Source organism: Pituophis catenifer, unplaced genomic scaffold (genome assembly GCF_029215685.1).
Source record: "Pituophis catenifer annectens isolate HBS135680 unplaced genomic scaffold, rPitCat1.0.hap2 SCAF_8, whole genome shotgun sequence".
Classification (NCBI taxonomy): domain Eukaryota; kingdom Metazoa; phylum Chordata; class Lepidosauria; order Squamata; family Colubridae; genus Pituophis; species Pituophis catenifer.
The window spans coordinates 63,938,944-64,150,367 of record NW_027256888.1 but is presented as its reverse complement, the minus strand read 5'-3'; the positions used below and the strand labels follow the sequence as shown (position 1 = coordinate 64,150,367).

At 38.1% G+C, this 211,424-nt stretch overlaps 3 protein-coding genes across 6 annotated transcripts; 1 reads left to right on the top strand and 2 right to left on the bottom strand.

Moving 5' to 3' along the window:
• Nucleotides 1-9,466: 9,466 nt before the first annotated feature.
• RAP1GDS1 (Rap1 GTPase-GDP dissociation stimulator 1) lies at nucleotides 9,467-89,515 on the top strand. 4 transcript variants are annotated; one of them, XM_070948504.1, is made up of 15 exons: nucleotides 9,467-9,885; nucleotides 37,787-37,894; nucleotides 47,873-47,995; nucleotides 49,157-49,282; nucleotides 60,521-60,667; nucleotides 68,137-68,265; nucleotides 70,068-70,193; nucleotides 74,123-74,266; nucleotides 74,896-75,027; nucleotides 76,516-76,650; nucleotides 80,460-80,585; nucleotides 81,094-81,233; nucleotides 82,911-83,037; nucleotides 85,385-85,513; nucleotides 88,851-89,515. In XM_070948504.1, exons 1-15 carry the CDS (start codon nucleotides 9,882-9,884, stop codon nucleotides 88,976-88,978), a joined length of 1,824 nt encoding a protein of 607 aa, XP_070804605.1. In that variant the 5' UTR covers nucleotides 9,467-9,881; the 3' UTR covers nucleotides 88,979-89,515. The 4 variants fall into 4 exon arrangements, with proteins under 4 accessions (XP_070804605.1, XP_070804606.1, XP_070804604.1 ...); XM_070948505.1 differs by having other exon boundaries at nucleotides 37,784-37,894; nucleotides 81,097-81,233; XM_070948503.1 differs by having other exon boundaries at nucleotides 37,784-37,894.
• A 12,064-nt stretch (nucleotides 89,516-101,579) lies between these two features.
• On the bottom strand, nucleotides 101,580-154,777 carry TSPAN5 (tetraspanin 5). Its single transcript, XM_070948377.1, has 8 exons — nucleotides 154,682-154,777; nucleotides 111,844-111,894; nucleotides 106,915-107,061; nucleotides 105,237-105,407; nucleotides 103,447-103,572; nucleotides 102,943-102,990; nucleotides 102,740-102,856; nucleotides 101,580-101,854 (listed from the first exon to the last, which is right to left on the bottom strand). The coding sequence occupies exons 1-8, from the start codon at nucleotides 154,760-154,762 to the stop codon at nucleotides 101,789-101,791; spliced, it is 807 nt and encodes a 268-aa protein (XP_070804478.1). The 5' UTR covers nucleotides 154,763-154,777; the 3' UTR covers nucleotides 101,580-101,788.
• Nucleotides 154,778-186,635: 31,858 nt separating this feature from the next.
• Nucleotides 186,636-207,036, bottom strand: EIF4E (eukaryotic translation initiation factor 4E). Its single transcript, XM_070948124.1, has 7 exons — nucleotides 206,994-207,036; nucleotides 202,751-202,866; nucleotides 199,539-199,634; nucleotides 195,683-195,746; nucleotides 195,052-195,165; nucleotides 190,047-190,186; nucleotides 186,636-187,672 (listed from the first exon to the last, which is right to left on the bottom strand). The coding sequence occupies exons 1-7, from the start codon at nucleotides 207,009-207,011 to the stop codon at nucleotides 187,558-187,560; spliced, it is 663 nt and encodes a 220-aa protein (XP_070804225.1). The 5' UTR covers nucleotides 207,012-207,036; the 3' UTR covers nucleotides 186,636-187,557.
• Between the last annotated feature and the right edge of the window lie 4,388 nt (nucleotides 207,037-211,424).

Genomic DNA, 211,424 nt, shown 5'->3' with positions numbered 1-211,424 from the left:
CACTGACAATCTCATGCAATATACCAGAGGTGGGTTTCAGCAGGTTCTGACCAGTTCTGGAGAACCGATAGCGGAAATTTTGAGTAGTTCAGAGAACCAGTAGTAAAAATTCTGACTGGCCCCACCCCCATCTATTTTCTGCCTCCCAAGTCCCAGCTGATTGGGAGGAAATGGGGATTTTGCAGTAACCTTCCCCTGGAGTGGGGTGGGAATGGAGATTTTACAGTATCCTTCCCCTGCCACGCCCACCAAGCCATACCCACCAAGCCACGCCCACAGAACCGGTAGTAAAAAAATTTGAAACCCACCACTGCAACATACTCTATGTGACCAAAATGTAGCTAGCTAGTTTGTGGCTTAGTGTTTTATATAAATTTGACAAGTGTGACTAGTTGATGCTTTTTTTTTGTTTGTTAGATTCATATCCCATCATTTCTCCAAGAATTGAAGATGGTATATTCTCTTATGATCTTTACTACAACTGCTACTCTGTGAATTGGGTTGAGCTGAAACTACTACTTTGAGAATTGGGTTGTCTTAGCAACTAATCCAAAATCACCTAGTGAGTTTCCATGGTTAAAGGTAGATTTAAGTCTAGTCCAACACTTTAACTACAGTTCAATGAACTTATTCAGTAAATCAGGCCATCTAATCCATCATTCTGTGCCACAAAGCAGCCAGCTATCTCTAGTCAGTTCCTGGCTACAGGCAACAGATCAATTACGAACGAAGGCGAATATACGTGTCCCAGGATGTTGCAGGATCCAATCTGGCAAACCTCTGGTCCCAGTGACCGACCCAGATTGGATCCTGCAATAGATCAATTGTCTTCTTCCATTTCTAGTCCTCAGCAACTGGTGTTCAAGGTAATCAGCCTATGATCTACAGGTAGCAAACAAGTCAGCAAGATGAGCAATCATTGTTACTCCAATCCTTATGTGTTTGTCCACTATCATGTCTTCCATTAGCTATTTTTTTAAAAAATAAACTCAGAAAATTGGATTAACCAAATAGTTTTTAGTTCAATTCACCATTGTTTTCCAAATACAGCAACTTCATTCTCAGTACAATGTGGTAGGAACAAAGCCTGTGAGAGAGGAAAAAGTCAAGAGAGGAATCAGTTTGGAGTTGTTACGTTGCCACAACTGATCCAAGTTCAGCCCCCCCCCCCCCCCCTTGAATTCCATTGACTCTTATCTAGGGCCAATTTAATGCTGATTGTTACTTGAGTAAAGGTGTAGTCCTGATTCTTCATGTCTGATAGTATGCCAGTGTAATTTGCCTGTACCAGGTCCTCAGGAAGGAGTCAATAGGTGGATAAAAATGCCAGATGTGGTGCAAAGATCTGGTTGGCTTTGTAATAATAATGATTATGCTTTTTTTGATAAAATCATATATTTTCATTTATAATTGCTGTGTGCTTTCGTTCTGATCATATGTGCTACCATTTTAATCTCAGTTTATCCCTTTATCCCCATGACCTTGATTATTTTCAATTATTTGGTACTCATTCAACATTATTCTGTCTTGTTCTTTCCTTACTAATCATGGCTTTGTTGAGTCAGGAAGGATGTATGGTTTCTTAGAAAACAGAATTTCTCATTCAGCCACATTTGCATGACTTAGCTGAATGGGAGCCTCCTTTGAGAGGGATATATATCCATCCAGAAAGAATTATTTATACAAGATCCAAGCACACCTTGCTGATTAAACTGAAATGCTCAGACTCCGGTGCCTCAGAGTCTCTTGCATTCAAGCTGAAAGGATTTCTTTCCTTCCCTGTGAATACTATATGAAATTACTAATTACATTTCTTGCTAAAAATGTACTTTCTGTGGTGCAAGCAATGTATACTATAAAATACAGCAAGTGACATACCGAATTTAAGGAATTTAGAGTGGATTTGTTTGAAACTAGCAAAGCAATTTTCCATTACTAATAGGACAGACAACAGGAGATGTATTTTATTTTTCATTCCTTTGTTCAATTTATTTTAAGAAGAAATACATGGACTGGGAAGGAAGCCACAGTATTTTGAAGAGAGAGAGATGAATGAAAATTATGAAAGTTTTTAAACTTTTCCAAACAGAATGCACTTGTCTGAATAGGTGGCAGTGAATAATCTTAGCAATTAGGCCTAATAAATGTGAGTTTTGTGAAATTCTCCATGGCAAATCTTTGTGAGAATCTCCACAATGTTCTCTAGAAATGCTACTTTTCCCAAGAGACTGAAGTTTCCTGTTACAGAAGCGAAATAGAATTACTCTGAATAAATAACAAAACATTGGTCTTTCCATTATTTTTGTATATAAACCCTCTCTTTCTCAGTCCATGCAGCCATACTTGCAAAAGTCTTCTGAATATTATGGTTCGGGATGCTTTATAGTGAGTATACACATAAAAACACAGGCATTTAGCTGTACTGAAATAAATAGGCCTGAGCATATCAGTTAATGACCAATATTTTATTAAGAATACAAACTTTCTTGATACTAATCAGTCTGCTACCCATCTCAAATCCTGCACCTCCTAAAGATTAGGCTTCAAAATCTTATCCAAGAAGTTTCTCTTGATCCAGGACTGTCCACACAGGAGGGGGTGAAAAAAATCCATCTAACACAAAAAAATCCAAAGTGTTCTTAAAATATTAAACTACTCTTCCCCAAAGAAGTCAATAATTCACAAGACCAAACCATACAAATCAATAATTTCTATTTTTTTAACAAAAAGAAATCTGATATCTATCCTTTCAATTACATTCCTTAAAATGTCCAGTAGAATTAAAAAAAAATATTTTAATGAATCAATTTTAACTTTAAAAACTTTCACACTAATTTGACATTTTTCAGAGTAGCAACCACTATTGTGCCATTATTACAATGTTCTTGATGAGCCATAAAAGTTATTAGTATCACCTTTAAAAATACTTAGTTTTTAATACAGGTAGTCCTTGACGTATGACCACAACTGAGGTAGTCCTTGACGTATGACCACAACTGAGCCCAGAATTTATGTTGCTAAGTGAAAAATTTGTTAAGTGAGTTTTATCCCATTTTGTGACTTTTCTTGCCTCATTTGTTAAGCGAATCACTGCTAAATTAGTAACCCGGTTGTTAAGTGAATTTGCCTTCTCCATTGACTTTGCTTGTCAGAAGATCACAAAAGGGGATCACAGGATCTTGGGACACAATAATGGTCATAAATATGAACCAGCAGCCAAGCCTCTGAATTTTGATCGCAAGATCATGGGGATGCTAGAAATGGCATAAGTGTGAAAAATGGTCCTAAGTCACTTTTTTCAGTACCATTGTAAGTATGAACAGTCACTAAATGACCTCTACACATGTAATATGGGTTTAGTTTCAGACATTGATTCAAAAGTATTTGGTCTATGTTCAGTGCCCAAAACATGTTTGAGATGATTACCACTACTGTGGATTAGAGGCAAAATCTGATTCAAAGTCAAGAAAAATCCTTAAATGGTTATTGCAAAGTTTCTATTGTATGGAAGATGCCTTCCATAGTTTTCAATGGAACATTTTGTATCCTATTTTAAAGTACAGTATGCATTCACGTTCATCTACATCAAAATCCAAGCACCCATTTCATAATGATGAGTCCACACATTTCATTAAGCTATGATTTGCTTATTTGTAATTTACTCTATAGTTGGCAGAGGATGAAATGCAAGCAAAGTCATAAAACATTCCTTGCAATATCAATTTTCATCTATCCCAAATAAAAGAAAGTACTTTATGACTTACTGTATTACATGTAACATAAAATCCGTATCAGTTGTTTTCATACTTTGACGCCCTTGACAAATCATTTGTCTCAGTGAGTGTGAAATAAATTATTTTTTTTACTAAACTCCATTTTCCAGAATCCTTTTACACACTTATACACATCTTTTTTATAGCGTGGTAACCAAAACTATATAGAATATTACAAGTGTGGTCTCACCAACACATTATAAAGTGGCATTAACACTTATGATCTTGATTCTATCCCTCTGTAACGCAACCTAGCACTGCGTTGGCTTTTTTGGCAGCTGCAGCACCTTGCTGGCTCATATTTAAGTGATTGTCCACTAGGACTCCCTCTCGTACTTACTGAGTGAGGAACCACCTAGTCTATACTTGTGTATTTAGTTGTTCTTGCCTAATTGTAGAAACTTACTTTTCTCATCATTGAACCTCATTTTGTTAGATAGAACCCAAGATCCTTCATCACCTATTATTATACACACAGGTGCCTGAGCCTGGCACTTACTGAGGTTTGAATCCAAACTGTTAATCAAGTGCTTGGATCAAATTTGGATGCCTTTCCTTGTTATCAGGAAGAATAAATTCTTTCAGGTTGTTTCACCTTAATTTGCCATCAGCAATTCTTCGCCCAAATCATAGGCAGTCTTACTTATACCAAGTCTAGTTTTGCAAATGTTCACATTTGTGGTCTTTTCATCTAACATAAAGCTTCCCCAATTGTAGTGTTTTGACCCAGTTTCTTTATATAATACACATGCAAGGGGGATGGACTACTCTTTTAGTTCTTGCAAATTCTTGTCCAGCCCCTTTTTAATCTGTATATGGTTAACTCTAGTTATTCAGTACTGTCAACACTGGCAGGTCACAAGAGTGAGGAAGTCAGCTGATTCTTAGGACTGCTTGTAGTATTTCCTTGCCTGTTTCCTTACGTCATGGACTTCCTCAGTCATCCAGGCTTGCTTGTCTACAGCTGGGTCAATTTTTCTCTCTGTCACAGTATCAAATAGTATGATTTGTTCCCAGTTTCTTCTGCAAAATGTTTTCCTGACATCAATATTATTGTTCTTCCTCATTCAATACAAAATAAATTTGCATAGGAAGAGGACTGCAATTTTATTTCTTTTAGCTGAAAGAGTAAGATATTTTGAAGGAAATAGAGACCTAACAATAGATAGCCTATTTATTTATATCCTAACAATTAAAGACAACAAACACATTCAACACACCTTCCTCCTTCTATTTTCCCCATAACAACAACCCTGCGAGGTAAATTGGACTGAGAGTGACTGGCCCCGAGGCCAATGCAGTAGTTCCCATATATTCCCATAGATTACCTTATGCAGATAATCTCCAAGATATACCTCCAGCTAAATGTTTTCATTTCTTCTCCATATTTCCCTCATACATATCTGCAAATCTTATTGACAGCAAGTTAGCATGCAATATTATGAACAAAATTCAGAGCACTTATTCATAACTCTTAAGCCACTTACACTAGGAATAATTTTTAAATCATGTGAACATTACATCCAAACTGAGAGATGGAACTTATAATGTAACAAATCTTAAGAGGGAAAGCTATCGGAAATAATTCGTTGTTTTGTTGTCACAAAATTAACTATTGTACTTTTTTTTCAGATCTTCCTGAAAGTCATCGATCTTTTTTCAAAATATCCAACTTAAATAAAAGTAATTTATAGGAAAAATTGTGCCTTAACATTGTTTCAGAGAATTCTGACAGCATTTTGGAAGATCCCTCAAGATGACTGACAATTCTATATTCCATACCATAGCTCTAAAAGATATTGAATATTAGAATATATTAGAAAATATTGTAGTAACAATATTATATAAATAAACAATATTTATTCTGACATTATTATACCATTATTTTTTCACTGATGTTTTCATTTAAAAGAAAAAAAATCTATTACTTTTTGATTTATATATTTATCTTATTCTATTTTTGCTAGAAAAGCACTCACAATGTAAAGGCAGATCATAATTATAGCTGTGCTAACACAAAACTTTTATTCATGTCATGTTAACCAAAGTTCACTCAACCCAATTTTCTGGGTTTGTATGGTCCCCTAAATCATAAAGTTACCATACAGGCTACGTTTGAAGAAGACACAACACACTAAAATGCATCTTGCAGGTGTCAAATTTTTGAGTGCAATTAAAAGTGGTGTTGAAAGAAAAGTGCTCTATGTTAATTTGCCACAGATAAGGAGAAGAAATGATTGCTTTTGAATGAGATGATATGGAATTTCATATTCCAGCTGAATTTAATATATCTACTGCAGCAGTGGAGGTGAAATAGTCTAGAAACGTCTGTTTAAGCCTTCACATACTTCAGTTTTGCATTTATGAAGGGAAATAGCACTTATAAATTTGGCATTTATATATATATCAAATGTATGTAGGTAAAGCTGTTGTACAGTCAGATGAAAGGGGTTCTGAGCAACATGCGTTCTGCACTTTTCCTTCCTTCCTTCCTTTCGGTCTCAGGCCAGCAGAGTACTAGTATTAGTTTCACTGAGGAAGATTATAATAAAGCTCAAAAACTGATAACATTTGCCAGTTCTAGGCAAATGCTTTTCCAGAGGTTGGATTTTTAGCAGGAAGTGCCAGACGAAGTTGAGTTCTCTTATAGACAAAATATGGGGTTAACCATGAGCTACAGGAACAGTGTGCATCCTAAGCAATGTTTGACAGTTTGCAAGAACCTCTGCTTCAGGAAAGCTTAGAAGATGTGACAGAACTTTTCACTGAACAAACAATTCCCTAGAAAACAGAGAGCCATTAATTCAGTCAGATACATGACTTCCACCCTGATGTCTTGATCATCTTTAAAAGAAATTGGCTATTCTTCCAGGTGTTGGATAAAGTAGTGATGGAGCCCATTCATTACATTTTATGATACACAGAATGTGGTTTTTCTGGTTGCAAATTTTTCCTTTCTTATTGTTTCCTATCTTTTTAATATCCAGGTTTGTTCTGGAGTTGGTTGCCATGTAATTAAATTGTAATAAAAATAAAATCAATAAGAAGAGTGCCCAGTGAAGTGGGTTAGTCTGTGTTGTTATTAAATAGCAATTATAATGTGCAGCAAAGTCTTTTCCTTGTAATTAGAAAATGTATAGAAAATAGAAAGGTATGTTTCAGCCATATGAGAAAGGGAGGAGGTGGTTGGAATTGGACAGCCTTAACAAATCAAATTAAATCCAATCAATAAAAATCAATAGAACTGCCTACTAGGCAACTTCTCAGGTGTCCTTTGGAAACTCAAAAGTGCTTAGAACAGGCCAATTTACTAGGTCCACACACATCCCTTCCCACAAAGGTCAGTGGTGGGCATCAGTCTCAAAATGACAATGACCTGATCGTGACAATGGATTGATAATTTCTACTTTTAGATCACCTATATTAACAACAGGAGAAAGCACTACATGACTGCTTTCATTCTCGTTTTGATTCATCCTATGAAGACAGTCAGCAGTTATTCTGTGGGATTCACATCATCTACTGGGAATTGAACCCATGGAGTCTTGCCCTTTAGAAGACTACAGATAGCTTTGAGGTACTTGGTGTTCTTGCAGATGTTTCATTACCAAACTAGGTAACATCATTGTTGCTCTTGCTCTTTGAAATATCTTATCCCCAGAGGTGAAATTGGCTCCCACTGGTCTGACATAAGACCCTTAAGACCTGACACTGCCAGATGGCTTGGGATCCCAACAAAGGAATGACATACTGGAGGTGGTTGATTAATTAAGAGCCATTCCACCCCCTCAATCAGATTCCTTCCTGTCCTATCATGTGACTATGATTTTATTTTGATTGTAATGTCATTTTATTCAGAGACGAATATTTATTTCTGATGAGTTTAATATTTCTATGCTATAGGATACAAAGAGTTACTTTGAAACGAGATGAGCTGCAAATAAATGTAATAAATAATGAAATAATAATTGGTGTTATGTTACCTATTATGGCAATGAAGCGTCTGCAAGAAAACAAGGGAACACCAAGGACCTCACAGTTCAACCCTGAGCTACAGATAATTCTTTTTTATTGGTATATGCAGCTTTACATGTCAGCTTTAGGAGTAATCCAGGTTCTGTTGCCTGCATCCAGCAATTTGTGAACAATGTATTGGGCCACTGCCAGAATCTCACCACCACTGGGTTGGCAGAGAAATATAACGAATGCCAATTTAGCTAATTTAAGAAATGCCTTTACATTCTTTGGTTGTTTCTTTTCTGCACCTTGCACAATACTATCTACCCTGAAAAGAAATAGCATAGTAAGACCACTACATCTCATTTAGTTCTCTGATATAGGATCCCATTATATGTATACCATACATTCACAGTCTAGATATATACATTCATAATCTAGTTAATTTGCAGTAGTATGTCTGGACACAAAACAAAGGAGAGAGAAAAAGAGGAAAACATCTCATTATTGCATAACCTGAAAAGGAGTAATAGCAATAGCACTTACACTTATATACCGCTGTACAGCCCTCTCTAAGCTGTTTACAGAGTCAGCATATTGCCCCCAACAATCTGGGTCCTCATTTTACCCACCTTGGAAGGATGGAAGACTGAGTCAACCCTGAGCCTGATGAGATTTGAACTGCAGGCAGTCAGCAGAAATAGCCTGCAGTACTGCACTCTTATCAGCTGCACCACCTTGGCTCATAATATGATGGGTATGAATGTATGCTGGGTATATGATGGGTATGAATGTATCATGCTTTGGTATGGAAAGCATCCCTGTCATAATGACAAAGCCCTAAACAATTCAAAATGCCCATCCTGTATGCACCGCTGAATGAGAAACGGATTGTTCATTAGGAGCAGAATGTTACCAACCGGGCCAAGGCATATTACACCTTCAGCCACAAAGTAGTTTGCTTTCTTTGCTTTTATGGACCTATGTGAAGCCAGGAGGTTACAGATACCACGGCTTAGTAGTTCAATATGCAATGAAAACAGGGACATTCTGGCTGGGGCCCTTTGCTGTGCAAACACCAATTGAAAATCTAGCTATTCATCCAAATAGACCCCTAGTTTGTTTTATAGGGGGGGGGATTCCTGTTTGGGGGATTCGTTTCACCGGCTGAATCCTCCCGTGGGTTCTGCGAGTAAATAGAGAATAGTTATTTTAATATGGGTGGGTTTTTGTTTTTTTAAAAAAAGATAAAATCATATTTTTTTAAAGAATTCCGCTGCATTCCTGTAATATCAATGTATCCTAACATTCAACCCCACCCCGGCACGTCACGACCACTCAGGCAGGCCAAAGTCAGGTGCGGCCGACGTGCTGCTCGCGCCCTCGCTCTCCGCTCCCGCCGCCGCCGCCGCCTTTCTCCAACTGGAGTGCTGGCTTCCCTTTCCTCCTCCTCCTCCTCCTCCTCTGTGGGTGTTGCCACCCTTTGCGCTTCTCACAGCAGGCCTTGCCCGGCTGTACCCAAACGCCTCAGCTCCAGCGGACTCCACCTCCCCGTTTCTCCGGCTGAGAAACCTCCTGGCCTCGCTCGCTCCCCTGTAGGCAAAGGCACCGTTCAGGGTGGACCGGTCCGAGCTGAGGCGGCGGCGGCGGCGGGCGCACGCGCCGGCCCTCCCTCGCGCAACCACCCCGGAAAATTCCCCCTCTTTTCTCCGCCTCCTTTTTGCTGCCGAGAGAGCCACAGCGCGGGCGCGGGCAGCCTTTCGCCTCCCGACGGCGGCGGCGGCGGCGTCGCTCGTGCACCCGAGCGCCCCCAAGAGAGCCACACGCAGCCAGGCGCGGCAGGAAAGGCACGGCGCGCTCGGGCTGCCTTGCCTGCCTGCCTGCCCCCCCCTTTGCCTGCTTCCCCACCTCCCGCGCCTCCGCCTCTGCCCTGCCCTGCGCCTCTTGGCCGCAAGCAGCTGCACTAGCCTCGGGCCCCGCCTGTTTCTCCCTGGCGCGGGAGAGGCGGAGAGCCAAGCAGCCCACGAGCAGCAGAGGAAGCCGCTGCCACCGCTGCCGCCGCCGCCGGGAGGGGGAAGAATAAAAAAAAAAGAAACCAAAAAAAAAAAAGAAAAGCCGCCTCGCCGCCTTCCCTTTTCCTGTGGCTGAAACATGGGTAAGTCGTCCCGAGCCTGGCAGGTCAGTTTCGTTTCTCCCGGGCTCCCGTCAAGGTCCGCTGAAGCATCCCCTCGAGCGGGGTCCTCGCTTGCGCTAAAGGGACACCCGGCAGCCCTTTAACCAAACCCGCCTGAAGGGACGGATGGGAGAGGAATAGGAGGACGGCGGCGTTGGAGCAAGTCGGGGCGCGTTTTTTTTTTCCCCTCGCACCCTCCCTCTTTTTTGGGGGGTGGGTGGTAATCCTCCATGGATTAAACCCCCCCCCCTCCTCCTCTTCCTCCTCCTCCGTCTCGCTCTCATGTCCGAGCAACGGGAGAAGGAAGCCGACTACTTGTAACTTCCTCATCCGCGCATCCCTTCGCTTTCGGATTCCGCGGGGGAGCCGGAAAAAGCAAATGTGCTTTTTTTTTCCTCCCACCGCCCTCAGTTGAAATGTCGGGGCTTTCTCGTGACGCTGCTCGGCCAGGATGTCCTAGAGGGCTGCTGCAGGTACCCTGAGTGACCTTAGTCCAGCCGGGGATGGTTTGAGGTGGCAGCTACTGCGAAGAAGGTCTTTCAAAGACGGAAAGGAGGAGCTGGGAATGGGGAAAGAGGTGGTCTTGAGTTCAGGTCTCCCGTCCTGCCAGCTTATCAATAACAAGGAATCCCAGTTTTCTAAGGAATCGCCATTAACATTTTCCAAAAATCAGTTGCCAAGTTTCCCCGTTATTTCATGCTTGGCTTATCTGAGCTGGACATCCTTTCATTGAAGTAAACTCTCAGTTTGGCTGTAGATCTAAGACTTTTGTTTCCTGAGCATTGTGGGCATTTGTTGTCGCTGGGTAAGGTAACCTCGTCCTTACAAGGGCTCTTGTATACATCATTAGATTGTTCTTACTAAGGATGAGGAACAGGGGTTACTTCAGACAGGATTGTCTGTTATGGAAAGAAAGACATGACTGCATCGTCGTTTAGTAAAACAGTCAATTAAACTTCACTAAATGTCTTAAGGGAAAAGCTGCACCGGTCGGGGATACCACTTACTAACTCAGCATTTCCAGGCCACTCTTGCCCAAATGTCAATTGTGCTGAAGTTCCTTGGGACTGTTTTACCACTGAGCACATGATGCACACCCACTTGGATCAAACTACTGTAAGGAGGCCTAGTCTGGATCAGTGCCTGGAAGGGAATCCATCTGGTTATGGAGTATAAAGTCACCTTGAATTCCAATATAGTTGGAATTATTCGAATATAGTAAGGAAAGAAATACGTAAAATGGTTCCATGCCGTTTGCTTGTTTTTAGACTTATTATCTGCCCCCTTTGCATAAGTTGTCTTTTTAAGAAATGCTTTGAGTTGTGAAAGGGAGAGAGTGATTAATGCAATATCATAATCCCTCATTTTACGCAAACAGTGCCACTGAAATAATCTACCTTGAAATACCAGGACTAGTGGGTTTTTTTTTAATGTGGCCTGTTCATTTCATTAATTAGTCATTGCTGTATTTTTTTTTCCCAAACACTCAGGTTGAGAACTGTATGCCAAACCTATTCTTGCCTTTTTTTTTCAGAAGCTGTTGATAGTAGTATGGACAAACAAATAAGAGCAATCTCACTAGTGGCTTTAACAGATGTACGAGAGGTGATTCTTAAATTTCACACTAAGAGTTCTAGAACTTTTATGGGCAACAATGTTCATAAAGGGAAACCATTTCCTTGCAGAAAGTAAAAATGCTTTTGTTTTTTTTTTGTTGTTGTTGTTTGCATTATCTCACTTTGCAGGATAAAATATTATATAGCTTCTTTGGAACTCCACAAACCATTTTGCTTCTGGAGTAGCCAGGAGACTCTCAGCCCTTGGCTGTCCCCGTTGCTAATCTGTGCCCTGCCTCGATTGCATCTATACCAAGTATCCGCCGAAGGATGTTGTATGCATGTGTAACACTCATATTAGACAAAATGACTAGTTTTCTCCTTTACTTTTTCTCTCGTCCCTAAGAAAAATATCCACCATTCAGAATTGTAAATATAGGGTGGGTCCGATTTTAGGAATCTTTGGCTTCTCTGTACTGGTCTGGTCTTCCCATTTGTGTATCTCTAGATGTATATATGAGAGAAATGCCAACCCTAAAATAGTCCCTGAGAAAAGCGAGGCTTACTTTGTCATGACTAGTAAGTAGTTGGACAGTGTCTCTTATTTCAGCAGGAGGGCTAGGAAGTGAAAAGAAGTGCCAAATATAAAGTGTAATTGAAATCATGGGGATCTGCTACCATTGGAAGCCTGCAGAGAAGCTGGTGTCCACCAACTGAAGGAAAGTGATGTCATAAAAAGAATTCAAGAAATAAAATACTGAAGGAGATGGTAAAGGTTGGAGGTTGATTATTGACTAAAGGGAAGGGGTTAGTTCTTGTCTTCTCACAATCCCAAAGTACACTTCGGATCAATCCTAGTAGTCACCAGATTTTTCCTTGGTGGTAAAATGTTACAGATTTTACAAACCTTGAAATTGGTTTGTAGGGTTGTGTTAGATGAAGAAGGAAAGTATACTACAGTTACATAGATACAGCTTACGATGACTTAAGTTTGCCTTACTTATAAGGTGAGAATCAGATGAAAGCAACATCAAACAAACGGGAGAAAGTTGTTTCAGCATGATTGTGCTGTACTAAGGAGCAAGTGAGTAGAGGGCCTGATGCTGTGTTCACATGACCTCTTACCCATGTTTACTCACTTCTATTTATTTTAATTATTTACATTTCTGTAACAACTAGACCCAAATTTCTGGGGTTATACAATAAGAAACAAGTTGTAGATACACAACATACTAGCATGGTTGGCTAATTTGTAGTTCTGTGTTTTTTTGTTTGTTTTGTTTGTTTTTTGTGGCAACCTAGCACAAACAGTATCCAGTACGGTGTCAGATATTTTCAATAGATGGAATGGTTTTTCCCAAAGTCTAAAGATTTAAATGCTCTAGAATAAATCCTATTCCTAAATGTTATTAATAATTTCATAGTATATATTGTTTCAGTACTTGTAGTTTCTTGCACTTACTGTTTCAGACTCAATTTGAAGGCTCCTGGGGTTTTTAATTTATATTGCAAGCTGGGTTGTGAAAGTATAGATGAGTCAAGTCTCCAAGAAGAATCAGAATATTCCCAGTACTTGTTTCACTCTGAAAATCTTACTTGCTTAAGGCATCAAAATCTTAAATCCTTTGTGAAGGCTAAAAAAACTGGTAGTAATAAAGTGTCCAGCTAGGTCACTTAAAGGATGTCTGGAGAAAACCACAAAAGCTATTTTAATTTCTTTGATACACTCAGAAGTTTTGGCTGGAACTGAATGAATCTGTCCACTGCTTTTGCCTATGTTTTGAAGATCAGGAACAGAAACATGCAATGTAAACCACTCAAATAATAAAAGTGGTTTTCCTGAAGGTTTATTTTCAAGAGAACATAGGACTTAAAAGTCCTGATGGTCGGCTCTTGAATCCTATATGTCCATACTTTCAGAATTACCTCATATTTGTTGCACTATAGGCTTATCTTTGTATATTGGTGAACACAGCTCCATTTATTTAACACATTTGTAGGTATTTAACTTTTAGCATCTAGCTATACACCTTTTTTATTATATGAATCTCTTAAATTGCAATGAATCATGTAGAAAGGTACAGACTTTGCAGTCTTACAGCCAACTTCAAGTATGTCTATCACCATTGCTAAAATATTTCTATGGGTACTGGTTTTAACATTGGACTGTAAGCTTTTTAGGAAAAGGAGCTACTGCTTGCATTAATGTTGTAAGTCCTGTGCACGTTGTGGATAATTTATGTCGGTTCCTGTGTCTATTTACATTCTAAAACGTTTCTCCCTTTTCTCTCTCTCTTACTTTAATGTACCTTTGTCTAATAGATAGAATTTCCTTTTTATTAGTAGGTGATGCTGTTTTAGCTATGATTTAGTTTGCCTGTACTTTATGGAGAGTAGTAATATATGTGTGTGTGTGTGTATACACAAACACACACACACACACACACACACACACACACACACACTATAAACTTTTTGCTTTGACTTAGGCTGGGCTCACGTATGATGAATCACAGTTTGTTTAATTATGATTGGTTGCATAAGCTGGCTGCGCTCAAACACATTAAAAAGCAAATTACAGTTACAGCCATGATGGACATTCACATGGACATCAACTCAAGTCACAAAGCTTGCTTAGTCATAGTTTAGTTGTCTTTTCTTTGCGTAAAAATTCCCTAGCCATCATCTACTGTATACTGCTTTGGTCATCCGGAATACTTTCAGCCAGTTGGACTATTCATAAGGAGTTACCAGAAAAAATATGAAAAGTCAGAATATTCAGATACTATAATCAACATATCATTGACAAAAAAAGGGAGGAGGGGGAAATAGGATGAGAAAGAGGGCCTAATGAACAGGATGAACAAATAGTCTGCGAATAAATTATGGAGTCTCAAGAATTGGGAAGCCAATTGTTTTCAAGGAAACAAGAATGAAAGCAAGAGTTGGATGACAGAGATGACAAAGAGAGAGAAAGTGAGAGACGAGTGATTCAGCAAAGGAAACCAAGACAAACCCTCCCCCCCCCCCGCCCCTGAGGCTTGGGCCAGGTGGTCTCTGTATAATGACAAGAATTGCCGGGTAAAAGTTGTCAATGACACTGGGAACCTTGGTTGATTTTTCACGCTGGGACTGCTGCCTCCTAATATAATTGCAAGGTTGGTTGGAGTAATTATACTGCTATCTTTTGCCAGCTTCATAGATACTGCATTGCTGCTTAATGCATTGGATGCCTTGTTTCATAGCATTGTTTTGCCATGACACTGTTGCTTGCAAAGGAGAGCAAAAGATGAGGACGAGCAAGGAGGGAACTAAAAAGGTTTGAAAAGGCCACTGCACTGTTGGCCGTATGTGATTGTACAGGCGCTCCTGCTGTTCCTGAGGAAATCTCCCAAGAATCAAAGCTGTCCTTGTTTTCTGTCAGCAGGGAACACGCCACACTACAGTCTGATTTGCAGTCTTCTCCTTTTTTTGAAGAGAAGGCGTTTATAACAACTACTTTGAAAAAAATCACAATAAAATGTAATGAGTTCTGAATGTAGAAAATCTAGCTTGAAGCTTCTATGCAACATCTTTACGGTTAAATCTTCCTATCCGCTTTTTACAGGATTTATTTTCTGCACTTGTTGGAAAGCCTCAGAAATATATTAAGGCTGATTCTCTTCCCCCAAAACCCCCAGAACTAAGTGTTCCTTGTGACTCTCTGCCCACTTGGTAAATCATGTCAAAGCATCAAAATTTGCTTCTCTCAGCACTAAATCGCTAAATCGGTTTTATGATTAAATGGTTTGACTGTTCTGCATCTAAGGGGGTCAAGTACATAGTTTTGTTTCATATGGAGCTTATAAAAATTCATATTCTTTTAATAAAAAGATGTGTTATATTAATATATTTGCTTAGTGTGTGGGTGCTCTACAGTTCTGTAGCTTTACTGTCATTTTTCTGAAGTAATGTTTGTAGTCATTAATATTAAACTGATTCAGAGAACTGAAATAAAGGGTACCAGGTAAGATTTTTGGCCTGCAAAAAAAATCCAGCTATTCAGATTTGTATAAACATTGCATTGAATCCTATGATAACTTTATTTTGCAGATAGATCAATGGCAATGCCTATAGTTCTGGACCAATAATTGCTTTCATGAGACATATTTGTCACAGCATGCAAAATTATGCAGAGATGATCTTTTAGTTCATGGGGGCTGTTAAAATAACTTTGAAATTTTAACTTTAACAACGCTTATGAAATTAATTTTCCTTTCAACAAAGCTTAGGAAAAAGCTGGAACTAGTTTTAAAGCATAGAATATTATATGGATAAAACACTCGAAATGTATTTCAGAAGCATATTCTGTATGCTGCAGTTTTAAGACTTTTTTTTCATTCCTTGCTTTGCTTTATATTTATGGAATATAGAATAAGAGAATTGGAAGGGACCTTGGAGGTCTTCTAGTCCAATCCCTGCTCAGGCAGGAAACCTTATACCATTTTAGACAAATTATTTTAATGGGATAATTCTTTTTCTGCAAATAACATAACAAAGGGAAAATCTTTTTGATAGTTTACGTTTCTATTTAATCACAAGGTGCTGTTTATTATTATTTTTAATTATTTATTACATTTATACCCTGCTATCAGAATTAATTCTTGTTGGTTCTGTTATTTGTATTATATAACAATTGATTTTTTTGATAGATTTTTAAATGCAAAAAGACACTGAAATTACATGTCAGTATTACATTAACACTGTGATACCTTGCAATGAACTAGTTAGGTTCAGTTTTAACGAAGTATCAAATACCTTTTACAGATTATTTTTTAAAAATGACAAATTGTTGACCTGGCTGTTGTCATTGAGCAATGCAAAATAATTAGGACTACAACTTCTAAGCCATTTGACTTCAGGGAGAATAAAAATCATTTTAAGGTACTTTTTAAAAATTTAAATCAGGTTTATTTTGTAAGAATGCAAACACATCAGATGCAAGTTAACAAATCTGAAATAAACTTTTTTCTAAAAATGGAACACAAATATGAATAATGAATAAAAATATTGTGGATACTATTTATATACTAGTGATACTTTTTCCCTACATGCTAGAAAAATTATTCCTCGAATTCTAACAATAGTGTTTAATGAATTAATGTAAAACTTTAAAAGCTGCAAATACACAAAGAGCTCAAAACGAGTTATTCCAACCTCATTGGAAATTTATGGAAGACAATCCCAGATAATTTTTGCAACAAACTTCTTCCTTTTGAGAAATTTTATAAGATGAGCAAATGAAGATGCACTTTCATTGTAGGACTGTTCTGTAACTTTACCCCAGAATTATCTGCTCAATCATTTTTGCATGATGAATTTTAAAAAATGAGAAAACGTTTTAGAAAGATGACAGTGTGGATTCCCTGTGCTTGCATATCTGCCTATCTGCTTTTGATCTCAGACACACCATGACTAGTATGAGAAAGCTTGATCCTAGAGCTAGAATGTCTAAGAATAACTTTAGTATTATTAATCCTAATTGTATTCTGAGTATAAGTAAGGGAGGAGGAGGAGGTTTAAATAAATTGGAGTAAGTAGTCTGTTGTTCTAGAAGATGAAAAAAGAGAAAATTAATGAAATGTATTACACTAAAATTATTGGTAAGAAAATATACTCTCTTCGTTTTGAAACAAAAATAACCTCAGAGTTCACACTGTCCTTTTAATAAGCTGTTTTAGTACAGTAAAGACAGATTAATACAGAAATAACATTGGAAAATTTAGAAAGAAAGATATGAGATATTTGGAAAAGACACCAGCAAAGTAGATTTCATTTTAATACATATATATTTCACTCATCATCGTAATCAACTATCATTCAAGCAGAGGCCATTGGGATCAGCTGTACTGTAATGATGAACATTATTGAAAATCATAGGGATCAGTGGTTGTTAGCTTTAATGGCAGCGTGACTTCCTCTGAAGGCCATCTGGTGGGTAAGTGGTAGACTTCCTGGTACAGTTGGTTGGCCACTATGAGAATAGATTGTTGAGTTAGATGGCATTCAATCCATTAAGTCACTGCTTACGTTCTTAAAATCAAGTCAATTTGCCATAGAGATAGCAGGACAATTTATTTCTACCGTAGCTGATGATTTCAGTTTGACAAACCCTTAGGGCACCATAAGAATTAACAATACTTGAGGGGTAACCCACTCCAGCTGTTAGCATCAATTCCCTGCGGAACCTCCCATCATTTCTATAATTTCCTTTGTAACGAATATATTACGAATATATTACTGCCATTTGACATCATAACCTCCATAAAAGATAACTTCTCCCAATGGCCTCCCAACATTGTACAATGCAATCAGATGATTTTTAGATCATTACAAAATGCTAGAGAACATGTCTTTGTTAATCCCTTTTCAGTTGCAAGCTTCATGTATATTTATAAAAAACTTAAAAAGAAATCAAGGTCATATGAGCAACTCGGTTGAAGTTGCAAAATGTGTGAGCATTGAATATGAAAGGCGGGGAAATGACTTGTGAATCTGTGTTTCTGCTGGACCTTTTATTTTCTTTCTAAATTCCAAATGTTTGATTAGAAGATTAGCAAACTTATGAAAAGGTGTTGTAAAATATTTCTCTTTTTTTCTTCTTTTGTTTGTGTCTAAGTCCATGCAGTTCTCTTATAGCAAGGTTTTTCAGAAAGGAATCAAATTTCAATACACTGGAGATAAGTAGCATGACTGTAGTTTCAATACATTACTGTTGAATCCATTGCATCTAGTAACCTAACTCCATATCCAAATCATTCAAAGGTTTCTAATTCCATATCCAGGTCATTCATAAACAGACCAAATAGTGCAGAACCTATGATGGAGCCTTGTAGTACAGAAGTCATTACCACTTCCTGCTTGGTACAAAGTTGTAGATATACACTTAGATAAAATGGTTCAATTAGCTCTATCCATGTAATAGTAGTAGAATCTACTCCTCATTATGTCGTCATTATCACAATTTCATGGGGAATTTTGACAAATACTGATCAGTCTGTCAAAAATGATCAGATTATGCACTTCTCTGAGCTTGCTTTTCTTCCTGCAGATACTTCAATACCAGGTTTACATTGCCCTATTTTTTATGAAAACAAAAGCAAATCAAACATTAGCAATGCCAGAAAAATCTATTGTTTTATGCCATAGCTTAAGATAGTTTGCATTAGTGATACCTGCGTTTCATTGTCCATTTATATAAGAGCTATTTATTTATTTATTTATTTATTTATCATTCATTCATTCATTCATTCATTCATTCAATTATAGCTGCTTATCTCAATGATTCTGGGTAGTTTATAATTTTAAAAAATGTGCTAGAATAAACACAATAAAAAATTTTAAAATGATAAAAAAAAATTAAAGAAAAAATGTTGGTCCAAAATAAATATGCAAAGCAGCTGAGATACTTCACCAGCCAACAATAAAGCTAGGAAACTGGGCCCTTAGCAAATTCAGCACCCCAGATTCAGGAACACAACCAGGTTTTTTTAGAGCTTTATGAAAGGCTAACAGGGTCTGGGCCATTCTACTCTCTTGAGGGGAGGATTTGTCATAAGGCAAGGGCTACTGCAGAAAAAGCTCATCTTCTAGTCCAGAGGTCCCCAAACTTGGCTGCTTTAAGACTTGTGAACTTCAACTTGAAGTCCACAAGTCTTAAAGCTGCCAAGTTTGAAGACCTCTTTTCTAGTCCCTGCCAGTCAACACTCCTTTGCTACTGGGAGCTGCTGCATGGCATATCTGCTAGATCGAGTTGGACTGGTAGAAAAAGTCAGTCCCTCGGAAGATAGTGAATTATAGTGAAAGCTTGAAGAGGGACATCAGTTGCAGGATGGTGGATTGCTTTTATTTTTACAGTCTTTGGGAAGATGGTGCACAGTTCATTATAGCAATAGGAAGGAGGACCTTTATAGATTGGACAGCAGGATCAAAGGATATTGGATAATGACTATCTGGCTGCAGAGGACTTCTGATGCCCAGTGGTATCACTGAACAAAGCACAAGCATGAATGTGGCTATTTGAAGATGGAAAACTAGACAAAAGAGATGGGGGGAAATAACTAAATTTATTTGTCTAATTTATATAGATAAATCTCCATCTCGCAGCAAGTGATGCTGGATGCATAAATAATCTAGGCAATAGTATTTAAAGGGATTAATTATGTGCCATCAAATTAATATCTTGTAGGAACCACATGGATAGTTATCTCCAGGAATCTTTTAATAGATACTGGACAAATAAAAAATGCTGGCCTATTTGAATACTTATCACTATTCGTTCTTTTTAAAATTTCAATATGTACCGTAACTGCTTAGCAAAATGGTAAAACAATTGACTACATAGTTGTATACACTGAAGAAATTTGAGGAAAACTAGAAAACTTTTAATATATGGTACTTTCATAATTAAACCCATTAATACTGAATAAGAAACAATAGATTATACTGTATTGTATAATACCTCAGATAGAATTAATAAAAAATGAAATTACTGTTGTTTATCAGGACTGACAATATAAATTCCAACCTTACTTGCAGACCCAGCTGCTTTTTTAGTTGTTGTTTCTTTAAACAACATTTAACATTGCATTTTAAAAAGGGACCAGTTGAAAAATTGATTGTGTTAGATTTACAAAATAGGGTTTTAGCATTTAATGAAGCAACACCTTCATTCTTTCAGACCACTTAGAGAATTTATGGTGGAGAATCATTGCTAGAAATTTTGGTCAAAAGAATGCTGAAACTCTACACTTAAAAATGAACTAAATTTGAACTGTTTATGCTTCACATTTCAAAACAAATTGTATAAATTACTATATACAGGCAAGAAGATGGAATAAAAGTGTAAGGAGCAAGGTAGCATTTATAGTATTCTCTGACAGAAGCACATTTATAAAAAGACACAGAATAATTGACAATTTTTAGAACAGTTTGGTCTTCCTTGGAGAAGGGTTTCAGGCTAAGTAGGAAAGAGTTCTCACTTGAATTGTTGAATCCTTTCACATGTTTGGGTGGATAAAAAACATTTTTTCTTTGTAGTTTATATAGTCTTTAGTTACTTCAGATTTCAAATCTTGGATAATGGTTAACCATATATAAAAAGCCATACATTCTACCACTGAGGTTTACTGTACCGTGTTTCCCCGAAAATAAGACCCTGTCTTATATTTTTTTGAACCCTAAAATAATCGCTTGGCCTTACTGCCATGCGCTCAAAAGCCTGATTGGGTTTATTATCAGGGGATGCCTTATTTTGGGGGAAACAAGGTAGTTTTAGGGAAACAATTCACTCTCTCATTTTCTTTGAGTAAGAAATGCCTCTGGAGTTTTAACTGGATCAATCTGTCTGCAACTCATAAGAACAATTCTTGTAATATGTTTTTATTTTCCTTTTTACAATTCTGTAATCCCTTGCTATGGTGTGGGGTCAGGATGACTAAATGGAGTTGAGTATTTACTGGCTGGATGCCCTTCCTGATGCCAATGGAGTTCGCAGCAGATATTTTCTCTTTGTGCTCTGATAGAGAAACATCTGTCTCTACCTAGGATTCAACTATCAACTTTCTGAGTGAGAGGTGAGAGTCTTCACCTCCAGGTCACCACATTGCTCTTCCTGTAATATATAATAATAATAATGTAATAATGTAGCCTCCTAAGGGAAGTGTGTTCTTATGGAAAAGCAAAGGGATAAAGTGCCTGGGAACGATGCATAAATCTATGGCCTCTAGTCTATTAAACCTGTTGACTATTCACATAATATGAGCCAGTTGAATTTTCTCCAAGATTATTCTGTTGTATACAACTTGGTGATGCAAGTCCTTTTGGGAAAAGCTACCTTAAAATGTGGATGATCTAATGGGAGCGGGGAAAAAATCATTTCCTATCTTGGCATCATATTTCTGTAGATAACATGCCTGTTTTGTTTTCTTCTTAAAAACCTGGGCTTGATTTTTATTATGAATCTGCAAGCCAAACCTTACCTTTCTTGAAATTTGTTTTTAGGCATCTGTTCAACACATTTGAAGATGAATTGCAAAAATTATTAATTCTATGTTGAGTCTGTATTTAGCACTTGTCAGGTGGGTGATAACAGCCATGTTCGCAGCGGAAATAGCATAGTGGCTTTTGGCCCGCTACAAAGGAGGGAAAATTAAATACACAAGATCAAATATATATTGATAGAAGAAATAGAAGATGATTATGTCCATGCTTAAACTTCTCTTGTTTGGAGATTAAAAATAGCTTTTGGAATTTCTTAACTATTTAAAAGTAGTGTATACCAGTTTCTCAAACCGACTGGTGTCTAATCCCTTTTATATGTACCGTACTTTTCAGAGTATAAGACGCACTTCCCCCCCCCCCAAAAAGAGTGAAAATTTGGGTGCGTCTTATACACTGAATGTAGCCCCACCCACCCTTCAGCCCCCACCCTTCGGTCGTTTTCAGCCTTTGCGTTTTGCTGTTTTAGATCTGTTCCAGGGTGCAGGAATTGCCACAGACCATTGCTGCCTCCATGCCTCACGTTTTTGGCCTCCAAACGCTCCATTTTAGACCAGTTCCAGGCTGCGGGGATCGCCACAGCATATGGGCGCTGATCGTTGCCTCCACGTGCCCCATTTTTATCCTCCGTGCATCACGTTTTCGGGCAGTTCCAGGTGGCGAGGAGCAGCAGTGATCCCCGCTGTCTGGAACCGCCCGAAAACACGATATACATGGTATATACATGCATATGATTTTAAACTTTGTTACATTCTACAAATGTTTGCAAACAGATGCGAAATAGTATGGAAATATTTCATAAAAAGAGTTCCCCATCTCATATTAAGGAAGTAGAAGTTCGGCATTGGTGAACATTGCCCATTGAAGGGACACACACCTTTAGCAACTGTTCAATTGTGATCAAGTGTACTGAAATGTAAAATTTCTCTCAAGCTTGCCTGTTAGTGACTTTGTGGGACATTTCAATGTAATTTTCTCAGCAGTAAAAAGTGCTTTGTTAAAGCTTTTGGTGGCCATACATCTCAGGCTGTGCCAACTTTCCAAAGACTTTTTTGACTATTCAATTTGATACCAGTATTCTATATTTTTCCAGCCTTGGATGTCCTCAGGGCCGAGAATTCCTAGAAGTCACGTTGATTAGGAATTATGAAAGCTAACCTCCACATATTTAGAGGACTGAGATATGGTTGAGAAGGCTACTTTGCATTGTGTTGTAAATTACTGTAGAACACAAGGAACTATTTAGAGATGGTTACATACTAATGTGTCAATATATAAATACTACTGAAATAGACTTTCATTTATTCATTAATTAATCTATTATAAAATAAAATATTTTATTTTATTTGTTTTCAGGTTGATTGCATTATTTTGTTTTGCTTACTAACCACAAGATATGAGAGTGTCTCATAAAAATCCCAGCCAGTGTTGGCCTATATCTTTAAATGTCACTATTTTTGTGAAAACAAAAAAAAAAAATCAAACTTTAGCAATGCCACAATGTTCCTAATATTGTTTTGTTGCCCTCGCTGATCTCTTTGCTTGCTTTGTTTTCTGCTGAATGGGTTTTGAAATTATAATAATAACTTGCCAACTTTTATCAGCCAGCCTGGTTTAAAAAAAAATCTTAATTATTGGAAAAAGATGATTCATTCAGCAGTAAATGTAGACTAAAGTGCCATTGGAAAATACAAATATTACAAAGCCTAGATCATCTTACAATTGAAACAAAAATACATAGCAATATATAGCAATAATAGAAGCTAATATCTCCTTTAAATTGATTTTAGTTGGGTTTCAGTAAAATAAAGTACGGTTAATATTGGGGATTTAAGAACCATTTACATTTTGTCATTTGATTGGAACAGAGAGACACTCTGGCTTGAGAATTTAATTATCATATATAATCCTTGTGTATATTTGGTAGAACAAAATATACAATTAAAAGTAAAATTCATTGGCTTCTGCAATCTTCAGCTCTTTTATTCAGTGCAGTAAGAAATATATTGTTAAATTGAGTAACTGTTTCCATTTGGGGTCCAGACAAAACATATCTGCAATACTTTTCTTTCTTACCCATCATTAAATGTGACATTTTGTTTTAAAAGGGAGTTGTTTTATATCTGTTGATTCTCCCAATAAATGGCTAACAATATTAACATTAAATCTGAAATGCAAAAATACTTGCATGGATAAGAATTGCTTTGCTGCTGGCAGAAGAATAGCAAATAAATATACCTTAATGTCCTTTGGGGAAGGATGTCATAATCTGGGAACAAGTAAGAAAGTTGTTGCCCAGATTCCGACTAAATGTGTCTTTAATACCGTATTTCCCCAAAAATAAGCCCTAGCATGATTTTTCAGGATGCTTGTAATATAAGCCTTATCCCAAAAATAAGGCCTAGTTAAGATCGTCAACCAGACGGACACATTTAGCATTGTATTTTCCTGAAAATAAGACATCACCTGAAAATAAGCCCTAATGCCATGATTGCAAACCTATGGCATGCATGCCACAGTGGCACGGAGAGTCCTCTCTGCGGGCACGCCAGCCATCGCCCCAGCCTAGCTCCACCACGCATGCATGCGAGCTGGTCTTCAGGTCTCTGCCATGCATGTGTGGGGGGCAGGGCATATGCAGGAGATGCACGCACACATGGCGGGGGACAGGGTGCATGTGCGGGAGGGTGCAGGTTGGTGCAGGAGCTTTCCAGGGGCAAAACAGGCAGGGTGGCCGGGGAGTATGCACAGGGGGGCGCATGCATAGGGAACGCATGTGCATGCGTGGGGGTGGGGCACATGCGCATGGGGCACTTGCATTGCATTTTGGGGGTTCGGGGTTCATTTTGCACTTTGGGCACTCGGCACCAAAAAGGTTAACCATCACTGCCTTAATGCGTCTTTTGGAGCAAAAATTAATATAAGGCCCAGTCTTATTTTCAGGGAAATATGGTATTAGAATGATCAAGACAAGAACTTCTCCCAAAGATATAAATGCACGTTAGACTTTGAGGGAGAAAGCAATATTTTGGCTATCTTGGATTCAGATTATGCAGAACTTTTAATATCTTCATGGGAGATCTATACTAGAGAGGAAAATTAGTCAATTTAAAAGCCATTGAGGTATCTCTTTGACACTTTCCTAGAATGATTTAGGGACGTGGACACTATATATCCCTTGCTGGGTTTTCAGCAGCATTTTATATAATTCTTTTGTGGCTTTAGGGGAGTCTCGCCATAGATATCAGTCTTAAACTGATATGTAGTTGTTTGATTCCTGTGTATATTTTATGCCTCTTCCGTGCATTAATTTAAAGGTATGAATGGATATGTATAATGTGTATATCAGATCTCCTCAAAGGAGACCATAGAGACAAAAACGGGTTGTTTTGATAGAATATGGCTTATGCAGCATGTGAAAAGGTATCAGAATGAAGACTTCTACAACTGACAAATCTCAGAACAAGAGTTAATAGAACAAGAGATTTCTACTTGTTTTTTAAAAAAATCTAATCTTTACTATTTTTTAACAAAACAATATTTAATATTAAGAAAGATTTTTAAAAAAATTAAAAGTACAAACTAAGAAAAAAAGAATATATCTTGTATTTTTATACTTATCAATAATTGCTTAGTTACTGGTTTCACCCTGCAGATGATCTGAACACCTTGGTACTGAAGTACAAAACATTCCTTGTCCAAATTTTCAAGGTTGAAACTTAGCATGCTTGCCAGAAAGTGGAAGAAAGGATATTACACTGTCACCTTGGTGAACAAAAATATGAAAACCTAGTCAAAGCCTTTGTTGCTCTTTTTTAGCCATGAACCTTGAGCCAACAGCTGCAGAGCTAACTTCATGCCAAGTCAAGACTCTTTTTTAGATAGCTTTCCTCCCCCCCCATTTTTGTAGGACATCCTGTTTTGTTCTAGGGACTGAATGAGGCGCCATGGATAGAAACCAATCAAAATTCAATCAATCAGAAACACATTGGATTTTGTTGAGATTAGGAAAAGGGTTTAGGTGTGTACTTAAGTATTTCCCACAGGAATTAATTTTTGCTGAATGACATTCTGAATTTCAGGCAGGGGTCTATTTTCATAGCATTGAATGAGAAATCATAACTTTTTACTGTTCAGTTCAGAGGAAAGTAATTTTCTGAGTATGCACTATAGTTCTTTTGCAGCTAGTATCTATACCATAAATGAAAAAGTCATATTGAAGTTGAACTTAATACCTTTAGCCTGGGGCAGGGGGAGATCTCTCTCTCTCTCTCTCTCTCTCTCTCTCTCTCTCTCTCTCTCTCTCTCTCTCTCTCTCTCTCTCTCTCTCTTTCCCTCTCTCTCTCTCTCTCTCTCTCTCTGTGTGTGTGTTTGTGTAAATAAAAATCAGGTGATGTTCCATCTGAGCACTACTCTTTTTATCTTTTTATCTTTCTAAATCGACCAAGATTAGTAATGTTGTCATGATACACAAATGTACTCAAGATCATACATTTCTCATGAGTTTGAGTTGTAGTGATTTTTGTAATTTTTTATTACAAAACTAATTTTTATTGCAAGTACTTTTATGCTATTTCAGTTACTATACACGAAATAGCTTTGACTCCCAAGTGCCTAAGAAGCTCGTTTTATTATATAGTGCAAGTTCTGTGATTGTGGGTTCTTGGGTTAGTATCTTCTGAAGATCTGGATTGATCCAATCCAAGGATTTATTTATTTTTTTATTCTTTTATTTTGTTGAGTATGTATTAGATAATATATATATAAGTATAAGCATGAATTGAATACATAAAATGAATACAATTAAAGGGAACATTAGGACAGGGACGGTAGGCACCCTGCTGCTCTTATGCACGTCCCTTACAGACCTCTTAGGAATGGGGTGAGGTCAACAGTAGACAGTCTAAGGTTAACATTTTGGGGGTTTGGAAATGTTCCAATGAAAATATTTTTCATTGAAACATTTATTTGCAGCCATTGGTTTTAGCCAAATTCATATAAAATTATGACAATCCATATCAGTCCAATCATTTCTAATATTTACAACACAATTTCTCTTCCTTGCAGCCATTGCAGACAAAAAACAACTTGTTTTTTTACATGTTCATCTACATCTGACAATAGAAAATAGTGGGGTTTTTTCTTCTAAATTAGACTGACTCAGTTGGGTGAACAAGGGTGTAGTAAATTTAGCTTTAGGTTCCTGGTAAAGTTTTCAACGTAATAGGTAATAGGCCACATCTTCCACATGCAGGTTATTACAAATGCATAAATGGTGTGTTCCTTTAAATGGTTCATCCTTTAAATCTTCCATCCAAGTAGGCTGTTGGTATTGTTTGAAAGCAAAGTTCTGTAAGAGCTTATCTCAGAAAGGAATGTAAGAGACTGTAAATAATAATGTTCCTCTTTCATCTTAAAAAATTGATACAACTTAGCCAACTTAAGCTTTCATACATGCTCTCTATCTTGTCTAAAATCTTTTTTAAAAATAAGTAGTCCTTCAGTAGGGTATGCTAATTTATGTCATTCAGCAGTTGAATAGTGTGTGTGTCTATAGTATACAGTTGTATAGTTGTAATAGTATATGATAATTCATATCACTCAGATCTAGCGAGAATTATGAGAGTAGTTTTAGACGCAAATTCATCTATCGATTGCTATTAAATTGTTTGTGGACATTGTTTGCCAAATAAATATTGAGCATGAGGACTAGTTTCCTATATGTTCTCTTTACTCTTATTGATGGAAGGTCACTTATAATCTCAGTACTGCTGCTGGTATAAATGGGGGTAAGGTTAAGAATTTATTCAAGACTACTTGTAATTTTTCTAACTTGTGCAAACCCCAAATTGGGGGTCAGTTTTTTAGCTGTGAAATTGTTTTCCCCAGAAGGACCTTAAGTGTAGGCTGCACTAACCATACTCCTTTTGAACAGAAGGAGCAAATGACTCCCTACTCCAAATATTCTGCCTTGTCTGCCATAGAATTTGCCTTATATAGAAACTAGTTAAAATTTTAAACAGGTGAGAATGAGTAATGCTACTGCTTATCTTGTAAAATATTTTTCATTGACATATTGATATGATTACACACACACACACACACACACACACACACACACACACACACACTAAGGGCACCATAACTGTAGATAGTAGTACCATACAAGAAGTGTATTCTATAGGGCAGGGGTGTCAAACTCAAGGCGGCCCATGGGGCCACCCTGGAAACAGCAAAGAACTGACCTGCAGTGCCTCTGCCAGCAAAAACAGAGTGGGGAGGGCCACATGCTCCCCTCCCGAGCTCTGTTTTCACTGGCAGAGGGTTGCAGGAGGCCATCTGAGCCAAAAACAGAGATGGGGAGCCCGTTTTGGCTGGCTGAACACTCGGGCCACCACAGGCGCCTCTGACACAAGTGACGTCAAGCTGGCCATACCCACCTCCATGTCCCGAGGTCAAATACAACCCTGATGCGGCCCTCAATGAAATCGAGTTTGATACCCATGCTATAGGGCAATGAACCGCTGACCTTTCTTACTTAAAATTAATTTTGTACTGAGTAACCTTTTCCAGAAGTTCAGTTTTCATACTATTAATATTTTGATATTTTTTCTTTTAAATATATCCTTGTCAATTATAGTTAAATGAAAGTAGATGGAACAGTAGTTAAGGTTATAGAGAGAGATTTTAAATGATTAAGGGAATTGAGACAACTTCTTTTTTTTTCAACTCACATTTTTCAGGAAAAAATGTGAAGCTAAAAGTAATTTTATTTGGTATTGGTAAATGGTTGTAAGCAGTGGTAGGTTGCCCCCGGTTCGGACCGGTTCTCAAGAACCGGTAGTGAAACCAACAGGAGGCTCCACTCACTGACCCAGACGTCATCATAGGTGATCTGCGCATGTGCAGAAAAGCGCACGAGCGATGCGAACCAGTAGTAAAGATAAGTAGAACCCACCCCTGGTTGGAAGTCCATAAAAACCTGTGTTGATCTATTATGAAACAACTATAAATAATTATTGACACAGAATGTATTCTAGAAAGAAATTTATAAATTCATTAAGAATTTACTGTGTAGAAACAAATTCTGGAAAGAGAGGCTATGAACAATTTGGACTGGTGGGCATGTTTGAAATTTTGAAAGCACAAATTATTTCACGGAATTGCTTCAAAGGTGAGTGCAGCTATTCAACACCACCTATTTATCAGAATGTAAAAACCTTCCCTTTTACCCACTCCTACAAAGTTATCTTTACCTATTGGGGGTGAGGAGAGTGTGGATGGGAATATTTCCAAACAGCCACCCACATTAAAAAAAAAAAATCAGGAGAGGCATAGAATCAAATGGTTGTTAAGAGATGTGTTTTGGACATCACTGGTATCCATTCGGTTCATTTTGGGAACTTCCATGCTAGATGTATAGTATAGGGCCGGGATGTTCATAAATCGTGGGAATAGGGCCGATGTGATCACTGAGCATTTTGCTGCAGTTTGCTTGTATCTGGCAATTTCAGCTTTTCTTTTGTCTTTCTAGGGACAAAATAGTCTACCTTCAATCCACATTCACTCCAATTTAAAATAATGTTTTTGTTAAAAACAAGATACGTGATTTTTGACCTTATTGCACATTTTCCCATGAAAAGAGTGAAGTAACCTTTAATTTCAGTTTGGTTTTTTCCTTTGGAGCATATTAATTTTCATGCCAAGATGTTTCTTGAATTCTAGCAACTTTGTGTTGTTGTATTTTTAAGGGCCTTAAAAAGCTTTTTTTTTAAAAAAAATTTATATATAGAGGAGAAAAGTGTTTGCAAAAGAAGTACAGGCAGTAAGAATCTACTGTGGATAGCATATTATTAATTCCATTATTCAGGCATTATAATCTATCAATGTTTGGGATCACAAACAATTTGATGGCATTTTACATAATTCATTCAGTAAGAAAAGTGACATAAAGATCAAATTGCTTGAGATAATTTAATGTTATTTATCTTCTGATAAGACTTACTGTGGCACACAGAACAGATATATTTTTCCCTAACAAATATATTCTGATGTTTATGCCATTGAATGAAACTAATGCCATTCCTAAGATGCACATTTATACCAATTTAGATTTAGCTGTGATTGTGTGTTTTAAATTACCTTGGATTTTGTTCGACACCCATAACAATTTAAAAAAATATCCCCAGACTTCAATTAGTTATTTGTTCATGCTTTTTGCTTCTCCAGAGGTTTGCTAGTACTAATAAAAACTCCATTTATCTTATAAGCAATGTTATGTTGAATGTATTTATTTAAATGTATAAACCATCCCATACAGTTAATATATTACATTAATTAGAGCAAAATATAATGTAGTTGGTTAAAAATCAGTTTATGAAAATTATCTTTTCAAAATATGCTGCCAAACACATTTTAGATTAAGATGAAAAGCTATGTGAAAGCAAATTTTTGTTATAACTATTCTGGAGATGGGGCTTTTGATATTTGCTATTTTCTTCTGCACTTATCTGCCCACCTTCCTTTATGATGTACTGTAGCCACAAAGAAAAAAAAATCAAAAATGTTTGTTTTCATCTTCAAGTAAATTCACTTCTGAAAGGATTGAGGATGTAAAGTTGCTGTGGAAAGTACCAGAAATGAAAAGACTAGAGATGGATGTTGATTTACCACATCTTTGCCACCTTCTGGGTCTACCTAAAGACCTGACAAGTATTCCTTAATTTGGAACAGCAGAAAGGAGAAATGAAATCTGTAGCCTCTGACTCTCTGCAGTGCACTGAAGGCTTAATTCTTATCTGCAATAAAGATTCTAATCAAGCTGAGTTGTACTAGTAGTTTTCTGCCAAGTCTAGCCAAGAGCTGTAATTTTGGCTGAAGTGCCTGGTGTGAAGCTTGACAATTACAGTGTTTGGTCCAAACAATGAAAAACTACAACTAGTCTTAACTGTGCCTTAATGTCACTGAAACAAACAAATTTTAAACCATGGTTAAAAATGTCATGCTTGGCTAAGCCAACTAACTTTAATTACAGTTGATGTTATTAGCATAAAATATTAAAAATGATATAGATAACTTACATATTTTTGCACATCAGAGGAAAGGGGGTAGTGGCCGAAACCAAATTTGTTCCATTAACTGTAAATTGTATAGTAAAGCTAAGTCTGAATGAGTCTCATAAAGTGTGATCAAATCAAGTTTGAAAACTGAGCTAGGATCTTCAAATGCTCTTGGACGAATGGATATAAAGACTTTCACTCAATATATATAATTCTGTCTTCTAACTGTATCCCTACAAGGGTTTCTGTTGCATATTCCCTGAAATCACTTTTTAAAGTAGAGATCTCTATAAAATTACTTGTAGCTAATTAAACTACAAGTTTACAAATTAAACTTAACATTTCATTATATAAATATGTGTCTTATGAGGTTATACGTTTTCTGATAATCAAGAGCTTGTAAATGGTCTTGAAGTCAGGCTCAGTCTACTGTTGCTTCTGAGGGCTTCATGAATACAAATGAGGCATGGATGTCTTGTTGAGGTTATAAATGAGAGAAATGTAAATAAACATGAAAACTAATTTTTATATTATTCTATAGTTGATTTTAAAAAGCAAAAAGAAATGGATATATTAAACTAAACTACTTAGAGATTTTTAATTTTCTCAGGCTTATTTGAAAAAGGGAATTAAGTTTTGTACTGATAACACTGATATTTTGTGACATCACTTTTTTTCCCCAAAGCGTTCCAGTTTGCTTAAGCAAGAATTCACTACTGTCAAGTTGGCAGATAAAGCTAAACCAGCTATAGCTATGTTGCTTCTGAATTCAGAAATCAGACTGGAACATTATCTTGACATTCCTAAGAACAGAAACTGTCTGGAGAAAGAGTAAAGATCTTGATAGAGAAATCCAAGGATATCTGATACATAAATATATTTCTGCCTAACATTGCATATTGCACAATTTTCTAAAAAGAAGTAAAACTATTTCTCTCTCAGTTGTGTCCACCCGGGAGAACAGAAGGGCACAAAATACTGTTTGCAGGAATAAAACGTGTTTAGAATTGCTCACTGTTCAGTGTGGTCCTTTCCTTGGCCACAATATTATGTATTATTGTATTGCAAAAGGCAAGGAAAAGAAAAGAACTAGTATATTTATTACAATAACCTATTGTTTATTTTAATACAAGTCATTGAAAAAATCTCAAATGATGGAGTACAGATAAAATCCTAAGCAATATAAACTGGCTACTACAAATAAATTAAATAATATGATTTGTGCAGTTTTGATTTCAAAAGCTATATAAAATCATCATGAATGTTGGAAAAATAATTAAAATGGATATTACATGTGGTTTGTGTTTTAGCTTAGACTTTCTAAATTCACCTTTCTAAAGCTGGCACCACCTAGATATGTAGGTTTCTAAATTCCTACACCACTAGAGGACACCTAGATATGGAGAAAAATGCTTTATTTATACAATATAAATTGCTTTATATTATAATGAGCCCAATGGCACATTAACTTTCAGGCACCAATGTAAGATTGGAAAGTGACAAACAGGTGCCAGCAGTGAAAATAAGTAACAAGTCCACCAGCAACAGATGGTTTAACTTTAGTATTTCCTCGGGCATTTAGAGACTGACCCAACCATCCAATCTTAAAATTTAGCTGCAAAATAATAATTTGGCAATGTTGCTAATATTTCAAAAATACAGTTGAAATAATAATCAGCTTTCTGATTATTTCTGCATACAGTTGAAATAATAATCAGCTTTTTTGAGAAATTAAGGTTCTAGATTTTAAAAAATTAAAGAATTTAATTTTAATACAAATATTGTTTGTGTGGCCCATGTCAAGAACCTTCAAGAATATAACTCAGGAATTTCTGCTTGTTTCATTAATTAACAGCATTATCACAGTTGATGCTGTAGGATATGTTACCCATACAGAGAAAGCAAATAGATAGATAGATAGATAGATAGATAGATAGATAGATAGATAGATAGATAGATAGATGATAGATAGATAGATAGATAGATAGATAGATAGATAGATAGATAGATAGATGCATTACTGTTCTAGCCAGGGTTTTTCCTACGTAAATCAAGATGTTTGTATTGCCATAGTTAAGTGGCATCCCAAATCATTATTTTCTAGGCTTTATCAGACATTTAAGCAGCATTATGTTGTCTGCTATAAGACTTAAGGGAGACTAAGATAGATCTGTTTCGGCCTTATAAGGCCTCTTCAATCAGCCACACCCTCATTTTATGACTCCTCCCTGTAAAGGTCAAATATTTATTTTGTTCTTTTTTCGTAGGTCTATATGTGCATTACTGTTCTAGCCAGGGTTTTTCCTACGTAAATCAAGATGTTTGTATTGCCATAGTTAAGTGACATCCCAAATATATATATATAATTTTGTGTGTGTGTGTATAACCGGCTAGAAGAGCAATGACTGGATTTGGTGTATGAAAACATTGAAATATTAATAAGCAGAAAAGAACATTAACAGATATTCAAATATGTAATTCCATTTTTCTCAAAATAATTTCACAGTCATCTCTGAAATGGGAAGGCGGGGTTGGCGATAAAATTGCTTACCTCATCAGTTCTAATTTAACAATAGCATCATTGAGGCACCATAAAGAAGGTTTTCTAGAAGGTCATTTCTTTGGTGAATAGACAATGCTAGACTCTAGAATAATCCTTGTTATAACTAACACTTCGGAGTAAGTCATAAGTAAATGACTCTTCTAAGAAGTGCTTGGGATCATCTTTCAGTTCTTCAACAACAACAAAAAAGGATAAAATCCAAACAATTGAAGAGTTTCTTTTTATATATGCAATCCAGGCAGGTTTATTTACCTAAGGGAGTTCATATAACTATCCTTTGATGTTCTTATATGTTTATATTTATTAAAGGAGTAATTCTCCTTTTCTGAAATATGAACATTTCATATTACAGCATTATATGGAAAATCCACAGAGACTGCCAAAGAAATATTAGACTCAGTGACTGTTATGAAATTAGATTGCATGCTGTGTTATTTTTGAATGTGTAACTGATGAAAATTCTGTTCTCAGGTAAAACTAAATTTGTTTTTTTTTAAAAAAAAAATTAAAACAAATAGATATATACTTGATCATTTAAACCAGCAAGGTACCTACAATTTTGTTTCCTTTAATGGAAGAAGAGAAGTATCCACTGTTGTCTTGGTTTTATATTGATATATGCCTGCTTATTGGGTGTTCAGGAAATAGGGAAGATTGCAAGATGATACTCAGATTTAAGACTTGCTAGTTCCAGCTAAGTGCAAAATAGAATTTCAGATGTACTTGAAATTATGACCCAAGGTGATTCTGAACAGATGTTCAGGTAGGAAATTGTTCTTAGAATTGTAGTAGAAAGGAAGTGTGCATGCAAATCTTTCCGAATCTTTGCAGCAGGGGTGGGTTCTAAATTTTTTTACTACCAGTTCTGTGGGCATGGCTTATTTTATGGGCATGGCTTGTGGAGGTAATGTGACTGGGTGGACGTGGCCAATTTTTTTTTTTTTTACTTTTAAAAGCATTTTTTCTACAACCTTAAGAGGTTGCAGAAAAAAATGCTTTTAGAAGCCTCTGATGATCAGGCAACTCAGCTGGGATTGCCAGAGGCTTTTTTTTTAACTTTTAAAAGCATTTTTTCAGCTGAAGAGGTTGTAGAAAAAATGCTTTTAAAAGAAAAAAAAAAAAAGCCTCTGATGAGGTGGGCGGGGTAAGCGAGCGGCGACCGGGCCAGGGACCAATTCGGGGGCATGGCCAGCCAATGTTATTACCGGTTCTCCGAACTACTAAAAATTTTTACTACCAGTTCTTGCGAACCAGGAACAACCCACCACTGCTTTGCAGGGTTTCTTGATTGTTGTTGTTAGTTGCAAAATCGTGTCCGACCTATCACGACTCCATGGATAACGTTCCTCCAGGCCTTCCTGTCCTCTACCATCCTCTGGAGTCCTTTAAAGCTCACGCCTACTGCTTCAGTGACTCCATCCAGCCACTCGTTATCTGTCATCTTCTTTTGCCCTCAATCTTTCCCAGCATTAGGCTCTTCTCCACTGAGTCCTTCCTTCTGATTAAGTGGCCAAAGTATTTGAGTTTCATCTTCAGGATCTGGGCTTCTAAAGAGCAGTCAGGGTTGATCTCCTCTAGGACTGACCGGTTTGATCGCCTTGCAGTCCAAGGGACTCACAGGAGTCTTCTGCAGCACCATAGTTCATAGGCCTCAATTCTTTGGCGCTCAGCCTTTCTTATGGTCCAACTTTCAGAGCCATACATTGCAACTGGGAAAATCTTTTTTCTTGATATCAATAGCCTAATACAGGGGTTTCCAGTGGTGAAATGTAAAATTTGTTACTACTGGTTCTGTGGGCATGGCTTGGTGGGGGGTGTAATATGACTGAGTGGGTGTGGCCAACCTTTTTTTTTTACTTTTAAAACCATTTTTTCTACAACCTCTTCAGCCAAAGAGGTTGTAAAAAAATGCTTTTAAAAACCTGTGGCGATCCCAGCTGACTTGCCTGATCAGCAGAGGCTTTTCTTTTTTTTTTAAAGCCTCTGACGATCCCAGCTGACTTGCCTGATCGGCAGAGGCTTTTCTTTTTACTTTTAAAAGCATTTTTTAGGCCAAAGAGGTTGTAGAAAAAATGCTTTTAAAAATAAAATAAAATAAAAAGCCTCTGATGATTGCGCGGCTCAGCTGGGCATGGGATGGGGAGGGATTTTTGCTACTGGTTCTCTGAACCACCCGCCGCCATCGCTACCGGATCGGGCGATCCAATCCGAACCGGGAGCATTTCACCCCTGGGGTTTCCAACCTTTTCTATACCCCACACCCCTAGAAATCTTCTGTTATATTCTCGCACCACTTACAAAAGTAAATAATTATATGCATATAATCATGCATATACACTATAATTTTGAAACTTCTAAACCCAAGCTTACGCACCCCTTGGAATATCATCTCGCACCCCCCGGTTGGGAACCCCGGCCTAATATAAGAAGAAGGGGAGAGGCTTTTTGCACTGCTGTTTAACCCTGGGGGAATTAAAAACTCTTGGTAATAAGTTGTAAAATCTAATAGGAGATTTGTATAATTCTACACAGTTTAAGTCATGATATAAGGAAGACCATTGAGGGAAGGAAAAGTATTTTTTTAAAAAAAAAATACTGATGTTTCAGTGATGAAATAAACAAAGCAGATGGCTAGTTTCAAGTTGGACTTTCCTGTGGTTTTACATTAAGGTCCCTAGTAAAGCATGTCTGGAAATAGGAACACTGTCATACATTCTATTTAATCTAGAAACATAAAAAGTGCTAACAGCTGCGGTTTAATTTTTTTTTCCCCAGTTGATGACTATCTTTACATGTGGTCTGGTCTTTTTAAAAAGACACAAGGAATAATTCAGATTCCATGCCTACAAAGCCTGTAATCCTAACTTTCCTTATTTGGAAGAAAGTTCTATTAAAATTGAAAGGAAAAGAAATTCTCATTGTGTGAAGTCAGCAAACAGAGGTATTTCCTCTCTCAAATAATTAATTTACTAATGAATTATTAAGGGACATGGTGGCTCAGTAGCTAAGATGCTGAGCTTATCGGTCTAAGGGTCGGCAGTTCAGCGGTTCGAATCCCTAGTGCCACGTAATGGGGTGAGCTCCCGGTACTTGCCCCAGCTTCTGCCAACCTAGCAGTTCGAAAGCATGTAAAAAATGCAAGTAGAAAAATAGGGACCACCTTTGGTTGGAAGGGAACAGCGTTCCATGCGCCTTTAGCATTTAGTCATGCTGGCCACATGACCACGGAGACGTGTTCAGACAGCGCTGGCTCTTTGGCTTTGAAACGGAGATGAGCACTGCCCCCTAGAGTCAGGAATGACTAGCACATATGTGCGAGGGGAATCTTTATCTTAATGAATTATTGCTGGTCAATTCTTGTAAATAATTCAATTATCGAAAACCAAATCCTGTTCGCTATATTTTTATAATCCATAGGAAATTCCAAGATGCATGAACTGAGAATGTAACTTAAAGGAGATGTGGAAGATGACATTACCAGGAATAATTTCTGTTAATGATTGTGTGCAATAATCTCTTCTTTGAAATCCCATCGATCCACCGGTTTACATTTTTGGGTCATTTATAATGTCATCTATAGATGCAATAGCAAGGTTAATTTATAGTGATGTCTTGATTCACATGCTACATTGAGCCATGAACCACCTACAACTCTGAACATCACAGTCTCTTATCCCGGGGTCACTCTTGGAAAACTGTGCTATCCAAGCGATCTCTACTGCTCCTACAAGTGCACATTCCATCAAAGATTGACATCTGATCCTTAAGCAGGAGCTGTGAGTCTAGGGTGACCCCCAAATTGCGCATCAGTTTAGACTGGGGGAGTGACACCCCATCCAGAGTCAAAGATGAAATACCATCTGGACCCAGGGGGCTGAAAACCCAGAGCTGCTCCATCTTCCTAGAGTTGAGTCAAAGCCAATTCCTCCCCATCCTATAGGCTTCTTGGTATCTTTGTGCTATAAAGTAAAGCCAGGGGATTAGGCAATTGCTCATTCAGTACAATTCCTCTGGAGTCATAGAAGATCTTCTACTGTGGCGTTTCAAGAAACTGTATAAGAATTAATGGGATGTGATGATTAAGGCATTGGACTGAAATCAAAGAGAGATTCAAGTACATATTGACCTTGCAATTGTTGTATAATTTAAGGCCAGTCAGTATTTTTCTGCTCACAGAATGTTATTACTTCAGGACCCCGTCTCTGTACTGCCTTGCTCTTACAAGGAAATTGGGAAATACATATAATAATTAACAAATAATCTGGAAAAATCGGAATGAAATAAAATACAAAATATCTTGTATTGGAGACCCATGATTTAAAATCCCCTCTCAGCCAAAAATCACAGTTCGGTTCTAGTCAAATTACAATTTCTCAAGGCAGTATGAGTCTCTCTGTTCCTTTTAGAGAAAAATGGGCATAAATATGATTTTTTTTAAAAAATATCTTCTCTACAGTATGAAACCAAAAGCTGCTTTGCAACTACGCTCTTTTTAGCTTCATGCCCTGCTAGCATTTGTGAACGAGAGAGACGAACGAGTTATGGTCCCTTGTCAGAACCATTCTTGGCATCACCTTATCTTTGCTGATTTGTACTTTAATTCCATAAGGTACGATTGACAGGCCATAGCACTGAATTTGTTTTTCTCTTTTGTATTATCCAAGCAGATAATCTAAGTGACGCCTTGAAGAAGCTGAAGATAACAGCTGTTGACAGCAGAGCTGATAGCTTGGAGGGGTGTTTGGATTGCCTCCTTCAAGCCCTGGCTCAGAACAGTAAGTTTGATTGTTCCCTTCAATTTCATACCATACGATTCAGTCAATAAATGATTATGAAAGCAATAAGTCTATCAAATGGAAGTAAAACTATAAATGGAACTGATATAATAACTGTTTGCATGGCAATAGCAGAACTTGATGCAGAATTTTAAAAACAGAATGTTGTAACAGAAATACTACAAAAGCCCAGAACAATAGAAAAAAAAAAAGGAACTAAACATTTTGAAGGAACAAAAATAACTTCCTGAAAAGATTAAAAAGTAGATTCCAGCCAGTTTTTCTCAGAAAGAACTGTGTAACTTGAGGCTGTCACTAACAAGGATTGTACTTCGGTAACCATTATACCTCCATAATTGATGCTTCTGTGATCCAGGGTTCTAATGATTATATCAGGTCATAGATATATGAGAACGGTGCTGAAGTTATTTCTACAGGCATCTTAGCTGGCAACTGTACAAGGAGAATTCCAATCAAGAGCTAGAAATCGCCTATTGAATCTAAAGTTATTAGCACCCATCCACCAGCAATCCCTTGTACTGAAAACTTTTGTAACTAGCCAAGTCATATAGTTCTTTTAGCTTCCTTTCTGCTATCTCATTTTGTGTCAAGTAAAAATTTAAATCAGCGGTCCCCAACTTTTCCAGCTTTGTGAACCAGCAATTGGGGGGGGGGACAGGGGTGAAATCCAGCAGGTTCTGACAGGTTCTGGAGAACTGGTAGTGGAAATTTTGAGTAGTTCAGGGAACCAGCACTCTGGCTGGCCCCAGAGTGGGGTGGGAATGGAGTTTTTGAACTATCCTTCACCCAGGAGTGAGGAGGAAATGGAGATTTTGCACTATCCTTTCCCTGGAGTGGGGCGGGAATGGAGATTTTGCAGTATTCTTCCCTTGCCACGCCCACCAAGCCACACCACACCCATCAAGCCATACCCACAGAACCAGTAGTAAAAAAAAATTGGATTTCACCACTGGGAGGGCATGAGCAGTGGTGGCAGTGGGGGCGAGATGGATGGTTCCACATGAGTGGTGGCACAAGTGGTGGCCCTGTCATAGCCTGGGTGTGGGGTTACCCCTTCTCTAAATAGCTCTGGAATAAAGAGTTGTTCGAGGTATACTATAGTTCTTTCATTCACATTCAGACTCACATCTTTATTTCCTTTCCTGTATGTATTGATTTGTGCTCAGCATTCAAATGTGTTAAATAATAAAAAATCAAGAAATTGAAATACAAGTCAACATACTGCATCTCACAATTTGAAGGTTTATCATTACTCAATCCAAATGCAAGCTGCTAAATGTGAAAATTATTTGAAAAGGCTGGGCTCTTTCTGTTTTATTTTCTATAAAATAAATATATTCCACATTTTTAGTCCTGGGGAATACCATAGAGTTATATCTGTGAGCATATAGATACACTGCATAATAAGTATATGATAATAAAGCAGTGGACATTGAAACGTAATATATATGATCAGCAGTAGCATTGGCAACTAAATAAAATTTTGACACTCAGTCTCACCCAGTTCCAGGAAGGTAAGTGGCAGCAGAGGCAAGCATATCTCCCTTGGGAGGGTTTCCATAACAGCAGAATTTTTCTTCATTTCAGAAGGCAGGAAATAAGTACAGGCTCAGATGTCAACTGAAGAGCAACCTAATGTATAGAAAGCAAGCGCTCCCATTAGAAATACTGCAATTGATATCCAGAGAGAATGTCCTCTACAGGTTCCTAATTAATCCCAAAGAGGGCTCTGAAATCAAAACAAATGGAAGCTTCATACCATATATTCAAAGTAGCATGTCTATCTTACTCTTGAAATATATAAAAACACTTAAAGATATTCCTCTTTGTTTTGATAAAGATAGCTGGTGAAAAATGAAGGTCTTTGATAGGAGAGAATAGAATAGAATAGAATAGAATAGAATAGAATAGAATAGAATAGAATAGAATAGAATAGAATAGAATAGAATAGAATAGAATAGAATAGTTTATTAGCCAAGTGTGATTGGACACACAAGGAATTTGTCTTGGTGCATACGCTCTCAGTGTATATAAAAAGAGAAGATACATTCGTCAGGAATCATAAGGTACAACACAATGATAATTATAGGGAAACAGTCAATATAAATCTTAAGGATACTAGCAACAAGGTTACAGTCATACAGTCATAAGTGGGAGGAGATGGGTGATAGGAACGATGAGAAGATTAATAGTAATGCAGATTTAGTAACTAGTTTGACAGTGTTGAGGGAATTATTTGTTTAGCAGAGTGATAGCGTTCGGGGGAAAAACTGTTCTTGTGTCTAGTTGTTTTGGTGTGCAGTGCTCTATAGTGTCGTTTTGAGGGTAGGAGTCGAAACAGTTTATGTCCAGGATGCGAGGGGTCTGTAAATATTTTCACAGCCCTCTTTTTGACTTGTGCAATATACAGGTACTCAGTGGAAGGCAGGTTGGTAGTAATTGTTTTTTCTGCAGTTCTAATTATCCTCTGAAGTCTGTGTCTGTCTTGTTGGGTTGTGGAACCAAACTAGACAGTTATATGGGTGCAGATGACAGACTCAATAATTCCTCTGAATCCTTGAAAAACAAACTTCAATGATTGGCTATATCTCCTGTATACTATTCATTGTGCATGCTTTATTATATTTGTGTGTGTGTTCTGTGAATAATATGTAATAGAAAATGAGAATTAGGTTTATGATAAATAATTCAAGAGATAGTTTAGTGTTTTTCGCTTGAAAATGGTGGGTATCGGATTCAAACTAACATTCTCTTTGAAATGTGTATGAAATGTAAGGATTTAAAAAGCTCTCCCTACTGACAAATGTTTACAAATTGCTTTCCCTCAACAGCCCAGAAGGTAGAAATCATTCTAGAAGTTTTATTTTAGTAGCAGTTTTCTGATCGAGTGACCTGAGGCCTGGATTTGTTAGGTCTCCTAGAATAAAGAGTCACAAAGACGTTTTTAAACAGGACTGTGGGAAATCCTAAGAAGCACTGTGGGATACTGTATACTGAGATTGGTAATGTCTCTCTAGGACAGGGGTCTCCAACCTTGGCAACTTTACGACTTGTGGACTTCAACTCCCAGAATTCCTCAGCCTGTGCATGCGTTGGCTGAGGAATTCTGGGAGTTGAAGTCCACAAGCTGTAAAGTTGCCAAGGTTGGAGACCCCTGCTCTAGGAAGATAACTTCCTGCACTAGGATAAGTAATCAGAAAGGAATAGTTCTTCCAACTTGATCACACCTGGGTCTCAGGTATAAATTATACAAGAAAATATTGTGCCAGTAGAAAAGCAAAGTCCAAAATTTGGTTAGCAAGGATATAGGGATTATAAACTAATCTGAAATGGTAAAATCATAAATGGAGATAATCTTACTCATTTGAGTGGTTCTGTTTTTAGCTGGTTTTAATGAATAATGGAAGGAAGAGGGCTTCCATTATTTAAATAATCATTTAATTTTGTACAGCCTTTTATACGACTTTCGGTAAGCATTAACAGTCATCTAGAGATATCACTGCCAAGGTCATCTGATCATTGGTAGGGTTTGGAGTTGGCTCCTGTACTAGCCCCCCTAGTCCAAATAAACATTAGATTATTATAATTGACAGGGTATGTCAGATTTAGCCTTCTAAGTAGCATAGTCATACTATCATTTAATACTATATTATTCTATATTGTAACATTTCAGGTTTTCAAAATTGTTTCTATCCTTAGTACACAGGTATATTAAAAATTAAACATTACTGCATAAAAACAAACTAGGAGACGCTAAAAGTTTCAGTAGCCGAAGATACAAATACCCTACAAGCCTTGTGAAAGGTTTCCTATGACATATGTGCCAACTCTGATTTCTGCATAAGAAAACCTGAAAGGCAAGAAGGGCCTAGGTTCATAGATTGTTATAGGTTGTTAGATGTGCCTGTCTATATTTCATTACCTTGTAAGCCATTTGAATACGTGAAAACCTAGAGCGACCCAAGAGACATATAAAAGGCAGCCTTGAATACTAATAATTAGGTTCCTACAGAAGATGAAGAACATATTTTCTCCTATTTTAAAATGTGTTACAACTTTTCCTCTCTTGCAGTTATTAATTCAGATTGCTTAAATTATTTGGGTTGGTAATAACCTTGCAAATAGTTTAAATTTGAATTTGGGGTTACAGTTCTTATGAGTCGTACCATGGATCTCTCAGCTTTCAGGATCCGGGGAGAGTCCATTAATATATTTGGTATCAATAAACTGGCTTAAAAAATCTCAATTGGAGCAAGATATCTTGCACAAATATTGCTGTGACCATGTGGAGAGTAATTTTGTTCCTAACTTTGTCTGCATGGCTATACCAGTGTATACGAAAAAAATTCTTGTGGCTTTAAGTGCAAAGGATCTTTTGAGCAGAATAAAAACGTATGTCCACTTAATGTTGCAGCTTTCTTGTGGTGGTACAGTTTCTAGTTTCAACTTTTGCTTATATAAGAATGACTCACAGTGAACTGAGGATAATGAAGGGACTTTCTTTAGAGGCTGGGTTTTTTTTTCTATAGCTGTATATAAAAGCTCTCTCTGAAATGTCAGCTTCGACTCTCAGTAAGGTAGCTTTTGGAAAATCATGTGGCACAGTTATGTAAAATGTAGCATTAGCATTATGAATAATCTTAATAGCTTTATAAAATCAAAACATGCACTTAGATTAGAAGTTAGAAATCTTTTCAAGCCTTGAAGCTTGCATAATAGTTCAAGGACCCCCCACCTCTTTAAAATGTCATTTGAGATCACAAGGTATTGATAGTCTAGTGTGAGATCTGTCATCCCATGACTCTTATGTGGGATCATGGAGAACCTTGCTATTCGTCAATTTCAGAAGTTTGTGTGCTTGTCCATATGTGTATAACAGAGTACAGTATTCATTCTCAGGTGACGTGAGAAAGTAATGGATGTACTGGTGCCTGAAGAGACAGTGCTAGCAACCTCTGTTTTATAATCTTAAACTGGAACTTGGGAGAATTAAGTTCAAACTGGCATTGGATGAGTGATCTTTTTTTGTTGTTGTTAAAAAATGCTTTCTCTCAGTTTTCTTTTTCTTGTATTATTTCTAATTTCTCCAAATTCACTTTTGAGTCCAGGTAGAAAGTTTTCTTTTTTGGGCTTTAGTCTTTTAACTTCCTCTTTGTTCTTTTGCCTCCAATTAAAATTCCCAAGTGCTAATTAGCTGCTTATTTCACACTGGGACCTCTTTTAAGCTTTTTTTAAAAAGTTTCTTTTTACCTTTAAGTTGGCCAAATCGCTTATCCAGTTACAATACTCCATTCAAACATCGCTCCTGCACAAATCTTAGTCTGGTTGCCCCATCTTAGAGCGATTGTTTTAATGGCCGCCACCCCCACTGCTGGATCAAAGAGCTGCCTCCGACCCTTCGAGGAACTTGCCTGTTCCTCTTGGTCTTCCGAGGCGCCTCTCTTTCTTCACAGTCCTTCCAAGATGGTTCTGGTCCGAAGACCCCCGGACAGCGGTTTGTCTGGCTGGATTTTTGCGAAGCTCATCAGAGCTTCGCTATTTTCCAGCCAGTCTCGCCACGACGCTTCCAGTTCCTCCCGAGTGATCTTAAGCAAATTATTTTCACTGTAGAATTGTTGTAAACATAAGAAGGCAAATTTCTGCATCCAGTCTTGAGTACCTGGAAGAAAAACGGATAATACATACAATGCAACACTATAAATGGTCCTTGAATTTTATTAGGAAAAAGGGTTAGAATCGTACTTTAATGTAAAAAATACTGTTGGGCTGCAAAGTATATGTGCTAGCTTTTATCCCGAACGTGATTCTGATCTATTCTTAATCAGTTTAAATTGAATACATCACACTTTTGATTTCAAAATTTGAAAGCTTTTCAATGTTCGACAGTGGATTTGACAAGAAAAATTATCGCCAGACTTCATTAAGAGAAAAGCGTGTGGGTTAGAAAAGAAAATACAACTAAAAAGTTGTAGGAAGGGAATCCAATCTTAATTTCCAGACCCAAAGTAGACATTCTTAAGCTGATTCAGAATGTTACTTCTCCCTCTAGTTTCTCCCTCCAAAACAAACACTCCTTTGCTTGCCAATTTTAGACTCTGTTGCAATAATGAATGTAGTATTGATTGTTCTATAAAATGACACCTTGCCTTATCTCTTAAATTTGTGCAAAATCTACTAAATCAGTAAAGCCCCTTCTCTGAAATTTTCTACTAGAGCTTATTCAACTTTAAGTCGCTTTAGTTTTAGTTGTGTTTTTAAAACACAGAGCCTCAGTGGTGCAGTGGACTAAAGTGCTGTTAAGTGCTAGCACTTAGCTGCCAGCTGCCTGCGATTAGTGCAAGTTCGAATCTCACCAGGCTCAAGGTTGACTCAGCCTTCCATTCTTTCGAGGTAGGTAAATTGAGGACCCGGATTGTGGGGGCAATAAGCCAACTTTGTATAGAACAACACCGCTTGGGGGGGGCCGAAAGCCCTATATACAAAAAAGTATGCAGGCTATTGCTATAATGCATTGTAAGCCGCCCTGAGTCTACGGAGAAGGGCGGCAAATAAATTGGACTAATAAATAAATAAATAAAGCTATTCAGTGAAGAGCATGGTGACACTGGGTGATTGTGCATTTCGAATAATAATTCCTGCAATAGGTTTGGGGAATCTTTGGTGTTGAAAATAAAAGCATTGCACATTTAATTTGTGCAAGTGACAAGTACTGCAACATACAGTAAGATTTCCTTTCTTTCCTGTTTAGAGTTGTAGTCGCTTTTAATTTCTTCAGAGTCATAGAACATTATTTTGTGGCCTCACTAGTTCAGTTTTCAACTAAATAAAAAATAACTTCACCAGAAAGTCTAGCATTGTCACATAACAGTTTGAAGAATTGGAGAAAAGAATAATAGACTAAAATGATATATTTTTGTGGTATCTTCTGTTACGTCAGGGAAATCTATTTCATGTTGTTGGTTACATGTTTACTTCTCTTCAGGTGAATGTATTGTTTTATTATCTATATATTGCTTAAACTCCTGTTATTATGACCTTTAACTGAGCAAAACAGTGCATCATAGGGCAACACTTTTTGAACCAAGGTACTTCAAATGAGCTAACTTACAGAATGTGTCCAAAATTCCAGGGCCCATCAATCCCAAGAGGATGAAATCTGGGAAAATTGTGGCCACTTGAATGCTATGTTGCTGTTGCACTGCTGGGCTGCTGCTGCAGTCATGTGATCTTCATTACCAGTGTTCCATGACACTTTCCCAGCCAATCTCGCAATCCCTCACTCTTTCCCCCACTCAGCAGCAGCCACTGACCTGCCTGTTGGAAAGGGAAGGGAGAAGCAGGAAGAAAGGAACCTCCTCGCATCCTTCCTGGCCTATACCACTACATACGTATTACCCCAATCTGTGCCACCCACACATGCACCTTCCCCAACCTCTTCCGCCCCCATCCCCATGACCCATATAGCACCTGTTGTGACCCATGCAGCACCTGTTATACGCCCTTAACTAACACATGCTGCCCCAATGCATCTCTCCTAATCTGCATGGAACTTTTTGCAAACCCCTATGAAACGGCCCAATGGAGCACAGGTTGTCTAGTTAGTTTTAAAAAGCAGTTGAACTGTGGGATATACCAGGGGTGTCACGGTGTAGTCATGTGATGTATTTGGACTTTTTTTCCCCTTCGCTAAACTGGGTGTGGGCATGGCCAACACGTGACTCATCCGGCCCGCGGGCTGGGAGTTTGACAGCTGGTTTATACAGTAAATTGAACAGTAAATAATACATAGAAGAATACTTGACTCTTAAAAATGAATTGTCCTGGATGGAAATTCAGAAGGTAACATGCTGATAGGTACCTTAATATCCTTAGTTCGCATCTGCAATTTTCTGTAGTTCAGTTTTGTATTGCAGCGGCTATGAGCAAGATGGAATATTTTAGGTTACATTTCATATGCTTATCATGCTTGTTTCTATATTCTTCATTTCATATGCTAAGGCATTCACAATTTTTGTGACATGATTTGAAGTAGAGGATATATTCAACAGGTAGTACTGTTGGGCATGTCAGACTCTATTATATTGATGAATTATTGTGGACGAATATTTGCAGGGCTGACTAAGAACCTGAAATATTGATCACTGTTGATACTCTTAAATTAACAGAGAACGCCCTGGCCATTTCCCTTTCCTCCAAGTTTAATTAAAGCCAGAGTACTAGCAATGTTGTAGCTGATCTCTGGTATGATGAAATAAGATAAGATTAGGCAACTGCTTCCAGAAGTGAACGTAATAAAACAATAGCACTAGGTAGAATTTTGATTCTCCCCACCCACCCAAAATAAAGCTGAAAATGGATATCCTGATCACAATGTGAACACTGTGTTAACAAACAGTAGTAACTTAAAATGAAGAGCTGTTATATTGGTCTTGACTTTATAGAAAAATTGAAGAAACATGACATATTATTTAAAGCAGACTGGAGTCTGCAAACACATTTTTTTAGGGTTTTGTGTCTCTTTTGTAAGTAGAATACATGCAAATACAGTAGAATAAATGCAGTCTTAGCTTCCAGCATTTTTAAGGTATTTTTCAACAAATTATGTTTATAGAGCAAAGCATCCTAATTTTGTTTTCAAATTATTTCTTGATGTTCTGGTAGACAGATGCCCTGATACACTATTTTTATTCTGGCTGTTAAAAATAAGCATTTTTTTTTTTCCTATCTAAAATGTTAGCTATACTTTACCTCTGTAATCCTTATAGTAGCACTCGATATTGGCTTCTTTAAATTAATGAAGTGGAGGTTTTAAGACAGAGTGATAACACATATCCAAAGTCATTCACTGAGTTTCTGGCTTTGGGAACAGAATTGCAGGCTTCGTACAGACTTTATATTTCCAGGAGTGTTACCATGGATGTGTTTCCCTCAAACTTGTGTTCAGATGGAGATATTCCTTGACTAAGACTCATGGTGGCTATAAATGCTAGTGGCCTAATCTTACAAGACATTCACATCAGTGGTGGGTTTCTACTGGTTCACCCCAGTTCTGGCGAACCAGTAGCGGCAGTGGTGGGAGGCTCCACCCATCTACCTGGACGTCATCACAGACGCTCTACCCGTGCGCAGAAGCACCACATACAAGCAAAGCGAGCAGGTGCACACGTTCACAGTTCTGAACCAGTAGTGGAGTGAAACCCACTACTGGTTCACGTCATAAGTAGAATAGCAAAGTAGTTTGAAATCTCATGAGATCATTTGTGATCTTTTGAGAACCATCCTTTTTTACCTGCTTTATTCATTTATAGATTGACCAGTCTTTGAATATGTGTCTATAATGTTGATCCAACTAAGACACCTCTTATTATTTCCGCAATGATAAATTGGGATTCCTTTCTGGAGACAGGTTTTGATATCCCTCCTTAGTATTTTTCATTACAATGATTGAAGTTGATGAAGAGGAAAAAAAAGCAGCCCTCTCTTTTCTCTGGAGAAGCTTCTGTCGGGATACAAAGAGTCCAGTGGGTTATAAAGTAGCATTGTGTTTAAAGGTAGGTAGGTGAGTGGATCGATGGATGGATAGAAGACAGACAGACAGACAGACAGACAGACAGACAGACAGACAGACAAGGAGAGGAGCGGTTTCAATAATTGCAAAGAGTCATGGAAAGGAACATATTCAGAAATCATTATATAAACAAAAAGCAGAAGCATTCCTTAAGCCCTGGGAAAGGAGATAATTTTAGGAAAGATTTAGTCTGGCTCCTCACTCACTCGGGTATAAGAAGGAGGCGAAGAAAACCCCAATCAGATTTGCCAAATTTTGTTAATATAGCCTCTTTAATAAAGCTTTTATCTGGTTTTCTTGTGGAGTCTGTTTCCTGATGAAGACAATCTTAAAAGAGCTGACAGTGATCTTCTTTTACAAAATCTTGTGTTGTATATCTTTCTTTTCAGATATTGAGACAAGTGAAAAAATCCAGAAAAGTGGAATTCTCCCGGTGTTTGCAAGCCTATTGACTCAGCAGTCTTCCTGCACTGCAAAAGTAGCTAACGTCATAGCAGAAGTAGCCAAAAATGGTGAGGTTTTCCACAAAGCCTTTTTTGCTGGAACATCTTCAGTTTTGCAGCTCACGTTGTCAGTATGTTTTACTTCTTTAAGTTTTCATTTTATGGATGTTTCCATTTCTTTCTCTCTCCACTGTTTTTGTTTAGTTCTATCTTTATGTTACACTAGTAACTAGTGCCATCAAAAAGAACATACTTTCAGAAATGTGTATTAGTTGCAAGAATAAGCATTGAGCATGCATTAAATACAAATAGTGGCTGATAATGTCATGATAATGTGGGAAGTATTCTAATGATGACAAAGCCTGTGCCAGAATGCACCTTAGAGAGAAAGGATATGAGGTGGAATTGGTCATGGTTTTTGATATTTTAAACCTAAACAAGGCAGGTGCACCAGATTTTCCTTTTTTCATTTTTTTCCAGCCCCAAAAGATGGGCAATTGTATTGGTATTAATCACTGACTTATTGCCAAAATGTGGCAGTACAATTCCTAGGAGTTCTCAGGGTCATAAAAAATAAATTCACAACCTTATGCAAGCTGCATATTCATTACATTCTTTAAAATCTACCCTTTTATGGAAGGCTTAAAATGGCTACAAAGATTAGCATTTCATTCTGCATGCAGCGCACGTTAAACATTTATTGCTTTACAGACCCTACTCTACTGTCAAGGTATATACTCAAAGCCTAGCGAGTAATAATCATACTTCAGAATGAAAATTCCCCCAAGCTTTTTCAAGCAGTAAATTACTATGAGTTGGATTCAGATTTAGCCTTACTTAGACCCTCTGAAAATAACAGGATGAGCAGGATTTGCAGATATGAAGAAGGAATAAGAGATCCTCATTTTATCTAAACATGAGAGTCTCGTGGTGCTCAAATTTTAAACTTCATCTTAAAACAACAGCTGTTTCAAACTTACCAATAAATAATCGTTAGGCATTAATCTTTGATCTTAGTTGATATCAAATCAAATTTATTATTAATCAGAGACCAGAGACCAGAACAAATAAAAACACTCAAGGAATATCCAGTTAAAAATTCTAAAATAAAATAATGAATAACAGATTAAAATCTATATTAAAATCACAATTTGGCATCTAATCTATCAGTTACACATGGTCTGGTATTAGTCTTTAATTGATCTTCATTTCTCTTTCCATGGATTGTAGAGTTTATGCGGAATCCATGTGTAGATGCTGGCTTGATCCCACCTTTGGTTCAGCTCTTAAACTGTAAAGATCAGGAGATTCTTCTTCAAACAGGGCGTGCCTTGGGCAACATATGCTACGACAGCCGTAAGTCTTCAAAATATCAATATTTTTATTCTTCAACCTTACATATTCATTTTTTGTAGTCTTGTTGAGAGCTTTTGTGCAAATTTTTCTGAGACATTAGCAAGTGTTGTCACAAATAAACTTGTCCTACACGTCAGATTTTTTTTTATTGGTTTAAATTGAAGCAAGCAAGTCCTTGACAAATAGCCTAAGGGTATGAAGACAGAGGTATAGAAATTGTCTTGTGTGTTTACTTATGTTACAGTTTTCTCTAGTGGAAGACTTGCCAAATGTTATTTCTATGAATAAATCAGTAGGATTATGCAATGCGATTTTACTCCAACTCACAAAATAAAACTGCATGGAATTTGCCATAGTTAGGTTCCCACTGATCGTTGTATGTGATGTTACAAAATACGAATCCAGATTCTCATGTGTATTTCTGTATATGCTTTTGCTGTCATTTCTACTTTTTTAGTGGAAGGTTCAGTTAGTTGTAAATACATGGAGCAACAAAATCTTAAAATGGGATTTGATGAACTTTTGTTCCTTTACTATAATTTCTTCCCATGTGCTATGACTACAAAAGAAAAATTACACCTAATGGTCAGTCTTCGGAGAAACATTGAAATTGAAGTTTTGGACAATGGGTCTATTATGTCTATGGACATAATACTGAAGGAGGACATCTACGTAGTATAATCAGCATAATATCAGTCTTTTTTTAGAAAAGGACACATGAATTTATCTACTTCATTGCGACAACTATTAAAAATGCAAAGACAACCTGTTTGAAATATTCATATTTTATTAATATTGACAAATTATAAACATCAACTCAGATAAATTGATTGTTTTTATTGAATTTTTAATGCTTTTAATATCCTGAAAAGCTAAAAGATTATTCCCAGCTACTCAGATATATTTTCTGTTAGTAATGATGAGGGGTTATTCATGTTATGCATTTTTAATATCAATCTCAAATTATATATGATCGATATGACTTCCATACACCTTGAAATATGGTAAAATACATCGTCTTTTAACGTCATTTCATATCCAGTTCAGCCTCGCTATACCTTAATGTGCATAGACATTTACCACCTAGAATATAACCATGAATGCTAGTTTGGATGCTTTTAAAAAGAGCCAGTCATATATACAAAGGGTGTATTTCCACTGGTAATTTTAGAATCTCAGATAATATGCATTAAACATTAGTGGTAAATTTACAATCTCAGATAATATACCTGAGGAACCCAGAGCGGGGTGGAGCCCATGGCTTGTATGAATATGTGCTGTCGCCAGGATGGGGGGGGGGGGGGTATTTTATTATTTTATTATTTTATTATTTTTATTTTTATATGATGTTTTTATACCCTTACTTGGATTTGAACTTGGGCTGCCTGCATATTAGGCAGTTGTATTAACCTCTGAGCCACAAGTTCTCCTCTCTTCATCAGCTTGAGCCAGGGGAGAGATTAAGTATTTTTCTGTCGAATATACACTGCTCAAAAAAATAAAGGGAACACAAACAGAAGACATCCGAGATCTGAATGAATGAAATAGCCTTATTAAATACTTTGTTCGTTACATACAGTAGTTTTGTGTCCCCTTTAGTTGTTTGAGCAGTGTATAAACTACTGTATGTAAAGAACAAAGTATTTAATAAGGCTATTTCATTCATTCAGATCTCGGATGTCTTCTGCTTGTGTTCCCTTATTTTTTTGAGCAGTATATATAAAATACCATTCCTTGGAAGGAAAGTAGCAAGGGTTAGGGTTAGGGTCCAGTCTGTCAACTTCATGCACTGGCCTGATATTTATGCAGCAAATAAGCCATGTAAACCAAGTAAAATAAAATAAAAAATTCAGACACAAAAGCAAATCATTATCAGAGGGAATGTAGACAATAATAGATTATAACTGATATATCACTGTCAAAATACTTTATTAGTAGATGTTTTTACTTCCGATTGTATCTTGCTGGAAGAAAGGAACCACAAAAAATATATGCTGAAATAATTTTATTATGAATGGAACAGGTTGGTAAATACTTAGAAGGCCCAAATATAAAATTGTAACATCAGAACAAGGATAAAACGGCAGCTGATGTTCAGTATGTTTTAATATGTAGAATTATGTTTCATAATTATATTTGTCTACAGATGAAACCAATGTTTTCTAATATATAAAAAGAAGCATACAGATTCTCTTGACTTCAGAAATAACTTTTTTTACAAACATGGGCATGATATCTACATCTTTGTTCTTGCTTATTTTGTTATTTGTTTTCTTGTTCTGATTATCATTTAGAGTCATACACAACATATTGTCTGATAGTTATAGAGGCATATTTTAATTACCACTGTAGAAGCATATTTGGATATCACAGGATTATGACAACAAATGGGAATAGCAACAACGATAGCATTTAAAGTTATATACCGCTTCATAGTGCTTTACAGCACTCTGAACAGTTTATAATGTCAGCATATTGCCCCCAACAATCTGGGTCCTCATTTTATCAACTTCGGAAGGGTGGAAAGCTGAATCAACCTTGAGCAATTGAGGATCAAACTCCTGGCAGTGAGCTGAATTAGCCTGCGTCACTGCACTCTAACCACTGCGCCACCATGGCTCCTATAAAATAAATAGTAAGAATGCTTCAAGCAAATTATTATTTCCTTATTTGTGCAAAATGAGAATAAGGAAAATAGAAGTAGAGAATTTTTGCCAAGTCTAAATTGGTTTATCTACAATAATGTGTTCCAAGCATCATAGATGGGGCTAAATTACTTCAGTTACATTATTACTCACATATACAATTTTCCTCAGTGGTTTTTTGTTAATAATAGTTGTTTTCTATATGATTCGTAATTGCTCTGTTCATTCATATCTAACGTGAGAGACCCCTTCATAAATGTCTTAAAGTTATAAAATTGTGTTCTATAACAATTAGAAGTTCATTGATGTGATACATAGGAGCTAAAGCTACATTATGTTGTTAGCAGTTATCAGGATATAGTGAGTTGACTGGCGGCTAAAAGTCCCTTGGCAATTAATATTATTTTTCTTCTTTGCCAGGATAGCAATGAAATACTACATTAATTAAAATGGCATCATTTTTAATGGTGAAATTATAAAGAGGTTGTTCTGGTCACAGCTTGATTTTAAATGTGGTAAATATATTGTCCCCTAGTGAATGAGACAGCAAAATGGTAGAGATCACGTATTATTTATTTTTGAACAGTTTATTGCCCATGTATCAATGAATACTTTGAAATACATCTTCTATTTGGCAATTCCAATAAAGAGCTTCTTGACAGTTTAATGTTTATGTTGTATGATAAGAAAATGATCATATACTGTTGTTTATCTTATCATTCCATTGCAACAGTGGAAGACAATAAAATGATTCCTTGCTCCAGCTACAAGAAAAAACAGAGATCTCTACCCACCCACCCATTGGCTTAACAAGTTATATGTCTGTCATGGTAGATTACATGGCAGCAAGATATTTAAGTCAGTGGTGAATCCATGGTATATCTGTCAAATAATCCAGTTTACTGCCTGAATTCCAGCTGTTGATTATCATTGCTTTACTCTTACATGTATTCATCTTCAGCAATTTTAATCTAACCTAGCTATCAGTAAGCAGCTAATAATTCAGAATCTGGGTCAAAATGTGTTTGAGAAAGAGGAGATTATCTTCTTGTCTACTTCACTGCTCTTGGTATTCTTAAATCTGTTCAGATGTGGTAGATCCCCATAATTTGCAGTAAGGTGGTTATGAGCAGAATGCTTAAGTATGAAGAGTATCTAAAAGATTAAAATATGTAAACCTGTCTGTAAAGCAAAATCCCATGAATGTTTTGAAGCAAGTTCAGAAATACAATAATTATGTCCTATTGCTTAAAGACTGTCCTAGAGAAAGAGAAGAAACTTCATCAAATACAGTGATTTATGATCCTGTAGTCAAAATTCAAAAAAATCACAGTGAAGTATCAAAAGGTGGCGTTAAGCAATAGCCTTCATACTTTTGTATATTTTATACAAAGTCAGCTTATTGCCCCCACAAACTGGGTCCTCAATTTACCTACCTTAGAAAGGATGGAAGGCTGAGTCAACCTTGAGCCTGGCAAGATTCGAACTTACTTTAATTGCAGACAGCTGGTGTTAAATTACAGTGCCTTGTCTGCAGAGCTATCCAGGCTCCTATATTGACAAGATGTTATTTATTTAGATTTTTAGATTATTAAATCCAAAGACTTTTAGTGATTTTCAAAGTTAAAACAGCATAAAAACCAATATAAACCACACAGGCAAAAAAGCACATTGGGAAGAAAAATCTTTTCCACCAGTCAGGGCCACAAACATACTGTCCTCTAGTCTCTTTGCTGTGCTTTATATAATTTCTAAAAACCTGGGTTTTCAAAGTTAGTGCCAGGTAATGGTTGTATTCCAGAGGGTGGAGGTAGTGATAGAATGTCATGATTCTGGCATGCCACAAGATGGCACTGTTTTTAATTGTGACACCCAAAGCATGCCCATCATCTTACCTGATCATAGGACAAAAGTCGACTCATAAAGTCATTTAGGGTTTATAGGTCACCAGGACCTTACTTTGCATTCAGTAGCACATTGGTAAATCAGTGCAGCTCATAGAACAGAGCTGTTACATGATTGTACAAAATGTAATCCTGTTTGTGCAGGGACATTTTGTTTAGCTGTATCATCTAAGTGGATTTAAAGCTCCATGTATAGTGCATTCAGTGGTGGGATTCAACCAGTTCACACCTGTTCGGGGGAACCAGTTGTTAACTTTCTAAGCAGTTCGGAGAACCGGTTGTTGGACGAGATCTCTTTTTGTTTTTTTCCACTTTATAGGGTTAATCCTGTAAGGAAGGCAGGAAGGAAACATTCTGGTGTTGTTTCTAGCCTAATCTTTATTGCCCTGCTTACAGAAACTGCCTCTCTTGTTAACCCTTATTACATTGTAACAGCTAAGGTGAAGCGCCCATCGACGTGACGTGAGTGACGTTGAGTTGGCCATGCCCACATAGTCACATGACCACCAAGCTACGCCTACCCAGCTGGTCATTAGGGCAGAGAACCGGTTGTTAAATTATTTGAATCCTACAACTGAGTACATTATATTAATCTGAATGAAAAGTAAATTAGGCATGGGTGACAGTGAGTGGGTGACAGTGAGAGTATGCTAGACTTGGAAAGGTGCAGTTGGTGCCCAAGATATATTTGTGCAAAAGCCCTCCTGATCATGGTTGCCAGTTGCTCTTCTAGCAAGTGTCGTGAGTTTCAGGGAGACTTCTGAGTTTGCAGCAATTGCAATTGGGGAAGTATAAACCCATTGAAAACTACAGATGCCAAATATTCAGACACAGCTGATCTTTGAACTAGAGTCATTGAGTCCTGCTACGGCTGACCCTAAGCCTGTTCCACCCCATGCAGACCTTAAAAGCCATTCGGCACTGGGACAACACATCAGTAACACTTGGTTGGTTAGGGGTTCAAGTAGACCTCTGAGTATCATCAGGATTTGATCTCACCCATTAAGGAGTGTAGATAGAAGTTTCCAAATTTTAATTTCATATATAGATAGGTTGTGGGTTTTGAATAATGCAAAATTCAATTTAGTGCAATTAATTAAATCCATACCAGGTCACGTTTAATGCGAGCCAAAATTTAATTACTGCATAGTTAGCATGAGTGGGGTTGAGGCAAGCGTAGGTACAGTTGCCATTGGGGTTTTAGAGTCTAGTTGTTGTTTGTGCAATATGGAGAAAAGGAAGGTTCTGTCCAAGCAAAGTTCAAAAAAGAAGAGGCTCATTTTGAAGTACTATGTAGAATACAGGACAGAGTAGGTACATGTGGGATATATACGTTTAATCTTATTTGAGTATTTAATTAAACGTATACAATTTATGTTTAAAATGTTTAATTGCCTACTTTTGTTAAACTGGATTCAATTGCCCTTAGACATGTGACTTCACATTCTGTAAATTACAATATTGTGACCAATTTGTGAAATTCGTTAATGGAACCTACTTGTATAAAACTTAAGTCATTCATAATGGCATCGCTATGGCTTTAAATTATTTCAAGGGAAAACAGTCTTGAGAGTAAGCATGCATGTTTGATTAAAAATTAAAATTTAGAATTGCAATTGAATTGCTAAATCCTCTTAAAGGAAAGGTTAGACTGGCAAAATAAAGTGTCCTTTAAGACAGTCATCTCAACTGTCTCAGTGGCTTCATGGGCAACCTTTCCTTTTTCCTTCTTGGTAGTGGTACAGAAATGATTTATTATTGCCTCAGGGATTTTATTTTTACTTCCCCATTTATCTTACAGCCTGAAATTTCCAGGTGTTTCCAAATATTAATCAGATGCAACCTCTTTTCAAGTTCAGCCAGGTTAAGGGGAGCAACCTTGTATGTATAAATGCTATACTTTTATGCCTGGTTTTTCTTACCCAAAGAGGACCATACTACGTTTATTTTTTATTATTTTTATTATTCATATTTCTATGCCGCCCAGTCTCCGAGGACTCTGGGTGGCTTACACCAAAGACAGTATACTAAATAGCATATTGCCCCCAACAATCTGGGTCCTCATTTTACCCACCTCGGAAGGATGGAAGGCTGAGTCAACCTTGAGCCGGCGAGATTTGATCTGCTGATCTGCTGAACTAGCAGTCAGCTGAAGTAGCTGCAGTACTGCACCCTTTTGTTGTTGTTAATGAAAACTTACTGAGAACAGTCGTGATGCAAACTGTGTGATGAGTGTTTGTTTGTTAGGTTTGCAGCCAGCAGAACATTTTGCTTTTTAAAAAATATATACGGGTATATACTGTAGTCTTATTTCAAAAGGCAACAACACCTTCCAATTTATTACAGAAACTGGGAATGTTTTACGTGGGAGTTTATTTCACTGCTGACAAGGTAATAGACAAACAGAATAAGACAAACAACATGTTCCAAACTTGTTTTGACTGGGATATGGTGGGTATATTTAGCAGGCAATTCTCCAGTACTTCATGCATGGAGAAGAGAGAGACGGTAATTAGAGTTGTGACACCCTGAATTTACAGTGTGGTTTGTCCTTTCTTAAAGGATGAAGACTGCTGGAACATAGTCACAGAATCAGCATTTCTGGCAGTTTTCCTCCCCAAATTAATGTTGATTAATTTTAGATTAAGTGGATCCAAAAAAGGCACAGGTGAGTTTTCTCACCCTCAAGTCCTGTAAATAAACAGTGCTGTAGGCAGATTTACTTCACATCACCTGATCAGCTTCTGCAAGAAGGAAGCCGACTCGGGGAGGCTAAAGGGAAGAGGGGGAAATTGCCCCTAAACAACAATCTCTGTTATTTATAAGACCTCATAGAGTCCACCTAGCCTTTAGATCTCATATGCAGTTGATTTGTTTTTGTATGGATTTGTATATCATAAGGTAAGGAACAAAATCTCTGGGTGCTTTACATACAGCCCAGCAAACATCTGCATCCTGTGTAGCTTTTTTCAGCTTATTTTTACATATACACAATTTGCATTGCAAGGAGTTTCTGAAAAATCAATTCATTTATGGTAACAAAAATGTATGTATATTTTGATGGTTCTAATTGCAGAATATCGATGTAATATAAACCATAGGAATAAGGATTCATTTCCTGGAATGCTTACTTGCTTGACCATTTTTTATCCAATTCTCTCTCCAGAATACTTAAGACAGTGTATATGATATTTTTAACTCCACGCTACTGATCAATCTTTACAGCTCCCTTTTCAAAACATAGATTAGCTTGAGGCTCCTCCCTGGATAATCTTTTTTCCCATTAAAAACCAACAACTGAGAGACACACACACCCCAAAGTATTTGCTGCAGTGAGACATGGCTGAATCATTTGGTTTTGGGGCATTTCTTGTCCCAGTTTATCGCAGTAAGATCACTATGTAGCATTTTGATATGGAACTGCTTTAAACATTATGATGAAAAAAAGATTATATTTTGTTGCACCCTTATGTAATAATCAAATAAAACAGAAATCAGATAACCTTTTCTTTGTTCTAGAGAGGAAAATGTGTGTGTATATATGAACTATTTTTGTGTTGGAGTTTATATGTGTATCATATAGCTCTTGTATCCAAACCTTTTTACTTCTAGGAAAGAAAGAAAGAAAGACATACATGTGGATTTTGACAACGTTGTTAAACTCTTTACCTTTCATAACAATTTTTATGCACCATAATCATTGCAGATATTCCATACATCTCACTATATTTTTTTCTTTTTTGCTAATGGGACTGTGTTAAATGAATTGTCTCAGGATTTTCTTTTTCAAGGCACTACTTTATTATCTGGGAGAAGGGGTGTTCAGTATATTGGCCCCTGTATTCATATTACAAAACAAATTAGAAACATTGTGATACATTACTTTAGATTATATAGAAATATTATAATACATCTTTAGATTATATGGTCCATAAAAAGTTCAGCAATCGAACAATGTATAATTTATTTGGGTAACATGGTCGAAGCATAAATTATTTCTTCTAAAAATATTGCTACAATATGCTTCAACAAATAGAAGACTAACTTTGAGTCACTTGTATTCAGACAGCAAACTAGGATCAAGACCTATTTGAAGAACTGTTTGCAAAGTATAGTACATAGAATTCTTATGTTATGGCATAACTGCTAAACTGGCAAACATTAACTAATACCATTGCTCTGCTGCTAGATTTCTTTATACAATAGAAGAAAGGATTTAGTAGATGGCAAGCAAATGCAAGCCATTGTAAATAACAGTTAGGTAGCTGATTAGATAAATAAAGCAGAAAACAAAACCTTCTAAACTGTAACTTGCTTATCTTTTGGAAAACATGACAGTTTGAATCCAGATTATGCTGAATGCTGGAAAGATACCATGATCACTGTTGTCACCAATAGTTCTTACAGGACTACAAAGAAGTTCATGCAGTTCCTAACTAAAGTCATCTTCCAGAATGACATATTCTGGTGCTGTGCTGTGCTGTGACAGAGAGGGATTTAAATAGTCTATTCCTTCTAGGGTCCTGTAGCCTGAATTCTCAACCACTCTCCCTAAAGAGGGAAGGTTGGAAACTGGGTTGAAGTTGTTTAATATGGCTGAATTGAGGAACATCCTCTTTAGCGGCAATAGGCTACCACTTCCTTCAAGGTGGAAGGTGGTAGAATTATGTCCTTTCATAGAGAAGCATTAACTTCCTCCAGAATCTGGATGTAACCCCCAGCGCCACTGCTCTGCATACACAACTTTGACTGAGAATTTCTAGCAATGATAGCTCATTTCCTGTTCATCATGTACCTGCTCATTATGCATTATGCATTGCTGCAGTATATTCTACATTTTGAAGGCAACCCAAAGTGGCAATGGGTTCAGAAAACAGTGACCAGACTATTGGTAGAAGAAATGCACTTCTGTAGGATCATTCCTATCTTGCAGTTCCTATTTTGCTTTTTTTTTTTTTTTTTGGAAGTGGGGTTCCAAGACAATTTTGGAGTTCTGGTTATAACTTATGTATCATAATGTCAAAATATACCAGTGATCACCATATTAAACATGATTTTGGTTGTCCACTTCTAGAGAAAACTTACTTAAGATCCCCCTGGAGTTAAGAGAAGTATACATTAGAAAACAAACCTTCTCAGAATTAGATTTCTCATTATGAAATATGCCTGTGATGACGAACCTATGGCACATGTGCCAGAGATGGCACATGTACCAGAGGTGGCACACGTGCAGAGGTGGCACACAGCACCCTCTCTGTGGGCACATGAACCATCACCCCAGTTCAGCTCCACCGCGCATGCGCACATGTCTCCCCCCTGGCCAGCTGACCTTTGGGTCTCTGCCACGCATGCACGGGGCAGGGCACGTGCAGGGAACAGTGCGCATGGGCGGGGGCATGTGTGGGCCGCAGGTGCATGCATGGGGGTTCATGGGGGGGCCGTGGCAGAGCACATACACAGGGGCCACACACGCATTGCATTTTGGGGGTTCGGGTGCACACTTTGGGCACTCGATCTGGAAAAGGTTAGCCATCACTGAAATACGCTGTCCCAGAAAGACCCAGGGATCTTTTTTTCTGACAGTTCGATGTGCATTGAACAACCATTTTGTCTCAACAGGCCTTCAATCTTTTGTGAGGCGGTGTGGCTATCATCTAGATTTTGTATTGTTTTTTTCAAATATCGTTAATGTATTATGATTTTGAATATTGATCAGAGTCTTTTAAATTGGGGAGGTATATAAATGTTGTCAAATAAATGCCATTAAAAACAGTCTTTGCCCTTTAGCTCCTAATTATTTAAATACTGATCACCTGATCCTGGCGATGAACCTCGTCCTCATCAGCGTTTTTTCACATAACAGGCATGCAGGTTCAAGGAGCTGCTTTTCTGTGTATGTCCGCACACATGTAGTCCCTCAGGACTCCTTAAAGGAAGCAATATTTCAAAATATTTTATCTACAGATAAGCTTTTTTTTTTTTTTTGCAGGAATTCTCCTCTTCTTGATTGACCTACCTTTTTTATTGGCTAGGTGGATTTTGTAAAATGTTAATATTATTTGGGTATAATTGACTTTCCAAAATCTAGAAATGCCCTGTGATATCTCTGCTATAAAATAGGATCTATGCAAGGTGACCTACGTAAAATATATGCCTTTCGGGAGATCCAATTCTTTATATTTTGTTTCTTTGTGAAGAAGAAATACCCCTTCTTGACTCCCTACCTTCAGAGTGCCATTGATATGTATTGATTTAATTGTTGAATTGGCGCCAGGGTAACCCAGATCCTGCTGTCAGTCGTGGACTTCCTGGATCAGATCAAATGATTTTCATTTAGCTCACAGAGTATTTCTGAGGGGGGGGGGATGGGAGGAAGGTGCTGTGACTCCAGATCATGAACAAAAACTCAGCATGTAAATCTAATAAATGAGTATTTGCTCAGAGAGAAAAGAACACAAACTGTTGGAACAGATAAGTGTTTTCCCAGGATGTTATAGTCCCTGAAGTTCTCCTAAGCATCTTTATCATAGACAAAATTATGTAAAATCCTGCTGAAACATTCTTGCACAACACATTTACAATAGCACTGATAATCCACGACCTTTATTCTCTTTATGATTATTGTTATGTTTGGAACTCTTTAAGTGCCTTTTTAATTTTATTTCTTAATTTGACTCTTTGTTTTACAGATGAGGGCAGAAGCGCAGTTGACCATGCAGGTGGGGCACAGATTGTAATAGACCATTTAAGGTCACTGGGCAGTAAAACAGATCCAGCCAATGAGAAGCTCTTGACTGTCTTTTGTGGCATGCTGGTGAACTATAGCAATGAGAATGGTAAACAAATATGCTAAAAAAACTGTCTTACCTATACCTTTATCTATCTACACACCTATTAGAAAAATAAATGTAGGGTGTATAAATTGAAAAACAAAGGTGGGCGGCTGATAAATTTTATAAACCAATGAGTGAAAACCAAAAGAAATGACCTTGATTTTAAGTGAAATAATGTTTTTGATTTTATTCATTCAGTTACTGCAGCATTAATGTGTATCATCAAAATAGTCAATGCACACCTGTCCTTCCATGTCCTTCTCTGTGTGCTGGGCTGTTTCTAGAAGAGTAGGTACTCCCGTTCTTTTTAATTGAAGCGATAGCTTGAGTGAATGGGAGAAAGATTTGATAGCAGCTTCTAATTGCTAGGATAATGTACATGGCCAAGTGAGCTCTTTGCTTGGGCAGTAGTTTGCCCAACAGTGATTTTCCTTTTACGCGCTACCACCACCACAAAACTTGAGAAAGAACTTGCATGTTTTAGAGTGGCGAGTAGAGTTTTACCTCTCTTTAAAAATCTGCCTATGCTGCACTGAGATGCCAAACTTCATAAGCCTCAAAGTGTTAGATGAGCAGTGCTCAAACATAGGTTTTATTCATTCTTCCCTTTCCTGTTTATTGGTGCACAAGGATTTATATAGAGAGCCCCTGTTCCAGGCATAAGGAGGGCAAGGGGATGGTACTTGAGAAGAAGAGAAATAAATAAAGGACAGATATACATCTTTGATACTCTTTCTCAGTTCCATAGATGCCAGGAATCATTAAGAACCAGGTCAGCCTCTGGTTGGTGTCTATGTATTGGGAACTTGCTTATATGGAGACACGAAGGTGAATATTTATAATAATACATTGTTTTCTCCTTAAGAAACTTATATCAAACTTCTATACCCTTTCTTGTAGGTGTCATCTGCCAATCTGCCATCTCTCACTCTGTGTTAACTCTTCTCATTCACGTTTCTTACCTGTAACGTTGTTTCAATTTAAATGGTGTGTGTGTGTGTGTGTGTGTGTGTGTGTGTGTGTGTGTGCATATGCGCGCACTGAAATAATTGACTGGATTTCCTTGAACTTCTCTTGAATAAGAGGGAGTCATTATTTCTAACTGATAGGTTGATTAGATGGCCCAAGTCAATTTGCTTTCCATCTCATCCCAAACCTGAGGATGATCGTTATATTCATTTCATTTAGTTATCTATGAGAGCTTTTCTGAATGAAGTGATTATAATATAAATTCCCAAAGAAATAGCAGTCCTCACAATATAATGCTAAATGAACTACTAATTCCATCCAAGAGAAACACTTCAAAGAAAGTCCTCTAGTGGATGCCAAGTCATCAGTTAGGATAATTAGAAAATCTACATTTGACTGTGTGTGTTTTCTTAATGTTTAGGTGGCAAGGCACACTTAGAAAATTTGAGTCTGAAAATACTGCTCATGGTTTCTCCTTTTATTTGGGGTGTACTGCTTTATTTTGGTACAGTTATGTATTGCAACGTTAGCAACCAATGTGACTTCCAAACTTGGAACCTTCTCCCATTTCTGCAGCAGCTCCACAATCTGGAAGCTCTGTCTAATCATCACCAGCTGTCCCTGGAGTCATATGTCACAACCATGGCAAAGAAGCAGAGCATGCACAATTATGGCTGGCATGCCAGCTGCGATTCTTCCTGAACTGGTCAGGTTTGGCAACAGCAATCCATGGTTATATCTAATCTTTTAAGCTGGTCATCTCAGAAGGAAGCTATTCATAGGGTGTCCTTTGAAATGTGTCTGGAATTTGCATTTGATGGGAAACAAAAACTAGACTACTAACCTGTACAAGATACAGGCATCCAGAAGGTTTGCACTGATTGTCAAGTGCTTCCTGAGCATAATTTAAGGTAGACTTTTGTTCGTATTTCTATCAATATTTCAGGCCCTTAAAAATTTTGAGCTCTATATATGGACACTGCTGCAGGAGGACCCCTTCTTAAGATGTTTCCCTGCCTATCTGGTGCAGAAGAATTTTGCAATACATTTGAACTATTGAATGTACTTCTTCAAGAGCTGAATTTGGCTCTCTATCTCAGGATATAGAAAATACATGTTGCCTTGATTGGTTTATACTTTACCTTTTTACATTTCTCTTTGTTCTTTGAAATTTGAGATAAGCAAAAAAAAGGGGAAAGATAATCAATATTCTACTTTGATAATTATTTTATCTACCAAGGCTTGTGATTTGTTAACTGCTGTTTGAAAGCTGTTTCTAATGACAGCTAGAATTACGTTGTAAGTGGAAGTCGATTATGTAATGCGATCTAATGAGTATTATTGAGATTCAAAACATTTATATGGAATTTGTATATTTAGTTATCCTTCGTTCATATTATTCTATTACCAATAATATTGTTCATATTATTCATATTATTCTAAGAGCCGCGGTGGCACAGTGGTTAGAATGCAGTACTGCAGGCTATTTCTGCTGACTGCTGGCTGCCTGCAATTTGGCAGTTCAAATCTCACCAGGCTCAAGGTTGACTCAGCCTTCCATCCTTCTGAGGTCAGTAAAATAAGGACCCAGATTGTTGGGGGCAATAAGCTGACTCTGTAAACCACTTAGAGAGGGCTGTAAAGCACTGGGAAGTGGTATATAAGTCTAAGTGCTATTGCTAGTGCTATTACTTGATATTCAATACTTAAATTACTGATGTGCACAGGATGAACTTGGTGTAATCTTCACATACCATTTGTCTCATTCAGCAATCATTTGAAATTATGATGGCATAGAAAAAGTAGGCTTACAACCCATACTCAGAACTTGTGGCAGTTGTAGCATCCCCATAGTAAACATGAAGTGGGCACTTTGAATCTGGCATGTATTTATGATGATTGCAGTGTCTCCGGTCATGTGATCAGTATTTGTGACTATCAGAGTTGGCTTCCAACAAGCAAAGGTCAGCAGGGAAGCCAGCAGGATCTTGCAAATCATAGTCACATGCTATAGCACCGTGATGGTGAACCTATGGCATGCATGGCAGAAGTGGCATGCAGAGCCTTCTCTGTGGGCATGCGCGCCGTCACCAGCTGCTCTTCCAGGTTCCACCGAGCGCATGCACACAGGCCAGCTGCTCTCTTCCGGGCTTTCTTCCGGCTTCGAGACTAGCTGGCCAACGCACATGCACGTGCCGGAACCCGGAAGAGCAGCTGACAGCCGCACGCATGCGCACCGGCCAGCTGGGTTCCATTGCTCCAGTGCATGCACATGCGCTACAATTTCAGCACTCAGTGCCAGAAAAGTTAACCATCACTGCTATAACACTTCATGACAAATGGTGATTTGTTTGACTGCAGAGGAACTGATGCCATACTGTAAGTCCAGCATGGTCACATTATGTTTCACTTAACAACTGCATTACTTAGTGAAGGAATTACCAGTCCTTTTTGTGTTTGTTAAGTGAGAACTGCTTACCTTTAAAATAGTGTCTTAAACTGAATTTCACATTTTCTTTTGTGTGAGACATGAAGAATATGGAACCAGTGAAATTCAGAAGGGGCCTAGGTTTGACTTTTTAATGAAACTTGACTTTAAAGTAATGCTGTTTTTGTTTGACTGCTCACATTATATATAGAATATATTTTATATTACAGCATTATTTTATATTACACTGAAGCCTTAATTGAGCTAATGAAGTCAGACTACTGGAACTTTAGAATACATAGATCCTATTTTAAGCAGTTACGTTGCAATACCCAGCTAATCTTAAAAAAATATAAGTAGTCTTGGACCTAGTTGTATTTGAGCAAAAAAGTAGTAGAAAATATTTCTATTGTTAATTAGACTTGGAAGTTTTTTAAAAATCCGGGGGGAAAGCGATATAAAACAGCTTCTCTATTAAGAAAACATGGATCTGAGCTTAACTCAATGCAGTCTTTAGCAACACTTTGATGGTGAATGAAACATTTTTTTCCAACTAAGGGCCACAAAAGTTGAACCATAATATAACAATACTACAAATGATGAAGCTATGTGAGTGGAGAAATAATGGATGGAGGGACACTTTTTAGATGTGTTATGCATTTCTAAGGTCTTCCCATCTTTTTTATATAGTATGAAATTGCACCTTCATTTGTCAGTAGATTGACATAACATTTTGGCAACACAGTTCTTGATCTTTGATCATCACAAAAATCCTGAATCCTGAAAACATGGGTCTCTGTTCTTATATGATGATCCTAAAAAAAACGAAAAATGCATGCCGATATCACAATATGAGCTGTGCTTTTTTGTATTTGCATTGTTTCATTGCATAAAGGTAAAGTTTGCACACAACATTGTGACATAAATTTCATCACCCCTCTCCCTCCCTCCCTCCCTCCCAATTCTGCAAGTTGTAAATTGCCTTCCCTGGCAGTATGAAAACTGCTATAATATAAATTCCTTATTCATCCTGCTTGCTCTATATTATGTTTTCTGCCATTTCGTTCTTTATCACGGAACCATAATTTATGATCCCAAATTTACATGAAGCATTTCAAGTTAAAGGAGAATGGGTTTTGATTTACCTAAACACGTACAGAAGAAATGCAGTTATCTTTAAAATATATGCTATGGAAATTGTGTCCTTGCCTAAAATTATACTTTGTCAGCTTTTGTAATGGTGAGGTCTGTGGAAGGCCTACTCATAAATAATCCCAGTGAGTGGCTTTTCATTTTGATTTTCTAGAGCTGAACAAAACACTTTAAAAAAAAAAAATATTTGATTAAAAACAAACTAACAAAAAGAAAAAACAGACAAACAAATACAGTTATGACAATACACAACATAGACAAAATATACATTTAAATCAAGTCTTGCAACTTGAGCCTTAAGAGAAAAAGAAAGTCATGCTTGTGTTTGCCTGCTGTTGGCAAAAACTATCATTGCCATTCCTTTTTTAAAAAATAAAAGTACTATTCTTCTTAATTTAGATAATTTAAGATGAGCCTATAATAGGAACACATGGTTTTTTTTTTTACTGTACAGCTTGTATATGCCTTTTCAGAAGTAAGTTCCACTGACTTAACTGTGAATTGTATGATTCCGTCTATAGCAAGTCTCTATCAGCCAGAGTTAATAGTAAGGGATTATTAAGCATCTGAATTAGACTGATATAAATGCAGTCTGAGTGCCAGTTTTGTATACTGGGTAAGGCATGACGCTAGAAACTAGGAAGCCATGATTTCTAGGCCCACCTTAGGTACAAAGCCAGTTGGGTGATCTTGGGCCGGTCATTTTCTCTCAGCCCTTGGAAGGAGGCAATTGCAACCATTTCTGAAAAGCAAAAAAAACTCTCCTGGGGGTTGTCTAGACAGTCTCCAAGAATCGGACCCGATTGAACAGAAGAAGAAAAAGCGCAATCTAAGCTGGGGGTCAACAGCATAGTTCTTTCTTGAATTTAAATCACTCTTCAAGTTTTTCAAAAGTTCAGGCGAGAAGCAAGCCAATTTGTTATATAGACCTTGTATTTTACATCTCTTCCTGATTCTTGGGCTGCTCACTAGTTTAGGGATGTATAGATTACAAGTAGTTAATCGTGGTGGTTTTTAATGTCCCGTACATATCTATAATTTCAACTGGTTCAGAAAAAAGAAACCACTTCAACATTTCTGTTTATTGAAAAGGTAACGCTGTCCAACACAAAACTGTTCATGTTTTAAGATAAGAAAATATAGGAAAACATCCTAAACTAGTGTTGCCCAGACATCTTTGGCTATAATCTTTGTTTTAACTTTTAAAAATTTTGTAGTATATCTCAACTGATAATATCTACCAAAAATATGAACTAAACGTGTATACTTCTCAATACTATAAATTTGCCAAACCAGTGATACAATATAAATTTTCTCCTATTCTTTGATGAACTTTTTTCTTGAATGGCTTGCAATTTATGCAGTGATTACTTGTTTGCCCATAAAAATACTTGCCTTTGCTGGCGGGTTGAATCCTACATTTACTCTTGACTATCACTCTTACTATCTATGGTCATTGACCCTGTCCTAAGTTGAAATCTAATCTTATTTACAGCAGTAGTGGGTTCCACTTACCTTTGCTACTGGTTCGGAACTGTGGGCGCTCATGCGTGGCGCTTCTGCACATGCGCAGAACTTTCTGCGCATGCGCAGAGTATCCATGATGACGTCTGGGTTGGTGGGCGGAGCCTCCCGCCACTGCCACTACCGCTTTGCTCAAACCACCGATTTGCAGATTACAGTTTTCTAATCCCAGCTACTCTTGTCAAGAAGAATTTGTGTGAGAGAAGACTGCTTTTGACATACTCATATGGGTATTAATTTTTACTAAACAGACTCTCATACCTAATTAGAAATTGCTTTCTTCAAAACGTATGTCATGATGGATAACACGTCTTTTTTATCATAGGGTTAATGTGATTCTTACTCCATTGTGCTAAAGGTAGACATGTAGTTATTTGAAATGCTGAGATACATATTTTCAATAGTTTGAAAAGAGATTTGGAAACTCCTAAAGAGAAATTTGCTGAACAGCATTTATCATGTCACTAGAAGGTATAGTTTACCAAAACTCGGAAATTGATACCTTGTTTGTTTTATTTGTGACAAAGTTCATCTCTATCAAAAAACTACTGTGATCTTTCACAAGGTCATCCACATACTGGATGCAGGCATTCAGCTAGCTGGAAAATAGGTAATAAAATATCATACTGCTCAACTCTTTTATATTTCAGTATAAATGTAGAGATAGACTCCTCTCCTCATATCTAAATTGCAAAGGATTAAATGCTTCACCTGCACCAATAACAGTTTTGGTCGGGATCATAGCAACTTAAAAAATAAATGAGGAACTGAATCCAATTGTGGTGGGATATAATTGTCTATATGATAACCTCGTTGCCATCAGGAGGAAGTGGTTTGTGTTATTCTACGGATTTCACTGAGTTTGCTCAAAAAAGTTAAATCTAAATCCAACCCAGTGTTAGTATACAATACTTAGCAACTTGAATGTGCAAAAACTGGTGGATTGTTGGCAGCAAACAATTCTACTTACCTACTTGTTAATAAATCTGTTGCCAGGAGCTCTAAAATAGTATTTGAATAATATTTCCCAAATGACCACAATAGTTGCACTTTTGTAATTAAACAAAGCAAGGAGACCTTCATAAACTACTTTTTCAAGGATTTGGGAACATTTTTCACTACGTAATTAAAATTATATAAAACTAACATTAGATAAAAATGCTGAGAGGTAGTTTCTCTCATGCGTACAACTCTTTCTTTCCGTGATAGCTCTGAATGCTAAGCAGACATCTGAAGAACAAGGAAGATAAATAATTGTATTGTACAATTGCAGTTGCCTCAATGACATGTTGCTGGTACTGGACAATAAATAATTAAGGAGCCAGTTATTGGAGGTGATACTGCAAAGTGAAACTCTAACTTAAGGATGTTTGTCTTTTTTTGTTTGCCTTATCTTTAGATACTCTGCAATCTCAGCTCATCAACATGGGAGTTATCCCTACATTAGTGAAGTTGTTGGGCATCCATTGCCAAAATTCGGCTTTGACTGAAATGTGCCTTGTTGCGTTTGGAAATCTAGCAGAACTTGGTAAGTTTTTGCAATTGCAACATTTTAAGTATTTTTAATGGGGGTGTTTCAGTGGAAAAAATAGTGCTGTTATTGTCATTTGTGTTTTTCTCTAGCAATCCCATTTAATTTTTTTTTACTGCTTCCTTGCTATTGACATTGCTGTTCTATTCACCATTCAATAAAATTATTGTACCCTGGATAAGAGAACAATATCCTCAAGAAAAAACTGAGGTGCAGATTTTGTGCAGTTGGGAATTTACATGTTTGCATAATAATATAAGGTGCTTAGAAGGATATTGCACGCAAGCGTAGAATGAGACAGTCATTGGCCTTCTTCAATCTACAGACCAATGTTTGATAGAAAAACTTAATCAAGGAGGAAACTAGAAGTGAAAAGACATTTCAGAGTATTGTAGTGGGCAAGGGGATCAAATTCCTCACTGTTACTTGTTGCGTGGAGTCACATTCTGTGTGATGAAAAAGAAATTGCTTATGGAATTCCTTTCAAAGAAGAAAATTTTGAAGAAATTGAACTCTGATATCCCTGCATTTATTACATTGCAGGGCACAGTTGTCTCCCTTCCTTTGTAATGATCTCTCCGGTGGTTTGCAACATTCTTGACTTCCTCTTTCATAGCAAAATGTTAGCCAGCGTGGTAAAGTATTTAAGATGCTGGTTTGGGAGTGAGAAGATCCAGGTCAGAGTCTAACCCTTAAGCATAGGAATGAGTGACTTTCTCCCAACCCAGCTTTCCTGACAGGAGAGGTGTTGTAAGGATAAAAATAAGGGAGTTCCCCATATAAATTGTAATATGAGTCCAACAAATAAATTCCATCTGTTGCTCAAATATTTTCCTTTGCTTCAGTCACCTTCTGTCTAGGCCTTAAAATTTTTAGTCCACTAAATATTAACACCATCTATGATGGTGGAAATGTTTGCCAACTTACCTTGGTTGCCTTCCGAATGCTATCTCTCTGCTAAACAAATAATTCCCTCCACACTGTCAAATTATTTACTAAGTCTGCACTACTATTAATCTTCTCATCATTCCCGCCACCCATCTCCTTCCACTTACGACTGTATGACTGTAATTTTGTTGCTTGTATCCTTACGATTTATATTGATATTGTTTCCTGATTGCTTATTTGTACCCTGTGACTATCATTAAGTGTTGTACCTTATGATTCTTGATGAACGTATCTTTTCTTTTATGTACACTGAGAGCATATGCACCAAAGACAAATTCCTTGTGTGTCCAATCACACTTGGCCAATAAAAAATTCTATATTCTATTCTTACCATCCTAAAAGGTGTGAGAGAGGTCAGTAAGCCCAAATATTGCCTCTGTGCCTTGGGTTACCAGACAAAGCAGTTCGAGGAGAAGACCTGCAGTAGATGTTGCTGTTTTGAAACAGAACAAATTTCACCAGTTTATAGCCATGGAAATACTAAGGCAGCGGACCTGACCTTTAATTTTAGCATTTGGTGATCTAATACAGCCACTGGATAGTTTTCCTTATTTGTCTGAAGGCAGCCAAAGGCTAATTTGCTATGTCTGTGGGTTTAATCATCTTTCACTGGGTGCGGTTTCAAACAATTGTTAATAATTCGGGTCACTAGGTCTTAAATTTCCTAGTCATTTTTCTTTTCATTTAGTGACAGTTTTAAGAAGAGGAGTGTATTATTCCTGACAGTATAGTCAGTTAGCTCCATTAATCACTGCATTTTGTGACCTCTTTAAGAAACAGAAAAGAAAATAATTCTGCCATTTGATTTTTGTTCCTTTATGCGCTTAGCTTCTTGCTTTTTAATTGCACAGAATCAAGTAAAGAACAGTTTGCCTACACAAATATTGCAGAAGAACTTGTGAAGCTCTTTAAAAAGCAAATAGAACATGATAAGAAGGAGATGATATTTGAAGTTTTGGCTCCCTTGGCTGAAAATGGTGAGACTTTGAATACCAGCTTTATTTCTGAGTGATTTATTGATATTTGCCTAAATTTTCCATCTTGTTTGTGAAGCTGGCTGGTGAGGCATCTCATTATGGAAGCTGAAACAGCCTCTATTTATTTAGCTGCATATGAATGTGCACACACACAGATAAGCACAGAAAGAAGGATGGATCTAACATTTGGCATGCAGTGGGAATGATTTTTGGTATAGTTACATATATGAGACTGAAAGAACTCTTTTAAACTTAAATTTGTAGGGCTTGCTTTCTCTTAAATTTAGGAAGTTGGATGAAATCAGTTCTTATGATAAAATTTAATCTTACCAAGTTGTGTAAGACTGATTCATTAATTCCTTTTATTTACTTTGTTGATCAGTACATTTATTTGCAGAAAAGACTGAAAAGTAAACAGTGCAATTGAGCATGTATAAAAGCTTGCTCTCATAAATTTTATGTATTTCTACCCTGTTTCCCCTAAAATAAGTCATCCCCGGATAATAAGCCCAATCGGTCTTTTGAGCTCATGCACTAAAATAAGCCCCCCCCAAAAAAAATAAGCCCTCCCCGAAAATATTTAAATGCATGTGCAGCCAGTCCCCACCATTTCCTCGGGTTTCCTCCATGCGCCCCAAAATAATAAGACCTCCCCAAAAATAAGGCCAAGCGCTTATTTCAGGGTTCAAAAAAATATAAGACAGGGTGTTATTTTCGGGAAAACGCGGTATTGAAGAAAAAAATCTACACTGTGATGTAGTAGCTTAACATATTGTGTACCATACACAGTAACTTGGGTCATAAGAATCAGAATGTTGACCAAAGATTTGAACAAATGTATTTCTGATATCTTCAAATAGTTGAGGAAGCAGAAATTAGGTGAAGATTTAGTGGGCAGAAGCTGCAAGAAGACGGATTTCGGTTGAATATTAAAACAGTTTTTATATAAAAAACTATTCAAAAAGAGCCATCTATTACTAAAAGTGATAATGAGCTTTTCCTGTCTGTGGATCTTCAAGCTGAAGGTTTAAAAAAAAAGTAACCTAATGAAAGCATTCAGCATTTCCTGTATTAAACAAGGAGTTTCCCAGAGAGCTACCTAATTTCTTCTGGATCTTTGGCTTTATGAAAGAGACCACAATTTAGTGATATGGATGATTGATTAATTGATTGATTGATTGATTGATTGATATTAAAGACTTTTATAGTCATAGTAAGCAACAGTTACAAGCAGTATAGTTTATTGTAAACCCTGAGTAGGTCACAAAAATCCAAAACAACTAACTTCCCCTAAAATCAGAATAAGAACTCAATAAAAACTTGATCACTGTATGAGAAAACAAAAAGTTATGATTTGATGTTAATGCCTTATTTTACTGCAACAAAGAGAATCTGAAGTCAATGTTTCTTTTTTCTTTTTTCCTTACCCTTCCTCACTTTTCTTCCCCCTCTTCCTCCCCACCGTTTTCCTGTTTACTTTTGTATTTTGTATCTTATTTTATCTTATAACTCAATAAAAATGTTAAACTGAAAAAAACTTGATCACTGTATGATGACAGTGGACAGTCTTTGGAACCATAGCTCTATATGGGCACCTGCTCCTCATTTGTGCATTCCTCTCCTACCACAATTGCCAGTAATACAGTTTGAGATGGAAAATTTAAATAAAAGGACTAAAATTGACTTTATATTTTAAAAAGTTAGGACTTAAAAAAAAGTTTTAAATTTCTCTCCTAATCCCAGAAAAATAGCCTCTGTGCTCCCAAGGCGTTCCACAGAGCAGAAGTTAGTGAATTTACTTTGAGGTTGTTCTTTCTTGAACAGTATGACTGATGGGAGCTCTGTGAGCCAAATAAAACAGGGGGAAATTATATGCTTGATATTGATTTCTCAGGTACTTGACATTCAGTACTTGTATCTATAGAAAGTAGGAAGATGCCCAGAACTTCTGTTTCTGTTTGTATTAGCATAATTCACCCTAGATGGTTTTGCATTATTAAGTATGTTGCTTAAAAAAACAATAATCTTGTTACTTTGAAAACTCTTCTGCAAAGTATTTAACAGAAAAATAAATTATATAATTACTTTTGAGAATCTTATGCAACAAGGAGCCTTGGTGGCACAGCGGACTAAAGTGCTGTTAAGTAGCACTTAGCTGCCAGCTGCCTGCAATTACTGCAAGTTCAAATCTCACCAGGTTCAAGGTTGACTCAGCCTTCCACCCTTTTGAGGTAGGTAAAATGAGGACCCAGATTGTGGGGGCAATAAGCTGACTTTGTATAAAAAAGAACACCGCTTGGGGGAGCCGAAAGTCCTACTAAGCAAGTATATACAAAAGTATGAAGGCTATTGCTTAACGCATTGTAAGCCGCCCTGAGTCTCCAGAGAAGGGCGGCATATAAATCGAACCAATAAATAAATAAATAAAAAATAAATAAATAAATAAATAAATAACTGATTGGCCCCACAGTGCCTGTTAATTGGTAATCGAATTTAGGCATCCATCCATCCATCCATATCTATCTATCATCTCTAGCTATCTAGCTATCATCTATATATCTATATATATATCTATCATCTATATATCTGTATCTATATCTATATCTATATATCTATATCTATCTTCTCAAGTTTTCGCAGGTGTATGTATGTAAAAAGTTAAAATCTCGGGTGTTTTCCTGCGTCATTAAAAGTCTGTTAGTTAAAATGTTTAAAATCTTAAAATTATATTGATAGATAGATAGATAGATAGATAGATAGATAGATAGATAGATAGATATAGATATGTATCTCTGGAGATAGAGATAGAGACAGAGAAAGAGATAATATAAAGTGTCAAAGCCACTGTCCTGGACAAAACCCAGAGCACATAGGAGTACATCAATAAGATGACACCCAAAGATTGCTGCTGAGAGAATGCAGCATCAGGGAGGTAAATCAAGCAGAGGACGTGCCTTGGCAAGATAACACCCTGCATGGAATAGACCAACAACAGATAGTGGCAGACATTGGGGAAATACTGCCAGTGGCTGGAAATGGCTAGACTAAAAGGCAGTGCTGAGGCACTGATCATAAGAGCACAAGAACAGGCACTAAATGCCAAATCCATAAAAGCAGGAATCTACCACACTAGGCAGAACTGAAGGTACAGAGATAGTTTATCACATAGTGGGAGGGTGACAGATGCAAGCAGGAACAGCTATACTGAACGGCAAAGCCAGAGAGCTGGCATTGTTTACAGAAACATCTGATGCAGTACATGGGCTAGACTCTCCAAAATCCAAATGAGAGATCCTACAGAAGGTCATCGAGAATAAAAGGGCTAAGATCCTGTGGTACTTCCAGATACAGGCGATAGGCAGGTACTAGCTAATCAATGAGACATTGTGGTAGTAGATGAGGACCAGAACACAGGAGTAGATGTAGCATGCCAAATGACAGCAACATCAGGAAGACGGACTATGAGAAGCTGGAGAATACCAGGCTCTGAAAGAGGAGTTGGAGAGGTTGTGGACAGTAAAAGCCAAAATGGTCCCGGTGGTGGTAGGAATGCCTAGGGTTGTGATTCCTAAACTGTGATCAACAGATTCCAGGAACAATATCAGAGATCTCTGTCCAGAAGTGCAATGCTAGGAACTATTAAAATATTGTGTAGAACCCTCAAACTCCCCGGCTTCTGATAGTGGACCTTAGATTGAGGAAGACACATACCATCCATCGAGGTGAAAAGAAAACGTTTTATATATTTATTTATGTATTCATTCATTCATTCATTCATTCATTCATTCATTCTTCATTCCAACTACTCATTTTGTTGTTAAAGAATTTTTAACAGTATCCGAATAAATTAATAAATAATATCTGCACCGATATTGTAGTAAAACATGTTGTTTCATTAGGATGTTGTGGTTTTGTCGTTCATCATTTAGATATCATTAAACTGCAGCTGGTTGAAGCAGGCCTTGTAGAGTGTTTACTTGAAATTGTCCAAAAGACTGTAGATAGTGACAAAGAAGATGATATTACTGAGCTTAAAACTGCTTCTGATCTCATGGTTCTTCTACTTTTGGGAGGTAAGTTTGATGTGGGTCACTCTGTCCCATATTAGTTGTAGGCCAGTTATTACATTGCATTGTGTGTGTGGGGAGGGATTATGTGAGTGCAGAGAAGCCAAAGATATGAAAACTTAACATTTCTTCCACCCCAGGAAAAAAACAACACACGGGCTCACTTTTTTTCATAAACAATTGGACATAAACAAGTTCTTTTCAAAACCCTTTTCTTGATATGAGGGCTAACTCTGTTGGTTTTAGTCATGTTCGTGAAAATTATAGTTAATATAGATTTTCTATTTAAAAACAATACTGGACTTCTACCAAACATAATGAAAAATAGAAATACGGTGCATTTAAAAGATTAAAATACGCACATGCTTAAAGAAATCTATCCGAAACATAAGAAAATATTTCTAGATTTATTAAGAGTGTGGCAACTCTTATGTTGCTAGCCTGGAAAAAGAAGTGGAAGTAGCTTGTCTTGACTCTGATATAACTGTGCAGTAAAGCAGATGCAAGATCCCAAAAGCAATGTCTGGTTTATAGATGAGAATTTAGAAATGAACAGCAGGCAATGCAGATATGAAGTAGCATCGTTAGGGTTTTTTTTTTTTTCTCTTTCTGACTGCATATGCTTTTGCTTCCAGATGAATCAATGCAAAAATTATTTGAAGGAGGAAAAGGCAGTGTGTTCCAGAGAGTGCTTTTATGGATCCCTTCTAATAGCCATCAACTTCAACTCGCAGGAGCATTGGCAGTTGCAAATTTTGCCAGAAATGGTGAGAATGCTTGTGCTTAAAATTAAAGAGCAGTTGTGTTGCTCTGTGTACTTGTGTACCTGGCTGCATGTAAAAGAGTCGTATACCATCCTGCCTTATGTAGAGGTTTGTTTTCCTGCCTTAGAACTTACATAGCACATGATGAAATGTGAAGTCTTCTAAATATAAATTGAGTGGTGAAATAGTACCGTGAAATAAAGGAGCAGGCAGAATGCCAGTTGAAATTTTGCTTTCAGGACATGTTTTATTAAAAGTACTTTAATGTTTTAGATGGGAAACAATCTATTTCCACTCAGTGCCGCATTTAGCCTGTGAATGGCATGCTAGGAGCTGCAGTTCAAATGCAGTCAATAAATGTGAAATGAGTTCATAATATTACTGTGATTGTTCAGGTGGATTTAATAATTGTTCTTTTCTATCAGCCCCTGACTAGCAAAATAGTGATACCTTTGGAAGCACTTATGGCGGGGAAGAAAGTAACTTAGAGCTTTCTGAAAACACAAAGATTGTACATCTTCGGTTAAAGGAGAGAAGGGAATATATTTTCACTAAAGAAGAGATACTTCCAGGAAGCAAGCTATGCACAAGCTGGGTGGGATTGGCTATGTATTTAAAGAAGTAACATCTGGACAAAAAAATTCATTTGAAAAATAAGTGTGTATGCAGATTTAAAGAGGTGCTAAATAAGAACATAAATGCTATTCCAAAAATCGCTTAATTTTTCAAAGTTTATCTCTCCTTTGAAAGGGTCTTCAATTTTTCTATCTTATTGATAGAACAAATTGAGGATTTGTTTCCATTTTTTCTTGGAGATATTGAACTTATTTTAAAATTGGAAGTGGGAGATATCTAGTGCTTCCTGTTACACCTCTCTCCATCCTTCCAATGTTTCTCCATCTGGAAAAGCTCTTAGACGAAGTTCTTCTACATGTAATTGGATAGCATTGGAATTGGATAGCATCTAAAAGAATTTGAAGAAATAACTGGATTAAGAATAAATTGGTCAAAATCTGAGTTGATGCTGTTTAATTACACTAATAGGGAAGAGAAGGATTGGGAAGGGAGGCAAAGCGAAATGAGAATTAAAGATCGTATTAAATACCTGGGAGTTAGAATTACAAAAAATTGATAGAGAACAAGTTGAGGATTTGTTTCCATTTTTTCTTGAGATATTGAACTTATTTTAAAATTGGAAGTGGCAGATATCTAGTGCTTCCTGTTACACCTCTCTCCATCCTTCCAATGTTTCCCCATCTGGGAAAGCTCTTAGAAGAAGTTCTTCTACATGTAAAATCTTTGGGTGTAAATCTATTTAGATTTAATGGAAGGCTTGAAAAAAGATTGCAAACCTTTTAAAGTTTAACAGTGTATAAAATTGTACTTTTAAATTAAATGCTGTTCTGCCATTGGATAAATGGATGGTACAAAAATAGCCATGGTACATAGATAAAGAAACATGAACTGATGATGGTCTGCCTTCATTTGCAGATGGAAACTGTATCCATATGGTTGATAATGGTATTGTCCAAAAACTGATGGATTTATTGGACAGGCACGTGGAAGATGGAAATGTCACCGTGCAGCATGCAGCACTGAGTGCGCTCCGAAATCTTGCAATTCCTGGTAAGCACATTACAGCAACGTTCTCAGCGATTCCAAAGTTAGTGGGACGATGCTTTGCTCTATAAATACCATGTTTACCATCTGTATCTATTTACTGAAAAGAAAATCCCACCTTGTTTTTGCAGCTTATTATTCTTCCTGGTTGAAATCTTCATTTTTCTAATAGTTATACAATAATGAAATCAAAGAATTACAGTGAGGAGAATAGTCATCATCAGCTTCTCCTGTCAAGACTGAATTGACCAGGCCAATTGTAACAGGAAAATAGCAATAGCACTTAGACTTATATACCACTTTACAGTGCTTTACAGCCCTCTGTAAGCAGTTTACAGAGTCAGCATATTGCCCCCAACAATTTGGGTCTTTATTTTACCCACCTCGGAAGGATGGAAGGCTGAGTCAGCCTTGAGCCTGGTGAGATTCAAACTGCCAAATTGCAGGCAGCCAGCATTCAGCAGAAGTAGCCTACAGTAGTGCATCTAATTATTGCACTCCTGTGGATAATCTGGCACCAACCTTTGGAGGACTTTGTAAATTAACACCAGCATTTTAAACTGCATCTGTAAATCTATTGGTAATCTATGTTGGCCCACAGCAGAGGTGTAATGTACTCCCTGTCAGGTTCTAAGTAACACCCCCAACGAAAGAAGACTCTGAGGCTCAAAGTTCCTCAAAGTTCCATTTTATTAGAGATGTCATATTGGCACATCTGGGAAAACCCGAATCTGAAAGCTTCCAGGTTTTCCCCACCCATAGAGAAGTCCAAGTCCCTGCCCAGCACCCACATATCCATCACATGGCCCAATCAATGCACCGTCCCAACTGGAGATGCCTCCCAGCCTCCCTGCCCTCCAAGTGCAGGGCAAGATGTCCTTGACTCTCTGAGAAAGGAATGTTATTATGACTATATATCTCCCCTGCTCCATATAATCCCCCTCCCAGTTTCCCACAGCACTAAATGTGGCAGGCCTGAGGATCCAAAGCAAAAAATGGCTTCCAGGCCCGACACTCCCATTTGTGAACCTGCTTCTTCAGGAGTAGTAATATCCCGTTGGGAGACATCAGTGGAAGATACAGAGAGATCCTGATGGAGAAACAGTCACTCATCTTGCTAAGATTCTCCTATCCAAACTCTCCCAGCATGCAGGGACCAAGCCAGAACTTCAATGGCATCAACATATTTTGAATACACTGGGGAAATGCCAGATAATTACTAAATATTTGCTGTTCTTATTGATATATGATATAAACTGATACAGTATGATACAAATTACTGTGGTGTTGTTTCCTTAGTTAGTGTTTAGTGCATTGCGTGAACTCAGCCAATTACAGTTTATTCAGTAAATGACAGTTAACCAAACTATGGCTTAGTATGATGTAAAATCTTGGCACAGAATTGATTCCAGGAGCTGGTATGTTCATTTGATAATTAACTAGATCTAATAAGGAATAAGGGTGCTTTCAGGTTTTTTTTCTCTCTCATGCCAAATGCATACCCTAATGTTTTTATTTCTTCTCAGTTTCTTCTTATTTAGCTCTGAGGAATTACATAATTTCTAGGATTATTTTTATATTTTCTAGGGAAGTATAAGGCTGTTAGAATGCTAGGCACATAAGCAAATATTTTGTTCATATTTTGTTTTCATTGCACTTAACACAGTTTTTCTAACCGGCAAGAGACTGAGAAGAAATGTAAATGCAATATTAAAATTCCTTCTGAATCTCTTTTAAAAAAACAAACATACGCTTGAATTCTAGAAACTCTCCACCAGAATGAGCACTGTCGAGCAGCATCTTGTTAGTCTGTATTTTAAATGCCAGTTCACTTCTCACTTTTAATTACAATGCACTATGAAGCAGTGTCTGTCTCCTGCTTTGCACATGGGGGTGGAATCCTGTGCAGAGATGGAACAGGTGTGGTTACCATGAGCAGAGGAAGAGAGACACTGTGAGACGGGGGGGGGGGAGAAGTCTTCACAGTATCATCTGCAATGTAATTGCAAAATATAGTTTGTAATATAAGTATGGCAGCTAGAAAGCTACAGGCTGGATTCTCTTGCCCACAAAGTGGAATTCTTGCACACATTTAACTATTCCAAGAGAAGCTGATATACAGTATACCGCAGTTTCCTATGTATTTGTTAAATTTGTTAAATTCCTGTCTCTGTTGCTGTGTGGCTATTTCTAGAGAAATGAAAAGCTTTCATAACAGTAGTAAAATAATGGAACAATAGAATAAACAATGAAAAAGAAAACAATGATATAATAATATAAGAATAAAAGATGAGTGGGTGGGGGGAAAGGGAGGAGCGAGGCGGGGAGGTGAGGTTGCTATCTATCTAGTAGCTACCTCCAGTGGGTCCCATTAAGACAGAGCACATGTTAAGTGATGCTTACAGATATACAGAAGAGCTTAATCTTACACACTAGTTTAATATGTGGTCCAGTTATATTAACACCAAGCCATTTCTGCTATTGTATGCAGGAGAGCTTAGCAACTGTGATTATAAACATACATATACATTTATTATTGATGTTAATATAAAAGAATTGTCAGACAGCAAGTAGTCAGAACTGAAGTTTAAATCAGATGTTAGGGTCCTGTACCACTTTAGCTGCAGTGAAGCAACTGTTCTAAGTAGCCAGCTTGAAAGTTAACAGATTTGGCTTCAATTCTCCTTCTGTCCCAGTTCGCAGTCCAAAGTGATTTATTCTTTATTCTATCCTTGCTAGGACTGTCACCCATGTAAAGAAGCATGTTTTCCAACACACACACCTAGTTCAAGAACACCAGTCAATGCAAACTGTATTGATTAACATTCATGAAAAAATGTTGTGACTTACTTTTGTTTGGATGGCTTTGAAAAGTTGATAGAACTAGAAAGTACATGTACAATTCTTTTTCTTAATTTTTTTTCTCCTTTTACAATTAAATTGAATGAAGGTTAGCTTTTAATTTAATACAGGTTATATTTAAAGGCCCTGTGGTTATACATGTGGGTTCCTGTTGTTGTGACCTAGTCTTACTGAGTCATTACAAAACACAATTAGTCCCAAATAAGCCTATTTTATTGTAACAGCTGAGAATTACGTTCATTCCCAGCTGAGTCCAAATTAGTTGCAAAACAAGTCCTTTGGAAGAAGTCCTTCGGGATATTTATCGACCTTTATCTTCTTTAACACCCTGCCTTACTTGGCAAAGCCCCATGAAGTTCAGAAACAAACAAGAGATGCCGACTGAAAACAGAGTTAGCAACGTTGCTTTCCTGCAAAAGGCCCCAAGTGCCTTAGTTTCTCTTTTAAGCCTTATGGGAAGGGCCAATCATCTCCTGGCCTTACTCCCGAGTTGTCCCTTTAGTTTTAACTGTTCTTGCCTTCTGGCAGCTCTGCGCATGCGTGCACTAGGAATAGGCTCCTCCTGTTCCTCTGCCTCTCTGCTGTCCAACTCTGGGGGCTCCGAAGTCTCCGCATTACTCCCAGATGGCCCTGGCCTCATCTCTGTCTCCGACACAGAGCCCTCATCCGGGCCTTCCCCAGACTCCAGGACTAGCCCATGTTCCTCCCCAGCTTCCTCACTGTCCAACTCCACTGCCAGCTCCGCAGGCTGCTGGCGGACCACAACACCTGTGTCTGATGGGCCCTTCCACTGCCCAATCAAATCTGGATCTCAATTTGAACATCTTCACCAACTCGCATCCTTAATTGTTTTAGGAAAGAAGAGTGCTTCCTAAAAAATAACCTTCTGGTTGTAGTTCAAGTGCATTGTCTCTGCATTCTTCTGAGATAATATCTGTTGTTTTATTCCACAGTTGTAAATAAGGCAAAAATGCTGTCAGCTGGTGTGGCAGAAGCAGTATTGAAATTTCTCAGATCCGAAATGCCGCCTGTTCAGTTCAAGCTGCTGGGCACATTAAGAATGCTAATAGATGCACAAGGTAAAATAAGCTGCTTTCTTTGTTGAACTTTTGATCCATTGCTAACTCTTTTTTTTCCAGGAGAAGAAAAGGGCCTGAAGAAAATCCTTCAAATAAATTGAATGCATATGCAAAAGGAGGACAGTTCATGAATTGCTTCAAGGCCCCGTGTTGTGTATAGCATAACATTTAAAAGCTTGACTCATCTGTAGATTTAATAGTTGTATGATATGGAATGTCATATGTGCCCATTATGATATGCTTCTACAAAACCATCCTTTCATTTTTAAATACCTCAACAAAATTGTGAACAGTTTCTTTAATTACAACAAAGTGATTTGAACTCCCACAAGATTCTCATAGGGGTCAAGCACAAAGTGCCATTTTAGAAAACGGGTGACTACTACTTCCAAGTGTTTTCTTACATTTAAAAAAAGAAGGCCAATAAGTAGCATCTCAAAAGGGGGGGGAGGAGCTCTTCTTGTTTCTTTTCGATTTAAAATTAATGTTGTCTTTGTAATACATGCAGCAGAAGCTGCCGAGCAGTTGGGAAAGAATGTCAAACTGGTTGAAAGACTAGTGGAATGGTGCGAAGCCAAGGATCATGCAGGTGTGATGGGAGAATCCAACAGACTACTGTCTGCTCTTATACGACACAGCAAGTCCAAAGTAAGTGACATTGCTTGAGGCTTCCTTAACCAGTGGTGGGTTTCAAAATTTTTTACTACCGGTTCTGTGGGCATGGTTTGATGGGCGTGGCATGGCTTGGTGGGCGTGGCAGGGGAAGGATACTGTAAAATCTCCATTCGCTCCCCACTCCAGGGGAAGGATACTGCAAAATCCTCATTTCCTCCTGATCAGCTGGGACTCGGGAGGCAGAGAATAGATGGGGGGCGGGGCCAGTCAGAATTTTTACTACCAGTTCTCCGAACTACTCAAAATTTCTGCTACCGGTTCTCCAGTTGGTCAGAACTTGCTGCAACCCACCTTTGTCCTTAACCTAACAGTGTGATGCCTGTTCAGTGAGAGAACTGTGCTCTTTCGTTTCCTGACTTGACCATGCTATCACATTGGTCAACAACATGGATGCATAACCTTTTTTGAGCAAAGAGGTGCTGTTGGCTTTGAGGGACATGCAGACGGGAAGAGGGATGTTCTACTTAATGATTACTGATGAAGAAACTAGCTGTGGTATTTTATATAATCCATGCAGTCAAGTCCAGACCAAGCTATCTATTTCTTTAGAGCGGGAAAAAGGAACACCACACTATACCATTATCTACCCATTCTCAAAAGAGGAGCGCTACTTTCAGTAATGTTTTTGAACTTCTTCCATGTTTTCCATTGAAAAACCTTCTTTGAAATGGATGTAAATGAGGTTAATGTCCAAGACATATTCTAGGAATAAATTCTCGATGTGCATTAACCAACTATACTTATAGCTTCTCTTAGGAAGATAACAACTAACCGGGTTGCAGATTACAAATTTGCCTACAAAATACTGTAGCCTTATTTGAGCGCTCTGGAATTAATCTTGGCATCTTGCAATGGATTCTGCCTTATGGCCTGAAGGAGAAGCAGGAACACTGTTGTTGGATTTTTCCAGATAGTGTTTTTCAAACTTAGCAACTTTTAAAATGTGTGGACTTCCACTTTCAGAATTGCCCAGTCAGCATGCTTTCATTTTATATGGAGTCAGATTACTCAATTTACTTTAAATGCCAAGATGATGACGTTATAGATACAGAAAGATAAGAAATATGCCTATATAGGATGGCAGGTATATGGCTCATTACATAAATAGACCATTATGTTGCACTGTTCACTATTGAAGTCGTCGTCTCATTACTTAAAACATTTAAGGATATTGTTATGAAAAACTCATCAAGCAGTTTTCTTAAACAAGGGAAACAAGCATTGTAAGCTTGGCAGCAAATAAATGAATAAATTTGTGTCCTTTCCCTGCATAGAGCCATGTGGTTGCTGGTTGTGTGCATTGAATTTTTCATTTCACAGAATAGTGAGATGGTGCTTGTTATAATTAATCTAACAATAAACAAGCTGATTCCATAAGATGTAGCTACAGCTATCTACTAATGATCAGGGTAGAATAGAATACAGCAAACTGATAAAAGGACCACCTGTGGGCCTGGGTATCTTTTCCAGTGTTCAGTGGCAAAGGGTAACATGCCCTTTTTTTATTAAAGTCTAGAAGCAGTTTATTATAATCAGCACTAGCATGTTTTTTTAAAAAAAATAGAAGAAAAAATTAGCAAATTGGCCTGTTGTATTTATCTATAATGCACTGCAATCTTGTTTTACATTCTCTGTTACTTTTTTTTTAAGGATGTAATTAGGACCATTGTTCAGAGTGGTGGCATTAAACACTTAGTTACCATGGCAACTAGTGAACATGTAATAATGCAGAATGAAGCTCTCGTTGCTCTGGCATTAATAGCAGCTCTAGAATTAGGTAAGTAGTCCAGCGGTTATCGTTTTGTAATTTATCTCATCTTCAATGATAGAGGCCTTGTGCATGCTAAGCCATGGTATTATGTCACTGAGAATTGTGTACACATATATGCCAATGGGTGGGAAGATGTGGCCCTATACATAGCTTTAAATCCTTCCTAGGATTTATCTTCCATTCTTGCCACTCATCCTCAGTGCCCTTCTTTGAGCCTGTCTTATTTCCTCTGAATTTCTGAAAAACCTACGCTCAGAACAGTACAGAGTAATCAAAGTCTGATCACTGATCAGCTGCCTTTTAGTTAACCATTTCATACAGCTAAAATTATTATCAGACCCCAAAACCAGGTCCACGCGTGAAGGTTCAATTTAACTGATCTCGGATCTGCGCACCTTCCGCCGCGCTTTAAAGACCTTACTATTTCACCAGGCGGGCCTGGCCTAATTTTCTCCCTCTTTTATAAAAGATTTTTAATTTTTAAATATCTTTTAGTATTTTATACATTCAATTTTAAATTGGTTTTAAAAGTTTGGGGTTTTAAATTTGTCGGGGCCAAAATTATTTAATTTGATTTTATTCTACTTTTAAATTTTGTATGTATGTGTTTCATTGTTTGGCTGTGCACCGCCCTGAGTCCTTCGGGAGTAGGGCAGTATAGAAATCAAATCAAATAAATAAATAAATAAATAAATTTATTGCAAAAAGCCTATGCACAGGAATCATCTCAACAGTCAGCACCTGCTTAGAGTTAGATAAGGGTCAACTCCAGTCAAGAGACTTTGTCGCTACATGAGCACTCTTAAACTGATCCTGCTTTTTACTCCTCCCACTGGCTCTGCCATTCCTTCTCCTACAGTTATATTCAGATTGTAATGAATTACAGTTCTAAGGTTCTTATATGTTATTACAAAGCCAGGTGTTGCACATTTCTATTCCTGCATATTGCATTTCCTTTTTACAAGCATAAAACTGTGTGTGTGTCTCTATTCTGTCCCATTCTGTTTTTGTCGACCCAGATCTCCAACCTCTCAAGGTCACTTTGAATTTGTTTCAACAGTCACTCTGTTGAAGAAAACAGATAAAACCCAAGTTTTAATAACGAATAACGAATTAATAACGAATTTTAATGGGTGTTTTAGTTTTTAATATAGGGCCAAATTATTTAATGTTTTAAATTGTTTTTAAATGTTATGGATATACATATTTTATTGTGTCTGTGCACCGCCCTGAGTCCCTCGGGAGAAGGGCGGTATAAAAATTTAAATAATAAATAAATAAATAAATAAATAAATAAATAAATAAATTATAAATACAGAAAAAGAAATACATATTTCCAGAATTATTTTGTTTACCATTTATAATAAGATTTAAAACTGTGATACAACTATTAGTTTTTACTACCTTATGTTGTGCATAGGCAGGTAACAGGCGTTGAAGCAACAGTATTGGGTTTGTGTGTTAAAATTTGCAAAATGGGCAGAGTGCCATGATTTATGCTGTGCCCCTTTTGTACATGTGCTGTACACATTCAAAAAGTGGGGCTTGTATTGATATTGTTTCCTAATAAGATAACTAATACTATATCTCTGTATCATCTATCTATTATCTGTCTAACTAATCTATCATCTATCCATCTACGGTATCTATCATCTATTCTATCTATATCTGTGCCAGTCTATTATATATCCATCCATCTCTCTATCTATCTGTCTGTCTGTCTGTCTATCATCTATCTATCTATCTATCTATCTATCTATCTATCTATCTATCATAAAATCAGCTCCTAAAACCTAATTTTTCAGAGGCTGTACCAATCTTGGACTCTTAAGATTTCCAACCAATCTTGGAATCCATGAAATGTTTTGATTGAGATGCTCAGTTCCTTTTGCTTCCACGTGTTAGCTGGAGACCAGCAGCTTCAATTTCTCTTTGCCAGTTTGCAGAGGAGATCTTTGGACCACTTGTTCTATTTCTGTGTATCCTGAGTTGAAAAGCATTGTTTTAAAATGTCAGCTATCCTATCCAATATTGCACCTTCTGCAAATTTAAATTTAGTAGACATTTCTTTTATCTCTTCTCCAATTCATTACTAAAAATGAATACCAGACAGTCCTGTGGTACATATCTTATTCCAGTTTAATAAGGAACAGATGAAGTAATTTTCAGTACCGTGAGTACATTTTCTTCGCCATCTGCGAAGCTATCTAATAAGATGTACCACCCAGTCCTCACTCAACTAACTTGTTAATGAGAATATCATGTCCCCTCACAACACACGTATACACTAAATAGCAGAACGGAAGCCATCTACAGTATCTGATTTACAGTTCTCCTCTGTTTGAATTCACAGCCACAGCAGAGAAAGACCTTGAAAGTGCACAGTTAGTGCAGATTCTACACCGGCTCTTATCAGACGATAGAAGCGCACCAGAAATCAAGTACAATTCCATGGTGCTGATCTGTGCACTTATGGGGTCAGGTGAGTTTTCCAAAATTTTGTTTCATGTCAGATCAGAAAAAATCATAAGAGCAGGAATAAGTACATACAACTGCACACATAAACTAGAATATACCTTTTGTCAAATATACCTTTTGTCACAGGCGGTTTCTGTGACAGCTTAAATTTTGTTAGTTTATTTGAATTGAAGCTGCAGCAGTAGGGAATTCAACTCTGTGGTAATTAAACGCCATATGTAAAGTTGTCTCTATATTTATATATCCAAAAATTGTCTCCAGGCAAAACTTATCCAAGACTAGAAACCTAACACATTCGGGAAAGTGGGGGGGAAGGAGATTCACCAGCATTGTCCTTGTAAGTTTTTCTATATGCAGTTAAAAAAAAAAAAACCTGTAGTAGGAAGTTGAATATCATGTTAACCATCATAAATTTCCACCACTGTATTCCATTGTATGTTTAAAGCTTGAATTAACCAATTATGGTTAAATTTATCTGGCTTACCGCTAGCTTACTATTTGTATAGATCGGGACCCAGAGACACAGTGTAATATGACAGCTTTATCCATATAAATTCCAGATACTGTCCATTGAATTCATTACTAAATAGATTTATTTATTCATCAATAAAAACATGAAAATAGTGAAAAAGATTCATAGGTCAGTAAAAACATACTGTTTTAAAAAAAACATTTTAGATCCAATTTTTGACATGAAAGGATACTTTTCTAAAGCTCATTGCCACTTATTACAGTGAGGAAAAAGGGAAAAGAAATAGTCAAACTTTAGAATTAGAATTAAGCTTGTCATGTTTGAACAGAAGACAAAAACAAAATACTTTGTGGACTAATCACACTCCATTTAAAATATGAGTTATGAATATTGTTAAATATGTGATAAGAATTCATACCATGAAAAAACATTTGGATTTTTTTTCCCTTATCACTTCACATGTATTTGCTTTTGAAATTTGTTGCAAAGGAAACAAGGAAGTTCTAAGCATTTATTAAAAGTTGGCTAAGGAAAACATGTTAATTTCTTGTCTTCCATTTTACCATTAACTAGTCTGTAGCTTAACTAGGCCTACATTTTCCCACTAGGTATCTTACTGGTAAATGTAGGCAGTCCCAAAAGCTAGAGGTGTGCTACTTCTAAGAATCAAGCACCAACACAATTTCAAGAGAAATTGAAAGAAACACTCAAGGAAAGATAAAAGGAAGATTTCAGCACAGGATTATTGACAATTATCTTTCTAAACCTACTTATCTGGTGCTATGTCCATGATTGCAAAGAATTCAAAGTAGTAGATTGCCCATGTATTATAGAAGACTGCCATCCTGTGTGCAATTTCATGTAACGCCTTGATCCAATATAATGTCCTTGTGAAGAAACAACATAGGATTGAAACACAGCAGCCACTGAAATTGTAAAAGCTCCCTCCTAACCCTAACCTGGTTTCTTCCTTCCATGGTGACACAAGAAAGAATTACGGTAGTATATGGAAACTGATTGAAAAAAGGTGAATATGAAGATTAGCAGAAAATCAAGATCCAAAAAAAGGGCAGGGGAAGCAAGAATTACAGAAAGGTTTAATCCAGTCTAGTATTACATGCATTCCTATCAAAGTGAAATTCCACCTTTAGCTACATTGTCTTACTGGCAATAATTTGGGCAATCTAAATTTACAGACCTGGGATTTTCTGATGACTTTCCATCTAAGGCAAGTGTGTCAAACTTGCAGCGTCACATGATGTATCGTGACGTTTTCCCCCTTTGCTAAACGGGGGATGGGCGTGGCCAGCACGTGACGCTTCCGGCCCGTGGGCCGTGTGTTTGACACCCCTAATCTAACTTTACTTGACTTTTCCAGATCAGCCAGGGTTGGTCAGGCGCTGCTTTGTGGTTGGCATGTAGTTTTAACTTGCGTAAGTACCGGTATATGTAAATCCTAAAGTACACAAGAGACCACTTATCTTAGGCCTTGGTTTGACTGGGATTGTCCTGGTTTTGAGCATTACTCCAGACAGCCCAGTTGCTTCCCCAAAAAGTGCCAGGAAATTGAGTTGCTATAATCCAACTAGAAAGCATGGCTCATATCTTCCAACTTTTGGCTCCTCTGCCTGCAAAGGACGAACAAAAAGCAAGTTCAAATAACTAAACCTTTCTCCTTTTGCAGGTCTTCCCACAGGCAAGGGGGTGGGGGACACGTTTTCAAAGAGGAAAAATGCCCATACTCTGTTCCTTTATTTGTGCAGGCTCCTGTGGTTGAGTCCTTCCAATGAAAGTTGACTCTTAGTGATTTCATGGACGTATCCATTTACTTTTCTTGGCAATAATAAATGGTTTGCCATTGCCTTCTTCCAGAATTGTTTTGTTTCACCTGACCTCACCTGTATATCCCACTTAGCTTTTCCTCAAGATCATTCAGGATCAACTTATTGCTTTCTTGAGTATTGTGAAAGCAGATGCAGCCTTGCTTTGGCAATGATGGTCAAAATTTACCAGCTATCATCAGCATACTTTTTCATTTTAGATATAGACTACAGGATGGATGCCAGAGCCCTCCCCTTCCCTCCCTACTCCAAGAATATGTTCTTCAGCAAAATAAGCAGTAATGTGGGAAAGCAAGTTGGCCTGCTTGCAATTTTGAAAGTTTTCAACTGCGCCTAATAAAAAGCTGCATTTGCACAATTTCTGGAAATCCCATATGATGGGCTATTTTAACTTCAGTAAGTTCCAAACCATTAAGGTGCCTGAAGAGGAAAATGTGGCATCAGCTCAGCTTTTAGCCTAGTCTGTCATACAAACATAGCCTTGGAAATTGGTTTCTGTGGCTAAATGAAGCTGAGCTTAGCACAGCATGAGCTACATTTTTCTCAAGACAGCAGCTCCAAACACCTGCTGTATCTGGTACAGGTAAGACTGATTGGGAAAACTGAAGCCCACACATCAAGAAGATACCAGCTCTGGTAGACTTTGATTCAGGCCAAAGAAAGATTTTAAAATTTTGGTTTTGTTTTTTCTCTCTTCCAGCAATAGCATCTACAAAACAAGCTTGCGTACATTTCTTAGTAGCCTTCTGGAATGGAAGCACTTTTCTTTTCAGATTGTTCCTTTGTACTTTATACAGGCCGAATGTTTACTCCCCCGTCTTTATACAATTTAAAGAATTGGAAGAGCAATTTGCATTGAGCTGCTTGAAAGACGCCACTATTTTGCTCCCTCCCGTTTTCCCTACCAGCCAAGCAGTGCCTTGATAATGTCTGCATTCATTTCAGCTTCGTAGAAAATGCAGACAAAAGAGCAGCTGTTCCCAGAAAGGCCCAGCAGGGAAGTAACAGTCTTACCTCTTGTTTGACAGAACCTCTTCACAAGGAAGTGCAAAGCCTGACTTTCCTAGAAGTCGTATCAAAACTCCGCAGCCACGAGAACAAAACGGTGGCCCAGCAGGCTTCCCTCACAGAGCAGAGACTCGCTGTGGAAAGCTGAGGAAGGGGGCACCGGATCCACATTAGCATCATGTCACTGATCTCACCTCTTGTCCTGTCCTGCTGCTGTTACTCCAGCCATGTTTTTTTCCACTGTCACTAATGCATGCGTGTAGCATCCCCACAATGCACTGTTGTAGGTACCTCTCTCTAAATAAGGTTTCTAAAACACTCATAGCCAGTTGTCATAGGATCCTGTCTTTCTTATCCATACAGCAGACGCATACATGCAATCTGCAGCCTTGTTGTCGTTCTCCTTGTATTCTTGTTGCTTGGGCCACATACTAGAATGTGCATGTTGTAGTCCTATAATAATGTAAAAGTGGTACAACCGTGATGACACCTCCCCTCAGACTCCCTGCTTTCCTCAGTAGAGGCAGCAAGACTGTTGAGATGAGGTTTGAGGGCATACCTCTCTTTTTGCTGCTTTAGAGATGAAAGAGGGAAGAGGAAAAGAAATCTTGCTGCTCATTCACTGGTCTTGCCTACTAATGTCAATCCTGTGGTACCTAGAAATAAAACCAATAAAATCCAGTGCTCTCACACATTTCCCTGTGGTCTGTCTTTGTATCCTGGTTTATTTTCGTGGAGCCTTCAAAAACTAGCTGTATGTTGTGATAAGCTATACCAGTAGAATATGTGCATCCTAAATCATAAGTACTTTTGCCTACTTCTCTTTTTTAGTCCCAAAAAAAGAGACCAAATCTGAGCACCAGAATCTGAACAAATAAAGAAAATACACCATTCTACTTCTAAAACTTCCATTTAGATAGGGTAGGGTAGGGTAGGGTAGGGTAGAGTAGAGTAGAGTAGAGTAGAATAGAATAGAATAGAATAGAATAGAATAGAATAGAATAGAATAGAATAGAATAGAATAGAATAGAATTTTTATTGGCCAAGTGTGATTGGACACACAAGGAATTTGTCTTGGTGCATATGCTCTCAGTGTACATAAAAGAAAAATACGTTCATCAAGAATCTTAAGGTACAACACTTAATGATAGTCATAGGGTACAAATAAGCAATCAGGAAACAATATCAATATAAATCATAAGGATACAAGCAACAAAGTTACAGTCATACAGTCATAAGTGGAAGGAAATGGGTGGTGGAGATGATAAGATTAATAGTGCAAACATAGTAAATAGTTTGACAGTGTTGAGGGAATTACTGTTCTTGTGTCTAGTTGTTCTGGTGTGCAGTGCTCTACAGCATCGTTTTGAGGGTAGGAGTTGAAACAGTTTATGTGCAGGAAGTGAGGGGTCTGTAAATATTTTCTTCTTCCCACACCTTGCCCATTTTGCTCTTCTTCATAAATGCAGAGCACTGGGGATTGTATGCACGCTTTTGAAATGAGGCTGAAGTCTTCCAGTTGCCCATTGCTTTAATTCACTTTGGACTAGCTTAAGCAATAGCCACTTGGTTTGAGTGCTGCAGCAACTTAGGATGGGGTTAAAGCAACTTTAAATGAAGCTTTAAGTCACAAAAATTCTAGACCTGCTGTCCCCCATCCTTGCTTTCATTTGGTGAGAAGTTAGTAATGTTTTCTAATCAAAGCATTTTTGCCAGTGTGCTCTTAAAATATGCAAGATTGGTTTCACATGCAGGATTCTGCAAGCCTCAAATTATATAATCATCCTGACACTTTGGTTAGAGAGTCAGCTACAAGAGGGAGCAGGGATTGAGTCAGTAATAATGTGTAGCTGTTAGAGTATTTGTTAGTATGAACATGCTGAATTAAACTAAAACCAAGATTAAGAGGCAGAGCATTTAATTTAATTTAAACATATTTATCCCAGATCTTGCAAAAAGGAAGCATGCCAAGTCAGTAGGCTTTATCTAAATATACTTAATTGCTTTTTTTAACCTATGCAAGAGCTTTTTTCAATCATATATAAAATGGTGGGGCAACTTCTACTAACTTTCTTCTCCTCAATCTCTTTGATTCGACAGAGAAACTATAAGAATATACATTCACAATTTCAAAATCTGAAACCTGACCAGGTATTCTTTTCTGAAATGCTTTTAAAAGGGATTTATGGAAGAATGAGGAACAATTATATTTTCCTAAACTGCTTTAATTCTGCACCAAGGATTACTCAATTCTTCAAGTTATCTGGTTTACAAATTTTCAATAGACATATACAGTAAAACCTGTGAGAGTTGACTACCCAAGGGACTGAAGGAAAGTGGTCAACATACAGAACTATACTAATATGTACACATGCATCAATTTGTTGTCAGCTTTTATTAGGGAATGACATACAGAAACACACAGTGAAAACACAGGAAAATTATTCATATAATACTGTATCATACAAAATCAATACATTTATATATGTATTTTCTCATGGTTCAATCTTTCTTAAAAAGACCGTTTTAGACTATTATTCTTGTTATGAAGGTAAGCAGAGAAAGCACTCTCAACGCTGGCTATACCACTTAGCATACCTGGGCATTTTCCCATGGCAAATGACTATAACTGCATTATCAAATGACTGACAGCCTGTTCTTTTGGAATATCTGCAATTTCTGTGTCCTCCTCACTTAATTCTTCTGCTTCATCAGTTGCTTCCAGCACTTTTCCGCTGGGTTGTACCTTGGTCAATATTGATTGGAAAATTGTTTCTGGGTCAGGGTCAGGGTCAGGCCAGGGTTAGGATTTTGCTTCTGCAGATGGACTATAGGTTTGCATTTTAGCAATGACTCACTGCAAAAGCTGGGCTCGGCACTGCATTTTGAATGTTTTTATTATGCCTTGGTTGAGAGGTTGAATTTTTGATAAGAGTGTTTGAAGGCAAAAATTTCAGTTTCACCTTTGTGAGATGATTCACCTGGGCATGGTTAGGACAATTGTCCACTACAAGGAGAATGGACCATTTTTTCATTTCTCAGTCAATACCTCTTATCCACTCCTCAAATAGGGCACCAGTCATCCATTCAGATTTGTTAGATTTCCAGGTGATGGAAAGGTCTTTGGACTGCAGGTTCTTGAATGAGTGTGGCTTTGCTGATTTGCCAATCACCAAAGCTTTTAGCTTTTCTCCGGTTAAGCTAGCGCACAGAACTATGAGACATTCTTTAGAAAGCTTTCCACTCTTAACATTTGTCATCCCTCATAACAAGGCTCCTGTCAGGCATCGCTTTGAAAGAGTCCATACCTGTCAGCGTTAATGATGTTGTCATCTTTACTGCCGAATCAGTCAAAAAAAAATTATTCTTTGATGTTCTTCTTGAAAGTCATTGCTACCAATTCTGCATTTCACTTTTCTTGCCCTTGGTACAGACTGAACTCAACTGGTCAAGTTATAGAGAGTAAATTAATAGCATGTGTCAAGGTCCAGGTGGTCAATATAGAGAGGTTGGCTTTCTATTGTGTACATACAGTGTACGTCTGGTCTATGAAAATTAGGTCAATTTAGGGAGGTCAATATAGGGGGGTGGTCAGATATTGAGGTTCTATACTTTCTTTTGCCTATTTATACATTCAATACTTCAACAAGCAAGTGATCTGGCATCTGCCAAATGTTTTGAACTTCAATTCTGGTAGGTTTCAACCAACAAAGGAACCAACCAAGATTTCTGGGAGTTCTGACCCAAAGATCTAATGGAATATATTTCTAATTATTGCAAATGAAAACAAAGATTCTTGGATCTAAATTATGTGACTTTTTCTTTACAAGGAGCTTTTATGACACAAAGGAGCTCATCAGAGATTCATTAATCACAAATGCAGTATTTTATCACATTCCATCTCAGCATCTGTTTATTTTCCCACAAACCCAGTGAAATCTTTAAGTTGAACTTTTATATATGTGAGAACAAGGAACAGAGCCAAAGTGTCACTCCATTTTATTTGTAAAACTAATCATACTAACAAATTGCATATAAAATGATTTATTTCAAGTAAAATACAGAATACTGCACAACTAGTAAAACTATGTTCATAAATGTATTAAAACATTCTGAAAATTTGCTTCTATTTTAAAAAAAAGACAAAGAGCATGATGTATCTCACTTTCAATACCTTAAAAACTAACACAAAATAATTGTGTTAATTTCATGTAAAAGTTCAGTTTTTGTCCACTGAAAGCTGTATGGCTACCGTAGAACACATTATAGTGTGTAATAAATGATAAATTAGGTAAAATATATCCACTTTGAGAACAAATAGGAGCATGTGGGAGTGAGATGACAAAATCTCAGTCAAGCTGTACAGGCATGCACTTTCCTTGTAACAATACTTTCCATTATCAGTAAGTGTAATTGGCATTTACAATCAATTCAGCAATGTACAAGATTTTCCACACAGGTAAAGTACATTCAAATACAGTAAAAAGGGCAGGGGGAACCACAATGGTAACTACAGTCATTGCCTTCATCAGGACATGCAATGGTTTAGAAGAAAAGGTTGGCAGTTAATACAGCATATCTAAACCTGATTCAAGTTAGAAAGCCCCATATCCAATTTTCTGAAAATAAACAGAAATACTTGTTCCAGGTAGACTTCTGCTAGGCACTGCAGTTCTAACTTTTATGGTCAGTTACATGCTGAATGAAATTTCTAATCAGGGTACCTCTGGGAATGTTGGAAAGGAATTCTGGGAATTTAAAGACCAAGGCAACTTGCTGGGGAGGGCTGTTTTATATTTTTATCTAGATTGATTTCATAAGACCAATTCTGAGATTTAAATTATGTTCCCGAGGCAGGCCTTTCTGCATTTCTTGCTCTATCACTGCACAAATAAGCTACACTAACATTTCCATTCTGACAAAGTGAGTCTGGGATATCCTGTACAATGCTTAAGGATGCATGTTCTCTTTCTGTGTTATATGCAATTAACAGAGAGGCATAAAACAAGAAAGCACAGTTATACAAGACTAAGGGGCAGCACCAGCATATACATGCTGAAAAATCCATGTATTTTTATCCTTTATGTAACCTTACAGTGTTGAAAAAAAGAGCACAGAAATAAGAACAGCATCTTCAACATGGATTAAATTTCTGTAGAGAACCTAAATTTTTCCTGTAATGTTCAGGAGACAATACCTCAAGTCTACAGTCCAGCCATAGATGTTCATCTAATATAACCCCATTGGGAATAAACATGTAAAATGGGCTGTTTCCCAATCTTTTTTCAGGCATAATACCTCATTCTTCCTTTAGATTGTGTCAAGTTCAAGAATTAGTCTTCCAAATGAAAATGGAGGTTACAATTTCTGTAGAGTAAGTCCATTAAAAAATTCATTGGTATTTAAAAAAAGAAGTGGGCTACAGAAGAAAAATATGGGCAGGATTGTGGAATAAAGGTAAATTTGCCTTAAAATACAGCTGCCCTTCGAAAAGATGGTGTGACATTTTTTACCTGTCTCCATAAATCAAACAAGTTGCCTTCCCTGTGACCTTCTCAGTCATAAAATGCACGCACAACAAGAGTTTTGTGCCAAAATAAGATAAGGCAGGAGCGTGCAAACACTAAAAATGTACTCTACTGACACTTTACCATAAAAGACTAAGGGAGAACTATAATTTATCTACAAACATCAATAGTTGACACTGAACCACTGAAGAAACTGAAATAGCATATCAAGAGAAATCTGCATCCACAACATAAGACTTGAAAAACTCGCTAGCAAACATTTTGGGGTCTTACGGAACTAAGTATCATCAATGGGAAAAATAAAAGGCACACAATACAGCAACTCCAGCAAAATCTCACATGGTCCAAGATGAGCCCATGGCTAGGCAGATATAAAATGTTAGGCCTCCACTGTTTGAAAACTGAATCTCTCCCTGCTGAACAAGATTATTGAAGGGGCAGAAATAGAGTAAAAACACAACTGGGGTAAATTGCCATTCTATGTTTCTCAGGAAAGCAGCCGTAGTAAAAAGCTAAAGTATGGGAACAGGATACATGGATATGTAGTCAGTTCAGCATAAAAACAGCAGGCTTACTGAGCCATCCAATATGTTTTCTCAAGTGTATCACTAAGCAAGCAATTTAAGAGGAGATATACCCTGAATATCCTCATTCACATATCCTTTTTTTGATAATGGTGACTCGTGAAGATTTTTTTTTTTACTTTTGTTACTGATTAAGAACAGAAACCACTGCATTTGTACCAGTTTACAGTTATATTCATTGCAAAAAAAATAATAATAGTTAACATGTAAATATTCAAAGCTGCTGAATTAAAGTAACAACAATTAAACAATTCTTAATTTATTAAATTGCAGAAGTGCCCAGCAAACACTAGATGGCAGGCTATTAAAGCAGTTTAGGTTTCAACCAATAGCTATGCGAAAGTTTTTTTTTTTAAATGGATGGGATTATTCCATTTTCTCAAAATAAATACATATTAATATGTGTAAACCTATGCAGGAATGATTCCACAGACATGCTATTATTTACATTTCCGAGATGTACACACCACTATATAACAACTATCTAATAGAATTGGCTCGAAGATGATAAGAAAGCAAATGGATTTCCAGAGATTCAGACCAGAAGACATAAAACAGGAGTTAGAACATTTCAACCAAGGTGGATTTGGCAACACAAGACAGACACGTCCGTTTCTTTAGCAAAAAGCTTAGACCAATAATAAAAACCAAAATAGTCAACCATTTTTCAGAAAAAAAAAGATTTACAGAATTTTCTAGCAAAGCCACTCCCCAAAGTTGTTTCGGTAACATAGGACTAAGCCATTACTATACAAATTTCATGATGTGATATGTAGGGAGATCTAGCAGCAAGCAAACACATTGATACAGAAATTCTTTAAAACAATCTATAACATATGTGCAATTTGTTAGGCAGGCATGAAGCACAAACTTGCTTGACATGTGTACTGGTATCATTTGAAGGGGTTCTTTTGACTCTTCTTTCCTGTCAATAACTACAGTACTATTTAGTACAATTATGCTAAAAATATGGAAAGAAAAGACATGAACAGCTACAAACTTTAACTTCTTAACATTTGAGCATTAACATTCAACATTAAGCATTTACATCCAAACTGACACATACCAAAACTTTGCAAAGTCCACTCTTCATTTTCAAATACTTGCATGTTCTGGTTGCTGGAAACTCCTCTAAATTTCTTCTCCCCACTCTAATAAGCATCTGAAAACTCTACTATCATTTGATAGTGAATTCTCTTGCTCTTTAAAAAAAAAAATCCTTTCAAAGATGAAAAGGGGCACCTGAAAACACGAATAGTATACATCTATTTAGTGCAGGGGTATCCAACCTTGGCAACTTTTAAGATTTTTAAGACTTGTGGACTTCAACTCCCAGAATTCCCCAGCCAGCCATGCTGGCTGGGAAATTTTTGGAATTGAAGTCCACAAGTCTTAAAATTACCAAGGCTGGATACCTCCCGTTTAATGGCAATGGCTGTTGCTCTTATTGATTTCTCCATCACTCACTATTTTATAGTGTGTCCTTTTTGAGACCAGCTTATTGGAATTGAGAAATCAAACTATAACCCAAATTTACCAATATATCACGTTTTATGGTGGAGCTTGGTCAGCAAATTCCCTCCGGCAAACACACTTATTATATGTGCTGCTTTTTCCTTATGACATTTAATATGAATTTGCAAAGAAAGCTACAAAATACAGGTAGTCCTCAAGATACGACAGGCCATTTATTTGTCTGTTTGTAAATTTTATTGGCCGCCCATCTCAGCTTTGGGTGGCTTACAATCTTAAAAAAATAAAAACTATACAAAACCTAAAAGACATAGTAAATAAAATACAGTAAAGATCCAATTGCTGAGCCCAATTAAAAGTTCATTCGTTTAATAAATGTTCAACGTTACCACAGCCCTCTCCCCCTCCAAAAGGCTACACATGAGCCCATGTCAAAGTTACAAGGATTGCAGCAGCCCTCCAATCATTCACCTTGAATGACCCACCGCAGGGGCCCTGCAGCACCCTGCCATCTCTCTCTCTCCTCCCACCCCACCCCACAATGCTTGGGCTTACATGCCCCACACTTATTGTATCTTCTGGAGGTCTCCAGAGCTCACGTTGTGAAAGGAAGACACAACCGACCGCGTGGCAGCAATCCAAATTGTGGCCGGGGTCAAAACGGCAGCCGCCAAACGGCTTCATTTTGCTGCCTTAACCAGGTCTGCACAGAGCTGCGTAAGCTTCTGAACACTTTAGAAAGCTTCCACAGCGTTCTGCAGACCCTCTTAAGGCAGCAGAACAAAGCAGTTTGTCTTTGGGCCACGCAGTGGTGCCCCAAATATGACTTGCCGTTTTGTCTTCACCCATTTGTAGGTGGAGACAAAATGGCAGCTGCCAGACAAATCGCTTCATTTCGCTGCCCTAAGAGAGGTTTGCATTGCAGAAGCTTCTGAATGTTATAGAAAGCTTCCGCGGCATGGTGTAGGCCAATGATGGCTAACCTTTTCAGCACCGAGTGCCAAAACTGGAGTGTGCGCATATGCGTGCGTGCATGTGCTGGAGCAACAGAACTCAGAAGAGAGCAGCTGGCCAGTGTGCATGTGTGCGGTGGCCAGCTGCTCTTTTGGGTTCCGTCACATGCATGTGCACTGGTCAGCTGGTCTGGCATGCATGCTGCTCTCTTCCAGGTTCCTGTGTGCGCACACGCGCACCTGACAGGTCTGGCCAGTGTGCATGTACATGCCTGAACCCGGAAGAGAGCAGCTGGCCAGGGTGCATGCATGCGACAAAACTCAGAAGAGCAGCTGGCGACAGCACGCATGCCCAGAGAGTGAGCTCTGCATGCCACCTTTGGCACGCATGCCATAGGTTTACCATCACGGGAGTAGGCCTTGTTAAGGCAGCAAAAAGAAGCAGTTTGTCCCCAGACCCTGCAGGGGGTGACCCAAATGTGGCTGCCACTTTGGGGGATAGGAGAAAATGATAACAGCTTTCGCAACCGAGTCACGTGGCCGTGCAAAAGAAGGTAGTCATTTCAGTCCTCTGGAAGGCCTTGTAGTTCTTCAAAAGGTTAAGTGGCCTGGGAGGACTCAGTGGAAATGAGAAAAGGCCTCTTGGGACCCAAAACATGGGAAGTGGAGCATGGGGCATCTTGGGAGTGAGGGAGGCCTTGGGAGGGCCACAGCAGGTAGGCCTGGGCCTGTGCTAGGCCTCCAAAGGCTTCCCCCATCCAGGAGGCACCCCACTCCACTTAAAGACCCACACATTCATTTAATAATTCACTGGGGAAAAGCAGGGATGGGGTCATTAGAAGAGACGTTTCACCTAACGACTGCCAAGACATGCAACTGTAATGGGCAGGCAACTGTCATATTTTGAGGACTAACTATAGCAGTGACGGCTAACCTTTTTGCCATCAAGTGCCAAAAGCAGGGGTAAGCACGGGGGGGGGCAGTCATATGCACGTGTGCCCACACCCATAATTCTATGTGCCGCCCCCCCGCATGTGCACGCAACCCCCCCCACACTCCCCCCACTTTTGGCATGCGATGGCACGGAGGGCCACTGGACTTCTGGTGGACCGTAAGTCAGGAAACGGGCTGTTTCCGGCCTCCGGAGGGCCTCCTGGGGTAGGCTGTTTTCGCCCTCCCCAGGCTCCTAGAAAACCTCTGGAGCCTGGGGAGAGTGAAAAACGGGCCTTCCTCAACCTCCGGAGGCCAGAAACAGCATTTTTCCCAACTTCTGGTGGGTCCAGAAGGCCTGAAGATCAGTTTGCCAGCGCACGCATGCGCATCGGAGCTCAGTTCGCGTGCCCACCAATATGGCTCTGCGTGCCACCTGTGGCACATGTGCCATAGGTTCGCCATCACGGACCTATAGTATTTCAACACACTGTATAGACATATAATTGGCACCTATTTTATGACTTCAAAAAACTTCACCTTACAAAGACTGTAGCTTTACATTAGTTAGGGCCTATTATTAATTAAGTTCTATTTGCCAGATGGGGCACCTCTGAGATTAATGTTTAATTGTGGAGGTTAGAAGTGTGTAAAACATTTCTAATTCAAAATATTTTAAGCTAAAAAACTTTGCTTAGTCAGGAAGTTTCATGCTTGAAACAGGGTCATTTCCAGCTCTGAACCTTTTTGGTAAGATCATAATAATCTGTCACTATCTCTAAACATTTCACCTTCAAACTGTTTTCCGTTACCTTTTCGAATGAGCATTTGTTATTAGAAAGTTATTTGAAAACTCTCTCAAGCTCACCCTTGTTTTAAAAGCAAATGTGGGATTCTGGAAGAAATATGTGAATTTTAATCATGCATAGGCAAATAGAAGGCAAATACATATCCGATAATTAAAATTACATTAGCTATTTGCATCAAGGAACACGACCAAGACAAAGTAAGGAGGGAAGTAGTTTAAAAAAATAAGAGATCCTGATTTCCTGCAGGACTCCAAGAAATAAACATGCTTTGTATGCAAACAAAATGATTGCCATTTTTCTCTCTATATAAAAATGTTATTAAGCTTATTCACCACTGGGACCAAGAAGACAACCTCTTAATGCTGTACAGTCAGTAAGATATTTCAACATATTTTACCAAAAGATAGAATGATATGCCTAACCACATAGCTTTGTTTCATTAATAAGAAAACCTTATCACTATAATATGATGGTCTACCCATCTACAAGTTATAAAACAGATTGGTAATGGAAGAAAAAAAAAACAGGAAAAGAAAAATGGAAAACAAGTTAAACATCTATAGCATTATTATACCTAAGCAGAAACATGGAAATTTTTCAGAAATGTACAACAGCAGCAAAAAGAAGGAATGTTTATTCAGTACATCTTACATCAGCATCTTTTATGTTTGGTTTCTGGAATGTACTACAACTAAGCTATTCAAGTACTAGAGATTCATAAGAATTCATTCAATTTTCATCCACTGTATGTTTTATTCTGCATTGTTTGTTTCCTTCAGTTAAGCAATTCACCAACTAAAAACTAAGAGAATCTATTCACTGAAGACTGACACAAATATAACTTGCAGAGCTCTGCATGTGTAAATGAACCTCAGTTACATTCTGGAAGCCTGATCAGAACTCAGTTACCTAGACAAAAGGTTGTGTGAAGTCATACCAGATGCAGTTAGAATGTTTAGCCCTGTGTACAAAACTGGAGTGTTGAACAAGACATTAATGCATTCACTTGTTTAACTTCTCAAATTAGGGCAACATTCCTCCACCTGGTACCTATCAATGCTAGCTGTGAATTCTTGGAGTTGTATCCCTAACAATTCTGGTGACACCAGGTTGGGGAAGTTAATGTTTTTAAACAGCTACTGTTCTACTTCATTTAGCAATAGTTTTCAGTCACTGCCAAATTTGAAAGGATTGTCATCTCTCCACTGCCAAATTCATATCCTTGACAGCCAAATTCAGCTTGTTTTTCACAGAAGCAGCAGAATTTTCTTTCCCATTGTACTTAAATATACATAAACACCTAAAACAGAGGTGTCCAACCTTGGCAATTTCCAAACTTGTGGGCTTCAACTCCCAGAATTCCCCAGCCAGAACTGGCTGGGAAGTCCACAACTCGTGAAGTTGCCAAGATTGAACAGCCCGGATAAAAAACCTAGATGCTCATATGTTTACTGAAACTGGCTCACAGTGCTCTCATTGAAATACACAAGCACACACACTATTGGTGTTCAAATGTTGCTCCTGCTTGAAAAATGAGGGAGAGATACCTATTTCATTAAGGATTCTACTTTTAACTAGACAGAAAAGGAAATGCAATGGCAATTAAATGGTAACGAAGCCAGCACAAAACACAAACCAAAGAATGCAAATTGGTCAGCATTACATTCACGTTTGTTTGAACTGGAAGCCCACTCAAATCAAGCAAATCAAAAAGGCGTAGCAATTTTAAAAAGTTTATACCAACTCTATGAAGAGGGCATAAGAAGATATATTTAGGAAGGGTTATAATGTGACAAAAAGCATTTGCCCTACTACATGAAGATATCAAAAATTATTCCAAACAGATTTGTTTCTTTACAATTCATTTTATCCATGAAACTGAATACACTGTGCTTGTTTCTGCTTCTGAGTTCATCGCATTCATCTCATCATCAAACCATCCAGCATGAATACCTTCATCTCTTCATTTACATATTGCTAGGGACTAGTACAGATGGAGAATTATCTCTGTTTTAGGTCTTTCCTGAAGTTTGCTGATTCCACAGTCCAATGAAATAAAGATCGCAAGAGGTTGGAAAGTAATTAAAGCTGTTGTTATTCGACAGAGGACGTAATAAAACAAGAGACTGAATTTCCTGTGGAAGAGTGATGATTTTTTTTTTTTTTTTGCCAGAAAACAAAGCATATGAGAAGTAGATAAGTAAATTGCCTCTTCGTGGGATTTCTTTCCAAAGAAACATTAGGTCTCTTGGTCACTTCTTTAATGGCAAGAGGAAATTGCCTCATTGAGGGTCTACTGCAACTCATAAAACAAAAGGATGCATCTACCGAGGTTCCATTGAAACAGACCACTTGCCACACACACACACACACACACACACACACACACACACACACACGAAACGGAAGAAATATCCTCCAGTTTACTCAGTCAAGGATACAGTAGAGATTCATGGCTCAGTACATTTTAGACTGGTGGTTTTAATAGCATTCATCACAACTAGGTGGCTGGAGCTGCTCATTCTGGAATAAACAAAAGTGTGATGCTGTTCTAATCAGTTGAGAACTGAAAACTTCTCTGTTCCCCATTTTCACAAGGGTTTGTCTCGATGTGGGCCACATAGAGCCTTCTGAGAACTGTGGTTACCCACAAGGTCTTGCGTAGCTTACGTTAAAGAGTTTTACCAGCTGGCTCGGACAGCTTCAATATCACTAACCAAGTTTTGAGCCAAGCATATGCCAAATATCTGGAAGAAAAGAAAGGCACACGTTAAGTTGGAACTGGCTTTCAAATGCAGAAATTTGAGTTAGCCAGACTGTCCCCACAAAATTTAACACAACGGCTACCATTTACACATTAAAGTTGAAATGGTTTTCCCTTGTTAAGCATGTTTCACTCAGGTTTTCTGGGACACATGACACACTTGGCCACCAATTAACAGTAGTGGCTGGGTGTACACAACACGCTGGCCTCAAATATTGTATGGCTGGCCAGTTTGCAGTTGAGTATATTATGCAAATACAACCACATTTACTGTGAAATATTAAGTATTCCAGCATGTAATAATTGGAGGGAGGGAAAAACAGTCTTTAATATGTGAGGGGAATGTACACTGTATCGGAATTGTCCTGGGAACAGCAGCTCTGAAAATGCAGGTGTAGGTGATATTTCTAAGTTTTTAAAATTAAGTTTTATAGTTAAGTTTTAAGAAAAGAGGTTAAATTTCAACAGCACAGGTTTTAAACAACATACCTGGAGCAAAAGATTTTCCTACTGCTATGAATAAGAATAGGATACCCAAGTTGAGACTACTTACTTAAGTTAAAAGGACACCTAATTGGTCTTTCAGCTGGCTCTGGAAGTCTACTAGAGAAACAGCCCCATTATGTTTAGGTGATCAAAAAGCAAAGCAGCATCAGTTCCATCATAATTTGCAGCAAAATATTTATAATTTATTCTGCATTATCCAAGTTGACTACAAGGCTGAAATTAACGAGACCCAAATGTACTTTCTTTTTTTTTCCCCAAAAAATTAATAAATCGATACACAGAGATTCAATTTTCATTTCACTCTATGGGGTCTTTCTTGAGGATGGATTACACTCTGCAGTTTTTCAAAAGAACAGGTCACCTGTAATAATGCAATTCCAATGAATATGCCGGCCACTATGGTTAAGTTATCCTGCAGCCATTTTTCAAACTGTGGGACGCAACCTTTTGTGTAAATAACAATCTGTTGATCAACTTCCTGCAAGAACAATAATAAAAAACATTGAACATCTTTCTAGCACTTCTTTCCCATTTCCTCTCCAAAAAGAAGTTTTGAAAACTTACTGGTTTTTGGCGGGCATCGTAACCACACTGAGTATTAATGACATCTTCCTAAAAAATAAAGATACAGAAACAATTTCCAATAAATGTCTCCTTTTACTCAACAAAAAGTCTATCTCCAACACATGACCTTGCCTAGTTACTCCTAATTGGAACTAGAAACTCTGCCGCTTAGTATCACCACACAGTCTCCGAAGTTCAAAAAGATAGATAAAAATATGTTTCTTGCCATATGTTTCTTTTATGGGCTTTAAATATGAAAACTAGGCATTCAAAATTAACTTTTTTAACAGATCTCACAATAAAAATCACATGCATTCTTTTCCATTCCAGAAGGGTGGGCCATGTTTGTCTGCCACAGCACTGTAAAAAAAAAAGCACCTTTGTGACACCTTAAAAGCTAATATGTTTATGGTGGCACTAGCCTATTGTAAGAACAATCCCATTGTGACCGATGGTCCTTTCAGGATGGAAGAGTAGCCTTGCCGGCCTTCTGTAGTGACTTACAGCAGGATCTTTAGTGCAGCAAGAGAAAGGTACTCCACACCGTTCTCGACTAGCATTGGAGTCTGTGCAGTTGAAGTAAATGTTGAGGTTCCAGTCATCAGCCCCAAAGGCCCCACAGCACTGCCACTAGGAGGGGCAAAAAGACAGAGGCATCACAGTTCTGGCAACATGGGCTAGGCACGGCTATTCTTCTAAGCTACCATTCCAAATCACTCTGTGAATTTATTTTGTACTGGAAATGCATGAAAAAAGTTTTCAAGTCTTTACTGTAGTGCTAGTTCCCCTATAACGGGTGTCAAACTCACGGTGTCACATGACGCATCACGACTTTTTTTCCCCTTCGCTAAACCGGGCATGGCCAGCATGTGACGCATCCAGCCTGCGGGCCGTGAGTTTGACAGCCCTACCCTATAACTGGGAATGGGAAAAAAAAAACCCAAGGCACTGCATCTCCTACAATGCTCCAAACAGATAGGATTTCCCTCCACCCCCTTAATCAGTGCTTTTGTTTAACCAAATCTTTTGGAAAGTAGAAAAAAATCTATCTCCCTTTGTGCAAAACATCACACATTATCAATATGCAATATAGAGAGAATAATTAAAATTCCAAGACAAATTCCTTGTGTGTCCAATCACACTTGGCCAATAAAAAAAAACTATTCTAAAATGTGAAATCAGTTATTTAAGGCAACTTGTAGGTGGTGCTGATTTTGTGGGCCCTAGGCTTGAAATAAGACTTCAGATAGGATCCTCTCAAATCACCTTTGCTGTGCATATTAGAAAAGCTTGTTCAAACTTTTCTGGAAATCCGTTCATACTCCCGCACCATTCAATGGCACATCTTGTTCAAGCTTCTTCTTCAGGGAGAAAAAGATTAACTCAGTCACAGTAGCTAAATAGCTATATAACTTCACTTATCTAAAACAGATTGTTTATTATTGTATGTTGGACGATTCAGCTTATTTTCCAGAGAGCTTCAGCAACAGGCTTATTATGCATTCTAACTCTAGCTGAACACAAAAGCTATGGCCACAAGATTTGTTTAAAATGTTGCCCAATTATAAGAAAAACCATGTGAACCCATTTGCTATGAAATTTGCAAAATATTTCTCAATAAATACTGCTGATTTTTACATTAGCGATATTACAACAGTTCAATGAGAAACATGCCTACAATCGCCCTGAAAATGTTTTCAGAAAAACCTTTCAGAAATAAACAGATAAGAAATGAAACACAAACAGTACAATGGGGAAAACTTCGTAAGCCAAGCTGTGCTTGACTTGTAGTGGCTTCGTAGATAGTTTCATATACTTTTCTTAACAACAAATATGGTCATTGCCTTCTTCTAAGCATAGCCTATATCCTAATCTACAACTCTGTATTTACTGAGGATACTTCATACAACTACTATACTGGTCTGACTTTCTTTGCCTGTCTAAAATCAGCAAGGTTAATGTTGCCACTGGCTGCAGATGTATAGCAAGAGTCACAGTCAAAGTGGGATATTTTCCCTTGTACCAGAGTTGGCAGATCTGTGGTTCACTTGTTATATATATTAATTTATTTATTTATTTTTTATTTATCAAACTCATAATCCACTCATCTCGGTATCCAGACACCTAAGGACAGCATTATCAATGGCCCACCAGATATTGCAGAATTACAATTCCTCGTCTTTCCTATCTAAATGAATAAAAATGATGGATGCTTGGGATTGTAGGATCCTACAATGTAGGAACCAGCCCTGTAGGTTCCACAGTCAGATCTTAAAGAAAGAAGGAGCTCTTACATATTCTTGGGTAAAGTCTATGAGATTTTGCAAATCAATGTCATCTCTGTATGCTCGGATATTGTTGTTGATAAAGAAATACAGCTGGTCTTTGATCCAGTCTTTGAAAACAAATGCCAGAACTCCGGCTGTGAGTTCCAGGAAGAAGATTATTCCAAGGAAGACTGAGAACTGCAAAGAAGTAACATAATTTATTGGCTTCAATAAAACCTTCAGAATGAATGCAATACCAAAGAATTACATGGATAAAAACTGATAATATTGCAGCTACTTATACTCATTTTATGGCTCATTTGTTTTCAAACAACCAATGACCAACGAGCCTGTTTTACAGCAATATATTCATCTGAACCATGAGTGGCCAACTGCAGCCTTTAGTATCGCAGAGAACCAGACATCTTCTCAAATGGCAATAGATTAGCAGGAAAATGGACTGTTAATGTCCTGCGGCCAATTAATGGCAGAAAACTAACCAATCCAGATACTTGTTTGACCAATTGGTTGATATATGCCAGACCGAGATCTTTCTGCTGCCAATAAGTCATTATTGCTTTTTAAGTTATCTATCAAATTTATACTCCCTGTAATTGTCAGGGAGACCACCAATGACTAAAATAAACATTTACATCTCAGAACCGATGCTGAAACATTCCAAGATTGAAGATTGTAAAGCATGAACAGAGCATGCAAAATTAATTGGAACTATAGGCAAAGGTTCTATCTTCTCAGTGCCTTAGCATGTCATAATATTTATTTATTCAGGGTTATTTGTATGTCACTTCTTATAACAATAAATTACCATATTTTTCACACTATAAGATGCTCCGGACTAAAAGACGCACTTAGCTTTTGGGGAAGAAAACAAGAAAAAAAAATCTGCCTCTGCCTACCAGCAATTTGCCTCCTTGCAGCAAACAGCAAACAGCCTGGTCAGCTTCAGCACAGCCTGATTTAGCACGAGCACCTGATCAGTGATTAGATTGGCCTCCCGGAATATCGCCAATCAGCTGTTCCAGGCTGTGGGGATCGCTGCCGCCAACCGCCGCCACTGCCTATTACCACCTCAGCAAACCCTATTTTCAACCTCCGTGCGCCCCATTTTCAGCCCATTCAGCAGCGATAGGCGGCAATCCCCGCTGCCTGGAATGGGCCGAAAACGGGATGCACCGAGGCCAAAAATGTGGCGTGCGGAGGCAGCAATGGGCTGACCAGCTGTTTGCTGCAAGGAGGCAATTTGCTGGGAGGCAGAGGCCGAAGGGTGGAGGCTGGCGGGTGGGCAGGGTTTCGGCAACATTCGCTCTATAAGGTGCATAGACATTTCCACCCACTTTTTTGGGGGGAGGGGAAGTGTGTCTTATAGACCGAAAAATACAGTACTTAAAATAAAGGCTAAATAGTAAGATTTAAAGAAAGAATTATCAGTGGTTCCATTTAAAGAAGAACTTATCAGAAATTCCACTCAGCATTAAGCTAGTGAGGCAAGATCATTCCATTATTTTACTTAGGTTTAAACATCCCATCCAAGTTGAACACCTGAGCTGGACTTTAAGGTGCTTTTTAAAAAGATAAGCATTTCCAAAAAAGCTTGAAGCAAATTTTTAAACAAACTAAAATGATATATATTTGTACAGGGGAGGGAAGTTTATTCTCTAAAGAGGAATTTGGTACAGTTACTTACAAACTTGAGAAGAAAAGTATTTTCCCGTAGAGCACCGATGCATCCTGCAAAACCCAATATGAACATCACTCCTCCAACCACAAGGAAGAGCCAAACTGGATCAAAGCCACCCAGGTCAGTAATGGAAGAGATGTTGGACAGGACTCCCTTTGGCAGTGAATGTAAAAGGAAGAAGAGGTGAGAGAGTGGGAAAACAAGGAATACAAATATATCACAGATGTATCCGGGTTTTTACTGTCACTCCCCCTTCCCTTTCAAGGAAAGAATGAAGGAGCCACACTAGCATTTGGCATTTCTGTCCAGGAGAGATTAATAACATTTTGTACAAACATTCTGATTATTTCCTGTAAATTCTTTCTGTGTTGACATATATTAGTCTACCATTGCAATCAGGCCCACAGCCATATCCCTTTGTGAAAAAGTCATGACATATCATTTAGCACAAATGACATTCTGCCCAAAATGGTTTGTTGAAAAGGTTAGAAAAGCAATAATGGAGGAGAGAAACAAAGAATGGTACAGAAAGGCTAATTTTTAGATGCTCAGCCTGCCCTTTTATCTGCTAATTACATTCAAGTATGCCCATAGACATTACTAAATCCCAATAAAATATTAATCTTCTGAAATACTGAAAAATGAAATAGTTTATCCTTTCAAAACAGACTTCCATAACATGAAAGAAGGAATATTTTTCTCTCTCTCATTATTACATTACACAGACCAGAAGAGAACCAGGATATGCAATATCTGATAAACAGTCCCATCTGTAGTACTGTATTAATATTAACACAGGAGACATTATCTATCTATTCTACATCCTCAGCAAGACAGGAGACGTTATCTATCTACATCCTGTGACCCAACCTAATGCAGGAAAACACGCAAGTAATATTTAATGACTGCCTTTATTTATTTTCCTGGCATTCTAGGAATAAAAGTTGATATTAGAGGCTGAAAGTTGGATTGTCACACAGTGAACATTTTAATATTCAGGAATATTAAACTACATTCCAAACAAGAGCTCTGGTGGTTACTTCTGCCAGCAGTTCAATCCTCACCGGCTCAAGGTTGACTCAGCCTTCCATTCTTCTGAGGTCAGTAAAATGGGGACCCAGATTGTTGGGGGCAATATTCTGACTATATAAATCGCTTAGAGAGGGCTGTAAAGCACTGTGAAGCAGTATATAAGCCTCAGTGCTATTACTATTTGGATATCTATGAAAATCTTTGATCTATTGCATCTAAATAATTATACAATCATATGTTTTTGGAAACACGCTTCTAGGCCAGGTGATAAAATATGACACATGATATGAAATGTGCCAATTCTCAGTCTTCAGACTGGTTCCATATCAAATTGGACCATCTGAATCTGTGTGTTTGATTTATTGTACAATATCTGAGTTGTAATTTTCATATAGTTGAATAATAATTGCTGTATTTTATTTTTTCTATTTTTGTCTATATTTTTACTTGTATTCATTTGTTTCTCCCCCTTTTTTAGCTGTATTAATACTATATAGTGTTCCAGCCCAATCCCTTTTCAAAAGCCATTCAAATTGGTTGCCATTATTACAAATGCTGGCAGCAAATGCACTAGATAAAAAAAGTATTCTATCAGTACTGAATTTCTGCATTTAATTTCTAACAAGTGACGGGACAAAAAACAATTTTTTTTCTGCATCATTAATGATTTTATGTAGTTGTTTGATTATGTGGCAGTCACCACATAACAAATTCTTAAGACAATACTTCTCGCCCAAAAGAACGAAGTACTTTGCTTAAATGTACAGCTACATATGATAGACTGGAGCTCAACCAAATCCATTCAGGTGGCTTATTGTACTAACTCAGTCTTCCCCAACTTGTTTCTTCTAGTTTTGTTCATGGGTGATCTGGCTCAGGACCAGGGTACTTACGAGACTGCCTTCTGCCACCAGTAGCCTCTCACCAACCAGTTCGCTCCCATAGAGAGGGGCTCCTCAGGGTGCCGTCGACCAAACAATGTCGACTAGCGGCCCCCAGGGGGAGAGCCTTCTCTGTGGGGGCACCTGCCATCTGGAACGAGCTCCCCCCGGAGATACGGAGGATCCAAGATTTACGCACTTTCCGCCGCGCCCTAAAAACGTTTTTATTCCAACAGGCTGGTCTGGCCTAACTCTCCCTTTTAAATTGGGTTTTAAATGTTTTACATAAATTGGATGTTTTTAAATTTGTTTTTGAGCCCAAATTATTTAATCTATTTTTAATAGCTTTTAACTTTTGTATGTTATTTGTATTTTTATCTTGGCTGTTCACCGCCCTGAGTCCCTTGGGAGTAGGGCGGTATATAAATATGATAAAATAAAATAAAATAAAATAAAATAAAATAAATCTCCTCTAATCTTCAAACAAGAGGATCAAAATCCATGTTGGCTAAGGATTACAGAAGAAGACCATCTGCAGCAGTCTTTTTAAACCTCAACAATTTAGATATGGACTTAGTCAGTGCTAAGTATAGCCACATAGAATTCTGGGACTTGGAGTCCACATCTCTGGAAGTTGCCAAATTAAGAAACACTAATCTACAAAGACATTACTTGTTTAATCTATTTGGAGATTATCAATTAAATTAGGGATAGACACAATCCCAATGTTCTCAATTGCAACACAGCATCCAACATCTGAAGGCCCACACATTGTCTCCCTCTAAATTAAACCAAGCAATTTTTCATACCTACTACAAGCTTTGACATATATAAACAATTAATTACATAATAAATAATTCCTGAACGGGACTCTTCCAAATTTCAAGAGAGGGATTTTAATGATACATATTGTTAGGGAATGGCTATTGCCTAACTGGTTGGGTTGGCAATATATATAAACCAGCAATGCATGTTTGCAGTCAAAATGTAATGTATAGCTTTAAGACTGTAATGCTGTATTGCATCATACTGTATTCTGATTGGCTAAGCTCTGTAGCCAACGTACTTAAGAGGAAGCTTGAATCATGGCTTGTTGTTCTTATTACATTATTATTGCTACCTCTGCTCCTCTCTGCCTGTTCTCTCTGCAGGATCATTGCTTGATCATTGCTACTTGTTGTTTTACTGATTGTTTTACTGCTGTACTTGTTCCTGTTTGCAACTCCAAAAAGAACTGTTTTATTGCATATGACTACAACAACTGGTAAGAAGACTTTGTTCTTGGAATATCCCTGGATTGACAATTTAACTATCTTTATCTGTGTATGACCTGGATTGTTTATTGAACTTTGCTTTACTTTTTCCTAAAAGTAAAAGAATATCACAACTCAGTGTGTCTGTGTATTGACAGTGCTTAGTCACAATCACTCTCAGCCGTTTTCTCATGTGCACACCTTGCTACTCAAGGGTTACTCTGCGCATATTCCTTAACACATATAATTCTAACACCTCCCTGCAATTCTTACTTTCTTAGGATAGAACTAGGCTCTTCCCATTCTTTAATATGTCTCTTTCAAACTTCATTTTTCTCCTTTATATCCAAGACTTGTCATCTCATTTACAGAAAAAAGCCAGCCAGATTTTAATTATCTAAGCCTGAAAACTGCCAAAATAAGTGTAAAGATAAATGCATGTCATTTTTTTAACAGTGGAAAAACAAGTTATAACAACCATCATTTTGAAGACACTCCCTGTTTTCTCAAACAGGGCAGAATCACTCCAAGACACTGTCTATTTTAACCAGTTCTTTCATCTATATTAACAAGTATATTGCACAAGGTATTTCTGGAAGCAATTCAAAGTGCCAGTTTTGATTTTAAAAGCATGTTATCAACAGGACTAGCTCCTCCAGCCTGAGTCAACCTGTCCAAGGCAATTCTCTTGGGTTAAGCCGCAGGTGATTCCCCCATTTTTCTGACATGATGAAAGCTGAAGTCAGAAAACCATATTTTTCCTGTGATTTACTTATTTTGTGGAACAGCCAATTGTGGTTTACCAGAACTGAATCCTTGGCGTCTTTCATTTTGTACAGTATATTTATAATGTATATTATACAGTATATTTATTTTTGTTGCTGATTTGCTTAGAATACACGATTATTTTACTTAATTTATTTGTTAGATTTATTTATTTTTGTTAGATGTATATCCTACCTTTCCTACAGGAGTTGAAACCACTATACATAATGCTTTCCTCTTCCATTTTATTTCTCAACAATTATTCTGTGGACTGAGAGAATGACTGGGCTAAAGCCACTTAATTCTATTATGTCTGTTTTTCATTGCTGTAAACCACCAGGAGTCTAAAAGGATTTACAGTAATAAAGAAATCTAATTAAAAAAATAAAGTGAGGATACAATTTGAGTAAACCCACGAGTCTATTAAAGGTGGCACTCTAAATGCTTCTTCTAAAATTTTGGGAGCCCTTTCCCTACTGCCAGGATATGTCAACTGGTTGCTTAGCAACCATTTGAAGTTATAATGGACCCTCCCACTGCAAAGATACTTAAAACCAGAATTCAAAGTTCTGATGGCCACACACACACGTCATATGTCCACGTTTTGAATGCTACGCAACCTGCTTGCATTTATGGTCATTTGCAACCATGGTCTGGTGACTGCAATTTATAACATTTTTGCCAGAAACCAGTGTTCCCTTCTGGTTTCTGGCAAAAAAAAAAAAAAAATGGCCACAACGAACAACTCAACAACTGCCAAAAAAAAAAAAAAAAGTATCATAAAATTGGGTGTGGTCACGTGAAGACCCACTTAATGACCATCATGACCAACAATTCTAATTGCAGGCTCAATCACTGTAATAAATTGAGGACTACTTGCAACAAACTTTGTCACCTGTAGAATATGCTTAACAATGTACCTTTTAAAGAAGGAAATCTTTTTTCAAATATTGGGAGACCTGTTTAAATTTATTTGGCTGTACAGATTGCTGTTGTTAACTTACTTTTTCATTCCATGCCCAAAGTCCAATTCCAAGAAATGCTATGCCCAGGAACTACAAGAAAAAATGAGAAAAGGAGAGAGAAAAAGCAAGAAGTAAGATTAGTAAGCATTTCAAGAGATTCCCTGAGTACATCCCCTATGCTCATCTTATAATGAGCCATGGCCAGGGGGGCTTTTTATCAGGTCCACCTGATACACCAGTTGCGACTCCCTACGCACGGTCACAAGAGCCTTGATAGTACAGTGGTCTACGCACCGTTATTAACACAGCTGCCTGCAATTTCTGCTGGTTCGAATCTCTCCAAGGCTCAAGGTTGACTCAGCCTTCCATCCTTTCTAAGGTAGGTGAAATGAGGACCCAGTTTGTGGGGGCAATAAGCTGACTTTGTATAAAATATACAAAAGTATGAAGGCTATTGCTTAACACATTGTAAGCTGCCCTGAGTCTCCGGAGAAGGGCAGCATATAAATCAAATTAAAAAAAAAACTCAGGCACTTGTCACTTCCCGCCTGGACTACTGCAATGCTCTCTACATGGGACTCCCCTTGGGGTGCACCCGGAGGCTCCAGCTGGTCCAGAATGCGGCCATGCGGGAGCGACGGGACGCTCCCATGTGACACCTCTCCTGCGCGAGCTGCACTGGCTCCCGGTGGTCTTCCGGGTGCGCTTCAAGGTGTTGGTGACCATCTTTAAAGTGCTCCATGGCTTAGGGCCGGGGTATCTACGAGACCGCCTTCTGCCGCAAATAGCCTCCCACCGGCCAGTACGCTCACACAGAGAGGGCCTCCTCAGGGTGCCATCCGCCAGACAATGTCAGCTGGCGACCCCCAGGGGGAGAGCCTTCTCTGTGGCGGCACCCGCCCTCTGGAACGACCTCCCCCTAGAGATACGCACAATACCAGACCTCCGGATTTTTCGTCGGGCCCTGAAAACTCATTTATTTCACCTAGCCGGGCTGGCTTGATCCCATCCGTTTCGGTTTTAATTTGATTAATTGGGTTGTTTTAAATTGTGGGCCGAAATTATTTAATTACCTTTTAAATTGTTTTTCAAATTTTGTATGCTCTGTTTTATCTCGGCTGTTCACTGCCCTGAGTCCTGCTGGAGAAGGGCGGTATACAAATAAAATAAAATAAATAAATAAATAAATAATAAATCCAAACTATAGGCTGAACCAAGACTGACATATGTAAAACTTGAACCAACTGAAATACATTCTAATGGGCTCCCTAAAGATTAAAAGTGATTCAAAAACAGGTGGACTTTTACTCTTAATTACTGTAGTAAGTTCTGACTTCTCAATGCTCACAACTGGAGGGTGGGGACAATTTTTAAAAGGCAATATTCTGTTTTGAGTGTACAGGAAACATCTTACTACAAATTAAGTTCATTTCACCCTATTTGGACATTTGTGAAAGTAATCAAGACAACACCCAAGAAAGATACAGGGCAGCTCCCTTCCCAAAAAGTGCTCCCAGCCAAGCAGCTCCTCTCCCAGTAACCACATTTGGGGTACTTGGTACCAACATATGGATAGAGCCGAGGAGTGTTTACTGCAGATTCTTATCCTCCAGCAGAAACCAAATCCCACATTACATTGTGTTCAAGATCACAAAATAGCTTCAAGTTAGAGCTTCAAAGACAAACACTTGGGGGAAGAGTTTAAGTTCCACTTGTTCCTTTAAAGTGGAATTACTGGGAGATTGCCATCCTCCCCTCTAATTTGCTTTTCTCATTTTCAATGCCTAAACAGACTTTTGATAGAGTTTGGAGCCAGCAAATTAAGATCACAGAAAACATTCGTGGAATATCAAATGATAAAAACAATGACAAAATTGATGTATCTTCAGAAGCTGATGCTAGAAATGTTGCATTTGACTCAAAAAGAACATTTAGGAAAAAAATCTTATGGTTATACTCCAGAACTGAGGTCCCCTTTCTGTATTTGGGGAAACTTATACAGTACTGGCTTCCAAGTTCCTAATACTGTGACTGCAATCAAAAACTTTATATGAGACCTGACAAATGTATTTATAATTATGAAAGCCATATTTTTAAGGAAAACTGTCAGGCTTTTTTCAAAGGATCCTGTATTTTAAAATCTAATTTTCTTGCAAATGTTCCTTCCTCAGACAAATCAGCCATCAACAGGCACACACAGGTAAACAACATGTACATATCATTCAAAAGAGACAATCATAAGCCTAAAAGGAAACAAAAAGACTAAAATACCTCCTCACCAGCAGTAAACACCTAAATTAACACCAAGATTAATACCAGATCAAAATCAAGCAGTAAACAATACCTTGACTGAGGAACTACCAACTCGTACAATTAAGCTAATAGAAAACAACTGCTTATTCAAGGATCCACCTTGACAGAACAAGTCGCTAGTATATAAACAGAGAGCAAACTCAACTCCTTTCTAGCACTGATGTTACCTAGTTGACTAATGAAACATTTGCAAAAAAAACAAAAACAAAAAAACCCAAGTTCAGAGAATACTAAGGACTCCAGAGCTCAAATATGAGCCACAAATATTCTTTTCCAATAATAACTCTAGCTATAATAGTAAGATATTCTTGTCCATAAAGATTTCGTCCTACAAGCTGCCCCAGGGCAGATCCTGACAGATTACTAACAATTTCTTTGCCTAAAATTGAAGTGAGTGTCTCTTGCTCAGAGTTGTTTGAAAAATTTCTGCTTCTCACTAGCAAATTTGCATATGTATAAATTTATTTTCAGGCATCTTTGGCTACTGCTGGAAACAATGCACTCGGTGTAGGTGTCTTGTAATGCTATTTGCTAAGGGACATCATGTAAAAGGCTCCAGATTTTGAGTGCAAAAATTTGGAGAACTATGAGAGAAAGTGTGTGTGTGTGTGTGTGTGTGTGTGTGTGTGTGTGTGTGTGTGTGTGTGTGATGAATTCACAAATATCTAGTGGTTGTCCAGATTTTTGCAGCTCTGATTTTGTAGCCTGAATAAAAACTATAATGAAGCATATATTACACTAAAGATAGTTAAGGGGAGGAACCTAAGATTCTCTTGCTGGCCTGAACAGATTTATAAATTTATTGTCAATAGTGGAATAAGTGTCTAAACTTATGGATCTTGGACTTTCTTATTCAATCTGCCTTTGGATTATGGATTTCCTGTCGGGCTGCTTTCAGAGGGTCAGATTAGGTAATCATCTCTCTTCAGCCCTTATTCTTAACACTGGTACACCACAGGGTTGTGTATTGAGTCCCTTGCAGTAATTCTGAAGCCATCATAAGTTCCAATTCATCATTAACCAGAAAAGAAAGGAAAACTATTCTGAGAAATCTTATGAATCCAGGAAGGTGGTTCTAATAAGTATGATACAATAAAAGATGGGTTAGTTTGAGGATCCTCAAGTCCAGGTTCGTTTTGCTACATAAGCATTACAATGCTAACTTCTAAAACTGTTTCAGTTCAGACATCATTCTAAATTAAGTCTGTGTTTCCAAAGCTAGTCTCCCATTTAGTCACAATGCATAATATCATCAATATATTCTGATAACATGGTCTATCCCAGTGATGACTAACCTTTTTGCCATCGCGTGCCAGGAGAGGGGGGGCGGGGGGAGGGTCGCACATGCACGTGCCCATGTGCACGCAACCCCACCCCACCCCCCCGCTCCTGGCACATGATGGCCTGGTACGCCCATTTTTCTTTCTTACCTGATTCCAGATCCTTTCTATGCATCTGGGAAGGTCGAAAACAAAACCTCTCTAGGAGTCTCTAGGAGCCTCTCTAGGAGTCTCTGGAGGCTGGGGACAGGAGTCGGGAAATGGGCCCTTTCAGCCTCCGTAGGGCCTCCGAGGGAGTGGGAAAGGCTGTTTTTGCCCTTCCCAGATCCATAGAAAGGATCTGGAGCCAGGTAAGAAAGAAAAACAGGCCTTCCCCCCACCCAGGCCCTCCAGAGGCAGGAAACAGCCTGTTTCCCTACTTCTGGTGGGCCCAGAAGGCCCGAAAATCAGCTGTCCGGCGCGCACATGCGCCCCAGAGCTGAGCTGGCGTGCCCACTAATATGGTTCCGCGTGCCACCTGTGGCACGCGTGCCATAGGTTCGCCATCATGGGTCTATCCTAATGTAGAGGACTCCAGAAATTCAGTATAAATCGTACATTAAGTAATAAGTCTACTATTACGTTCAATGCCAGCAGATAGCCAAGACTGTGAAGATGACAGTCATATTATCTTTCAATCTTTATCTATAATAATATTTTGGAATTAAGATTAGTCCTGTAATGTAGAGGCTGCATCCATTTGCCCAGAATCTACTCTGTTCTAAATATATATATCCTTTCCTTTTGCAATGTATTGTAAGGTCAGTTTACAATCAATAGCATCTTCCAAGTACTGAAATAAGAGAGGCAGTAAGAACTTAAGAGTACCAGAGTAAAAGTAGCTTAGATCACTGTTTGAAAATCTGTGAAAACACTCCAAGCACCAAAAAGATGAAAGATTTTACATTACACATTCACATGACCTGGTTCACATGTCAAGCAATGGCACAAAATGGCCTTGTTTCATTTGACTTAGTGTATTGTACAAACCCAGCCAGCTGTGGTTTACTCAGTGAACACAATTATGCTTATTGACCTAATACAATGGCATTGCATAGTTTTTAGATTTTGCAGCGTTATGACCTCACCAACTGACAAGGATATTGAATAATGTAGCTCAACAACATCAGGGAGGCCACAAACTTTATTGACCTGCTCAGCCTATGAAATATGTTGTTTCATTCGGGCTAGGAAACATATTGCCCTTTGTCAATAATAAATTTTGAGTAGCCTGATCTGGATCCCTGCATGACCACATACCAGCCTACTCTGTGAAGATCTGACACAAATAGCAGACCTGCTCCAGATGTGTATGTCACCAGTTTCTACTACTGGATCCCTACAATATTGTACTGTATTGTGAGACCTCTCCTCTCTGTGCAAAGAGCAGTCAACTCTGGGCTTCCGCAACTTCCGCAACCCTAAGAGCCTAGGTGGCGCAATGGTTAGAGTGCAATACTGCAGCTACTTCAGCTGATTGCTAGTTCAGCAGATCAGCGGATCAAATCTCACCGGCTCAAGGTTGACTCAGCCTTCCATCCTTCCAAGGTGGGTAAAATGAGGACCCAGATTGTTTGGGGACAATATGCTATTTAGTATACTGTCTTTGGTGTAAGCCGCCCAGAGTCCTCGGAGAGTGGGCGGCATAGAAATATGACTAATAAATAAATAAATAAATAAATAAATAAATAAATAAATAAATAAATAAACTTGTAAGTACAATACATCAGACATTTGCCAAACCATACTTCAACCCTGCAAAGGCAAACACTTGGCCAAGCAAAGAAGAAATAAGTTATGGCAGTCCAAGGTCCCCAAAACATTTGGCTTAGTCCATTATATGAATTTGAATCTATATTTACACACACACATCTGTAAGTATAGCTCAGGATCCTCACCACACAGAAATACTATTTACACTCTTCGGTATCCTACAAATCCTTGCACTGCTATAGGAACCAAAAACTGGAGTGTGTTGAGATCTTTGTATTCCCCAAATAAAATAAAAATAATATTTGGTCTATTGGTCTACGAAATACCAAGCTCTAGAAAACATGGATGTACTCATACTGCTAGTCTGCTAATTATTGGGCCATGGACAATTATTTCTTAGAAGATTGATCACAGCTCTCTACCATGAAAAAACAAGCTGTGCATGGCATCTCTTGAATTCATAGACATTTACAAGCTGGCTTGTAAACATTTACAGCTAGCTTGGTATCCAATTCTTTGTCCTTCAACAGCTGCCTGTGAGAAGCCTCATTCTAAGTGAATTAATTAGTGAATTAAGACACGCTAAGTGTTTAGTTAAGACTGGCCTGAATTTATATCAGCAAAGAATTTGCCTAAGAGACTTTAGTTTCTGGATGGTATATCTACTCCCTGATATCATTTTACAGTTATTAAAATAAATAAATATTATTAAAAAAAATATTCAAATGATTTTAATAGCAACGATCCTCACCTTGCTGGATAGCCCTTTTCAAAATCACTACATTACTAAATAACACAATTTGTTCCAGTTCTGTGTAGCAAACTTTAACGCAGGGAAAGCACACAGAGCATAACTTTTAAAATTCTTTCCTACCCCTTCAACAACAGCGGTCATACGTTGTGATCATGTTGTGCACTGGGAAACATTGAAGCAGGCTGCATAAGCTACGCTCTGGATCACATTGATCCATTTGGGTTAGTTGGTGGAGTTGGTATCATTCTGAGACCCTTCCCATCTTCTTCTTCTTCCATAGGGCTGTATTAGACAAAAAAGGATCCAGAGATTTTTTTTTCCTATGTGGTAAAAAAATCACTCCAATAAATGCCAACAATAGGGGAAGATCCAAACAATCATTTTATTAAGGCAAGTAATGCTGAATCAGTGGTATCCTGCACCCAAATGGTCTAAGATCAAACTTCCCTACAGGGATTTTATATAAAATACTGATCAAAGGCAACCAAAGCAGACATGGAGCTAATAACCCCTTCCCTTAATTCCAAAGAAAACTATTTTACAACTGATGTAATGGTATGATAAGTAAAAGAAAAATAGGCATTCTACAAAGGCTGAAGAGACACTGCAATAATCTTCTTTGAAATGCAAAATAGCAACTTTGAAATAGAAGAGGTGCCAGTCTTGTAATTATTTTATCACAGTGACCCTGAATTAACTGCAAGAAGGGACAAGATAAAGAAATAACCTCTACACATCTTTGAGTCTGGTATTTCTCATCAAGGACATAAAATCCTTGAAGAATGAAAAGCAAATAATAAGATACCTACAAAGCCCTGGAATTAAAAAAAAAGTACTCAGAATAAATAATTCGTGGAAAGCTTATGCTATTGCTAAACTTTCATATAATTCATATAATATTCAAGTTCTCCAAATTCTACAGCTCTTGACCTGATCCGTCCACCTATATCAAATTTGTTCCTGTATCTGTGTGACTTTATTTCCAGCTTCAGTGTCAAAATCAGGGTCAGGCGATTTCATGTTTGTCTTTTGGGTTCCCCTCTTCACTGTGATATGGCATATAATGACTACATTATATGGAATCCAAATACCAACTTCAAGTCCCAAGACTTAAAGTCTTATATTTGTATTTAAATTCCTGAAGTCTGGTATTAACAGACCATTGGCATTCATACTTTAAAATATGAATAGAGAAGACAACATTCTAAAATTGCTCTGAAAACTTTCTGAAGCATTCAACTTCTTATGCTTATGTTAAATACACTTATCCTGAGACAGATATTATATCCATGGTTGGGTGGAGGAGAAAGCAAGAGTAAAAAAAATGAGTAAGTGAAGCAGAGAGGCTTGTGGCTACAGACTAAATTCAGTTATTCCTCTGGGAACTGATTAAAAACAATCAATTATGCTTTCTTTCTTCCTTCTTATTGTACTATAGATTAAAAACAAGTGAATTATTTAAAAAAGCAATAAAAGTTACCAGAAACCTGCATATGGATACTTAATTGTATTGCAATAAATTTGTATGTAATTTTTAGAAAAACATAGCCTGCAATAAAGAGGATAGTTTAGTTTAAAAAAAAGTTTGTCAAGAAACCCCATGAATATTTTAAAGCGTCAAAGGAATGTCTGAAGAACACAAGCATTAGGAGGCTGGCAAAAACAAGGTCTGCTAAGCCAGCAACCCTTTCCAAAAGGATATCAGAAATTCTTCCCCTTATTTGATCTTTCAACAGGGATGGTCGTGTTTTGGGAGGGAGGGAGGGAGGGAGGGAGGGAGGGAGGAAGGAAGGAAGGAAGGAAGGAAGGAAGGAAGGAAGGAAGGAAGGAAGGAAGGAAGGAAGGAAGGAAGGAAGGAATCTTCAATTTATTTTACCATAATAAATGGTATCCATATTTTCTATCAAGTTGGCGACAAATAATAAATGGTAAAATACCATAAAAAGAGTGCAACTGCCAAAAATTTATTTCTACCAAGTTTCTGTAGGTTATCCTAAAAGGCTCTGGAAGCTAAAGAAATGGGGCTGGGATTCCACTGCCACCTTTTTTAAAAAAGTGTAGAACGTTTCATATGGAAATTAGTTTTTAGGGACAATTGCATTCATACATCCAAGCACTCAAATGGAGGGATTTGAAATATAATTCAAGAACCTTAAAGAACAGCAGATGGTTGTTCAGAAGCAAACTAATGTGCACATCAAGTAACTGGTGTGAGCAAAGAAAACAGCAGAAAAGGAGAAATGACCTATAGAAAGTATACATGGTGATAAGCAGTTGGCTGAGCAAATGGTTTTTGACATTAATATGGATAACAAAAGGGACTGACTTGATGAAGCAGGTCAATAGCAAGATTTGGCCTTTGCAACAGCTTCTTTGGGTTACGGCCAGAACGACTAGCACTTACTTCATGTTTTGTACAAGAGCATCTACAGCAAGAACAAAGATTTGTCCTAGCTAATGAGAAGGAAAAGCTCCAAGAGAAATAAGTGAAATGGGATCTATTTATTACTTGGGATTTGAAGAAACATCTTTTATTCCAGTTGGGTTAGCAACTTTGCACATGCTCAAAATGGGAAAACAAAGCAAAGGATAATGCTGCATATTGTCCTTTAAGATGAGGGGAAGGAGAGAGAAACAAAAATGCAATGTCTACCCTTTTTTTGGGGGGGGGGGAGAGAGAAATCTTGCCTTTCATTCACAAACTAGCCTGATAAATGCAGCATTCTTTTCTATCAAGTTGGCTACAAATTCCATTAACTACAGTCCTATCACATATGGACAGAATTATGTTGGGGAAAAGTGCCATTAATGGTTGAGCCCATGCCATGTCTCTATTCCACTTTAAACTTCCCTTTAATCAGAGTTATCCAGAAAAACACTTAAAAAGTTAGTAAGGTAAGATCACAGTCCTCCTGATTCTCAACTGGTCACAATGGCTTGGGCAGCAAGTATGAAATCCGAAAGGCTTTCCTCAAATCAATCACAAAGAGAGGGTCAAATTATTATCCAAAGCACCAGTGGGCAGGACAAGAAACAATGGTTGTAAACTAATCAAAGAGAGAAGCAACCTTGAACTAAGGAGAAACTTCCTAACAGTGAGGACAATTAACCAGTGGAACAGCTTGCCTTCAGAAATTGTGGACACTTCATCACCGGGGGCGTTTTAAGAAGAGATTGGACAGCCACTTGTCTGAAATGGTGTAGGGCAGTGATGGCTAACCTTTTTTTTCCTCGGATGCCAAAAGCGTGCGTGCGTGCGCTATTGCACGCATGTGCATGCCCACAGCCATAATGCAATGTCCCTCCCGTACGCCATGCCCCCTGCACATGCGTGCGTGACCCCCCCGTACATGCACACGCGACCCCCGCTTTTGGCCTCACATCCCAAAACAGTGCTGGGGGGGGGAAGCCTCACCTCCCAAAATGGCTGGGAGGGGAAAACAGCTGAGAGAGGAATCTCCAGATATCTGGGAAGGCATAGGCAGCAGAAAGTGAGAAGAAAGGTAGCCCCCCCCCCCACATGCACGCTTGTCTCCCGCTTGCAAGGAAGAGACCCAAAAATCAGCTGGCCGGCGGGAAGCTCTGGAGCATGCGCAGTGGAGCTGAGCTGGGTGACGGCTTGCGTGCCCACAGAGAAGGCTTCGTGTGCCACCTGTGGCACGCATGCCATAGGTTCGCCATCACGGGTATAGGGTCTCCTGCCAGAGCAGGTGGCTGAACTAGAAGACTTCCAAGGTCCCTTCCAGCTATATTCTATTCTATTTTAATTAGTTAAACTGAACTAAAAGTTATTTACAAGTGATTTCCAGTCCAGTTCAGCCTTAGCCAGAGAAGATATCATACATATTTTAAGCAGTCTCAGAAATAAGTACTGGTTTCAATAATATTCTTGACGCCATCCAAACAATTTTGTTTTGAGCAAAAATCCACTTCCCTGTCTTGGGATACTCCTCGCTAATTAGCTAGGAATCCTCCAGGCAGTACTTGTTTCCTGAGCAGTAATGATTGCTTTGAAATAGTCAATATGCAGTATGGGCCCCCTTGACCGCAAGACACTAGCAAGCTGTTTTCACAAGTCTGGATATTCACACCGTGCAGTATGCAAGAGGTACAAAGATGAACATGAAGAAAAAAAATAGGAAGCACTTCAGCACAGCACAACTCTTGATCTAGGCAGTTTCTTTGTGGTTACCTTCATCCTTTTCTTCCTAAAGAACTAAGAAAATGATCTGATTTTATAAAACAATTAAGACATGTATGCTTACTTACATATCAGCGGTGGGTTCTACTTACCTATACTACCAGTTCGCAACGGGAGCGTGTGTGCGCTACTGCGCATGCGCAGATCACCCATGTTGACGTCGTGGCGGGTGGGCAGAGCCTCCCGCCAGTTTTACTATCAGTTCTATAGAACCGGACCGAACCAAGGGCAACCCACCACTGTTACATATGTACATATACCATCCACATATAAATCAGACAACTTTATTCTATCACACTTAAAAGGTTTACCATACAAATTAAAAGACCTTCCATTGCACTGGTGCAACAGAGTGCATTAAAAGCAACAACAATACGTTCATTTCAGGGGTGGGCTTCAGATCCTTTAGCAACGGGTTCGCTGCCCCGTTGCTGAGTGGGAGAGGCCATGGTGGCCGTGGCCCAGTCAGCCGCCTGCACCACAGCAGGGGGGGGGAGTTACCTCCCCAGGCTCTGGAAGCTTTTCTCCCGGAGTGCAAAAATTGCTACCCCCAGACTCCGGAGACCTTCCGGAGGCCAGAAACAGGCCGTTTCCTTACCTGCACTTACCTGGAATGATGAACGGGCTGCATGGAGACTCCTGGGGAGGGAGGGGAGGAGTGGGCGTGGTCCGCCAGGGGTGGCATTTGGGTATTCACCAAACCCCGTTGATCCTTGACTAGATGATTGCTCGAACCCCAAGGAGCCCACCCCCGATTCATTTGTGATTAAGGTTTGTTGTTATATATGATATTTTTAAAAAAAAACTAAGAAAAAGAAACTAAGCCTGAAGAAAACTAAGATGTCTCTAGCAGCAATGCAACAGAAGATCCTACCGCCCTGACCATCCTTTTTGACTTTCTCAAAACCTATGCCAGCTACCTTTTTATTATAGTCTGATCCTCAGAACTGGATCCGAAAGCAGAGGTAAGAACTGATTAAAAGATACCATAACGGAATGATTACTTCCACGATTCTTAAGGCAAGAAACTCTGTCCATAAAGTGTTCTAGAGCATAAGAAGGTGCTATGGAAGTGGAATGGGGGAATTCTAAAATTGTTATGCCGTTCTGGAAAAACCTCTTTAGCAAATAATCAGGCAGGATGCTGACAAGGACATCCTAGATAAGGTGTAGATCATTTCTACCACAGTATTCCAAAAACACTAACAGGAAAAAGCTGCTTCAAAGAGGCATTTGCCAAAACTGAATCAGAAAGTGCAGGAAGGGTGAAATATTTTCTTTTCCAGCTTGCCAAATTAAACAAGTTGTTTAAAGAAGAACAATATCAAAGAAGTAACGGTCAATGGAAAAAAGGCAAACATTTTCAGGATACTCTTGGCCACCTTGCCAAATAGGATTCTACTCCTCTAGTCTCAGTACAGAGGAACAGCTTTTGTTGGAGATTCCACCCCTTTGTGAAGTCAAGTCAAGGGGACCTACACTAGGAAACAGGCCTTCTGACCGCAGGTAGTCCTCAGTTTAGGACTGTAATTGAGTACCGAATTATGATTAAGTTGTGCCAGTTGTTAAGCAAGTCACCGTGTGATTGTGCCTGATTTTATTACCTTTTCTGACTTTGATTTCAGGTCGTAAGTAGTCCTGAGGACATCTGCTGCAACTTCAAACAAAAGCTAAGTGACTGGTCATAAATCGAGGACTATCTGTAATAGCTAAAGATATCATCAGCTCCCACATTGATCTCCTTAAGGCCCTTAAAAGCACTCTGTTTCAAAAGGCCTCAGCGATCCTAGGATTGAGAAGGAACTCTTTATGTAATATTTGTAATAATGTTTGATTGATTACTGTATTATTTTTAAAGGTTGAGATATTCTGTTTCTTGCTGTGCCCTTATAAGTTGCCCAGGGTCTAGTAAGCTGAAATGGTTTATAAATGCTGTGGAATAAGATAAAAATAAACCTTGCTGTGCTTCCCTGTTATGTGAACTGTCTGAATCACTGTTAATACATCCACAGCGAAAGCTTTTGATGCAATATATAGACTGGAATAAAAAGGTGACTTCACACATTGTGCTAAACCAAGAAGTTTTCTCTCAAAAAGGCAAAACGCTTGGAAATGGACGAGTTATATCAAAATCAAATAAATTACATCGTGCTTAAAGTTACAGCTTTATATTTGGGCTGCAAAAATGTATATGCCTACCAGACTGCAGCAAAAAGATATAAAACTTTTAATTTCTGGAGGCCAAATAGACATTAGTTATAAGGCAAATATAAAAACCCAATCATGAAAGACACTGAATCAATAATATAATGTGACACACAATGGCATGCATCAAAATATATAATATTTGGTGTCCTCCAAATGTGTTTGGCCAGGAACTGGCAGAATCTCCAAGTGTCATGGTCTTTGGATATGTTGTCTGAAAAAAAAAATGCGAGCTGCAATTCCAAAACATCTGAACAGCACGTTAGGAAAACTTTTCATAAGGAAATTTTCATACAACTCATATTTATGACAGTTGCAATATCCCCGGAGTCATATGATCACCTTTTGCGACAGGCAAAGTCCATCAGGAAGCCAGATTCACTTAACAACCGTGCTGCTACAATGCTACTACTACACTTAACTACAATGATTCACTTAACAACTGTGACAAGAAAGGTTGTAAAATGGGGCAAAATTTACTTAACTGTTTTGCTTAGCCACAGAAATTTTGGGCTCAACTGTGGTCGTAAGTCGAGAACTACTTGTAAACCATAAATGCATATCTACCCCCAGGTAATTTTAATATCATTTTCTTTTCTATTTTTCTTCATAGTTTATAAGCCAACTTTTTCCATTTTTTTCACAAATTCAAATTTTCTTTGCTTTGCATAATTTAATTTTATTTCCACTTCTTTTACTGTTAGCATAGATAAATGTTGCTATTAAAACTCTTAATATGTTGGGAGATAACTTGTAAGAACAGGGTTAAAAGACTTGTTTTACTACAGCTTTGTTTACCGATAAAAGTTCTCCTGTAAACTGAACTGTCATCCATTTTTGAATGAAAATGAATAAAGTTGACACAATTTTTGTGGAAAAATCCTCAATGGATTAGAGTAATTCTAAATTCAGTTCAAAAATCAACTCTGCAAAAGTTGATTTCACTTTTGGTGAAAAGTTTCACTTGGGACAAATGTCCCAACATATCTACAAATTTAGGAATTTATATACATTTTAACCCTTCAATGGAAATAAAAAGAAGGAAAGGAATGTGACAAAGTAAGCCTCTATAAATTAAATGTGCTGTTTCAAGATATTTTCAATTCATGTGCTAAGCTGTAATAAAAATAATGGTCTACTTTAAAAATATGTTTAAAGTGTCCTTAAAGGATAGGTTATTAGAATTTAGGAATGTTAGAATTCATATTTATGAGGTATTTTCCAGGTTTTATTTCCTGATACAAATCCTTGTTTTTCATTAATTGCTGGTCAGAGAGTAAAAAGGAGTAGTTTAAGGAGTAGCTTTTGGAAAGCATGAGTATTCTAGGGAGGGAGAGCAGCTCTTGTGTACAATATTATCAAGTTTACTCAGATCTCTACTCGAATCTCTCTTGAATCTGTACCACCATTTGAGGTCAACAAAAAAAAATAATCATGAACAGCCATAGAATGGATCCACAACTAGAAAACATGAAACCATACAGTATTAAAATCACTCCATTCATTAATCGTATTATAATGGCAATAGGTTTCCTTCAGTTTATTTTAGAATATATCTTGCAACAGATTATCTTAGAATGGATATCATCACTACAAGCAATCCTCTGCTTCCCAGCATATGGAAATGAAGAAAAGAATTACATTTATAGGAAGTAGAATATTTCTAATGTCACCCTTTTAATTGCACAGAATGTGTTCTTCTTGTAGAATAAGTGCAACGTGTGTAATCTTTTGTATGCAAGGTATTCTTGAAGGTTGTTTGTCCCCCAAAAGACATATCATTGGAATGATCACACATTTCTGCCTAGAGGCAAATGCAGTAATATCATCCAGAAATGGCAAGTGTAACAAATCATTACCAGAGGAACAAGGACATGCAAGTAGATAATCCAGGAGTTAACATTCCATCCTCGTAAATTAATTTGTCATGTCCTCCATCCTTCTCCCATGCTTACAATGAATAGGAGCCTTCCTTTCCCTTGGGACTCAAAGCCTTCTCTTTACCAAGTGTAAGATCTGTATAAAAAGAAAAGCATGTCCACTCTGATTGCCTCTAAATTCACTCCATAGTGAGATCATGGATGGGTTGGGTGGTTTGGCTTAACACAATTTTTTTTAAAAAAAAAATCGTACTTTTGCAATTGTTTATTGTGCGTGCATATACTGACCATGTTGGCTAAAAATAAATGGAGCTGTAGCTGAAAACATCAGGAGGGTGGAAGGTACCAAATTGCCTTTAATGGTTTAAGAAGCTACTATGGTTGCTCTTGATTTGACCATTTGCAATGGCAACCCTATCTCACTGCAAGAGGAAGCCAGTGTGACAAGCCAACATATTCATCTTAAAACAATCCAAGCACTTTGTCTTTTATCGCAGCAATACAATAGTCCTGTTGTGCAAAGGCAGGCAACTGCATGTTCAACTGCTGCTGAATGAATTTTCACGGTGTGTAAATCACATTTCCCCACCTGCCACTTGGAGACTTTTTTCTCACGAACCTTGTCCCCTCCTCACAATGGCACAAACCAAAACATAGAACGGTTTGGAAATAACTGAATATGATACAAGGCAAAAGCCTACTTCTTGTTAGAATTTATAGCTACCGTTTCCAATATATTTCTCCAGTGTAAGAATGAAATACAGGATGAAAGAGATAATTACAAAAGGTTTGGATTTAAGATATATTTCAAGCATAATTGGATAAAAGCCACAATGAAGTTTGATTGCTTGAGATTTTCACATGTAAGTCAACCTCCCATGAAATTGTTTGCCAAGACTGTAGATTGTTAAAACTGATTTTTGTACTTTTTCCCACCTTACAATCATTTTCATATGGTACATGCAGCACATAATGTTTCACATAATAGGGAAGAATGTCTAAATCCTTCTCTATCTTGGTTTAACAAATAAGTGATTTCATAAGACAAAAATGCATGTGGAAAGTCATTTAGGTACCAGATGGGAAAGCTGAAGCATCAATCCATGCCAAACATTTGTTACTTGATGTATGCCAAATCAAGGTCCAAAACATATAATAATACAAATAGCTTCCAAAACTTTGTTTTATCCTAGTACAACAATCCTGAAAAGTTTGGGAGGGCTAAATGACTAAGAAGCTGTCCTGCAAAAAGAACAAAACATGTAATTGAAACTGGCTCCAAGATACACCTAACAAAATAAAGAATCTGTTCTTATACTGGAACATTATATTGGCCTGTTCTCAATCAGTTTAATTTACTTTGTTGATGCTGTTATTCTGACTCAAGTTCCAGATACAAAAAGCTACATCTTAGACTATGATAGTAGGGGAAGATCTTAGGAAAGACTGTTCCAATCTATCCAAAGCTACTGTACTATATCAGATAAATGCTTTTCAAACTTTTTGTATGTTGCATGAGTCTTGCAGGAGCTGCAGACACAAATATAACCAGTAAAAATATCGAAATGAAAATAAGGCAACAGAACCAAAATGACCCAAAAGTCATTTGGGTCACACTTAACATTGAAGTTCACTGGATTACCTCAGGCCAGTTAAGCCACTTCCTAGATGGAGATCAGAAAGATACCAAAAATAGAGCTGTTGTGGAAAAACATTTTAATTGAAATCTCAAAATTTAGTATTATCATTTTATTTTCATTTATTTCAATTTGGGTTATGTTCTGTTTAGGAATTACTGGATTTTAAAACCTATCATGAATGTTTTAAAGTTCTTACGTCATGTAAGCCATCAAGAGTCACCCTAGACCAGTGTTGGCGAACCTTTTCGGCACCGAGTGCCAAAATGGGAGCGCGCGTGCATGTGGGGGAACACCAGAAACTGGAAGAGCAGTTCCCGAGCTGAGCTTTTGGTTCCCGGCACGCTCATGAGCGCCACTCACCTGGTCTTCCGGTTTCTGGCACACATGCACGTGCAAAGACAAGCTGGCCAGCACGCATGCGCCAGAAACTGCAAGTTCAGCTTCCCGGTGCACACATGCCTGCCAGGGAGCTGCTCTTCCAGTTTCCAGCACTTCCGCACATGCAAAGACCAGATGGCTGGTGCACATGTGCCCCCAGAACCCAGAAGAGCAATGGGTAATGGCTGGTGTGCCAGGAGAGATGGCTCTGTGTGCCACTTCCTTGCAGACAGCTGGTCATTTGAATCCTTTTAGGGGGTCGCAACGACCCTCTAAAAGGATGCAAATGACCAGCTGTCTGCAAGGGATATAAATCTTTCCATTCCCTGCTGTCTTGTCAGAGCTAAAGAAGCTTCTTGGATGAGAAGCGAAACATCTTCAAAAGAAAAAACAAGAAAGTCCAGATGCCTCCTGAAAAAGCACCTTTGGGACAACCATGACCTGGATGACAGACAATCTCTACAGACTTTTACCTGCAAGACTGTTTCCATGTTTCACATATCCATGTAATGCAGACAGTTTTGACTTGCTTGACCACTAAAGGGCACATGAATAATGCTAACCACAGTCTGTGAAGTAAATTGGGAAACTGAAAACTAGAAGAATAAATATATTTATACAAGTGAGTAATTCTCTCTTTATAGGGTGATTTCAAAACCCATAACACTTTCACGTGCAGACAGGGGGAATGGAAATTGTGGTTTGTGCCACAAACTCCAGGTATTGTACCTGTGAATAATGGAAGTTCACCTTGTTGGGAAAGACTGCAATGTTCCTATACTCTTCTTCATAGTAATAAAGCTCTATTCGGGATCTACAATATTTATTGATCAAAGTTATATGGCTGCCCATCTCATACAAAGTGACTTTGAAAGGTATACAATAAAGCAACAATGAAAACATTCTACAAAACCCGCTTAAAACGCTTAAAATACCTGCTAGATAGTTATTTTTATCCAAATCTAAATAAAAACAAGTTTATGAGATGGAATGCATCAGAATATTACATGTGATATGGCCAGCACTTGAGGTCCCTGTGCCAGGGTGCCTGTTGAAAAAAACATGTTTTGAAGCAGTAGTCCTCAACCTTTAAGGCTTTGCGGACCGGCAGTGGTGGGGCGGCAGAGATGGGGGGAGAGCCGATGGTTCCATATGAACAGCGTGCACGCATAGCTCCATTTGCACAAACGGTAGGCGTGCATGCACGCCATTCACACAAATGGAGCTCTGTGCACACATACATGCGCACGCACCACTTGAATGGCCCGGTTCCTGGAATCCTCTGGACCCCGGCTGCCGGTTGGGGGACCCCCATTTTGAAAGACTTCTGGAAGGCTACCAGGTTAGAGGATGATATTTCAAAGTGCAAGTACCACAGCAGGAAATGCTCATCTCCAGGTCCCTCAGATAATGTCATCCCAGGCCATCTACTGCCTAATTTGGCACTAGAAAGATCATGCTCAGTTCCACAGGCTATTATCAGACTATCCAACGTCCTGCTTCCAGTATGATTCTCAGGTTTGTGGTAGGGATAGTGAGATGCTACTCTTTTCATGCAGGGAGTCCTGATAAAGTAAGAGTGCTCTAGAATAGTTTGAAACCAGTGTACTAGATTATTGTATTAGAAACACTGGTTCAAAGAAGTTTCACATCCCAAAGCAAAAAAGAAAAAGAAAAAAAAAAAGCAACACGGCACACACAGCTGCCTCTGTTACAAAAATTTGAACGCATGTATATGTTGCTAAAATCAGCAAGAACATCTTGCAAATCTGTGTTGCGTACAATTTTAGTTTTTGGCACTTTCAATAGTGAAAAGTGCATGGGAATGCCCACCAAAACACTTAAAATTCTAATGGTGTGAATTAATTACAATGCCAAAACAAAGAAAAAGCGGTAAAGGCAGTTTCCAAATAATCATCTATTGTGATCATAACACTGGTGCACCAGTCAAATTTTGGCTATGCTACCACCTTTATATTTTCTTGCCTCCTTTCCATTCTGAAAACAATGGCTCAATTTTTGCCAACCATAGACTAGCTACATCTACAACAAAGGCTACTGCTGAAATGTCACCAACCAGTGCATTAGGCTCGCAATGTTCACGCTGGTTAAAGTTAATCTGGAGAAAACTGTCATGTTACAGTCCCTATGTCTGTTGTAATTCATTCTTAGGGGCTGGGAGTAATGAGAAAATTCTTCCTTTTCTTTCTCCTAGCCAAGTGAAGTGGTTGCTGGGAAGAGGAGGAGCACCAAACTCATTTGGCAATTCATGAACGACTCATTCATTTACAATCTGAGTACTTTCTGCACAAAAGGAGCAACATGATCTTAACCAATTGGCTAAAGATGAACCTGAATGTTTCTCTTTGCTGAAAAGCAACATTCATTATTGCTCTCAAAACTGTTTTTTTCCAAGGCACATGAGCCCAAGGATGCGAACACAAGGATTTCTTTGGCCACCGTATTGCTCAGGGAAGGTCTTTTATTCATTTTCATAACATGCCCTTATATTTGACTTTTGAGGAGATTCATTTTAAGAACCTCCGCCTATCATTCTAATTCTCTCCCCAAAATATAAACAAGTATGACTGAAGAAAGAAAACATGAAATAACAAAAAAATAATATCAAACAACAACAGGAGGGACTCAAACTCACCAAGTATTCATTATATAGTGGTAAAGTCTCCCTGAAGTTAATCTGAACTTCTGGTGAAGTTGCCTTGGTAACAATATAAAACCACATTGTCGTTGCCTTTTCCCAAATGTATTTTTTAATTTCTCAGCTAAAACTCCCATATTTCCTAAGGATCACTCACCCATGTTCTAACCAAGCCTAACCCTCTTTATTCCAAGCTCAACATTGCCACATGAGGTGAGGCTACAACTGATTTTCCTGAATTGAACACAACTTCTGATGTCCGTATCAATTAAAGTTTGGAGTAGCATTTCAGAAGCGGTTACCATCTGCCTTCTTCCAGGATATTGTTCTTCCCAATTTAGTCCAAAGTTGTGACATTCTCCCTGAGCACTTTCATTCAAATACTAACCAGAATCAATCCTACTTAGCTTCCAAGATCAATATAAGTCTTTTTGATACTGTCACCTGCAGAAAGTTATTATTCACAACTATCAAATATCATCTAATACCTCAAACAAAATTATCAAGTCTCACAAAGAGCCAATGCTTCTCATCCATTTTACTCTACTCTTTCCAAAAATACCTATTACCATGAAACAATATGGCATCCAATCTACCATTAGGCTAAAAGAAACAAGCAGAAAATGTTAAATATTCTTGTTAGGAGATCAAAGAAGAGGAATAATATTCCACCAGATAGCACAGCCCTAAGACCACCTCTTTTGTACTCCTGATTTAAGCTCTTTCCTATCATGCAAAACCATAATTTACCTTAATACCCAATTACAGCCAATTATTTATTAGGGTAGGTTCAACTTTTACTTCAGTGTCTCTAGTCTATAGGGTCCTCTAGCAGTATTGAGTATTATGCAGAGATTAATTCTTATCCAAAACACAGATATACTGACACCTTATGTTTAAATCATCAGGCAATCTGGCTCTGAATCTAACAGTGATGCAATTAATCACCAGTAAAAAATATAAATTTCTAAATAAAACATTTTGATTGGTGTGGTGTGAATAAAAGTGTGTGTGTGCTGAAGGTAGCAGCTGAAAATGTGAGCATTTGCTTCAGTTCATTTAATCTCTTGTATAGTTCCACCTCCCATTTTGGTGGGGGGTACTTTTCCTTTATGTTCAATCCAGCTTTAGTTTAATAATATCTCAATACGAAGTAGATTGTCTTTCTAAAAAGATTTCTTTTTTTGCTTCAAGTTTATTTTGCAAAAGCGGCTTTATTAATAGCACATGGGAAAACAGGACACCTAATGTCCTAGCAAAATAAAAACGTCAGCCTCCTTTGTTAGAAACCGCCTTCCCCACTACTTTTGGGGCCTTTTGTCCACAAATGAACAATGTGTCACACACACAGCAGTCTCCATACAATTCCTAGCTGACATGAAGGCAGGGGTTTCCTAGGAAACCAGCATTTAAAAAAATAATACACGCATAGAATCTGACAGAATTAGTATGTAAATGAACTGGGTCCAGTCATATATTTTGCACTGAGAATTGAAGATCCACATTATCTCCTGACAGCTACAAACAATTTGATTTGGGTCTAGTGTGACAGTCTCATCTATATGGCCCCAGAACTTTCATGAAAAGATTTATAATTGTGGAAGATATTTATTATTGTTCTTTATTATATGAATAAACCACTTTTCTTCTTCTATAAGCATTCAACTTGGCTTACAATATTAAATCAAGATAAAAAAATAGAATCAAATCCATTAAAATTAGCTTAACCAGTAAAATATTAGACCCAGATGCATTTTGGCCATGTTCCTAATACTGGATTTTAATATTTCAAAAAGGCAAAACAAGAAAAAGCATATAAATGGATTTTGTCACGGCTATTGTAATTACCAGAAAATTTGCAATAAATATCATTGAAAAATGAATACAGATCATGAAACTCCCATCTTTCATATACATTTTCAGTGCCAAACACTAACATCAGTGTAGAACTGGCTAGAGAATACAATATTGCATTCTCAAGTGTTCTGTTGACAAGAATTGAGAAGTAGGACTCACGTCATATTCAGTCTTCATCACTGGTTAGGCATAAAGGAAAGCTCTTTTCCAAGGGGTTCAGGCCAGTGGTGGGTTTCAAAATTTTTTACTACCTGTTCTATGGGTGTGGCTTGGTGAGCGTGGCATGGCTTGGTGGGCATGGCTGGGGAAGGATACTGTAAAATCTCCATTCCTACCCTACTCCAGGGGAAGGTTACTGCAAAATCCCCAATTCGTCCCGATTAGCTGGGACTCAGGAGGCAGAGAATAGATGTGGGCAGGGCCAGTCAGAGGTGATATTTACCGGTTCTCCGAACAACTCAAAAATTTCTACTACTGGTTCTCCTACTGAAACCCACCTCTGGTTCAGGCTCCGATTACGGACTGAGCAAAACCTTACCTGCTGCTGATCTAAAGACGGAACACAATCCTACATTTTCACACATTGCATTAAGCCATTAAGAAAAACATAACATAAGTTAGATCAAGTGCTAGTTGGATAGCCTCTTCAAGAAAAGGCACTACATTGACCATTTCAAGGCTGACAACACCTCATCCTTCCTCATACCATACCACCATCTCCCAATCCAGCTTCATCTAACCGACCAAAAGAGCCAGATCAGTATATGTCCAACCCAGTGGTGGTAAAACTTGTACTATATAGTACAAGTCTGTATAGACTTGATCTATTTCCTTCAGCTCTGTAAGATCTATCAATCTATTTCCTTCAGCTCTATAAGATCAAAAGAATCCCAAATCACATTGTAAAATGCTGCCCTGAGCTCTTCAATCCCAACTGTCATCAAGGCTCGTTATCAAGTCCTAAAGAAATGTGAGACACTTTTTGTATCACATACCTCACAGCTTTCTGTACACATATTGTTTCATCTGTAATCTTTTAAGATGTTTAGGCGACTCTGAACGGAGCAGCTTGACAAGAATCTATAGACATAACAATAGCGGAGAAGTCTTCCTGCATGATCACTATTATGTTCAGTACAGGCACAAATCAGATCTTTTGTCAATGTCACCCTAGATATCGCCATCTTCTTCATTTCCTGGAGTTCCCCTATACTTCAAGGTACATCCTACGATTGATAACTGGAGAAAAGCCTCACACCAGCACTCTCTTCCAATGCTGCTGTAATCTCCAGGTACCAAATAGAGATACCTAGCATACTTCAAGATCAAATAGATGTCAAGAATGGATGATTGCAGAGGTAGATCTTGACTTGACTGTAATGGAACCCATTAAAGTCATAAATTGGGACAGCTGTAGAGTCGGCGACCAACCTGGTTTTATGATCTTTCTTGCAGCAGTCATTAAGTGAATGCTATGGTTGTTATGCAAATCTATTGTTTGATATGGGGTATTATTGCCCAAAACCAATTTTCAGCAAAATCATCATAAATCAAGGACATGTGATAGCAGGACTGTGCAAATGGATGTAAGAGCAAGCCAGATGCGAAGCATCTGAAATGCAGTCAAGTCACCGTTGAGAGGACAGCTGTCGGAAATTTGGAACTGGGTTGTAAGTAGCTTTCGGAAGGTTTGTTGTAACTTCAGTCATTTAGTGACCAGTGGTTAAGTTGAGGATTGTTTGTTTAAGTTGCCTCCTCTACAAAAAAAAAAAAAAATATGCAAAATTTTTGACCGTGGAGAAGAAAACAATACAGAACTGTTGAAACCATGGATGGCATTTTTATAGAACTTCCACTAAAATATATATAAAATTATAGTGGATTACAAAATAAGGCTGATTTGCTTCTAGTTAAAGTAGAAGTCTGAGGTAGCAAACTAGCAAACTACACAAAAACACAGTAAGTCAGCTGTATAAAGACTGAGAACAATAAAACATTCACTAGTAGACAAAAAAAAGGCAAAGTTGTTAGGTAGATTTTTCATCCTCCTCTAGAGAACTGATGACTGTTGGAATAGTACCTATTCTAGATGTTACTCAGAGCCAATGTGTTACCTGGGAAATATTTCTTCCTGCAAATCCAGTTTAAATATGAGGCTGAGGGGAGATATTAAATCCCACTAGCTTCTCGCATTTCAGCCAACATCTGGTTTGTTTTTAAAAAGAGCAAAAAAAATGCCCTAACTAGCAGAAAAGAGAATTTGAGGAGGGATCTATTTACTGCATATATGCTAATATTTTATGCTTCTGCTAGATGTATACATGTGTATTTGATGTTTGAAGATACCCTTCAATCTTGAGAATGCCTGGCAGTATCACAAGAAGGATTTTGATTTGACAGCAATTCAGACTAACAAGCCATCTAGAAGGGAATCTTCAAAATTCTAAAAAAAGGAATATGACAATTATTCCCTAGGCAAGAAACGTAACATGAGACAGAATAATCCATGCAATTCCTAATATTCTGTGATGAACCAGTATTGCATTTATAACAATATTATATGTTTGTAAAGCAGATGTGAAATTACCCACTGGACCTTGTCAGGTCTCGTCCTGTATATAGCAAGGCACAATCAAGGAAATCAGAATCACATGCAGTCCGATGAGTAATGTTAATGCAAGAATTAAAAATACAGCATAGAATATTTGAAACTGTGATATTAATTTCCTGCCTTCTTTTATCAATGAGTTTATTGGGGCAGAGTCTCTTTGAACATGTTGAATCTCTTCTTCTGGAGCTTTTTTCAACTTGGACCAAGTTGCTGCTTATGAGATAAAATGCTAATAAACTCCCATCCAATAATGGTTGTTTATATCTCTTGACCTCCTCACTGTCCTTGAAAACATCTGTGAAACCCTCTATGGCCCTGGTCCTTGTGCCTCAACTAGAAAAAAATTTCCCTGATAAGGATAAAAATCCTCCCAATAGAAAATGCTAGTGGGAAGGATCAGGGGGGAAAAAAAAACATCTTCTCAGTAGCAGCCCTTTTGCTCTGCCTTCACAAGATTACGATGGCTCTGTTCTTACTAAGATTTCGGAAGACAATGAGTTTCCCAGGGCAGAAAGTGCCACTTGAGCAAAAAAAAAAAAACTATTCAAGCAGAATTAGGCAACTTTGTGTACTGTGTGATCTATTGCTTTGTTTTTACTGTTTGGAATGTACGTCACCTGAAATCCATGGAATAGGCAACATACAGATGTACAAATAAATATAAATTTAAAAAAAAAACAACCACCCAAACTATGGCTTACCATTTGACAGGGCCTCCCCCTCCCACATGCATGTAATTTCTACTACGATGTTACCTTCAACTTAACCATAGCCCACAAATGACTTAGACATAAGTCACCCTTAGTTGTGCCTGAGATAAAATTGTATTTTTCCCCATATTCTGATACTATCAAAGGGCAGTCTCAAAATGTATGAAATCTGTTATGCTTTTTTTTTTTGCTCATTACCCTGTTGATTGCCATTGCTTGAAAGAAGCAAATTAGGAAGACAGGGATCATGAGTGGGAATAGCAAATGTCATGCCAGTATAGTTTTCAAAGGACTCAAGATGGATGGTTAGATAGCCCTTCAGTTCAGTAGTAGGAAAAGGCCTATAAACTTGAACTGTCCACCACTTAAATGTAAATATAGCATTTAGAAATTGAACATATCTTATTACACGTGAACCAAGTTGTATATATTATTCTGGATGTGCAGATGTTATGTCCATAATTTAACTTGCATTCATTTTTTCCCTGGATGACACATTTATTTAAAGAACATTTCCTCCAGGTTGCTTTTCTTCCTTTCCTCGTTGTTACAGGGGTGTTTATAGCCAAAGTGTTCCGAGTTCTTTTCTTTTCTTTTACTTACTACCATTACCGACCCCAGCAAACCTTTGATCTTGAACAACAGAATCTCAGTTCTGATGTGTTATGTTTATATTATTCTGAAGAGGAAAAAGGATACTTATGCACATCTCTAGCCATATCATTTCCTTCCATTCATCCTCTGAACAAAAGGCATGTTTGCCAGAAACTAAGATAAATGCTTAAGCAAATGAGGTGATGATTGCAATTATGTTTTTAAAGAGGAGTGGGAGACTCACTCTTGGAAGTTAGCCATCATAACTACATGATATTAAATGACCCAACATATCCCTGAATATCAGATGCGAAGACTAATAATACAGTATTATTTGGGGATCTTGGTGGTACCCAGGTGGGTTCTACTCACCTTTACTACCGCTTCACAACAAGGCCACTTGCACACTCTTCTGCACATGCGCAGAAGCGTTCTGATGACGTCGGGATCGGTGGGCAGAGCCTCCTGCCGGTTTTACTACCGGTTCTATAGAACCGGTGTGAACCGGGGGCAACCAACCCCTGGTAGTGCCTCCAGAGATACCTGACTGCAATAAACCGCTAAACTAAATTGATATTCTGTTGAGTCAATGTGTTATTCAGCTAAGTTTGTTGAAATGTTTAAAAAGAAAATAAAACGAAATATGAATTCAGGATTTGTAATGATAGGTAATCTTAGCCCAAGTAGCATATATTCTTGTGGATATCCCAAAATTGGATTCGGCTTATCCATAGATGGGCATTTATTTATTATATTTTTATCCTTATTATTTTATAAGTAAGTCAAGTTAGCAAACATTACCTAATACTCCTTCCTCTTCTATTTTCCTCATAACAACAACCAGATGAGGTGATTTGGGCTGAGAGAAACTGGCCCAAAATCACCCACTCAGTTTTCATGCCTCACAGTCTCCTGCTAAGCATCTTAACCATTACACCAAACTGCACATACATACAAACATACACATATACAGGTGTATATATGATAATACCTTTTTAAAACACCATATATACTCATGGATGTCCATCCACAGGTAAACTGACCTTCAAATTTTTAAGTACCATGAAAGAGTACCACCCACAGATAAGAAAATTGTGAAAATTAAAATATATGACAATCTGGAGAATCATGTATATATGTGGGTTGCACATTTATCCATAAAAAAGGTTAAAATATTAACCAGCTGATTTAGCAGATCATTTGCTTTCTATTTTGTGTAAAGGATTAACTATTGTATTGTAGCAAAACAACTATGCAAAATTTGGTTACTCTATGAAAGACATCAAGAAAAGAACCTGTCAGCTGACATTAAAACAATAGAACCAGTCTTTACTAAAGTATTCCTAAATGATGTATACATAACAATGAGTGTGGAGAAACAGGAGCAATAACCATAAATATGGCAATGTAATAAAATGCATTCTGGCACCTCATTTTCTCTCTACCCATAGAAGCAAAAACACTGTTCATAAGGGCATTCTCACTGCTTTTTTGCCCGTCTGTGGTCATTCTATTTCTCTGTTTTTAAACGTTTTTTAATTTTAATACTCAGAGATATTAAAGAAATATGTTAATATGTTAAAGATGTTAAAGATATATCTCTGAAATAAAAATCCAATGGGTCACAAGTTGTCTAGTGATTTTTTAAAATTCTCCAGCTACAGTACAAACAGAAAAAAGCCATGAAAAAAGAAGATAGGTTATTACAGAAAACTTCCATAATTTGCATGTGTTGCCTCAGCAAGCATCTTAGCTGTTTTTAATGTTGTTTTTAGCCAAAATTCTTTTTATTTCTCCTGACTAGACCAGTGGAAATGGTAAAGACCTGGGATGACATGCTACAAGCATTGCTTGGATCCTTGATGACACTATAATGGTTTCCCTGGGAAATGAATAAAGAGAGAATCTTCCATGTGGGTTATGTATCAACATTATGAAAAATAAGGTGAGTCGGATGCTACTGACTTCAATGCTCACTTTAATCCTTAAAATCCTTGCTTGGACATGCAAAACCAGAGCTCAAAACAAGTTCAGCTACTGTTTTTTTCTCTCACAAGGACATTGCTAAAAGAGGCCCAGTCAATCAAAATTCAAAATGAAAATAATTCTTGTTTAATAACTCAGCAGAACATTGTGAATAACAGGAACTACCAGTATGGGATTATCTGCAGCAAATAATCCCATTTCCTTGTCATTCTGCTTCTAAATAACACTGCAACATGAAAGTGAGTGAAAAAAGCTCCATCTGATGAGTTTTTTTATTCATTTGTAATTCTTTAGAGAATTATGTAAATTTGAGTAGGAACTATGACATATGAACTATCATCCAGTACATATCCATGTATATAAAATGATCCATTGTTGCAATAAACAGATAAATTAATGAACAAACGTGATTTAAATTACGAACTCTGAAGCACTGTGTTAAATTTATACATAGCTACAATATTTAAAAGATGTTCTTCAGATTCTTCGTACTGAAAAATGTTTTTGTTTTTTTTTGATACTTCCAAGTTTGAAGAAGATGGGTGTACTTTATGACATTTACTAGAACAGATTGGAACATTTAAGCATGAGGAAAGATTCAGGAAATGCTGCCACAGCAAATCTTTACTTTTTCCATAACTTCTGCAGGAGATGAACCTTCTTCAAACACAGTGCAAAGAATTCAGCAACAAATGATGTATGGAAATGCTCCAATCCTAGATTCGTTAATTTGCTGTAAAGGTTAAATAAATATCCTTTGTTTTTTTGCTCTGCATTTTGTTAAATTAAGAGTTTCCATCCGATTTTTTTTTTCCTAATAGCTTTTTGGACATTTTTCAAATCTCATTAAAAGGTTAATCTAAAGAGACTTGATATTTTGAAGAGGAAGGGTAAAACAATATAAGACACTTGTTGGTGAAACTTTCAGAGAGATTTATTGCTGTGACCCGGGTGAAGTCCGCTGTAATTCTTCCCTGCCCTTTGGGAACTTAGAAGAAAAGTCACCTCCTTGTCACCAAAGTCATAATTCCATGAATACTGCCCATAGATTTGTAACAGCATATGTTGCCTTGTAATTCAGAAAGATTTGTACGAGGTGAGATTCTCATTAGCATCCTATTATGTTATAAAACCTGGAAATCTAAACCAGTAATATGATAGCTGCCAACCTCTTGGTGGTATCTAACAACTTTATCCTCCCAGAAATCCTAGGAATGGCAGCTTTTCAAACTGGCTTGAAGAACCTATTGCTTAAGCCTTAGGCCACCCAACTTTAATCATCCACTATGTGTTTGGAAGAGACTGAAGACTGCTACAAAAATCAAATATTTGAACTGTGTATCGTGTAAAAACCTTTTTCTTCTTATCAATGTCCAAATTAAAACATCACAATTGGCCAGAACTGCCAGGTAACTCCCATCTAAAATTGGAAAGGGAATTATATGCTTTTCAAGAGCAAAGCCAGCTTTATCCTTGGAGTACGTAGACAAAGTGTTTCTGGCTAGCAGAAAGTTAATTTAAATATGAAACAAAAAGGTCCACAGGGTGAAAAGAGTTGAAAGCAACAGTCTTTCTTTTAAACCACGGCATATCCAAGCAATACATTTGATTGTTTTTAACTGCAACAAGATGCAAAGTTGGTTTTATTCCATCTGGAATCTGTACAATTATATAGAGAGAGAGATTACCAAGAATATGATTTCTTGTTTGAAAGGGATGGGGAATGTGCCCTATAAAATAAGTTACATTTATTTATGTAGCTCGTTTTTCTTTCAAACAATTGATTCTCTTTTCATGTACTTTATTCTCAGTCAGATAGCTTAAGTGGTGAGATATTTTAGCCAGCAGAGAAGATGATCTTGAAAGACAGAAAGAAGATCCATTACAAAGGCAAAATCAGATAAAACAAAACCTGAACCTAGGATGAGAATGTGGTGTTGGAAGAAATTTCCCTGGTTCGTTCCCAGCTGGGAAGCAGTCACCTATGCTGAGAAGAAATAGACACGGAAGCAGCTGCCAGAAAAGGGATCCTTTAATTCAGGAAGGCAAGAAGAGTAGGGCTCAAGCGTTCCTGGGTTGCAAGCAGCCTTGGAAGTGTGACTCTGAGCCTTTTATTCTTAATTCCCCTTGGAAGCTCCTGCAGCTTGATGGGTTTTAATGTGTTTTTGATTATCCTGGGTTTTGTTTTCCTGGGTTAATCTTGGTCCCAAGATAGTTGCTTTTGTATGCAGGAATTAAATCATTTGGATGTAAGAAAACAAGTTGACAGCCTTACAATTTAAAAGATTCCTCCAAAATACATTCAAGCAGTGATGGGATTCAAATAATTTAACAACTTGTTCTCTGTCCTAATGATTTCTTCCAAAAACCAGTTTGCCAAACTGCTCAGAAAATTAACAACCGGTTCTCCCGAAGTGGTGCGAACTGGCTGAATCCCACCACTGCATTCAAGGTAATCTAAAATCAAAACACGCTGTTCCTGCCAAATATGGTAACTAGGGGGAAAAACCACCCAACTTTTATATATTAAGATGTGTAAGATACCAGAACATCAGTGTTCTCTTTCTTCCAAGTAGCCATAAATATAAAGATGTGCAAGAAGAGATACTGTAGTAGGGATTCTGCGTTATGAATTTATATTCTGCCTAGAAATAAGTTTTCTCTAGAAGGAGAAACAAGTTGAGAAGTGCTGGAAGTTGGAGAAGACTCTGTTGGCTCACCATTCTCTCAAATCACTGTTTCTCAACCCTGGCAATTTTAAAATGAGTGAACTTCAACTCCCAAAATTTCCCAACCAGCCATTCCAGCAAGGGAATTCTGGGAGTTGAAGTCCATACATCTTATAGTTGCCAAGGTTGAGAAATATTGTCTTAAATAATTCTTAGAAGGATTGCAAGATGGATCAGCTAGCCGAAGCAGATCTGTCCCATTTTGTGAAGCACGTCACATGAGACCACCGAGCATAGCCACGCTTCTTACACTTGAGTTTGCCAAGAGATATGAGCCTAGAAGTTAGGAGTATTATCTCCTTCACCATGTCACTAGCCAAGCCCAGGAAGAATAGCAATGGCTGAACAAGTATGGAATTGTGTGTGCTGACTATGGAGAGCTATGTCAGCTTGTGGTTAAAAGGACACAACTTGAAATTTAGGTTCAAATTTCCTTGTGACTGTGACTATTCTTAAGTCATTTTTATCAGATGACCATATCCCTGGTTCTCAATGGTAAACTCTTCTTTTTTGACAAACATACTGAACTTCATTAGGTGAGATATATCTCTACCACAGGAAGGTGGAAATGACTGGAGAAAGGAGAGTTATGAGGATGATGGTCTGGAAGTGAAGGAGAGAACTATGATTCCTAAGACATGATCATATCATTACCATTTTTAGTTTTCAGGCCTAAGTTTTTCCCCTGGAATTTGTAGGTTTATTTTGTAGACAAGTCTTTTAATGCTCAGATTTTAAACGACGATTTAAATGTTGGTGTTTACTGTTTTTTCACATGGTTTTTGTTCTCCCAAAAAGATCCAAAATGAATGAATGAAAGGAGAGTGCTGGATCAGTTTAAAAACCTATTTAGTCCAGCAATCTGCTTTTCCTAAGCGGTATTAGTAAGCCTTCATTGTTCTTTCATCTACCCTATTAATTGCTTTTTAAAGAATTTTTATAACAGCCCCAAGGCTGATACGTAATGGGATAACTACCATACATCCCACTGTACCATTATTAAACTACCAGTTTTTTAAGGTAGCAGTAGTTCTATCAACATGAAAACTATTCTCCTGCCAAACTACTGGAGGGTCACCAGAAATATATTTGAACTCCATATCTGAAGCGGGGGGGGGGGGGGGGGGGAACAGAATTTTAGTTTGTTTGACAATTGCTCTGTTTTTTAAATTGGTATGCTTGCTGCCACAGAATTTAGAAAAATTAGACTTCAGGCCTTTCATTCCAAACAAAAACTTCTTTAAAGAACATCCTTCACTAGAATTTCAAACAATGGCACAAAAGCCCCAAGTTATTTTTTTCCAATTAACATTCATTTTGTTTAGACTTAGTAGGCAGACTTTCAATATAGCTTATTTGTAGTTTACTTTATATGGCCAGCCAGCTTGAATGTCTCCCACTTGCCAACATCTGCCTACTTCTGAAGCTTTTGTACTCTTGATTTCACTGGATTATATAACAAGCTTTGCCACACACAACAAACAGGCATTATTCCTATGAATATCTGGGGGTCAGTTCTAAAATCAACCCTACTTCAAAGAAATGAGAATAAATCAAAGTACCAGGGATACTTTATAGGGGGATGAGTTTTAAGTATTTGCTGTTGCTGTGATTCCTATCTCAATTTTTTCCCCACCCTTCTTCCCAAAAATATTTGGGTTTCTTTCTTGTGGTGAATAGCAAGTACAAGATTTGGGGGGGGGGGATGACACCAGGTAGAATTATTACCAAAAAGACCTTAAAGCCATCCTTTTCTCCTTCTACAACTTGGTTTCCTTATCCCCACTAACTCTCTTCCAGTCATACCAGAAATGGTCCACATAGTCAGTGAGGGTAAAACCTTAAATACAAAAATGACAGGAATTACTTGAAGAACACAAAATGCTAATACCATATGCTCTTATGCAAGAAGAGTTTTTTTAAAAAAAAAAATCTATAGGATAACTATAATGAAAAGTTAACCCCCTTTATTTCCATGGGATCTACTCCAAAATAAGGAGGTACAGGTTTGCCGCCTATATTTCATTTTGTTATAAGTCTTTATAAACTGACTTTTTAAAAGTTGTTACATTTTTAAATCAGGGGTGTCAAACTCAATTTCATTGAGGGCCACATCAGGGTTGTGTTTGACCTTGGGGGGCCGAGTGAGCGTGGGCAGGATGGGCGTGGCCAACTCGACGTCACTCAAGCACTTCTGCCAGTGAAAACGGGCTCCCGGGCTCTGTTTTCAGCTGTGACAGCCTCCTACAATCCACTGTCAGCGAATCCATTGCCAGGGCACCATAGGCCGGTCTTTCACTGTTTCCAGAGTGGCCCCACAGATCAGATCTAAGCACCCCATGTGCTGGATCTGGTCCCCAGGCTTTGAGTTTGACACCTCTGTTTTTAAATCAATGCCTTAGCTACATAAAACAACTCCTTATAAAAGAATTATAAAAGTATAAAATGTGTATTTACTATGAATATAACTTTATTATGTAGATAAATACATTATTTATACTATAGCGTATCAATTAGATAAATACAAAATTGCAAGTTCAAAAGAAAAAAGTTTCTGGATAGGGCATTCTAATACTTAGGGCCAATCACTGGAAGAACTACATTAAAGTGAGCAACCTTGGAAATACAAACTATCTCCTATCCCAGTTAAAGACCACAAAACAAAAGACAATACCCAGTAAGCTGGAAAACTCACATTGCATCTAAGAATTAAGGAAACTGAAACTGAATGCATCTCTCAAAATGACAGAGGTGTCAATTACAACTCCCAGTGCAGAATTACAAATGTAAACAGTCCTGAGTTATACAGCCTTTACTTGAAAACGTCTAGGAAACTACTGATTTCAATATTGGATTCCTCTTACCATTAGGAAGTTTTTCATCCGGAACCTATCTTCCTGTAAATTAAGTTAGAAACTAAGTAACTTATTCTATGGCTTGTATTCTAGGGAGATATGGAACTGTTCTGCTCCTGTGATATCTCTTCTATGACACTCTTAAGTACTGGAAAATACTGTTAAAGCTCTCAAAATGAGTAGTTCAGCTTATGTTTCTTATTTTTTGCCCTTCACATTCTTCTATTTTTCACTCAACTGAAATTGTGCTTTTAATAATTCCTTTTTGAGGCATTTCCACCTATCAAGTTTCTCTTCCTCCTGGATCCTTTTGAGACAGAATCCTATATATTAGCATACTGTTTATTAAAATCAATTTTACTTTTGCTTACTACCAAATTCTAGAAGTACCCTGTCACTCACCAGTTCTTGGAGGAATTAGCTGAAGAAATCTGGTTCAAAGCTACAGTCAACCTGTATCTCTAGCTAGAGTATCATCTCCAAAGCCATGGCACCATCCATAACACTAGAAACTTCTGAATCTATACCACCGCCCAGATTTAATGTCCTACCTGTTTACAGCAGTACACAATACAGCATCAAGAAAGCATCCAAATTAGATTCGCAAAGAACTTTCAACCCTGTAAAGTTGTAGTTGGGGAAAATTAAGAGTTAAAACAAATTGTTCTTTCCTCAGTAGGCTTTCTCCAAGGCCTTCTCTTGATTTATTCCTTATTATTTGTAATTCCCAATTTTATTTCAATTTTTTTTGCATCAACTTCTGGAAGCTATTTTGTGAGGAGCGCGTTCTCTAGGGCAAAGTATAAAGAAAGAACAAATATGAGAGGCCAAGTAGTCTAGGAAGATATTAGTAAAGACACAAGAAACCTCTTGATAGCTTTCAGTCCAAGAAAACCTTCCCTAACGTTTAGTTAAAGCCAGTATCAGAGGCAGCATTATGCTTTTTCCAGAGTTTAGAATAGTGCCTGGCAGAAATAGAAGACAGAGGTATTTGCAGGCTGGTAGGGGCTGATTGATTAGAAAGAAGACATTCTTTTCCTCCATGCATAGCCAAATTGAGACAAGAGAGCTATTATGTGCGGCTGCTCTCCATCTATACCATGTATGGGTTGCTTAAGATACCAACCAATCCTAGTTGTGTTTCTTCTCCCATCCTTTTCTGCAAAGTATCTGGGGCTCTGTAGTTTCCTAATGAAGCCCAAGTGGGTTAATTTCATATGCCCCATTAGTCGGGCTATGGTTTGTTTGATTTTGATTCAGCCCAGTCTGTGAATTCAGACATTAAGGTCTGCAAACCAGGATTTTTGGCTCAGCCCGTATAACCTAAATCAAACAATGTTCTAAATCGTTATGTGGCTCTGAATACTTCTAGTATACCATATTGTGCAAAGCCAGCCAACTATTATTTCTTCAATACACTGTGGCTGGCAAATCCAGAATTACAAGGCACTGTGTGAATGTAGGGAATTTTATACCCACTTTATAAATATCGAACAGAGGCTCAAAGTTGTCTTATTAAAAGTACTAGCAAAATTCCAAATGAAAAGGCCTTCCTGGTTCATAGCGTTTGTACACATTTCATTTATTGGTGGGAAAACAACTCCTTTGCTGTATTTTGTTTTCTCTTGGATTTCCCTTCACACCAGAAACATTAGGTGTACACAGGGCATTATCTACCAAAGCGAACAATTGCCTCCTCCTTTAGCAAGAAAATCAAACTCATTCCACTGATTCCAAAAAACAGGAAGATGATTCTTTCTTCCAGGAACCCCTTATCTGGCAATATTTCTCCACTAGGCTGCCTGCACGTCCATGTTTGTTCTTCATTCATTTTAGCAAATTGTAAAGAACTGGCTATGCCACCTTTGGGGCCTTTTCGCATCTTTTTCCACACTGGATGAAAACTAAATCGACCTGAAAAATGCAGCTGCCGCACCAAGAAACTCAGTGGGAGCTGCTTGTAAATAAAAACTGCACAGGTCTTGAATGTTACAAAAAAAGTGGGGGGAGTGAACTTTTTGAGCAGTAAAAGTACTGCCAAAGCCAAGCATGACGCACACTTATAGATTTGCAAACTGCTAATATTCTTCTGGTTTTTTTAGGATAGAGAAACAGCAGTCAAAAGACATGAAGCACAGGCAATGATGAATAGGATAGCAATGATGGTCTTGGAAATCACATTCAAGTGCCACTACAAGTCCATCTTAATATGCTATTCCTGGTATGTGATGTTTTGTATACATACAGAGAAAGAAGCACTCTTGTAATCTTTGACTTTTAGGCTTGCTGTCAAACATCAGCCATAATACTAATGACTGTTTTGAACACTATGCAGATTGTATTACATGAATGGCTATTTTATATGTGAAATTATGACTGAAATATTTCTGGACCTATATTGGGTTCACACTGTTAGGAAGTTTCTCCTTAGTTTTAGATTGCTTTTACAGAACTGTTGAGGCTGTGTGTGACAAGGAATGGTTGGGAGGGGAGGGGCCAGGCGAGGCACCCCTTGACGTGACATTGAGTTGGCCATGCCTACCCAGTCACATGACCATCAAGCCACGCCCACAGTCACATGACCATCAAGCCACACCCACAAAATAAGCCACGCCCACAGAACCGGTAGTAAAAAATTTAGAACCCACCTCTGCACTACGTTATACCTACAAAGATTAGGACTATACAGATTCTTTCTTTTTTTTAGACACTCCACAGAAGTGAAAGTTGGATTCTGACTTTGACTTTGAAGCAGCAGTATATAATGACCATTGGAGCTTTTGAAATATGGCATTTGAGGAGACTCCTCAGAATACTGCGGACAGCCAAAAAAAGAAGCAAATGGATCATAGAATCAATCGATCCAGACTTCTTGAGAATCAAATGGCCTGGCCCAATTATCATATTTTGGAAACATTATGCAAATATCTAGTTCTGTTGAGAAGCCTACAATTCTGGGAAAGCTGGAGAGCAAGAGAAGGAGAAGAAAAACCAGCAGCAAGGCGGATAGACTCAATTACAGCAGTGATGGGTGCACTTCAGGCGGAAGACCTGAAGGACAAAGTTGAGAACAGGGTGCCTTGAAGAAATTCTGAACTCAATCACTGTGGCTTTAAAGTTATAATTTAGTAGGTTGGAAAAATACACTCATTTTTGTGGTTTATGGAGGAGGGGGGGAGAAGCAGTATAACTAATGTCAGGTTGAAGACCACCTCAGGACTGGGTGGTTTATCATGAAGGCGACTTATGCACAGGCTCATTTGGGAAGAGATTTTGAGTTGTAAGGGACAAAATAAGGATCTAGGAGGCTTTAAAACCTATTGGGTCCTTTAAAGCTTCCCCAATCCCATAACATGTTTAAGAAAAGAAGTCCATATTTGGTTCTACCTATTTGAGGGAGAGAAGTACATGTTGACAACCCAGAATAAACCATGACTTAGTATTAGTCTAGTCTCAAAAAGACAAAAATGGAATCATTTGGTCTTTAGAAGCATTTCTAACTGATCTCATCTTTATCATAGACAGGAGCCAAACAAGGAACTTGGGATCTATACAGGGTGGATTTGATTTAAATTGAGTTGATTTAAATAACAATTTAAATCATGATTTAAATCACTAGTAAAAAAGCTTGATTTAAATCAACTCGATTTAAATCATAATTTTTAAAGAGCAACTGTCATCTCTGCTACTCCTTTGACCCACTGCTGACTCACCGATAGTCCCAGTGTGGCAGAATATACAGCCTCATGCTACATAACTAAACTCCATTTCATGCTGAATAAACTAAATTATTTATGTATCTTAAATAGAAAACTATCTTACGATAGATTTTTACCCCAAAAGTTTTTTATTAAAATAAATTCGATAAAAATAAAAAAAATCCGATAAAAATAAAAAAAATCTGATTTTTTTTTATTTTTTTTAAAAAATCATTGATTTTTATCCACCCTGGATCTATATCAAGAATGTGCCTTCATGCTTTTGTATATCTCCTGTGGGATCTGGGCAAGGAAGGTAGAAGGGATTTAACCCCAGAACTTCTGCAAGATCATTTCAGAGAATTTTCTTATGCGGCCCTAAGAGTAGCAGTTGAATGTTAAAATCCTCAAAGGAAGCTTTCAATGTACAAGAAGCTAAAATCACAATGAGGAATGGCAGACAAATTAGGGTACGCACATGTAAATCTTCAGTTTTCAGCCATTGCATTTCCCAGCTCTTAAAATCCAGGGCACATAAATCTTGGACTGGGGAAGCTGCCAAGTAAACTGCTGTTACCATAGATTCCCATTTGCCACTAATGAATTGCCTCCAGTCGCCATCTGAGTCCAGCACACAGCTTATAACTAGAGATAAATATATCAGCTGCCACTCCATACAACAACCAAACTAGTGAAACTGAACATGTGCATCCTCTATGATCATAACAAGGTGACAGGTTGGACATTCCAGTATGCTTTGAGTAACATAACATTGGACTGTACATATTCGGCACTAAAGAATTAAGCTTGGTTGTTTTCCCCTACTCTCTCCATTCAAATTGTACCAAGAGACGTTTAGCACCCTGCCCTGCTAAACTATGCACATTGCATAACTCATTTCACTGCATGATTTAATCTTAATAATTTTGCTACTGCACTTTAAGGCTAGTAAGCAAATCTCCAAAGCTATGCACAGATACCCAGTGTAAGAACGTATTAAAATGTTTTGTTGTACATCCTTAAGTTATTGACTTGGACAAACTGATGCCTTGCAGATGGGTGATGAGTCTGCGTTAGAGTTTCAACCATCCTATCCTTTTTTATGAATGTATTCCAGAAATCACTGTATGTTATGACAAGCTACAGAAGCTCCTGAATTTATCAAAAAGACGTGACACCTTTTGTAGCCAAGAAATGAGCTGTTCAGAGTACGAGTCCCCATAAGAATAGGAGAAAGTGGGGCTGCTGAGCTGGCAGAATAAGGCACAGTGGTAGAAAACAAGGCTTCTCAATGAAAGGATGGAGGAAATGCAATGGTTGGCAACCTTAAGATGGATCTAGATAAGTCAACAGCGTATCTAGATCCATCTTAAAGTCCACCATTCTCTCACAGATATGCCTTGTTTTACTAATGTGATTTAGGCGTTTTACTAATGAGCAAAGCTGGCAGGTGATTCTGAGATGGGCTGAGCAATTTTGATCCATGTCAGGAATGACAGAAGAATCCAGAGATGCCAATTGAAGAGGACCAGCATAGCCCATAATCTACCTGGTGGAGTATGACCCCAGGGAAGTCAGAAGGGAGAGGAGACACCATGTACTGTCAGCTAGTACTTTTAAATATTTTCTCAACTCAAAATAGAAAAAGTTAGAGTCTTGTACAACACAGCACTATACACACAGATTAAACCCAAATTACAAAGTACACACTATGCCATTAGAGATCATTCAAGCTGCATTAACCTAGAAATAAAGGGTCCTTTACCATTCATTTTAAATTTCAAACTGTGGGGTTTTTTCCTCCTTTCCTGCTGTTTATCAGTAAAACAGTTATGAAAATAGTGGATAGGTAGATTTGGCTTCGCTAAATGTAAGTCACCTTGCTAAGGAATGTTACTGAAATGGAAAATAAATGCGGTTTGTCTTAACTAAACAGCAAAATATATATTCAAGAAGTGTTTTGTGCTATGTCTTTCATCAAATCCTGAAAGCTCACCAAAAACCCTGTAACCATGTTATTTGTCACAGAAGGGGAGACAACCTATTCTCCAAAGCACCTGAGGGGAAGGCTAGATATAAAGGATGGAAATTTATCAGAGAGAGATCCAACTAGAAGGATAAATTTTCTGACAGTTAGAACAACTAATCAGTGGAATGACTTGCCTCCAGAAGTTGTGAATGATCCATCAGTAGAAGTTTTTAAGAAGAAATTGGACAGCGATTTGTCTGAAATGGTATAGGCCCGTGTCTCCTGCTTGGGCACAAGGTTGGATTAGAAGACCTCTAAGGTCCCTTCCAAATCTGTTATCCTGTATTCCTTATTATTATTTCATGATTTACCTACAACTCAGCTGAAATCTAGAAAGTAGATTGTCTACTGCAGCTTCCCTAATCAAATGTAATTATCATTCTAAACTGTTTTATTAAAATATATTTCAATGTAAGCAAGTACTAACATTAATCGGTCTACAAAAAAGCATTAGGGATTTTTCCCAATTAGTTTCTCTAAGGCAATGTTGTGTTTTGCTAGAGAAGACAGAAAAAAAAACCCACATTAGCTTCTGATTTGGCTGGTACAGAAGCTCAAGTCTTCTGCAGTGACCTGTTAAGAAAAATTCTAACCTTCTGCAGGATCTCTTAAGCTAATATCCTACAGATACTTCTTGGCTTACAACCATTCAAGTTGGTTGTAAAGTTACAACAGTGCTTTAAAAAAATTACTTATGAATAATCCTCAGACATACGACTATCGAAGTTTCCCCCATGGTCAGGTGATCAAAATTTGTCACTTGGCAACTGGCATGTTCTACAACAGTTTCAGTATCCCAAAGTCACATGGTCACCATGTGCAACCTTCCCAGCCAGTTTCAACAAGCAAAGTTGATGGGAGAAGCAGGATTTACCTATCACCCACATGATTCACTTAACTATGGCAAAAAAAAAAGGTCATAAAGTTGGATGTGACTCACTTAACCATCACCCTGCTTAGCAAAAGAAATTCTGGTCCCAATTGTGGTTATAACTCAAGGACTAGCTATGCCTGTTTTTCATCAGTCAGCATTTGACTGACATGGGAAATGGCAATTACTGCCATTTCTCCCTTTCCCAAGCAGATCTGTGCTTGATCTTCTCCATTATAAATGCAAGCTTTTTCTCCCTAAGCAAATTTTAAACATAATGTACTAAAATAAAATGCAAAGACATCAATTCTTAGATAAATATATTATGCACTTACAAAGAAAATTAAACTTCAATTAAAAAGACAACCGACTTCAATCACTAGAAAAAAGGTAAACTAGAACATGCAATTGTGATTCAATCCACATACCATGGATGTATCACCTGGTACTGCTGCCAAAGTAAAACCCTTCCCTGCTTATAGGCAGGGCTTCTAATCGCAAGATTTATTCCTTGTACACACCAGTCTAATTTTCCTAGTAGTTGGACATGCAAATAAAACCTCTAATCATGTTTTCAGCATGGGGGCAAGTAAGTTGACGTGAATGCAATCCTCTGACTAATACATTTATTTTAAGGTTTTAAAGGGAGTATTATTAATACAAGCATAGCATGTTCCAACTTGTGAAGTCTACACAAGCATTTCAGTTTAGGATTAAATTAAGTACCTATTCAAATGTGCCATTGCCCCTACAGATATAATCATCCTAGGACTTTCCAAACAAGCCAACATGCAGGAAGACAGCTCAAGCCACAGTCATGGAAAGATTCATGATGACCTGTCTCTAACTAATAAGTTACAGAGTCAGATTTATAGCTTTACATGCTAGTAATGCTGAAGCAAATGATACATGAAAAAGTAAATCTAAATATTTACACTAGCCTCAGGTTAAAAGCAAATAAAATTTGCATATAAAATGTACTGTGCGTTTAAACAGGCTTGCAGAATGCAGATGAAACTATGTTGATATAATAACTTTGTAATTTACATTCTGATCTATTCCTTGACATCACAGCAGCTAAGCCAATCAGGAAGTGATTTTGCAGCCTATCAGTAAAGTCTCGGCAGATTAGGAACTATAAATAGCCAGTCTCCCAGTTTTTAGATTGATGCCTTAAACACTACACTGAACTGGCTCTTGGATGATACTTGTTGATCATGTATGGCAGGAATGTCAAATTTGATTTCATTGAGGCTGCATCAGGCTTGTGCTTACCTCGAGGGGGGTAGGGGACACATGGCCAGCTCGAGGTCACTCGTGTCGGGGGCGCCTGTGGTGGCCTGAGCACTCTGCCAGCATAAACGGAGCTTGGGAGAGCCGCGCACTGGGGGAGGCCCTCCTGAGCTCCATTTTTGCTGGCAGAGGCACCACGGGCCAGTCCGCTGTTTCTAGGGTGGCCCCGCAGGCCAAATCTAAGCACCTTGACAGTCCTGATGTTCAGTATTAGTGGAATACAGGTATAAGATTTTGAAGTACAGATGATCCTTGTTTAATGACCATTTATTCAGTGACTATTTCACCTTGCAACAATGCTGAATGTGTGATAGTCATGATCAACCTTCGAAGTTCAGGCCAGCGCAGAGCCTAGGTTAAGGACAGGATTGTCATGGAGAAAAATCCATCTATGTGGCTGCTTTTGTGCTAATCAAAATTCAACAGTATTTTCTCAGAATGGTCTAGGGCTTCTTCTAAATTCATCACTTTCTTCAGAATGGATTGCAGAGATACATGCACTTACAAGGCTACAATCTTTAAAAATAATTTCAGACTCAATCTAGGACATTTATAAATAGTCATATCAGAATACAAATTTAATGCAGGATTGCTAGCATAGCTAATAGTGTCCTTCAAAGCTGATGTAAACAGCTTTGAAGACTTTTAGACTTGTAGAAATCTTTGGTTTTCACAAGACAAGAGTCCTTGGCATCTAGCAAAACCATGCATTTCTCTGCCTTTATAGGAGTATTAGGCTTTATTTTCCAGGATGAGACCCACTAACAAGCAAGAATCTTGCAATATCATTCACATTTACAAAAGCAAAAGCTTTTCTGGACAACAGCCCAGATTGTTAGATGATTGAAGGCCTTTTCTCAATGGGCAAATTGAATAACAACATTAACACCTTTCTCTTGTCTTAGGCCACTGGCCACGTTTCCATTAACTTTTGACCAGAATGCCAAAACTAATCAAAACTTGGCACTTCCTTCATTTCAATATGTAATAACAGAGGGGAATGGCTTTTAATGAATTTCCCCATATAGCAATGGAAGACTTTGTCCAGATTGCTTTCACAATCACTCAGATGCAATTCTGTGCACCTTCACTATGTATGATTACTTAATGCAAAATCTATGTCCTTTATGTAATGCACCAGCCACTAGCAAATTTCATGGAATATGATCTTCTACAAGCCAAGTACACTGAACAAAACAACATTACTTGCTACAATTTTGGCACACATTCCCAACCTAAGGGTCTCCAGATATGTTAGTATACATTCTTATCATCCCCCACAAGAGTCCAGCCCACCCAAAATTTAAAAGCTAAAAAATGGTCTGATATGTATACTATCAACCAACATCCTAGTTCTGACATTTTAGCATGAACTGTCTGTTCTCCTAGAAATCCAATTTAGGGAATAATAATGGGAAAATTTATTTTTTATATTTGTAAATGTAAAGAGGTAGTGAAAACTATCATAAATCAAGAACAAGCAAGGGAGAAAGTAGGGAGAAAGTATTGTGATATTTCAGTACACAGCACCAATTTTACATACAGCAGAGAAGCCAATTAAAGGAGGTCAGTCAGGAGGATAACAAGCTTGACATACATCTGATTTCCCAACCTGAAGCTCTCCAGATACAATAACAATCGTTTAAGCTCGTGGCTGTCCAACTCTCAATGGCTTTGATCAGCTACAAATCTCAGATTCACAATTTCCAACCAACATAATTTCCAGTTGTTCAATAAGATTATCCATGTGGAGTCCTTAGTAGTCTCCGAGCCTGGTTCTTTGCTTGCAGACATTTCATTATCCAACAATGTCAGTTCATCAATGGTAACATTATCATTTCTAGCATATCTGGAAGGTGCCAGGTTAATAGATACCCATTGCCCCCAAAAATGTTTATTCAGGAAAAAAAATGCTACCTCTAACCTTGCCTTATTCTAAAACACACATAAATATGTAGTAGCTTGGTAAGTTGTAAGCTCTTCTATGGCTCTTCCATGAAATTAGCTGAAACCCATCAAAACCTCTTTTTCACCTCTCTATCCATTGCGTAACCCTTTTTTTAAAAAAAGACTACAGTTTCTAGGGCTTCTTGATAGAGTAGAATCTTGCTTTCACCAGGCGTATTTTTTAAATAAATAATAACTGGAAGCAACGAAAATTGGGGGAGAAGGTCCACACCTTTAACCCCCAAGGTCTACCTGGCCAAAAGGATAAGAAGCAACCACCTAGGCATCGCTTTCAAAAGCCCTCGGGGAAAAGGGGACGTCACGCAAAGCAAATCCACGATTTGGAAGGGAATAAAAAGGCTCTGTGAAACTGTCCCAGGGTTTCCTAAGGCTCAACCGAGCCCCCCCCCCCCCCCGACTCCACTGTACCGATAGACAAAGACCCCCCCAAAAAACGCCTTCAACCTGCCAGGGGCGATTCGCTGCGCTCCACGCCACGCGCGTTTCTCTCTCTCTCGCCCTCCCTCCCTCCCTCCGCGCGGATCTACCTATCTTCTCCCCGCAGAAACCGCACCATCACGCATAACAGAAACAAATAAAATAAAAATAAAATAAAAATAAAATGAACGCCTTACCCAGAAGATGACGTTGAAGCCAAAGATGAAATACTTGATGCAGCAGCTCACTTCGGGGCCTTTATAATGCTTTCCGGACATCCTCGGGGCTCATGAAGACAGTTTACTCGCGAGCACCGTCGGCCGGGAGAGGCGGGGAGAAAGGCGAGAGGGGCAGCGCGGTCGGGCGAGGGCGCAGGAGCCGAGCCGGGCGCGGGCAGGCAAGATTAGAAGCAGCCGGCCGATTGCTGGCTTGCTGGCTCGGCTGCTGGCCGCCCGGAGCTCGCAGGCAGCGAACGAAACCCGCGTCGTGGCCGCCGCCGCCGCCTCCTGCCTCCGCGCATCGAGGAGGCCGAGCAGCAGCGGGGGAGAGCGCGGACCCTCTGAGCCGCGGGAAGCGGCTTGCCCAGCGATGCCCTCAGGCGGAGACGTTGCGAGCGGGGAGGCTCGACCCCCCCCCCCCTCAGGAGCCGCCAAGCGCTCGCCGCCCCTCTGACACCCGCCGAGCCTCCTCCCACCGCGAGCGCCTCTCTTCCTCCTCCTCCTCCTCCTCCTCCTCGCCAGAAGCGCTCGCACGCCCAGCGGGAAGGTGGGGGGAGGCCGGCGACTGGCTGGGCCCGCTTTAATGGAGAGGCCTCCTCGCCAATCCGGCGCGGCACGGAGGTCCAGCTGGCGGCGGAGCAGCTGAATTGGGGGTGGGGGGGGTGTCTCTCCGCCCCGAGATGGCGGCGGGAGAGGTGGAGGATGGTGGTGGTGGTGAGGCTGCTCAAACCCTGGCCCGGCGTTAGCCGGATAGGTTTGTGGAAACGGGCCGAGCCCGTCGCTTTGCTTTGCTTTGAACGTTGCTTGCGGTTTTAAGCCAGCATTAGCTCGGTTTATTGGCACGCTGAGGCACCAACCAGGGTTTCCCACTGACGAGAGAAGGTCCGTTCCGTGCTGGGCGTTCAAAGCGACGCGCACAACGGTCTACCGGGGACGGCCGCGCTTTTCCTTCCCTGGCTTAAAGCAACGTTACGCATGGCGCACAAAGGGAGCGAGGAACGGAATAATTACAAGGCGTGAACTGAGAAGACGTAGCTAAAGAAGAGCTGGACCCTCTGTGTATCTTCTCTATGGGCGAAGGTCCTTGTTTCCGACGCGGCCATATACGCCTCAGTCTTTTTTTATTTCTTGAGGATCTCGGCAGTTCCGTCTATTCCAGCCTGGTTTTCGTAGAGTACTTTCCCACCCAGCCAGCCCGATCATTTGGATAGATTCGTTTTTGTGATTTGATCATCATTCATTCTCTCCCTGTAAGCAAACCACTTCGGCGTTCTGGTCACTCGGGTTTGTAATTCGGTCCATATTTATGCAGCGCCCATTCATTCCCGACTCGGTTCTTTTTTCTCTCTCTCTTTTTTTTTTTTTTTTACGTGCAATTCTTGGAGAAACCCCTTCCTACAATGTTGGTTAGGCGTGTTTCTCCTGAAATCACTCCCGTGTAAACAAAGCGGGCAGAAGATTCCTCTTATGCACACCCATTCAGTTTATTTTAAGAAATGTTCCTTCTTCATAACATTGTAAGAGGGAGATGGTCGGTTTTAAAATGTAATAAAATGAAATAAATTGTCATTAACCTGCATACTTCCCTATTTTCCCATCTTTAGTTAACATCCTAAAAATAATTTAGCATGAAGTGCAAATCCAAATCGCCCTCAGCTGGACATTGGAATGTGGACAAAGAGGATCAAATCAGCTTGGAGAGTTGGGGGAACCTCTGGGGAAATAATAAGTTCGGCTTTTAATGATGGGTTGTTCACCCTGCCTTTTCAAATATATTCTCAAATTAGTTACTCTATCAAAAGTAAAATCATAACATTCTGGATGCAAATTCATTACCATTTGCTCAGAAGTAAACTCTCTTGAACTCAGTTGAACATTTCTTAGGAGAAGTGGATAAGATTGTGCTATCAGAAAATAAGAAAACACATTATGGTCTGTAAGAAAAGAGCATGCCCAATTAAGATTACAATAGTGGTACTTGTATCTCAACTTGATTTAAGTTGTACTGACAAGGTTCTGTAAGTAAATCATGGTTTTTAGGGTATGTTGAGGCAGAAATAATTCCTCCTGGTTCAGGGAGATATCTCTAATTTGAATGTGCAAACCTTACTTCTCACTAATTGTGGAGCACGTTTCTCAAATACTAAAATACTTGTTTTGGCTCACTTATTTTAATAACAACCTTGAAAGCTAGACAAGTATTTTTATTTCTTTAATTTATATAGCTGCTCATCTCATGAGAAGTGACACTAGGCTATGTACAATAGTCAATATTATAGTCCCTCTTGAAAATAAATTGCTGAAGTTTTGGTTAACTAGTAATATTTAAGTATTTGGTAGGGCTATGGGAGTTGGGCTGCAAAAAAGTCGAGGCAATTAAGTGGCATTAAAGAGATACAAAATGTATTGTCTAAATATATAACTGATCTTATAGCCTTTTTTATGAAGTATTATAGTATTGTTATTGGTTTTGTTAATGTATAATATAATCAATAATCATCTTGAGTCAAAGCAATTACATGAGATGGTTATTGCAAATAAAGAGGTTGTAGGGATTGTGTCTTTGCCTAAACCCTGCCAGGGATTGAATTCCTACATCACATGAAGTGATAATGAAGTTCATCAGTTTTTGATTTGGCGTGTTGTGTGAGTTCAGTCACTGTGGCTTATAAACCATGATTTAGCTAAGACTAAACCAGAATTCTTTTTTATTATGCCACAATTAAATTGCGTGCAGTGTGTGAACACATCAATGGCTACATTTTCATAAAACACAACTTCTACTTTATACATGATTTTTTGAATCAACCATAATGGTCTGGTTTGTACATAAAAGTACTGTAGGCCGGCTAAGTGTGATACTATCAGTTGAAAAATGAACTGGAATCTTCTCACACTTGTTTCTTTTAATTGTCTCAACTATCACCAATGCAGCATTTGGTAATTGCGCACGGAAGCACATATTGAAGCTATATTCACAAATTTAAACCATGATTCTGAATAAATCCAAGCCATCTGGACTTCTACCTGCTGAATTATATCCAGGGCCGGATTTTCCTATAGGCTAACTAGGCTTCAGCCTAGGGCCTCAAGATCAAGAGGGGCCTACACAGTGGTGGGATTCTGGGGGTTCTAGGGGGTTCGGCCGAGCCCTTTGTTAAATTGCTGGCTCACCCGCCCCTCGCCTCCCACCCGCGCGGCGCCAGCCTACCGTAGCCAGGGGAAGGCAATTGTGGCTCTTTTACAACCTGTGGCCTTCAACTTCCAGAATTCCTGAGACAGCTTGGCTGTCTCAGGAATTCTGGGAGTTGAAGGCCACAGGTTGTAAAAGAGCCACAATTGCCCACCCCTTCCCTAGCCTGAGTTCCGCTGCCTGGGATCCACGTGGGCTGCCACGTGGTTCCCCACCGGCTCCAGACGCAAGAGAGCAGGATGGAGAAAGCAGCTTCCACGCCTTCACTCACCCTCACTCTCTGCTCTGTTGGATCGCCGGCCGTTCGCTTACCCTGCCCACTCCCAATCTATTGCTGCCTCCGATGGCTAGAGGAAAAAAAAAACTTCAAATTCTTGCCGCGGGGCTTCAAAGGGCTGCCCTAGAGCCAGTGGTGCAGCCGAACCCTTTGTTAAATTGCTGGCTTGCCCCGCCCCTCCGCACCACTATTTATTGCCAATAAATTTTACAAAAATAGATGAATAAATATGACAAAAAGGAAATATAGAAATTGTAAATTTAATTGAAATGACTAAACACTGGTTAAATTTGTGAACCGGCCAAATACTCTGTTCAAAGAAAATACATTGTATGTTTGTATGTGTGTTTCTAATTATTGTTATTTATTCATATTTGTTCTCTTTTATTCTTTAAAGTTTAACAATTCATTCTTTATCTTAATATCTTTATATTTGTTTGGGGTTGGCTTTCTTCCCTTTCATCTTTTTTATCGTACAGCAATCTTTCTCCTCAAACCTACCACCTCTCTCTTTTCTTTCCTTCTTACTTTCTCTTCCTCCCCCTCTTCTTCTCCTCCCTACTTCCTCTTCCTTTCTCCTTCTCCTCCTCTCTTCCTCCCTCTCTTACCCTCCCTCCTACTCTAATTTCCCTTCCCTTCCTTCATCCCTCTCTATTGCTGTATCCTTTTATGCATATGGACTACTCAGAGGGCTGAAAAAGTTATTTTTTACTGGTTCTCGCACTTTTGACCAGTCCTCGAACTTACGACTGTCCTCACATTTTACGTTTTTGCCCTATCTTGTCACCATGGTGAAGAGAAGCAGTTGTGAAATGAGTGACATGGTTGTTAAGAAAGCTGCACGGGCATAAATGTGAGGATGGTCATAAGTGTGAGGACCAGTCCAAAGTGCGAGGCCCAGTCAGAAATGACTTTTTTCAGCCCTCTGAGTAGTCCCTATGCACATAGCCACACCCACCCGGTCACATGACGGGCTACCCACGCCTACAATCACATGATTGCCAAGCCACACCCCCAACTAAGCCACGCCCATAGAACCTGTTGTTAAAAAAATTGAATCCCACCACTGGTGAAAGGGCCTCATAAGTGGAATAGCCTAGGGCCTCTTTTCATCTAAATCCGGCCCTGATTATATCCATGGTTTAAATCTACAAGGCTAGTTTCATGCAACATATGAAGCCAAACTCAACAATCCATATCATACATTAGTGTGCCACGTAAAAGCATCCTGCAAGTCGTAACTACAAAATGAGTCATTTAAATGCAGCTATTCAGCATTTGGATTTTTGTTACTTTGCTGATACAAATAGTTTGGTTTATATTGCCTTATAATGATAAGGAATCCTATAATGATCATAAGCAGTGCTGAAAATGACTGGTTTCAAAATATTCCTGCAGTCCAAAACATGTTTACTTGAAAATAATTCCAGTTGAATTCAACTGATACAAACAGTAGAAGATGCAGTTCAGCTTATATGAAAGATGCTAATGGACAGCTACTTAAAGATGCCTTTGGTGTCTCTCACTGTGAATTCCAGATATTTTACAAACAAACTTAGCCTACCAGATTCCAACTTCATTAGGCCCCCATTTATTATTAGGCTCGCATGTTCAATCATTTCTCTCTCTTGTGTTGATGGGCAGGGTGTGTAAGTGAAGTGTGATACAATTATTAAATAAAATGAACTAATGCAGTATTTCTCTACCTGGGCAACTATAAAACGTGTGGACTTTTAACTCCCAGAATTCAGCAGTAATTCTGGGAGTTGAAGTCCACACATCTTACAGTTGCTAAGTTTGAGAAAGACTGCACTAATGGGTGGAGTTTTGACTGCTATTGCAGCCATCTTGACTTTTTAAAATGCTCCTACCCTCCACCTTCCCTCATGAATCTGCTGCAAAGGACTGCATTGGGAATAGGTGCTGGACCTCTTAAGTATTTTCAAGATGTAAGACCCTTCTCCAGAGACTTAATGAAGAAAACAACATGTAAGAACCATATGCTCCACATGCATATATGTGATATTAAATCATCAAGTATAAGAATGCCATGTTAACATTGGTGGATAACAATTTCATGGATAACAAAGCCCCATGTTGGGTGCTCCTTCAGATCTCTTGGCCCAAACAGTAGGGTGCAAGGTCACAACAACATAATATTGCTATAATACCATTATACTGTTTCTACTAGTACTAATAGTACTGTAATGTACTACATTGCTAAATGTAGCATAGTACAGCTGTCACTGAATTAGTTTTGTGCAGAATAACAGAGTTGGAAGGGACCTTGGACGTCTTCTTTTCCAATTCTTTGCCCAAGCAGGAGGTCCTATACCAATGATGGTTTTTTGCCGTCACGTGCCAAAAGCGGGGAGCACGGGGGGGTCACGTGCGCGTGTGCCCATACCAATAATTCAATGCATGTGCATTCTCCCCCCACTTTTGGCACACAATGATGCAGTAGACCCGGTAGGCCTGTTTTTCACCCTCCCCAGGCTCCAGAGGCTTTCTTGGAGCCTGGGGAGGGCGAAAACAGGCTTCCCCACCCCTCTGGAGGCCAGAAAAGGCCCGTTTGCCGACTTCCAGTGGGCCCGGAAGGCCCGAAAATCAGATGCGTGCGCTGGAGCTGAGCTAGGGCAACGCTTGCGTGCCCACCAATATGGCTCCGCGTGCCACCTGTGCCATAGGTTCGCCATCCCGGCCCTATACCATTTCAGACAAGTCACTGTCGAATCTCTTCTTGAAAAGTTCCAGAGATAGAGCACTCACAATTTCTGAAGTCAAGCCATTCCATTGGTTTATTGTTCTCACTGTCAGGAAATTTCTCCTCAAGATTGCTTCTCTCCTTGATTAGTTTCCATCCACTGCTTTTTGACCTGTCTTCAGGGGCTTTGGAGAATAGGTTGATCCCCTTTGTGGCAGCCCCTCAGATATTAGAACGCTGCTATCATGTCATCTTCTAGATCTTCTTTTCATTAAACTAGACATGTCCTATTTCTGCAGCTGTTCTTCATATGTTTTAGCTTCCAATCCCCTAATTATCTTTGTTCTTTTCTATACCCTTTCTAGAATCTCAACATTTTTTATATATCATAGAGACCAAAACTGAATGTAGTATTCCAAGAGTGGTCTTACCAAAGGCATTATAAAGTGGTACTAATATTTCACGCGATCTTGATTCTATCCATCTGTTAATGCAGACTAGGACTGCATTGGCTTTTTTTGGCAGCTACTAGAATGCAAGATCCTTACAAGTTCCCTTGAGAATATTTTGCAGATTGCAGCCAGTGCTGTATGAATAGTAGAGTCCTTTCCTGAAGACAGATAAATTTTCAAATGTTCCACTTCGGTTGCCTGTTCACTAATAGGGCAGAGCAGTGCTTCAGATGGAAAAAGTGCATAGAAATATGAATGCAACAGCTATGTGTAACTCACTGAAGCTGCCATATTATTTTCCAGGAACACACAGTCCTGCAGGAAATATGTTTTACTGATAAGGCCCCAAACGTTTCAGAAGAAATTATTTAAATTATTTCTTGAAGGCCTACGTGCCCTTTACATTCAAAGGATGATGTTCAGCCAACTTAGCAATTTGTAAGCATACATTTTACTTTGTGACAATCCTAATAACTGAATAAATAGATGCTTTTTACAGGCCAGTTGGGTCTGTTAAGACCAATCCAATGAGCACAACCATGACCTTCTTTTTAACATTCTGTATAGGATTTATTGTTTATTTATTTGTATAGCCACCCATTTTATCTAAGCAACTGGGCAGCTTACAATGGTAAAAAAAATCCAATCCAATAAAACAAGTTAAAAACCAGCATACATAAATATGAAAACCAATCATAAACAATTTAAAACAGAAAATCATGATCCACTGCAGAAATCATCCTGTAGCAGTTCAACACAGCCATCGTAAGAGCTCCCCTTCATTACTGGTTGTTCACCAGCTATATTTTACAGCTATTTTGTAGCATGTGCCCACACTTGCTTATGTTTAATGCTTCCCCCCTCCCCCCCAATGGAAGGAGTCTTTAACCATGACAGAAACCTAACCTGTATCCTACCAGTCCCATTTATCCCCCTACTTCAGGTTTGGGCGGATCAGTGGATCCCAGAGCAAATTAAAGCCATTCTGGAAGCAGATCACAATGGATCCTCCAAGAATCACTGTACTTTCTGGTGAACCAAGGCTACAAGAAGAGATTGCCAACAGGCCAGTCTATGAAACCTGGGTTGAGCAAACCATTGCAATGTTAATTGTGTGCAAGCAAATTGTGCAAAAACAATCTCTGATAGTTCTGCTGCTGGTCTATCTTGCTTCATCAGTCCTGAGTGTATCATTTAACTGTGCCTTATTCCAATGTGATTATAGGTAATCCTCACTTGACAACCACAGTTGAGCCCAAAATTTATGTTCCTTATTGAGAAATTTGTTGAGTGAGTTTTGACCCATTGTACGACTTTGCTTGCCACATTTGTTAAGTGAATCATTGTAGTTGTTAAATTAGTAACCCGGTTGTAAAGTGAATTTGGTTTCCCCATTGATTTTGCTTATCAGAAGGTCACAAAAGAGGAACACATGACCCAAGGACACTGCCACCATCATAAATGTGAGTCAGTAGCCAAGCATCTGAATTTTGATCATGTGTCCATGGGAATGCTGCAATGGTTATAAGTGTGAAAAATGGTCATAAGTCACTTTTTTCAATGTTGTCGTAACTTTGAACGGTCACTAAGCAAACTGTTGTAAGTCAAAAACTACCTGTATAAAGTCTCATAGCGGGAGGGAACTGTGTCATTTCTATGTGGATTGTGCTTACTTAAATTATAATACTAGTTCCAGCATTTGACCAAAGATAGCAATGTGGAGATGAATTGATAAAACAGCTTGCAAAACATTCATACAATCTTTATTATTTCTATCAATAGAAAAAGAATTATATTATTTTCAGGTATAAGTTGAAACAATGACTTTGTCCAAAGGCAGACTAAGCACAGATTGTTTAGTCTGTAACTGAATTGATTGCATAGAAGAATTTGTGCTGCTACGTGACAGATTGGAGTCAGTTACAGCCACAACTGGGATCCTATCAATTGACTCATTCAAGGAAGTAGACTGCAGTTTTATTAAATTCCACAAGCCATTCATTCTTGTACGGATGCCATGCTAAGCAAAGACGTTTGGCCAACAAGTATGTGCACTGCCAACTTCGTGACATTTTAACTCAAAACTGTGGCTTGTTTGGGGGCATGACAATAGCAACATCATGAGGAACATCGTGAGAGCAGGAAAAAGAGAGGGCCAGGATATGTTAATGCCCTGTTTAAGTTCAAGTGGGGATATGCCTTCAGACTTGCAAAACAGTTAATTTTCTGGCCGGGTCTAAAGAACATGATCCATGGATTCACATAACAAAACATATGATACCTGTGAACAGTTCATATTCTTCTTTGTCACTATACCACAGTGTTTTTTTTAAAAGATAGATAGTTTTCTTCAGCTTTTCTTTGGTCATTCCTGTGTTACAAGAGTAGCAGCATCTGTGAAAAATCTTAGAAAAGGTATGTGTTATCATAGCTCTTATAGACTGCACACTCTTAGGGCAAAGATGATTTGAAGCATCTTGTCACCAACAATATTGAAAAACATATTTTCTGTATGACTGTAAACTTCACAATCAGTCTGACTAAGTAGCATCTGTATGGTTAAAATGTCACAGTAACCCATTTGATCCAACCACTGTTGAAGTTTTTAAGTTGTAGAAAGTTGCAGTGATTGGATTCAAGTAGTTTGCTAAGCCAGAGTTTAAGCATCGTCTGTAAGTAAGTTGCAATGAGTTGCTGCATGTTCAGTTTAATGCAGCATGTTCAGCTATTGGGGCTTATTTAATGAACCATAGTTAGCCTAATATGAGGCAGTCAATGAATTAAGCTGGTTTTTATGATTTTTAAATGGCAGCTATGCCACTGGGACGTGTTAGAGTTTAATTAAGACTATTATCTGGTTTGAGGGGATAGACAATCACTACTATTTTCAGTGCAATTATGTGCATTATAATTTTATGACGTGAGAGTTTCAGTGCAGTTGTTTGCATGTTTATAAATCTAAAGTATAAATTTACCTATAATGTTTCTGACATTTACATACAAAAATCTTATTTTTCCTTATGGATGATTACAGCGGGGAAATTATGTTCGATTTTATGGCAAATAGCTACAATAAAATCAATACAATATGAGCAAACATCTACTCCAATTACATGGTAAAAGTTAATTAAAATTACCCAGCCTACTCTGCTCAGTATTTAACCTATTTTGCCAAGCAACCACATATATATAATCATGTACATATATATTTTCTACTTGCCAGAAACCAGAGGTTAATTTTTAGATATAATAAACATGCAGATTTTATTTGTCACTACATCCCGCTCAAGAAAAAACTCCAGTGCAGCTCTGACTTCATAAAATACTCTCCAGATTTAAAGCTATAGGATAATCCAACCAGGTTCTTCAGATCTTCCAAATGCACCATTGCCCACTGCCCCTGTAAATAGGTCCAAATGCTTTACTGTGATTGTCATCGTCTTCTCCTTCTTGTAATGACAATTACAATGCATGCACTTTACGAAGCTACACTACAAGTGCTCATTGTTGCATTACACTGTTAGTCTTAATATAGGTAGTCCTTGATTTACAACCATAACTGAACCCAACATTTCTGTGGCTGAGGCATTTGTTAAATGAGTTTTGCCCTATTTGAAGACCTTTCTTGCCACAGTTGTTAAGTGAATCACAGCAGGCGTAAAGTTAGTAACACAGTTGTTAGGTGAATATGGTTTCCGTATTGACTTTGCTTCTCAGAAGGTTGCAAAAGGTGATCACATGTCCCCAGGACACTGCAATTGTCATAAATTTGTCAGTTGGCAACTGTCTTAATGTTGATCATGTGACCATGGGGATGCCACAACAGTTGTGTGAAAAACAGTCATAAGTCATTTTTTCAGTGCTGTTGTACTTTGAACGGTCACTAAATGAATTGTCATAAGTGGAGGACTATCCATAATGTCATTTGGTTGTATTTTCTCAGATGGTACTGTAATTCTTCAAAAGTAATGGTTATAGCATGTATTAAATCTCATTAAGTCCCAAATTTTCTCCAGCAACCAGAGTGAGAACCTAAATTAGCAGCCTATTTTCTGTGTTCAGGAGCTTGAATACTTTTTGTGGTTGGAACAGGACTTCAGTCCGTGCAAAGCTTTGCAACGAAGATGCTGCTTTCCTCTTTCTTCCGGGTACAGTAGAGGTTTCTGTGTGCATGAATACAAAAGCAATTAAAGAACTGGAAGGCCACCAAAGAATCATTTGTGGTTTGAGAAGGGAGAAAGAATCCTTCCAACTTTACAAAGCTTTGTCAAAATACAAAGTGCCATATTCCAAGGAAATGCTAAACTTGTAAGATCAGTAACTTTTTTTTAAAGGGAAGGAGAAATATTAGGAGAAAAGAGATGATCTAAACTGTAGTTCGCCAAATGTAAGAGCCAAGAACTTTTATTATTCTGCCATAAGTAGAGTTTACTTGCCAGTACTCTACAAACAGAAGGGAAGGAACATGAGCCATCTAGTGGAGATGCTCACTGGAATGTGAAGTGCTCTGATCTTTTCCTCCGTGCATGAAAAAAAAGACAAGGGAAAGGAAAAGTACGTTTTTCTTGAACCTTCATTTTGTTCAATAGTAGAAGAGCTGTAGGACACCTGAGTCTGATTTTGTCCCTAAGCAGAACAAAGGAAGAGAACCAAGAGAGGAATGAAAGAAAAATCCCCTGCACTAGATACAGCAGAGACAAAAAAAGAAGCAAAATGTGCTTCTTGTATAGATGAAAACTGACAGAATAGAACAAATAATTAAGTAATAGTAAGTATGAGAACCTGGGGTACTCCAAATCTTGCTGAATGGCAGGTCCCAGTTACTGTAATAAACGGTGGACAATGATGGGAACTGTAGTTTAGCTGTAAAGGTAAAGGTAAAGGTTCCCCTCAAACATATGTGCTAGTCGTTCCTGACTCTAGGGGGCGATGCTCATCTCTGTTTCAAAGCCGAAGAGCCAGCGCTGCGAAGACGTCTCCATGATCATGTGGCCGGCATGACTAAATGTCAAAGGCACACGGAACGCTGTTACCTTCCCACCAAAGGTGGTCCCTATTTTTCTACTTGCATTTTTTATGTGCTTTTGAACTGCTATATTGGCAGAAGCTGGGACAAGTAATGGGAGCTCACCCTGTTACGCAGCACTAGGGATTCGAACCGCTGAACTGCCGGCCTTTCAACTGAAAAGCTCAGCATCTTAGCCACTGAGCCACCGCGTCCCTAGTTTAGCTGTAGTGAACGCTAAAATTTCCATCCTTGTGACTACTTGTAGTTCTACTGTACTCAGGAAAAATATGATTCTACCTTAATGGCATATCATTAACATGCTCAGTCAGAGACTTAATTACGAATCTTCATGATAGTTTCTCACCAATGACCTTAAATAATTATAAATTTCTGGCAAACTACAGTATGTAGCTTTTTCATGTAAAGTAACTTTGTAAAAATAAATTACCTTCTAACATCATAAGATTCTTCTTGTTGTCATACAACCTGAATTGTCATTCTTTCAATATACTGAACAAACCAATAATTAACTTGATCCGTTACATAAAATGATCACATATTTACATAACTGAAGGGTTTATCTTTAAATCACAGGATTTAATTATTAGAGGCACAAGTGAAAAGCATCGCTAATCTCATTTCTAGATGATCAAGGTTGCATGAGTAAATTGGGATGGTTGCATTATCAATTTTTTCCAATTTGCCAGAAAAAGAAAATCAAAATAATTTAGGGATTCAAGTATAAGAGACCTTCTGTTGGTTTGCCCCCAACATTTTTATTTCTATCATAGATTCACTCAAGATTAGAATTCTTTATTGACCAAATGTGATTGGACACACAAGGAATTTGTCTTTGGTGCATATGCTCTCAGTGTACATCAAAATAAAAGATACAAGCTATTTAACGCAAGAAGCCTTGCAAACAAAATGCCTGAACTCCTCCTCTTACTAAATATGGCTAAATTCGACATTTTATTTGCCAGCAAGACGTGGCTGAATGCATCCCTCCCAGACTCTATTACCATAGTAAGAGACTATCATGTTGACTGGTCCGATTGCGAAATTCGTAGAGGGAGTGGTGTTGCTATCTTCTATAAAAAGTCCCTAAATCTAAAAAATATTCAAGTTAAATAGGAACTCACTCTTCTTGAGACCATCGTCTGCAAGCTGTCCTTAAATACCACATTTCGCTTCTTACTATGTTACAGAACCCCTGATTATGACCTCAAACATGTGAACAAGCTAACTTCACTACTAATGTGGGCAGCCTCCTGCCCACACCCTCTTATCTTTCTTGGTGACCTCAACATATCTCTTATTAATTGGGCCATAAACGAAAATGAATCGTTTCATTAAGAATCATAAGGTACAACACTTGATGATAGTCATAGGGCATAAATAAGCAATCAAATCATACTATTTGATTAAGATGCGTGAAATAATCCAATTTACAAATTAATTAACAAAAAAGCCAGGAGGAAACTACATTGTTCAATAATGGTCAGTTGTGTCTTGCTGAATAAACCACAGTTGCCTGCATCATGCAATGTGTTTATTTTATTTCATTAAATTTAGATGCTGTTCAACTCCAAACTGACTCTTGGCAGCTCGCAACATAAAAATTTAAATACAGAATAAACAAAATGAGCAGCTGCCCAGTATCATCCAACCTCATCCAATGAGGGTCCCCCATCCACTCTAACCCAAGGTTTAGGAGACTGGCCATGTCGTCAAGTTCTTCCGCAATGACATCAAAATGGGACTCATGGATGGGACCTAATTCTGGGAGTTGAAGTCCACAAGTCTTAAAGTTGCCAAGGTTGGAGACCCCTGTTCTAGAGGGCAGATGCCATGACAGAAAGAGCATGCTACTTGGATTCTGATAGATGGCATTGTTCAGTCAAAGGATTCCTGTGTGTGCCAACTCTGTTCTGACCTAGGCTTCCTTAGAAAGTATACAGCACAAACTTTGTCCCAGCAAACCTCCTTAATTTATATGGCTGTGAATTAGTCATTCCCAGTCCGAAATGCTTATTAAACAGTCTTGCAGGGGATGCACCTTATCTCCCTTGGAATGCTGCCAGAGAACTAATTGCCACATGCAGGGCAAGGTCAAACTTAGCACAGAGTCAAACAGAACTTTTCCACAGCTTTTACCAACCAGATGAACTAATTGCTTCCTGCAAAAGCTCACGTCCCATTCACTTCTCTTTTATGTCTTATGGGAGGGGCCAATCATCTCTAAGCCTTACTCCCAAATCAACCCTGTTTTCATAATTGTTCCTGTCTCCTAGCAGCTTTACGCATGCGCACACTGGGGACACGCTCACGCTCTTCTTCTGCCTCGCTGATGACAGAGTCCAGAGACTCCGGAGGCAGCAAAGAACTACCAGATGGCCTTGGCCCCCTCTCTGCCTCCGACTCAGAGCCATGGCCTGAGCCTTCCCCAGACTCCAGGACTGGTCCACGTTCCTCCCCAACCTCTTCACTGTCCAAATTTGCTGCCAGCTTTGCTGGCTGCTGGTGGGCCACAACAAACTCTATCAATATTAATTGGGCAGAAACCATGGCAATAAGCAAATCACATTTTATCTGTGTTTATTTTTTTTAGGGGGCTTACATAGTGTTCCCTCCTCCTATTTTTTTCCTCACAGAACCAATTATGTGAGGTAGTGTGATCCGAGGGACCCTAACCAGGAGTAAAATAAAAATAGACAACAATGTATACAGACAAAACAACAATAAAAACAATGCAGCAGAAAATACACTGAAAATGTTATCAACACACACAGGATAAATGGGTATGTTCCAACATTTTTATTTATTTTGAAACACTAAAAAAAAAAATGACTACATAAAGAAAAAAGTGAGAAAGGGCATAGTAGATGGAAAATAAAATATCAGTAAATAAAGAATTTACAATTTTCATAAAATTTAAAAATCATTATTCATTAACTAAATAAATTGAATATATAAAACTACACTCGTCTTGAAAAATAATTACAAGTTATTACAAGACTCTAAACATTAATATTTACATTGATATCACCAGTTTATTATCCAAAATAAATGTACATGATCTTATGAAAAACATTGAAAAATAGATACTAAAACTATCAGTAAAAATAATATTAAGTTCTAGATTACCTCCCATTGTACTGACTTATGTTTCCTTCAAATTATTAATAAACAGTAAAAATGTTTCAGATTACTAACTTTATATCAAATATTTTTTCTTTAAAAACCATACTCTCATTATCTGAGCTTTCCTTGGTTCGTGACATGTAAAAGCAGAGAAATTAATTCTTCCTTAAATTTAGTCAAACTTCTATTCTTGATGCATATTCTTAATTTTGCCACATATATTCCTCATATATAGTTCTCATTTTAAAAATAGAAACCTTATTCAAAAGCAAACCTATTTTTAAAAATCTAAGAATAAATCAAGATCCCATAACTTTTGTTCATACTAGGATAATCAGAAAGAATAATTTATTATTGTTGGTTGTACAATCAGCCAGATGTTCAGACTGTGTTTGTCATTTTTATCCATCTATTGAGGATAGGCAGATGTTTGATGGTCTTCATGGTATCGTCACAAGATGTAATATGTCTTCTGAGCAAAGCTGACTTGCAATTGACTGATGGTGATTTTTTCAATGCCGATGGTATTCAAATGGTGCTCCAGTTGTTTTGGAGTGCCTATTACTATTGGTACTACCTTTGCTTGCTTTTGCCATAATAATTCTATCTCTATTTGCAGGTCTTTGTATTTTGTTATCTTATCCAGAACTTTCTCTTCTGTTCTGCCACACCCACTATCCAAATTTCTTTGTCTTTCTTATCAACAATTGTAAAGTATGGCGTGTTATGTGGCAGGTGCCTGAATTCTAAAGTCCCTTTAGTTCCTTCATTTTCTGTTTTTTAAGGGCCCCTCCAGTATTTGCTTGCAGGAAATGATATTTCTTGCAGAACTTCCAATACACCGTTATTGCTACTGTCTTGTGTCATTGTTCGTAGTCGGTCTTTGTGATCTTATTGCAACAGCTAACCAGATGTTCCATTGTTTCTTCAGCTCCTTTGCAGAGGCGGCTGTCTGTTGCTGTCTTCTCAATTCTGACTTCGTATGCAATTGTTCTTAAGTCTTGCTTTTGTGCAACAAGAATTAGTCCATCTGCCTCTTTCTTCAGCTTTCCTGTTCTTAGCAATGGTCAGATCTTGTTATCTGCTTTGCCTGCTATTTTGTTTATACAGTGGCCATATAATACTTTGTTCCTCTGTCTCTTTTCTGTTCTTCATTTGTTCTTTCTTGTAGGCCAGTTTGGTCTCTCCAGAAGTCAGTAAGCCTTCCTGATATAGTAGCTTCAGTGCATCTTCTTTACTATCCTTCACATATTCTTCCAGTCCCCCCTTTTTTTTCTTCATCTGAACTTCAGGGGTGAAATTCACTTACCTTTCCCTACCGGCTCACAAATGTGAGCGCCCACGCCTACTTCACACATGCGCAGAACCTTCATGCAGAGGGTAAAAAACGGGACGTGATGACATCCAGATGGGTGGGCGGAGCCAGATCTCTCGATCTGGATAGATCCGGCTGAATTTCACCATTGATGAATTCACAACATTTCATGACCATCTATTTTTCTTGGTAAGGAGAGTCTGTTTGCAAGGATTGCTGCAAGGAAGAAGGGCATGATACATTGTTGTTATTTTTCTGGTTTTCCTATCCAGGCTTTTAATTATGCTTGAGTCCAGTCCACTATTCCAGCTGTGTATCTAATGACAGGTGTTAATTGCCCTGATTGTATTTCCTCCACCGAGTCTGGACTTTAAGGTCTTCACTCTCTTAATGTATTCACTTCTAACTTTTTTCTTCACTTCAATGTGCTTGATGTTGTCAGCTTGATAGATTGGAAGAGGTAAATATCAAGAGAGGAATCTTTCAAGGAGACTCACTATCACCATTACTTTTTCATCGCACTGATTCCTTTGTCAACAATACTGAATAATTCAGCTCATGGCTATCAATCATCAAAAACATCTGCCAAGTTATCCCATCTCCTTTATACGGATAATCTAAAGCTGTATGGAAAAACATCAACTGAAAACATCAATAGAATTGCTGCTCAACACTGTCTGTATATTTGCCAACTCAAGACAGTTGTTGAGTGAGTTTTGTCCCATTTTATCTTTCTTGCTATGGTTGTTAAATGAATCACTGAAGTTGTTAGATTAATTATAATCATTGAATGAATTTGCTTTTCCCCATTGATTTTGCCTGCTGGCAGCCAGCTGAGAAAGTTACAAATGGTTATCGCATGACCTCAGGATAGTCCCAGTTGTCATAAATACCATATTTTTCAGAGTATAAAACGCTCCTACCTTTTTTGGGGAGGAAAACAAGAAGAAAAATCTGCCTCTGCCTCTGCCTCCGCCTCCCAGCAATTTGCCTCCTTGCAGCAAACAGCAAACAGCCTGTTTCATTTTCAGCACAGCCTGATTAGCACAAGAAAAAAAAATCTGCCTCTACCTCTCAGCAATTTGCTGCCTTGCAGCAAACAGCCCATTTCAATTTCAGCACAGCCTGATTAGCACAAGCAACTGATTGTCGGTTGGATCGGCCTCCCGAAGATCAGCTGTTTCAGGCTGCCGGGATTGCCATAGCCTATTGCCACCTCCGCGCGCCCCATTTTCCAGGGGATGGTGGGTGGGCGGGGCTACATTCGGTGTATAAGACGCATCCAAATTTTCACCCTCTTTCGTAGGGGAAAAAAGTGTGTCTTATACTCCAAAAAATACGGTACATTCCAGATGTCCAATTTTAATCACATGGCCACGGTTAGTAAGTATAACTCACTTTTTTCAGTGCTGTTGTAGCTTTCAATAGCATTGGCATATTTTGGAACTAGTACTGTATAACAACTTCAAGAAATCAATAATTTTGATATTGCTTAATGCACTGTAAGCCGCCCTGAGTCTCCGGAGAAGGGCGGCATATAAATCAAATTAAAAAAAAAAAAAATTTAGGGCAGCTTTTTTGTCCAAAATAGATAAAATAATGACTGTTTCCTAAGTTTTTTTTTATTGATTGCAACAGCCGATTATAGTTTAGCATTCCTAGTTTACTAAGGGTTTTTGGAATATTAATTCCTAAGTATCTCATTAACATTTGACAGATTTTGATACCATATTGCTTGCAGTCTCTTGTTCAGAACAGTTAGGTATTAGAATGAGGTGGCCTCATTCACACATCACGCTTAATGATCCGTTAAAATCAGATAAAAATCTATTGTTGAATTTACATAATCTGGTAAATTTGATTATACATGTGGGGAAACTTTTTGTTTGGTCTTCAGTTGTGTATTATGCAACCGCCCCAAAATTCAGTAAATTGGATATTCATGGCAAATAACCTCCGCCAATATGTAAGGAAGAAAATGTTTTTGTTGAGATTAGCACAAAAAATAGTCTTTAGTTAGTTTAATCTTTAGGTTAGTACTAGCATAAAAGTAAATTTTGCATTCTTTGTACAATTCTAATCACACCATGTTTACAGATGTTCTGGATCAGAATGACCCAAAAATTAAACTGTATAATTCTGACCTTGTAATCATGAAACACTGGAGCTCAAATCGCTTGAGACAAAAAGAAACACAAGATTCTAAGATTCAAATATAAGGGTTGTTGAGGGATTGCTGGCCTTCAAAAGGGATGTTTATCCTACAACCATTTACTTTCCCAAGACAGCAAATGTGGGAAAATGTCATATTTGGGAAACAGGGTTGTTTATTTTGCTATGAACAGATGGACTAGGCAGCTTCTGACTTTCCTGGTTTCCTCAGAAGTCGCATCCCAGAAGAGCAGAAAATAATTAACACAAGAGCTTGCACACACCCCATTTGCTAGTAAAATAGGGTGTGCTGCATTTTAACATTATTAAGAAGTTGGAGAAGTCACCTTGCTTCCAGCAAGTTTCTTTCCAAACTGCTGGGTAATTTGCTACCTTCTAATGTAGAGGCACAAAACCTGAAACTTCATGATTGTGCAAGGCCTCTGGAATAATTGGGAACAACTCTCACAACGTTTCCTCTGTTCAAAGGCATACAGGAGGGTATAACTAAAATAAGGATGGTGACTACAACTATGCGATTGAAGAAGCCTTGTCCTATTCTTTCACCTGCATGGCAAACTTTTTTTTTTTTTAGTTTTTGGACATTTTAATTTTTTTGACCTCTACCTGCATTGTTTTGAAAACTTTCAGTGTGACAGACAAGGAAGAAGCTACACAGGTAACATTAAAAATGTACATATAAAAGACATTATGCATCTATGATTGAAAGCAACAGAGAGTTCAGTTTGGGGTCTTTTTCTTTTATCCCACTTATTATTCTTTGGAGCACTTCCATCATCTGGCACAACTTCAAAATGCAACTCTTATGCTAGTTTTACCCTATTTTACTTATCATCTTTTTATTGCATCCTTCCAATTTTGGTGAAGGCATGTCCCATACCATAGTTTTGGCTTTACAATGATCATAAAAGGTGAGTTATTCTAATTTTCTCCAGCGAATCTTAAAGAAAGTCATATGACAAGAGTTCCCCAAAGTTTCCAGCTTTGCGGACTGGCAGTGTGTGTGTGTGTGGGAGGAGGGGATGGATCACGGAAGCGGTTGGTGAGTGCGCACACACGCAGTTCCATTTGTGAGAGGGATGAAGGTCAGCAATGTCATCATGTATGAAAATGTGTGGTTTTCTCCCTAGGCAAAATAGACATACTAAGCCTTTGTTATTTTTATATACCTATTTTAGTCTATTAGAAGAAACATGTGAAATATCATACCTCATAGTGAATATTAGTAGCATGATTCTGGATGTTTCTGGGCTTAATAAGCATCTAGCTAGAAAACATATACCAGGGGTCTCAAACTCGATTTCATTGAGGGCCGCATCAGAGTTGTGTTTGATCTCAGGGGGCCGGGTGTGGTGGTCGGGCCATGACCAGGGTAGGTGTGGCCACCTCAATGTCACTCTTCGAGGCTCCATTTTCAACCACCATGGCCTTCTGCAGCCCTCTGCCAATGTGTTCTGTCCCCCTTCCCCACACAGGCAAACACACAACCAGGCACGCCTGCCAAGATTTTATTAAGCAATCAGACTAGAAACCCTTGCAGATAAGAGTTTTGGCAGTAAACTGCGAAATGCCTGCCAAGTCAGTTTTCACTCACAGTAAGCAAGAGAGAGTTTATCCTCAGTCCGGTTCAGTAGCAAAAAGTAATCCACAAAGCAAGAGTTAGCCAAGGTCCAATCCAAATATGCACAAGCCAGATTTCAGGTAACGCAATGTGACTCTCAGGTTTTTAACTTTGACCGTCACAAAGCCTGAAGAGCAATCACACCCACTTTTATTCCTTGTGGGGTGTGGCTCAGTGACTCAGTTCAATCTCTGGCCCTCCCATGCCTCTTTCGTTGCTGCGCATGCTTCTCTCTCTGACGCTGCCTAGGATCAAGCCAGGATTCATCATCCTCGCTCCCTATCTGTTGTTGTTCCAATATGCTTTCCTCCTGGCATATCCCAGGCTGTTCCTCTTGGAACCTGAGGCATTACCAGAGAGGAGGGTCCTAGAGAGGGAGGCCTTATCAGTTCCTCCCCATCACCTTCTGTGTTTTCTTCCTCTGTTAGGACAGGCTTGGGAGTCGGGGTCACAACACAATGAAAATAGAGCATGCGGCCTTCCTGAGCTCCATTTTCGCTGGTAGGGGCACCGTGCCACGCGGACCAGTCCTTTGCTATTTCCAGAGCGGCCCCATGGGCCAGATCTAAGCACCCTCTGGGCTGGATTCGGCCCCCAGGCCTTGAGTTTGACACCTCTGCCATATACAATCTGTGAGTTACCTACCCTTTGCTTTGGATTTAGTCAAGACAAAAGCTTTCTCTTTAATGACTAATGGCTTTGTGAGAAATATCAGCAAGAGCACAATTTTGCTTTAAATTATACAGCTAAAATTTCTGGGAACAGCACTGTCATCCAAAAAAAAAAAGCAGGTGAACTTAATATATTATCTGAGTGATTAGAGAGAGAGAGGGAAGGAGTGGTTGGACAGCTCAGCTTCTGAACACCCAGCATTTTCTATAACCTCCTGAGAAACTGGTATGCCAAGTCAAATGTCTCAAGAAGAAAAAATGGCACACAGGCTACTAATCACAGATCACCTCCTAATTATAGATGCTGATACCATCTTTCAGGCTAGCTAGGCGTCAAGGAGGGAAAAAAATAACTCAGGAACCCTCTGTACATTACCCGGGGTGTGAAAGGTGTAGGATTATCTAGGTTATATCATGTTCCTGGCATTCACTTCCAGGCTAAGAGGAAGCAAACTGCTGGATAGTCTGTTTCAGTAGTTAACTAATCATTTCATAAATCTGACAAATTTCTCATTCCTGAATTGGATGTGGCACTGAAATTTTCACATGTTTGGAGAGGCCTTTGTTCGGCTGCCCTTTCTATGATGATAGCATGATTAAGGTGGATTTATTCACCATGAATGAACGTCTGATTTTTGGAAGTTGGCCTAGTTCTTGGACTAAAGTTACAGTCCTAAACACACACTCAGATTAGTCCTCATATACATCACCAGTTTATGTTTGCTGATTCCCCATGTATGGTCATGAAGGAAAGAGCATCACAGAGGCATATGATTTTCTGAAGCAGAAGGAAATGATAAACACTAGCTTAGATTACTTGGCCATCTGTGTGATATTTTATTAAATACTTGAATAATGTTATTCCTCCCAATCTTCTCAAGTCTAAATATCCCCAATTCCTTCATTTCTAATTCCTGGCTCCTTCTCCAGAAGAATTCCAGTTTATCTTATTTCTTTGAAACCCAGGACCCCAAACTGGGCACAATATTTGAAGTGTGATCTGATCAGTGTAGAGCAAAGCAGAACAATTATTTTTTTGATGATTTGGAAATGTTACTTACATTGATGCAGTCTCAAATGGCATTTGTCTTTTTTGTAGCCTATCAAACTGCAAAATCATACAGGAAAAATACAGCAGAATAAGCCAACTCTTAAAAATATTTTTAAAAGCAAACCACAACCAGACAAACTTCCAGTTAAACAACTTCAGGCGGTTAGCAGAACGGAATATAACAGAATAGCAGAGTTGGAAGGGACCTTGGAGGTCTTCTAGTCCAACCTCCTGCTCAGATAGGAAATCCTATACCATTTAAGACAAATGGTTATCCAATCCCTTCTTAAAAACCTTCAGTGTTGGAGTACCCACAATTTCTGGAGGTTAATATCATGTGCTCTTAAAACTAAACAGAGTTGGTTTCTAAGGGATAGCAAAGATAGTACAGAGTAAATCCCACAGAAGTAAAATTCCTAACCAATACACTCTCTCCTTAAAACTCAGGAGATGATTATCACTGAAACAGATAACAATGGAAGAAGAAACTTTTATGAATAATTTTGATTAAGAATATTTAGAGTGGAGTTCATTATTATAAATATGGTTGTAGATAGTGACATTGAGAAAAAGAAAAACTTTTGCTTTTTCCAGAACCTTCTTTTGCTGCTTATCAGTTGGTGTTAATCTCTACAGTTACTAGGGTCTTTTCTTAGATTGCCACATGAACCAGCCTGAGCAAGATTTGCCATCAGAAACAGGGACAATTGAATAAAAGCAGGTGGAAATCAATTCTTAACACTTCATATACAGTATGATCAGGATGCACTTCATGTAAGTACGGTAGTAAGAAGCCATTTTTGGATATTTTCCTTGCATCAAAAATATTCCATATGACTTACATTTGGAGCATTTTCTGGTTATTTCTAAATAGTTGAAATTCGACTCAGAAACTGAATAAGTGAAAGATGGTGTGATCAAATGGATACAGAACTGATATACAACAAGAATTTTAACTCAAGATGAATAATAAATATTATACCTAGAGAAAGTTGGTGTAGGATATTTCATTTGCAGCATATTATTCCAGTATTGATTGCCAAAATAGTTGATTTTCTAAAAATTGTTGGAAACAAAATGATCAGCTTGGATCTTTTTCATATTTGATGGCAATGCTATAAAGCTCAACCATTTTGGAAAATAAACAGAATAAACATATTTTAAAATTCTATCTCTCTTCTCACTTGCTATTTTTATTATGTATTACTAAATATAATATTACTACAAAGTATAGTAAATTAACCTTGCTGTACACTTCCTATTGGAAAGTGCATTTGATTCCTTCGGAGAATAGCTAATTAAGCTATCTCAATATCTATAATAAGTTTGTATTATAAAAGCAAATCTGGCAAGAATTGAATTCAATCTGGAAATCAGTTATGGATTATAATTATATATGGGCTTGTACCATATCCAAAATTTGGGTTTCTCTTAACATGATATTTTAATTACTAAGTTAGAAATTACAATAATATTTAAACTCATGCTGTAGTTTATACTTTGATTACTTCTGCTGATATATAGACCCTATTCAAATTTCAACAATGTTGGTATTTTTTAAATCATAAGAATCATAGGGCTGTCAGGGATCTTGGAGGTCTTCTAATTCAACCCCCTTTCCAAGGCAGGAGACCTTATACCATCCCAGACGAATTGTTGCCTAATGTTTTCTTGAAAGCCTCCAGTGGTGGAGCACCCAAATGGTGCAATTTATTGAGAAATTTAACTTAATTCTATGATGCTTATAAATTCCCTATCTACTTTATTTTTCCTTTTTAACCTCTCCCCCCCACTTTTGTAATTTTTAAATTTTTCCCTTGGTTTTTAAAAAATGCATCATCATAATAAACATTGTATGTGATTGAGACTCTACCAATCCCATCCCCAGGTGTGCTGCTAGCTATGACTCCTTCACACGGTCTAAGCCCTGGATTCATTTTATTTTGTAATAAAGCCTCACTACAGGACTTCAGTAAATCAATATGCATTTTGTTTTTTGCTTGCAGAAGCCCAGTTCCGCAACACCCACTCTTAAAACAGAAGAGCTGTTTTGCAAAGCAACCTAGAGCCTGGAGCAGGAAGCCTAGAGCCTTGTGTCTGACGAATACTGGAAAAAAGTAAGCATCCGTAAAACAAATTTCCTTCTAGCATCTCTCCATGTTCGTACAAGAACAGGATATATTGTATGACATTATGCATTAATAGCAGGGTTGCTTTTCCTAGCCTTTGGCCATAAGGTAGTCACAGCTGGCAAGAGCGGTTAAACAGCAGAGGCCGTCAGGAGCTGCTGAGTCATAGTTTCGTATTCCTTTGGCGTCTTCTCCCACGCCTGTATTTTCACGGGGCATACTGTTTTTCTGTCACTTTTCAAGTGCTCCAGCAAGGAGGTTTAGTTATAATCCTATTGATGACACTAACCACCCTACGCCGTCTTCCCAGAATAAAAGCAGGAATTTATAATTGCACTGCAACTGACTTCAAACACCATAGTTCAGTGTATAAGTCAGAGATGGCTAACCTTTTCTGGACCGAGTGCCCAAAGTGTGTGCATGCGCCCCCAAAATGCAATGCGTGCCGTGCCCCATGCATACACCCCTCACATACGCATGTCCCCTGCAAGTGACCCCCCCACAGGCGTGCACAACCCCTTGCATGCGCCCCGCCCCCATGCATGCACACGCACCCCCGCATGTGCCTCACCCCCATGGCATGCATACGCACCCCCTGCATGTGACCTGCCCCTGCGCATGCACACCCTCCCCGCGTGCACTCCCTTGCATGCATAGCAGAGATCTGAAGATCAGCTGGCCGGCGGGAAGTGCACACGTATGTGTGACATAGCCGAGCTGGGGCGATGGCTCGCGTGCCCAGAGAGGGCACTGCGTGCCACCTCTGGCACATGTGCCATAGGTTCACCATCACTGGTATAAGCATTGCCTTCTAAAATTAAGCATCCAGGCACTGCCTTGCTACGTACAATGTTTATCAGAAAGTCCTGCTACATTGTGACACCTACTCACAATTTACAATGCAATCTTTTGAAGCTCTTCCTACTCTATTTAATAATATTCTCCCCTACCCCCCACCCCCAAGGCAGCCAAAATATTTTTAGGATGGTATATTGCAGTTCCTTGCTCTACTTGTTTATTTAGAAGTCCAATTCAATGAATTTGGTAAAGCTGGCTTTCAAAAGCTGTCCCCCAGGCTCTAGGAACTATCCAGATGTGTTCACCCAAAGTGTATTGTTTATTATGGTTATGGTTTATGTTTGTTCCCTGTTACGTTTATTCTTTTCTGTTTGGTTTTAGTTAAGAGACTTTAAGTTGCACTCTGCACATAGTTAATGTGCAGCTGGGTGGCCTTATAAATTTAAATACATTATAAATAAGTAAGACTGCAAAGAGATTCAGCATTCATCCAAACAGCTTCAATATTTGCTGGCAGACATTTCATTACCCAATTAGGTAACATTATCAAGTGTTAATAAGTATGCAGTTTGCTTTGGGCAGTTTACGAGTGAATATAGGGTTTCGGTTGCTAATGTTACCTAGTGAACATATGCAATGTTTGCCAATGAAGAAGGAAAATCTATATGGCTATAGGAATATTTATTTGGTAAATTTTTAATACTGCCCAAGTCACATTTGTAACATATGACAGCATACTATAAACGTCCATAAAACTAACTCAACTGCAAGTCAGCATTTACAACTCCTAAATAAATATTTGCTATTCCAAAGATTTTAGTAAGCAAAAAGAATAAAACTTTGATGGATTTAAAATTTCCATAGCATTTCATGCTGATTAAATTGTAATTCATTTTAACCATGATTTAGGCTACAACTAGCTAAACTTATGGTATATCAGTGAACTATAAAGTTGCTTAGCAATGCTGTGTAAATTCAAGTGAGGGAGTTAGTTTAGACTACAATGTGGTGCGTAACCCCAGAAGCTACTCAACCACAGCTGTTATCATCAATAAACCTATCATACAAATTCAGCCACTAAATCACTTTTGCTTACAAATCATAATAGTTACTCAGCCCCATGTAGCCAAATTCAAGCAAAACTCAGCATTTAATAGTCAAAAGCTGTATTTTTTAAACTTAGTTTTTTTAAAAAAATAACATTGACATCTAAGATTTTTTTGACAGGAATTTGATCAAATAGTAGGTTGTATATTTTTTTTTAGGTCCAAGAATCTCTTTTCCAAGCTATCTTGGGAAGAGCCTAATAAAATTGCAGGCATCTCTACTCTGTCTTTCCCTCCCCAGTATCAGCATTGCAGAATTGTCAATAAACCTACAACCTTGAAACTGATGTGGAAATGTGGGTTTTGGCATTCTGCAAATGGAGTACAGCACCTGAATGAAAGTTTTTCCTTCCAAAGGAGAGGAAAAGTAGCAGACCAGCAAGACAACGTAAAAAAGAGTTAAGAGGTTTACATGCTGGACATTAACAAAAAAAGAAATCTCGGAGATTTTAGTTAAAATCTTAAGATTTTAGGCTTAAGAAATAAAAAACATTGACGCATTCTAAAAAAGTATAGAACATTCTATATAGATAATAGAATAATAGGCATTACTGATAGCAACCGAATATTAATATTATAATAGTAACTATGATAGTGATGCTAAAAAAGAAAGCAATAGAATATTGGAAGCACTCCTTTATCATTTACAAAATTAAACATCTCTCTTCATGGGAAATATAAAGACACCATGTCAAGTATTTTTGTGGCTTTCTTGAGTGTGGTTCTGTCTAATTAGGTACATTTTAAAAAAGAACGCATCAGAGTTGGCCAGTAAATGGCAAGGTATGGATTTTGAAAATAATTTGCACATAAAAAACTACCTGTCAAATCTCGTTCTACATTTTTATGCATGCATGAGAATATATAAACACTGTATATTCATCACAAGCACTGAAGGCTTGGCCAAGTATTCATTTTTGGACTAGCACAAATATGCAATATGCTAAATTTCCTGCTAAACTTCCATGAACCAATGTTTTCTGGATTTGCATGTTACAAGAAGTTCCCTGTTTCTCTTGCAGAATAAATACTGGTAAAACCTAAGTGCCACGTGCACTGACAGCATATCATTACCCAGGGATGTCAAACTATTGGCCCGCGGGCCAGATGCATCACGTGCTGGCCACGCCCACCCCCAGTTTAGCAAATGGGGAAAAAGTGGCAATATGTCATGTGACAACGCGAGTTTGACAACCCTGCTGCTACCAGATAGTAATCACTTTGGCCAGAAAAGGGAGCGAAATAAAACTAAAAACATATTCAAAGTTTTTAACTGTTCATCCAGAGAAAACAAGTATTGCCAGTTTTTCCTAACTCTTATTACCAAGAGCTAAGGACATCACAGATTAGGAGCAAAAATAGGACCATGAGAGATACCTCCTGTTGAAAGGTCAGGTGAACAAGCAGCCATTCTGGTGTGGGGAGAAGACCACTTCTCTCAGCCCCAATTTGGCTTTTTAGCTGCAGAAGAAAGCCTTTTCTCCTTCTGTTGTAAGATGTTTAAAAGTAGAAAACAGTGTAGCAATTGACCTGACCACCATCTGCTCACACCAAATGTTCACTCCATTTCAACCAAGTCACTTTTAACAATAACTTTAAATGAAGAAAAAACAACCAACCAACCAACCTACCATTTGTAAAAGTTGCACATTTTGGTGCAACATCTGAGAGCAATTCCACATTTAATGCCGCTTCCAGCAGTGAAAATAAGTCTAAAGTGAACTCTCCCACTGTTAATTATTTAACGAGATCAAGTATCTCACGTTTTGAGTATCGTTTCCAGTGTTGTAACCAGTTTATGGTTTCCTGTTGGAGAAGGAGGTGAAAGGAAGAGGGATTTTTTTTCCCACCAGACATAATCCTTGCATTGTTTGCCGTGTTGAGCTATTCTGACATCAGAATTCGCTCCCCCAAAGTTAAGACGTGTCAAATTAATCTGAGAACTCCCTCGGCAGTACTTGGGACATGAAATGACACTCTTGGGGCAAAGTTATCCTTAATTGTGTAATTAAGAATCCTGGGATTTATGCTTCTGAGGTCAATTTACAAGATCCCTTCCATGGTCTTTGTTTTTTCTTCTTGGATGGTAAGTGTTGCACCATTTCAGAAAATATAGTTTAAACTTTTACATGTTTACAGTATTAAAAGGAGAGAATGTCTTATTAACTAGATAGAAACAAAAAACCCCTAGTATATTTTAGTAATTTAATATCCATTATTCATTTGAATTTAAACTCTATCACATGGTGTGATTATTATGACAGCCAATATCACTTTAACCTTTAAGTACTGTAGCCATTTTTGGCAATAGACCAACACTATTGGTAAATATAAATACATGTATACTTTTAGAATGTACATCTAAATTAAATTTAGATGATATTCTTCACTGTCAGGACAAACTTGAGTGGAATTCTACTTGCTAAGCCAGAATTGGGGAAGACACCGCTCATAAATCATGCTGCTAACTTGAGACTCAAATGGTGACAAACCAGGATTTTTAAAACTGCACCTTGCATTGTAATTTTTTGCAGTACAATTTTTGAATGCTTTCACAGCAAAAAATAAAGATGAGAATGTGAGCAGGAAGATTTTGGTAAGTAATTTAATTTAATTTAATTTGTTCAATTTACATGTCGCCTTTCTCCGAAGACTCAGGGCAGCTTACAATGCATTTAAAAAACCATTATAAAAACATTTAAAAATTAAAACATCAAAACCCATTCACACCATTCATGGCCGGATCTCGCCAGATCACGAGAGTGAGATCAATGGCCCCAGGCCTGCCGGAAAAGCCAGGTCTTCACCACTTTTCGGAAGGCCAATAGGGTGGGGGTGGTCCGGACCACAGGAGGTAACTGGTTCCAGAGAGCTGGGGCAGCCACAGAGAAGGCCCTTCCCCGTGGGCCCGCCAGCCGGCATTGTTTAGCTGACGGGACCTGGAGGAGACCAACTCTGTGGGATCTTACTGGTTGCTGGGAGCCATGTGGTAGAAGGCGGTCTCGAAGATAACCTGCCCTGAGCCATGTAGGGCTTTAAAGGTAATAACCAACACCTTGAATTGTGCCCAGAGACCAATAGGGAGCCAGTGCAGCTCGCGGAGAATTGGTGTAATGTGGGTGTATCTAGGCGCACCCACGATAGCTCGTGCGGCTGCATTCTGGACCAACTGTAGTCTCCAAACGCTTTTCAAGGGTAGCCCCATGTAGAGTGCGTTGCAATAATCTAACCATGAGGTGACAAGGGCATAAGTGACTGTGAGGAGAGCCTCCCGATGCAAGTAGGTTCGCAATTGGTGCACCAGGCGAACCTGTGCAAAGGTCCCCCTAGCCACAGCTGTCAGATGTTGCTCTAATCTTAGCTGTGAGTCTAGGACAGTGATGGTGAACCTTTTTGCCATTATGTGCCAGGAGCGGGGGGAGCACAGGGGGGGTCGCGCACGTGTGCCCACACCCATAATTCTATGCGCCTCGCCCCCACGCATGCGCGTGTGACACACACACACACCCTGTTCTCCCCGCTCCTGGCACATGATGGCCCTGTAGGTCCGTTTTTCTCTCCCCAGGCTCCAGAGCCTTTCTAGGAGTCTGGGGAGGGTGAAAATGGCCTCCCCACCCCCGAGGCCCTCCAGGGTAGCTGAGCTCACCTGCCCACTGATATGGCTACATGTGCCACCTGTGGCACGCGTGCCATAGGTTCGCCGTCACAGGTCTAGGAGGACACCCAAATTGCGAGCCCGTTCTGAGGGGGACAATTTCTCCCCCCCAGAACCAAGGATGGACAATCAACATGGTCTTTAAGAGGCAATACCCACAGCCACTCGGTCTTGTCTGGGTTAAGTCTGAGCCTGTTGACTCCCATCCAGGCCCTCACAGCCTCCAGGCACCGGCACATCACATCCACTGCATCACTGAATTGATGCGGGGTACAGATATACAGCTATTAATAGTAACACACTATTTTCATTTAAAAAATTGCTTAGACCTCTCAAAGTCACCGCATCAAAGTATGAGCTTGTTGCTTGGAGAATTTTTAATTGTGAAAGTGGCATTTTCTCCTAGGGGAGTTAAGAAAGTCAGGGTGAAAAATGTAGTTGTATCATTGGGATCCTCCAGCTGTTAAGTGGAAAACTGTCCATCCCGAACATAGCAAAGGGTTAAATAGGATGTACATATAACACAGTATCCCTAATCACATCCATCCTGTGAATTAGAAGTATACTTGTATGTTTGCCAAACCTGGAAGAAAATGGAATTTGAAACCAAAGATTCTTGCAATAAAAACTGGGTCTATAGTAACTTATTTTGAATCAGCCAATAAAATTCACAAAGCTCTGCATTTTTGAATGCCTCAAGTATAGCAACACAGTAAACAATTGAAGAAATAGGCTGCATTAATAGAAGCATACAATGTTAGAAACACCCTTATTCAAACAAATGTAGTATTTTATCCAACCATTAAGTTTAAAAAACGGTATAAGGCACGGATTTCTTTTTCTGTTCAAATTGGTCTGATTCCCAGTCTTTCATAAGTGTTTTGTCGCTGCCTTCTTCCTAGACCTAAGAGAAAGTGACTAGCCCAAGATCATCCAACAGGCTTTGAGACTAAGGTAGGAGTAGAACTTAAGTCTGTTTCTAGCCTGATGCCTTAACCACGATACCAAACTGGCTTTTATACCATACAACAAATATTTTAATGATAGAAAATACTAAAATATAGCATAACACTTCAGTAAAAAGATAGTAGACATAATTATTCAGAATATTTGGGTAAAAATAGGGATGAGGGAGCTAATGACTAGATATGATAATAAAATAGAAGACAGGTGAGGGCAGAAGACAAGAATCAAAACCTTCAGCCACGTTGCAACTGATTCTATAAGTTTTCACTACCTGGAGATTTACTCAGTCACCTTTCATGGTGCATTGCAATAAATAATGGGAAATCCAGAGGTCAGCTCCCAGCATCCCATCGTTATAGCCACCAAATACCAACTCAGCAAACTATGTTAGACAGAGCGTTAAAAGATGTTAAAAGGATCGCTTTTAACTTAGCCCACACTTTCTGACTCTTAAAACCCCTGCACTTGCTATTTTTCCTGCTTAAGGCAAACATCCTCAAATGAGCAATTTAAATCAGGAAAGGATTGCTGAGGGATAAGAGATGAAGGGAGAATCCAGCCTTTTCCAGATTGCATTCATCACCCTTTATTTATCTAGTTAGGGTTTGTTTAATGCAAATATTTAAACCATTTCTTCCGAAACTCATCAGATTATATTTTCAAGAAGAGACTACAATATGCAGCCATGATTTCTCTATCGGGCAATCAGAAAGTTTTATATGCAGTCCTCAAATTACCATGAACCAATGTTTCTCATACCATGGATACTGCCCTGATAGATGTAACTGGGTTCTCACTGGTCAATCATTTCCTTTTCTCAAATAGAATTAGACATTAGTACAGACCACATTTGCTTTAATACAAGAGCTGTTTTGTTTATTATAAGGGGAAGTATTAACTGCAAGGATACAGCATCAGTTTTTACACAAAATGCTATTTGGGTTAGTGCTAGATAAACTGCAAGAACCAAAAGGCAAAAATCAGGATAACTAGGCAAAATTTCTAAGACATTTATAGCAAAGGAGGCAAATATTCCAAGGTAATATAGCTAAAGTCAGGGAGACAGCAAAACTGCCTTGATGGGTAATATCCAGGCAAAAACATTTAGCTATAGGCCAGCTAAAAATCTTCGAGACTTCCTCATATCTCCTTCTCAGTATAGGAAATATGACATCCGACCATTACACTTTACACTGAAATTGACAATTTTGGAATATCTCCTTTAAATAAGTTTTAATCTGCCACTGTCTCAACAACTGCATTAAGTGCCAGAATAACATTTTGCTACATTTCTCAAAATAAATGTGTAATTGACTAATTTATATCCCCTTCCCCCAAATTTAGCAAGACCCAGAGAATTTTGTTGCTGTTATTCATTTGCTGCTCCAGGCGCACTTTCAGATATCCATTTGGTTTCTAGAGATGCTAGCCTGGCAGCTAAACAATACATGGAACATATTAATACTAATTATAACCACAGCAAAGAATTGCATATGGATATAATACTATGTAATTCAAATCCAGGATTTGAATTCACTGTAGTTTAAGACTTATCCTTTTATAGAATATACACTACAACAGAGGCCACAACAGAGACTATCTTGTCAAAAGTAGTACAAAGCACTTCAGTATAATGAAATAAAAGGACAAATCTACTTGTCTAAAAGACAATTCACTGTACACATTTTATTTACAGTTTTGTACACTGTCTTAATATGAATGGGACTGCTTTTCTATTTGAGCCGTACTTAAACCAAAGCAAAATTTAACCTAAGGAATACAAAGTGTTAAAATACAGCATAAAATACAAAAAACAGGAATACTATTTCTAGTAAGGAATGTAATTCTGGTGTTAACATTTTTTAAAATCCACAATTATGTTCAGGAAATCACACAAACATATCACTGATTTGACTTGAAATGCATGAAATTTGTAGCAAAGCTTTGATATTACAAAATAATTACCATAGAATGCACAAAATTATGTTTATTAAACCTTTTGTCATATTCCCAGATCCTTCACCAATGTTACATGAGCAAGAACTGAAATCAGAATATCACTAATGTTATCAGAAAAGGGAAACAAATAAATTAAATCTAGCAGCCATCAGCATCAATTACAGCAATGATCATGCTGTATAAAGAAAGATTTGCTAGAAAAATGTATGCATCATACTTTTCTTTCAAACCAGCAAAACATGTTATTGCATACAGTGAAAAGATGAAAAAGTAGTAGTTTATTCCCCTGTAGAAATGGCACTGTTTTCAGGATATTTTTTTAATATAATAGTTATTTTCTTAAGAAGCATCAGAGAATGGGTTAGGGAGACATATATGGATTTGAGGGACAAATGTTGCACTGAAATTCTTTGATTGGAAAAGGTTACCTTCAGCCAAAAAATGGGGTGGGGTAGGGGTGAGGAAGAAAACAGAAGTACAAGACAAAGCAAATGAGAGTTTCACAAATTTAGCAACATTTAGATGGAAATCAGATTTAAATGCAGTCCACTCTGCTTTTATAGAGGCTTTGGTTCAGCTCCCAAATCTCGATTGCTTGACGCAGTCTCCTATGAAATACTCTGAAGGTGTCTTCTTAAACAACAAACCTATTTTTAGTGGTGGAACCACTTTTAGTAGCTGTGTCAGCATGGGACTGATAACCAATCACTATCTTTTGAGGAAGTCCTAACCTTTCCTTGTATACTCTCCTGGGAAATTAAAAACACAAAATATAAATTTAAGTAGCATTGTTCGTAATAAAACATGGCATTAATGTTCATTGTTTAAACTCCAAATGCAACATACCAGATTTTTTTACATTTCTTTTAAACAAAAGTCATTCCACTATTCACCCAGTATTTGACCTTATCATTTATCACAATCAGATTAACAGCCATATTAACATATAATGAATTTTATGTGGTAAACATCCAGTACATATACAGGTGATCCTTTGCTAAACACCCCTTAAACCATGTTTCTTTGAAAGATGGCTCACATTTTCACATAAACAAGCATTAGCACTATTTGGTTTAGTCACTGTTTATTTGATTAGCAAACAAAAAACAGAAGCCTTTAATATTTACAAGAATGATCAAAGTAGATTGATGACATTTCCTGTTTTGGAAATTAATAAACCATATAGGAACCAGGAGGGGTTCCTACATCTAAAGATCACCGCCTTCCTAAGTTCCTGATTATACCACCACTTTCATTTTTAGGTTTGTCAGCTGAGCCTCCTCAGTAGAAAGCAACCCAGAGTTCAAACTTATGAGGGACTTTCGCTTAAAGCCCAAGTGACTAAACTATCTAAACTTGTAACTTAATGTTCATAAGAGTTTGTCAGCTCCCCATCAGAATGATAGCAAAGCAGCTGATTCATGCCAATTGTCTAAAGTTTGAATTACTAAAACAGTTTACTGACCAAATTACCTTACAACTCTTTCTGCCCCCTTGATTTGTATTCATAATTGCAGTATTCTGGACGTCTGAATTGCTTCTATCTTTCTCTACTTTGGCTATTTGCAAAAATGTCAATAGAAGCTGCTGATATAATCTTAATTGAGTTATGTATAGGAGCATTTTGTTACTTGGAAAATCAGCTCAAAACGTTTATTCCTGTGCTCAATTCAATTGTTCAGCTGGCATCTCCTTACGATAAAATAGCCATGGCATGAGTGAAAGGTGTTTTTTTAAAAATGTTAGTCATCTGGAATCAACTCATTTTAAAAGGTGCTAAAATATTTATTTTTAATGGATCTTTGTGAAACTAAACAATTTTAATGCAGAATTCTCTTTGATATGTGTTAAAAATTGATAAAGGCTATTCAGAACACTGAGGCTCGTTTATTTTAGCTGTGATCTTAGATTGAAGTGAATACATGCATTAATTTTTGATATTGCATTTAATTATTTTATACTGCACTTAAACTAGCACATGAAAGATAAAGTTACTATCATTGCAATGAAGTTTGTTCATTAGGGCTATGACTTAATTCTCTTATTTAGATGAACCTTATAGAATATCAATATGAAAAAAATATTTGGAAAAATTATTTTGCCATAAAATATAATACAGGTAATCCTCAACCTATAACCACAATTGAGCCCAAAGTTTCTGTTGCTAAGGAAGACAACTAAGTGATTTTTGCCCCATTTTATGACTTTTCTTACCACAGTTATTAAGTCACTGCAATTGTTAAGTAAGTATCACAGCGGTTAAGTGAATCTGGCTTCCCCTTTGATTCTGGTTGTCAGATCATCACAAAAGATGATCACATGACCCCAAGACACCACAACAAGTCATAAATATGAATCTGCCGCTAAGTGTCTGAATTTTGATCATGCGACTCTGGAGATGCTGCAACAAGTTGTACGGAAGTGTGAAAAACAGTCATAAATCACTTTTTTCAGTGATGCTGTAACTTCGAATGGTCTCTAAATGAACTGTTTTAAGTTGAGGACTACCTGTATCATTATTTGATTTTTATGTTATCTTTTTTATCAATTCAAAACAGTGTATTTATTTAATGCCCCCACATCTTTTTCTCAAAAGTCTGTGAGGATGGTTGGGGTAAGAGTGTGAATAGTCCAAAGTCATCCAGCTGGCTTTCATGATCAAAAGATGACCAGAATTCATAGGTCTCCTGATTTCTAGCACAGAATGTTAGCTGCTATCCAAACTGGCTTTATTTGCCATGTAACCTTATTAGGCACATTTGCTACTTCATGTATCACCTTGAGAGTCCTTAAAAAAAGTATGTACCATAGTCTGCTGCAAATTCTGAATTGGTTCAAATATAAACAGCCATAATTTTGACAGCAGCCCTCCCAAAATCAGTATTAATTCTTTTGCATGACAAGGACACTAGAAGTCTTTTTCACTAAACACAGATTAGGATTATACCCCAAATCTTGATGTACTGAAACAAATGAGCTTCCTAAATTATAAAGTTGATCTGTTTCCTTTCCTGAACACAATTTATATCTGAATTAAACCATAACTAACAAAAAATAAAAGCAAAGCTTCTGAAACATCAGTATTTTCTAAAGCAGCAATTCAGAAATTTCACATCAACTTACCCTATATGTGTAACAGCATCTCTGTTTTCACATTCAGTAGTCCATATTGCTATTTTATCCCCCTTGGTTCTAACATTAACAACAGCTCCACATACATCATCACTGTAGTCATCAAAGGATTCTCCAATAAGGCACAGCAGCTACAAAATTGAAGATAATAACAAACTAAATAACAAAATACAACTGAATAGTTCCAGAAAAATACCCATTATAACAACGTAAATTTCTATTGATTTTAATGTACCACCAAGTGAAATTACAATAAATTACTGAGAAAAAAAATTCTTGGTTAAAAACTGCTACACAAAAAATCCTATTATAGGCACTTTTAACTCCCCTGAGATTTGATTTAGAAGCCCATCTATACCCGAGAGCTTCTTTAATGGTTAACATGTATAATAAGATTGTTTCAAGAACAGTACAAGAGGCATAGCCATCAAAATCCCCTTTCTTCCACAAGAAAGGTAACTCTTTTGAAAAAAATAATTAAGTAAACTGGATTATTGATAAACACTAACATCCACGGTAGAGCAAAGAATAAGTCTAGATAGTCAAAGAACTAACCCCTGGATCTTAATCTAACACCAAGAGATTATTTATTTATTGGTTCAATTTATATGCCGCCCTTCTCCGGAGACTCAGGGCAGCTTACAATGCGTTAAGCAATAGCCTTCATACTTTTTGCATATACCTGCTTAGTAGGGCTTTTGCCCCCCCTCCCCCGGGCGGTAGTTCTATTTTATACAAAGTCAGCTTATTGCCCCCACAATCCAGGTTCTCATTTTACCTACCTCGAAAGGATGGAAGGCTGAGTCAACCTTGAGCCTGGTGAGATTCGAACTTGCAGTAATTGCAGGCAGCTGGTGTTACTTAACAGTACTTTAATCTGCTGTGCCACCAAGGCTCTTTACCACCAGTGATTACCACTATCACTGACTTAAAGGCTTGTGCCAGAGGGCCAGCACTATTAGTTTCTACTTTGAATTTCACCCACTTTTACCCACAACTTATGTCCACAACTGGGACCTGAACTTCCATTGCTAAGTAATGTGGTTTGTAAAAGAAACATTGTGAGTTTACTGTTTAGCAACAGCAGTTTCAATAGTCATAGTTGCAGTAGTTAGACCTTACTCTTCTCCTATCCTGCCAAACTAAGCTTTGCTTCAATTCCACCCTCTTGCCTATCTCCCCTACTTTGCCCTTTTGGTGCCTACACTCTGCCACATATCCGTGCTGCTCTCCACCACTGCCCCCTTTCCTTCTCCTGCAGGTGCTGGGTGAAGGTGCTGCCCTAGGACATGTGCATCCAGGGCAGCATCTCTCTTCTCATCTGCTTAAAGGGAGCTTGCTAGATCCATTCAGAGAGGAGGCAGCGGAGTGGCGAACTGCAGCACTCTCCATTGCCAGGCAAGGAAGGAGAGTTGGCAATGTTCTTCAGAGCAAGGTGCATGCTATGTGAGAGGTGCTGTTTGAGGTGGCAGTAGAACTGAAGGAAGGGAAGGAAAGTAGGCTTCCAGGAGGCACAGTGCACACTCTGCGGTTACAAGCACTCTTCAGTGAGGAGTGGAGGAAAGTCCAGCATTGACAGATTCTACCCACAGCTCTGCTCACTCTTGACCCAGCTGTCCTCCTGCAAAGCTGACGAAATTCATGGGGTGGGGAGAAGTACCCTACCTCGGGATAGACACACAGAATACTCCAGTCAATCAGGAGAGTGTTATACAATCGCAGTTAATCAAGTAGAAGTACACTAGAACTCTTCTCAACCCCACTGTTTGTTTATCCACGTTGGAGCAACTAGTGAATAAGTGTTGAGTTGGGCATTGCAGAAAACAAAGCAGTTTATTCACCAAATACAAAATCTCTGCACCAGTCGTATTTTGTGTCTTTTCTTGTTTTCTCTAATAAAAGCTCAGTCTTGTCTCCAAAAATAGTGACTAGGGAAAGCACATGAGGGTTGAGCAGTGAAATCTTGGAAAGGGTGAGGCACATGATGGAGGGGAGGGCACATTGGAGGGGAGGGCACATGATGGAGGGGAGGGCCCAGTCAATTAGAAAAAAAACCCTTAAGACACTTAAAGTATCGAAGATATTAAAAATGTAATAGTCAAGTTCTCCCCTCCATCGTGCAGCTCATTTCCCCATTGGCAAGAATGGTCAAGCAGTAGGTAGACTTGTAAAAACAAAGGAACAAAGTAGCCTTCAATCATAAGCATGAATGGAACAAAATTTTGATATATAACTGCGGGGACACTGCAAAAGCCATAACTTTGAGGACCAGTCATTTCTTTAGCACAGTTGTAACTTCGAATGGTTGCTGAATGAATAGTCATAAATTGAGGAATTATCTGAAATTTACTTACTCCATCACAGCTTCTAGATACCAATTTGGAAAACAGACAGCTTTGGAATGTCAGTTATGACACAGAAAGCTGCATAATTTAAGTACGCTAATGACACCCTATGTCATAATTTCAAATGTGCACGCCTGGTATATGTAAAGCAATATAACAGCTTCATTAAAGAACACCCTCAGCAAAAAATGAATCACTAAGAAGTGTAGTACTTGAAGCATTAAAGGTAACCAATCAAAATGGTGCAATCCTATTTCATATCTAAAAAGGTTAAGAACTAAATAAAATCTGGTTTATTTTCAATCATCAAAGCTATAAAGCCAACTCAATTTCAAAGGAAAATGGGAAGTAAAGCTCAAGTGCATTAAAAATTGTAATCCAGAAACATTTATACCAACAGTATTTATTTTGGGGGGATATACACAGCCTGCTTGCTATGCCAGACCATGCTATAAAAAACTATTCATAGGTGACCTAACATTGACTGATTCATCTGATTTGAAGACAAATTTACCCCAAGTGAATGAATGAATGAATGAACCAAAAGAGAAACATTTCCTTTAAAAAATAATGCATTTATTTTCCAAATTCTATTTACTTGCCAGAACTTCCTTGAAGACAATGGCCTTCACAAATCTAAGCATGGTGTCAACATATTCAAGAAAAACTATATTAAAATAATTTGACCAATTGCAAGAAAAGGTGATTGATATCTATGGTCCAAAACATAACAAACAAGTCAGACTAATTTGAATGATTCAATGAGTTACATATTATCCACTGAGAATTTATCTCAGATATGACACTCCAATTCTAACCAGACAAAGCTGTCACCAATTTGATATAACAAATAATATTTTCCAAAATAAATCTATCTGTAAAAAGAAATATAGAGAGGAGTTGGGACTCTGCCTAGATAATGGTAGAATATCTCCCCAAAAACTGAACCAAATGGGACCAAATTTGTTGGGGAAAGACAGAAAGAGTGAGGTTAGAAAATGGGCTGGATCTCGGTGGGGCAACAGAAGAAGCATTTCCCTCCTCCCTAAACACCCAATGTTTTCTTAAGGAAGAGATAATTAGGCAACAATTCAGAAATAGTGGTCTTGCGTTTCTTAGCACACACATGCAGACAAAAAAACAGAATGCCTAGTTCACTAATACTGAATAAAATACAAAAACTGCCAATGGTTGCTATTGATAAAACAAATAGAAATAATTGTAAATGTCCTGCTCACTTCAGGATGACTCTCTGAAAACATATTAAAACAGGTCTAAATTTGGCAATTGGAGTAGGGTGGGAAAGAAACCAGCAAAACAAAGATCAAATTCAAAAATTGAAGATCAGACTGAGAGTTGTGGAGGAAAAAAATGAATCAAGAAAAATGTATCCTATGGCAGGGGTCCCTGAGCCGCGGCCCACACTACTGGGCTGTGGCTCATTCGGAACTGGGCTGTGCAAGTAACAAGTGAGTATGCACATGTGCAGCTCCATTTGTGTGACCTGCAGGTGCTTGAACTTGCAGCTCCATTTGCATGAGTAGTGTGTGTGCCCGTCACTTGTACAAATGGGAGTTATGTGTATTCACACCGGTGCCTACCACTAACACAGAACCATCTCCTCCCGCACCTGTTCGCCAAGCCGGAAAATTTGGGGAGCACTGTCCTATGGGACTGTTAGAATGTTTCTTGATGATTCATACTCAAGTTTCCACCTTCCTCGTCATATGACTCAGAGCAGAGTTACTTTGTGTTTCCCAAAACACACAGAGTAGAAACAGACTATATTAGTATATATAAAGCAGGCACCTGCTATGGCTATGATGAGTGAAGATATTGAAAAGAATTTCAACACTATGCTCTGCATACTTGATACGAAAGAAAAGCAAACACTAGAAATATGAGTTTAAAAGAATCAATAAATCAAAGCATTGGGAAAAGTTTCTCCAATGCATTCCTACAAGAGAGAAGTAGATGGGTCAGTGACTCAGAATGTTGCCAATTCCTCGACTCTAAATTTCATTTCTTGAGAAGTGATCCAAGCAGCACTAATATTAAGCAATGACAAAGGATTCAAGAACTCATGCTCTCCATACTTTCCTTAGTGGTCACTGACAACTGACAGGTCTGTAATATTTTATAGGCTTCCAAATACATTTTATAGGCTTCCAAATACATTGCATACCAGAGATATGAAATTTTCAGCTGCCAAGTCTCTAAAATTGACTCTAGCATTCTCCTTAGAATCAATATAACTGCAATGCCATTAGTTTTGTGATTGCCAGCGTTGCTATATATTTAGGATGACAATGTGTTAATCCAAGACAACATGAAAAAAGTTTTGTAACACATCTCCTGAATCAAATTCCAGAATTTAGAAGGATTCACAAAGCTCCAAGACCAATGGTTTTCATAGGCCTCCACCCAAGAAGAAAATGTAATGCCAAGAAGAAATGGTATAAGATTTCCTGCCTGAGCTGGGGATTGGACTAGAAGACCTCCAAGGTCCCTTCCAACTCTGTTATTCTGCATTCTCTCTGATGTAGCAATGGTCTAACCATGGTCAATTAATTATCTGAATAGATTTGGTACACCCTGACTTTCCATTTAGAATGTGGCCAAAATGAGCAAACAATATAAAAATCACTTACTGTCTCTAGCCAGAAGCGATCAAGATCACTTCGTCTCTGCTGCTTGTTTAGTGTAATTAGCCATCTCCCTCCCCGTTTATTCTTCTCATCTTCCCACATGGGTTCAATACCATCCTAAAAAGTGTAGTTTAATATAAAACACAATATCCACATGTGTAATTCACACAATTCATTTTTAAATATTTGAAATTTATTTATCTTTATATTACTAAGATTTTAAGTCATGCATGAAAAAAATATCAGTTTAAAAAAAATTAATGTTACTCTTCTGACAGAGAAATGGAAATCAAATACTAACTACATTAAATATTTTAATTTGCAACACTATGAAAATAGAGACAGAGACTGGTAAAATAGGAAAGACAAGATCAGCAACATTTAAACAAATCTTGGTTATGTATTTTATCCTCAGCTTTTGAAAATATCAAAATAATATTAAGATATACCCTAACACAGAAATCCCACATTATAAACATACAAACTAGTAAATAAGTTACGCTGTAATAAGTTTTATTAATACACTTTTACAATATTTTATTAAATTGTATATCCTTTAAAGTCTTTTACTTAGCAGATTATACCCAAAATAATCTAACAAGATGAAATAGACTCAAAGGTTTATTCCACGTACCTTAAAAAGTGAGTAATCACAACCAGGCATTAAATTACTAGAGAGCTGAATATGGTTATATAGCCTATTTTGGGAAAAAACATAAGTACAATCAATGAAATGAACTACCACAAATATTAAAGATTATAGATGTGCAAATGTCAAAAAACACATATATTATCTTAAATTTTGAGGTTAAATTTGAATAATTCTTAATAGCAAATGTTATTAAAAGAAAAACAGTAATTAAAATCATATAATCATTACTTTAAAAACTAATTCATACTGTCATCATCACAATACTTGAGAATGCGGATTCGACCGGAAGCGTCACGGCGAGACAGTCGGGGAATTTGCGGGCTCCAATGAGCTCCGCAAAAACCGGACTGATGAACCATCGCCAAGGGGTCTTTGGACTAGAACCGTCCTGTAGGGACAGAGATGAAGGACAGGCACCTCGGAAGACGAAGAGGAACAGGCAAATTCCTCGAAGGTCGGAGGTAGCTCTCTACAACTTGGTGGCGGGGGGCGGCAGCTGTCACGAAGCTAGGGCAACCGGACTAAGCATTGAGCAGGAGCGGTGAATCGAACGGAGTTTTTGAAGCCAGGTGAGTGTCAGCCAACTCACAATAAGGAAAAATTTTTTTTTAAACCTGAAGACCCCTAGCGAAAAAACGGCAACTAATAAGCATGGGAGAAAGAAAAGAGGATATTGAAGCGTATCTTTAAAGAGACAAAAACCCGAATAGAAAATTGATCTTTGAACAAAACGACCTAGAAAATAATTTGGAAAATTTTAAAAATGAAAGAAATTACCCCAAGATTGATTAAAAGATTGGAAAGAAATAAATAGATCCTTTTTCTCTCCTCTTTCTTGTGAACTTTAAAAAAAAACAAAAGAGAATGGATAATAAGCCCTGTAATAGAAGTGCTGTATGAACAAAAGGAAAAAGGAAAAAAGAAACGAAAAAGAGCTGTTTAAATCTAGACTGGGCTATAAAACTGATTTGGTATTTTTAAAGCTAAAAAGAAAAAGAGAAACTGGTTAAGATTGCTAATATAGATTGAAACAAATGGATACTTGTTAGATAACCGGAAATTGTGGATTGCAGAGACACCTTCAGGAGCAAAAAGGAACACTGTAACTTGGTTTGTGTTTTGGAAAATTGTGAACTTTACAGATAACAGCCGTGAGAACTTTTGGGGAGGATTCTTTTGTTTGCAAACGGCTTGACTTTGCGGGGCGGGGCGGGGGGAAGGAGGAATACTATTGAACTTTTAAAATTGGAGCAATACTAACTCAAAAAGAATAAAATGGCACAGGAAATTAGAGAAATGATTAAAGCGATGTACTTGTCATGGAAAATGGAAGAGAAATAACTACAACGATCCACGGGGAATTAAAATCTGAGGACATAAAAAACGAGATAGAGCATACGCAAGCTGACAAGGAAACAGACGGAAAAGTAAGACACAGAGGCTGAAAATAAAGAAGATAAAGAATATATGATTAAATATGAAAATGTATTTGAATATGAGGATAGTAATAATAAAAAAGAGGTTTTTAGAGATTACATTGGGATTAACAATGAAAGAAATAGGGAGGATAGAAAGAGACAAATATGGAAAGAAGAGTGGAACAGAAAGGATATAAAGAATTTAAAAGATTACACTGGGATTTACAGTGAAAAGATAAAAAAGAGAAAGAGGGTGGAAAACAACAGGAAATATAGGGCAGAAGAGAAGAATCCAGAACTTTGATATACAGAATGACAATATTGGGCTAAACAGCGGGCTAAACAGTGGTGAAATAAAAAAAAAGAGAAAAGAGAGAGGGAATAATGGGAAATATAGGGCAAAACAGGAGAGATCAGGATTTTAAAGTACAGGAAAGAAGGGGAAAGAAAAAAGTAAAAATAAAAATGAAAAGGGAGAAAAGGAGAAAGAAATGAAAGAGGAATTTGAGGTATATAGAACTGAAATATGAATTGTAGTAAGAAATAATGGTAAATCATACGATGGTGAAAATGAATTGAACAATAATTGGAATATTATCATTTGTATTTTTGAAATCTAGATAATGATGTTTTTTCTTTTCTTTTTTAGAAATATGAATAAGTTTAAATTGTAATAATTGAAATACTTTTAATGGTTTATGGTGGTGTGTATAGAAATGATTAAATGAGGACTTGAAACAATACATAGGGGAAGCAATATGGGTAGAGGATAACAGCGAGAATATTTTTAAATTTAATTAAAGAAATTGTAATAGATGAAATATTTTAAATTGTATATTGTGGTAAAAGTAGAAATGATTAAGATGTGGTTCGGAGCAACATAGGGGGAAAATTATTTGATATATGAAAATGGAACTAATTGGAATAGCCATGTTCATATTCTTTTTTCTTTTTTTCTTCTTGTTTGAATATACAAATGGAAAAGATATTTACATAAGTAATTGATTATATTAAAATGTTGGACTGTATCAATTAAGAAAATGTAAGATAAAACAAATGAGTTCACTATTCCTATAAGAATTGAACAATTGTAACATCACAAAATTAATTATTATGATGGTGGATATAAAAACAGATGACAATGAGAAGGGGTTTAATATAGAATAGAAGGGAAAATTGGAATTTGGTTAAAATTAGAGATGAAAATGAAGGGCAATATTGGTAAAAAATAGACGAAAATAAATACTATTTATTTACTTATTGGTTTGATTTATATGCCGCCCTTCTCCGGAGACTCAGGGCGGCTTACAATGCGTTAAGCAATAGCCTTCATACTTTTGTATATACCTGCTTAGTAGAGCTTTTGGCCCTCCCTAAGCGGTGTTCTTTTTTATTCAAAGTCAGCTTATTGCCCCCACAATCCGGGTCCTCATTTTACCTACCTCGGAAGGATGGAAGGCTGAGTCAACCTTGAGCCTGGTGAGATTTGAACTCGCAGTAATTGCAGGCAGCTAGCAGCTAAGTGCTACTTTAACAGCACTTTAGTCCGCTGCGCCACCAAGGCTCCTTTTACTATGGCAAAAAGGAGGTATAGAAATTGTAATTTTAGTTGTAAGGATCAAAAACTGTTTAAATTTGTTAACCGGTCAAATACTCTGTTCAGCAAAAATACACTGTATGTTTTTGTGTGTGTATGTGTAAAAAATAAAGAAAAACTCTTCACAATACTTGAGAATGCAGTTCACAGGATTTCCAATACTTCACAGAGCCAATCGCTTGCAGTTTCGTAGGTGCCCTCTTTTTATAATTGTAGCAGGTAACAATATTTAATAACACGTTCAACTTTCCCAAACTTAAGTCTAAATTAGATAACCCATGATCCACTGGGTCATCATTTTAGAAACATTTCCTTACCTAAGCAGAGAAACAGATGATTGGGCAAAAAAGCAGTGGGAGAAGAAATAATTTCTGACTTTTTGCCAGCATGACCAGGGAGGGCTGACTGCCCTCTGGAAGCCAATGGTGGGATCAATCTAGCCAGCCTTTGGAAGGTTAGGGCTGGACCAGTTTACTGCACCCCTGGGCAGTGGCCCAGAAGCATTGAAGGAACACAAATTTGCCAATTTCAATCCCACGGGAGTCATGTGTCCCAGATTTTTGAAGCATTCTGTAAATTAGCCCATTTGATATTTTGGTTCAAAAATTGTTGCTCTATAATGCACTGTTTCACCCAATTAAAAGTTACAGAGCAAGTTTTAATTGTACATTGGTGTTCTTTACAAATTCACTTCACTTTTGTCTTTGAATATTCCCTCTCGTTCAACTTATTCCCCTATATTTTCTCATATATAATTCTCAATAACAAACAGATGAGATGAAAAGATACTCAAGTTTCAAGTCTGATTTATAATTTTACTTACGCCCAAAAATCTTCAACAGTATCAAACTTTGAGATCAGACGAAGATTTGCTTGCCAAGTTTTACTTTTGTCATTTTTAAAGAACCAGAGTGCCCACCTGAAAAAAAATAATAACTTTATATTGGCATACAATTATTTTAAAAGGTAGAGATTGAAATCATAGTATACAAGGAAATTTGGGAAGGAAAATACAAAACAAGAATACACAAAAAAATATACAGGTTTAATGTTCATTTCCATTATTTTATTAAACAATGAACACCTAAGCATACAAGGGAGATTCTAAGTGTGAACAGTACTATAGAATAAATCTGAAGTCATACCTATGTTTATATAATGACTATAGTGACTACCCTCCTTTTCCAAATTTCCATTTTCTGGAAACAGATCATAAAGGAATCAGTTTGAACTATATAATTGGAAATAACTTTAAATAACGTATAAGCCTGTGGTGGCACTTATAGCTGACAAGTGAATCAATTAATTTCTGATTCAGAAATTAGAATTCCTTATACCAACTCCCCTGCTAAAAGAAAAATATAGCATTCAATTGTTCTGAGGAAGAATCAGATTACATGTCATACCCATTGTACCACCCTAAAGTCTGATAATCATAAAACTGATTGTTGTCAAGTTTCTACTAATAGGTATGACTTGCAGAAGGTGGTTGATACTCTCATTGTTTCAGGCTTGGAAGGATTTGTATTTTAAATTTTGTAGCCATGTTTCATTGGCCTATTCAAAAATTTAAAAATCATGATTTTGCAACTTATTCTATCAACTAGCATCTATCACCAATAGATCTAACTATAGTAACCATGAATATATTCAGCAAAAAGAAAGGGTAAATGGCAAAAACAAGCTATAATACAGAATTGGACAATTAACAGGTAAAATGCCACTTTTTTATATAATCCCTTTAAAAATGCAATAATAGCCTACTGGAAAATAATTCTATTTTGCAAAGGGTTAATACAAACCTTAAACAAAGCTAACATTCAAAAACACTCATTTTGAAGTAATTCAAAAGAATGCATTTGAGATAATTCAAATTTTAAGTTAAGAGCTTGCCATGTTCCTTAAACAAACTACTATACAACTGTCTCTGCCAAGAATATTGACAATTTGTAAATTCATATATTGCTGACTGCCAATCTAATATATGTTTGAGAAATAACAGCCAATGGGAAGGATTATTGCTTTCATTTCCTAATTTTGACCATCTCAGAAACATTTATATAGTAGCTAATATTGAGAACAAACTTCAATTCTAGCTATTGATCTACTAAGGCTTTAAAGCATTTTCTTGCACAAAATACTGGAAACCTAGTGAAAAACAGTAACTAAAAATGACAATTCACAAATATGAATGTATCATAATCTATCAACAAAATGTGAAAATAAAATGGGAATTATAAACATATATGCTATGCATAATATCTAAGGTACAGTGCTGCAATTACATATAGATTGAAGACATTTGTTTCTGAAAAGGTTTCCCTGAACAGGTCACTTTGAATTTCATGTATTCTTGAAAATGTGTCTTTCGGACAAGAAAGTAATTTCAATTTCAAAGAAAAAAATATTCGGACAAAAGCAATATATTCTAGAGATGAAGTGTTTTGTTTTGCATATCCTACACTATTGTCTCTTAAATCAGCGGCCGCCAACCTTTTGCGCACCAGAGACCGGTACTGCAGAAAGAGGTTTTTCCATGGACTGTAGGGGGCTTGGTTTCGATGCTGCCTGCATCCTGCAGATGGGGCTTTGCTTGTTTGTGCAGCCTGGTGCCGGTCCACAGACTGGAGGTTGAGAATCCCTATCTTAAATTACTAGTGGCACGGGTTGAACATGCCTGATTACATTGAATCAGATGAAATATTCCTTCCCATTTGAAAAAGTGAAAGTGTATCTTTATAGATATATTTCGTATAGACATTATATCTGTAAATGCTACTGAAGTTGTCATGCAGAAGTCATAAATCGAATAAATAAATGCAGTATATAAAGCAAGTAATACACAGAGACACAAAATACTTATTTTTAGAAATTGGTTTTCAAATTAGAACACTTCAGGTTGAAGGATGTCATACAATTTTGGAAGGATTACTGTTGACAAATCATTCTAGTTGGAAACTGAAAAAGAAATCCTCCTAAGAATTAAAAGCTATCATACATAATTTCATATGCACATTTAATTAGTAGTACTGTTTATTGTAGTCATGGTTTATAAGATTTTTAAGATTATTTCCCTGAATCGCCTTTGTAGTTTTATATCACTTGATGCTATATATCATTTCTGAAATTCTGAATTTATTTAGTGCCTTGCATAGTAGCTCAAGATTGTCTTTACATTTTTAAACAGACCAAAAACAGGAGGTAGACATATTAACCAAATCACGCATGTGCATCTTTTTTTCATAACAAGAGCTGTTTTAAGGCCTTGAGTTGTATGTGGAAAGGTGTGCTCCAAAAACTGAACAGAGAAAGGAAAAACAAAAATGTGTCTTAATTTTTATTAAAATTAGATAAAATCAATTATTTCCCAGAGCTTAGCAGTTTTGCATCAACTGAAATTTTTTGGGAAGAATTCTGAGACTAGCAGGCTCTATTCTGTCAATTAAAACCTAAAAGTACTGACCCAGTCATAACCCACATTCTACCTTTATTAAGATGACCAAGGAAAGTTGGGGCAAAGATTTTAATTGCATTCAAAAGTAATATTTTGGGAAGAAACTGAAATTCTTTTAAGATTCTGAATAGGGAAAGTATGTCAAATACTATTTATTGTCCAAAGTACAATTTGGCTCAAACTACTGTAGATAGGACAATTAGCTGACTTTTAAACCAAGAACTTATTTACCTGTCAACACTGTGCTTCAAATTGTTACTGTATGTTATACAAATCATAATATGAAACATAAGGTAAGTTAGTATATTATACTTTCCAGTTTAAAATTGCAACACAGACAGTGATTTGGAACCTTGTTATGTAGTGTTTTTCATCTGAAATTTCTTGAAACATAAAGAGAACATACAACATTTCAGAGGTTTTCATAAAGGATCTGTAATTTAACATAAAAGTGTTCCCCAACATTTCAAAAGGAAGATATGTGGATATGTATTCTGCATTTAAAAAAATGTATTCCAAAATATCTAATTAATTCTGTTTTAGAACATGCTATTACAAAATTTAAAGGAAACATGCCCCACCTGTTTTGTAATGGATGCTTAACGTATGTTTCAGGACTCACAATCTCCTGACTTGCTGGCGTCTCAGTTTTCTCAGTTTTCTCTTCTTCTGAAGTCTGAGGGTTAGAAATGGTTTCCTAGACAAACAAAATAAACAATTAACTTGCTTCTTTATAAAGAATAATATATTATGCATAAAAGTTTATTTAAAAGATAACTACCATGTTCAAATATTCTGCCATTAACATTTACAAATCTTTTTAGTATGGATATGTCTATATTTTCCAAATATAGGCATTCTAGAACAATTAGAATGAATGTAAAGTTCACCAGTCACCTTAGTCAACTGCAACTGAAACAGTAAGATGGAATCTATTTCTCCACGGAGGATTATATTATCAAATGTGTGCAAAAATATCAAACTTTTACTTTTCTTAATGCAGTAATTCTCATAGCACATACTATTAAGTGATTCAATACCATAGGCCCCATACATACTCCAAATGTATAATTTAGGTAAAATAGAACAGACAATGGTACCAATCAACATGTTTTGAATTATTGTTAACTTTACTACATTGTAAACAGCTACGTTTTCATAGGGATTTCTTGCCCTTTCTCTATATTTCATTAAGGTCTGAAATATTAAAACATATGATAGAATTTAAGGTACGCACAAATCACTGTCAATTGTAATACTGTAATATATTTGATTAGGAATCACATACAAATGTTATTTATTGCAAAATTCTTTTATGGACACCCAATGTATAAAAAATACTGTAATAGGACAGTTGCTGATAAAACTAGTTACATTAGGGTCTCAAAAATTAGTGTAAAACATTTGTTATAACTAACTTAGAAAGTATTGATTTCAGTGGGGTTAGATATATAGTATTTTTTCTGGATGCTTAACTGGGTAATTGGGATGTTATTTCCTATTTCCAGCCCATCATTTACTGACAATGTTCCATCATTTAATGACATAATTACATTTTAGGATTAGGGTTTAGGGTTAAACACTTAGTGACATAGCAATCCCAGCAGTCCCCATTAAACCAGATTTGTGGTTGGTAAGTGAGGATCTTCTCAAAACTTCCTGCTGGCTTCCAACAACCAAAGACAGTGGGAAAGTAGCAGGAAGTTGAAAGTCCCAGTAGGCTGTAAATGAATGCTGCAGGGGAGGGGTAAACGCATAATGTGAGTGTGGTGCAAGCACAGCAAAGCTTGGGTGCCTGCTGCCAAGTGGGAGAGAGATGGCGCACAAGATTTGGCTGCAGTTGCTGGGCACAGGAGACTTACCTGAGTGACTTGCAACCTTTTCTGCCAGCTCCCCCATTAACTTTGCTTGAAGAAAGCCAGCAGAAATGGTTGCAAATGGCAATCACATCACCATGGCACACTGCAACTGTTGTTTGAGCTGGTTGCCAAGCATCCAGATTGCAATGATAGGGTGATGCAGTCGCCAGAACTTTTGAGGGCTGATCTTAGTGCCACTCACTCACGTTGTAACTTGCTGAACAAGTGGTCATTAACCATGGACTACCTGTAAAGAAGACACCTTACTGTCATGTAAATGGTATACTCCTGCCACTTTTTAGATTTACATCTATAAAATCTGAGGAGAAATTTTTCTGCCCCTTAACAAAGGCTAAAAATAATAATCCAGCTACAAAAGCATTATTTCTAAATGAAAACTACTATGACAAATGAAGATAACTATGAGGATTTATTTTGTACGTTCTATATGCTATAATAGGAGTGTCAAACTCTTGGCCCACGAGCCGGATATGTCACATGCTGGCCCCGCCCCCGCCCAGTTTAGCGAAGGGGGAAAAAGCCCCAATACGTCAGGTGACGACGCTGTGATGAAGCAAGTTTGATACTGTATTAGAGTATCTGGAGATATAGTGATATTACCATCTAACAGATGGTACACAAAAACTATAATAGCTAAAACTAGCATATAAAAAGAACCATTTGATATTAGCAGTCTACAGACTGATTAAATATGTAACTTTCAATTTTATTACCTGTTCTCTTAGCTGCAGTTATAAGATATATTATACCTTAGGTGAAGAAAATCTTTCAATAACCAACAACACAGACTTGTCGTCCCTTTAACTTCCAATCTAAACAGGAATGAAATTAATCCTTATGCATACTTGTGGATCATCTGAAAACTGAACCCATCATTTTATACTTAATCGTGTTAAATTGTAAATTAGCTTGTGAAAACTACTTTTTTAATAAACACTTTTCTTAAAAAAGAAGCATCATGTAAAATTTCTGCACACAATAAAACTCCTGAACTAAATATATCTGCTTTGGCTTATTGATTTTGCTGGTAGTTGAATGTTTTTGAAGTTTATTCCCATCATGTAACAAAACTATATGAATGTTCACTGTCTTTCCTTCATGTTATAGATTTAATAAGCTTGTCTTTCAAGTAAGTAAAATTAAAGTAACAGACATGCACATATTCAAAATTTCAGCTTACCTTTACTGAACTACATAACCCAGAATGGCTTTCAATCATGACGATTCAAAAACTTTTAACTGTCATTCATATAACTCTTCTGTATACATGCACTTTTTTCTCTACTTGCTTTGGAAACTGATAATGCTTATAAAAGTTTAAAAATTAGGAATGTGCGAAGTCTATCAGAAAAGGAGTTTCCAAAAAGGCAAACGCTCTTGAAGCTGTAATTTAGTAGTAATTATGGATCATTCCATAGTTTTTTTCTTCTGAGTTTAAAAACCTTGTATTATCCTGGCAACATTTATGGAGTAGAAAAATACACTTGTAAATTGTGCCTACTCTGGAACATGAGGGATGACATTTTTTATAACTAGATACAGAGGCACATAGTACATGCATGCTGTGCCCTGGCAAATCTCATTCCTTTTATACGTAGTGAAATACTACTTGTGTTTAATTTGCCACTACCTACAGTGTCATTGCCAACTGCAGTTCTCTTGGTTCAATGCTAGTATTTCCTCCTGCTCAGTATTACTACTGTCATCTTCCATTGCATGCCAACGCCTACTTTTGTGGTTCAGCACTCAACTTATAATACAGTAGGTTGCAATGGGGGGGGGGGGACACACCTATGATGGACAACTTTTCCTTCAACAAATTAGTATTTGAAAATGTTTGGCCTTAAAAATTCTGCACAGCTAGGGGAGAAAGAGGAGCAAACATCTATTTAAGTATAGGAGAAGTGTACGAAGGAGGCCTAAATCAGAGACAACCTTCTTTATAGAAAAGTTGAAAACTGAAGTACAGCGAAATGATAAGGCCTGTACGGATCCGCCCCAAATTTTGCTCCTGTGAAAGAATGTTTTTAGTTTTTTTCCCCCCTAGCCGGTTCTATGGGGTTCAATTATAACTATATTTTTCTTGGGAAATGCCGAGGAGCAGAAAAAGAAAAAGGAAACAAGTTAAGCCAAGGATCAAAAAAAAAAAAAAAAAAAAGCAGCAATTTTTGTCGCCTGGTTCGGAGACCGCAGGACTGTACGGTTCGAGTGGAAACAAGCGGGCGTTGTGACAGCATTGGGAGCAGCCCCGAAGATCAGGGATGGGAGCTGTGGAGGAAGGTATTCTCCGTCGGTGGTTTGGGCACTTTTGAGTCTGGCAGGCGTGGGGAGACAAGGAGACACAGGCCGGAATAAGCGGCACTCTCCGCTAGCTGGCACGGCGAATTACAGAGAAGTTATGTCCAGGATGGGGGCCCAGAGTCCGGCCGAGCTCCGCCCTCCTCTCTCGTGGTGAATTCTCCTCGCCCTGCACCCGCCGGCCGTCTTCGGCCTTCCTCTTTCCACCTCACCCGTCACACGACCCCTCCTCCCCGTCGCCCCCTCAACGCCCCCGCCCAAACTGTGACGGCACAATCCTGGCCGCTCGCCTCACACGCTCGGAGTCGTCTTCCCATCCTCCTCCCGCCAAAGGCGCTCCATCGCACACGCCGGCGCCTTTCGCTCGCCGTACGCACGCGCGCGCCACACACCACTTCCCAGGCCGCTGTCTGCCGCCCTCCCTCTTCTCCAACCATCTCTACCCCCCCACCCCACCCCCCCACCCCCTTTCGGCTTTCTAGCTGAGATTTTTGTGTCCCCCCCCCCCTTTTCAGGGCCGAGCGGTCTTTTCACAATCTTCACTGAAGCCTACGTGACAGAGCGAGGGCGGAGAAAAAGAGGAAGGCGGAGGGGGGAGAAGGGGGGGTGTAAACCAAAGGGAGGAAACGGGAATAAGGACACTCACCGGTTCCACCGTCGCCATCTTAGATCGCTCTGATCGCACAAGCGCTGAGGGGAGGAGAGAGGTAAAAGGGGAAGGCGGATAACAAATCAGGTTCGAAAACGATTGGTCGGCGGAGAGTCACGTGGAGGCGGCGGCCGTTTTGGCGGCTCGGCGCGTGCGCAAGCCCGGTGCGGGGAGGGGTTGGTGCCCGCTGCCAGAGGGAGCAGCAGCAGCAGCGTCTTCTGGGAATTGTAGTCTCGGTTTATTTTTTTTCTCCCCTCTCCCCCACCTTCCCTTTCCAGGAGAGAAATCACGTGGGAAAGGCAGACAGGGGCATGTCAGGCTGAGGCGAGGTTCCTCAGAGTGGGAAAAAGTGACTCCTCGAGTCCGAAATTGGCAATTGCAGGAGCAGCCTGCGGGTGTGACCTCCGCATCCCCCCGCCGATGCCCGGCCTGACGGCGCAGCTGGTCCTTTTCTGTCACAGGGTGTCAGCATGTGTGATGCAAGCCGCCCCTCGTCTCTCTGGTCGCCACCATTCAGCTCCCTATCCAAAATCTGAAAGCGAGCCGGGAAGGCGAGGGAGTGATCACAGTTGCTTTTTCGTTCACTTGCGGGTTTTAATCGTACCCGAAGCAGAGGATACATCCTGAAATCCTAGAGATAATTTGACGAGGAGGGACCTACATTAGCCCGCCAGTCTATCCATGGTGTTTTTCTTGAAATTCCCACTTTCGGTATAGGAACACAGATTCCAGTGCAGCTGCCCAATTTTTGGCTTACTCTGTATTTTCATTAACAGTGCTGTCTTTGTGATCTTGAGATGTGATGGATCTCCATCCCTCTGAAAGCCTGTGGTGAGCAACTGTCACATTGTAGGAGGGCAGCCGTATTAGTCTTTGGGAGGGGACACAAAATCTGGAGGAGAGCAGCCCCTTTTCCAACTACGTTGTTAATGAAAAAAGTGGTAGCAAACTCCTGATTTTTTTACCATGCTGGTTGGGGGATGATGGAAGCTGAAACAATACATCCAGAAAACAGAAGCTCAAAGGAAGACTTCTATAATAAACATTTTGAAGAAAAGAGTATATCACTCAGACAAGGCATTCTGTACACAACTGAAGACAGGATCCAATCTGGGTTGGTCACCGGTAACGGAGGTTTTGTCTTCCAAACTTTTGGACTTTTGGACTGTAGCCAGGCTGGCTAGAGAGAAGTTCCCTGAAGATGGGCTCCAGCACAAGTCCGAAAGCTCAGTAGACAAAACGTCTGGTCCCGGTGACCAACCCAGATTGGATCCTCCCAACATTATCCTGGGACAGATATATTTGCTTTCATTCACAACTGAAGACAATTTGTTGCAAAATTTATTCTTGTCAAAAAGGAAAAACAATCTGAATGCGTCTAAACACTTGTACAATAAACAAAGTCACAGCTTCAAAAATATCAGCAACGTATCTTCATCCCACTTGGCATCTTTCATTTTTTGTTGTAGTGTAATTTCTTTGTTTTAAGGTTGTGAGGTGCTCAGAATCATTGAGAGTTGAGTGGCATAAAGTTTAATAAAGTATCTATCCAGGAAACAAGTATTATGAAAAGGAAGTCTATATAGAAAAGGAAGAATGTATATTCTGTAATGTTATCTTATAGTACTTCAATGGTCCAAAGACCTGTCCCAACTTTGATTATTCTGTGTGTACTATAATAGAGTTTATTCAGTCCCATATAGTGTGTTACACACTGAGATTATATCAGCTATATTCCTATTTCAAGGAATTCCATTGCAAAATCTGGTGTTAATTTCTGCAGCAAATTATACCATTTCCCCACATATTACATGACTGCATTCTAGTTCAATGTTTTTGAGTAATAAGCATTTTTGTTTTGAATCTCTTTAAATTTCATTTTGACTGATAAATTTTAACACTGTAAAAAGAGAGCCAGTTTAGTATAATGAAGCATGTCGCATTAGAAACCAAAACCAACATAACTCTTCATCCATTTAACCCCACTACGTAGGTATCTAGTCACTAAATACTGTAAAGGAAAGGCAGATGGCAAAGATGTGTCTCAGTAGGTAGCACCAAGAAATATCCTATTAGGAATGCAAAATAATACTGAGATAGGCAAACTGGAATTCCCTAAGGTATTAAATTTAGTTGAAAGCATAGCCACAAGCAGAAAGTAGTCAGTGAGAGATGGCCAGATCCCTGTGCCTGATATTATTAACACTGTCAATGAGGTATCGTAGACTATTCCTGTAGTAAGACTTGTGTCAGACAAATATAACTTTAAAACAGAAACAGCTGAAGATTATGTAAATTCCTGCTACAGCAAGGGGGCAAGTCTCCTAAAAACAGTTAGCAGAATGTCTTCATATTGGAAATACCAAGCAGTGACGATAAACCTTGACAATGAAATCTGGATGTTTACTCAAAATTCCTATCAAATAAAGATTGGATAAAATATGTGGTCATTACCGATTCTCTTTATGAACATGTAGGGTAAAGAGAAAAGGAAAATTCTTGAGAATCAAATGAGCGAGTCTGTGAAACACTATTGAATCAATGTATATACCAGTATATTCATTATTTATGAATGTGTGTGTGAAGGAATAGGAAATGTTGGATTAACACATCTTCAATGTACAATATAAAACATCTTTCAATGTCTTATATTATTACTGATCAGAAAGGAATGTTGAATTGAATATTTTATTACACACACTTACATATTTTAATATGACTTCAAAATATATCCTTTATTTTATTCTTAATATTTAATTGATGTGCTGTTGCTCTGATCCTCTTCTGACAATTTTCCGCTTAGATTTTCTCTTCTGATTTCAGGTTTGCATCGCGCCCACATGTGCTCTTGCTTTTCTCGTGCTCTTCTGAGCATACGCAGAAGCTTCTGCGCATGTGCAGATCATGTATGATGACGTCCAGGTCAGTGGGCGAAGCCTCCCGCTGGTTTTACTACCAGTTCTTGCAAAGCAGTCCAAACCGGGGACAACCCACCACTTATTATAATACATCCCCCAAAAAGCCTATCACGGAAGAAAATGGACCATCAAACCTATCCTTGTCATGGAGTTTGGATTCCTTGAGTTTATAATATTTAAATAAAAGAATTTTACTATTGTTAATTAGCTTGTTAGGATGTTAATGAAAAATCAAAATGACACTAATGATAAAGGCCTAACAATAATAATCTAACAACAGCATTACACTTCGTCTTTTTAAAAGACAACCATTTGTAATATATTGTTCCTTAACTCTGCCCTTATTTCCAGATAGTATACACTGTAAACACATAATTTAATCAAAAGTACTTTTATATTGCAAACTTATATACTCAGAAGCAGTAGCCAAATCTTTTTGTTTTATCAAAAAAGTATACATGTATTGTCCTCTTCCAATGATTTCAATTCAGTTAGATCCATATTTTGGGATATTGCATTTAACTGAGAATGCAAGAGGATTGATTGGATTCAAATACTCACCATAATGACATAATTACTCACAATGACAGAATTCACAGTTCTGAAACCTAACAACAATTTAAAAATTGTTCATGCTGAATCATGTAATTTTGTTAATGTAGTATATATATATGGTCATTTAAAGCATTTTATACTTTAAAACGCACTCAAGGCTACTAATTGAAAAAAACAAAAGACGCCAAAATAAACTTTCAAATAAAGTTAGTGACCAGTCATGAACAACCACCAGAAGCAAATTTGTAAAAAATTTTCTTGCCATCGTCTGCAACACCCAAGTATGCACCTTACCTCATTACCTCTTTTTTTTGTATTTTTGTGGATGAATTTGGACTGGAGGTACTTTCAAACGAAACAAGAACTTACGGAAATTTATCATTTTTATTTTCAAATCATAACTATGGGGCTGAGAAACGCTGTGGGCAATAAAAGGTATGCCACATAGTGCGTGGCAGGCATGTCATCTTTTAACTTGTTTATTTATAATTACAATATTTTAAAAAGTAAAAAGTCAATTGGAAAAAAGAGGCCCCCTAGGCTCTGCTTGAAGTGTATACAAGCACACTAGTGCCCCAGGACAGACCATGGCCTACCAGTGAATTAGTTGGCATACAAAAAAAACCTGTACCTAACAGATTCAGAAGGGCTATGTGCAAATGTGATATTTTTTATTTCGGGATTTTTTTTCTGATGTTAAGCATTGATTTTTCCTTTAATTTTTTCCATGCTTAATCGAGCATTTTTACTTCTCATTAAAGAATTTGGATGAGAAGGATTGGAATGACCATCTAAATCAGCCCGTTTTATATTAGAAGGCTTTTTTTTTTAATCCTCCCCTTTCACCCTTAACATCCTCCACCAAGTAGGAAAAAAACATAAACTGTCCTCTCAAGTCCGAGCAAATCCAAGAAAACCGGAGAGCCAGAAGAACCCCATTCCAGGGATCCAGCGG

What these genes read in the sequence shown, in the direction of transcription:
- RAP1GDS1 (XM_070948503.1), top strand. An exon ending in GAACTATAGCAATGAGAATG is followed by an intron (nt 60,668 to 68,136) that starts GTAAACAAATAT and finishes CCTTATCTTTAG; the next exon opens with ATACTCTGCAATCTCAGCTC. An exon ending in TGCAAATTTTGCCAGAAATG is followed by an intron (nt 75,028 to 76,515) that starts GTGAGAATGCTT and finishes CTTCATTTGCAG; the next exon opens with ATGGAAACTGTATCCATATG.
- TSPAN5 (XM_070948377.1), bottom strand. Translation starts at nt 154,762, where the DNA reads ATGTCCGGAAAGCATTATAAAGGCCCCGAAGTGAGCTGCTGCATCAAG. An exon ending in ATACTTTTCTTCTCAAGTTT is followed by an intron (nt 105,408 to 106,914) that starts GTAAGTAACTGT and finishes ACTTCTTTGCAG; the next exon opens with TTCTCAGTCTTCCTTGGAAT. An exon ending in TAGACTTTACCCAAGAATAT is followed by an intron (nt 103,573 to 105,236) that starts GTAAGAGCTCCT and finishes TGCCCCTCCTAG; the next exon opens with TGGCAGTGCTGTGGGGCCTT.
- EIF4E (XM_070948124.1), bottom strand. An exon ending in AAGCATCCATTACAAAACAG is followed by an intron (nt 199,635 to 202,750) that starts GTGGGGCATGTT and finishes ATTTTTTTTCAG; the next exon opens with GTGGGCACTCTGGTTCTTTA. An exon ending in GTGATTACTCACTTTTTAAG is followed by an intron (nt 195,166 to 195,682) that starts GTACGTGGAATA and finishes TACACTTTTTAG; the next exon opens with GATGGTATTGAACCCATGTG.